This window comes from Phragmites australis, chromosome 20 (assembly GCF_958298935.1).
Source record: "Phragmites australis chromosome 20, lpPhrAust1.1, whole genome shotgun sequence".
NCBI lineage: Eukaryota > Viridiplantae > Streptophyta > Magnoliopsida > Poales > Poaceae > Phragmites > Phragmites australis.
Window position 1 is genome coordinate 8,456,830 of NC_084940.1, and position 272,147 is coordinate 8,728,976.

Here is a 272,147-nt window from a genome sequence, read left to right on the forward strand (position 1 = left end):
TTCACATGCAATTCGCCGTAGAGTAGGATTTTACTGCTATTTTTATCTCCTTTTGTTTCGAAAGTTCTCCCTGGCTGGCTGCCTTCTCTGCTACTGAACCATCAATCTCTTTCCTTCGATCTCTTGTTCCCTCTCCCACCTCTCTTCCTTGCAACACATCATCCAATGGCAATGTCTTCGGCTGATTCTTGGGACTCTCTCCCTGCCTCCCCTATTGGGTTTGAGGGCTACGAGAAGCGCCTTGAGATAACATTCTCTGATGCACCTGTCTTTGTGGACCCTTGTGGTCGTGGCCTCCGCGCCCTCTCTCGAGAGCAGATTGACTCATTCTTGGATCTCGCACGGTGCACCATAGTGTCCCAGCTCTCCAACAAGGAGTTTGACTCGTATGTGCTGTCGGAGTCGAGCCTCTTTGTGTATCCCCGCAAGGTTGTCCTCAAGACCTGTGGGGCGACGAAGCTGCTGCTCTCCATTCCTCGCATCCTTGAGCTTGCTGCAGAGCTTTCACTGCCTGTTCTTTCAGTGAAGTACTCTCGTGGGACGTTCATCTTCCCTGGTGCGCAGCCATCACCGCACCGTAGCTTCTCGGAGGAGGTATCTGTGCTGAACGGCTTCTTTGGTGGCCTCAAGTCCGGTGGCAATGCCTATGTGATCGGTGACAAGTTCAAGCCCAAGAAGAAGTGGCATGCCTACTATGCCACAGAGGAGCCGGAGAAGCCTATGGTGACACTTGAGATGTGCATGACTGGGCTGGATGTTAAGAAAGCTGCAGTGTTCTTCAAGAACTCTGCCGATGGCCGTTGCTCATCAGCTAAGGAGATGACGAAGCTATCAGGGATTTCTGACATCATCCCTGAGATGGAGATCTGTGACTTTGAGTTTGACCCGTGCGGCTACTCAATGAACGGCGTCTGTGGGCCTGCAGCCTCCACCATCCATGTTACTCCCGAGGAAGGTTTCAGCTATGCAAGCTATGAAGCCATGAACTTCAATCCTAGCTCCTTGGTTTACAGTGATGTGATCAAGAGGGTCCTGGCAGGCTTCTCTCCTTCAGACTTCTCAGTTGCTGTTACAATCTTCGGTGGGTGTGGCTTTGCCAAATCATGGGCAAAGGGTGCAGATGTTGATTCCTACATGTGTGAAGATCTTGTTGAGCAGGAGCTTCCTGGTGGTGGTCTGCTGATGTACCAGAGTTTCACTGCTGTTGCGCCTGGCACTGTGTCACCGAGGTCGACCTTGGAGATGGATGGCTGGAGCAATGATGGAAGTGAGACGGCTGCGAAGGGCGAAGGGATGTTCTGGGATGTAGAGGAGGTGATGAAGAAAGATGTGGATGCCTGAGAAAATGGGTAGTTCATCACCTGGAGTTGCAAGTTGAAGCTGAGAGAATTTTTGAGACCTGTTAGGTCCTGTTCTAGTTTCGGTTAAGCAGCTGGTTGGGCTACCGGCAAGCCTATCTTATGTTACTGTTTTTTGTTCTTTCATATTTCCCTGTCCAATAAGTGCTCTAGATGGTTTGCTGCGTCTGCCATAGTGAGCGAAATCAGATTGTAGTAGTATCTGTTTCTGCTGCCGATGCTCTTGTGGGGAGAATGATCATGTGACTCAACTATTTAGGTAATATATCGAAACTTTCGGTCAATCTTCTGTTCATTGTCATTCTTACTGCTGTTTTGATGGACAGAGCTAGCGCTATTAGTATAGTTTTGTCAAAGATTAGTTCATGTAAATATGTTCGTAATTGAACCGGTTACCTTCGAGATCAGAGATTGAGTAGAAAACAAGACATGTGATGTATCCAGGTTTGAACTCTTGAAGAGGAGTAATACTTTACGTCCTATGTGAATAATGTTGCATATAGATTGTCTCGAGTACAAGCAAGGTGGCTAAACTTATTATAATAGAGTAGATTGAATCTAAACTAATCTGGGGTTGAAGTTGTCAGAGTATCTCCAAAGTTAAGGTCTTGGTGCTTGCGCTGAGTTATGTAGGTGTTGATCTGTTGTGAGTTTTTCCTCTGGGGTTAAGGTCCTCGCCTTATAAAGGGGTTCTAGCATCACTTTAGTCCTAGCTATAGTCGATAGGGAGTCATTCGTCTTGTCGGTTAAGGCAAGACAATCGAATTCAGCTTAAATACTAGTCGTGCTCGAGTAGGATAACCCAATCGAGATCTTCCTAGTACAGATATTCGTGATCTGTAAGTATATCAGGTCTCGCAGATTCAGATACACAATATCCGGAGGTGTCCATCAGGTATATGGTATATCCTATCCATATATAGTATATTCCTTATGTGTATATACCTTATAGTTAGATATTGGATAGTAGCTCTCTAACTTTACTCAATAGGTGAGATTTCCACAAGCGCCTACTCGAGTACTGCCAAGTCTAAGCCTGGTCGAACAAGGTATATCAAGCTTGTAGTCGAAAGAATCGAGCAAAGGACTTCCTATTATGAGTATCGAATGGAAATGCTATTAGGTCGAGCGTCGTGTCGTTGTCTGCACTCGAAGCTCAAGAAAGCTTGAAAACTCAACTTCTCGACATCTGTCTCTGGATAGAGTTAAAAAGAAATCCCCAAAATTTGAACCGTTGGGTATAGGTGCATTTAATGCACTCGAATGGGTGTGCAAAGATTCACACGACGCTATCATCCCGTCTTTCATGCCGAATGGGGAGCTATGGTAATGAGAGCAGTTACCAAAGTAAATGCTAATTACTAGTCTATTTACCCTTACAAACCTAGACTGTAACTATTCTTCATCCTCTCGCCGTCAGTCCTCGCTTCAAGCTCTCACCTTTCTCCACCCAAGCTCATGTCGCCGCACAGAAAATCTTATTCATGGTTTCCAACCATTCCGGGAACGCCACCTCTCCTTCCCCACCTGAGAAAGAATCCAACTTGAAGAATATTGACGCATCCCCCAAGCAACTAGATGAGATGAGACTCCTGACCGAAGCCTGGGCAATCTCAACGATGCAAGAATCGAAGCTCCATAAACTCGAAGGAGAAGGAATCATTCCTCCTTGCGATCTGACCAACTGGAGGCCTACATCGGATGAGGAATTCCCATCCTACCAGTTTGATAATGAGATTGTGGTTTTTGAATCCTTCTCCACCACTTGAATCCAAACTCGATCACTATGCTTAGTGTCTTTGTCCATCTATGCAAATCCTTCCTTGGTGTTGAACCAAGCTTTAATTTGTTTTAGTATTTTTATCATCTGAAAAGGTATACTGAGAATAAATATATTGGAGGTTGTGGTTTCCAACTGCAGAATGGAATGAAGAATTCTTATATCTCGGTTGCTTTGATCTCCTCCTGGCAAAAATATTGGAAAAAACTCTGGTTTTATGTCTTCAACACCAACCTAGTCACTTCTCCATAAGTCTATAGGGGTATCCAGCCCCACCCAAATCTGTCTTGGTCGAACAAGCATCACGAGCTTGACCATACTCCCATTATGTTAAGAAGATTGGCGAACTTAGGCCGAGTGACTTAACCAAATGACATGTGGCCAAAGACTTTATTAGTTGAAGTTCAAGCCCCTTGGAAGCATGTGATCACTTCACTTGGGATTATGCTGGAGATAATGATAGCTTCTGGGATGCGTCCGGATGTAAGATTTGGCTAGCATTTTACTGTTTTTGTAGCTACAGTCAAACTCTTTCGAGTGACTCCTTTTTCCTTTAGCCTTGTCCTTGCATGACACAAATACTCAATTGGGCAAACTATTTACTAAAGAGGCACAACCAAGCTCTGTTTAGCCTTACTACCTTAAGAATTCTCGACCACCAGTGAGAATTTGCTCGAATTGAGGAAACAATATTGATGATTATTTATTAAACCTATTTTGTCTTTTTTATTTTAGATTCTAGCCCTCCATCAAGAGGATACTCCATCCTCTAGCACTAGTGACAAGGGGAAAACATTGACTGATCAAGATGTCGAAGGGTCTCTTTGATCCAAGAGATTATCCTCACTATTTGACCCACCGCCCCTCAAACACACTCGGAGAAAGAATAAACTAGTATTAAAATCAAGTCCTTCAATGATCACTTGTTCACCTGAAACTCTGACTATCTAGTTTATACCGACTGACGCCTGGTCTGTATGGGTGGCCTTTTTCCAGGGAACAACTGGTGCACCCCCTCAATCGCCTCCTCAAGAGACCGTCACGCCTGATGACTCGGCAAAAGAGGTAACTCTTATCAAGTTATCATCCTTTTGTTGGTCATTCTTCTTAGAATTCACTCGATAATTTCATAATAATGATGTTGTATTGTTGGTTGGTTTCTTGCAGGCAATGGCTTCTTTAGCTTTGTCAGACTCCCTAGTTATCCCTTTGACCCAACCAGACCCATCTGCTAGTATGATGAAGAAGAAAGTCACCATCAAGAGGCAAAAGTCAAACATTGTTTCACACATCCCAGTCGGCAAAGGTTTTGCTTGAACAATTATCTCTTCTTCCAGCCTTCTTTTTCCTTTCTTATACAACTTAATCGTAGACTATTCTCTCTGGAGAAGAAAAAAGAGCAGACAATGAGTGATTCAGCTAGTGAGCTGGTTCCAACCTCTCCAGTCTCACCATTCCCGCTTCCTCGAGTAGAAAATACTTCCACAGATGTACCTGAACCAAGCCTGTACCCCAGCAAAGCAAAGACCCTTGCATCGATCCCAACTAATGATCCTTGAGGATATCGTCAAGGCTACAGGTGTCAAGATTGCCGCTGCCAAGGCTCGATACGTGGTGATCAATCACACTAGCCATCATAAGGCTCTCGAAGAGAAGGATGCCTTGCTAGCAGCTCACCAAGAAAAGTTTAACAGTCAGTTTACCTGTTGACCATTAGTATCTGATCCGAACGTGAGATAATTGATATTGAATTATTTTTGTTTGCTTTCTTAGATATCAAAGCCAACTTGAGGATCCAACTTGATGTTGTCGCTGAGTCAATAAAGATCCATAAGAAGGATGCAAATCAATGAGAAGAACTTAGAAGTGCTTTGAAAAAAAGTAGAAGCTGATTGAGACACCATGGTTGTCGAGCAGGACACCATTGCTGTCGCACGAGATGATGAGATTTTAGCACTTTCGAAGCTGAAGGAACAGACCTTTGATCGCATGAACCAATCAGCCTTTGTAAGCAACAAGACAATGCTTGGTCTTCTCAAAAGCTAAAACCCCAACCTCGACACATCAATAGTGACAGGGGGGTCGAGTGTTCAGTAGAGGAGGCAACAAACATCATTCTCGACATCAAACCTTTGATTCCTGCCTTCATTGAGTCCCTAGGGTTCAACCCGCCTCATGATGAAAGTGAGGGTAGTCCCTCTAGCTGATGGTCCATTCGACTCCAAACATTCAAGACTTGATCCGTGATTTAGGGATATCTATAAACATTACTATTATTTTGCTAGTTCAATATGCTCTTGCAACTATTCCCTTATTGATGAAATAGAGTTAGCATAAGTAGATACAAAAACCGATTAGTACATGCTAAAACCATCCTCGAAACCTATTTATCAAATATCCATTGATACCTGAAAACTCAACTAGACATATTATTAGATGCATTGGAGCTCGAGTGACTTCTCAAAGGATACTTAAGAACAAGAAAAAGACTAGTATAAAACTAGAAAGAAAACAATAACACGATGATTTTTGAAAACTTTTAGCCAACTCGCGTATTTGACCAGCGTGCGAACATAAACTCGGTGGAGAACACGCATGAGATCGACTAGAACTTTAGAACCTTATTGACTGTTAAGTGTGAGATGTCTGACAATGTCTTGTGTTGTTATGCCTTATGAGATGTAGTTATTTATTATCGACCCAACACATGCCTCTATTTGTTCTATCCAATGCAATCAACACAAAGCTAGATATTTTTTTTTTGCAAAAAATGTGTATTTACAAAACATGGTATTACTAGTAGCCCCTGACTCTATGGTCGAGGAGAAGATTTTCCGATCGGAGAGTAAGAAAGAATATACCTATACCATCAAAAGTATATGATGTAGCCCCTGACTCTCTGCTCGATGACTGAATCGAGTGTTGAGTAAAACTGCAGCATCGAAAGTATGCGATGTAGCCCTCGACTCTCTGTTTGATGTGATAATCAAGACAGAGAGTAGATCTATACCATCGAAAGATACCCGATGTGGCCCTTGACTCTTTGCTCAATAATTGAGTTCGAACAGAAAGTAGAGCATTAGCGCTCACATTAAAAAATGTAGCTCATGGCTCTTTGGTTAGCATGATAACTAAATAGAGAGGGAAGCATAAGCATCCAAATTATGCCATGTAGCCTCCGACTCTCTACTCGATAACTGGATTAAGTGGAGAGTAGAGCATAAGCATCGAATCATTATGCTCGAAGGCGTAAACCTACGAGGGTATGGCTATGGTCATCAAGTGAGTTCGAACAGTCGGATAGGTGAGAATTAAAAACTCACTCCCGTTCATGCTTATATACACCGTTACCTCTGATTTAACGTGTCATGATGACACAACATCCCTCTGCACAGAGACTAGGTACGCCATAATGCCTTGGCGATGTCTCAGCTTCTGCCAAATGCGTCAACCTTGAATTGCTGTGCACCCGAGGTGGCCTCAGAAATTCAACCGTCGTTACTGGATCTTGACGACTCCAAACTTTTCCGTTTGACCTATTTTCGTGACAATAAATGGGGGGAACCCAAAGACATTCATTTTCCAATCTACTTTTGCTCTTCCATGCACATTGATCAATAGCATTTGTAGTACTTGAAATTATAGCCTCCACTCCACCGTCGTCTCTCGAGAGATATCCAAAAATAAAAAGTTGGATCTTTCACCCTAAAGCCTCTCGCTATTGTTCCACCATGAGTCATCATTGTTTCCGCCAATGAGGAGGAATCGAGTGAGAGGTATGGGAGGAGAAGGAACAAAAAGTTTGTCGGAGGTCGTCGACCCTTCAAACAGCACCTCCGGCGCTTCCTCGACGCCAACACCACTGAGCGAACGGCACAAGAGTCAGCAACTCAGGCTGCACAAGGAGATGAGGATGGTGGTGATCTTAACGAGATCATCGACCAGGTCACCAATGAGGTCGACGATAGAGCCCTCGAGCCTTTGGTGGTGAAGAAAGCGCGATTTTTCTTTTCTATCGACAATCGCCAGATCGTCTCCGCATCACGTGAAGGGTCACTCAGCATTGCTGGCACTGGTCAGCAGCTCCAACAGGGTCTTCGCCTTGGCCACTCTCCCTGGCCCTTATGCTGGTCGACGGCTGGTTCCCGGGGTGATCACCTGCCGCCCCCAGGAGGAGCAAAGAGGTTCCTCGACTCTTTCAAGGGCAAGTAGACCGGGAGGAGCAAAGAGGTTCCTCGACTCTTTCAAGGGCAAGTAGAGGTCCACATATTTCTGAACTCTTGGAGGTGGTGGACCTCACTACTTGCAAGAGCTAGATGAATCCTTTCTGCCAACTTTTTGCTAGCTACGTAGGTCAGAAAGAAAAATATTTAATATGGTAGTTAGTCTAATCAAAATGTAACCGATTTACCTTTAACCTACCTTATCTATGAATGAAATTGCTGTAGTTGATCGATGTTCCACGAATTTTCAAGTTCTTCACCATTTGGATTGGATAGTTGTACTGATTCAGGTTCAGTGACTTCGACTACTATGTAAGGTCCTTCCCTCTTAGGTGATAACTTATGCCACCTAGACTGTTTTTGCACCTTTTGTAGAATAAGGTCCCAACAGTGAGTCTCTTGGGCTGGATTTTTGACTATGATATCTACGTAATGCTTGTTAATATTTAGTTGCTCGAATGGATGCTCGATCACGGTACTCCTCGAGTAGATTGATATCGTCCGCTCATAACTGCTCTTTCACCTCTTCTGAGTAACTTACCACTCGTGGCGACCCAAACCGCAGTTCAGTCAGAAGCACTGCTTCTGCTTCGTAGACTAAAAAGAAAGGAGTTTTACCGGTGGCCCTGTTAGTCGAGGTACAAATAACTCATAGTACTGAGGGAAGTTCTTTCACCCATCATTTCAAATAAGCTTTCAGCTTGTTGAAAACCCAAGTTTTGATACCTTGCAAGACTATATACTATTGGCGCACTCAACCTGACCGTTACTTAGAGGATGAGCCATTGAAACGAAACAAGTTTTCATGCCGAATTCTTTACAGAACACAATAAATGTTTTGCTTCTGAACTTGCTACCATTGTCTGTAATTATCCGATGTGGAATACTGTATTGAATAATTATACTCCTCATGTACTTCTTGACTACTTCTACGGTTATCTTTCCTATGGGTTCGGCCTCGATCCACTAAGTGAACGTGTAGATAGTCACAAATAGGAATTTTAAACCACCTTGGTCCCTTGGAAATGGTCTCAACCAAGAAAGAGGAATTATTTGCTGAGCTTGGGCTAGTCGAGTGGTCTGCCTTCCAAAAAATTGGCAGCTTTCACACTTTTTTACTAGCTCAAAAGTATCCTGGAGGGCAGTCGGGCAATAAAATCCCTGGTGGAAAACCTTTCCAACAAAGGTGTGGTAAGACGCATGATTATCACACATGCCTCCATAGATATCAATCAATATCTTATTGCCCTCTTCCTGAGTGATGCACTTCATCAAGATTCAGTTACTCCTCTTTTAGAAGAGCTTGACTTCTACTAAAGCGTATAGCTTGGACTTACGAGCAATTTTCTCTGCAGATGCATCATTGTTAGGGATCTCTCGACCTTCAAGATAGGCTCGAAATGGAGTCATCCAAGTCGGTTCACATTTGAGTAGTGCAACTTTCATGTTTGCAAATTCTGCCTCGCTGACCCGACCAAGCTACTGGCCTAGTTGGGCAGCAACTACACTCGAGGCTATCAAGACATATGGTTTGAGGAGTTTCTCGAAGAAGACTCCTACAGGTGTGGGTGAACGAGACAAAGCGAGCATGACGAGTTCATTGGTAGTGGAATTGTTGCCTCTTCGGATGTGTGTAGCTTACAACCCTTTGAACTTCTGCTCGAGCTTTCGCACTTCACTCAAATAAGCTATCATGTTGTTGTTTAAGCACTGGTATTCATTTTGCAGTTGGTTTACAACTAGCTGTGAGTTCCCATTCACGAGTAGTCGCCTGATTATGAGTGATATAGCTACATGGAGCCCATTTATCAGTCTTTCATATTCTGTGATATTGTTGGAAGGTTTAAATTCTAATTAAACAACGTACCTGAGTTCATCGCCTATTGTAGATTTTAGCAAGATACCAGCCCATGAGCCTTAAAGCGTGAGCGATCCATCAAATAAAAGTGTCCAGCTATCCTCGATCATATGTGGCTTTGTTTCCTCAACATTTGTCCATCAGCGATGAATTCTGTTAGTACTCATGACTTAATGTTTGTTCGTAGTGCATAAACTACGCCGAACTCGTTGATCTCGATCGCCCATTACGCGATTTGTCCAGTAGCATCCTTATTGCGTATAACATCATTCAATGGATACATCATTATGATGGTGATCTTGTGCACTTGGAAATAATATTGTAGCTTATGGGAAATCATCAGGACTGCATAAAATAACTTCTGAACTTGCGGGTATTGTAGCTTAGCATCATGTAGGACTTCACTTACGTAGTAAATCGGTTTCTGGATGTTGGCCTTCTTCTCGGGGCATTCCCACTCAACAACTAGGACCGTGCTCACAAGTTGTGGGGTGGCTGCAATGTACAGAAAGAGCTTATCTTTTTCGTTAGGTGGGGTCAAAATTAACGGTGACAATAAATATCTTTTTGAGTCTTGAAAAGCCTTCTCTGCTTCTTCCGTTCACTCGAACTGGTCGTGTTTTAATAGCTTGAAGAAAGGCATCCCTCGTTTTCCCATCTTGGAGACGAATCGACTAAGGGCTTCTATGCATCCTGTCAATTTCTGAACTTCCTTTAGTATTCAAGGTGACCTCATTTGGTCGAGAGCTTCTATTTTGTCCAGATTGGCCTCAATGCCTTGACTTGACATCAGAAAACTGAGAAGCTTACTGGACAGGATACCGAACATGCACTTCTCGAGGTTAAGCATCATATGATACTTTCTGAGGTTGCCCAATGTCTCCTTGACATCATCAATCAATGCACTTTCGGTTCTAGATTGGACTACAACATCATCGACATAAGCTTCTGCATTACGCCTGATTTGGGGTTGTATGCAATTTTGAATACACCGTTGATAGGTAGCACCAACATTCTTTAAACCAAGGTATTTTTACATAATAAAATACACCAAAGAGGGTAACAAAAGCGGTTGTTTTCCTCATCCTCGACTCTCATGCTAATTTGGTGATACCTTGAGTAGGCATCTAGAAAACATAGCACTAAACAACCCGCAGTAGAGTCGACAATTTGATCGATACAAGGGAGAGGAAAAGATCCTTGGGACAAGCTTTATTTAGGTCGGTGAATCAACACATATTCTCCATTTGCCATTGGCTTTCTTCACAAGGACGAGATTAGCAAGCCATGTATGATGACGAACCTCTCGGATGAAGCCTGCTTTCAGGAGTTTGTCGATCTCCTCCTATATGGCTTGTTTTATGTCACAAATCTTCGCTGCTTCTGTACCACAGGGTTGGCGTTGGGTTTCACAGCTAGTCGATGCTCGGTCACTTCCCTGGGAACCCCAAGCATGTCGGACGGTTGCCACACAAACACATCCTGGTTTGCTCGAAAGAAAGCGATGAGCTCGAGTTCCTATTTGGGATCAAGGTCGACCCCTATCTTGATTATCTTGGCTAGTTCAGATGAGTAAAGGGGCACTGCCTTGACTCCACCACCTACTTACCTGTCCTTAGCATCGTTGTTGTTCTCACCTTTGGTGATGTCATTGGATCTAGAGACATTAGCGAGGTTGACAAGCTTGTAATCCTTGACCTCAGGGGCAGCATGGTGCTTCTGGTGCTTAGACTCTGCTCCTCTTGAGGTAGTTGCTGCCCAACCGAAGTGTTCGACCATATCCAAGCTCTGCTTGTTGCACTTGATCGTGCATGTTGATCTCCCTTGATGGTTATGACCCCATTAGGGCCTGGGATCTTGAGCACCTGGTGCACGTAGTTGACTACGACCATGAACCTGCCTAACATTGGGCGGCCCATGATCACGTTGTAGGCCATCTCGAAATCCGTAACATCGAAGGTAAGCTTCTCTGTATACAAGTTGTCAGGGTCGCCAAATGTGACTGGAAACTCAATCTGGCCATGGAGCATGGTCAATGAGTTTGGAGTTATACCATGAAAAGACCCAACTTCTGTCTTGAGCTCCAACCTTTGATTCCCATCTTATCTAATGTTTTTGTGAAGATGAGATTGAGCGAGCTACCCCTGTTGAACAAGGTCCTATGGACTTCTATGATGAGGATAATAGGCTGGACCACAACTGGATACCGACCCGGATGTGGAATCACGACTGGATGGTCAGCCTGATCGAAAGTGATCGGGACGTCCGACCACTTGAGGTATCAGGGAGGCCCGGTTAGACCCAGGTTAACCTCCCTTTCTGCCGTCTTGTACTACCTCTTGGACTTGTATGAGGCGGATTCTCCGAAGATGTGCACCGAACTCTCGTCGGCTCCACAAAATTTGGGCTCATCGTCTTTGGCATCTAGCTTGGCCTGTTTGCTATGGTACTTAGCAATTGCAGACTTAAGCTTGTCATCCAGCTTCTTTCTTATAATGTGATAGTCGTCAAAGTCATGCTAGTTGGTTCGATGGACACGACACCATTTTTTGCCTCCACGACTCTGGACCCTTCTGCTTGTCACCACGTTTGTTCTTCTTCCCCTCATTCTTCGAGTACTCAGGCTTGTCCTTATCAGACTGGGGATTTTTTGGCATGTGCTTAGATTTTAGCATGCTTTGCGTACTTATCAGCCAACTCAAAGAGTTCTTTCATCGCATTGATCTTCTGAGTAACAAGCTTCCCGACCAAATCTTTGTCCTTGATGCCTCACTTAAAGGCTATGACAATCGATCTGTCGGAGATGTTCGGGATCATGTTGTGCCTATCGCTGAATTTGCGAACGAAGTCCTGAAGAGATTCGTTAGTACCTTGGTACAGCTAATGGAGATCATCTTCCGTTCCTGGGCACTCGAACGTTCCCTGAAAGTTGGCAATGAACTAAGCCTTCAGCTCGACCCATGATCGAATCGAGTTGGGCAGCAGGTTTAGTAGCTAGGACCTTGTAGGTCCATCAAGGGCAGTTAGTAGGTAATTGGCCATTAACCTATTGTCTCTACTGGCCGCTTGAATAACAGTGGTGTAGATCTGTGACCACTCATTGGGGTTGAGCTTCTCGTCGTACTTCTGAATCGGACCCGCCTTGAACTTCTCGAGTCATCGTATCGACTGGAGATTGGATGCGAAGGCTTCACATCCTTCATCGAATTCTTTAGAAGGAGATGGAGGAGGACTGTTACGCCTATTCCTTCCAATAGGGGAGTTACGTCGATCATCTCATCCCGGAGGTCTGCAATCGTTATAACAACGGTCATCATCACGGGAGTTGTCTATCACTATCAGTAAGTAGGTCATGCCTATCGTGAGGGATGTGATTCCTTAGGCCCTTCTAATTCCTATGCCTATGGATGGGGCAGTTACAGTCTAGCTTGTAGGACTATACTCGAGCTCAACCACCCGAACTTCCTATTTGGGATCCCTCGATTCGGGGATGTCCACGTCCATGACTCTAACCAGTCCATTGCTGGCTGGGGTGCCTAGAGCCACTGTGGTTATTCACTCTAGCCGCCTAGATCTAAGTTGCATCAAGCAGAGTCTTGAGCTGATTGACCATCGGGGTTAGGGGATTTGTTGGATCTAACTCAGGGAAGGACGTCAGAATCATATGAGCACCTTGTACGTTAACTTTTGGGGTACTAAAAACATCGCTACCTAGACTTGGCTATGGTCGAGATGATGTTGCTTCGCGTTCATTATATTGAGGGAGTTCGTTCCTCGATGTTGGAATCGTTGTGGGTGGGGGAACCACATGAAGAGCAGGCATTCCTAGGCCAAGTCGACGTCGAATATCAAGGTCCCCTGATATTCCTCTGTCTGTCGGTGATGGGCGGTATCGGGGGCCTGCATAGCCCCAACTGCTGTCGTTGGGTCCTCAGGGATTTTTTTCACCATCATTCAACATGGCATTAGGATCCTCCAAGTTTTGCTCGATGGGTGTGCCGTCAGCCCTCACCATAGACACGTACCGATCTGTTCAACTGCTCTGGCCGTCGAGGGAGTCGTCATTGCCACTTCCTGACTTTTGCTGTCATTGTCGGTGTCCATGAATTGAAGAATGTTAGCCTCATTGAGATCCCACTCAAGGTGTCCCACCTTGCGGCATGTGTCTAATGGGCTGGACTCGATAATACCAGTGTGGATCAGTTCACCTTGATCATCCCAGCGGTACACCATTGTTCTGAAAGTGATATTTGAACTAGCAGGATGTGATGCGAAGATGATCGCCGTTGACTCAAAGTGGTCGTAGAAGCCGGTGTCTGAGAATCCAACACGAACACGCACTTGTGACATGATCGATCCTAGAAAACAGATGAAGGCCTCCTACGTGGTGCACCAATTGTCGAAGATTAGTTCATGATAATGTGTCTATAATTGAACTGGGGTACATTCGAGATCAGAGATCGAGTAGGAAACAAGACACGCGATGTATACAGGTTCGGACCCTCGAAGAGCAGTAATACCCTATGCCTGTGCGAATGATGTTGTATATGGATTGTCTCGAGTACAAGCAAGATGGCTAAATCTATTACAATGAAGTAGATCAGATCTAAACTAATCTGTGGTTGAAGTTATCGAGTATCTCCAGATCTAGGGTATTAGTGCTTGCAACGAGTTGTGTAGGTGTTGATCTGTTGTGAGTTCTCCCTCTATGGTTTAAGGTTCTCGTCTTATAAATGGGTCCTATCACCACCTTAGTCACAATTGTAATCGATAGGGAGTCCTTCATCTTGTCGATCAAGGCAAGACAATCGAATCTAGCTTAGATACTTGTCATGTTCAAGTAGGTTAACCCAATCGAGACTTTCCTAGTACAGGTATTTATGATCTTCGAGTATATCAGGTCATGTAGATTTGGATCCGTATTATCCAGATGTGTCTATCAGGTATATAGTATACCCTATACATGTATAGTATACTCTTTGTGCGTATATACACTATTGTTAGATATTCGACAAGTTTTTTCCCAGGAAAACCCAAGTGCACGTTTTGGAGTTTTTGTATTTGGCTTGAACACTCAAACATATTTTTGTATGTCAGAGTTTGACGGTTTGAGAGGAGATGCATGTGTTGAACTATCTTGTATGACCAAGCCTTATGATTTGCTGACGCACCTATGACTGTTTGTCTTTTTTTTTTTTCCGAAAGGGATAGAATTATATTAAAAAGAAGTAACAGTACGTCCCAAGTTTCAGAATAATGAGTCATTAACAATATACTAGTGTTAATCGATCCCAGTCTTAATTTGAACTCGTTGATTATTTTAAATACCAAATGATCATACTCTGATCTCACATAATCACATGTCTGGTTAGTGTAGAAGTCCAAGAGGGTTGCCACTTGTCAGCCTTGTCTTAGCTGAGAATTAAGTAAAGTTTTTTTTTTATGTCACCTTAAAATTAGACGGACCGAGGCCGGATTTGCTGATAAAAAACAATGAAAAGAGGAATCACATCTAAGACCCCACCGTGTTTGGCGACGAAACTAGAGCTTTGACCTCTCTGTGGCTGCTAAAAATGGAACACGACCATTAAGTCCTTTCATGCAACCTATCTACGACCTCACAAGAAGTCATTGTCTTGCAAGGATTAGCTGTGAAACCCCACAAATCTTCTGCAACATGCAGTGTCCCAAGCACACTACAATTTGGGGAATTGAGAATGAAAGGAAGGTAATTTTGAGAATCTCCATTCCGGGCACAAGGTTGCTTAGATTCTTGTTATAGAACCATTAATTCTAGGCACAAAGTTGCTAATATTCTAGGACACTTTTTGTTCATGTTCTTTTTGAAAATTCTGTATGACTTCGGTTGGGACGGGAAGCTCCAGAAGATGTGGAGGCAAATGATGAAGGAAGATGAACTATTCTTTTTCTTTTTCTTCTGGAGATGACTAGCAGCCTTAGACTAGGAACAAGGAATTCACAGTCTCAGTTTTGTCTCATCATTTCACTATGAATATAATATCCTGAATGAAAATATCATTTGTCGAATTTTTTTAACGTAATAGAAGTGCATGGAAGAATTTAACACTTGACCTTGTGTTTTCCAGAGAAACTGTCCATTCTGACGTTCATGGGCAGCTATCAAACTACAGTCTTTCTTTAGATTATGCCAATGGTCTTGTTTGAAGAACATGGCCAAGTGTTTGACATGAAACAGATTAACAGAGGCTTGAACATGCTCCGCCATCAAACTATAATATTATTTTTGAGAAAAAAATATTTGCATAAGTGTACCTATAACCTGACAATCAGGATTTATTTATTCCATTTTTCCGATTATCATTTGCAATTATCAGTTCAGCATAGAGCTGAACTGACAATAAATTTGATGCCAGAACAGGGCATATCTTATCTACCTGTAGTTCAGTACAAGGCTACAAGCAAGGAAGCAATTGCAAGCTACCTCAAACTATCACAAACACAACACAAGTGTTTTGGTATTTTTCATATGCTACGCTTCATTAGTTCATCACACGAGCAATGCTTCAGAGTTTGCTATGCTTCGTCATCAGCCTTGAGGAAGCTCTTGCAGAGCTTCACCCAGAACTCCCTGTCCGGCGCAGTGGCCTCCAGCTGCCTCTTCACGGCCTCGGCGAACGACACCTGCGACGCACGAGTGGCAAACCGGAGTCAAAGTCTTTGACAACACGGGGCCAAGAGCAACGCTTCCAAATTCAGGCGACTCAGAGAGTCAGAGAGCACTCACGGTGATGGATCCGGCGGTGAGGAGGCGGTCGACGAGGCTGAGGAGGATGTCGCCGGTGTACTCCGGGTGGCCCTGGATGCCCAGCACGTGCTCGCCGATGCGGAACATCTCAACGCCCGTCTTGTCGGAGGAGGCCAGCACCTCTGCGCCCTCCGGCACCTCCCACACCTGCCTCGCCATGCCATGCAAGACGTGTCATTCTGGTGTGTACATGCAGCTAACGGTGTACGTCGAGATGCCTGTGTACGAGCGACCACTTGTGTACGATCTGTTGTCCTCAAATCGGCTTTGAGATTCGTGTTAGCGTGTTACTCACCTCGTCCTGATGGACCTCGGTGATCTTGGCGCGGGGTGGCAGCTGGTCCTTCAGCGCGTTGAGGAACCTGCACGGCGGCGCCGCCTCCGCGATGGCCACCTCCCTGATGCCGACGTCCCAGCCGCCGCTCGCCTTGCCCACGCGCCCGCCCAGCGCGCGGCAGATAACCTGCGGCGAGTAACAGAATCAAAATCAAGCCCCAAGCCGGTGCAGAATAATGCAGAGAAGCTACAGGAGCTCTAGTAGTTCTCTTGTCGCCGTTTTTGTTCCTGTGCTTGCCTGGTGGCCGAAGCAGATGCCGAGGACCCGCTTCTGCATGTCGTGGAGATCCCGGACCAGGAGGCACAGCCGCAGGATCCACAGGTCGTCGGCGTAGGCGTCGTGCGGGCTGCCGCTGATCACGAAGCCGTCGTACCTCTCGAGGTCCTCCGGGGCCGGGAGCTCCCCGGTGACGGCACGGTACAGGTCCCACTCCTCGCTTTCGCCGGCGTCTCCGAACGCGGCCACGAAGACGTTGAGGTAGCCGCCGTACTTCTTGTGCACGTACTCCGAGTCGTGCGCCGCCATCAGCAGCGCGTACCTCCTGCTCGTCCTCGCTGCTGTCTCCACAACCATGGCGCGCGGATCGTTCACTCCTTGCATGAGAGAGAGAGAGAGAGAGAGAGAGAGAGAGAGAGAGAGAGAGAGAGAGAGAGAGAGCTTCGCAGTGATGGAATGATCGCAGCTGAGGTGAGCTGCTGAACTAACGATTTGCAAATGTGTGTTGGTGGTGTGTGGGAGTTGCGAGAAAATGCTGCGATTTATAGAGGCCGGGATAGAGGGAAACGGCAAGAACAGGAGCAGATGTGAATCATGCCAAGTTGGAAGCGACGTGACAATTCTCAGACGTCGCGGCCGGAGAGAATTCCTCTCGCTGACAAATGCATCGGCAGCCTCGGATGATTATTCCTCTGATCGCGCCATTCGCGCGCGCCAAACAGCGGATGCTTTTTGTGTTTTTTGACTCATCATGATTCGTGGCCAAGGCCGTTTGATTTGAGCTCGTCGTGTTAACAAGCAGTGCATGACACTGCGAGCTCGACGAGAAACTAGGAAAAGGAAACGTCCAAAATCTCTCTACACTTTTCAGTTTTTTTCCTTGCGCCTGTTCTGACGACGACAATGCTGCTGGTCTAGTACTGCTGCAGCTCGGAACACAACAGGCATGAACTTTTTTGCTTTGTTTTGTTTATTTAGTCAGAGATCAATAAGCAAATGACAAGCTCATGCTTCAAAATGATGTTTTTTCTCTCACTGGCTGCTTTTCATCTGTTCAATGATTTCTGGCACAGCCGCCGCATTCAACCTTTTCCATTTCTACCATGATTAGGAGAGAGGTTTAGCGTCCTCCTTGCGCATAGGATTTTTTTAATAATATTATTTTATTTAAAAATTACAAAAATATTATCCAAAATTCAAAATTTGCACAAATAGGATCATGTCGGTACTTAACATGCTGGCAGTGGCCCATGGGGTCTATCGACATGAAAAAGAGGCCAAAAGGGCCCATCGGCATGCGGTACCGGCAAACAGGTATGTCAACAGAGGGGTTAAAGCCGTCTGGCTTGTCGGTACTCGGGTTGCCAGCATGCCTATTGGCACACAGAGTGCAAACATGTTTTTTTTTTAATTATGATATTTTTTGTATTGAACTATGTTTTTGGGAAGAAAAAATATTTAATAGAAAATTACAGTGAAATATGATCATAATATTAAAATGTTAAATTATTGTACAAGGACATTGATTAAGACAGTTCTAATCAATGAAAGCACGGACTATAACAACGATAGTGACATTATGAACATGCCTTAGAGAAATTAAAGAAATTACATATAGATTGTAACTACGACATTGATATGTACAGTACAATTTTGAAACTAACCTAAACATGTACTGATTCTAAACCTAACATACCTTAAAAAATTAAAACTAGCCAATTACTACCGACACTCTACTGAGTGCAGCAGGGGTATTTTCCCTTCCTCGCCACCATAGGTCTAGCTTGATGGACTCAACATGCCTTCTCGCGCTTCCTTTCCCTATCAGCCTCATGCGCCTCCTCCTTCAGGTAGTTCTCCTTCCATCTCAGCTTTTGTTATTCCCAAGCATTTGCAGGTAGTCTCTCTCCTCTCGTCCGCTTCTATTTCATGGAATCTTCTCCATGCTGCCTGGTGTGGCGTGTGTAGGAGGAACACATCTGTTTGACTTTGCTTAGTATCCAGCCACTATATGAAATCATATAGTGGTGACAGAGACTAGCAAAAAAGAAAAAAATTGTTAGTGGTAAATGATAGATAGTTGTGATATAGTTTTGCAATATATGAGTATCTGGTTGCGGTAGCCACCACAGGTGATGCCCTTCGGTGGGTCATACTCGTAGTTGGAGAACATGAAGAACTTTCTACTATAGGTGTCCTAACCCTACAATGGTCTCCACACTAGTACATTGGAACTTTGACCCTAGCAGGGGTAGCAACTAGCATTGATTTCTTTAGGCGACGATCAGAGATCATTTTGGTATGAGTAGGAGGCTTTGGTTTGTTTGGACAAAGTACCTCATGGGCTGTTATTTATACTAAAAATTGGTGATATTTCATGGACTAAGTCCATAACAATAGTTGGGAGAAGGAATTGATTACTCAGAAAGAGGCTACGTCTGAAAAGCCTAGGTCTGAAAAAACTATATCTGAAAAGGATACGTCAAAACATGCTACGTCTGAAAAGTCTATAATTGAAAAGACTATGTCTGGAAAGCCTATGTATTAAATCGTTGGAATTAGGGTTTAACGTTATGTTTAGCGTTGTACCTAGGGTTAACAAATGCGACTGAGAAACGAAAACTGGACCCCAACTCATTCTTCGAAAAATAAAAGAATTCGGTCAAAATTTGTCAAAATTTCAAATTTGAATTTGATCAAAAATCGCTCGGTTTCTAACTACAAACCAAACTGAATAGGTCGAAAATCGCACATTTCGAGTGGTTTTCGTCACATTTGTTAATCCTGGTTGTACCTAGGGTTTAAGGTTATTGTTAGCTTACCTCATTTGCGGGCATGCATCTATAATAGGATTTGAATACTTAGAACCAAAGCCACAATAAAGAATGGCTACTAGAGGTGGCAGAGGGAGAGGGCATGGCTCAAGTGGCATGGGGAGGGCACCAATAATCTGGTCGGGCGAGAACTTCCCTTTGGAAGGGAAGAGTGAGTTTTGGCCACCATGTCATCTTAGGACTTACGACCACTCGAAAGAACAGTGACCAAATTGCTCTCATGGATACGACTGTGTTATGCAGATGTATGATTGTGAGAAATGGAGGGCGTTGATTCTTTCAATGTTCTCTTGGGAGGGTGAGAGCGCTAACAATTTTAGTATCGTATTTGAAGATATGTTACTCATATATTTGTTTGTATTCGTAGGGCTCAGACGATGATAATAGATGCCGCTACACGAGATGGGTCAATCCTCCTATTGAATAGAACATCTAATATTACATTCATAACCTCCAAAACCGTATCTTTGACTTGCAGTGTGAGGTTGATGTTATTCCAACTCCTCCTGAGGAGGATGAGCCGGTCATCCACATTGATGATCCTACCATATGACACGATTCCTGGTGCCCTTGTCCATGTCACCAAAAGTATGCTCCTCCCCTGCCTCCTCCTCCTCCTCCACCACCACCATCGGCGCACTATGGTGATGGTGGATGCCGGGAGTTAGGAGAGTCATCACAGTTCATTCTAAGTAAGTATAATTAGAATCATTGTATCATGATGTGTTGCTTCATCCTTATATTCTATTTCCTTGTAACGCATTATTCCTATTTGAATAAACGTTCACCCCATCATGTAATGGTGTATTCTTGGTGCACGCGTATTAATATTAGGGTTCAAACTGCGAAGGGTTTTTATTTGCAAAGTTGCAAGTGAATGGTTTACAATAGATCCTCCTGCATGGAGTGATGATTATTTGCCCTTCTTTCACGTGCTGCTTCGTTCTCCGCTTCTTCTTGGCGACGTAAGAGAGCTTCATGTCTCTATAGTAGTTCCTCATGCCTCTGAAGTTCTTCCTCCCACCTCCTCAGAATGTCCTCTCAGAGATGATGATGCTCTTCCTACCTTTTAAGATCCCTAGCTTGTCACTTGCGCTCCTGTTCTTGTAGTTGATGTACCTGTTGGCACTCTTGACGTGCCTCCTGACATTGTCGTGCTTCATGCATCCTTATCTTGTACTCACTCTTGGTTTCAGCCTCTCTAATGAACCCCACATTGTAATGCGGCCGTACCATGTCGATACATTCCTTGAAGCGGCAAGGCGGTGGATAAAAACTAGGAGACGTTATGAGAGTTGTTTGTATTAAAGGCTTGCATGGTGAGAACGAAGTGAAGAAGATAAACACACCATAAAATTGTCATCAAGGTCAGGACACATGAAGAATCATCTTCCAAAAGTCTTGACATCAAAAGAGATAGACATCCGAGTTTGGTTGCCACACCTGCATATCGAACGTTCATGCTATTGAAGCACTCCCATGGGATGTTTCCTCCAGGAATCCATGATGCTCTCCTCCTCCTCTTATAGGCTCCTTTATGCTCTCGAGCTCACGGCTATGCTACACGCACTAGAAAGAGAAATGACGTAATGGGGCGAGTCCCCCATGCAGTATGTGGTCGTATTAATAGGGGGTTCCTGTCAGCACTTGAAGTGCCGATATGTGCTCCTGGGAGTGCAGAAGGACTGCACTCATCAATGTTTTTATGGCTAGAACACTTTGAAGCCAGCAAGAATGGCACGCTGCTACGATTTGAAGACAGATAGGACCACACACAGCTACACTTTTGTAAGGACCGAAATGGCATGAAATAGAAATATGGGTGATAATATGGGCATCACATAACCATCATACATAGCATGACATGCACATTACATAAATAACATAAAAAGTATGCAGCTACTGACTACTACAATAGTCAAGGGGCATCGTCATGGCCACGGATGTGCTTGTTGGGCATGCCTAACACCCTCTGGTGACCAACTACTTGATGACGGACGTGGTCGGTGGAGTACATCAGTAGGTCACGAGGAGGGTGGCGAGGCCGTGCAGTGTCCGCAGGGGTGACAGGGTCATCCTAAGAGGGTTGTGTTGGTAGATGTGCCCCTGCTGTCTGGGACAAGCACTGCACGTCATGCAGAACAACCAGCTAGTCATCTGGTAAGCTCGCCGACTAGCTGGATTGTGCGACGAAGAAGCCTGGCGAGGCTGCTACATGTGACCCATGCCATGTCAAATGTTGTGCAACAAATAATCATACGGCTCAACAATGAACACTATCCATACAGTCTAACACCTTGGCAAAAAACCATGCACTCACCACATGCAACCAGCTACTATACAACAAAACTACTCTATATGTTCAACAATGCACATTGACGTCGCATTCTAAATATAATGCTGCCAAAAAAAATCTCACATAAAAAGTATGCAAACAATTTTTTCATATCCTACATCTACGGAATTTTTCTACTACATATATATCTCTAATCATATCAAAAATTGCCTATTCTACTTATACCGACAAATTCAAAACAATTCAACTTGAAACTATTCTAAATTTCTAAATTCTAACTATTTCTGAACTACCTAAATTATGTAACTATTTAACTACCTAAATTTCTACTTATAGCGACATATATGTAGTTCAGAAATAGTTACAAATTAAATTCTAACTCTAAATAATCTAACCATTCAAAATTTTCTATACTACATTTCCGAACTACTTCAAACTATTCTAATCTAAATTTTCTAACTATATTAGATTTTCTACTTAAGTATACTAAATTTTCTAACTATTGTGAATTTCCAAACTAGTGCTCTACCTATAACTAGTGTTCCCAACTAGTGTTTTACCTAAATTTTCCCTATAATATTTCTTATTCTTATTAAATTGTGCCACGGTATTCTAAATTTTATAATATAAATTCCGAACTAGTTTCTAGTCTCAAATTTCTACTCTACGTCTAGTCTCTATGTCTCTATGTCACCACTCTAAATTTTCTAAAATTTCTACTCTACATCTAGTCTCTATGTCTTTATCTACATTTTGTACAACTATTTTCTACAATGAAATAGTAAAAAAAGGAAGAAAAAAACTTACCTTCCACCGGACTTGCCACCGTTGCCTCGCTGCTACCTACCTCGCCTCCCGTGCTCGCCATCGCCAAGGTCGCCGCCACGTCGCTCGTCGCCCTCTGGGTCACGCTAGAATCGGCTCATGTGAGAAGAAGACGAAATGGGCATATAATCGGCGGCCACTTAGATATTATAGGCATGTTGTCACTTTGTGTGCTGACATATCTTACATGTCACTTGTCGGCACTTAAAGTGCTGACAGGTGCTATGCGTCCACTTGTGGCACACGGGGTGTTGACAAGCCATAGCGGTGCACCAAATATCTACAAGGCACATCCCTACCACCGGGCCCACCACCTGTTGACAAGCCTCAGGGCCTATTGCCGTGTAGGTTGTTGGCCCGTGGAGCACCGATATGTCACTAGTCGGCACTCCGTGTACCGATATACATCTATTTGTGTAAATTTTGAATTTTGGATAATATTTTTGTAATTTTTCAATAAAATACTATTGTTTTAAAAAAACCACTAAGACGATTATTTTGGTCACTAGACTCGAGAATTTATCATTTATATATCTGGTGTGTTTAATGATGAATAGTGTATATGTATATCATAAAGTTAATAGGAGAACGCTAATTAGTAGTGAACTTTCAAATATCGTTGAGCGCTCGCTTAAATATTGTTGAAAATTGGCACTTCTCCAAACCCAGGAGACGGGCGTGATTTTACGAGATTTTCAAAAATCGTTGAACTAACTTTCGGAAAGTCCATTTTACTAGGAAGTTGAACTAGGTAAAAAAAGAATGTTGTCAATTTTTTCAAATATTCTTGAACTTGGTTTTAGAAATGGTTACATATATAAATTGTTGGACTAGGTTCATAAATTGTTGACGATTTCCATAAAGTGTTTAGCTAGGTTTCAAAAATATTGCCGGGTTTCTTAAATGTTGAGACTGTGGTCACTTACACCTGAGCATTTTGTGAGCCGGGCCTGCAAAAAGCCCTTTTTTGGGGCATAAAATTGGTGACTAAGCCCGCCTGGTAAACCCATCGGGCCAGCAAAATTCTGGCTGAGTCGGACGAGGCCGAGCACTGGTCAATTTTACCCATAAACCACTTTTTCGGGTTAGGCTCGGGCCATGCCCGAGGTGCTTCGGGCTGCACAGGCCCGTCTAGTAAGTAGTGTAGGGCCTCCATGGACGGGCTTTCTCGGACCGGGCAAAAAAATGCTCAGGTCTAGTTCACTATATAATTACCTAGTGAACGTTCACCGCATATAGCGTACCAAGTGGATTTTACCATTTAGGATGGGGTGATGCTATGCTACTCTATTACTACCTCCGTTTATCTCTGTTTTTATATATATATCATTCTAAAATATGTATAGTTAAATTTTAAAAACTTTAACTATTAATATATATGAAATTATTATGATTTAACATATACAAATGATAGTATTGATTTTATTATAAAAATATATTAATATTATCAATTTCTACTAAAATGTAGTTGTCAAAGTAATTTTAAACGTGTTTATTAGAAATCATGTTGATGTTCTAAAGGATAAGTAAAAGAGAACCAAGATAGTCCTAGTTGAGACTTGAAAATTATGGGTAAAATTCTCTTTATGATAGAATACGCGACGATTCATGACGAAAATATGGATTTAGTGGCTGTTTCCGTCTGACCAGAGAATGTCATTTTGAGAATATGACTTTGTCGAGAGCAATTGCCAAGATGGCCATGCAACAAAGTGCTCGCTTATACTATTCGTTAGGAAAACACGTGGATACTAATATCAGCGCGGACCCTGCATCGGGGCATCGAGATCCACGGCACAGAACGTTGAGTGTTTCCTGATAGTCCGGTGGTGGCAATAGATGCATATTGAACTTATATTTTCAGAAGGGCTAAAATATATGTATCAGGAGCAGTTGTGTTTACTAGATGATCTAATATGTGCAATGTTGAACATCAGAAGTTTTTTAGCATATGGGGCAAATTGAAGACGCCGGATGGTCTGATGTTGACAGTGTGAGCACCGGAAGTGGTCACCGGACTAATTTTTATAGAGAGGGATGCAAACCGGGCTTCAGTAGAATTGTACTCACGGATGGTCCGATGTTGCATTGATGTGAACGTTGGACCATCTAGTGTTCACATTTTTTTATGTCTGATACTGTCGGTGTATCAGGAACCGGGGGTCCCCAAATCCTGAGGTCAAGCCAGCAATCCGCCACATGGCGCCATCCCGCGGAGTCTCCACCATAAGGTGAAAAAGATCAAGTCCCGGGAGAGGGCGCTCGGGGCCACAGTCGGTGGTCCCTGAGTACCCCAGTTCCCCGATGATCCACGAAGTCTAAGTGCCGGGAAGAAAGTGCTCGGGAAGGTGTGCGGTGACCTCTGAGCACCCGAGTCCCCCGACGATCAGGAAGGCTAAATACCGAGAGAAGTGTGCCCGGGGTCGCGAGCGGTGATTCCCTGGGCGCCCAAGTACCCCGAGGTCCCACGAAGGAAGTTCCGGGAGAGAGTGCTCGGGGCTGTGTGCAGCAGCCCCCGAGCACTCGCCCCCCCAAGGATCCGTACAAGTGTGCCCGGGAGAGAGTGCTCAGGGAGGTGAACAATACCCTCGAGCACTCGGTTCCCCGAGGATCAAGAAAGGGCATTCTCGGGACAGAGTGCTCGGGGAGGTGTACAGTGACCCCCCGAGCACTTGGTTCCCCGACGACCCAGAAAGCCCCCTGACAGCGGCCCCCGAGGGGCCCACCAATGAGGTGTCAGTCAGTCAAAGACCCAAGGCCGTATTTAAAGAGCACGTGGCCTGTCACCTCCAACTGCTCCCGCTGCGCTCGGTGTCAGTTCCTGCCACGTTCTGGCAGAAGGGCGTGGGGTCATTGAATGCACGGGTTCTATCCCGTGCCATCCGGCTCGTCTCGGGATAACGTCGTAAGGGCCGAGGCGTTCCGTCTTCCGCGCTGCTGTGGCAGGGGAACAAGACAGGACGGGCACGTCGGGCCGCTCTGCGGCTGCCCGGTGGGCCCTCTCCACGGCGCCCGTTGCCAGTGCATTTATGGTGATGGACGACCGGGCGTGGGACGCATTTTCCACCCCCGGTCACTTCGCCCAGAGGAAATGATGACGCCCTTTCCATTTATGGTATCTCGGAACTCATGCCCCCCCTCCCGTTCGGGGCACGCTGCTGCCGGCGGGTATTTAAAGCAGCCGGCGGCACAGAAGAAAGAAAAGGGTAGAAAAAAGACAAGCTTCGGAAGAGGAAACAATTGCTCATAAACAGAGAAGAGAAGACCACAGGCCGAAGAACAAAGAGCCCCAGGCTCTAAGATAGATAAACATTCTTGTAACCAGCAACATCCTTGAGGGACTTCCTCAGGGCATTTATAATATCCATACAGGAGTAGGGTGTTACGCCCCCGTACGGCCCGAACCTATCTAACCGCTGGTGCATTTACTCTGTTCCGCATTAGATCATTCCACCCCACCGGCCATCACATTCATACCCATTTATTTCTCCGGTGAACATATTCAGGATCATCCCCCCGGCCGAATCTCTAAAAAGGGGTCCCCTAGGATCCCTGCGACAGGAGTTCACCCTCCGACGGATACTTTTCAATTTGATTTTGATTTGGACTAACATATGATGATATTATATGATTCTGGAGATGTATATTTGCTTGTCTAATGATGTACATGCGTCGAATTAAACTTAGCGGTCGACGACGGGTGATTGAGGCCACACAGGGTGCTTGTTACTGGACGATCAAGGAGGCCGGGCGGAGTCAAAAGTGATCTTAGCTGTACACGTGGAGGTCAAGCAAAGCATGAGGCGAAGAATGAAGACGACGTGTTAGCAAAGTCAAGTGATATAGATATCGGTGTAAGTAACAAGGCGGCCTGAGGGACCGGAAGCGAGAGAGACTTGCCGGCGGTCAAGATCGCAAGACGTAGGACACGCATCAACATCGAAAGACTTTCTTGAGGTCGAAGCAAGAAGCTGTGAGTCACACCTTGAGAAGTGCATGAGTCGGTTTCGCGGTTTCGCCACAAAACCGTGGGCGGATAGAGTGCACATGGCATCATCGTGAAGTTTACGTCGAGGCGAAGCTAAGTCGGAAAGGCGCCACGGTCGTCCGATGGATGGAGGAGATAATAAACTAAAATGCCCTGATGGTAAGTAGGAATATACTACAAGAGGGTTTTTTGGAACAGTCAAGAAAACTGAGAAGTCAAGTTTCCTAGGCTATAAATAATGGTGTATGGCTGGTTGTGGAGGGGTCCCTTGAGCCATCTACATGAGAGCTGTAAGACCCCCCCTACCGGGATCTTCTGTGTCTCCTGTATCAGTCCCTGGATTACGTAGCTGATACGCACAGTATAACAGTCATAGTATCATAGTCAAATTTCATATATAAATTGTAAGGTTTTGGGTACAAAAGGCTTACAATCCATATCAAATATTAGAATCCTGACATAGCGGCTAGCAAAACACACAATGGAAGCAAAAGCCCAAGCCACAAGCAGCGAGGGTGCGGACGCGACTTCAGAGACTATTCTTCATCCCTAGCTTCACTTCCGGCGAAGTTGGCATTGGGTTCTTCATCTAAATAATAGCAAGAGTGAGTACAGAAGGTACTCAGCAAGCCCTATACTATTTCAAGGTGTTGATAGATGCATAAAGGGTTTATTTGAGGATAAAGCTTTACGGTTTAGATTTAAGCGTAAAGCAGTTTATGCAGATATCCAATTGTATCAACTATGATTGACTTCAAAACATTTTAAGTAGCTCAAAAACCAGTAACGAGCTATATCTAGGGTTTCTCAGTCCTGGGAGGGGCTATATCTCACTCTGAAGTCCCTTTTATCACATCTGGTGTACCTCTAGTCCACACACTCACTCATCAAGACGCACATACCCAAAGTCTAGTAAAAAAAGGTTCTGCCTTTGCATGTCCATGACCGTGGACACGGCTATTCGAATAGATTTACACTCTGTAGAGGTTGTACAGCTTTACTCACGCGATATGCTCAGCCTCCAACCGTAGATAACGGAGGAGCAAATCATACCGAGACTCTCAGACACCTTTCCTGCCATGCTTTTCCACGAGACACGCCAAGTCCCAGAGCTGCATGTTCCAAAGGCCAGTATCCCTTTTTAAGCCTAAGCCGATCCCTGAAACCTCCAAACAGCGGGATAGATGGACCCTTGGCTGCTCGTTACTCTCAGCCTCTTGGTATGATGCCCAACTCAGTCCGATGAAGGAAAGTCAAGTCCTGCCCATACAGGAAGTATGGTTGCACGGGGTCGCTAAGGCGTGGCTGCGTAATGACTCGGTCCTTAAACAGCCAGGCTAGACATTTTCATGGGCAATGAATACCATCATGTAACTCAAGCCCACAAGAGCATCCTCCCCGGAGGACCACTCTACCTACCTGCGCCAAAACAGTTTTCACCCATTTTTACACATCACCATCCATATCCCATATGACATCAAGGATTTCACAACCATCACGGAATTCACAACCATCAAGGATGCATGGTATATGAGTTGTCATTGATAACAGTAAATCTTGTCTCTGAGGAGAGGTGTTTTAAAAGCGACATCTCCGAGGAGACGTATTCAATCCTAAGCATGCTAGATATCATGACGTCGTCCGACGTTAATATAGATAACGACAGATAATCCTAGGGTGATATGTATCCTAGATGATAATATTCAAGACATGGCATGTGTTTGATAGGATTAACTATTACCAGTAGTTTGTAAAAGCGTAATACATAGCACATGCGATAATAAGTCCGATTTTAGTTAATCATATATATTATTTGAAAACATAGGCTCAATAAGATCAAGGAGATAGGACTTGTCTCCTCCAGAATTTTCTTCAAAGTCTTGATGGTAATCGGGATTCTCCTCGCTCCTGATGCTTCCTACGCAGCACTCGCAGAACTCTGGTTGCCCTGAAATCGCGACCATGATCAATAACGGTGATACTAAAGAAGAATCAATTAACACCAAATGGAAAGCAAAATGAGTCTTAATGGATATCATAACATGACAGATGAGTAGATCTCAATTTTAGATGAATTGCGACGAAAGAATCGCCGAAATCGGAAACAGAACGGAGAAGTTATGGCTCCCATAAGATTTAATTAGAAATTAAATCAAAAAATTAAGAAATAATACTGTTCATAGGTGAGGCCCACGGGTGGGATCCACTGAATAGTAATCGGGCCCCACATGAACAGTGATTGGTGGGACCCACATAAACAGTACGTTTGGGCCAAATGGGCTTGGATGGGCTAGATCCGGGCCTAGATGGGCCTGGATTGGGCTTGGTATACATAGTACTGGGCCGTACAGTGTTGGGCTACATAGTGTTGGTCTGGGTGGTTTAACGGGCTACGATTTCTGGGCCAACCCACGGGCTTAAGGCCTTTGGCAGCCGGGCTGTCCTGGCAGGCTAGCCGGCCACTAGGCCGAGCCACGACTAGCTTGGCTAGGCTTCCTGGCGCATATATGGTGGCCCAGGTACACGCGTGCGTGCGCGTGTGAACGCATGGGGCGACGAAGGGGGACAATGTCCCGGCGGGGAGGAATAGTGGCGGAGCCACGCTGGAGTGCTTGCCGGCGGCGCGCTACGGCCAAAGACTCACGATGACGAGCTGACACCGAGATACTACAGGGCACGGCGGACTCAGGGGGGGCTCGTCAACGACGGTCGACGGTGAGAGAACTCCTAGGCGGGGCTGGAGGAGAGTGTAGCGATGCAAGAGAATGAGGCAGCACCCCCCTGCACGGGGAGGGGCCAACCTGCACAGAAGAGAGGGCTAGCGCCTCCTAGCATCACAGCACGATGGCCGGATCATAGCACAGGGCAGAAATACACTGATGGCGAGCACAACTATGGTGGAGGAAACCAAAACACGGCAGTGCACGGTAATAAGCTAAGAGGGAGTCCGGGGAATGCCTACATGCCATCTAGGTGGGTGCAAGAGGGAACTGGGAGGCTCACCGAGCGCATGAACGACGACGGGTGGGGTAGCGGCCGACGATTTGTCGAAGGGGCGATGGCTGCACTGCTCGGCTACTAGCTCGAGCGGGCTCCCGTCGGGCTTCCAGCGATTGGATGGCAGCCCAAGGACGGTGACAAGGTCCTGAAGCTCCTCGGTAGCACATAGTCGACGAATGGGCGACGACGAAGTCACAACGGCGGAAATGGTGACGGCGGCAGTGCAGTGGCGAGGAGAAATGGGGAAGAAGGGCGAGAGAAGGACTTGCTGCGCTATTTATAGACGAGTGAGGGAGCACGGGGAGGCGGTGCGCGTGCTGGCGTCACAGGGACGTCGGTGGCAAGGTGGCGGCCGGCGCCGACCTTATTTCCTAGGGTATGGGCTGCCTGCGCCAGCCAAGCATGGGTGTGGGTGCAGAAGTCGTGCGTGCAGGGCATAGGAGGAGAGAGAGAGAGAGAGAGAGAGAGAGAGAGAGAGCAAAGAAGCGAAGGCTGGTCGGGTGCGCGTGGGATCTTTCCCAGAGAGGGGAGATGGCGGCCGGCGATGAGCGCGCACTGGAGGGAAGAGAAAGGAGAAAGGCGTGATGCTTGGATTGACGTCGCGTGGTTCACGGACGGCTGAGCGCCACGCGGGGCGTGAGCGAGCGAGCTGGGCCGCTCAGCGTGGCTACGGGTCGGGCGTGGCGCGTGGGAGGAAAGGGGATGGCTGGGCGGGCCGCCTAACTAGACTGCACGCGGGAGGAGGAAAGGGAAGAGAAAGGCTAGCTGCTAGGTCGGGAAAGCGAGAAGAAGGGGAAATCGACTTGAGATGAGGAAAAAGAAATTATTGGGATAAGAATTAAGTTTAAATTCAAATTGAGGTATTTGAATTTGGTTTTGACTTTGGATTAAGATCAACTTTATTTAGAATATCTGATCTTGGATCTCAAGACTTTCTAAGATGATTTGCAACAAAGGATTCAAACTCAATTGGATTGGAGTTAAATGGAATCTAAGAGTAGATTTAAAATTGAGAGTCATTCAATTTCAAACCTCCACACAAAGAACCATAAAAATTTCAAACTAAAACATATGAACCTACTTAATGCATAGACTACTTTGAATTTGATTGTAGTGCACCTTGAAATGCTTATGCAACTTAGCACCACTCATAAATAAGAATATACATATATACTGTTATATATATACATCCACATACTTATTTTCTTAACCCTTCGCTATCTTAATTAATTCAAAAAAAAGTTTTAACTTGGAGCTAATTTTGTAATGAATTGGCCTGCTTAAACTCAGGATGTTACAGGAGCCTTGTGCTAGGATTTTAGAGAAGAGGAAAAACATAGCAAGATTCATAGATAGATGGTTTGGAAACCGTCCTTCATCCTCTCACTCTTGATGAGATTAAGTTTAGAGCTATGAACTCTAACTTCTCTCTTCGAAACACTAACCAAGCCTAAGAAATTTCCAAATGAAAATAGGTCTTGGAGAGGTTAGTTTGCACCAGCCCTCTCCCATATATATAGGCAAATGGACAATTTCCAAAATTCCCCTAAAGACTAATACATAGATATTATCCCCGAAGGGCAAAATGGACCAACTCTTTTGTTGTCCATCGGATGGACCCGACGCCTTCATGTCTCTGCTTTGTCTCCATGCAAGCTTCGTGATGATGTCACGCATCATTTGACTCCGCTTCTAGTTTTGAGGAGATACCGCAAAAACCATCTTGCATGCTTCTTCAAGCATGACTCCTCGATGTCGACACGTGTCCGACCTCTGCCTTGACATTTGACGCCTTCAAGTCTTTGCACTCCCACCACCGGGCCGTCTCTTGACTTTGACTTGCCATGACCTTTCTGCCTTGGCTTCTCAATGCCATCTTCATCACCTTTTCTTCCCATCATATTTTCTTGCACCCTCTATGTCAACGATGTGGATCGCCCATGGCTCCACCCAGCCTAGCACGGTCCATCGACATCAAGCCTCCACTTGTCGTTCACCGCCTTACCATTGACTGCCATGTTGTATCCATACACCTACAAATCATGAGCTAAGAAACATGTCTCTCCGTCATACTCTATTTTCACTCCCGGTTAGTCATAAACATAATCAAAACTAATTAAAACATGATGTACACAACCGAAAGTTTCAAATCAACAATTCCATTAATCACTCATCATCAACAACACAATTCTTCCTTGTATTCTCAATTTTCACCTCCGATTTCATCACTATATTAAAGCTCTATTTGAACTCAACTATTTTAGATTTTATAATTTGTGCTATGCGATTGTGAGAGTACAGTTCAAGCAGGTTCAATCAGCCATCATTTTACCCAAGCGGAGAGGATGAGTTGGACAGGAGCCGCAAAATGAGCTAATGAGTTCGCAGTGACGCTAGCTCATTTGGACCATGCCACTCTGACAGCATCTACCATGTGGTCCACTTTTCTAACTGAGTTTCCCTTCTTCCTACAATTACATGGACCACTATAGCTTCACCTCGATAAAGCATAACATAGAAACAAAGAACTACACAAAGAATACTGAAGAATTCTACCTTTAAATTGTTCCCATGACATAGTATGTGCATCAACTATATAAAGAGGCAAAGACAATTTGCATCTCAAAAAAGAAAAGGCAAAGAAGATTTGTAGCTTAGTAAAACACGTGCCTAGCCTAAGCTGCTAAGACACCACTAGTCAACTGTCAGTCTGTCACACCCAGTTTCAAAAAAACAAACCAGATGCATCTCATATGTATGCCAGGATCAAGTTTTATACCTGTTGTGACTTCATAAGTGATTACATAACAGTGTTGTTACATAACGATAAGATTCATTACAAAAGGACCTATAGGTCTTAAAGAAAATACTAAGATAACTTCCAGCGGTAGCGGGTCCTCCATCCATCCATAGGCGTTGTCCGGAGGAGTGCCAGTCTAGAACATGGTCTTCAAGTTGAAATCTTCCTTTGCCTAAAACTCGGCTCCATCGGTCGAGATGTCCTCGAAGTCCACACCTTCTGAGTAGTATCAAGAGGTTGGGAGAAGACAAGTGTGAGTACATAGAGTACTCAGAAAGTGTGGGAAGAATATGACATGAAGGCTTAAGACAAGAAAGGCTTAACTTAGGTTTACTACATCTATTCCATCCTAATCTAGGACTCAAAAAAGACTTAGTAATTCTGTCTACTATGTGTGACGACTCAAACATTAAAGGAACAGCTCATCAGATTCCATCCAACTATCAGACGCACCAGATATCCCATATCCGGCTACCAACTCATCGAGATACCATCATCCAACTACCCAAAACCAACCATCTAAGATCCCCACTAATCATGAAGAAATCCAAGCCCGCTCTTAACTGTGAGCACGGTTAAACGATCAGTTTTTATACTCTGCAGAGGTTGCACACTTTATCTATGAGTCGTGATTTCCGTTTTGCTTCACATTTCCAAGGTGTAAAGTCGGGGTCTCACTACAAGGCCTTTACAAAACCTCTCTAAATCTATATGCACTAACTAAGGTTTCAACACTAACAGGGATTCCATCCACTGCAAAGGCCCCCTCTTGTGCCACTCAACCTTCCACTGGTGCGTACAGAATAAGAAGGACATCTAATTAATTGGTCAGGCCGTACTCATATAAGCCTCGTAGTCACGCTGTTCAATCGGGTTACATGCACCACAAACTGGTCCTTATGATCTAAAGAAGACGCTTGCACATCATCCAATGCGCACATAGCAGCCATACCAACAAAACTAACCTGCTTAGATCCCTATGGTCCATGTTGCTACAAAAGATTACCCAAACTGGTTCATGTTAAATAGACTGTTAATCAAATTAACATTTATCCCGCCTGACTTGATAGCACAACTAAGTATTTCTACCCTTGACACCCAACTACAACACAAGCGACAAGGATAATTATAGAAAGTACTAATAAACCTTAAACATGGGATTCATATTGACAAAACATGAAATTAGAAAGTAAAAGACACACTTTCCTACAATAGTATTAATATGATGAAAGACACTTGCCTTCAGCAGCGGGCTACTCAAACTCTTCAAAAGTTCGGTCTTGCAGATTCACGAACTGCTTGTCTCCTATTGCAATTGTGCACACCAGAAACAAATAAATACAAGCATCTAAGAACAATACACTAAACATAAGCAAAGTGCTATGAAAAACCTACTAACGGATAGTACTCACTGCTATGATCGTGTGAGCGCAAGAATCACCTAAAACGAAGCTCATATGAAAAAGTTATGAGGGTTTTAAGTTACATGGGCTTTTCTGAAAAAAAACAAGGGCTAATTTGTAAAAACTGAAAGTTTCAAGGCTTATTTATAAAATTGAGGGACCTATTTGTAAATAAGTAAAAAATCCAGAGGGTTGAAAGTAAAATAACAGTACTGATAGGGGCATAATTGTGAAAACAGTAAATTCTAAGGGCCTAAATGCAAGATTACCTAATTTCATATATTAAATGATTTATTTTTTAATTGAAAAACCTAATTAATGCATCAGTAGGCTGACTAGGCTTGGGTGGGTGATGTGGCCGACACGTGGACGACGCGTGACGCTGACATAGATCACATAATTTGACTAGGCTTATGTGCCACGTGACGGCTTCATAGTGGCTCATGAAGGGGTCTGGTTGGACCTAATCGTGGTCGTTCATCAACGATCAGACAGACGAGGGCAATTGGGGAGGGTTGGCGGCCATAGGCGATAGATAAGCGACGACGCCACCTTGGTTCTCACTAGAGCATCGCCGGTGACATAGGGGATCACGCTATGGGCTACCAAACTCGACGGGAAGCGGCGCAAACAAAAGAGACGATGATGGGGATTCTCACTGAGGGCTTCACGGCGGTCAGAGATGCCTCGACGGTGATCGGTGATGGTGAGAAGGCGACAACAGGGTCGGAGCTCAATGGGGGCTCGGCTACGGTGACAAAAAAGCAATGCCGCGGGTCAGGAGAGCTTGCTAGAGGTCCTGCGAAGCCGAAGAGAGGGTTAGTGGGCCTCAGAGCGCAATGGAGGGGGATGTTGATGGTTAGATGGTGATGATGCTTACCGAAGATCGACGGGGAGGTCGTGCAGCGGCGGATCGATGTTGATGGGCGGCGGAGAATACTCCTCATGCCCCTGGGAAGCCGATGGCGGGTTCGGAGTCGTTGGGGAGGGCTCAGACGCGTCAGACGGTGCGTGATAGAGCTTCGAGGCGGCAATGGCGGCGGTGCGATTTGAGGTGTGTCACACCCGGTTTTCAAGAGAACAAACTAGATGCATTCCACATGTATGACAAGATCAAGTTTCTATACATGCGGTGGCTTCATAAGTGATAACATAACAGTGTCATTATATAATGATAAGGTTCATTACAAAATTACCCATAGGTCTTAAAGAAAACACTACGATAACTTCCAGCGATAGCATATCTTCCATCCATCCACATGCTTTGTCTGGGGGAGCGCCAGCCCACGACATGGTCTTCAGGTCGACATCTTCTTTCGCCTAGAACTCATCTCCATTGGTCAGGATGTCCTCGAAATCCTCACCTTCTGAGCAACATCAAGAGGTTGGGAGAAAGCAAGCGTGAGTACACAGGGTACTTAGCAAGTGTGGGAAAACATGACATGAAGGATTAAGGCAACAAAGGCTTAACTCAGGTTTACTGCATCTATATCATTCTAATCTAGGAGTCAAAAAGATATAGTAATCCTATTTACTATATGTGATGACACCAACATTAAAGGAACAGCTCATCGGATTCCATCTGACTACTAGACTCACCAGATATTCCATATCTGGCTACTAACTCATCGGGACACCACCCAATTACCCAAAACCAACTATCCAAGGTCCCTAACTAATCATGAAGAAGTCCAAGCCCGCTCTTGACTATGAGTACGGCTGATCGATCAGTTTTATACTCTACAGAGTTTGCATACTTTACCCACGAGTTGTGATTCCCGTTTTGCTTCACACTTCCGATGTGTAGAGCCGAGGTCTCACTACAAGGCCTTTATAAAGCGCCTCCAAATCCATATGCACCCACTAAGGTTTCACCGCTAACAGGGATTCCATTCATTGCAGATACCCCATCTTGTGTCACTCAACAGCCAAATGATGCGTATAGAATAAGGAGGACATCTAATTAATTGGTTAGGCCGTACCCATATAAGCCTCATGGTTGCGCTGTTATACCGGGTTATAGGCTTCACAAACCGGTCCTTGGGATCTACAGCAGATACTTGCACATCACCTAATGCGCATACAACAACCATACCAACCAAACCAATCTGCTTCCTATGATCAAAGTTTCTACAAATATTACCCAAATCGGTTCATGTTGTTTAGACCAATAATCAGATTAACATTTACCCCACTCGACTTGATAGCACAACTAAGCATTTCTACCCTTGACACTCAAACTATAACAGAAGCGACAAGGACAATAGGGAAAGTACTAGTAAACCATAAACATAGGATTTATATTGACAAGCATGCATCTAGAAAAATAAAAGATACAATTTTCTACACTGGGATTGATGTGATCAAGGACACTTGCCTTCAACTGCGGGTTGTTCAAACTCCTCGAAAGTCTGATCCTACAGGTTCACGAACTGCTCGTCTCCTATTGCAATCGCGCACACCGGAAATAAACAAACAGAAACATCTAAGAACAGTACACCAAACAGTAGCAAGGCACTATAAAAAGATTACTAACGGATATAACTCGCAGCTACGATTGCGGGAGCGCAAGAATTGCCTAAAACAGAGCTTGTATGAAAAAAATTATGAGGGTTTTAAGCTACATGGGCTTTTCTAAAAAATAATAGGGGCTAATTTGGAAAAAATAGAAAGCTCTAGGGACTTATGTGTAAGATTTCAGGGACCTATATGCAAATAAATAAAACTACAGGGGCTAAAAAGTAAAATTACAAGGGCTGAAAAGGGTCTTTTTGTGAAAACTGAAAATTTTGGGGGCCTATATGTAAAATTACCTTATTTTGGAGGTTTAATGATTTATTTTTGAATTGAAAAACCTAAGTATTGCGTCATCACGCTGATTGGGCTCGAATGGCTGAGGTGGCGGCTTGCGAGGATGTTGAGTGGGTGAAATTAACTGACGTGACGCTTACGAGGCCACTGACTGGGTTTGTGGACCGGTGCTGTGGACTGGGTCCACTGGTCCATGGTGGACCGGTTACACACCCGAAGGGGTATGCGATCTCGACCGCAAATATGAGATCTGACGGCCCATGGTGTTTGGGGGAAATCGGCGGTCGGCAGTGACAAGGAGATGGCGGAGCCGCCTCGGACATGGTCGGAACATCACCGGCAGCACGCGAACAAGGGCTACGGGCTACCAAACTCGACGATAAACGGCACAATCAAAAGAGATGATGAGGGGGAGTCTCACTAAGGGCTTTACGGCGGGCGGCGGCGTCTCGGCGTTGGCGAGCAGTGGTGAACGGTGGCAGGAGTCGACGACAATCTTCGGGGACAAGGTTTTGGTGTGGGAGACGGAAAATTGAGGGTCGAGGAAGCCTCGGGGTCCTGTGGTGCTGAAGAACCGGTCAGCCGACCTCAAAAAGCTTCGGAGGAAGCCAGCGATAACGATGCGGCGGTGAGGCTTACCGGAGCTTGGCGAGGTGGTGTTTCTGGTGGCGGAGAGGGAGAGCCAAGGGGTGAGATGCGTTCCTCGGGCTCTTGTGGTGCTGGTAGCGACCTCAAACACGCTGGGGAAGCTTGGCTGCGGCGGCCGGCGCTTCGCGGAGTGCGGCGACAGCAATGGCGCTCGGCGATGGTGTGGAGCGGCAGGGCTGTGGGCGAACAGGAGAGCGGCGGGCTGGGCGACATATATAGGCGCGCGTGCGGCGGTCGCGGAATTCACGGGCGCGAGTGGAGACGAGGGCGCCAGCGATCTCGGACGGGCGGTTGCGGCGCCGCACCGAGCACGGGAGCGAGCACGGCGCGGATGACGGGGAGGGAGCTAACGGGTGGGCCGAGTTGTCAGAGAAAGAGGGAGAAGGAATGGGCTGGGCTGGCGAAAAGGGATGTGGGTTGGGCCGGTGAAAACGGGTGTCACAGGGCGGTGGGGTGGAGGGAGAACGGGAGGGCGGCGGGGTGCTGCGGAAGCCATTTATAGCGCGGAGAAGGAGCGTCCCAATGCGGAGACGTGGGGCGCGGACGCGGAGATGTGGGCGGCGAAATCGGGCGGTGCGGTTGCGGCGTGAGGGTAGGCATAGGCACGGGAGGAGCGGAGGAAGAGGGATGACGGATGGGTCCAGTTTGTCTGAGAGAGATGGGCTGGACTGCGCACGAAGAGACGCAACAAAAGAGGACGTCACATCAACTCCCACTATTTGGACTACTCAGGCCTCAGGCGCCCGTGCAATCTTACAAGCAAACATTATTAGCTTAACTGCAATCTATAGTTGCAGAAGCTAGTACTCCAAATAAACATCTTTTAGGATCAGATATAATCTTGAGTGGAAATAAATAGGGTCTTAGTCTGACTGTTACAGACATGATCACTTTCAGAATGTCTGCTTCAGTATACATAGCGAGGTGTTACAACTGACCGATCGCCAAGATGAACAGCATGGGTGTCATCAGGTGGTCACCTCGTCTTAAACCCCTTCTTCCATGCACAAATTTGTGGGGTGCTCACGGCAAGAAGCATCCATAGCATATCTTTGCATCCTCCGCCACCGCGACATTAGCAAAGACAAATAATTTTGTTTCCAATAAATTAGGGAAGTTTCTCAACACCTCAACCTCTAAAAAGGCCAAAAGCAAGGAGTATATTGATCGAAGCGAAGACAATAAACACCGATGAATCTTTAAGCGGCTAAATCCATCCGTACGTATCAACTGACAAAGCGACGATGATTTGAAGAACACCTCCATACGCACCTTTCGTCGTCGCCACGCCATGACACACCATCAAAACGCGTCAGTTTCAACGAAGAACCATCCAAAGCACACGCCTCGCCGTGGATAATGCTCGATCGGCTGCTGCCGGCAGGACACCGGCAGCCAGCCGACCCGTCGTCGTCCAGAACGAGTGGCTGGCACACGGGCAGCGGCGACCTGCGACTGCGACGGCCCCACGGTGTCATGTGAAGTGCTCCGGGCCGAGTCAGTGATCGACCATTCCATTTCCAGCCACATGCTTTTCACTGCCAGTGCGCGTCCCATCTTACAGCGAGCACACTGAAGCTGTGGTCGCTCTGTAGTCTGCACCGGCAGAATTATGCCGGCACAAGTGCAGAGCAAGGACGTCTTCAGCTTGCAGCCGCGTACTTGAGCTGAGAATACGCAGTAAGCCCGTAACTCCGATGAGTGGCTGCAAATCTTCAGAACTCGAGTGCTGAGAGCCCGAGACAATGTTTCAGAAAACCAGCCTACTAACTGACAGGATTGCTCAGGACCAAGGGCCATCCATGTGAATCGATGCAATTAAAGATAAGGACGTACTGCATTTTAGAAGGAAAAATAATTCTCGGGTGTTTATGAATATATATGGTTGCTCTTTTCTTTTTGTCAGGGATGAAATGAAACAAATGGAATAATCTCTTGCTCACTCACTCACTCACTCTACCTCAGGTAGCAAGGAGAGAAAAAAAATACAATCTTAATTCTTCAGTTTTCACTACCACTGTAAAAATAAATAAATAAACCTCTGAACAGACTAAGCACTCTGTTTCTGTGCTACTGCCTCTTCTTGTTTCTTTCTCCATTTCTTTCTTTTCATCTGGTGATCCGGCTCTCCTATTTGCAAAAAACCAGCTGAATTAATAGATATTAACGCTGATTAAAAGCGTGTCAACTACAAGTCCAGCTCGAAGTGGAATGCCGGCGACGCGTACGCGGCCAGGTCGCCGAAGAACAGGTCGTCCACGTCGGCGTACTCGACGCCGGCGACGTCCTCGCACCCGAAGAAGGTCTGTATGTCCTCGGGGAAGCTGCACTGCGGCGAGGAGGCGCCGCCGTACTTGGCCGCCTGCTGCTGCTGCGTCGGCGGCGGCGACGACTGCCGGTGCGGGGACGGCGTCGGCGGCGGCGAGGACGACGTGGTGGTACTGCTCTCGGCAGCCGATGTCCGCTCGATCATCTCCTTGAACTTGGGCGACTGCAGCAGCAGGCTGAGCGCCGACGTCGTCGGGGTGTGGCCCAGCAACGTTCTTGGCGGCGGCGGGAAATGCGCCTCCGCGCCCTGGAGGTGGTCCACCGGCGGCAGCTCCTGCACCAGGCTGGCCAGCATCGGGTGCGGGTTCTGGGCAGCGGCGACGGCGGCGGCGGCCATCCCGTCGGCGCCGGGGCGGAGCCACTTGATGTACCGGCTGAGGTCGAAGTTGGTGACCGCGTTCAGTCCCCGGTATTCGATGGCCGCCATGTCGTACGCCATCGCCGCCTCCTCCTGCGTCGCTGCCGCGCAATAGGTTCACGCAACAACCGGTCAGCCTAAAAGACTCGATTTTTTGGAGAATTTTTTAATATTTTTGCAGGAATTAGTGCGACCCTTCTTGATTTTTCTCATTTGCTCCAGAAAAGGCTTAATGCGCGAACAGTAGAACTCCAACTAAATTAATTAGTATGAAAATCATTAATTTCATATGAATCTTGCAAATTCACCTATGGTAACACCGGGAATTTTCATGATCTGATCGGAATAAAACTAGTATTTTATATGAAATTTCATCAAAAATAACATGAAGTTCCTGCGTTGCAAACGGGTTGCACTGAAGACGACGTGTGGAGGGTTTTAGTAGAGGCTTAGGTGCACCCACATTTGTGTGTTGTGCTAGCGACAGGACAGGCACAGCACACATCACTGCATCTCCTCTCTGGGAGTGTATTAATTGTGCTAATCCTCGTGTTAATGGATGTAGGCTCCATCAGGGGGAGCGTTGGGAGTTGGTGCTTCAATGCTGTGGTCTACCACACTGATGTCACTGCTGTTAGTAATACAGTTCTTATTCTGAATGTATATGTTATCAGAGTCTTTCTTCTGTGCTCTCTCATATGCTCTGTATATTATCTTATTTGAGTTATCATTGAATATGAGTTGTTATTGCTAACAACTGCATCTAATCCCCCAACGAACTGGAATTCAAGTTGCTGCGAATGGCTCAGATGGCCTAGCCTCCTGCCATTGCTTGCCCCAACTGTTTCGATCTGGAGCATTCCCAAACTTCATGGCCATGGACTAGTTCGTTATGTATTTAAATTGTGGGGACGATTTCCTAGCTTTTTGGGAAAGAGTATTGTTAATTTGCTATGCATATGGATAAAGTTTTAAAAAAGACACTTGCTAAGAGTTTACCATTTGTCACCAAGAGTGTTCCTGAATTTTCGCTTGCTACGCGTGTAGGATTTTTCGGTTGCTATTGTTCTTTTCCTCCCCGTGTCATTTGGAACAAGAGAATTTGAATTGTCCACTCGTCGATTATGAGTCTATATGAAATTCATGATAGAATCTGACGTTTCAAACAGGACTTTTGTCGGACCAAATCTTTGGGTCTTACAGTGCAAACCGTATTAGTCCTTAGATCAATAAATAATTGATACGCACAATTCAACAAAATAGATATCTTAAACATGCTTTGTAAAGTTTTATTTCTGATATAGTGTTTGAAATATGCCTATAATATCCTTTTTTGTTGGATTGTGCGTATCGCTGCTAATCCAGAACTGCACACGTGGCTTGCACGTGCCATCGGTTGGAGTCTAATCCAGCCATTACGATCACAGGGCGCAGGAATTAGTTGGGAATTTATATGGTCAAGAAATTTGCTCCAAATGTTGTGGGCAGACTCGTCACTACGACACACATACCGCTAGTAGTGTAGGCTGCAGTACAGTTGCCCGAACAACTTGTTCTTAATGCTACTAGATTTGGATTTCAGGATCAGGCATACTCCATGTACGAAAGAATAATTTATAGGAGTAGCTCAAAAAGTTAATGCAGTTTATAAGGCTGCCATAACCTATGGTTCATTGATTTCTTATACTGTTGTATTTTTAGCGAAAAATGATATTATGTCCAGAATTGAATTTACCGTAAGTGCCGAGGTAGAGATACTTATTTCCAAAAACACGGCCGATCCGCGCCTCCCATCTCCCGTTGTGGTGATGTCTGTAAAAATTGACATTTGATACGAATTCATGATTTTTTTCCCGTTCAGCCCCACTACATGGATACTTGAGGTCTCGTTTCAAACAAAAGAATTTCAAAGCCGTGAAGATTACCTCGCGACACCTCGGTATTTCGAAACACCTCTTGAGAATCCACTGCTTTTCCTGTGGATAAATTTCATTGACCTGATTATTTGGTTAAACATGGATGTGATTCGGTACTGTTAATTCATTTTCATGGGATTAGTACTTTCAAAAATCAATCTGATCACTGAGTTGGCTGTCAAAAGAGCCGTGCTATCTAGTACAGTACTAAGATTATTACCTCCTTAAGGATCCAATATACTCTTCCCTGGACTGCCCCTCCATTTCTTTCAGCTCCTCTTCGTATGCAGACGCCTGGAAAAGCCATTTACAGATACAGTAAGTCCAAAAAGGAGAAACAAAAAATCAACTCCCTCCTGCAGATGCAATGCTGTTATCTGCTTCAAGTGAAAGAAAGGGGGAATGCTCTTGTACTGGTGTTTCTAAAAATAAGAAAGAAAGAAAGAAATGGGGGATTGAAACTATTTTTAAAACTGCAAAATGAGTCTGTAATTCTGTAGTTCTGAACTTTTAAAAACTGCCCGTGGCCGAATTCAGCTCGAAAAGTCACGACACGCCGAAGAATTAAGCTGTGGAGAACTATGTGGAATAAATACGGTACGCTACTGTTGCGGCGTGCGACCAATAAATTTTGGCGGTACCGGGAAGTTGAGGACGGTGTCGGGGCCCCAATATTTCAATGCCGCCAAGTCATACGCCCGCGCCGCTGCCTCCTCGTCGTCGTACGCCCCTGCACGAATCCATTGGAGATAACCACAGTGATTAGCACATGCTTAAGCTGAGATCAGTTATAATCCTCTTCTCTCTCTTTTTTTCCTGAGAGAGAGAGAGAGCTTCTCTCATGCCAAGGCCGTGACTCGAGAGCCTCACCGAGGTAAACTGCATGCACCAACAAGAACAAGATGGTCAGAATCCTCTCCTCGAACAAAGATCAATCAATAATTAACTAAGCTTCTAGCTGACAAGGGTCAATCAAGATCCTACTGATGTCATCTTTAAAAATGAAAGCCGTGATTCTAAATATTACAAGGTTTAATTGGACCACTATTTTATATGGATTCTTGTTACGATCCTGTGACTGAACTGTAGCGGTAGCAGTAAATAAGCGGGATTAAACTGACCTTGCTTGCCCTTCTTGTTCTGGGACTCGTTCCAGCTGTTCTTGTCCCACAGGTGCGCCTCGAACCGGCCGGTCCACCGGTGCCTGCGATTAGCTAGCGAGGTGATTAGCCGAAGAACAGGGCGTGATCGCCGAGCGAATAGCCGGCAGCTGAAAGGCCTCTCGGCGTCGTGATAGGCAAGCTAGCCAGCCAGCGGCCTGTACCGTGTGACGCCGCGGTAGACGGAGCTGCGCTGCGAGGGGGACTCCCTGGGCACGCTCTTCCGCGTGCGCTTCGGCTTCGCGCGCACCGCGACGTCGCCGCCGGGGGCCGCGGCGGCTTGGGCTGTGTTGTTGCTATGGGCGGCGGTGCTATTCTTGCGCGGCTTCGCCATTGCGCGTGGAGAGAGAGCGAGAGAGAGAGAGAGGGGGTAGGTGGCCAACTACGATGGCCTAGCGAGGTGCCGTTTTAAAGATGTGTGGAGAGAGAGAGAAAGAGCGAGAGAGAGAGATGGGGCGGCAAAATTAGTTGGTGTTTGGAGAGCAGGGCAAATGCCAAATGAGCAGAGGAGGCAGAAAGACAGGAGAGAGGGAGGGAGAGAGAGGCCGGCCCTTTTCTCTCTCTCTCTACAATTTTTCGCTCCATCTGATTGGCCGCCGTCTAAGAGCGGTGTCCTCCTCTTCGTCCGTAGCGAAACCTTGAGCGCCTGAGCGGGTTGGCTTGGCACTGTTAAGCAAGCCCCAGGGCTACGGCCTCGGCAGCGGCTGTCGCAGATCCAAATGGCTGCAGCTCGACTCGCGTGCAGTATGCTAGCCCTAGTGGGCTAAATCGGCTCTCCCGTACGCCAAGGTCAATTGCCAAATTTTGTAGCTTAGTAGTGTCTGGTTGTTCTTTGCTGTTCTCAGCTTTGCGAAGCGAGCTTAGGTTATCTCCAACAACTACTTTAAATTTTTATTCTCAAAAATATTATAATAGTATCTTCTATCACTATTATAGCATCCTTTATTTTTTCATCTCCAGTAACTATCCTATTTACTACCTTCTACTCCTCTTTTTCTCTCTCCGGACCTGCTGTCAGTCTCTGTGCTACAGCACCCGACGCGTTTTTCTGCCCCCGCCGTTGGCAGTCCCCGTGAGCAGTGTGCTACAGCTCTGCTACAGTGACACGTGCTGCTACAGTAGTCCGCAAAAATATAAAGGCCTCACTCTCTCTCCGCAGCACTGTAGCGTACAGTACTTTGCGGAGTACTGTAGCAGTTTTTGACGGAGAGTAAATTTGGCTCGCTCGAGTTATAAAAAAAAAAGTTAAAAAGCACAAAGACTGTCACACTTGGTTTGAAAAGATAAAATAAGATGTTTTTCACATATATATCAGGATTAAATTTCATACAAACGGTTCAAAAGTGATAACATAATAGTGTTATTACATAACGATAAGATTCGTTATAAAATAATACGTAGGTTTTAAAGAAAATACTAAGATAACTTTCAGCGATAGCAGGTCTTTCATCTATTCACAGTGGTTGTCCGGAGGAGCACTAGCCTAGAACATGCTCTTCAGGTCGAAAACTTCATTCTCCTAGAACTCAGCTCCAATGGTCGGGATGTCCTCAAAGTCCTCATCTTCTGAGCAGCATCAAGAGGTTAGGAGAAGGCAAGTGTGAGTATATAGAGTACTCAGCAAGTGTGGAAAAACATGGTATGAAGGCTTAAACCAAGAAAGACTTGATTCATGTTTACTGCATCTATGTCATCCTAATTTAGGACTCAAAAATGACTTAGGATTCCTATTTATTATGTGTGATGACACCAACATTAAACGAACAGCTCATCGAATTCCATCCGACAACCAGACTCACCAGATATCCCATATTCGACTTCCAACTTATCGGGGTACCACCATCCGACTACCCCAAAACCAACCATTCAAGATCCCCACTAATCATGAAGAAGTCCAAACCCGCTCTTGATCGTGTGCACGGCTGATCGATCAGTTTTATACTCTGCAGAGTTTGCATACTTTACCCATGAGTCATGATCAACTCTTTTGCCAGTACCCGTCGGTACCTTACACACTTCTGAGGTGTGTGACGAGAGATCACTATAAGGCCTTTACAAGGTGTCTTCAAATCCGTAAATACCCACTAAGCTTTCATCGCTAACAGAGATTTTATCCACTACAGAGACCCCCTTTTGTGCCACTCAATCGTCCACTGGTGCGTACAGAATAAGGAGGACATCCAATTAATCGGCTAGGCCGTACCATATAAGTCTTATGGTTGCGCTGTTATACCAGGTTATATGTCTATGAACCGATTCTTAGGATATAAAGCAGGTACTTGCATATAACCCAATACGTACACAACAGTCATACCAACCAAACCAACCTGCCTAGATCCCTATGTTTCATGTTGCTATAAAAGATTACTCAAACTGTTGCAGAGATCATTAGTCAAATTAACATTTAAACCACCTGTCTTGACAGCATAACTAAGCATTTCTACCCTTAACACTTAAACTACAATACAAACGACAAGGATAATCATGAAAAATACTAATAAACCTTAAACATGGGGTTCATATTGACAAAAGCATGGGATTAGAAAGTAAAAGACACACTTTCCTACAATAGGATTAATGTGATCAAGGACACTTTCGTTTAGCAGCGGGTTGCTCAAACTCTTGAAAGATCTGGTCTGCAAGCTCACGTAATGCTAGTCTCCTTTTACAATTGTGCACACAAAAAATAAGCAAGCACAAATATTTAATAACAGTACACTAAATAGAACGCTATGAAAAGCCTACTAACAGATAGTACTAGTTGCTACGATCGTGTGAGTGCAAGAATCGTCTAAAACGGAGCTATAACGGAAAAAGTTATGAGGGTTTTAAGCTATCGGGGCTTTTCTGAAAAAGAACAAGGGCTAATATATAAAAATAGATAGTTTCAGGACTTATTTATAAAAGTTCAAGGTGCAATTAAATAAAACTACAGTGGGCTAAAAGTAAAATTACAAGGGCTGAAAAAGGGTCTTTTTTTAAAACAAAAAAGTTTGGTGTCTAAATGTAAAATTACCTAATTTCAGAGAATAAATGATTTATTTTTTAATTGAAAATCCTAATTATTGCGTCAACAAGCTGACTGGGCTCAGGTGGACGATGTGGCTGACACGTGGAAGGCACGTGGTGCTGATGTGGACCATGAGTGCTGATTAGGATTTTGTGACACGTAGCGCGATCTTACTAGTTTGCAAAGGGGTATGGATTGGTGTAATCGTGCCCACTCATCTACGATCGGACGACCGAGGGTGAAAGGGGGGTTTGGTGGTCTGCGGTGACAGGAAAACAGCGGCGACACCACAGGCATGGCTGGAGGACCGCCAGAGACACTCGAGAACACGCTACGAGGTACCAAACTCGACGGGAAATGGTGCAATCGAACAAAATGACGATGGGGATTCTCACTGAGGGATTCACGGTGGTCATAGATGACTCGGTGGTGGTTGACGACAGAGAGAAGTGGTGGTAGTGATCGGAGCTTGACGGGAACTCAGCTACGGCGACGGGGAAGCGAAATTGGCAGTCGGCGAAGCTTCCTCTGGGTACTGTGATGCCGGAGGGATGGTCAGTGGGGCACGGGATGTGATGGAGGAAGCCAACAATTGTGAGATGGCGATGAGGCTTACCGGAGCTCGGCGAGATGGTGTTTTTGACGGCGGAGAGGGATAGCCGAGGGGTGGGAAGCGTCCCCCATGGCTTTGCGGTGCCGAAGATGGCCTTGGAATACGATTAAAATATGATATTAGGTTGCAATACAGAGTTTATTATAATAAAGACCCGTAGGCATAAAGGATGGGCATGCGAGGATGGAAGAGAGAGAGGGATTTTCTAGAATTTTTTCTAGGAAAAGCACGAGTGTGACAGATATTCTGTTGGTGGGAGGAAATAAACGTGGGATTCAACCTCGTGTTTCCTTGTTCCGCGCCTTTAATTCTCATGCTTTTCCTGTTTAGCATTATCTCTGTGTTCCTAAATCTGAATTCTTGTGGGAAATTCAAGGCACATGGCATTTTATTTTTAAATTCACGTGTTCCAAACGGGCTTTAAAAGCATGTTGCTTCCATATTTGACCGAACATTGGGTCAAGGGTCAAGTACCATGTGTAAATTGTAGTCTCTAAGTTTTAGCCTCATGTGTTCATTGTGATAGCTAGGTCAATGCCCAATGCAAGCCTCATTCAGTGAGGTGTGAGAATTCCAAGATCCATTGGTCGTTAAAGCGACCTCCACTGAAGCACGAGTGCAAGAATTTTGGTACAAGCAGAGGAAAACGTGACCCGGAATTAAGTGAATCAATGTCACATTTGATTGACCTGATTTATTTTCTACTCAACCCTTTCTCTCCATCTTCAGTTACCTCTTTTTTATGTTATTAAGTGAATCATTTCTACACATACTAGAAATAATAATACGCAATTTGCCATGCTGAAGAATTCCTTCCCCTTCCCATGGTGCAACTGGGGTTGAGGCCCTTACTGGACCCAAGTCCCATCGTTTTCCTTTTGAAGATTTGAAAAATATGGATGGAGTTTATGACGGAATTGATCAACCCCTAACAAATTCCGACCGTCCCAGGTCATGATCAGCCCCTCCCTTAAAACCGATACATTCTCATTCATGATGCCACAACGGCAACCTGTGATCCCTGAGTGATATCAATTAAGGGTGCAAATTAGTGAACCTGAGGGTATCCATCAACCCTCTTTAGTATAATTAATTACACTAAAATTACTCAATTAAAAAATAATGTTATTATTTGAATTAAAAAGGATCGGTAGGTATCTTTATGTTTACCAATTTGTATCTCTAATACCGATGGAGACGGGCTTGACTTCGGTCATTACGGGTACTTCATCGAGGCTGCAGCATGGGCCTCCATCATTCAGAACTTCGAGATGCCACTTTGAATGGCAAAAGCTGACAACGCGGTAATAGGATGAACGCAGGAATCGAATACCTCGTACTATGAAACCCTACGTGATTTTAAAACACATGAATGTTAGAGATGATGTATTTGGATGGTCTGAGGGAAATAACACATGAATTTTGAAGGAATGAAGTGAGAGAGGAGAGAGAGAAAGGGAAAATGATTGGGACTTCTAAAAATATTAAGGTTTCAGCTCGTGTATGGTTTCCTAAGGAATTTGGGTTGTAGGAATGCATTTCATAAGAACTTACCAAGCCCATTCCTTCATTCCAAAGGATCCTTATAAAAAATTCGAATGATTGAAATACTCCAAAAATCCTCTGAAATTTCTGCGATCCAAATAGGCTCTTAGACATTGTAAACTTGGACCAAGTTCTCTAAGATTCGCTTACGATACAGCAAAATTAACAAGGTATTCTCTTGTTATTTTTGCTATATCAAAGCAAAGTAAATATAACAATGAGAGACTCAAAGCAAAGTAAATATAGAGGAGCTTCTCTTGTTCAGTTGACTTCGATGCTTGCTGAAATCCAACGATCGATCTTGAAGCAAACCTTTGAGCTTCCCAGCCGCAGCCGGATTCGTAGTCAACAGCTGCTGCCACACTAACCTAGCTGATTTCACGCCCTTGACTCGACCTCGGCCACTGTCAGTACTCCATCACCATGGCTGGTGGCACCCCGCCCATCGCCACCGTTGGGGCAGCCTGCTGCCCGACGGTTTCCCTCTAAGTCCGATGACTACACAACCCTGAACACCTCGGAACCTAACCCCCGGTCGCTGGAGCTCATCAATTGAGATTTCGGCCGATTTCAGTCCACTGAGCTCCAGACATGCCGTTATAGCGACACCCATCCAGTCCAACTGCTAGCTCATGACCTTGGCATTTGCTCGCTGGACTTTGAAATGAAACAGAAATTATCGATTTTCCGCGAGAAATTGAATCTCATTTCAGGCGTGCGCCTTGGACTCTAAAGAGATCCTTAAATGCAACAACCCCTACCACTGATTTTGCAGATGGACAATTTTTAATGGCTACACCTGATGTTCAGGACCGCAATTGTTGGGGGCAAAAAACTTGAAGCCAGCCAATTGGGTTTCAAACAAACTTGATTGCGACAATGATACGCCCCAGCAGCTTCCGGGGCCAACCTGGTTCAGTATGCCTCACTCATCATGCATCAAATGGTTCCCCTAATATACTCAGTCCGTTCAAAAATAGTAGACATATTTTTTTAAGAAAAATTAAACTTTATGTACTTTGCTAATATTTAATCAAATTATAAGAATATCTAGTGTATAAAAATTGTATAGTTAGATTCATAATTCAAAATTATTCCACACTATATAGGTTTTGTAGCTATAAATAATATATTTTGTAAGAAAATCTTAATCAAAATCTAATTTCAAACACCGAGCCTACAAGAAATAGGCCTACTATTTTTGAACGAATGAAATACTTACTATATAGAGCAAGCGAGCACCACACGTAAACACAACGCTGCATCATTGTCTTGCAGATGCTCACACAAATTCTGACAGCACCTCAAGATTCCTAATCGACAAGCAATTGGATCCCATACACATATTTGTGTGATTGAGTTAATGGACCATGCAAAGGGTTATCTGGTGCATGACAAATTTCCCAAAGTGGGCATCATTTTCATTCAATTATCAATAGCACTAGTAAAAAAAGTAACAATAGATCCAAGTATTTCCTTTCAGATGGGACAGTAAGGGGTGGCTTGGAGCATGTACCTGAAGATATAGAGGGAGGGGTTGAAAATCATATTTACTCATTGGAAGATTAAAAATGACCATGCGGCATCTTCCTTCTCTTGATCTCCATGATTTCTTTTACAAGTCCTGAGCAATCATCGCATAACAAAGAGGCAGGTTTTGATCATCTGATGCCAGGTTAATATTTCTGAGCAGCAGCTCCAGAAAACAAAACTCGTCAATAAGTATATCAAAAAAATTGTTGTTCTTGAGTCGTGAAGAAACCTGATTTCAAGATCAATTCTCAAAGGTCAAGCTACAGACAACAGAAAATACAGAACCCTATATACTGAAACGTTATTTTGTACATACACTGTATATATTGGAAATATTTAATGCAGAATTTTACATTTCAGGGTAATAGAAATGCCTAATATCAAATATGCCATGAAAGTCACAATTAATTCATACAAGTTCAATCAATTGTCATTTGTTTTGCACTGTAAGTTCTATCAATTGCAATGACTAACAAACAACAGCTTTGGCTACTTCCATTTGGAGGATCTGCGTTGTATGGCTCAAACAGTGCAATCCTTGGTGCATTTGTTGTCTTAACTGCTGACACCATCACTCCCGCATAGCCAAATGAGCCCAACAGAAAAGATAAAAGAGGGAAATATCATCCCCTTTTCCACAGAATCACTCAGCTTTAGTTTTTCCTATCATAAGGTTTCCAAAGAATAATTTGCCAAAATTAATAACCAATACAGAGAGCCTCATACACCACAAAACATTCCAAAATTGTGGTTACAAGTTGATCATAAGCATAAAGCTTCATTAAAAAGAAACAAATTTGGAACAACAAACATGCAAACAGTGTTGATTCATTAATGTTGCGAAATATTGCAATATACCAAGGGCAATATGCATTATTCAACCATCAGCATAGATATTGAAATGACCATCTTGGAATTGCTGAGGACAATTAACCAAATGGACAAAGGAAGTAAACAAAACCATCCCTAGGATAAAAGCCATAATTGCTGAGTACAAATAACTGGCTTGTCCATAGCAATACAACAATATTGCAAGCTTGATGATTTATACTTCACATTGTTATCCCTTCAGATCTTTGGATAAGTTCATTTACTTCGATAGAAAAAAAAACAGTAAGCATAAGGTAGATAGAAACATTGTCCTTTGCGTACTTGGCCCTGATACATAGGCTAAGAGACAGTGCCAAAGCCAACTAATAATTCTGAGCAAACAGCTATTGAACGGCTTGATTTATTAATCAAGGCTGTAAATCCATGAATGACCATATAAAATTCATTTAGCTTCCTTAGGAAATGCTGTGGATCTCGATGTAGTGCCTAAAGAAATTTTGGCATCTTCAATAGTGTGCTATCAGAAAACACGAAAGTATACCAAGTTTGAAGATTTTCTAAAATTTACAAGCCAGCTCGTCCAAGGTTTCTAATGGACAAACTTCAGTGTCGTATTTGGCTAACATTTGTTCCTGACAAAGAACAATCAAAGTCTATCCCTTCCATATGAGAAAGAAATTATCATACACAGCGATGTGAAAATAAGGGGATTTGCCCAGTTGCCACTAATTTAGACTCGTTTCGACAAAATGTGACCCCTCTCTCACTGACACATAGGGCCACATGCGTCAATGACATGTGGGCCATAATTGCGAATCTTCGAAATGCAGCTAAATTAGTGGCATACAAGAAATTTTCCTATGAAAATATGGTGCGGACAATTACCAAAAATATGCACGAACATACTGGCAAAGAAAGACATTTAATCAAGTCATTTGTCCATAAGTTGTGTCAACAAGTACTCTGGTAGCGTGAGTTTGTTTGCTTGATCAAACAAAACTTGCCCATCCCTACAAATAAAATTTGCTACCATATAATATATATATAAATATAATACACAATGACCAAACATAAAAAATCTTGCACACACAATAGAAGCTAGAAAGCATTATGGACAATTAATCTGATATTGGTCTAAACTGGTAACATTTTCTGCAAAAGAATTCAAAATTCAAACTCAATAAAGATGGTAATTGTAGCAATGAATGTTTACTGTATTTTGATTATTGCAATGGCAATGAACTAATAATTCTGTATAAGCAGTTCCATTGTTCATCTGGATGCCATTATTCCATATGATACCGCATATCTCTGTTTCCAATGATGATTTGGTCTAAAGAATTCACAAGATTTAATGGTCGCAATATATACTGTGGTGTGCCATTAGAAAAGAAACATTTGAAAGGAATTCACAGCAGATCTCAAACTATACCTAGCCACAGTGTGCCAATCTGTAATTACTATTTGTAACTTTACAACGATATGAAATTTTAATTGTGGAAACCATAACAAAGTAAAACTAAATCCCCCCACCCCAATTTGTTTTTTTTAAATCACTAATTCACGCTTGGAACTAATACAGCATTCGCTCACTTTTTGTTTCCTCACTCAAACATTCACACACTTAGGTTTGCACTTGAGTGGACTAGTCAAATGCAAAGTACTGGTTTTATTTTGCATCACAAGGAAATTATTTTGCCATCCTCACTACTAAATTCAAGCAACAATTTATTGTTTTTTTCTCAGCTTACTCTTGGGGCTTGTACACATGTGAGAAGCTTAATTGGCTCTTTTGCATTAGACCACTAAATAAATGTCAAGTTTTTGACTGGCGCTAACATTAGACCACTTTCTGATTTGCTGATGCAACTTATGCTCTAGTTGCAGTTTATTATCACTATTTTAGACTTAATTTGACCATTATTTTTTTCCCATGTCATGGCCTGAGGGAATCTGTTCGAAACATTAATGAATTTCTACCATAAGAAAATAGTGAATAAACGGTAAGTTCAGAGATAAATATTCTCAGATGTGATAAAGACATAATACTTTAAAAAAGGGATATAACTGCTATGATGGTACATTGTAGCGCGGCATATCAAATTATGAATAACTTAAAACCGAAATGGTAAATATATCATCTCGCCATAACAGAAAGATAAGAATATTCCTCTGCACGCTACCATAGGCACCTTCATCTATTTACATACAGAAATAAGCAAGAGGAAGGAAACTTATATCCTATTTTTCTACATGTAGTGCATTGCACAAGAAAGGCTGAAGAATGCTGAAAATCTGCAGGAGAGAGAGAGAGAGAGAGTACCACTTCATACTCACATCCTAATAGAGAACTTATATCCAACAGTTACAACATGTCATAATAAGCATGGAGCTGATGCAGTTACAGAAAAAAAAAATCTAGTACCATAGTTATATTCAGAGAATACAGAAAAACATACAATCAGCGGATTTACTGTGGAATAGTAAATTTTACAGTATGGTTGAGTTCCTTTGATCCTTTGTCAACAGGAGGCTCTTCAAGCCACACGAAACCTATCACGCCCGTTTCTCCCTCCCTCTGGTCTCTCTTTCTGTTCTCTCTCTGCCTTATGGGTCCTGTTGGTCATCTCCTTCCACTTTCCACCGAATCCTTTCCTTCCTTTTCTCCCGCGCCAGCTGCCGATTCAATCCCGATGAATTCGCGCGTGAGTAAAGGATGGAGGCCACGATTCCTCTAGTATCAGTCGCTGCAATGAAGAAGGCCATCACACTAGGATCAAATCGCGATGAAATAGCACAAGAGAAAAGGAAACGGAGTCGAATTCCTCGCTGCTGTCATTATTCCCCGTCGGACAGCTCAATCCCGCCTCCTTCCTCTATAAATCCAAATCCCATCCTTGGTCGAGCCTCCTTGCATCGCATCGCATCGCACCCAAACCCCCAAGTTCCCTCGATTTTCCCCTCACCCGTGAGGTCTCGTGCCGCCGCCGAAGCTTCGCCCAGCCACCTCACCGTCGCCGAGCCGCTCCAAGCTTCCCCGACGCCTCCTGAGTGCGCGCTTGTGTTTGTAGACCGCATCTCATCATCCTCGACACCTCGCCGTCGACTTTTGGCCACCGCACCGAGCTTCCATCATCGTTGAACGTACGCCGTTGAAGCCCGTCGTCGCCAAGCAGCTCCAGCCTTCCCCGACGTGCTGCGATCCATCAAACGAGCTCTCCGTCACCTTCCGGTCGTGCTCTGCCGTTCTCCGTCGACTCCCGAGCATCGCAGCGTCGTCGCCGCCCTTCTTCGGCCGTCCTCCGCCATCTTACCGAGCCAGAGCCGAGGTAGCTTGCCCCTCTACCTTTAGATCTCGTGTGATCGGTGTAGATTAGAAGTAACTTACCCCTTCGCGTTAGTTGGATCTCTGTCGTTCGTTCTCAGATCAACGCACATGATTTAAATAGCCTTCGGCCTAGTCAGTGTGCCACGTGTGCGGCCATGTAGGCGTCTTTGTCCTATGTGGCAGTCCAGACAGCAAATCAGAGCCAAGTCAGCATGCCTAGTCAGCCGTTGACGTCAGCGTTACGCGATAATCCGGATTTTTCTTTAGAAAACTAATTCGTGATAATCTGAATATTTGGAAAATAGGTTTTCTTTATTAGAAAAATTCCAGAAAATAGAAAATAGTTTATATAAAAAAAATTTAATATGTTTTTAATAGATTTTTAATTCTGTTTTATTTCTGAAAAATAGTTTAAGGTTAGAATAAATGTTTTTATTTTGGAAAATAGTTTAGAAAATATATATTAATTCTAATAATGTTTAAAAATGTATTCTTTGATAAAATAAATGTTTTTAATTTGTTCTGATGCATATAAAAATTAGTTTATTTCCAGAAAAATGCAAATAAATTACATAAAATTGTTTTAATCAGTTTTATGCTATAAAATAATTCTAGAAAATTTTGAATAAATGTTTTAATCCTTTTAAAAATTAGGTTTAATTCCATAAAATAGTTTTTTGTCGTTTTTAATCATTTAAAAATTCATTTAGCCGTAGTTTTCGCACCGTTGCTCTGATTTGGGCGGTTCTTGCGCTCAAATCTTCCTAAATCGTGCTCTAACTTGTTCTAGTGTTTGATTTATGTGTTTGCTCGCTTATAGAGGAGTATGTCTGGAGGCGTTTGAGAACATCCAGGATCAAGGCTTCGGGGATTTCGAGCAACTCAACGGAGAAGGCAAATATCATTGAACATTTTACATCTATTTTTATAAAGTTTTATTTTACAGATTGCATGCTCGTCATATTGTTAGGGTTTACTAGTTTTCCGTAACCTTCCTTGTAGCCGTAGTCTAGTTGTCATGTTCTGGGCAGAAAATGCTTAGTTGTGCTTACTCATGGGTAGTATAGGAAAAATGGGTTTTGGTTAATAATGTTAAACTTGGGTAAAATGTTTAGACTTGGAAAGTAGAGACTGAGCAAGTTGGCATGTAGGTTGGCCTGTGGATGTGTTCCAGGCAAGAATGTTGGCTTTATCGAATATAGGTTATCTCCCCATGTTGGATGCTGACGGTCTTGCCCAGACTATATTAAGGACCGTTTCGTGGAGCGACCACCTATGAAAACTGTACAACCATAAGCCTGGTATGGATGGGTCTGACCGAGTAATTTGCTATCCTCTTAGCATTGTGAAGGTCATTTGGGGGTATGGGAATAGAATGGTGTACTTCCTAGAACCGTAAGGCGCAAGAGGTGGCTTCTGAGGTGGAGGGTGTACTCCACTTACGTACGGTGGTGAAACCTAAGCGGATCGGCACATGCTGAGAAAGACGTTGGAAGACTTTACAATGGATTCCTAGCGCACACCTCTAAAGTGTGTAAGAGTCGTCCGTCGGCCAACAAGTACTCAGCAAAATAGGAAGACACGTCTTATGGGTAAAGTATACAATCTTTGCATAGTAAAAACTGATATATCAGTTGTGCTCACGATCATGAGCGGCATCGACTCCTCACATGATTAGTTGAGTGGTTTCCAGGTTGGTTTTGGGTTGGATCTGGTAAATCACAGTGGTGGGAACTGTGATTCAAATTAGCTTCGTTTAGAGGTGATTGGAACCTCGCTTGGAGAGCAAGGTGGTTAGAACCTTGGCTCAGGTCTTAAAGAATCATTCACATAGAAAATAGATTGCTTTTATATCTATTTTACTCCTAAAACAGTATTTATGCAAATAAACCCCTGAGTTAAGCCTATCTTGACTTTTGACCCTCATGCATACTTTCTCACACTTGCTAAGTATTACATACACTCATGCTTACTCTCTCTCCATAATCTTGTTGCTACTCAGAAGACGAATACTGCGAGGACTTCCCAAAAGATGGAGCTGAGTTCTAGGCAGACGACTTTTCGCTTGATTGCCTGTGGAGTTAAGCGCCATGCTAAGTTTATTTCCACTGCTTTATAATCTTCTTTAGATCCTTGGATCATTGATGTAATAAAGTAATGTTGTAATAATGGATATTGTGTTTGCTACTTACTTATGACGTCACTACGTGTATGTAACTTGATTCTGGCATACATGTAGTCTACATTCGGTTTGATCTTAAAACCAGGTGTGACAAAACCCAGTCCCTTTGCAATCAGCACAAGTCGCAAAGCCCTGAAATCAAAAGCATATCTAATGTTAAAATGTAACACATTCATGTAGTCGTGTCAAAATAACTAGGTTCATGGAGCACGAAGTGCTGCAAGGTATGAATGTATTACTGATTTTACATAGACTTTTATGGATTTAAAAGCATCAGCAGGATTTGGAAATATATGGCAAGGAATAACTTATACAACCTTTCCAGAGCATATCACACATTTTGTATTTTTTTAGGGTACTTCACACAACATGTTGCCAAGGATAAAGAAGCCAGTGCCCGCACACCACTTGCACTCCACATGGCCAGCAGATTGACGAGATGAACAAGAAATTGGTCTTGGTTGCTGCATATCACCACATTGTGAATGTAAGACTGCAGCCAAACAGAATTTAATTCTGTTCTCTCACTAACGTCAATATGAAATAACAAGATACTGAGACCTTTCTTAGGCAGCCCTTTTGGCAAAGCATACATTTTAACTTCTGAAACATGTTATTTTAAGCAATGTGCATCGTATATTTTACATTATATCTCTTTTATTAGTTAGAGCTTTCAAGATTTAAAAGCAAACAAATAGAAGAAGTAGCAGTCCTATTTTCAATCCATCTTCTCCAAACTAGATTATTATCATATACATAAATAGAATCCAAAACCGTGTTTTTGCCAAACTTTGGGACAGTACTCCTTATTTTATACACAATACACACAGGTAGTTGGACTAATCAAGTGATACAAACGCGCTCCTGACCCAATAAGAAAACAAGCTTATAAATACACAACGCATTGCAAAATTATATTATTAACACACTCCGCAAGACTATATTAGCAATCATAATTAGTTATGATATGAGTAAACTAGATGCACAGCTTCCTTCAACTACTCCTAAAGAACTAAGATGTTGAATACTCACAAAAAGAACATTCAAGCTCAGTACAGGGGTGGAACAGCTAAGGCCTTGTTTGGATGAGGTTCTATGTAGCTTAAATGAACCAGAAGCTTAGGCTCCCTCAAACGAGTTTTGATTCTCGAGCTTCATGAGGAAGCTTAAGCCCCCAAAATTTAAAGATATCATAGTCCTTCTCCACCAACTTATAAAAGAACTAGCTAAGCTCCGCAAAACAGCCACATTAAGGATCCATTCGGAACGAAGGAATTCAGAAGTTTTTATAGAAGACATGCATTATTATATCTGATTCATTGCTCATCAGCCACACGATTTCCATTATGTCTGAACACATCCGCTAAAAATATGTTGTGGGAACTTTTGAACCAGAAGTGCTTTTTCATGTTGACAAAACTATCATAATATAAGGTATTTCAATACGTGGGAATTGACTACGCACTTCTTACACATTTATTGCAAAGACATCAACAAGTCAACGAATGAAGTATTCGGATCAAGAGTTCAACTCCCACGCATGCTATTCGTGGCATCATCTACAAACAAGAGTACAGGAGTAACTTGGTTGTCTGAATCATCATAGCGACAACGTATTGCTTTCCTCCTATGGATACCTAACTAATTTCTCCACGAGAAGAGTCTCGAATTCGGTATATCAGATTATCGGCGAGAGAATTCGCCACAATCTTTCATTTTCGGTTACACGGCGATATGCACAAACCCTGACCATGTGTTGCAACCTACACCTAGCACAAAGGGGCCGAATCTAGCCACACCCACGACGGAGTTTTCTCAATACGACTACAGCTTCGCACATCGCATGACGAACCAATCGGATAAAAAAAACATCACGGAACAATGAGTGATTAGGAGTGTGGGGAACCTGGGAGATGAGCCAGGCGCGCTCGATGCGCTTGGCGAAGTCGGAGGAGCTCCCGGCGAGTCGACCGTGGAGGCCGTGGGAGCGACGAGCCGGAGCCCTGGCGCCCGCCGGGACGGGCCCGGAAGGGGCTTCCGGAAGCCTCCAGGAGGGGCGGCTCGGCGGAGGGTGAGGAGAAGGCGGCCGCACGGGCGGCGCGGCGGTCGCCGGCATGTGCATGCACCGCACGCCTTCGGGTCGGAGAGGGGTGGAAGGGAGGCCGGAGGAGGAGGGCTCTGGTGCCGTGGGCCTCCTGTGGACAACGCGCGCGGTGCGCGGGCTGAAATCTAGCGGCTGTCGGTCACTGACGGTTGGGCCAAGTATGGCGGCGGGCCAGTAGCGGGTCGTCGTTGACCGGCTGCCTGCCGACTGCCGCACGGAAGGAGATCGACGTGGTGGTCAACTCTCGCGTTGTGTGTCAGTGACGACGTAGTCTGCAACGTTACATCAGAGAAACCGCTTACCTAGTGTGCGATGATCGGTTTTTTTCTGCAGAGAAGAAAGGAATTCAAAATTGGAACCGAACAGAAGATCTTTTTTCCACAAAGTCAACCTAACTGAAACATAAACGAACAAATTGAAGTAGAATTATTCATGTAGTAAAAGGCAATTTTGGTTTCCTTTCGTAATTTCAACGTATTTTGGCTAATTGTTGTTTGGTCCGAGGAATTGTCTCATCTAGTATAAATCGGTCCTTCCTAGAAATTATATTTATCGAGAATTAATCTCTGACAATATTTTCGGATATATTAGACAATGGGTGTGTGATCAACGTGTTCGATATATATGTATAAATTCAAGAACATAAGGGTTATCTAAGTTTAGATTTCCCGTGAGTTAATAGCCCTACTCATGTGTATTCTTTAATGGATAGTATGAAATTATTTACAGATGTGTTCATCTCTTCTTACAAGCTCAATCATCCCTTATTTATATAGTAGGAGTAGTGTACATATAAACAAATTGTGTCAATAACGTGACTGGTTTAACCCTGACTAAACCAACTATCCCTAGCTAGGGTAGGTATGCAGACCATACCCTGGTCGACCGGCCTGCTATGTCCCGTCGCCCCACACCGCATGCCCGATACGATCTGTAACACCATCCCATAGCATTTAATGCTATGGGACAGGACAGTGCCCATCCGCTGGCCAATACTTCGTTTGCTGGGGGTATCTGAGGAAGGAAAACACTTGAGCAGATAGCATTTAATACGACTTGATAGGCTAAGATGAAATATCTACCCTGCGATAAGTGGGTTGGTCACGAGAGCCTTGTTTGGTTGCGCGATAGGACCACGATCTTTAAAATAATATCTACCACCAGCTAGTACTCTCTTGTGCGGACTCCCCCTGACAGGGGACCTCCTTATTCTATACACCGACAGTAGCCCCTAAAGCTCCCCCACGGATGTGGTCGGTTGTGCAGTTTGTCATGTGGTCATGGTTGGACCTAGCCGAACCACTTGAGCCCTAGGTGAACAAGAGTTTACACTGGGAGTAGTCATCGACACAGTCTTCTCTCGTGGTGGTTCCAGGAAACAGCATCCTGAGTGGAGATTAAAAGTAGAGAGAGATCGTGGGAGAGAGAGAAAAGGGGAACATGAGAGAATGACAATGATAGCCGCCGGATTCAAGGGAATTTCTGCTTCTCATGTGCGGCTTTTCAAATTTCGAACTGGCCGGGCCTCGTGGTGGTTAAGATACCGTAGTCGTCCTATAAATGGGGACGTAGATGGCTCTCCACATATCCTTTTTGTCATTCTCCAAGCCCTCAGGTAATGTCGCAACCATTTTCGTGATACTTGTTGCTAATCGTGCGGTATCTTAGGTATCTCTTTTACTTAGATCTCCCTGATGAGGCTGTCGATTCATGAGTCAAATTTTAAATGGTGGCTGCCCCAAGGAAGAATGGCCCTTTGTGAGATGCTCCACCAGTGTGTGACCTCCCTTCGTCGGAGAGGGCTCGGGTCAGATTGGTATATTTGGCCTTTTCCCAAAATTTCCACCTCTAAGCCTTCTCCTGGGTTAGAGTTTCATAGTTTGTGTCACCGCAGGGTCTTCCTAAGGTCAATGTCTTACACTTGATTATAGATGATGTCACAGAGATCACGCGAGAAGTTGATTTTGCTGCCCACATGTCCTCTCCTGCTCAGCATCACTCCGGTCAGCCGTCAACCCAGTCGTGAAGTCGACCCAGCTGGACACGGAGGCAACCAAACTGCTTGGAGCCAGGTAACGACCACGAGCAGTAGTTCTAGAAGTAGCACCGGTTAGCAAAGGGTCGATCAGCATTGCCCTGACTGGCCTAGCTCTAACCAACCTTGACCTGACCAACCTCGACCCGACCAGCCTCGCCCCGACCATTCTCGCTCTGACTAGACTGAGGGCAATCAGGTTATCGTCGGCCAAGTGTCCGCGCATGGGGGAAGAGACCGGCGTAAGACTCAAGTCTCATGGGGACATCTAAACACGTCCGTGGGACACTGATCCGTGGCGGCTCGTCGGTGGCCTTGGCTTTCCCACCCAGCAGCTTTACGAGGATGAGACTTATACTCACTCCACTGCTGATGCGGTAAGTTCTTTGGTTAGCGGTGGATCCTTCGAGCTCTTCCTTAACTTTGTGACCCATGGTCGTTGTAGGTCCTTAACCCTGCCTCTGGACTTGGTCATCCCTAATCCACCGGTGCCTCAGAAAGGAGTTCCTAGCCCCCAGCCAGGCGTAGCTTTGACATCGAGAGCATTGAAAGTGTATCTAGCCCTTATATGCAGTTTGGTAATTAATTACAATACCTATAGACTAACAATGATGGTGAGAATTGTTAGTAGGTTGTTCCATAGGTGATGCATGAAGAAGGGATATGCATCAAGATGAATGAGCTCTAAGCGATGCTCGGAAGGAGAAGCTAAAAGAAGATTGAAAATAAGCAATAAGGCTATGTCACTTGTGGAGACTAAGTGACTAAAGATATAAAGTTATCAATTGAGTATAGGTATGATACACTATTAAGAGGGATGCAACGTAGAGCTAATTATCGTGTCTCAGTGCTCAAGAGTTTCTAACCAACCCAAAGTGAGAGTTCGCTTTAGAAAGTCTAATGCAGAAAGTGTAGAAGTGTTCGAATCAGGTTTTGGAGTGTTCCTAGTTTGATCCAATGTTTTTAAGATGATGAATTCAGTTGGGATGTGTAGCCCTCTGAATAAGCTTTCCGTAGAGTCCAAAATCATTGAAATCAGACTTCAGAATCAAAAGTTATCGCCATTTTTTGGAGAGTCTGCTATGTTAACTTGGATGCTCAGATTGACCTGGATACTCCGGGTTGCTGGAGTCTCCGGACTTTGCTCTGAGCAGGGATGCTCGGTTAAGATCTAAATGTTTTACCCGGAGGTTTTAGGTTGAGTCGGATGTTCTGGAAACTGGTGTTTCATCCGAACCCTTTGAGTTGAGTTCCGACTAAAGGTTATCGGTTACGCGTTCCATTGCCAACCCGGAGGTTCCAGGTTGAACCCGGAGTCTCACCCTCACCCTTGTCTGTTGCTACTTGGGCACAAAAGAAAAACATTCTAGAGTCAAAAGAACTCCTTCCCACTCCATTCCAGTGTGAGATTTTAGAAGAAAGTGAGTTAGGTTGAGAGATTGGAAGTTTGAGTGCAAGTGAGTTAAATCTCATCTTAAGCACTCGAGTTCATTGGCAGGAAGTTCACGAAGCGTTTGTTACTCTTGGGATTTGATCCCCTAGGTAGCTAGGCGTCGTCGACGAGCACTAAAGGTTGTGGTGTGCCACAGGAAATTTGTGAAGACTTCAATTTTGCCTCCCGAAGGGAAGAAATCAAGAGTAAAAACCCAAGCTCAAGTGTGACCGAGTTTGGCAAGGAAAAGAGTTAAAAGAGACCTAGCCCAAGTGTGACTGAGCCCCTCAACAGAGACATAGGAAACTCTAAAGGATGTGTCTAAACTTTGGCAAAGAAATCTTGTTCTTGCTCAACATTTATGCATTTTTCTCGATCTACTTGCTCATGTGAAATTGATTGTAGGTTCTCCGTGGATCCACTTGGAATCACCATTTGGAAAATACGATATCATTTGGTTTGAGCTAGAACTCTTTATGTGTCCTTTAATTTCAGTTTCGAGTTCATTCTTTGCTGAACTCGGAAGTTTTGGATTTAACTCGAAAGCTCAAAATTCTGTATAATCAAATCTGAACTCAGAATTCCAGATTGAACCCAGAACATCTAGTGAATAGTGTTTTTAGAATTTTCAACTAGAGTTTTCTTGCATATCTTTCGCTAGTTTTGAATAATCTTTGTCACCCTAGGATTGTAACCTTCACACTTATTTAGGGTAATTGTCCACTAGTTAAGCCTAGTATATTTAGGATTTTCACTTGTGAAGAATCCGTTAGTTTATTTTTCGCTGCAAGTTTAGGTCAACAGTAAAAGGGGACAAATTTTTGTAAAAATGCCTATTCACCCCCTCTAGGCAACATCTTTATCCTTTCAAGCATTGGTTGTGACTTTCGAGCATGTAGAGCCGGTCGTGGAGCCTGTTCTGGCCTCCGACCTGCTCTCCCTGGTCGATTGTTTCTTTATCTCCATTCGCAAGCTGATTGCAGAGAAAGAGGCGACAGACGGCTGGTGCGCTGAGCTAAAGAAGCGGGTGGTCAAGGAGAATAAAGCACAACTCTTGCTTCAACAGTAAAACACCAAACTCAAAATGGAGAAAAGACGTGCTCACATGTTGAGCTTAAGGAGAAGGAACGAGGGACTCGTAGTATTCTTAAGGAAGCCTTTAAGGATATTCAAAGTCCCCTGAGGAGCGTTGGGTTGGATGGCCCTGACCCAAAGGAAGAAAGGATTGCTGAGGATTGGGCCTTCACCATCTGTGTCCTGATGGAGAGGTTTGCTTAGATCCTGGATATTCTGGTGGAGAGGACGTCATAGGACGTGGTGAATGCTGTGAAGACCGTGGTGGCGTATGTCATCAAATGCTACCACAGTCGTGATCCCAACTTCAACCTCGAGACCGTCCAGGAGGGGATCACGACAGCAGGTCCCATAGGAGCGAAGAGGCTGGACGAGGAGTGCCAAGGGCCGACGGATTACGTGGGGTATACCTTTTGAGTGGAGACCATTAAGGAAGCCGATGAAGAGGAGTAAACCTTGAATTGATTTTGGGCATGTATCTTATGTGAATGAGGCTTTCAACTTCTCTTATGAGCTTGTGCCACTGTTGTAGTCGTAGGGTCACTAAATTGACCGAACCACCTGCCCGCTCCAAGCCCTCGACCATGCTTGTAGATAGTGAGGTTAGAGACGTCCAGGCAAATCTTCCTCGATCTGCGTGGTTGTTAGGCGCACTACCCTCGATCTTTGTGGTTGCCACGCGCGCCGCCTGCCTCGTTATCACGTGCCTCGGGAGTCGGCTGGACGCGCGTTCGTTCGGCTCCCCGTTGGGTCGTACTAGAAGCCTGGGCCTGAGAGACAAGCGCCTGAAGACAGGCCACGTGGCGTCGGTGCTGGGATCAGCATCGATGAAGACGAGGGCCCCATCCGTAGTCTCTGGGCCATCGCCTGCCAATGGGCTCAGGGGCTGCTGTCGGTGACACAGGAACCAGGGGTCTCCGAGTCTCGAGGCCAGATCAGCTGTTTGCCATGTGGCACCCTCCCGCAGGGATCATCTCCGCGAGGTACGAGAAGACTAAGTCCCGGGAGAGGGTGCTCGGGGCCATGAACAGTGGTCCCCGAGTACCCGAGTTCCCCGATGACCCAAGAAGACCAAGTTCCGGGAAGAGAGTGCTAGGGGCCATGAACAGTGGCCCCCGAGCACTCAAGTCCCTCAACAACCAGAAAAGCCGAGTACCGGGAAGGGGGTGCTCGGGGCTGCGAGCAGTGGCCCCCGAGCACCCGAGTACCCCGAGGACCCAAGGAAGTTAGTTCCGGGAGAGAGTGCTCGGGGCCGTGAACAGTGGCCTCCGAGCACTCGCTTCCCCGAGTACCCGAACAACAAATTCCGGGAGAGAGTGCTCGGGGCCGTGAATAGTGGCCCCCGAGCACTCGGTTCCCCGAGGACCAAGAAAGGGTATATCCAGGAGAGAGTGCTCGGAGCTGTGAACAGTGACCCCCCCGAGCACTTGGTTCCCCGACGGCCTCAGAAGTCCTTCACTAGTGGCCCCCACAGAGGTTCAGCGGTGAGGTGTCAACTAGTGAAAGGCCCGATACCGCATTTAAGAGGGCGCGTGGCCTGTCACATCCAACTGCTCCTGCCACGCTCGGTGTCAGTCCCTGCCACGGCCTGGCAGGAAGGCGTGGGGATATTTAATGCACGGGTCCCATCCCGCGTCATTCGGCGCGCCTCGGGATAATATCGCGAAGCCCAAGGCGCCCCGCTTGCCGCCCTGCTGTGTCAGACCCGCTCTGACAGAACGGGCAAGCCGGCCCGTTCGATGGCTGCCCGGTGGGCCCTCTCTGCGGCGCCCGTTGTAGAACGACATCATGATGAAACAGACCGGATGGGAGCATGTTTTCAACCCTCCCTGTCACTTCGCATAGCAGCCCATGATAGTTGCTTTCCATTTATGGCGCCTTGGAACTCGTGTCCTCCCTTTTTGGGCACACCTCCGTCGGCGAGTATTTAAGGCGGGGCGGGCTCCCCGGAGAAGAGAGGGAAGAGAAGGAGGATTTTCGGATTGGGAAAACAAGGAGGAAGCCGAGGAAGAAGACAAAGGTCCAGTACAAGCACAGAAGCTGAGATCACCGAAGAATAAGGAGCCCGAAGCTCCAGGATAGACAAATATTTTTGTAACCAGCAACATCTCTGAGAGACATTCTCAGTGTATTTATAGCATACACACATGAGTAGGGTATTACGCTAAGTGCTGCCCGAACCTGTCTAAAAATCCCTCCAGTGCATTTAATGTATTCTGCATTCGATCATTCCATTCCACCTGCCATCGCATTTACGCCCATTTATTTCACCCACAAAACAGATTCAGAATCATCCTCCCGGCCGAATCTCAAAGGGGGTCCCTCCAGATCCCTGCTTAAGGAGTTCACCCTCCGACACCCTTCGACTCACTGCTATGGTTCATAGACATTCTGGTTCGCCCAACTTCTGGAGACATTGTGACTGGTCATGTCGACTAGTTTTTAGCAGCCTCCGAGGAGGCTGGCGATCTTGAGCAAAGGCTTCGTGAAACTATCGATGACCACTTTTTGAGGTAGAGTCACCGGCGCCTATCTTGCCCTTGCATGCGTCCATGACCATATCCCTGACCTAGACCCTGCTTCGATAGTTACTGTCGGCTTTGGCGGGATTCAGAGGACCACAGAGGAGCTCGACACTCTCGCATACTCATTTCTTTACGCAGCTCGCACCCACCTTTGGACTGTCCAGTTTGACTCGCTGAGGGGCATCTTTGGATCCTAGGGATACTAAATGAAAATGTTTGAAATAGCCCCCGAGCAATCATAAGCGGTTATTTTGTAATGCAAGGACCTACTTTTATGTAAACTTTCCATGTGTTCAAGTTGCGAGTAGGTTCTGAGTGTCCAGTACAATTAGGGGGACCAAGGCTTCCGTACCACTTGCTAGTTAGGTTCGTAGCATCTAGGACAACCCTTGGCACAATAAGCCCTTTGGTGGCGACCAGCGCTCGACCCGAGTCTGGACTTGTGGCTTCGAGGATGTTACCCTTGGCCGCCCATATCCATGAAATAGCGTGAGTGGCAACTTGAATCCCCTCTCAACGGTTTGGTACTCACCATAAAAATGAACAGACAAAGTAACTAGCAGTACGAGAATGTAGGGAAAAAGGACTATATCTAAACTACTCTAGCCCTTGACCGCCTGGTCGTAAGGAAAGCTATCGATCAGGCGATCGAGCTCTTGAATCGGAAACACTCACAATGTGTCAGGAGACCGCTCTCATCCAGGAAATCCTGCAAACAAAGAGTTTGGTTATTAAATTGGAATAGCATACAAGCCTTTGTTCCATGCTCGTCCCGGAAGATCCTGTAAAATAAAAAACGTGTATCCGTGCTCGAGCAGCTTTATACATAGAACTTGCGCAACTAGTTGATAATAATTATGCATTTTACGGTTATCCTCCATGGCTAGCTTGACTATATCAGGTCAGGTAACCTTGACCACTATGTAGGGCCCCTCCCACTTGGGGAGAGCGTATTCCGACCCGCCTTATTTTAAACTTTTCTTATGACTAGGTTCCTTACAACTAGGGCCTGCTCTCATACCCGGCGGTCATGGTAGCGCATGAGGCTCTGTTAGTATCAGGCTACTCAAATTAGAGCACGATCGTGAAACTCTTTGATCAGCTTTATATCATCCTCTCGTCGAGCCACCTGGTCACCATACGTGTAGTTGGCCACTCGAGGAGATTGGAGGGCGATCTCAGAGAGGAGCATTGCTTCAGCGCCACAGACCAGAAAGAATATAGTCTCGGTAGTGGCTCTGATAGGGGCCGTTTGTAGCGACTAGAGTACTGTGGGGAGTTCGTCTACCCAACGTCTTGAGTAGCTCTGAAGCCGATCAAAGACTCGGGTTTTGACCCCATGCAGTATCATCCCAATTGCCCTTTTGACCTATCCATTTCTCTAAGGGTGTGCCACCGACGTGAAGCATACTTTGATTCCGATTTCTTCACAGTAGTCATCGAAAGCGCTACTGGCGAATTGAGTCTCGTTGCCTGTAACTATGAGGTTCGGACTACCCAACCGCACTACCAATCCACGTATGAACTTAATTGCTATTATGGCGGTAATCTTCTTGATGGGCTCGACTTCGATCCACTTAGTGAATTTGTCCACTTAGATCGTATGGACTGGTGATGATGTAGACCTTCACCAGAGAACCACTAGGTCTGGCGTTCTCGGGCTATGACCCAGGAGTTAGCTCGACCATGTCGAGACTCCTCTTGTCGCAGTGCAGGGCCATCTTTACGTTGCTGATGACAATGATGGCTCCCGTCGGACCATGAATCTTGATGACCTGATAAGCGTAGTGGGCAACAGTCGTAAACTGGGCCATCGTTGGTCACCCTAGGATTGCATTATAAGTGGACCCGAAGTATGCCACATCGAACAAGACCTTTTCGGTCCTGAAGTTACTCGACGAACCGAAGGTGACAGACAGCTTGATTTGCCCTAATGGTTTTGCTAAGGAGACGAGGGTGATTCTAAAAAAGGGAGGAGAGGGTTTCAATGCGCTCCTGGAATCTGTAGAGCGTCTAGCGCGTCGACGAAGAGGAGGTTGATGGAGCTCCCTCCATCAACCAGTATGCGACCCAAACGGATGTTTTGCACCATTGGTTCGACAACGATGGGGGTAGCGACTAGGGCGTTTGACTTGCGCAGGGTGGTCGACCTGACTGAAAGTGAGATGTACCTCCGACCACTTCAGGCATGGGCTTGGATATGGAGTGGTCGCCCACACCTCATGGACCACCTACTTATACATCCTGCTCGAGGAATATGTTATGACGCCCCCAAATATATGGTGGACCATGTGATCAACCTACTATAAACCCAACACTGACTGGTCGGGGTTGGCCCCATCCTCACTATCATCGCCACGCCTGGGCCTGCGCTCCCCAAGCTCCTTGTTGATGATGCCCCGTATGACCTTGCATTTAGTTAGGTCATAGATATCGGTACGGTGTATCGGGCAGTAGCCTCGGCCCTTCCTTCCGTCCTTTTTCTCGAAGTGTCAACATGGTTGGCCGAGCTGCTTGACCGCCATGACATCTGGCAGTCTTGCCTTGCTTTTGTTCTTCCTTTTCTCTTTCCAGCTGACCCCCTTGGAAGAGGCGGGCTGGGTTAGATGACTATAGTGGCTTTGTGTCAATCTAACGCTCTCGGATCTCGACGGACTGCGTGAACTTGTTGGCGAGCTCGAAGAGCTCAATAGTGCTTCAGACTTCCTTGGTAGCTAGCTTCTTGACCATCTTCTGGTCTCTGGCACCCCTCTAAAAGGCTATGACAACGAACTCACCTGTGATCCTTGGAATGGTATTCTGGCGTTGGGTAAAATACCAGACGAAGTCTCACAGTGGCTTGCCCTATCGCTGCCTGACCTGATACATGTCATCCTCGACTCCTGGCTGCGCGTAGATCCCCTAAAAGTTGGTGACAAACTGGTCACACAAGTTCTCCCAGGAGTGAACCACTCGCGGGGGAGGTTCATAAGCTAGGACCGTGCTGAGCCGATCAAGGTAGTCAGAAAATAATTGGGCATGACTTTCTCGTGCCCTCCCGCAGCCTATACCATGGTGGTATAGATTTGTAGGAACTCCTTGGGAATGGTCGAGTGATCATATTTTTCGGCTAGGACAGGCCAGAACTTGTCCGACCAGTGCACTTCTCAGAGTCAGGAGGATATGGCATTGAATCCTATCTCGTAATGGGGGGGTCGCTTGCTGATGGGTGGTGGCACGTGCTCAGGGAGAGAGACGACGGTCTCACAGCCCGAGCGACTGGTTGGAGGGATCTGACACCTCCCTGTGAGGGGAAGGTGAGTGATAGGGTTGCTTGCCCTTTTTCAGCTCACACTGAGCGTGATCTTCCTACTCTCGGTCAGCCCTCTGACCCTGGATCATGCCGCAAATGTCTCATTGGTGAAGAGAGCCGCGTAGGTCGGTGGGTTGGCTATCCCAAAGTGAAGGGGTCTCCGAGCATTTCCTGCCATGGAGGATGCACAGATCTTTCCTGTTGTGGGGCCTACTGCATCTCGGTGATCCTAACCTTCACCAGCCCTTGTGACAGATGTGGCACTTGCCACCATGGTTTGGCATCGATCTGCTTCAACCAGGAGGGTGAGGTCGCGCAGTCACGAGGCTATTGGCGAATCTTTCGGTACTACCACCGGTGGGTGGTTAAGAAGCATTCGCACAGTCTGCAGATTCTGTGTGGGTTTCATGGCCTTGTAGTCAAGCTGCTGGGCACGGAACGACAACATGTCATGAGGAGGGAAGCCCCCAACACCCACATGGTGTGATGGCCTAGGTCACGACGATGCCACAGACTGCGCCCTATGCTCGGGTTCCTTTGGACGGTGATGTAGTTGCTGCGGCTATATCGGAGTGCCTCCCTATTCGGTGCTAGACTAGTTTCCCTAGCCTAGGGCTCATTGATAGTACATGGAGCACGAGGGCTTCCACTGCCCCCTACTGCATGGTTAGCCATGCAAACTTCACGTTGGGTCTTGGAGCCTTCGGACTCCGATTTGATGTCCCATGCTTGGAGCACACTAGGCTCATCTGGGACTTACCTCATGATGAACATCTCGCGGTGACCAACATCCTCGAAGCGGGACTCGGCGGTTGCCATGGATCTACCTAGCGCTCAACTATCGAGAATTAATCTCTGATAATAATTCCAGGGTATACTGGACGATAGGTGCGTGATCGACGTGTTCGGTGTGTGTGTATGAACTCAAGAACACCAGAGTTATCTAGGTTCAGGCCTCCGTGAGATAACAATACTATGTCATGTGTATTCTTTTATGGATAGTATGAACTATTTGCAAATGTGTTCCTCACTTCTTACAAGCTCGGTCCTCTCCTATTTATATAATAGGATTTGTGTACATACAAACAGACCATGTCAACAATGTGACCAATCTAACTCTGACGAAACCAACTACCCCTAGCTAGGGTAGGTATGCAGACCCTACACTGATTGACCGGCCTACCCTGTCTCGTCGCCCCACGCTACATGCCCGCCTGTGACGTCATCCCATCTGTTGTGCGACACCATGCCTGTCTGTAACGCCATCTCATAGCATTTAATACTACGAGACGGGACACTGTCCATCTGCACCAGTCAAGACTTCGTTCGTTGGAGGGGGTGCCTGAGGAAGAAAAACACTTGAGTACATAGTATTTAATGCGACTTGATAGTTTAAGATGAAATATATTTCCTACCTCCAGTGAGGCTGATCGCAGGGCTTACCTCCGCGACTAGGGGCTAGTCGCGAGAGGCTTACCTGGTTGCGTGATGGGGCCATGGTCTTTGAAAAATAACTATCGTCATCTGATACTCCCTTATGCGAACTCCCCCGGTAGAGGACCTCCTTATTCTATACACCAACAACACTATTTTAGATAGAATGATACTTGGTTTGAGGAACGGAATATGACTACTTTGATATGAGAAATGGAATAGTGCCATATAGTTTGGCATGAGGAATGATAAATGGAGTAGTATCTTAACCATTTTTCTACAAAATACACTTACTCTCACACAGAGTACTAAAACATCGATATAAACTACTCCACAATTTTTACATAGTTGCAACAAGTTGTATCCATCAATGTCAATATAACAGCAAATGCAGTAGCCAAAGAACTCAATTTGTGCTAAAATACCAAAATAAAAACAAAACTTTTTTCGCATTTGTAGGGCGAGAAAGTTCAATCAAGAGTAGATGGCTTCAGGATTGGAATATAGGAGTTGGCAATCTACACATCATAGAATCTATGGAACGAAAGAAACTGGTGGGTTTTTTTATCACACAAAAATGACTTTAGAATTGGTGTTCGGTCTCATCCAATAAGACATCAGAATGTTGCAGATAACTAACTCTTTCTAGCTTAAATAAGAAGGCAGAGCACCTACCATTTTCTCCCTAAAAAAATGACTGTAGCACAAGGGGAGAAAGCAAGATCAGAAGTATTTAAGAACACCCTTTTCTTCTAGATACATATACATCATCGTGGATTAAAAGGAGAATGGATAAAAGAAACCACAACATGAAGAAGTCACCATTCTTTCGCAAGAAGAATGCATATGCTTATCATGTAATATGTGTTGGAGTGGCCAGGAGAGGAAACAAATGAGTGATGGGGTTCCGCTAGAGCTGAGGCAATCTATGGGAGCATGACCACAATCCTCTAAAGGCAAAGTCCTTGTCGCCACTCACTCTGAGGACGTCATGGTCTTATGGTCCCAGAAAAATGAGTTGTTCGTGAGTATTTACATGTGGGTTAGGTTAGTGAAAACATATTGCTAAAGACAATTGGCCTAATAAAATCAAACTAAACAACTTACGCTAGTTTTCTAAATCGGATGATTCTGTGACGCAAACCAAACATGCCTTAGATAGCTTGTGCACAACATTTGAGTTGTGGCCTATCACCGTGCATGACAATCTAAATGAGTCGAACATGTTACCCACTATACGCATAGATTTACATGATGCAGTTTTTACCTCATTATTTTCACATAATAAGAAATAGCACTGCGCAAGTAGAGTTTCATGGAATTTTAATGCACAATATGATAGTGAATCAAAAGGCAATTGGGTTTGAGAGTGAAGGCGGGTTTCACCTTGGAAAGAAAATGATGCTAAATCCTAAAGAACAAGAAAACAACAACTTGGTGCTTGATTTGATTTATACGACAGTGATGTGTCAAAATGCATTATCTCTGAGATTGAGAATATCATTTACAATAGCAAATATTCTAAGATTCTCTTAGCCAACCGTCCAAGTGAGCCAATGTACGAAAATGGTCCTATTAGATTATGATTGTGATTTTGGTGATTAATGACAATATAGTCATTGGAACTAACATGTTTGTAAAGAATATATGTTAATAGTTCTCATGAATGAAATATATTAAGAAGCTATCGTAATCGGAATAAAGTTTGATTGAATTGAAGAAGTCCCAGGAGAATTAACCACACCAGGAGGTCTAGTGCAGAGAAGTTTGCACTCACCAGAGCATTGTGCACAAAGGCTGATAGTCTCACTGACAATCCGGTACTGAAAATTAACCCACCAGAAGGTCTGATGCTTGGTTTGTGCACACCGAAGAATGAAGATCAACTCACAGGATAGTCTGGTGATTATAGAGATAGTTGTATTGGAGCATTTTCAGGGGAAAAAAGAGAAAGTTCAACTCACCGAATGGTCCAGTGTAAATAGAATTAACATTGAATGAATGCACTGGAGCATTTTACACAAAGAGACTGCAAAGGCTTGAATGGCTAAAGATAACTCACCGGAAGGTCAGGTGATGGATTTGAAGGCACACCGGAGTGTCCGGTGTTCATAAAGACTTTGAGTGGAAGTCCAACGGTTAGTTTCTGAGTTTGTACTCACCAGATGATCCGGTTTAATACTACTGTTCTCACCGGATCATCCGGTGTTAACAAATTTTCTGAGCCATTGGGAAAACGGTTAGTTGGCAGGTTTGATGCTATAAATACCTCTCCACTTAGTTATTTGACGTGTGGCATGCTGTTGGAGTCTAGAGGAATCTCATATATACTTGAGAAGATATCTAAGCCTCCAAAGTGCTTAAAGTGATCATCCAAGTCAATTAAGCACAAGATTAGAGAGTGTTCAGTGCTTATAGCCCTAGAGTGAGTTGTAGCTAGGTGATGCAGTTTGAAGAAGGGATCAAGAAGTAATCCTAGCTTATACCGAGTGATATGTCAGCGCCTTAGAGTCTTGGTGACTCGCCGACATCTTAGGTCTTGGTGGCTCAAGCTTGTTGACCCTCTGACTTAGTGTGGAGTGGCTGCAAGACAAATGTACGGGATACAAAGACCCTTACCTTGGTGGCTTAAGCTCCAAAGTGATCACGACAGCAAGTGACCGGAAGAGAGGCTAGTGGTAAGACCTTGTCTTGGTAGCTTGGTGGCTTATCATGATTTAGATCTTGTCTTAGTGACTTGGTAGCTCAAGAGCCGTGATCAGAAGAGACTTAGTGATCGAGAGCATATCATTTGTGGAGCTCCAACGTGGATTAGAAATGATATTCATGTCATCGATACTACGGGATAAAAATCCCTTATGCCGAGTTTGTCTATCTACCCTATTTACATTTTCGCACTTACATACTTGCAATTTACCTTACTAGAATAGATTGTAATCCTGTTGAGCGGTAGAGCAGACACACTAAATAGATCTAGAGCATATTTAGATATAAATTGAGATGGTTTATCTTGTGAAGTTTTTTAAGCCAATTTAGTTTAAGTTTCTAAGTGTCCTAATTCACTCCCCTTCTTAGGACATCATTGTTCCTCACAATTGGTATCAGACCCTCGTGCTCTTGATAGGCTTAACATCCTGGAGTTGTGACATCTAGGGTTGGAATGGATACCCATAATGCTTCACTTTTGATGACATAATTTTTCTTTGTTGGAAAATTATAATATCTTATTTTTTGTAAGCCAAGGGTTTAGATATTTGGAGAGTCACCGAGGAAGGGATGAGACCTTGCATCACTAACAAGGAGAGACAATTAGATGCATTGACGAAAAATATCCTTTTATCATCTTTAAATATTAATTCATTTAATCGTGTCTATTCTCTCACCAATGCACATGATATTTGGACTAGTCTTGTTGAAATTCATGAAGGCACAAAGAATGTGCGTAATGAAAAATATCATGTGCTTATTACTAAGCTCAATGGCATCAAACAACTATCCCGTGAAAATATTAATGACATGTACTCATGTTTGAATATTCTTGTTAATGAAATCAATATGATGGGTTTGACGCAAATTGACAATGATCAAGTGGTGAGAAAAATATTTGAAGCTCTTCTTCCAAAATACAAGTTGATAGTCTCCATCATCTACAATAATAACGACATCAAGAAGATGACTCTAAGTCAAGTGCTCAGCAAAATCACCGCCCATAAGATAACCATGAACATGGGGGTGGAAGCCTCTTTCTCATTGGACGCTAAGGACCTTGCTCTCACAAGCAAGCATCATACCCACACATGAAGGTGAAGATGAGGAGGCAAGAGCAAGAATCAAGCTCAAGCGAAGATAATGAAGATGAAGATAAAGAAAGCAACGAAGATGATGAGCAAAGCACAGCAAGTGATGAAGAAATGGATCCTGAAGTCGCTAAGCTTATCTCTCAAATAGAGAAGAACATCAAGAAGATCAATGCTAAGATTGATCATCGAATCTCCATGAAAAACTTAGTCAAAATAATTGATCACATCAAGAAGGAGAAGAAGACCAAGATCTAAAGTCAAAATAATTGATCACATCAAGAAGGAGAAGAAGACCAAGATCTAAAGGGAGACGAGGGGAAGAGCCAAAGTATTTGCAATCATGGAAAGATGGGTGAGTGAAGATCAAGATGCAAGCTCAAGTGATGAGAGCTTTGCCACCCACTCCTCTAAGAGAAGTTCTTCCTCAAGGTCATCATTACGTAAGTCATCACGCAAGCCATTATCACACAAGTGCCTTGTGACCAAAGGTATGAAAAGTGATATAAGTGATGATGAATCCGACGAGGATTCTCCTTCCTATAATGAACTTCTTCATTTGATCAATGAGCAACAAAAGCTCCTTAAGAAAGAATCAAAAGAGCTTAAGAAATTCAATGCCCTTAATAAAATTTATTCTACCTTTGTTTCTAATTATTAACAATTATTGATCAAATTTTATTTGCTAAACAAGGAGCATGATGAGCATAAGGTAAAATTTGAGTGCATTGAATCTCAATCTAAGGCCACTTTAGACCAATCTACCTCTCTATTTAATTTTAATCCTAAGATAGATGCTTGCACTTCTTGTGATAATTTAATTGATATATCATGCTCATCCATTCGCAATGAGATATGTGTTGAGAATGTTTTTGTAGAACCATCTAATGAACTCTTGCGCAAGAAAATGATGAGTTGAAGCAAGAAGTCAAAAAGCTAAAGAAGGACTTGACAAGATTAAAGGGCAAGAACCATGTCCAACCTCCTCAAGATAACCGTGCAACTATAGTGAAGAAACTTAAGGAGGGGTCCACCGTGATATGCTTCAAATGTCATCAAGAAGACCACAAGTCCTTCCAATGCATGCAAGTCAAGAAGGAGACTAAGAAGAAGAAGAAAACAATGAACCTCTCCAACAAGACCTCTAAGTTCTATACCAAGATCAATTATAAGATCAAGATCAAGAGAAATCACTATAAGCTCAAGAAGAAGAATAATGGCAAGATAATTACACATATGATTGAGAGAAAGGACTGGAGGTGGAACCAACCTATTTGTGTGACCAAGGAAGTCATCACCAATATGAAGGGACCCAATCGGTTTGGGTTTCAAAAAAGACTTGAAGCTCAAGATGGTTTTAGGAATTTGGAGATTTGGCTCATAAAATGAAGTGAAAGTTCAAGCAAAGAAGTCAAGTGTATAAGATTAAACGCTTTGATAAAGATCATTATCATCATACACCCAAATCCCCATCCAAAGGTAAATGAGGTAAATGGTAGATAGACTTTTGTTCATGCATTTCTTTTTGCATATAGCACATTTGCCATGTCTAGGATTGCATGTGTATATTTTAAATTATTGCAATGCCTAGTATTATGCATCTTGCTTTGGTCATCAAACTTCTCTCCCTTTGTCAACAATATCAAAAAGGGTTCAACATATGTCTCTCAAGTATTTAAAACTTGTATGCACACATTTAAGAGGAGTATATCCTATGAGTTATGATTTTGAGACTAACATGTGTTGCTAGATGTATCTTTTGTAGTCTTATGGAGAAATCAACAAGTCTCCAAAGGTATGCAATGCTTAAAAGCTTCAATTTGTATCATTGTTAATTCATTTCTATATTTAAGCTACCTCCATGCATGATATGACTTAAACTTTTTACCTCTACTTATTATCTAGATATGCATATATTGCTATATTTTTATAAGTGGTATTCACAAGTGAGTCTCATTATATGTATGCACACATAAAGGAGGAGTTTATATTATATCATATGAATTTTATGAATTATGATCCATGTTTGTCTTTTTCAATTGATATCAATGCCTCATATCCTTTCAATTGATATATCTTTTTAATTGATATTATTTCATTGAATCATGATTTATGAAGCTCTCTCCCATATGCTCTAACGCTCTTCCTCGAGTTCAACATATGTTTGCAACCCTTTTTGATATTGTTGACAAAGGGAGAGAAGTTTGATGACCAAAGCAAGATGCATAATACAAGATATTTAGGAATGCCAAAGTTAACAAAAATATATAAGAAGATACTAGAAGCAACATGAGGTACCTATGTTGATAAAGAGGGAGAAACTCTTGCAGGGGTCTATCAAGGGAGATAGTGACAGTGAAGAAAGGGGAGCTACAACAAAAGGGATTAAATGGTAAGAATATGCATCCATACTATGTGGTAAGGCTTTGTACTCTTTATAATTAATATCATTTATTATTTACCACTTGCTTTGGTTGGGTTGTCATCAATCACCAAAAAGTGAGAGGTTGTAGCGAAAATGGTCATATTAGGTCATGATTGTGATTTTATGATTAATGACAATATAGTCATTGGGACTAATATGCATGTCAAGAATATATATTAGTATGTCTCATAGATACAATACATAAAAAACCACCGCAGCCGGGAGAAAGTTTGATTGAATTGATAAAGTTCTAAGAGAATTGACCTCACCGGAAGGTTTGGAGCAGATGAGTTTATACTCACCGGAGTATTATGCACAGAGGCTGGTAGTCTCACCGGATAGTCTGGTGCTCTGTGTGTTGAACTCATCGGAGTATCTCTGTAAAGAGGGAGAAGGCTGATGATCTCACCAGAAAGTCCGGTGATCTGCATTGGGTAACACCGAAGTATTTCTTGGAAAGAAGAATGTGAGTGCAGAAAACTGAAGATTAACCAACCAGAAGGTCCGGTGCTTGGTTTGTGCACACAAAAGTATGACACCAGAATATTTCTTGCAGAGGCGACTGCAAGTGCTGAAGAATAAAGATCAACTTACCGGATAATCCGACGATTACAGAGATAGTTGCACCGAGGCATTTCTAGGGAAAAGAAGAGAAGATTCAACTCACCGGATGGTCCGGTGTAAATAGAATGAGCACTGGATGAATGTACCGTAGCATTTTACACAGAGAGACTGCAAATGCTCGGATGGCTAAAGATAACTCACCGGAAGGTTCGGTGATGGATTTAAAGGTACATTGGAGTGTCCAGTGTTCATAAGGGTTTTGAGTGGAAATTCAACGGCTAGTTTCTGAGTTTATATATCCAGTGTTAGTACTACTGTTCTAGCCGGATCATTCGGTGTTAACAGCTTTTCTGAGCCGTTAGGAAAATGCTTAGTTGGCGGGTTTGAGGCTATAAATACTCTTCCATTCAATCATTTGACGTGTGGCATATTGCTGGAGTCTAGAGGAAGCTCATATATACTTGAGAAGACATTCAAGCCACCAAAACGTTTAAAGTGATTATCTCAGGCAATTAAATACAAGATTAGAGAATATTTAGTGCTTATAGGCCTAGAGTGAGTTGTACCTAGGTGATGCAGCTTGAAGAATGAATTAAAGAGTGATCCTAAACCGTATGGTACGTCGTCATCTTGGGTCTTGGTGACTCAAGCTCATTGACACTCCAATTTGGTGTAGAGCGGCTGCAAAACACATGTATGGGGATGCAGAGACCTTTGTCTTGGTAGCTCAAGCTCTGAAGTGATCATGATAACAAGTGACCGGAAGAGAGGCTAATTGTGAGATATTGTCTTGGTGGCTTTGTGGCTCATCATGCTTTAGATCTTGTCTTGGTGACTTGTAGCTCAAGAGTCGTTATCAGAAGAGACTTGATGACTGAGAGTATATTTTTTATAGAGCTTCAATGTGAACTAGGAGTGACATTTATGTTATCGATATCACGAGATAAAAATCTCTTATGCCGATTTTGTGTCTTTATTCTATTTATATTTTCACATTTACATACTTACAATTTAACTTGTTAGAGTAGATTGTAATCTTCTTGAACGGTAAAATAGACACACTACATAGATCTAAAATATATTTAGATATAAATTAAGATAGGTTTATCTTATAAAGTTTTTAAAATCAATTTAATTTATCCTAATTTATAAGTTTTTAAGTATCCTCATTTATAAGTGTCCTAATTTATTTACTTTTAAGACGTCGCTGTTACTGGCAGCCAAGAAAAATGGCGTGCACAAGTGCGCTCATACGCGTTCCGCACAAGCGTTATTGTGGCAGCCAATTCGTCACATGTAGCATGACTCTTGCTATTTTGTCATTTTCACATCGATTGAGTTGTTAGGCATATCTTTTACCCTTTAGGGCCCATCTATTCAAATCCTCGTTGGGTCGTAATTACATTTTTTTTAAAGACCTCGTAGGGTCAAGGCCATGAGTCGGAACACCGAGCACACCCGTAGCAAATTCACACGCCTTTCCCAACTCCAACGGCCACCGACCGGGAACGAACCCAACCCAACCTCGCGAACAAAACCGAAGGAAGCGCCCCTCCCGTCGGGTCTGTGACTCTGTGGTGGCTCACCTTCCCCTCTCCCCCCCACCATCGCGCCCCGCCGGCTCGCCGCCGCGATGCCCGCGCCGACCGCTGAGCCGCCGCTCCCGGCCGCCTTCCTCTGCGTCCCTTCCCCGCCCCTACCCACCACCGCCTCCCCCGCCCTCCACTCCTCCCATCATGCCTCCCTCCTCACGCGGCCGCGTGGCGGGCCCCGCGCGCTCTCCGTCGCCATGTTCGTCCCGGGACCCGCATCCACCACGGCCGGGCGGCTCCACCGGATGTGGGGCGAGTTCGCGAGGTTCGTGCGGCTGCACGGGAATCAAATCGCGCCGCTCGGGTTCGCGTCCCTCGGGCTGGGTTTGGGCGGCGGAGGGGGTAACACCGGCGGGGGAGGGGGAGGGGGTGGTGGGGATGTGGATGCGGTGGGCGAGGTGGAGGAGGCCGCGGTGCGAGCCGAGGCGCCGAAGAAGGTGCTGATCCTGATGAGCGACACGGGCGGCGGCCACCGCGCGTCCGCCGAGGCCATCAAGGCCGCCTTCATCCAGGATTTCGGTGACGATTACCAGGTGCGGTTTTGCTCGAATGTTTACGCTCGGGATTTGATGATACACTTGTACGTGCTGCTTGCTAGGCTCTGCGTAGCATTATAGTCGTATTGTAGCACACTCGAATTTCTGCCATTATAAGTTGTGGGAATTTGGCAGGTGCAATTGATTAGTAATTTGATTTTACTGTTGTATGCTAGTCACTGAACCTTAGATATGTCGATATGTGTATAGTGGAATGGGGAGATTCACCTCCCCACTTGTGGCAAGTGTCATCTGTATTGGCTTAGTTAGATATAGAATGAACGAGTGGTTGATTTGTGCTTTTCTTTTTTGATGATTGATTGTTAATATTAATATTTATAGATTTTTGTCTTTTGCAACTAAGGAAATTTGTTGCAGGTATTTGTCACAGATTTATGGACCGACCACACGCCATGGCCATTCAACCAACTGCCCAGGAGCTATAGCTTCTTGGTGAAACATGGACCCTTGTGGAAGATGGCATACTATGGTTCTGCACCGCGTGTAGTTCATCAGCCAAATTTTGCTGCAACATCCACATTCATAGCAAGGTTACTTGTTATATCACCAAAAATTTTAGTTTACATTATGGAACGATCTCCTTAGTTTCCTCTCAACATTTATGAATTACTAGGTTTGTACATTCACACTGCAAAATAAGGTACACTGTTTGCCATATAGGTTTGCTGAATACCTTAGTGCTTACACATCTAGATGCTTTCCTTGTATATTTGTTTGTTATTTGAGTGACTTCTCCACTGTGAATTTCCTGCCACATTTTTTGAGTCAAAAGCAAACTTCTGTTCTTGCGTCAGCACAGTTTGATCTGTAATTGCCTGATGTCAACTAAAGCTAGTTTTTAATAAAAAATAATTGAAGTATAATGAAAACAACGCAGAACAGCAATAACCACCATCAATGTTCAAGATTATATTTTTATCCTAGGGCTTAGTTCCTTGACTGCCTGTGATGACTAGTATCAGGTGTCTGTAGTATTCTCAAATCCTGCTTGAGAATGCAGACTATGGCTGCCTTGTGTAAGATGTGCTGTACTGTTGTTAGCTGTTGCTTTTTTTTTTTTTATAAGGTAGCTAACATAGAAATTTCCGCTTTCTGCAGAGAGGTTGCAAAAGGTCTAATGAAGTACCAACCAGATGTAATTATCAGTGTACATCCTTTAATGCAACATGTGCCCCTTCGAATTCTAAGGTCCAAAGGCTTGTTGGATAAGATCCCATTCACTACTGTTATCACAGATCTCAGCACTTGTCACCCAACATGGTATGCTGGCTTCAATGTTCACATAACTTCACATCATTTTTTTAGTTTCTTACCAAAATGTAAGGCATGCACTCTTACAATGAAATAGTTACTCTACTGTTGTCTCATAGGTTCCACAAGCTTGTCACTAGATGTTACTGCCCATCAGCTGAGGTGGAAAAGAGAGCACTAAAAGCTGGACTCAAGCCCTCACAGATTAAAGTCTATGGCCTCCCTGTCCGACCATCTTTTGTCAAACCTGTTCAACCAAAGGTACACAATCTCTTCAGCTAGTGGCTGTGTAGCATCCTTCTGCTTTGTGGATCTTTTTCCATCTGTCACCAGTTACCGACTGTTGTATCAATCTTCTGTAATAGGATGAACTGCGAAGAGAGTTAGGCATGGATGAAGATCTGCCTGCTGTTTTATTAATGGGTGGGGGTGAAGGGATGGGACCTATTGAGGCCACTGCTAAAGCACTTGGTGATACTCTGTATGATGAAAACCTAGGGGAACCCATTGGTCAGATACTTGTAATATGTGGACGTAATAAGAAGCTGGCTAATCGGTTGCAGTCGATAAATTGGAAAGTCCCACTTCAGGTACTTCCCTGAAAGCTGATTTGTAACATCCAAGAATTTTAACATAGTAGCGGTGCTGCCTTACCTGTTTCTTGATGTTGCTCTTTCCTTGGAAAATTCATTTATCTTCAACCTTTCGAAGGGCATAGATAACTTAAATGAACTTAAGACAAGCTACATGATTTCTTGGCAGTAGCATTTTTGCATATTCTGGACTTAGAATACATGAGCCAGGTCTGTAAAATATGGCAACAACATTCTCTGGATACATTGAACTGAAAAAGTGTCTTCAACTAAAAATATATCTTGTATTTTGCACCTCCAGCAAGTTCTACACTATCCAGATTTCTTCTTTAATCCCTAATTTTTTATTTATAAATCTTAGGTGAAGGGTTTTGTTACACAGATGGAAAAATGTATGGGTGCTTGTGATTGTATCATTACGAAGGTATGCTTTACATTACCATCTCATGCTCAAATCAAGTGCTTCGTATGTGAATATGTGATACAATTTACATGATTGATGGATGATGTGATAATACATGGTTTATGGTGATTTTCAGGCAGGGCCTGGTACAATCGCAGAAGCGATGATCCGTGGCTTGCCAATTATTTTAAATGATTATATAGCTGGGCAGGTAAGCAACTCAGTGTAGGGACTCCTTTATTCCATTTTTTTATGAGTTTTCATGTTACTGATCCATCTTGTTGCTTCAGTGTACCATTTCGCTCTCCTCAAATATAGGCTGTCATTAAGAACATTGAATTTGTCCCCTTTGGTCATTGACTCATTTCTATGTTAAATATCTTGGAGAAGTGGTCAGTAAAAATCACATAAATAGCAGACTGCTGTATTGTCATAGATTCGTAAGCACCGAGGTCAAGCTTAGGTCCAAATCATGGCCTATGTTAGTTTTGATGGAAACTTATCCAAATTTTTCTTGCCCATCTAAGATTATCATCTGGCTGTGTTGTCTGTTTGTTTCATCCTTGTGGTTCATGCAATATGACCTATACAAGTTACATGTATAAACAAGTCATTCATTACATGGTCATAAGCTCATACCTTGTAGCTATTTAGGATGTCACTAATGGCAGGGTTTAAGAAACCACCGAAAACCGGTCACAGTTTCGTTGAGAACCAGTCAAATTGACCACATTGGTTTTCTTCAAAAGGGCCAATTCAGGGTCGAAATAACACCATTCAACCTTATTTTTAGGCAGAATAGATGTACTATTACTTTAGACATGACCCAAGCTGGCAAGCATAAGATCCTAAAAAACTAAAATCCAAAGCCTGTCAAACTGAAAACCTGGATTTTCGCAAACTACCCGGGTAGGTTTCTTCCTTCTTTTCGCCTGAAAAACAACTTTCTAGCCCTTCAACATGTCACTGAATTTCGATATGCATCAATGGCATATTTCTTAATTTATTTTTTCCCATTTGTTGAGGTGCTCTATCATGCCAAGAGAAACAAGTATACTAGCCATCTAGTATATAATCTTCATTAAGCTAAAGTCTTCTTCTGTATGAGCATTAATCCTATGTTAAGCATGGTATGTACATCAATCTAAATGATTTATTCACTTAACAGGAAGCTGGCAATGTTCCCTACATTGTTGAAAATGGATGTGGGAAATTCTCGAAATCTCCAAAACAGATTGCGAAGATAGTCGCTGATTGGTTCGGCCCAAGGTCATATGAGCTCAAAATTATGTCCCAGAATGCCCTCAAACTAGCACGGCCAGATGCCGTGTTCAAAATTGTTCACGATCTGCACGAGTTGGTCAGGCAAAAATGTTCTGTACCCCAATATGCATGCGCAACATAAGGTCATGTTTTCCAATATTCAGTTTTCTTAATTCCTTTTTCATGCGGCACTAGTTATAGTAATTGTGAGATTTGAAAATATTAATTGATTTCAAATGTCTCCATGAGAGAAATGAAAATGTTAGAGCGCTGTAATTTGGTTTTCCCGAACTTTTTTTACTTTCTTGGGACCATTTCATGCTATCTCGGATGAGGAAAGGATGTCATTTTCCAAGTCTAATAGAGTAATTATCGTTACTCACTCTATGATGCTGCTAAACTGTACGACGATTCTAATTGAGCTTTAACTTAGTTGTTCATATATCTTCAGATCAGTACTGTTGTGAAGGCAAGGTCTGGCCTGGTTTGTAACTTGGCCACTTGGGAGTTCGGCGGGAAAGCTCAGCGGGTCTAGGATCTCAGTCCCTCCCAATGAAATTTCCAAGGGCTTGTTTGGAAGGCGTGGGTTTTCTTCAGGTCACTACGGAAATTAGGTCATTTGCTCTCATATATAATTTGTGAAGCCACTGAATCTGATCCTCGAGATTTGTGATAAGATAAGCTGGTCAAGTCAAACATGGGAGCTCTGTTCACATGCTTATTTGACTGACACTTCCCTGCTTCCTGAGGCCTGAACCCCATCAGCCCATGATACTGTTCCTGCATGTGGCAAATCTCCTGCCCTCTGATCTGCAGTGTCAGTTGCGCATCCTGACTTGCGATTAAAATTTTAGAGAAATTTTGTGAATTTTGGAGGGAAATGAGATATCTAATTTTGAAATTTTCTTTCACTGACATGTGGGATTCACAAAACAAAGACGAAAAATGATAGAAATTCCGTGAATTTCAGTCTTTTCACCGAGGAAAAAAAATTGTAAAACGAAATTGAAATCATGGATCCTAAACCCTTTGGAAATTACTGCTAGCAACTAGTAACATTTTTCAAGTCCCAACATCTTAGTAAAATCTCCAATGACTAACCAATCAAGGGGCTGTCTTAGCTCAAACAGTCTCATGTTCTGCTGAAGAATCCTGAGCTGGAGGATATGCATTGTTTTGGCACGTTTCAGCGCATGCGGGTGCAGAGGCTCTGGCTCACAGCCTGTTCCTTGGTCGCTTGCGCTGTCCGCACCCACCGAAAGGTCATCACGCCGGACACTGTCAGGTCTGGTGAGCTCGTTCTGCTTAGCGACTGTGGTGCACTGGTATGCTGGATTGTGCGTCCGTGATTGTACTATAACCTCCATGTGTAATTTTTTTGGGGTAGCTTCTTGTTCAATGGTAGAGCAAAAGGTTCAGACATACGCAGCACTCCAGCATATTTTAGAAAAATAACTATTTCTCTAGTATCTACAGCCATGTAATATTCTTATGCGAGAATTCAGACTACCAACTGAAATTCGTATCCCCATTAGTAGGTGTGGTCTGAGTTCCACCATGGTGACGCTAGGTTTTCCTCTTCTTTTGTGTTATCGACAAACCCATCTATCACGCGACATGATATGATCTGTATTATGTAGCAACACATTCCTGCATGTACAGTGTGTATATGTATTCCTTGTGTGCTGTTTCTTGCAGGTGTCTTCAAATGGGGGCTGTTGTAAATAAATATGCTCAATTATCATATAATTAGGTTTATAACTGTATTAGGCATTTAATCCTTAGAAAGGCACCTGCTGGGGGTGACCGACTTTCTAATAGGTGCAATTCCTGTCGGTTCACTCCTTGTATACTATAAACACTTGTGATCAATGTATACATAAGTTCATTTCTATCTACTCTCTACTATGTTATACTTTCTACTCACAATACGTTATCAGACACTATTATTCTAGCCCTACTGCTAATTGGCCACACCCATATCAAGAACACAGGCACGACAGCCTCTACAGCGAAGAACAGTGGCATGACAGCCTTGGCACAACGAAGATCGGAGGCACGATGTCCTCAACACAACCATCCCTTGTTCCACCGGTGGCATCTCCAAGATCTTCCAATTGGCGGCGACGCAGTCCACGACCCAGTATGTTCGTCATCTTTCCTCCTTATCACCGATAGTGAACATTAGCGGCGCCTGCCCCATGGCGTCGATCGCTTGCACCGCATACATCGACGGCAGCCATCTCCGGTGGATCTACCCTCCGGCGATAATCATCTCCCACGTGTGTCGGCCTATCCGGCGACTGCCCTCAGCGACCACCGGCCGACACCCAACCTTCTCCCTCGATAGCCACCAGGCAGTGGCAGCCTACCCGATGGCAGCCAGCCTGAGCCGGCCTGGTGATGATGGCGGCCAGTCCATGGGTGGCTTGCCTGAGCCAGCCACACCGGCGTCACTTTGGCGCCCGGCCCCGATAGATATGCCCAGATCTCTTCAGGCCATGGCACTCCGGTGGCACACCTCCACCAACGGCGCCTGATGCACCTCTTCACCCTCCGATGGCCTCCTCATCATCCGCACTCCAGCGCAACCGCCCTTAGGCGACCTCCTGGTGCGCCTCCTTTGGCGACGATTTCACCCTTTGGTGGAAGAGCTCCTTACCGACCACAAGGCCCATCCACGGCGGCGGCGTCCACGCAACGCAGCGATGCAACCGCAAACGACACCGTACACCTCGGGGGCACGTCCTCCGTCCCACCAGACGCGACTGCTTCACGGCGACACGACTCCGGCATGACTTCAAGGGAGTGTGGTGACGCGCCTGCATTGGTGCCCAACAGCGCCCGAAACTCAAAGATGGTGCGACCTCCATCTGGCATCCGACAGTCGGCTCAGCTCTGGCCCATCCAAAGGTAGCGGTAGCGACAACGGTGCACAATGGGGGCAGCGAGCGGTTCGGGTGGAACCCTAACCGTCGTCCCTTCCTCTTTTATATGGGGCGGGGTAGAAGGGGGGAGCCCAAATGGGCCATGGACCAAAAGGTTGCCTGGGCTATGGCCCAGGTTTGCTTAGCCCGTGCGTGAAGAGAAAAAAGTCCCCCTGCTATTGTACATTTGAGCTGAATAGTAAATGGACTTCGATCCAGACTCTTTTTCGCTTGAAATTTAACACATTGGGCTGACTATTTCCATTTTGACCCCTAGGTCCCAATAAATAGTCCATTCAAATAGTAATATCTGTATTATTTCTATTATAGCCTTTGTAATTATTCATAATTATACCAGTTTATTTACTTTTATAAATAAGCATCTCTAGACCCAGTGAGTACTAGATCTGTAACATGTTCAATGTGTTTGCGTCCCCACATTCCCAAAAACATGTATTTACCTTTTCATACTTTTAAATTCTTGCAATTTACTTTTTATTGCAATTGAATACTCTCCGCATACCTATTTGGATTTAAGCCCGAAATTGCTTCATATAAGCACAAAGTGCTTAATTAAAAGTGGACTTTCATTCAAAATTTGAAGTGACTACCTCAACTAATATCGGTATAACACAAGGTCATGGATGTTATGAAATCTACTGCAATATTTGCAGATTATGCTCATAACAGCGAATTACTCGCGTCAATACTGTGCGGCCTACACCATTTTTTCGGTAACTACCGTCAAAGTGTTAAACTATTACTATACGGTCTACACCATTTTTGAAGACTGTCGTCAAAAGGTTAAATCACTACATTTGATGTCTACACCATTTTGATGATTACCTTCAATGTGATTACCTCCATTTAATATTTGCGAAATACAAGGTAATAGAACAATGACATCTACTGCATATTTGTAGATTGTCCACCATTATTGTGAGGTCTATATTTTATCATCTTGGCTTAATGATTACCTTCAACATGTTCTCCCAGATATTATACTTAGATTAACATATGGTGGTAATAGGACCACAAGCATCTACTGAAAAATATCAGATTATGTCTCATACTGTGAGATCTATACCATATTTGGTGATTATCTTCAACATGTTAGCTATATAATTTGATGTCTACACTATATAATTCAAGCCTCAACTTAACTTTACAAAATTTTGCATTATTATTACAATATTACCAAGATAATTTTTAATTTACCTAATATAAATTAATCAAATCTATGGTCAAATTCATGTACGATACAATGATTGACAATGAGTTTGATGAACTCGCATTTGATGGTCACAATTATTCAATATGGGCTATGGACGTCAAGGTCAGCCTTGCGTCCCTTGGAATTATAGCGGCACTTCAACCTCCCTAAGAGGGAGATCCATCGCTACCAGATCAAATGAAATATGGTGTATTATACATGATAAGGCATCATATCCATCCGAAGCTCAAATTTGAGTATCTGATGAAAAAGAATTCAAGCACTCTATGGCTAGCTCATAAACCAGATATGAATAGCAGCAGACAGTCATACAACCCGATGCAAGTCATGAATGACACATCTCCGACTCCAGGACTTTAAGTCTATCAGGCAATACAATCATGTTGTTCATAAAATATGCTTAAAATTGTGTTTTGCAAAAAAGAACCTACATATACGAAAAAGATAGAGAAAACTTTATCTACTATACTTCCCGCTAATAGGATCTTATAGCAACAATATCGTGCAAGAGAATACCAAGTTTATTCTGACTTAATACATATATTACTTCGGGTCGAAAAGCATGATGAACGCCTTCTAAGGAATCATCATCAGTATTCAATAGGCGCTGCTCCTTTACCTAAAGTATATTCTAATGTTCAAAATAACAAAAAGTACATGATTCTTTTACATGCCATCCAAAAAACTTCAATGATAAACGCAAACACAATAAGAAGCAGAAGTCCTATAAAGCGTATTAGGGTCAAGGCATTTCCAAGCTCAACTAGGTTTTGATCTACTTGATTCTGATTGACACAGTCTTCTTCAACCAGGCATAATTCTTGATCCACATATCCGATTTACTCAATTCTTGTGGGGTTAGTTTCGTATTTGAATCTAGTTTCTTCTGACCAAAATTAAGAGCAATCCGACTAGCATATCTTTCTCCACATTGTTTTTACTAGGGTTTGTGTAATCTGTTTCGAGTGGAATACCGAGTATAAATCAAGTTTCGATTTGGGTGAGTTAATCTTTGAATTTGGTTTCCGCAATGATTCACCCCCTCTGATTGGGTATTTTGCGCATATTCGATCCTACACCTGTGTCCACGAGCACCTTCTAGATACAGACCTCATCCCGGCAGTCTCTGAAGGCTTTACCGACACCACGAAGACCACTGAGGAGCTCCATGAACTCACAGACTCATATATACCCATTGTTCGCTCCCTTCTTTAGTCTGTCCGGTTCGATCCACTGCCATATGTTTTTGAGTCTTGTGTGTACTGAGTAGACTGTTTAGATTCAGCCTCCGGGAGCTGCTTGGGTGGTCGCTTTGTAATAAAAGGACCAGTCTTCATGTAAATTTTTCATGTGTTTGAGTAGCGAGTAGGTTCGGAGTGCTCGCTAGAAAGGTTCCTAATGCTTAGGATGACCCTTAGCTCGATGAGCCCTTTGAAGGCAATCAACGCTCGACTCGATTTAGGACTCGTGGCCTCGTGATCATCATCCCCCCGAACACCCATACCTTCGATACTGCGCGAGTAGCAATTTTGACTCTCACCCTAACAATATGATTAATCAGGTAGAACCAAACCTGTACGCTGCACAAAAACAAACTATAGATCCTAAAAGCTCTAGCCCCTAACCGTTTGGTTAGCTGAAAAACTGCTGACCAGACGGTCAAACCTATGAATCGGAATAACTTACAAGCTATGTTCCACGCTCGTCCAGAAGATCCTGCAAAATAGAAAAACAGGCTCATATTCGAGCAGCCTTACACATAGAAACCGTGTTCTGCGAGTTTGTGTAATTTGTGGTCGGCCTCTGGCCACGTCGACCGTGCCAGGTTAGGAAAATCATACCACTTTGTAGGACCCCTCCTGTCGGTGATATGGGATCTGGGGGTTTCCGAGTCCCGAGGCCAGAACAGTGCAGTGCCACATGGCGCCTTCCCTCGGGGACCACCTCCCCGAGGGCCCGAGGGAAGCCAGGTCCGGGAGGGGTTGCTCGGGGCCAAGAACAGTTGGTCCCTGAGTACCCAGAGTTCCCGAGGATCCGAGAAGAGCCAGGTCTGGGAGGGGGTGCTCGGGGCCAAGAACAGTTGGTCCCCGAGTACCCAGAGTTCCTCGAGGACCCGAGAAGAGCCAGGTCCGGGAGGGGGTACTCAGGGCCAAGAACAGTTGGTCCCCGAGTACCCAGAGTTCCCTGAGGACCTGAGAAGAGCCAGGTTCAGGAGGGGGTGCTCGGGGCCAAGAACAGTTGTTCCCCGAGGACCCGAGAAGAGCCAGGTCCGAGAGTGGGCGCTCAGGGTCAAGTGCAGTTGGTCCCCGAGTACCCAGAGTGCCCCGAGGACCCGAGAAGAGCCACGTTCGGGAGTGGGCGCTTGGGGCCAAGAGTAGTTGGTCCCCGAGCACCCAGAGTTCCCCGAGGACCCGAGAAGCCCCATACCGGTGGACCCCGCAGGGACTCCATGATGAGATGTCGATCGATGGGAGGCCCAATGCTGCATTTAAGGGGGAGCATGGACAGTCACATCCAACCACTCTCCCCCCACGCTTGTCGTACTGAATATGTCAGCCCTTGCCACCGCCTGGCAGGAAGGCATGGGAATAATTAATGCGGCGGGTCCCATCGCATATCCCCTCGCGGGGCCCATAAAGGAAGACGATTTGAAGATATCTTCGATGGGCTTAAGGCTTATCGCCCATCGCCCTATTGTATCAGACCACGTCAGACCTACTCTGACCAGACGGGCATGAGAGGATACTCAGAGGCTGGCCGGTGGGCCCCCCTGTACCGGCTAAAGTTGGGACGTAAAGACCAACGGGACCGTTCGAGGGATGCATTTTCAACCCTTTGTAACATCAACTGTAGACCCATGATGGTTATTTTCCATTTATTATTTACGGAAACTTGTGCCCTCGTTCTGAGCACTCCCTGGAGGGCCTCCCCCCCTCCCCCCATAGATAAAAGGGGGGAGCACTTCGTAGAAGGTAGACCTAACCGAACACCAGACGGACGAGGAAGAAAGGAAGCTCAAGACTTCACACAGCCGATAGAACAGCAACACCTTGTAACACAGAGAAAAACGAGAGTGCTAGAGATCCAGAGAAAGGCATTCGAAGAGCTTTGATAATATATTAGACACACAGGAGTAGGGTATTACGCCTCCGTGTGGCCTGAACCTGTCTAAACCCTTGGTGCATTCATTACTACTAGCCAACGACGATCCATCCTGCCTAAGTCCCACACGCATTAACCCCACGTACGAGGTAGATCCAGGACCAGCCCCCCCGGCCGAATCTCAAAGGGGGTCCCTCAGGATCCCCGCTTGCGATGTTCATCCACCGACACCTCCCCCTTGGAGAAGATATTGTCACGACCTGCCCGATTCCTAGACTCATCTAAGGTCAAGGTCATACGACCAGTGTCTGCTTCCGCACCCTGTGGTCGTGGTAGATCCTGAGGCTCTATTGGTATTGGGCTGCCCGAATTTTGAGCATGTTTGCGGGACTCTTCACTCAGGTTTGTATCATCCTCTCGTCGTGCCACCTGGTCATCGTCCGAGTAGTTGGCTACTCAGGACAATTGAAAGGTGATCTCGGAGAGAAGCATTGCCTCTGTGCCAAAAACAAGGAAGAAAGGGGTTTCGGCCATAGCCTTATTGAGGGTCGTTCACAATGACCAGACTACTATGGGTTATTCATCCATCCAGCATCTTGAATAGCTTTTAAGCCGATCAAAGACCTAGGTTTTGATCCATTGCAGTATCATCCCATTAGCCCTTTTTGACATGTCCGTTGCTCTATGGGTGTGCCATCGACGCATAGCAAATTTTGATCCTGATTTCTTCGCAATAGTCCTAGAAAGCACTATTGGCGAACTGAGTCATGTTGTCCGTGATTATGCAATTTGGACTGCCAAACCGCACTACCATCCCTCTTATAAACTTAATTGCTACTGCGGCAATGATCTTCCTGATAGGCTCGCCCTCTATCTACTTGGTGAATTTGTCAATTGTCACGAACAGGAATTCAAAACTTCCTAGAGCTTTTAGGAAACAGTCCCATAATAACGAGCCCCCAGACAGTGAAATAACAAGAGAGTGGTGCGGTTTTCTATGCTTAGGCCGGTAGTTTGGCATATCAACCATGGTTCTAACATGACCACCACCATTTCATCAGCTCGCAAGCATCCTAAAGAGCCGTGGGCCAATAGAATCCTTAACGGAATGCTTTCCCGACTAGAGTACGGTATGAAGCGCAGCCACTACATATGCCTCCGAGGATGTCGGGGAATAATGTGCTCCCTCCTTCCTGAGTGATGTATTTCAGTAAAAGACTATTGCTCCTTTGACAGTAGATGCGTCCCCCTACCCAAGAGTATTTGTGGTCCTACCACATGACCCTTTCTGCTAACCCATCATCATCAGAGGCTGCTTGATTCTGAAGTTGGTCCAAGATCTGATCTATCTAGATCATACTCAAATCGGGCAGAGCGACCACATGATAGACACTCGAGGTCGACGGCACTGAAGGAGGCGTTGCATCCAAAGGTGTTGCCTTTGATGCTCCATTTCCAAGTGGAGCATCCCTTCCACGTTAGTCCGAGATCACGGTGAGTGGTCGTGTGAATCTTTTTTCAAAGACTCCGACTGAGACAGGTGCACAAGAAGAGGCTAGATAGACCAACTCATCGTCTAGGAAGTTGTCCTTACGAGAGACGTGCTAGACTTCAAAACCGAAGTAGCGTCGCTCTAGCTTTTTCACTTCGGAGAGGTATATCGCCATCATTTAGCCCGAGCATAGGAAACCTTCTGCACTCGGTTTACGGCCAGTAGCGATTCCCTCATCGCTATTGAGCGTCTTACCCCACGTGCAGATGCTGCACGTATTCCAGATAAGAGGCTCTCATACTCTGTAACAATGTTTGGTGACAAAAAAATTAATTGAAATGTGTACTTGAAGGTGTCACAGGCATGTGGGGTCAAGATCGCTCCAGCCCCCAGTCCAATCAACGTGCATAGCCTATTGACATGTGTTGTCCTGTACATGTTCATCTCTGGTCGTAGAAAACCCCCACTGCTCGATGACCAGTACCACTCCCGCGACCTGTTGGGATTCTGAAAATAGGGTATCGACTCCTCGTCTGGTCGAGGAGTGGTTAGTATAGAAGGAGAAAAAAGGGGTCACCTATTGGGATCCTGGAAGGCTACTCTCATTCTTGGTATCTGTCAGAAGTGGTCGTTCTTTCTATTAGAAACTTGAAGAGCGGATGACCCTTTTTCTGTCCTCAAGATGACCCTTCCCAAAAGGCCACACACCCAATTTATTTCAGGGTACCCTCTTACCTTTTTGGGCATTTTGCCTAGCTAATGGATCTGGATCACACTGTAGAGGTCGTATTGGCGCAAGGAGTCACGCAGGTTAGAGGGTTGATTGTCCTGACATGATGAGGGACCTGCCGTGGTTCTTGGCGATCGTGATCATTACTAGTCCTACCGATAGACATTGTGCTTGCCACCGCAGTTTGGCGTCATGTCACGAGGGGGAGGGAGCCCCAGGCACTCGTGCGGTGTAACGGCCCTAGCAATGACGCTGCCAAAGACCGCGTCCTCTACGGTAGTTCCTCCAGGCGACACTGTGGTGGTTGGGGCTATGTTAGAGCATCCCCGTGTTCGGCGTCGATCTGGTTCCCCTTTGGGCGCATGACCTAGGGATCATCACCGACACCCGGAACATGGGAGCCTCCGCTGTCCTCCGTTGCATGAACTATCATGCAAACTTCCCGTTGAGCCTCAGAGCCTTCGGTCTCCGATTCGGTATCTCATACCTAGGGTATGCCAGGCTCATCTGGGTCGGACCCCATGATGAACACCTCACGATGACTAGGGTCCTCAGAATGGGACTCAGCGTTTGCTGTGGATCCGGCCTTAGGTAGCCCAATTTAATCTCCAACACTTACCAAAACATAGAAACACACCCCCTACCTGGCGCACCAACTATTGATGGTTGATTGCTGACAATGATTCTAGGGTGTACTTGTCGATAGGCGTGTGAAAGACGCTTACGATGTGCATGTGTTTGGGATGAACTAAAGAACACGGGGGTTATCCAGGTTCAGGACTTCCAAGGATAGCAGCCCTACATCATGTATATTTTGTTACCAGTATTTATGAACTGGTTATCCATCCTCTCTTTACAAATCGGATCCTCCTCTCTTTATATACTAGAGAGAAGGGAACCTTACAAGTGGGCCCTTTTCTGCTGACCCATACCTTAGCTAAACCTCTCACCCCTAGGTTATGTAAAATAGGCGACATACGTGCCCTTTTTTGTTTTGATAAAGCAGCTGAGTCCATCCCATCCGTTGGACACCTCCACGCCTACGTCACCCCGGTCAGCCGATGCGCCATGTCCCATCACCGATCTCACACGCGCAGCTGTGAAGCAGTCTGACACGCCTGCGAGCTTGTTCCATAACGTTTAATGCTACGGGACTGGGTATGGTACCACTGCGTCGGCCACAACTTGTCCGCTGGGGAGGAGTGCTTAGAGAAGGAAAATACTTGAGTGGTATGCATTTAATGAGTAGACTGGTTTGAGGTGTGTCGGGAATCCCTTATGTGGTAAAGATTCTTATCGCGAAGATGCAGACTGATCGTGTGATGGGAGCCGATCCCAAAAAAATCTTTTACCAACTGGTATTGATTAGTGTGAACCCTCGTAACAAAATACCCCTTATTCTATACACCGACGAAGTGCAATTTTCATGTGTTCACTTCCTATATATTGTAAACATTTCTCATCAATATATACATATGAGTTTATTCCTATCTACTCTTAATTGTGTTCTGCTTTCTACTCACAATAGGGACAATGACGGCCTTCATGTCTGATCACTAAGGACCGGCAAGACCTCATCTCCTTTTCAGTCGCACAAAGTTTTATAATACTGCATCCCTCATGTGGTTGTCGAAATGTCTTGTACACTTGTCACCTAGGGCATTGCGTGGTTCCTTCCATAAATCAGCTGGAAATTGGAATTCTCGCAAAATTTTAACTTATTTCCCTACCGTGATTTCATAATTCTTACTTAGCTGACAATTCACAATCATGTTACCTGTAGACCAAGTTAACACAAAATTCCACTGGCTTCTTGCAATGAAACTGATCTTGGATGAAGCAAAAAGACAGATAAAAGCAATTGCGAATGCTTGTACATTTGCACATAACTAAATACTGTAATACCACTTGACAATCACCAGATGTAATCTCAAAAGAAATTTGCAGGTATAGGATATTCACATAGCTCATGGCTCCCTCCCCATATACCCCAGTCATGCATGCACGTCAGATATAGTCACAAGTCTCTTGTGCAAACCCAATTTGAGACCCTGAGGTGTCAAATATGACCCTCAGGTTCTTCTGCTGGTAATTGCCAATGATTGAGGTTTCATACTCAGATTTCAGGGAGGCCATGGCCAAGCACACCTGGGAAGAGCCACTGCTGACAAAGTAGAGCACACCACCGGAGTCCACCTCCACCTCCACACCGCCATCAAACACAAGCTTCAGGCTTGGGACCTGAACTTCTCTGAACCCTGTCATGTTGAAGCAAGTGTCGAGGATGGAGAACCCTGGCGCCTGTGGATACTCGGCGAATTGGTTCAAGAACTCGGCCTTGACCGCATTGTAGATCGATGGCACGAGGCTCGTGATGATGGTCCCGGAGTCGATGATGACCTTAGCGGCCGAGAAGCCTGATGATTCCACTTCCTGACCGCCGATCGTCATCCCGGTGAGGTTGAGGAAGTAGAAGGGCCCTTGGAGTGGGTCGGAAACCATTGAAGTGTACACAATTGGAGTAGAATTGTGGTACACCGACGAGTCGTCGCCGAGGACTAGGGACCCCGATGAATCGGACTCCTTGAGGGGCAAGCAGTATGAGAACACACCACCGAATTGGTCCATGGTTTGTGACACCATTGAGAGCTGGCTCCTGCCTAGCCCCATGAGACCAGACGTGCCACCGAATGGCGCCCCCTGGTTGCTGGTGCCGCAGCCAAACACGAAGCCGTCGATGACCTCCCCGGCCAAGCTCAGCTTGTCATGCGCCAGGACGCCGTGGGAGTAGGAGCCGTCGCGGTAGCTGAGCGTGTAACTACAGTCCGGCTGGGCGGCGCCGCACGTCGTCCCCGACATGCCAGCAGACACCTGCAGCGCGTCGCAGGACGACGAGTTGCACGGCACCGTGCTGTAGGACGGCGAGGATGAAGGATCAAAGAGGGGCTCTTGCTGGTCGTGGCATGATTCGCACGGCTTGCATTGCACCCAGGTGAGCTCGCTGGCCGTATCCACGATCACCGTGGCCTCGCCGCCGCCCAGGCTAATGGTGGCGATGTAGTTCAGGGTCCGGAGCTTCGCGCCGGAGGTGACGGGCACCTGCGCCTTGGACGCCGCCATCGCCACCGCCGCCTCCTCCTCCTCCGACGACCTGATCAGCCTGTAATTCTCGATGCGCCATTGCAACGACGAGACGCGCGCGGCGTCGGAGGATAGGAGGCCGTCGATCTCCTCCTCCCTGCTCTTGCTTGGCGCTGCGCTGAAGCTGTGGTGCCGCAGCTCGAGCACTGTGGCGCCACTCTCTGCTCCTGAAGATTGGTTGCAACAAAAAGAAAGGGAGAACTATGAGCTGAGCTCAGAATCCGAGGATGCCTCTACACTCTAGCAGTCGATAATTGAAATGCTGGGCTACCTACCACATGAAAAATTTAGTAATTTACTATTCTCATCGTTGTTTATGTAATCCATCCATATTAAAAAGTACTTGAGACGTGCTACTTCTGGCAAAGGCCAGTGTCCTGCGCCAGAAAAAAAAAACACCATGGAATTACACTCCCTGTGATGTCACATCGTGGTAATTTCCATGCCTCCATTTCTTGGCAAGAAATGTTTCAGAGAACAGTTTCTTGGCAAGATGAGTTCATGTTCATCCAATTAAGTGCTTTACTAGCAGCAGCATTTGCACAATGCAACACTCACGAGGAGGCAGAGTGAGAGCTTTTCCAATTTGTAATCCAGTCCATTTCCAGAATGCAAGTGTACAGGATCCACACCACTTCACCACGCCCACTGCCATTGGTGGCAAAAACATGTGCGTGACCACTGAACCCCTGGTGTTCCCCAGGCCATTGATTCGTCCTCCCATCCGAGAACAGCGGAGAACCAAGAAACGGAGCAGAGAGAAAGGACGAGGGATCAGAGACAGAGAACTTACTTGACCTCAGGTGGTGCCGCGTCCGCAAGGCTCTCCCTCTCCTGCTCCCTTCCTCCATGCAATGCACGCCACCGCCATTACCCCCACCTCCTGGAGCTGTTGCTAGAAGAAGCATGAGCAGAGCAGCAGCAATGCGAGCTCCCCATGCCATCACTCTCTCAGCTCCACCTCACCTCGCCTCTCCTCACTAGAGAGAGAGAGGGAGGGAAAGAAGAGGACAGAGAGAGGGAAAGGGAGGAGGAGAGGGAAAGATTCTTGGTGGCGTGAGCGAGTGAGGTGGGCTTCTTGCGGCGCATGGGAACAAGGGCGCAGCAGCTGGCGGCTGGGCGCCGCGTGGGGTGGGGGTGCGGTGGTGTACTCGTCCCGCTGTGGGTGAGGAATTATTGGGGGCTTCACATGCATGTCCTCTCGCTCGGCTGCAGCACCAGACAGTGTTCACAGCGCACACTCTCTCTCTCTCTTCCCTCTTGCAAGTTGCAAGTTTGCAACAATGCCTCTCTCTCTGTACTTGCGGGGCCCAGCTCGTCGCTGACACGTTTCTTTATTGCCAGTTGTAGCATTGGAGGAGTATCTTCTGCGCTGAGGAAAAAGAGGAGGGAGTTTAGTCATCAGAGTGCGTGGGTGGCCGCATTGAAAATAGGGCGTAAGTGACATTAATGTCAGCAGAGGCGAGGGTGGCGTCAGCGGCTTCCGTACTATAGCAGTCTCGCTCGCAGAGATGCCACGAGCAGCTATTAAAATTTCGCTAAAATTTCGATTAAATTTTACGAATTTTAAGAATTTTGAAGAATAACAAAATATTTAATTTTGAGATTTTTTATTAAATTGTGATATTTTCATTGATGAACGAAAAAAATTATAAAACAAAATTAAAATCTCTGACTATGAGCACATGAGATGACCGGAGGTGAAGGTGCAGAAGGAACACCCCGGGGCCGGCATTACGGCCATGTGATATGGCCTGTAAACTAGGTTCATTTTAATGATTAGTTCTTCTCATACCAATGTACGAAATTTGTTATATGAAGTTAGACAGTATCTACTGGGGATTAGAGGGAGACCGTCGAGGGCTAAATGGTGTGAGGTGGTAACTGCGATGCAACGAGGCAGTGGTGGAAGCGGCTGGAAACAACGGTGCAAGCGGCTGCTGCGAGATGAAGGTCCTCAGGTGAGGCCTGCAATGAGGGCGTGTGGAACTCGGCTAGCCATGATGTCGTCAGAGTCGCGCGGAGGAGGAAGAAAAATGAGAGGTGGGGAGGAGAAACAATCTATGGTTGGAGGGTATTCGCCGGATCCTTATAAAGTGAATAGTTTAGGCCTCTTTAGAACCTAGGAATTAGAAAACATATGAATAGGAAAAATGTATTATTAGAATGCCCTATGATGTGTGATCCTACAGGATTTTAAAATATATGAATATAAGAAAGGTGGTGTTTGGATGGTTCATAGGAAACAAATGTAGGAATTTCGGAGGAAACATGAGAGAGCTCATGCTATAGGAAGGCATTTCATAGGAATTTGCCGAGCTTAATCTTTTGTTCCAAACATGCTTTATAGGAAATTTCCTTACGAGTGAAATCCTCCAAAATTCCTTTGAAAGTCCTTCAATCCAAAGAGGGCCTTACTCAGTAGAGCCCATAACAAGGGAATTAGACTGGTGGTCAGTGATGAAGACCTCTTCCACAATTCATAGCCGGGGATGACAATGGGTTAGATCAGCTACAGGTTCAGCCAAAACCCGTCCGCTAGGAAACTTCAAATTGAAAACATGACCCGCACCCTAAGTACTAATCGGGTTGAAATGTGCCCCCACACCCGAACTCGGCGGGGACCCGACAAGTCTTGCATCAGAGCAGGGATGGGCAGCGCTGACGCCTGACATGTGAGGCCGGAGGGACGAGCGGCACGGAGCTCACGACCAAGGCTAGAAGGGGACGATGCGTAGCTATTGACTGCCAAGGCAAGAGGGGCGGGCGGCGCCAACAGTTGAGGACAGAAGGGGGCGGCGTGGTGATTGGTGAGATAGTGCACAAAGCTGCAAATCCCAAGCGACGTGGTGCCGTAGTGAAGCAGTGACACGCAGATCCTAGATGAGGTGGTGATAGCACATGGCAACAACAGGTCAACAGCACTACAACAGCGCGTGGGTGATGGGTGTGTGGCAACCATGCCGACGCGCGGAAGCAAGCAACATAGCATGTGGACGACTAGACATGGAGCCATGAAGGCCTGGCCAAACAGGAGTGGGTCATCAGGGCAAGAAGCTGGATCGAAGGCTGATTGGTTGTTTCGAGTGACCCAATGAGCACCCACGAGTGAAAATGGAAACCCAAGCTCAACCCACTTTAGTTCAGATACCCGACTAGATAAACCCATAAGCAGAAAATAGAATCCAAACCTAGACCCATCAGGTGCAAAATTAGCGAGTAGTCGAACCCATCTTATATTTACTAATTGGAAGCTCCTTTTGGTGCCTCCACGTAAATCCTAAGAAAATCCTAAAAATTCTCATAAAAAAGCAAAACATACAACTGTCAAATTAATTGATTGACTAACTGTAAGCATGGATCAACAACCAGACAAAACAACATAGAAGATTAAAAAAATAAATCATAGAGTCCAGCTCCAAGATTACTTCTTGCCTTGACTTTCCTTTTCTTTTTTGTTGTAAATACCATTTGTCCAACAAAATTACGTTAGCAAACTTCAATTTAGTTACGTTAGCAATCAACACACTTTTACAAATCAATTATAATCAAACATTACAAAATTAAAACAACAGAACGCAAACATATTACGGATTATCACACAAAAATAATATCAAAAAATTTATAATGTATTTTAAAAAATAATATGAGATACGGTGACGAGATTAAAAATAATAATAATTTCGAAAAATATATTTATATTTTACATTTAATATTTAAATATAAATAGTTGATGTATCTTAATATACAACCATTATTAATACAAATATCTACAATTCAACCGTAAGCTAAATTTCTAGTCTGTACAGTTGCACGAGTTGATGCGCTAGTAAATCCAATTGCCATCCCTACTCATAACTCTCCTTGAGAATTGCTGAAACTTTTAGAGAAATAGTTATGTGACCGGGATTGGACCAGCAACGGGCGGGGAACTTTTGAAAACGGCTTTTGAAACCTGTATGCACCTGAGTCCATTGCTCAATTCATCCATTTCCTTTTGTACACAGCAACGTGGATCATGCATCGTCAGTGTGTGAAGTAAGCATCGCGAGCTGCAACTTCTCCTCGTCGTCCACCGCCGCCACCGAACTCAGGAGCTCGCGCGGCACCAGCACGTCAGTCTGGTCCGCCGTGGGCACGAGGCAGATGGCGCCGAGCGTGGCAAGCCTCAGCAGGTTCCTGACCAGCACGGCGAGCCAGAGCCTCCCGAAGTCGGTCCTGGTTACGTGCAGCACGCGCAGCACGACGGCGCCGGCGGCCTTGGCGACCAGCATGCCGAGGCTGTCGATGCACATGAGCAGCGCGAAGAAGGTGCCCTCCACGCCGGGCGGGCACAGCTTGGTGCTCAGCACCATCATCGGCATCAGCCGGACGCGGCCGACGACGCGGGAGACGCATTCCTCCAGGGTGACGAAGGCCGCGTCGGGGACGCCGAGCGTGAGGTTCCAACGGAGCACGAAGGTGAGGTCCAGGAGGCCCGACACGCTGTACAGAAGCTGCGCGTAGAAGAGGAGGCTCCGGAAGGGGTAGTCCTTGACGCACTTGTGGTAGATGAGCACGCCCACCATGGACGCCACCGCGCCGATGGCGTGGACCAGCCCAACGAACTCCTGCATGGATGCAGTCGCAACAATGACTTTCATGCATCTCTTTTTCGATAATGAAGGTTTTTATTGAACTCAGACAATTAGATCAAGGTGATACAATGGAGCTGAGAACACTCCCAGTTTCTGTATAACTAAGATGCACACAACCATAAAAGACGAGAAAACATCATGAAAATTTATCATAAATGTAGACAGGAGTTGCTAAAGCGCGCCAATTCTCCAACTAGACCGCCACCCAAACTCTTGGGTAAAAAACTCCCTAACCACCTGCTCCAAATATTGACACGCCTGTGCAACCATATCCCGAGAAGCTAGCCTCTATAAGATGGCCCATGTACTTTCATGCATCTCTATTATTCTCATTATAGAGATGCTCTTATGCTTAGTCAGCACTAGCGCCGTTTTTCAGAAGCACTTGATTTTTTTTCTATTTTTGGATTCAACAATCCGTTGAAAGTATTTTTTGTTTATAGAGTCCGACAGAATAATCTTTACTGAATTAGTAAAGATTCTCGTAGCTACTGCCTACTCGGTTCCACTTTACAGCGCATCACAATTCTACAGAGCAACTACAAGCTGGCCATTTTGTTCCCAGCAGTCTTTTTTTATATATAATTTGTAAGGGACAATTTATGTGTTTCCACGATTCAAATTCAACATGTAGTGTTCATTAGCTAAATTATTTCCTTTGTGTTTCAGTATAAACTTCAGATACTGAACTTTTTGAATGAATGCTATATCAAGGATTACATGAATTGCTTGCACATGGACATTATGTCTATGTGTTACATTTCAAAGTGAAGCTAGACATCTTGGCCCAGGGGGGCATGAAGACTAAGCGTTAGGGTGTGCAAGCAATTCATAATGTCAAGTTCCCAAAAACTATTTTCCGTCAGGGCAAGCCCAACCGGAGCCACAACCAAGGTCTTGGGTCAACTCAATCTAAAAGATTAACCTAATAGGTGAGGGACCCTTCACCTTTTATACCAAATTCCCCATCATCAATTTACGATGTGGGACTAAATCCAACACCAAGTGGAATGGTTATTCCCATTCCAGACTAAGATTCTAAAATGAGAGAGACAAATACTTGGGATAATGTAGCTTACCAGTTTATCATATAGTAAGGCATCTGTTAGGGACATTGAGGACAACATGATTGAGCAAGCAATATTGGTGGGGACCAGGACCTGCATCCCACATTCCCAGTCTGAAGGAAGGAAGCTTTTATCTAGGCTTCTTTCTGATAGATCTTGCTTTTGTTATTTTCAGTTTACTGAGAGCGATTGGTGTTGTTGTACCTCAGTCTTCCATATTTTCTTTTTATCTCTTTGTACTTTAGCCTCTCAATCTCTCGTGCACCCCTTAGGCCCTAATATTATAATGATAGAAAATAGCATATCCTTCGAAGAGAAAAAGGTAACTCTATATATAGTGAAAGGAAATCATCATGAGATGAAGATGCCAAGCAAGCAAAGAATTTGTTGCTCTTAAAGAACATTTCATGCATATTTCCATGATTTCCTCATATGCAGTGCTTTACTTTTTGTAAATGTCTTGAGAGCAGAAGTATTATAGAAAAACTAATTTCATGCTGTTATCAAAGCAATATCAGTTCAACCACATACACCAAGTCAAATTTCACTGGCATTCTTCTACTTCTAGATTTCTATTCAATACAGTCCCCTTCACGTGGATGACTAAGTAATTCTTTTATAGAAAAAAAAATTCGACCATGAGGAGAAGATGTCCCTGGCTTTGTCTTAAGAGATAGTAATTCCTTTATCAACCTAAACTTTTGTAAGCACCATCCAAGTCCACGATTGAGTAATTGACTAGTACTCGTAGTAAAGTTTAGTGATCCATTTACTCTAAATGCAGTTAAAATAACATTAGACTGCATGCGGTACACGTATGGCTTAAATTTACGGAAACAGTTGATCAGTGTGAATAGCAAACTATGTTCTCTGAAGCATTCTATCTACAGTGCAGTCTGCATGTTTGGGTCATGCATGTTATGGCAATTCAGAAATTCAGATGGTACAGGACCAAGCCATTATGATGCAGATCAAGATTACCACTGCTCTGATTAACAGATACACTAATTAGCAATAACATTAAGCAGGTAAGAAACCAAGACTTTACCTGCGAAAATCCAGGATTGGGTGGTGTCTTGTTAGTGTACCAGTAGAACTGCCCTTCATGGGTGCTGATACTCAGAGCAAGCGAAAGGAACATGTATAGAGATGGTTTCCACACTACTGGATACTTCATAGTCCCAACCATACCTTTCACTGCCCCACTAACCTTGTTCAAGACCTGCATTTCATCAGCATATCAGTGGGAAATTAATATTCCGTACTTCTCATGTTGCTTTCATCACTATATTGTGCTATACTGTGTATAAAGATTTTTATTTTTTGCCCACATGTGCATCGACGCTCTCTTCAGTTTATTCTCTAGTCTCTAGGTTCACTTCATGTTCGATTGAGAATGATAATAATTTCTTCAGAAATTTACTTGAGGAATTTCGGTTACTGAAGCATCAGATTCATTTCATCCTGAACTTTTGTACGATAGTGTGTATTCCAGAAGAATAATGTAGAAAGTTACAGATTTCAGCTTGGACAAGCCAAGGGCATGAGATGATGTCAGATAGACCATGCTGTTTGCTCATACGAAGCACTAAAAAAGGATTCAAATTTAAAACCTAATCAGTTCCGGTGTAGATAAATAAAAACAATTACAACTAAATGGTACAACTTTGTTTATCAACGTACCTTCTCTTTCACATTATGTTGATATGTTCTCAGCTCATATATGAAAAATCCAAGGAAAACCACCATAGCAGGAGGTAAAGCCATCATACCTAATGCACCCTACATTGAGCCAAAATCATTCAATATTTAATTCCTCGGTCAATCAAAATACAAATGAAGCTTAGTAAAATGAAAAAGCGTAAAGTATTTGGACTGTAATTGACCTGTGCCCCAAGATGGTGGACAAACATGCCACTTGTAGCATACCCAATAAGTGCACCTAGAGATGATGAGAATGCACAAAGGCTCTGCATGTCTGGAGCTAATGCTGGCTTATCGATACTGTTCTTTGCAATGCATGCATCTATTGTTACATCAGCAATGGCAACTGCCGTTGAGATTCCCACGAAGCAAAGTACAGCGGAACTCACTGGTAATCCTGTAAACGTGGCAACAATAGCAGCTGAAATGGTTCCGAGTATTCCTACCATCACGAAAAGGAAACCAGGATATATCAGTGAAGTCTACAGTCACTGCTTCTCGGTAGGAAACCCTGTTGTTTCCCATAAAAAGGTTTATAATTGCTGCAACTATCGATCTAATATAACGAAAACATAAGTTGTATGGTCCATGTCATCTTGATGGACCCAATCTCGGTATACATCTGATAAAAATACCAAATCTATAATTTAAAACCTGTAATCTATTAAATATATTCCTTCTGTGATAATGATAAAATTACCACTCTTCTTTATCATATTTTCACCTTAAATCATCCTAGTAGAAGAAATTATTAAATAGCTGGCACCGTTTAGTTTATTACTGCAATTTAATGTTACAGGCACATCATTCTGAGAATTGGTATCTAAAAAAAGAAGAATTTAAGGCGTAGTAAAAATTCAAAACAAATTAATCAAAATTCAATAGCTTAGCTAAGGTGTGCTTAATGCGTGCATCACCAAAACAAAAACAGCTCTTTACAGGAATCAATTCCCTGCATGAGAATTAAGAACTAAGCTGAGAATGCTGAATAGCCAGAGAAAGTCAGAGTATGGACGACAAATGGTAGGATACACTTCTATGCTATTTCAAATAAAAACAAATCTGGACTTAAAAAGGCAGCAGCTGAAAGGCTTCTTTACTAAGATAGTGTAGAGGAGAGCCTGAGAAGTGAGAATACATCAGTTCTACTAGGTTACGATCATGACAAAGTTTTATTTGGTCTATGCAACATCATACCACACTACGCACACTTGTTCATTAATTGCAGGATGATTCAAAAGGGAATATCAAGTTTTTACCACTCAAATTAAAATAAATGGATAACATTGCACGGATAGTGGTTTTCCAAAATTGTAGACATGGCTGGAAGTGCCTACAACACAAAACTAGAAGAGACCAAGATTGATAAATACTAAAGAGTAACATGCACCGGCAGCTCATAAACTTGTCCCGTGGTGTCATCTAGGTCCCTAACTCTTAAAATGCATATTTAGGTCCCTAAGCTTGTTAAGTGTGTCATCGAGGTCCTAATAACCCTAATTAGCATAAACTTGCATACATGGCATGCCATCAGTTGGATCTGGACCGAGTGTTTATGTTGATTAGAGTGATTTGGACCTCGAGTGGCACACTTAACAAGTTTAAAGATTTGGATCTGCATTTTAAGAGTTTAGGGACCTAGATGACACCACGAGATAAGTTCAAGGACCACCAGTATATTTTACTCAATATTAAAATTGTGCTAGAAATAATTAAAAGGCTGAAAGTGACATGTACCAAATGGTCTATTCTGTCCCCATTACGAGGGCAAAACATCACCTCATTCATAAATTTTTAACTACTAATTAAGATCAAATATCCGATAAACAATGCAGACACTGTCAAGGATTCAAACCTACTCCACAGTCGAAACACTATCTCATCCACATTCTCTTATAATATACCTAACGTTTCCAACCTCACATAGAGGAGAAACAGAATGGCCAAGCCGAACGAGAACAATGTTTTCAGTTAAAATCACAGCAATGGTCAAATGATTCATTACCAAGAACATAAATACATCATCCAAGAAAAGAACATAAACATATGGCAACCAAATAGCATGTCACAACTACCAAATTTACTATGAACACGGAGAAGCAGGCCCAATTGGCACCCAGGGGAATGAAGAATCAAGAATGAAGGGGCCTCTAATCAGCAAGCATTTTTTCAGCGACGCGCACACACACCACACTCACACTAATGCGAGTGCGTTCCTATCACACACGTATAGATAATAGGTGCTGAAAGCACTCTCGTGTCACTACCACACCAAGAGATGGTTCCCAAACACCAAGCATTGTTAAATATGCACGAAAGAAATTCAGTTTTTTGGAGATGAAATGGATCCCTGGCTGGCTGACCTGAGAAGAGGAAGTAGGGGCGGCGGCGGTATCCGCGGACGGGGAAGACGTCGGTCATGACCCCCCAGAGCGGCTTGAGCACCCATGGCACGTAGAAGAAGACGGAGAGGAACTGCACGGTGGCCGGCTGCACCCGCTGCACGTCCTTCCAGTAGTAGTCCGATGCCACCCGGAAGAAGGAGCCGGCGAACCCCTGGCTCAGCCCGTACACCAGCACCACGCCAGCCACGAACGTCGCGCCCAGCTCCCGGCATAGCATCCGCACCCACCGCACCGGCTCCAGGACCACCCCCCACAACCCCCCGCCGCCGCAGCACGGCGGCTCCGGCTCGCCGACGAGGACATCCGCCTCCACCGCTCCGTCCTCATCGAGCATCGTTCTTGCATTTCTTGGTGCCATCTGGCTTCCTCCCTTCCTTCTCGATGGTTTCTTGCTTGCCTAGTTCTTGAGCTCGACTGCGCAGGCTCAGAGCCCCAGATGCGAATGGGGTCAGAAATTGTTTTGAGTAATGGAAACGAGAACAGCTTTTGGAATAGTTTAGGGAGCTCGTGGGGGTTGGAGATGGAGTGGACTGGGGAAGACTGGAGCTTGGGAAGGCGAAGCTGAGCTGGATCAGGGAAAGTAGTTGACTAATTGGTGGAAGCCAACAACAACAAACCAAATTTTGACTTGCGTGTCCCAATTGCAGATCACCGAGCAATCGCACAACGGAACGTGGAAAATGGTGTGAACATCGGGTTGGTTGTGAAAAAAAGAATTGGGCCAAGAAGTGTGCCTGAAAAGCAGCAGCGAAGTCCACATTGTACTCACTCAGTCACGGATGGAAGAACAACTAACATCCAAACTGAATTTCTTAACAAATTTGATCTCTCGTCAGATGTTTAAGCAGCTGCCACGATAGGTTTACAGCTATGTGACTGACGAGTACGAGAAAAACTGCCTATGTTGATTTATACAGGCTGAATCTTGTCTTGTATGAGAACTAGAGGGAGGAATCTGTACATGCTATATACATCAAGGCACTCAGTTTCTAAAGCTCTATTTACATCGGCTGAATTTACAGTTTCGTGGGGGTTTTAACCAGGTGGTGAGTTGGTGGAGCAATGAACTCGCTAGTCGTGGGAGTATGGGAGTACACTTTATTCACTGTTGAGATCGTTATCAAGGACCTGTGATGTCCTTGGTAAGATTATTAGGCTTAGAACCCCTCCAAAGACCTTAGGCTTCGAAGCCGTTGTGGAGATCTAAGTCTTCAAGCCGTGGACTCTCGGAGCCTTAGGGGCGAGGGCCCTTGAAAAAGATCAATGGAAAGAGGGCCCACCGGCCACGTGGTCTATGCCACGATGTGTCAGGGGTCGGCCTAACACACTGGACTAGACTGGTGCCATAGTCGGTGATTAACCAAGCACTATGACCACTTATCGTCATAATTACCGCCACGATTATGTGATGCCATTAAAGAGACTGATATTTTGGCATCGGGCGTAACCAATGTTTTACCAAGTTGGCCATATGTCCCAGTTGTATAGTGGTAGCTTGTATCTCTACTCCCCGTAGGGGCTTTCTTGTAAATTTTGTGATCACTATAGGCAATCTCTTCATCTTCACTATTTCTCTAAACTGGAGCCACTCAAGTAAGTTAAGTTCTCGTCGCACCTTGTTCGTGGAAGACATTTTTTCACCAATAGCTGGTGTCGTTCGTGGTGACCTAGAACGACGTATCACTCGGAGAGGCAAGATGCTACCCAAGAAGAAGATTGGCAAAGTGGCAGCCTGTGCAGCAGGCTCCACGACAACGCCTGTGCAAAAGTTAGCACAGTAGCTGCGACCAAACGCGCGCTATGTCGACACTAGCGCCATAACCAGGGGCGACAACGAGTCCACGCTCAGGTAGAATGAGGGCCCTATGGCCACCACCGACATGGCTGTGATCCTGACTACGGTTGACATGGGAGCCCCTGCCGATTCGAATGCCTTTCAGCAGTAATACGACAAGAACATCGTGGCACCTAAGGGGCTGCTGAGGCCGCAACTGTACATGCCGCCACGGCCAGCCAGCAGGCACAAGTGGCAGCCCTTCATGCCACGCAGTAGGCTGCGGTCACAACTGAGGCCGCCCCTAGGATGGTTGACGACGTGGCTACCTGGGCTCCAGGGGCCGGTGAGGGTGTCATCTGTGCCCCTCATTGTCCCCAAGCGCCACCCCTGGTCAGCCCGTAAGCTGCTGAGTCTCGAGCCCATCGGCGTGAGGCTTCGCTCCTAGAATCTGACTCCCCTCTGTAGGCGAGCGTGTAGGCTGTGCCCTTCCCAGATGGGTTTCAGACCCCCAGACTTCTTAAGTCCAAAGGTGATTTAGCCCAGAGGATTTCATTCGCTCATACGCCCTCTGCATCGAGGCTAACAGAGGTGGTCAAGCCACCATGGCCAAGTGCTTCTCCTCGCTTTGGAGGGGGTAGCCCTCCGATGGTTTTGGGCGCTGGAACCAGTGGCCATTTACGTCTAGGTCCAGCTCCGAGACGCTTTCTACAACAACTTCTAGGGCATCTTCATTGAGCCAGTGACCTCTAGGTGCCTGTTCGCCGTCAAGCAACAGCTAGGCGAAACCCTTCGGGAGTACTTTCGGAGGTTTGCCCAAACTAAGGCCTAGATGAAAGGCATCTCAGAGTCATCGGTCATCGACGCGGCAACTCTAGGCCTGGCCTCCGACCCCCTCTTCGATCAACTGCACCGATGCTCGGTGCGCATGGTGGACGCCCTCATGTGAAAGTTCGAGGAATACACTCATGCAGAAGAGGAGCAGCTCTGTCGGGATACCATGGATGTTATCACAGCCCCATCCATTAAGCCCACAGGGCCAACCTCGCAAGCAGGGTCCTCGCGAGCCCTGGCATCTACCCTAGCAAAAGGGGCTCCGACGAGACTGAGGGCTCTAGAGGCGTAGGTCCTGACAGCGCCAGCAACATGACATCCACAACATCGACCATGTGCGAGGGGCTCCAAACCCACCCCGAGCTAGGGGTGCGACTGAGGACGGTCTGGTGCTTTCCCCGAGTGCCAACACGCCCCAGCCAGCAACCTGAAGAAAGGTACTGGTGCACTCTGCATGGGGCTGGACGTTCTTACAATACTAAGGATTGTTGGACCCTCGTAACCTTATGAGAGGAGTACCTCGAGCGGCAGGTTGCACTCGTGGCAGGAGATAGGACAGGAGACGAGTGGCCCAGAGGCCGTAGGCCCGCAGCGGGTCGCTAGGTGGATCACCTATCCTTATCGAACCCTCCTCATCTAGCAGTGTCCCCTCTGCCTCCACCACCCACGATGCAGCGGATCGCTAGGGGGAGACCGTGCCAGGCAAGTGGTCTTGGCCATAATAGGAGGGGGAGCCTCCAGTGGCTCCTCAAAGCGGCCAGTGACTAAACTACACGCGTGGGGTCAACCATGTTGGGGCAACCAGCGTTCACCACTGAGTCCAGGGATGGGACGAATCCCTAGTGACCTTCGCCTTCGACGATGCTTTGGGGATTAACTTCCCTCATACCAACGCCCTAGTTGTCACAATCGACATCGCCGACATCAAGTCCAGAGGGTGCTGATCGATGAAGGAAGCTCCACTAATCTTCTTTTCGTGCATGCCTTCGACCAACTCTGCATCCCATGTGGCTGACTCTCTCTATCCTAAAGGCTTCTTTAGGGGTTCAACGAGATCCCCCTCGATGCCCTAGGCCAGATAGAGCTTCCCGTCACCTTCGACATTGTTGACATACCCTACGCTTACACCGTCATCCTAGGCTGGGGCACCATGAACAAATTTGGAGTGGTCCCCATACAAACTACCTCTGCATGAAGATACCAAGTCCCCAGGGGCTGATCTCCGTCCATGGAGATCATAGTTTGGCTAGGCGCATCGAATATGGGCACTTAGCCCCACTCGACAACCGCAAAGTCGATAATGTGGTCGAAGGGCCTCTCGAAGACTCCCCTTCGGCGTGCCTCGGGAATTAGGGCACTCTAAGGCCACGACCGGAGGGGGACTTCATGTAGGTCCCAACGGGTATGGTCCACCCCTACTGGACCTTTCAGATCGGGGCAGACCTCACTCTAGAACAAGAAACTCATATCCTAGCAGTCCTGCATGTTAACATCAACATTTTTGAATGGTCTCCGTAGGACTTCCCTGTTGACCGCCACATCATAGAGAACACCCTCCGGCTTGATCGGCAGGCCAAGCCTTTACGTCAGGGGCTCCACATGTTGTCCTTCGAGTGGGCAGAAGCCGCTAAGGAGGAAGTCCAGAAGCTACTGAAAGGTGGTGTCATCCGCAAAGTCATCCACTCTAAGTGGCTGTCGAACCCCGTCCTGGTCAAGAAGCTTAATGGGAAGTGGCGCATGTGCATCGACTTCACAACGCTTAACAAAGCCTGCCCCTGAGATCCGTACCAGCTCCCTCGCGTCGATCAAATTGTGGATTCCACCGCTAGCTGCGAGTTATTGAGTTTCTTAGATGCCTACTTCGGATACCACCAAGTGTGGATGACTACGGAAGATGAATGCAAAACTAGCTTTATTACCCCTTTCTGGGTGTACTGCTATATTCGAATGCCTTTTGGCCTCCAAAATGCTAGAGCAACCTTCTCCCGCCTGGTGCGTAAGATCCTGGAACAAAAGTTAGGCCGTAACATGGAAGCCTATGTCGATGACATCTTCACAAAAAGCAAGCTCGAAGCCGACCATATTGCTGATCTTCAAGAAACCTTCAATAGCCTTCGGGCCACAGGCTTGCAGCTCAATCCAAAGAAGTGTGTCTTTGGCGCCAAAGCTAGTAGGCTGTTGGGGTACCTCATCTCCAGGAGAGGCATCGAGTCCAACCCCAGTAAGATCGGTGCCATCATGGAAATGGCACCCCCCCCACTGATGCAAAGGGGGTTCATCAGATGGCCGATGTCGGTGACACAGGAACCAGGGGTCCCCGAGTCCCGAGGCCAGATCAGCAGTTTGCCACGTGGCGCCCTCCCGTAGGGATCATCTCCACGAGGTACGAGAAGACTAAGTCCTGGGAGAGGGTGCTCGGGGCCATGAACAGTGGTCCCCGAGTACCCGAGTTCCCCGATGACCCGAGAAGACCAAACGCCGGGAAGAGAGTGCTCGGGGCCGTGAACAGTGGCCCCCGAGCACTCAAGTCCCCCGATGACCAGAAAAGCCGAGTACCGGGAAGGGTGTGCTAGGGGCTGCGAACAGTGGCCCCCGAGCACCTGAGTACCCCGAGGACCCAAGGAAGTTAGTTCCGGCAGAGAGTGCTCGGGGCCGGGAACAGTGGCCCCCGAGCACTCGGTTCCCCGAGGACTAAGAAAGGGCATATCAGGGAGAGAGAGCTCGGGGCTATGAACAGTGACCCCCGAGCACTCGGTTCCCCGACGGCCTGAGAAGTCCTTCGCCGGTGGCCCCCATAGAGGCCCGGCGGTGAGGTGTCAACCAGTGAAAGGCCCGATGCCCCATTTAAGAGGGCGCATGGTCTTTCATTTCCAACTGCTCCTGCCACGCTCGGTGTCAGTCCCTGCCACGGCCTGGCAGGGAGGCGTGGGGACATTTAATGCACGGGTCCCATCCCGCGTCATCCGGTGCGCCTCAGGATAACATCGTAAAGTCCAAGGTGCCCCGCCTGCCGCCCTGCTGCGTCAGGCGTACAAGACCGAGCGGGCACGCCGGGCCGTTCAGTGGCTGCCCGGCGGGCCCTCCCCTCGGCGTCCGTTGCAGAACGACATCATGACGAACAAGACCGGACGGGGGCATGTTTTCAACCCTCCCCGTCACTTCGCGCAGCAGCCCATAATGGTTGCTTTCCATTTATGACGCCTTGGAACTCGTGCCCTCCCTTTCTGGGCACGCCTCTGCCGGCGAGTATTTAAGGCGGGGCGGGCTCCCCGGAGAAGACAAGTAACAGAAGTTGGAGAAGGAAGCTGAGGAAAAAGACAGAGGTCCAGTACAAGTACAGAAGCTGAGATCACCGAAGAACAAGGAGCCCGAGGCTCTAGGATAGACAAATATTCTTGTAACCAACAAGATCCCTGAGAAACATTCTCAGTGCATTTATAGCACACACACAGGAGTAGGGTATTACGCTCAGTGCGGCCCGAACCTGTCTAAAAACCTCCAGTGCATTTACGGTATTCTGCATCCGATCATTCCATCCCACCTGCCGTCGCATTTACGCCCATTTATTTCACCCGCAAAACAGATTCAGAATCATCCCCCGGTCGAATCTCAAATGGGGTCCCTCCGGATCCCTGCTTGAGGAGTTCACCCTCCGACAGCCGACCGCCATGCAGCCCTCAGCCGTTTCCTCGCCAAGTCCGCCAAACACAACCTTCCATTCTTCAAAGCACTGTGGGGCTTCAAGCCATTCAAATGGACAGTGGCTAGTAGCGTCGGTACAATCGAGTGTACAAACATTCGCTACCTCGAAGGCCAGCGGCCTTTGTACAGTTGAGTGTACAAACCTCCGCTACCTCCAAGGCCAGCGGCCTCAATACCGTCGATTGTACAAACGTCCGCTACCTCAAAGGCCAGCAACCTCGGTAACGTCGAGTACAATCCTCCGCTACCTCGAAGGCCAGCGGCCTCGGTACCGTCCAGTGTACAAACCTCCGCTACCTCGAAGGCTAGCGGCCTCGGTAGCATCGAGTACAATCATCCGCTACCTCGAAGGCCAGCAGCCTTGGTATTGTCAAATGTACAAACCTCTACTACCTCGAAGGCTAGTGGCCTCGGTATCGTGGACTGTAGAAACCTCTGCTACCTCAGAGGTCAGCAGCCTCGATACCTGAAAGGATAATGATGTCGTCTAGAGGAGGGTGAATAGATGTATTTACAAAAAATCGTCATATTTTACCGTTGGCCTAAACTTGCAGCAGACAATAAACTAACATATTTTTTACAAGTGAAAAATCCTAAATATGTTAGGCTCAATGAGTGCACAATCAAACTAAATAAGTGTAAAAGTTACAATCCTAGGATGACAAAGATTATTCAATACTAGCAAAAGATATGCAAGAAAACTCTAGTTAAAAATCCTAAAATTACTGTTCACCAGATACTATAGGTTGACCCAGATACTCCGGGTTTAGATCTGATCGTACAGTATCCAGAGTTTTCAGGTTAAATCTGGAACCTCCGAGTTCAGTAGAGAATGAACTTGAATCTGAAATTAAAGGACGCTGTCGGTGTATCAGGAACCAGGGGTCTCTGAGTCCCGAGACCGGGCCGACCATCCGCCACGCGTCACCATCCCGTGAGGTCCGCCCTGCGAGATAAGAAGAAGCTAAGTCCTGGGAGAAGGTGCTCGGGGCCGCCGCCTCTGGTTCCCGAGCACCCCAGTTCCCCGATGATCCGCGGAGTCCAAGTACCGGGAAGGAAGTGCTCGGGAGAGAGTGCTCGGGGCTGCACGTGGCAGCCCCCGAGGACTCGGTTCCCCGAAGGTTTCCCCCAGTGCTCGGGAGAGAGTGCTCGGGGCTGCACGTGGCAGCCCCCGAGGACTCGGTTCCCTGAAGGTTTCCCCCAATGCTCGGGAGAGAGTGCTCGGGGCTGCACGTGGCAGCCCCCGAGGACTCGGTTCCCGAAGGTTTCCCCCAGTGCTCGGGAGAGAGTGCTCGGGGCTGCACGTGGCAGCCCCCGAGGACTCGGTTCCCCGAAGGTTTCCCCCAGTGCTCGGGAGAGAGTGCTCGGGGCTGCACGTGGCAGCCCCCGAGGACTCGGTTCCCCGAAGGTCTCACCGGAGTGCTCGGGAGAGAGTGCTCGGGGCTGCACGTGGCAGCCCCCGAGGACTCGGTTCCCCAAAGGTTCACGCAAGATCGTTCGACGACCCAAAGGGTCCCCTCGCCGGGGTGTCAGCCAGTCAAAGACACGAATGCCGCATTTAATAGGCACGCGCGGCCTGACATCCTGATATCCTGACATTCTCAGCTGCCCACGCCCTAGTGTCAGACCCTGCCATGCTCTGGCAGGGGGGCGTGGGTCCATTAAATGCACGGGTCCCGTCCCGTTTCACCCGGGTGCCTCGGGATAACGTTGCCAGAATCGAAGTGCTCCGCCTGCCACCCTGCCCCGGCAGAAGAACAAGACAGGGTGGGCGCATCGGGCACCTCTACGGCTGCCCGGTGGGCCCTCTTAATGGCGCCAGAGGACGTCCACAGTGGCGGGTGGTCGGATGCACGCCGCAATTTTCCACCGCCCCTGTCACTTCGCCAAGACGGAATGATGACGCCTTTCTCCGTGGCACCTTGGCACGTGCGCCCCCTCTTTCCCATTCAGGATAAGTCGAGGTCGGCACGCCTATAAAAAAAGGATGGAGAATACATAAAACCACGCTCACAGCTCACGACACACAACACACGACTCATGACTCATCCTTGAAGAATTCCGCCTCAGATCCGGAAGCCCTCAAGAAGCACCTGAAGCCCAGATCAAAAGACAAAGAACATCACAAACAAGCTCAAGCCAAGCTAGAACACGAGAGCCTCAAGCTCTCTGTAGACAGCTCACCCCTGTAACCAGATACATCCTTGAAGAATTCCCCTCAAGGATAGATATAGCACTCACACAGGAGTAGGGTGTTACGCCTCCGTGCGGCCCGAACCTGTCTAAACCCCGGTGCACCTATCTTTATCGCACTAGGACGATCATCTCCCACCAGCCACTGCATTTATTTTCGTTCCCATTTATTTCCCAGACAAGCTCGTTCAGGATCATCCCCCCGGCCGAATCTCTAAAAAGGGGTCTCTCGGGATCCCTGCGACAGGAGTTCATCCTCCGACAGCTGGCGCGCCAGGTAGGGGGGAACATCCCTGGATTTGTTTGTTTCGCTTTTTTCCACAGGAAAAGATGGCTGGTGGGCACCGTCTCCAGCGTTCCGGCTCCACTTCCAGTGACGGAGTGCTGCCCGACGCTCGAGAGAGCCCAGTCGCTGCTGCGTACCAGCAGCAGCCGCCATCCACGTGCGCGGCTTTTCCCGCTCAAGGGGATCAAGGCGCTGGGCCCATCAGGGCCGCCGCCGCCGCTGCCGACGCACTTTCCGACCCCCAGCAGGTGGTCGGGACCCCGACCGCTAGGTCCGTCTGTGGACCACGTCGGGTGCCACCTCGGCGCAGGCTCGCATTCAGCGAGGCCGGCCCACGGAGCGCGCTGCTTGCAGCGCATGCTCTCCTCAGGCACCCGCCCGTTCAGGCCACGCCGAACACTCCGGAAGGCCGGTGGATCCAAGATGACGTCGCTTTGGTCGGCACTGCTCATCGCCAGGTGCAGGCCGGGAGTCCTCGCACCACCTCTCAGTGTGGTGCCGCCAGAGCCGGCTCCTCAACGGGCAACGCCCGCACGGGCCGAGGGGCCTCCAGGCGGAGTGTCGTCCCCCGGCCGTGTCCGAAGCCCGGGACCTTCGCTTGCGCCTTGACGAGCGGAGGGGCCACGAGGATGCCCGAGTTACTCTCGAGCGCCAGCGGGAGACCCGGCATGGGGTCGGGGCAGAGGACCAGGCTTCCTCTCTCCCGGCCCAAGGCCACCGGGCATCCCCGGCTCGCCGCCACTCACCACCAAGGACCCCTACTCGTGCTGCGGGGTACGGCACCGGCTGCCGTGCCTTCACCACCGAGCTCCGTCGGGTCAGGTGGCCTTCCAAGTTCCGCCCCGAGCTGCCGGAGAAGTACGACGGATCCATCGACCCCGTCGAGTTCTTCCAGATCTACACAACGGCCGTCCAAGCGGCTGGAGGCAGCGAAAAGGTGATGGCAAACTATTTTCATGTTGCCTTGAGGGGCTCCGCTCGCTCTTGGCTTATGAACTTACCCCCAGGGTCTATTAGCTCCTGGGATGACATGTGCCACCAGTTTGTGGCCAACTTTCAGGGCACGTTTACGCACCCCGGTTTGGAGTGCGACCTCCACGCCGTCCAACAGCAGGAAGGGGAGACGCTACGGCGCTTTATACAGCGCTTCAACCAGGTTTGCAACACTATTCCGCGAGTGGCCCCCCATGCTGTTATTGTTGCTTTCCGATAGGGCGTCCGCGATGAGCGGATGCTCGAAAAGCTAGGTACGCACGAGATCGAGACCACTGCGGAACTCTTCGCACTGGCCGATAAGTGCGCCAAGGCTGTGGAGGCCAGGGCGTGGCATGCTCCTCGCCCCGCCTCCGACCAGCCAAGTTCTTCCCGCTCCGACAAGCGGGAAAAGAAGAAGAGAAGGAAGCGCGAGGCCGCTCCCGTTGAGCCGACCCAGGTCCCCTCTCACAGGGTGCCGCAAGAGCCCGACCGCCGGCAAGAGCGCCGGCCGGGCGCCGACCGATGTCCCGTCAGAGCCCCTGCTCGGGCTCCTCCTCGGGCCTCCGTGCCCACGAGGGCCACGACACCAGCCAGGGCACCGGCTCCAGCAAGAGCCCCGGCCCCCAGCCAAGCTCCTGCTCCAGCAAGGGCCCCCGCTCCCGCGGGGCTCGAGCCAGGTAAATGGTGTCCCATACACCAGACCAGATGGCACGACCTCACGGAATGTCGTATGGTCAAAGGACTCGTGGAGCAGCGCCAGAGGGAGTGCGATGAGTCCCGCGGAGGAGGCGATGCTGAGGTCGCCCCCGACAACACCGAGCTCGGCTTCCAGGAGCCCGAGCACGCCGTCGCCTTCATCGATGGAGGCGCCTACACACCTTGCTCACGCCGTGGCATCAAGGTCATGCGACGCGAGGTGTGCTCGGCAACCCCGAGCGAGGAGGCCGCAAGGCCCCTGAGGTGGTCGGATGCTCCGATCACGTTCAGCATGGCTGACCACCCCGCCAGTACTGCAGCCGTGGGACGGCTACCTCTGGTAGTGTCTCCCACTATTTGCAATGTTAAGGTCGGCAGAGTGCTGATCGACGGTGGTGCCGGCCTCAACCTCCTCTCTAAGGAGGCTTTCGAGAAGCTGCAGGTGTCCTCTCGACGCCTAAAGCCATCGCTCCCCTTCTGCGGAGTGACCCCCGGGCACTCCCTGCCCCTCGGGCAGGTCGAGTTGCCCGTGACGTTCGGGAGCCGGGACAACTTCCGCACGGAGTGCGTCCTCTTCGACGTCGCGGAGCTCCCTCTCCCCTACAACGCCATCCTCGGGCGTCCGGCGCTCGCCAAGTTTATGATGGCCGTGCATTATGCATACCTTACGGTTAAGATGCCCGGCCCCGCAGGCTCCATCTCCGTTATCGCCGACTCCGGCGGCGCCGTCTCCTGCGCTGAGCAGTCATACATGGCTCTGGTCTCAGCGCAGGCCGAGGTCGATGGCTCTACAGGGGGCCCGAGACCCTCTTCATCCAAACCCCGACTCGCCGCCGACACCTCTGTTCCAACGAAGGAGGTCGTGGTGGGCGAAGACGCTACCCAGGTCGTCCGTATCGGCGGTGACCTGGGCAGCAAATAGGAAAGCGCGCTCGTCGCCTTCCTCCGGGCTAACGCAGACGTGTTTGCCTGGCAACCGTCCGACATGCCCGGGATCCCTAGGGAGGTGATCGAGCATCACTTGGCGGTGCGTCCGGACGCCCGCCCGGTGAAGCAGAAGGTCCGGCGGCAGGCGCCTGAGCACCAGGAGTTTATCCGTGAGCAGGTTAGCAAGCTCCTCGATGCCGGGTTTATCCGAGAAGTCCTTCACCCCGACTGGCTCGCAAACCCAGTCATCGTCCCAAAGGCCAACGGCAAGCTCCGCATGTGCGTGGACTACACCGACCTAAATAAGGCTTGCCCTAAAGATCTCTTCCCCTTACCTCGCATTGATCAAATTGTAGATGCAAATGCGGGATGTGATCTTTTGTGCTTTTTAGATGCAAACTCTGGGTATCACCAGATTCGCATGGCCATAGGGGACGAGGAAAAAACTGCTTTTACCACTCCGGTGGGGACTTATTGCTACATATCAATGCCTTTTGGCCTGCGCAATGCTGGGTCTTCCTTCTAGCGCGCTATTCGTATTACCCTTAACTCGTAGGTTGGCCGCAACGTCAAAGCTTACATCGACGATCTCGTGGTCAAAACCCGAGACCGTGCCACCCTGCTCGAGGACCTTGCCGAGACTTTCAACAGTCTTCACTCTACCCGCCTCAAGCTCAACCAGGAGAAGTGTGTCTTCGGGGTACCGGAGGGCAAGCTCCTTGGTTTCTTAGTCTCTGGCCGAGGAATCGAGGTCAACCCAGAGAAGATCCGGGCCATTGAGCAGATGCGACCCCCGGTTCGACTCAAGGAGGTCCAGCGTCTCGCCGGCTATATGGCAGCTGTCGGTGTATTCAGAACTAGGGGTCCCTAAGTCCCGAGACCCGGCCGGCGATCCGCCACATGTCATCACCCTGCAAGGTAGGAAGAAGCTAAGTCTCGGGAGAAGGTGTTCGGGGTCGCCGCCTTTGGTTCCCGAGCACCCTAGTTCCCCGATGATCCGCAGATACTCGGGAGAGAGTGCTCGGGGCTGCACGTGGCAGCCCCCGAGGACTCGGTTCCCCGGAGGTCCCACCGAAGTGCTCGGGAGAGAGTGCTCGGGGCTGCACGTGGCAGCCCCCGAGGACTCGGTTCCCCGAAGGTCCCACCAAAGTGCTCGGGAGAGAGTGCTCGGGGCTGCACGTGGCAGCCCCCGAGGACTCGGTTCCCCGAAGGTCCCACCGAAGTGCTCGGGAGAGAGTGCTCGGGGCTGCACGTGGCAGCCCCCGAGGACTCGGTTCCCCGAAGGTCCCACCGAAGTGCTCGGGAGAGTGTGCTCGGGGCTGCACGTGGCGGCCCCCGAGGACTCGGTGCCCCGAAGGTTCGCGCAAGATCATTCGACGACCCGAAGGGTCCCGTCGTCAGGGTGTCATCCAGTCAAAGGCCCAATGCCGCATTTAATAGGCACGCGCGGCCTGACATCCTGACATCCTGACATTCTCAGCTGCCCACGCCCCAGTGTCAGACCCTGCCATGCACTGGCAGGGGGGGGGGGCGTGTGTCCATTAAATGCACGGGTCCCGTCCCGTTTTATCCGGGTGCCTCGGGATAACGTTGCCAGGATCAAAGCGCTCCGTCGGCCACCCTGCCCTGTCAGAAGGACAAGACGGGGTGGGCGCACCGGGCACCTCTGAGGCTGCCCGGTGGGCCCCTTTTATGGCGCCCAGAGGCTTCCGCAGCGGCTGGTGGTCGAATGCGCGCCGCATTTCTCCACCGCCCCTGTCACTTCGCCAAGATGAAATGATTACGCCTTTCTCCGTGGCACCTTGGCATTCGCGTCCCCTCTTTCCCATTCAGGATATGTTGAGGTCGGCGCGCCTATAAAAGGAAAGGATGGAGAACACTAAAAGAAGGAGAACGACAGCCCCCGACCACGAGACGACCAAGAGACCAGACAACCAACAATCCCCGACGAACCGGACCAAAGATAGATCGACAGACACTCGAACCAGCTCAAGTTAAGCTAGAACATAAGAGCCTCAAGCTGTTTGTAAACAGTTCTCCCCTTAGAACCAGATACCTCCTTGAAAAATTCCCTTCAAGGATAAATATAGCGCTCATACAGGAGTAGGGTGTTACGCCTCCGTGCGGCCCGAACCTGTCTAAAACCCGGCGTACCTACTTTTTCTTGCATTAGGGTGATCGTCTCCCACCAGTCATCGCATTTATTTCCGTTCCCGCTTATTTCCCCAACAAGCTTTTCCAGGATCATCCTCCCGGCCGAATCTCTAAAAAGGGGTCTCTCGGGATCCCTGCGACAGGAGTTCACTCTCCGACAGCTGGCGCGCCAGGTAGGGGGGAATATCCCTGGATTGTTTGTTTCACCTTTTTTTTACAGGAAAAGATGGCCGGTGGGCACCGTCTCTAGCGTTCCGGCTCCACTTCCAGTGACGGAGCGCTGCCCGACGACCGAGAAAGCCCCGTCGCTGCTGCGTGCCCGCGGCAGCCGCCATCCACGCGCGCGGTCTTTCCCGCCCAAGGGGATCAAGGCGCTGGGCCCATCAGCGCCGCCGCCGCTGTCGACGTACTTTCCGACCCCCAGCAGGTGGTCGGGACCCCGGCCGCCAGGTCCGCCTCTGGACCACGTCGGGTGCCGCCTCGGCGCAGGCTCACTTTCAGCGAGGCCAGCCCAGGGAGCGCGCTGCTTGCAGCACATGCTCTCCTCAGGCACCCGCCCGTTCAGGCCACGCCAAACACTCCGGAAGGCCGGTGGATACAAGATGTCGTCGCTTTGGTCGGCACTGCTCGTCGCCAGGTGCAGGCCGGGAGTCCTCGCACCACTTCTCAGCATGGTGCTGCCAGAGCCGGCTCCTCAGCGGGCAACACCCGCACGGGCCGAGGGGTCTCCAGGCGGAGCGCCGTCCCCCTGGCCGTGTCAGAAGCCCGGGACCTTCGTTTGCACCTTGACGAGCGGAGGGGCCACGAAGATGCCCGAGTCACTCTCGAACGTCAGCGGGAGACCCGGCAGGGGGTTGGGGCAGAGGACCAGGCTTCCTCTCTCCCGGCCCACGACCACCGGGGATCCCCGGCTCGCCGCTTCTCGCCACCGAGGACCCCCGCTCGTGCTGCGGGGTACGGCACCGGTTGCCGTGCCTTCACCACCGAGCTCCGCCGGGTGAGGTGGCCTTCCAAGTTCCGCCCCGAGCTGCCGGAGAAGTACGACGGGTCCATCGACCCCGTCGAGTTCCTCCAGATCTACACGACGGCCGTCCAAGCGGCCGGAGGCAGCGAAAAGGTGATGGTAAACTATTTTCATGTTGCCTTGAGGGGTTCCGCCCGCTCTTGGCTTATGAACTTACCCCCAGGGTCTATCGGCTCCTGGGATGACCTGTGCCACCAATTCTTGGCCAACTTTCAGGGCACGTTCGCGCGTCGGTGAAGTCCTCCGGGAAGCCAAGACAAGATATCCCCAGGCGCAGAAGCTGCTCTATGCCATGCTCGTCGCTTCCCGGAAGCTGCGCCACTACTTTCAGGCGCACAAGATCTCGGTGGTTACCTACCACGTATCCACTAGGGCCCATTCTCCGGAACCGGGAGGGCACCGTGCGCGTTGTCAAATGGGCAGTAGAGCTGGCAGAGTTCGACCTACACTTCGTCAGTCGCCAGGCAATCAAAAGCCAGGCGCTCTTCGACTTCTTGGCAGAGTGGACGCCCGTCCCCTACGTCGTCCCAGAAGAGATCTCTGCATATCCCGGGCGCGACGCGCCTGGGTACTGGGTCATGCACTTCGACGGCTCCCTCTCGCTTAAAGGCGCAGGGGCCGGAGTGGTTCTCACCTCCCCAACAGGTGAAGAGCTCCGGTACGTCGTGCAGTTGCAGTTCCGCGCATCCAACAACATGCCGGAGTATGAAGGTCTCATCGCCGGCCTCCGGGCTGCGGTGGGGCTCGGGATTCGTCGCCTCCTGGTCAAAGGGGACTCCCAATTGGTCGTCAACCAGGTATCAAAGGAGTACCAGTGCACGGATCCTCAAATGACGGCGTACGTGGCTGCGGTCAGGAAGCTCGAGAGACGCTTCGATGGCCTCGAGTTGCGGCATATCCCTCGCCGCGACAACGCTCTGGCCGACGAACTCTCTCGCCTGGCCTCCTCACGTGCGCGCGTCCCTACTGGAGTCTTTGAAGAAAGACTCGCACGGCCTTCCGTCCTGCCTGCCGAACAGGATGAAGGGGAAACCTCGAACTCAATTCAGGGGACCCCGGCGGTGCCCTCAGTGGGAAGCCCCGTCAGGGCGCCGCCGTCCGGCGAGTGCGCTGTGCTCGCCGAATGTTCTCAAGATGCCTCGTGGATGTCTGACATCCGAGGGTACTTGAAAGAAAAGTTCCTACCCGGGGATGAGGCGTCTGCCGAAAGAGTTGCTTGGCAGTCCAGACGCTATGCCATAGTAGATGGGGATCTCTACCGGCGTAGCGCAGGAGGTGTCCTCCTGAAATGCATCTCCCGGGCAGAAGGCGGCAATCTTCTCGTTGAGGTCCACGAGGGCGAGTGCGGTGGCCATTCATCATTCCGCACGCTGGTCGGGAAGGCCTTCCGGCAAGGTTTCTACTGGCCTACAGCTCTCCAGGATGCTTCCGAGCTGGTTCAGCGCTGCAGAGCGTGCCAGTTCCATGCAAAGCAGATTCACCAGCCAGCTCAGGCTCTTCATACCATTCCCCTGTCATGGCCTTTTGCGGTCTGGGGTTTGGACATTCTGGGTCCATTCCCCTGAGCAATCGGGGGCTATGCATACCTATATGTCGCTATCGACAAGTTTACCAAGTGGCCGGAGGTGGTCCCAGTCATCAAGGTGACCAAAAACACAGCGCTCCAGTTTATCCGCGGCATCACCAGCCGCTTTGGCGTCCTGAACCGGAACATCACCGACAACGGCACCCAGTTCACAAGTGCCTTGTTCGGGGACTATTGCGAAGACCTCGGCATCAAGCTCTGCTTCGCTTCCGTCGCTCATCCTCGGAGTAACGGACAGGTCGAGCGCGCCAACGCGGAGATACTGAAGGGCCTCAAAACCCGGACCTATAACGTGCTTGCTAGGCATGGGAAGGGATGGGTGGACGAGCTGCCAGCCGTGCTGTGGGCTAATCGGACTACGCCAAGCCGCGCCACCGGGGAGACTCCGTTCTTCCTCGTTTATGGCGCCGAGGCAGTCCTCCCCTCCGAGCTCACTCTGGGCTCCCCTCGAGTGCATGCGTATTCTAAGGGTGAGCAGGAGCAACAAAGGCGCGACGACGTGGACTACCTGGAAGAGCGCCGGCGACGTGCCGCCGTCCGAGCGGCTCGATACCAGCAGAGTCTGCGGCGTTATCATCTGCGCCATGTCCGGGCCCGGTCTCTCGAGGTGGGGGACCTAGTTCTCCGACGCGTCCAGTCACGTGAAGGAATGAATAAGCTGTCCCCTGTGTGGGAAGGTCCTTTCACCGTGATCGCGGTCCCGCGGGCAGGTTCTTTTAGGTTGGCGACGGAGGAAGGGCAGCCACTCCCGAATCCGTGGAACATCGAGCATCTCCGACGCTTCTACCCGTAGATGGTCGTGCTCGCGGCCCAGGTCAGCAAGGCCAGGGGCTTCTCCCCGCCCAAGCAGTCCGAGGGCTCCACCCCTTGGGTAAGTCGCTGTCGCCCCACCTTGTAAATGTTGTACATTCAGTATTTCAATAAGCAATCGCTATGTCAAAATATTTTTTCTGGATTCCGTATGTTTAATCTGTCTGGTGAGGTGCTCGGTTGTGCGAGAAAAAGTTCGCTCTCTCTTTTTCCCCGCTGATAAAAGAATCCCAATCGGTATGCATGCGAGCAGTCGTCGCTGACTTACGTTCGGCATGGTAGGCTGTGGTGTTCGGTGTCGTGACAGACTCCCGGGCACTACCGAGTTTCGGGGCGCTCTGGGTAATCCCGTCGCTCGAGCTGCTCGAGTAGTCCGGAGCTCGGGCCCCCGGAGCGGGCTGTCGGTGCTCGGTCTGGTCTGTCATACCCGGGCGCCACCGAACCATAGGGCCTCTGGGTTATACCTCTGTCCGCTCTTGTCCGCCGGTTTGGGTATTCGAGAGGTCTCGGGTCGAAAACGAGAGCAGTCTGTAGCAAGTACCGCACTAACAGAGCGCACCAGACAAAGAAATTCTATATTCTCTCTTAAGTCACAGGCTGGCAATCACGAGCAGTTCGGCCGCGAGGGCTTCAATGCCCCGGTCTCTGGTCGGCCCCAAGGGTCCTCGGGTGGTCCTACCACTTAGTCATGGGTGGTCGAGATCACCCGACCCCAGGAGCCTCGTATGCCTCTGGGCACTCGGGCGCTCCGTTGAAAGAATCAAGTCCCCGGGCACCCGAGCTCAGAAGCACACCCCTCCTGGATCGGTTGGCCGGAAGGCCGACAGCTGTCCGGTGAGTGGTTATATTCAGACAAGTCTGCTATCAGTAAATTTATGTTCCCGAGTCATTCTCGGGGGCTCTCGCGCTTTAATCTGTTCGGCGAGGTGGTCTCCTCGCACGCAAAAACCCTGCTGCGTGTCTACTTTTTCCCAGAACGACAGAGCGGTTTGTGGAAAGGAGTACCGTGCGTGCGGGAATGTCTGACCGAAGCCCTTCATGGTGGTCGTGGTGTTCGGTCCGCTTTTAAGGACCCCGAGCACTACCGAGTCCTCGGGTGCCCTGGGTAATCCTATCGCTCGAGCTGCTCGAGTAGTCCGGAGCTCAGGCCTCGGGGGCGGGCTGTCAGTGCTCGGTCCGGCCCGTTTTAAGCCTGGGCACCACCGGACCACGAGGACTCTTGGTCACATTCTCGCCCGCACGCGTCTCCCGTCTACTAACTGAGTGGTCGCAAAGTGAAAAAGTGTTCACTAGGCACGGCGTGTTCCAAGCGGGATCGATCTATCTCCCGGGCAAGGAAGTCTGTGTCTTTGTTTCTTAACTTAGGCAATGCGGACTCGCGAGAGCTCGAAGGCCAACTACGCCAGCAATAGCGATCAGGACAACTTCGTTCTCGGGGACGGGAAGGTCAGGAACGGCCCGACTGAGTACTCCCCGGGACTTCCAGGCAGAACATCAGAACAAACATCAAGCACTCAGAGAAATTAGAGTTGCGAGCCCAAGGAAAAGCTGCCATTATATTCACAAGACATATACAAGGCATTTTTCATGGGTTCACTCCTATATTTACATTCATCAAGACAACAAAAGAAAGAAAAAAGCTACAAAAGATCTAGTCGGTGGCGGAGGCGTCGGCTGAATCCTCTAAGTCGTCCCCGGGGGCTGGCGGCGGCGGCACCTCTCGCTTGAAGCCGGCCGTCACCACGGCGGGCGGCCTCTCCCTCAGCCTCAACCACTCCCTCCCGCGCAGGCTCCAGCGGGAAGTTCGGGTCCCTGCTTCGGTAGCAGGCCAGGACGTGCTCGGCCACTGCATGTGCCAAGCCACGTCCCTCCCGGGCGGCAAGTTCCTGAACCGCCCAAGGCAGGGCCTCAAGGCGCTCGCAGACCTGCTGAAGCCCCAACACTTGTCGTGCGGGGCTGTCGCTCTTCTGATCTTCAACGAGCCGCCCAAGACCACCCTTCTCTACGGTCCGCTGCATCCGCCGGAGTATGTCTTCCAGCATATGCTGCAGGTTGACCGGCGAGACAAAAGCGGTCTCGAGCTTCTCCTTGGCAGCCCGTAGCTGCGCCTCGAGTCCCTGGTCCCCGGCCTGCTTCGTCTTGGCCGCCATCTCAGATAAAGCGCGTTCACGGGCGGTCAGTTCCGCCTCGAGCTTCGCGTTCTGCTCCGCCCTGATAGCCGTGGTCGCTGCCGCCGCAGCAGCCTTGCCCTCTCGACGACCCAGTTCGCCTTCTCGGCGACTCAGCTCGCCCTCCCGCCGGGCCAGCACATCCTCCTGCTGGGTCACCGAATCCTCCTGAACAACGAGCTCCAACACCGATAATTCATTGTCCACCTCCCGAAGGGAGACGTCCTCCTCCCAGCGGCGGATCTCTTCCCTGATCTTCCGGAGGTCGTCTTCCCAGCGCTGGAGGTCGGCGCGCGTCTTCTCGGCCGCGCCCTCCCGGCGGGTCAGCTCGGCTTGCCGCTCCTCCGCCGCCTGCTCCCGAGCTGCGACTGCTACCTCCATCTCCTGCGCCTGCCCCATCCTAGCAAGGGCCTCGGCAGCTTGCTACTTCGACGCCTCAGCCAGGCGGGCGGCGCCTTCTCGTTCCCGCGCGGCTTCTGCCCGAACGGTCTTCAATTTTTCTTGTTCCCGCGTGGCTTCCGCGAGGATGTCTTCTAGGAGCTTCTGCTCCCGCGCGGCCGCCGCACGGGCCTCCTCCTGGGCGCCCGCTAGCTGCGCCTTCTCCAATGCCAAGCGGGCGCTTTCGGCCTCGAGCTCCCCCTCCTTGGCGTTCACCGCTGCGCCCAGCCGCCCGACCGCTACCTGGACGCCTTCAATGGCAGCCAGGAAGGGGTCGGCGGGCTGGCCGGGCCCGCCCGGCGGGGCCCAGGCCTCTCCGCAGAGTGCCTCCAGGGGGTCCGAGCTCTCTGCAGGGCCCTGCACCGCCATCCGCCCCGGGCTTTGCCTGCCCGGGGTAGGCTCCGCCGGCACCGAAGACTCGGACGGCGGCCGCATTCCCGCATCGGCCGCCATGTCCGCCGGCCCCGGCAAAGCATCCACCTCCACCGTCATCCGCCCCGGGCTCTCCGCGCCCGGGGTAGGTTCCACCGACGCCAAGGATCCGGACGGTTGCTCCGTCCTCCTCTCGGCCGCCGCCTCCGCCTCTCTCCCAGTGGCCGCCACGACAATTGGTGCCTCCACCGTTCCTGTGCCCGCCTCCGTCGACGCAGCCGGTGGGCTCAGCTCTGGCCTTGGTGCCCGCGCCTTCTCCGTCGCAGTGGCGCCTGCGGCCGGCCTACAGGAGACAGATGAAAAATGTCAAAGCTTAGTTCGGGCCAGAAATGCCTAGGAAAGAGCAAGAAAGGAGACTCACTGATATTGCCATTTGGCCGCTTGGAGCCTGATGTCCGGGTCCGGCGCCGTCGGTCCGGACCCCTCCCGCCGTCTCTTCCGATGGGGGCTCGGTAGGACTGCTGCACGGGCATCGGGTGCCGCTGCGCGGGTCTCGGGTTCCGCCGCGCGTGTCGCGGGCGCCGGTGCAGGCCCCATCCGCACCAGCCGCGGCTCCAGCACCGGGAATGCCACCGCTGCCGTTGGCGACGGCGGAGAATCCGACACTAGAATCAGGGCCCGGGGACGCTTTCCCCGGTCTCCCGGCGCCACCTCCTCGACGGTTTCAGAGGCGCCCTCCTCTCTGGCGCCGTGGCAGCTGCCTGCGGTGGCCCCGTTGCCAGCCCGCGCCGAGCTGGCAGTAGCCTCCTCGCCAAGTAACTCCTCCAATCCGGGGAGCTCGGAGGCCTCGGGGCTCTGGCTCCTCGGCTGGTCCACAGGCCCCTGGGCGTCGAACTCCGGCAGCCGCGCCATGATGGCCACCCGGTCGGGGTTGGCACAGAGTGCCATCTCCGGCCACGGGAGTTCCGCCCGGCCCATATCCTCCGTTCTGGTGATCACCCTTGTTATCCCCCGAAGTTCCACCGGCCCCAGATCCCACCTCGCGCCTATCTGGGCTGGTGATGTCCTCCGGCCCGGTATAGAACCAGCTCGGCCGGGCCCGCTCTCGCAGAGGCGCCAGCCGACGGCGCAGGAAGTCCACAACCACCATGACAGAGGTCAGCCCGGACTCGCGCAGCTCCAGGATGCGCTCCAACACCGGCTTCAGCCTCACGTCTTCTGGCGACGGCGCCTCCCACGTCGATCGCCGAGGTTCCGCCGCCGCCTCTGGCAGCTCGAGGCACTCGTGGGGGTCGACGTCGACGAAGAACCAGTCCCGTCGCCACTCCTCCCACTTGCTGCGCATCACCTGGGGAATGTAATGATCCCCCAGACCGTCCCGGAGCCGAAGGTTGCAGCACCCCGCGACGTCCGCCGTGGAGTGCCCCCTCTTCTTCCCGACCGGCTGAAGGACGAAGAAATGGCGAAGAAGCGTCACCGACGGCACCACCCCCATGAACATTTCGCAGAAATGCACGAAGGTCGCCAACACCACCACAGAGTTGGGGCTTAGGTGCACCAGTTGAATGCCGTACATCTCCAGCACTTGCAGGAAGAAGGTGGAGAATGGCGGCACCAACCCCGCCGCCACAAAGGAGGTGAAGAGGACGATCCGCCCTGGGATGGTCGTCACCGGTGTCAGGCTCGTCGGCGTCACCACCACAGCACCTTCTTGCCCCTCCGGCACCAGCAGTTTCCTGATCTTGTCCGCCGCCTCCTCGTTCCTCAGACGAGACTCCGGCAAGATGCTGTCCGAAGCCTTGTCCCGGCGTCCTCCTCCAACCCTCGTCATCTCGACAAGAATGAAAGGTGTTTTGGCGGTGGAAAGAGAGAGAAGGAAGAGTGCTCCGGTCGCCTGAGAATTTCCTAAGGGCTTCGGAGCACACAGAAAGCAAGAGCGCAAGAGCAAGAAAGCGTAAAGAGGGGGACGGACCGATCATATCCCCCTTTTATATCTCGAAAGTTCAAAAACTGCCGCCCAAACGGTTCGCTCGGCGAAGCGTGGCCTCGATTGGCGCAACCGCCAGGCGAATCTCCCGCCGATCACGCGATGTCAGCGGCTGCCAAGCGTATTTTCCTCGATCCACGCGGCGACCGCGCGTGCCGTCCGTACGGTCATCACACCCTTCGGAAGTTGTGTGGACACGCGTCCATTCATTTTCCCGTTGGGAGGTACTTGAGGTCTGGGTCCGTAAAAACCACCTCTCGAAAGCTTGCCACATGGCGTCTGCACCAGCCCCGGCCTCGGCCGCGACGAAGGGCCCATCCGCCGTCTCCGTCCCATCGCCTACCAATGGGCCCGGGGGCTACTGTCGGTGTATCCGGAACCAGGGGTCCCTGAGTCCCGAGACCGGGCCGACCATCCGCCACGCGTCATCATCCCGTGAGGTCCGCCCTGCGAGATAAGAAGAAGCTAAGTCCCGGGAGAAGGTGCTCGGGGCTGCCGCCTCTGGTTCCCGAGCACCCCAGTTCCCCGATGATCCGCGGAGTCCAAGTACCGGGAAGGAAGTGCTCGGGAGAGAGTACTCGGGGCTGCACGTGGCAGCCCCCGAGGACTCGGTTCCCCGAAGGTTTCCCCCAGTGCTCGGGAGAGAGTGCTCGGGGCTGCACGTGGCAACCCCCGAGGACTCGGTTCCCCGAAGGTTTCCCCCAGTGCTCGGGAGAGAGTGCTCGGGGCTGCACGTGGCAGCCCCCGAGGACTCGGTTCCCCGAAGGTCTCACCGGAGTGCTCGGGAGAGAGTGCTCAGGGCTGCACGTGGCAGCCCCCGAGGACTCGGTTCCCCGAAGGTTCGCGCAAGATCGTTCGATGACCCAAAGGGTCCCCTCGCCGGGGTGTCAGCCAGTCAAAGACACGAATGCCGCATTTAATAGGCACGCGTGGCCTAACATCCTGATATCCTGACATTCTCAGCTGCCCACGCCCTAGTGTCAGACCCTGCCATGCTCTGGCAGGGGGGCGTGGGTCCATTAAATGCACGGGTCCCGTCCCGTTTCACCCGGGTGCCTTGGGATAACGTTGCCAGAATCGAAACGCTCCGCCTGCCACCCTGCCCCGGCAGAAGAACAAGACAGGGTGGGCGCACCGGGCACCTCTACGGCTGCCCGGTGGGCCCTCTTAATGGCCCCGAAGGACCTCCACAGTGGCGGGTGGTCGGATGCACGCCGCAATTTTCCACCGCCCCTGTCACTTCGCCAAGACGGAATGATGACGCCTTTCTCCGTGGCACCTTGGCACGTGCGCCCCCTCTTTCCCATTCAGGATAAGTCGAGGTCGGCGTGCCTATAAAAAAAAGGATGGAGAATACATAAAACCACGCTCACAACTCACAGCTCATGACACACAACACACGACTCACGACTCATCCTTGAAGAATTCCGCCTCAGATCCAGAAGCCCTCAAGAAGCACCCGAAGCCCAGATCAAAAGACGAAGAACGTCACAAACAAGCTCAAGCCAAGCTAGAACACGAGAGCCTCAAGCTCTCTGTAGACAGCTCACCCTTGTAACCAGATACATCCTTGAAGAATTCCCCTCAAGGATAGATATAGCACTCACACAGGAGTAGGGTGTTACGCCTCCGTGCGGCCCGAATCTATCTAAACCCCGGTGCACCCATCTTTCTCGCACTAGGACGATCATCTCCCACCAGCCACTGCATTTATTTCCGTTTCCATTTATTTCCCAGACAAGCTCGTTCAGGATCATCCCCCCGGCCGAATCTCTAAAAAGGGGTCTCTCGGGATCCCTGCGACAGGAGTTCATCCTCCGACAGACTCCTAAGGAGTTCTAGCTAAAACCAAATGAAGTCATGTGTTCCAAATGATGATTCTAAGTAGATCCATGGAGAATCTACAATTAATTTCACACGAGCAAGTAGATTGAGCAATATGCATAAATATTAAGCAAGAACTCAAGAAAAAGAAAACAAGAGAGAAGACACCTAATTTGTTTCCCGAAGTTTGAACACCTCCACTAGAGGTTCCCACGTCTCTGTTGAAGGGCTCGGTCACACTTGAGCTGGGTCTCTCTCAACCTTTTTCTCCTCAAGCTCTGTCACACTTGAGTTTGGGTTTCCACTCTTGATTTCTTCCCTTCTAAAGGCGAAATCAAAGCCTTCACAAACTTCCCATTGCACACCATAACCTTGGGTGCTTGCTGACGATGCCTAGCCACTTAGGGGATTGAATTCCCAAGAGTAACAAATGCTTCGCGAACTTCTTGTCGATGAACTCGAGTGCTCAAGATGGGAGATACACTCACTTGCACCCAAACTTATAATCACTCAACCCAACTCACTTTTGTTCTCAAATCACACACTAGATTGGAATGGGAGGGAGTTCTTTTTGCTCTAGAAGGTTTTTCTTTCATACCCAAGTAGCAGCAAACAAGGATGAGGGTGAGGGGTTATTTATACCTTCAAGTACCGCTTCCTTCTTTCAAACCTTGAGGGTTGCCAACTTAAGACGTTGATAAAGCGCATTAAGGAGTTGAATAATAAGGGCCTCACGACCTGGGATGTGGTGGAGGACTTCATCAAGCTACCGACTCAGTCCCTTGAAGAAGCACCAACACCTAGGGACCGTGTACATGGATTAGAATGACCTGACAAAGGACAACCCTACATGTAACAGTAAATTCTTTATTACCCTTGTCGAGACTAGTTGTGTTGTAACAACCTTTTCGTTTGCAAAGATATCCTAGAAAATTTGCCCAAAGGGTGAAGACCCTATTCGATAAGTCTCCTCCATGGAATAGGAGCGATCTTCCGAATGCAGTTTGCGAGTTGACTATCAGCTAGAGGCTAGCAAATTTAAAAGAATTATTGATCTTTTGATTGCATTATTCCTTTATTACCCCTCTGACTTAAGGATCTGGTCACAGAGTATCTATGCGGTGGTGAGGCCTATCGACGCCAGCGCTGGTGACAAGCAGTGCCACTAGCGCCGCTAGCTCGAACACTCAAGGTAGAAAGAGGATAAGATCTTCTAGCTTGCCTCCGGGTCTGATCGACGCTGCTCTAGCATGCTCTTGGAGACGGCGGCTTCTAATCGGGGTGAATGACTCTGGTAGGGAGTCGGATGTCACGATCGTTCACCACCAGCCCTCACCACTAGTCTGATCCAACTCTCCCCTCTAAGGTAAAATGTCTTCAATCTAAGATCTCATGTATTCGAAGTCCACTCTTCTTTCATTATATTCCTCATCATGTGCTCTTACCAGTTCTCCTAAGTCTCTAAACCGATGCTTCCTTTGTTATATATCTGTGTATACATGAAGACTGAAAGCTGAACCCCAATGAGCAGCTATTTACGAGGGGGGAAAAATACAAATCTCTAAAAGAAGACAAGTGTTCAACATGAGATATTATAAATACATGATGAAGAGACTTAATTAAACTCCAATGAGTGGTTTTCTACGAGAAACAAATGCAACTTTATCACTGGCCAAAAGAAAAAGGAAAATTGCACCGTAAGCCCTAAACTTGGGGTTGTCCCACCTGGGCCTCTTAACTTGCAGTCTATTCTTTCAGACCTTTGAACTTGCGTCGTTGTCTCATCTAGCCTTAGGAACTTGTAGATTATCTTCTCTTGGTCCCTTGAACTTGTGCAGTTGTCTCCCCTAGCTCCTAAAAATTAAAAATTACTTTCTCGGCTCTTTTGAGTTAAAATGCAAGTTTGAAGAGCCAGGTGAGACAATCACGCAAGTTCAAAGGCGTGAGGAAGTAAACCGAAAGTTGGGTGGGGTGGGGGTGGCAGTGGGCTAAGCGAGACACCGCGCAAGTTCAGAGGCCTACCATGCAATTTTCTAAAAAACCCTTTGTAGATGCTACTTAGAAGTGTTCATAATAATTCGTCTCATCTTTGCACATGCAAACTACTTTCAGAAATACCCTATGAGAAGCACAAGCAGTGGACCATTCATTGGATTTGGTTAAGAGCTCAACACACAACTACACGCAATCATCTGCATTCTTGCATGACTGCATATCCAATTATCCATCATCACTGGGATATTATATTTGCTAGGCTGGTCCAATTTAGGCATTGCTACTTGCCGCATTCTCAAACGTGATCCCAATATGCTCCGACGCACGCTTGGATTATCCGAATCATGCAGACAACTTTCCATCGAACTTTGGCACCGGTCTTGTTTGTTTTATATGTATTCATAAACCAGACTTTAATTTTGGCCTGAAATCTGTATCTGTATACACAACACTTGAACAAACTGCTGAAGAAAGTTCACAGGGAAAAACAGAAGCTAAGCAAGAGAAACAGGCGATCAATTCAGCAACTCCCTGAACTGAAATCAATCTAGATGGAGTTATAGCCAATGCTTATATTACACCATTCAGACACCTTCAAAGAACTGATCCTATGTTCTTGCAATATCTCTGCACTCCTGCACGTTTTGCAGATTCAAACCATATTAATTTACCGGTTAGAATAGAATCTTACCTCTTGGAGGAATGCTACTATGCTAGCTATGCATGTATGAACCACATGATCTTAGTAGCTGCTCCTACTAGTCAATCGATATCTTCAAATGTCGTGGAGGAGAATCCCACCGACGACGCGAAGGTGGCCGTCGTGTCGCCGCCGATGTACCGCTTGAGCCGCTCCAGGTCGTCGGCGGCGTCCATCATGGTCGGACGCTCGGACGCGTGTTCCTGGGTGCAGAAGGTGCCGAGCTCCAGCAGCTCGCCGATGGCCACGTCCGACATCCTCCTCACCTCGGGTGTCTGGTCCCGGACCATGCGTGCCAGCGCAGGGTCGACCACATCGTCGGCGCGGCCGTGGTGGCGGTTCTTGACCCACTTGGGCAGGCTCAGCCCCGCCTCGAACATGTCGTCGGTCGGCTTCCTCCTCGTCACCATCTCCAGCACCAGCACGCCGAAGCTGTACACGTCGCCCTTCGTCGTGGGGCTCGAGCCGTAGCCGTACTCTTCCGACCATTAAGAACCACTCAGAATCGATCATCAGGAGCAGTGAAATTGATGGAGAGGAGCGTGCGATTTGATGGTACGCACGTACGTACCTGGAGGGATGTACCCGATGGAGCCGCACAGAATGTTCACGGTGGAGGCGCCGACTTCGGCGGTGTTGGCCACCCCGCCGATGCTCATGACCAGCCGGGAGATGCCGAAGTCGGAGACGAGCGCGGTCATGTCATCGTTGATGAGGACGTTGCTCGGCTTGAGGTCGCAGTGGATGACCTTGACCGGCGAGTGGTGGTGCAGGTAGGCCATCCCCTCGGCGATGTCGCTGCAGATGTTGACCCGCTGCACCAGGCTCAGCTCGGCAGGCGGCCCCGCGTAGAGGCACCGCTCAAGGCTGCCGTTCGCCATGAACGGCAGCACCAGCGCTTTGAAGTCCGGCAGGCTGCACGCCGTGATGATCCGCATGAGGTTCCGGTGCCGGATGCGCTTCAGGACCTGGCACTCGCGGTTGAAGCTCTTGGTCGAGTTCCCCGTCTGGAGCTGCAGCACCTTCACGGCGACCATGGTGCCGTCGCGCAACGTGCCGCGGTACACCTGCCCGTAGCTGCCCGTCCCGACGAGCCGGTCCGCGCTGAATTCGTCGGTCACCTCGACCAGCTCCCTGTACGTGATCCGCGGGTACTTGTACTTCATGACCGGCGACGAGCCGCAGCTGCGTCGGCCCCTGAACACTTCCTCCCGCATTGCTGCGAGACGCTCACGGATCTTACGGACGCTGACCGCGCAGAGGATCGTCAGCGCGAACGCCAGCGCGGCGGTGCTAACGCACATGACGACCAAGAACTTCCGGGACTGGTACCACGTGCGGTGGTGCCTTCCGCAGCCGCGCCTGACCACCGGACCGCAAAGCCGCCGGTTGCCAAGGTAGGACAGAAAGCTGAACCGCGCGAAAGCGTCGGTGCTGGGCACGACGCCGCTGAAGTTGTTGTACGACAGGTTGAGATGTTTCAGCCCGGTACATTTGATCAGGCTCACGGGGATCTCGCCGTTCAGGGAGTTGTTCGAGACGTCGAGGGTCTCCAGGCTCTGCAGGCCGCCGAAGGACCAAGGGAGGACGCCGGTGAGCGAGTTGTGCGACAGGTCGAGGACCGTCAGCTCGACGCAGCCCGAGAGGCCGGCGAAGATCTCGCCGGTGAAGTTGTTCCAGGACAGGTCGATCGTTTGTACTTGCTGCATGTTGCTGAGGCCCCTTGGAAGCTCTCCCCCGAGCTGGTTGCGCGACAGGTTCAGTGTCAACTTGACAATGCCGGCGACTTCCTCGGGTATCACACCGGTAAACCGGTTGCTTGAGAGGTCAAGGCCCATCAGGCTGGCGCAGCGGCCGAGGCTCGTCGGTATCTCCCCGGAGAGCCTGTTCCTCTGCAGGGAGAGAAAGCTGAGCTGGACAAGGCTCCCGATGCTGTTCGGGATGCTTCCCGACAGCGCGTTGCCTGACAGGTCCAGTTCGCCGAGGCGCGAGGCGTTGGCGATGCACGGCGGGATCTCACCCATCAAGGCGTTGTCGGACAGGCTGAGCTGCTGCAGGCTCGGCAACCGGCAGAGGGACTCTGGGATCGTCCCGTTCAGCATGTTGCTCGACAAGTTCATCAGCGTCATGTTGATCACGTCCCCGATGTCCGCCGGGATCGGGCCCTCGATGGCGTTCATCTCCAGGTTGAGGTGCCACATGATCGGCGGGAGCATCGAGCCGAGTCGGCTTGGGAGCCGCCCACCCATCCTCACAGCGCCGGCCTCGACCTCCTGAATGCACGAGCAGTTCGACAGCGCGGCGAAGAAGGGCTCTAGGTTGCTGTTGCCGTCATGGCTCCAGAACCGGTTGTTGGACAAATGCAGGTACTTGAGGTACTTCTTGCCCGATATGATGCTGGTCGGCAGCTCGTCAGCGAGGGAGTTGTTCTCCACGTCCAGCGTCAGTAGAATCGTGCAGTTGGCGAGCCACCGTGGAAGTGTCCCTGTCAGCCTGTTCGAGTAGAGGTTGAGGACGACAAAACTGTCGGCGAGGGTGCCTGAGGCGGCGCGGGGGATCTCGCCGGACAGGTCGTTGTCGCCAAGGTCCGCAACGCCCAGCTTGGTGCAGTTTAAGAAGATGGCCGCCGGGATGGGGCCTGACAGGTGGTTATACTCGAGGCTGAGGTAGTACATGCCACTCAGCTCGGCAAGGGACGGCGGCACGCCGCCGCGGAGCTGGTTATTGCCGAGTTCAAGCACGCCAAGGTTGCGGAGGTTGGAGAGCTCGGCTGGAATCGGCCCCGTGAGGAGATTGCTAGACATGCAGAGATTCTTGAGGCTCGTGAGGTTGCCAATGGCCGTTGGGATGGCGCCGGATATGTTGTTGTTGGACATGTCGAGGCTCCGGAGGCGCGACAGATTGCCGACCACAGGAGGGATGGCACCGGAGATGTGGTTGTCGGACATCACGAGGCTCTCGAGGCGCGTGAGGTTGCCGACGGCTGGCGGCACGGCACCGGAGATGCTGTTGTTGGACAGGTCGAGGCTCCGGAGGTGCGAGAGCTCGCCGATGACCGGTGGGATGGACCCGGAGATGCTCATGTTGGCGAGCGTAAGGCCCACGACGTGCTCCCGCCGCCAGTCGCAGGTGACGCCGGTGAAGCCGCAGACGTGGCCGTTGGACTCATTCCAGTCAGCCAACGCCGCCGGCGACGGCAGCGTGAGCCCGCGCTTCAGTGCCAACAGAGTGGCCTTCTCCTGCAGCAGGACCTGCCGCCACCGCCTCCGCACAACTGCGTCCCGCTCATCCGCCGCCGACACGAGGAGGAAGAGGAGCAGAATAACCGCTGGTTTCACGACCATGGGGACTCTCATCCTGTCCTCGACGGAGGGCACTTGTGCCCCGGCGATGGCCGGACCTACACCTACTAGCTAGGCAGCTAGGCTACTACAGAGCAGTAGACAGTAGTATCTCTCTCATCCGCTAGCTAGAGATCAATCAAGCTTGGGCAACGACCAGAGAGAGAGAGAGAGAGAGAGAGAGAGAGAAGGTGTTGAAGACGCAGGCCTTGCCGAAAACAAAGATGGAGAAGGGTGGAATGGCCTTATGGAAGGCGCAAACGTTTCCGGGGCGGCCATGATTGCGCTGCCGCACGACGCGCGGCTTTTTCGCATGGGTTTGTGCTTGATGAGTGGGCTGGGGAGCGCGCGCGAGCCAGTCGGGAGCTAGTGTGCGCGGCCGCGCGGGGTGACAGCGACGGAGGCGAAAAGGACGGGTCCGGGAGCGGTGGTGGGCTCCGGCAAGGACAGCGCTGGAGATTGTGGGAGAGGGATGGCAACAGGGCTGTGGGATCTCAGATGTGCCGCCGCACTCGCGCGCGCCAGTAGGTCAGTGCAGGCTGCATGCTCTGCTTCTCTCGGCAGGACGAGGATGTGATGCTTGCCACTGTTTCACCCCTGCCAAATCACTTCAGCGTCGTAACCGGGATGAGGAGGATAACCCAACCAATAAGCCTTACTGCTAACAATCCAGTTAGCTCACCTAATCAAACCAAACAACATTCTTCACCAGGTAGTTGTGTTGCCAGAATTGCTAACCTGGTTAACTAAACCAAACATCCAAACCATGAATAGAACTCTAGAAGCGAGCAGAAGTGCAGAACAATAGCAAGTGCAGGAAATTTCAGAAGGAACAAAAATTCACTTTCTTGAGATTATTGGGATAACAAATGGAGGAATGCTCGAATTATTTCTTTGTCTGCCCTAACATAGTTAGTAGTTCCCTTTGCTCAGTCATTTTGGTAGTCAAGCAGCCTACCTGAACAATATATTAACCAAGGATTTGGGGTTAGAAATTTTAATTTTAAAGGGAACAAGGAAGACACAGAGAGAGACCAGACACTATATCGACAAAATACTGATCATCATAAAATTCTCCAAAAAAAAAATCTGCTGATCATGCATAAGCTGCACTTATCTGAAAGGGCAACATCATTCGCATCCCTGTTGCTGGCCATCAGAGAATTCCCAGGGCATGGGGCCCATCTTATTGTGACAAACATGCACACCCTCCAGGGAATGACAACTTTCACTAGGCACACACATGATTCACATGTATACTTTTCAACGGTTTTGGTCCAAGCCTCAACTTATAAAATTTCAGCCTACAAGGGTAACCTATGCTGCTGTGCACGGGGGGTGGGCCTGAAAGAGTAAAAGTTTAACCTATGACACCTTGTTTATGCATAGGCAATCAAAGAATGTCAAAGTATGATTAGCACTTTGTGAAACAGTGTGGCTAGAAAGATTAGCCTATACATCTAAGGATATCGTTATAAGGTTTGTTACCCTTGTTAGGTACATCATGCCTTCCCTTTTAACCAAATCTAGTGGGGCACTCTTGAGATGTCTCGTTTGTTCCCTGCTGTTTCTCACTTCAAAACATGCTTAGGTTGCAGATTTCTGGCACTATTCCACCTACAGAGATATGCCGGTTGTTACGCAGATCATGCGAACTATTTATACTCGTGTTTTTACATTGTTCCCATGGACAGCGCAGGACAAATTAAAGATAAGTGCTAACAGAGACATTGGTTTCTGTAAATTCGTTTCAGAAAGAACAAAGTACTCAGATGGTTTCTGATTTGTGTTGCATGCGCATGCAAATCAGTATAGCTTAGCTTTTAGGATTCAAATGTCCCGTCAGTGAAGCTTATTGAGCATGTAGTAGGAATAGTTAATCAGATTCATACCTTGTGCCATTTTGTCGGCACCCTATGTGTTTCGACCAGTGCCTAGAGAAAATCCATGGTATTTTCCAGTTGCAACTAGCTAGTGGCCTAATCAGTGATCGACAAGATGAGCTAGCACTTGAAAATTCTGACTTTTACGATGGAAGTGACGCATACCCGTCAGCGTCAGCGTGCGAATAGGCGTCATCTTGTGCTGTCCACTTCGGATAGAGAGCATTATCCTCCTTGGTCAGCTGCTCTGCCAAGAAATGCAGTAAATTGGTCAGAGAGAATTAAGCTCATTCGGCGACAAAAGAAGAAGAAAGATACATGACCCGATGACCAACACTGATACAGGCAAACCTACCAATGGTCACGGGAAAGGCAACTGCTGGATACACGGGTTATCTTGGCCGTCCATCTCTTCTACTTAATATCCATCCGTCTATTTATTTTTTAATACGAATCTCAATGCAGATTAACTATCTTGATAGCGCATACGTGCGCAAGGGCTTACTGGAATTTTTCCCTCCATCACGGGAGGGGAAATTCTGTGAATTGGATGCATTGCGTTGGCAGTGTATCTGCATATGTCGTAGTATGATGCCGAGCTTCTTCAGTTCTGCTGCACTTGCCAGTAACCAGCTGCATCGTTGTCTTGCTCAACCATTAATAAAGCAGAAGAGCGGCCCAAGCCTCGGCTTCGAATCGCGCAACGCCAGTTCCCTTCCGGACATCGTTAGCCTCTCCGGTCCCGTAGCAATTAATCTGGTGGATGATCAGCCATGGTGGCAGGCCCTCCTGCGCATTTGCACGAGCAGGTGGTGGGCGCCGGGCCCTTCGCGGCCGAGAGAAGTGCGACTGGACACCCATGGAAACGAGGCCTTGAAATCGCGCCGAGGTGGGGGGCGCCGCGGGCCAAGGTAGCCACCGCGGTTGAGACATGATAGCATTGCCGCGCCGCGGGGCTGCCATCTCGTACGGGACAGCGCACGGGGCCGAAGGGGTTCGGACTTGGGATGAAGAAGCCAGCGATGGGATCGATTCCGGATCTGTGTGGGATGGAAAAACGGAGCTGCCAACGTCGGGACGTCCGCTCCAAGGTCCGCAATATTAAAAAGTAACCTTTGTAATATCGAAAGTTAATGTTTGTAAATTAAAAAATATGTATCAAAATAGTTTATTATATGTATCTTATTTTTTAAAAAAAATCACCACAATATTACTTCATATTGCATGTGACATTTTTATGCAAAACCTATATGATGTATTAGGTGCAACATAAAAAATAACTACAATAATAAATGTTTATAATGTTTGAAATATATAGAAATTAACTTAAATAGATAATTTTTTTAATCCGAATCTGTATACGAGAGATTTTAGGATGCAACATACGAAAATAACTATTGCAACAACTTTGTATAACGTTTGAAATATTAAATTTGAACGTCTGAAATATTAGAGATACGAAAATATAGAAATTAAATTGAATGGATAATTTTTTTCCTGGATCTATACGAAAGATATTTCAGTATGCAACATATGAAAATAACTATAGTAACAAATTTCTATAACAACTGAAATATTAAATTTGAACATCTAAAATATTAGAGATGCAAAAATATAGAAATTAACTTAAATAGATATTTTTTTCGAACGTTAGTACATGGGTCGACCCAGTCAAAACATCTGACGCGTCTGAACTGCTAGACCATAGCATTACCGATGGAAAAACAAAATCTTTTTTTCCTCCCTTACCTATCGCGGAAGTCTGATTTTTGAATCATAAGTGGGAAAGTTTGTTTTTCGAACCAAGAGATAAGTGTTTATCTGTTGTAACAAAAACATAAATGTTAGGCACGATAATATCAAATATAAACTCAAAATATGAAGATATTGATCTGCCATGTGAGCATCACCAAATAAATACTTCGATATCAATGTCGTAATTTGATTTTATATAAGATATAAAAATAAAGAGATTATCTACTAATTTTTTTCATAATTTCTTTGTTAGGATAATGGTACCGTGTGGGCTTCTATTCCTTGGCTTCGACCACAACAGTTAATTCAAAAGGCAAAGTACCGAGGCTGACATAGAGTCAGAGATGTTTTATCTTGTGCTCTGCAGGAGTTAGACTCGAGGAGATAGGGATGAAAACGGTTCGAAAATGATCGAAAAAGGTGTAAACCACTTTTACCTTTATATTTTCGTTCGGAAATGAAGTCGATAACGATAATATCGAAAACATATACGACATCGATAATACAAGAAAATCAAAAATAGTGTTATAAACCGAGAATCGATAATTCAAATCTAAAAGAATAATCTGATGTCAAGACTCCTAGAATCTCATATTAAAAATAAAGAATCAAGTCAACCGGGAAAAAAACCTGACGAAGGAACACGACTCTCTGTCATCCGTATTCAGTATCTACCCTACTTTGTGATCGATGAAGGAAACAACATAATTGGAATGCAGGTGCAGGCAGAATTCAGATGAGCAGAAGAAATCAAAGCCATGCTTTGCATTGTATTGCACACAGTACTAGTAGTTAGTACTTGGTAATTATAGAGGAGGGTAGAAAACAAAACATGCAGACGTACACGACATCCTTATTTCAGTGTTCTTCGCCGGAAGAACCGAGAACACATCAAGGTTTTGCTTACCGATCGGAGCTCAGTTATCGAGGTCCGGCAGTAATCAAAAATTCGTGGTTATCACGGTAAATAGATGAAAATTCAAAAAAAATTGGACAAAATTTATTTGAAATTTTTTGAAATTTAGGGAAAAATCGTGATTTTACCCACTCGGTAACCGGTTATCGAGCGGTTTTCTCAAATTTTCTGCATTGTCGATAACCGCTCAGTTTTGTCGGTAACCGCTCGGGTTCTCTCGATTTATCGAGCGGTTTTCTCAAATTTTCTGCATTGTCGATAACCGCTCAGTTTTGTTGGTAACCGCTCGGGTTATCTCGATTTTCAATGACGTTCAACAAAAAACCCAAAAATTATCTTAATTTTGTAAAATCAATAACTAATTTACCTGAGCTTCAAATCAAGTGAAACAAATTTTGTTGGTTTCCTTGTAACATGATCTACATGATAAAAATATTTATACTCATAAAAAAGTTCAAAAATTTTTGTGAGAAAATGTATTTGTTAAACCAAGTTAAATGCATAGTTTACTTTTTGCTAATAAAAAATCATGAAACTAATTTTGTTAGTCTTCTTACATGATCCTATTTCTTTTAAAAATACATGAACTTATGAATTAGTTATTGTAATATACAGGATTGGGTAAATATGTTGCGACTAGATTAATTCATAACTGATCCATCACACCTCAAAAATTAATTACGTAAGAAAAATAATAGTAGATATGAAAAAGTTAATTACAATGCTATTTCTTAACATATTCACTTTACGCTTGTGAACTTTGTAAAAATCATAGAGAAAATAATAAAACTCTAAATAAAGTGAAATTAATTTTAAAGATCCTCTTAAGGTACGTTCTACATAAGAAAAATATGTGTTTTCATATTAAACTTTTTCTTAACATGAGTTAATAACTGAGCCGCACGCTTCAACATTTTTCATTTTTTTAAACTTACTATAGAATAAGATGCAAACGACATTATTTTTGAAAAAAAATTTCACAAAAGTTCTTAAAATTGTGTCTAGTTTTTTTAAGATTTTTTTTTTTGAATTTGTTTGAATTTTTTTATTTTTTCGAATTTTTTGAATTCAAATTCGGTTATCGTTCGGTTTCTGAAACCGAGCCAGACCGAGATGGGCGGTTATCGTGATTTTTTCTCGGTAACCGTCGGTTTTTGAAACCCTGGAACACACATCTCGCCAAGGCCAAACTAAAATAGATCATTGTCCACTTCTAACCCATCAGAGCCCTCTATACGTACTATATACGTTCAATGATTACCAAAGACGCGTCCCAGCTACTTCCGCCCAACTCCATCGCACCCTCGACTCCACCAAATAGGCCATTCCAAGCTCTCTTGCTGCTCCTGCCATGACGCCACACCCAAAACGACCACCTTGCTGGGACAGCACCACGGCCTCCAATGCCATGCCTCCGCTCTCAAAAAGCCATGTGAAATGTGTCTTAATTTACTTATGATGAGTGTTGAGCGAATAGAACAATGAATGCCTCCAACTCTCCAAATAAATAGAGAGGACAACTTGTCTCCAAGTCGTGCCCTCAAACCTTCCACAAGCATCTTCTTCCTTAGCAATCCTCCGTCATGCCGAACACGTCTCTTTCATCTCTAACTTTTCACCTTTATCATCAGTGCCTTTTTAGACATAAAACTCCCAGTGATAGAGGTCTAATTCTCCGAAGAGGGGAATGAAGATACCTCCAACGATGAAACCATAGTCGGTACCTTGTAAGAAGAGTTCAATGATGAAACTGACAGCAACCTCAACAACGATGAGGCTATCAAGGAGATCTTTCGTGAAGATGAAGAAGATGGCGGGGATAGGGTCCAGAGCGATGAGCGCACCATTGAGTGGATGGATGATGGAATCTTGTGTCGCTGCACGCTACCATCGGCCTTCGCAGGAGAAGAAAGACAGTGAAGCTTGAGAAAGAGGGCTCGGCAACGAGCGCTCCATCCTAGCTTCCTCCTCATCCGCCTTTGCTAGCTGTGCTCCTACTAGGAAAAGGTGAGAAGAAGAAACCGTGAGGGCAGATTTAGGCAATGAGACCCGCCTTGCCCACTCTTCTTCCTCCATCTTTGATGACGACGACGATAACAAAAATGGACCAAGAGACCCCTGGGCCATTAGCAATGTAGAAAGTGATGGTGATATGAACCGAAGGCGTAGATTAGTGTAGGTCCTAATATGTATATTAGGACCATTATAATCTTTAGCTTTGTGGTTTTTTCTGTGCTTTTGTCCTCCTCTCAAGTAGATCTCAAAGGGAACTTTGCAAGTTATGAATATGAGAACCCATTCGAGTCTATTATCCAATATTTTTCGCAACTTATACAAGTTTTATGATTTTGTATTGAAGTATTATCGAGTAGATACATCCCATATCAAGGCTATGATTCATTTATATGAGAAGTATCTTTCACATAAGTTATAATCCTTCAAATACATTGTGTGACAAAAAATATAGTCAAACAATGAATAACTTTAAATTTTAATGTCAATCGAAAAGTATTTCTCTTAATATTTTTTTCTGGCTTATGTGTCTGTAGGATCAAGAATAATAATTGATCAAGAATAATAATTAAAGGAGGATGAATTGGCGTCTCATAATTTTTTTAATAATCTTCTTTTATTTTGATACCTAGCACACCTTAAAACTTAGAACGAAAGAAAAATCCCAACCGACCCTCCGAGGAGAAGCTCGTTGGTGTGTGGCCCGTATATGTCGGAGGTGTCGAGGAAGGTGACGCCGGCAGTGACGCCGTGGTGGATGAGCGCGATGATGTCCGGCTCGGGCTTGGGCGGGCCGTAGAAGCGGACATTCCCATGCAGCCGAGGCCCTGCGTGGAGACGTCCAGCCCCTACGAGCCCAGCTTCATGTGGGGGACAGACACCGGAGCGGCAGCCATGGTACTCTCTCTCTCTCTCTGCACTTGAACCGACGAGTCAAGGCAGTAGTATGGATTGCATGTGGGCATTTTTTTGATAGTTCAAGATGATCTTGTATTAATTGGATAATTGGATGTAGTTTGGATTTTCAGTGATTGGATTGGATATGGGTTGGTTTTTCCGCAGGCTTAATTGGACCGAGAGATGCAAGAGAGGAGCAGGACGATAGGGGAGGAGATGGAGGAAGAAGAAAGGCGCAGTGAATGACGTGTGGGCTCATCATATTTCTATATGCTGATTTTTGTCAAAATTTCTTAGATGTTGCCGTGTGACCGGAAACAGTCCATGTGTAATACGATTGCCAGGCACTGCCAACGTGGAGCAAAACCATGATGGAAACGAGTCGGGGAGAAATTTTATCTGATATTTTTAATTGAAATTGATATTTGATATTATATTTAAGGGACAAATGACTTTTACACGTGGAACTTTTTTTTAGAAAACGGGGTAGCTTTATTCAAACAGTAACAGACGAAGTACAACTAGAAACCTGAAGTGTACGTAACAATATACACACAGGTCCTGATCATCAGTACCTCGAAGCTTTCCCAAATGCCGTTGTCAAGTTGGATTGGAGGAGCCATCGTCGATACGTTCACCACCGACAAGATAGGACCATTGAAGATCTTTAAAATTTTTTAGCCACTATCAGCAACACAAAACGCTTTTAGATCTCCGAACGAACCGGATGATCCCGTCAGACTGGGTAAGATACATCTTTCCTTTTGAAGAAAGTAAAGACAACGACACCATCAAAAATCAACACGGTAAGCCAACAGGTCGAAGAACAAAAGAACCTCCAGAGTTCGTTCTTAAAGGAGAAACAAAGAGTAACAAAAGCATCAGTAAATCTATCACTAAAGCCACTAAAAAAAATCATAAACTTACCTAACAACTGGACCAGAAAAAAAACAAACTACTATCTACGCTAGTACTGACCAACAGGGGGTCGGGCCACCCTCCTCCACAGAGGCCGGCAGGCCGTCGGGGCGAGGTGGCCAGCCGAACGCCGATCACCTCGAGTCGCCTCCGATCGCCTCCTAATCGCCTCCGCTTGGAGTTTTCCGTGTGGAACTGGTCTGACAGCAGTGGCATGGCATTGTTCGGCTGCGGGTTGGGTGGAGAGCAAGCTGGGCCTGCTTGGGCCTGCTGACGGCAGTAAGAGTTGGCCCGGATTGGTCCCTGTTCATTACGGACCATACTAATCCGCTCGGTGTGTATGACTTCTGACCGAAAGCAATAAGAGAGTGTTTGTATCATATCTCATCTTCGCGCCTAGCAAAAGTTTGCATGAAAGAAAAAAATTTAAAAAGTTTTTTCTTCTCATAAGATTTAAGAAAAATTACAAAGAAAAAGTTTAAATAAAATTGCTTTTACATGGGCCCACGCAACAGGTCGCGCTCCGCGCGTGCACGGAAAAGAAATTTCGGTTCACCGCCCTATTTCTATATGAGATAAAAACGCATTGTTATCCTGCCACTAATTACTTGATGATCCTCTGAAATATAGTGCCACAGATCGCATTGTGCGGATGAAGTTTTTTGCGTGCTAATCCAAGCTACATGTATACAATTTTTTTTTTGGGGAATATACACAATATTTTTGTGATCAAGGATCGTATCTTGTACGGGAGGCGCAGGTTGTTTCTTTTGTTCCCTCTCATCCGTCTCACAGTGTTGATGTGGCAAGCATTATATTCAGCTACCCTGCAGCAATGTCGACGCCCTAAAATATTTATTCCTATCAACGGCTTAGCATAAACTTACAGTACGGCAGTATGCGATCCTTCAGAAAGAAATATATGACATATCTCTTATCTATTATTTAAAAAGTCTCTAGTGTATCTTCAGCTCCATCCTATGTTCTGCTCCCCGTTCCTATTTCCATAGCCTCGCACACTTGCAGGTGGGCCGCGTCTCTGCAGTTCTCAACCAGAAAGGCCTCATCGAAGACCTCCGCACGCCACCCGCCCCATCCTCGCCGCTACCTCCGTGCGCCGCCCTCCGCTATCTGCCGCCCTAAACCCGCCTCTCCACCGTCGGAAGCCGGCCCCTACTCGACTCGCTCTCGCCGCTGCCTCCGCAGCTCCGATCCTTCACTCCATCCTCACAACCAACAAGGAATCTTCTGGAGCCTAAGGTTTGCACGTCCATGACGGACATCGAGGCGGCAATGGCTCCACCCCAGGCGCCGCCGGCGAGGAGGAGGGTCGCTGCAGCTGCTCTGTGTGGGCACCTCGCGCTGGCCTCACATGACGTCGTCTATGCCCTACTCCGCGCATTATGGATGAGCAGCACCACCAACGCCGCCCTCATCGCCGCGCGACGGGCCTACGGCGAGGACTCCCACATGTCGACCGTCACGGCGGAGGTCTTCGATGAGGCCTTCGTCGCCACAGGGTTGCTCATCGTTGTGCTTTGCTTCGTTGCAGTGGCGCTGCTCCTCCTCGTAGTCAAAAAAGAAAAAAGAAAATGGAAAAAAAAAACAAATTGCGGTGCCGTTCCTTCTCTCGGACAAGGAGGCCGACGGCGATGATGGGTGGCGACGGCAAGTCGAGGAAGCGCTGCTCTTCTCCCTCCTCAGGTGCCCGAGATTCCTCTCCTCTCTCGCGGTTGAATCCATCCATCTTTTTTTTTTTTGCTACAAAGTGTTGATTTTCTTTTCTTGGATGGTTCAGGGGAGGGAGCGCAAGAGGCGGGACAAGAAAAAGAGCAGGAGGAGGAGTCGTCCGGACATGGAGGAGGAGTAGGAGGATAAGCATAAGAAGAGGAAGAAGAGCAAGCACAACGGTAGGGACAAAGGCAAAGGTTTGAGTTCTTTTATCTTTACAAGGCACTGTAAGTTCTTGTTTTTTTTTCCTTGAACAATTTCTCTTCTCTTTATCCGAAATTATGTTTACTACATTTTGTCGTTGTAATTCTTGTTATATCTTAGCTTGTGTATTTTTAGTGGAGTAAATTTGTGCAGTAGGTTACTTATGTGAATTGTGGCTTTGCTATATTTGATCTTGACATGTGTTTAAATATATGTGTTGCCAGAGAGGGATTACAAGGAGAGGCATTCCAATGAGAAGGAGAATAGCAAGCGAAAAGACAAGGATGCAGTGAGTTCTCTAAATGCTATACCCTGTTTTATCAGATATCACTAAGTAAATAGTTGCGTAGGATTGATTTTGAAGTTTCTAAACTCGTTAGCACTTCAGTACTCCACTTTTCGCAGATAAATTGTTGGAGAATCTTGAGCTTTTCATGGGCATATAAATGTCTGATAGTTGAACATGAACATTGGTTTGAAATAGAACCAAACTGAGGAAGAGTGTCGGCTTACCTTAGAAGTAGCACCAAACTTATAACTTGTTTCTATTTTAGGTATATCTTGAGAGAATGCATCTAGGATAAGGTATCGCAAATTTCTACAAGTGTCATAGCCAAAGTGTAAGTCCATTGTGTTGTCCTGGACAATGGAGTCTTATGGAAACTTGCCAGAACATATTTCTCATTTGTAGGCTGAACAAAAGAATCAAAACATGTCAGAATGTGTTTCTCTTATGAAGAATGAATTTGAATAACATGATTTTCTGTTACCATTGACATGAAATAGTGATGTGAGTCATGTTTAGGTTAATGCTTTCTTTTGTGCGACTTTGTGTGCTGTATCTGATAGGAATATTAGTATGCACATGCCCGGAAAGATCTTCACAACAATGGTGTGTGTAAGTAGACTCTAACGTTAGTTCATGTCATCTATTGTTTTCTGATTAACTGGAATTCGAGAAAAGTAGTAATGAGGATTTTTTTTTTTTACATCAAAAGTAGCAGGTTGTTAAGAAATAAGAACAGAAATAGTGAATCAAATGTATTTTAGTGGACGGATAGGGTATGTATGTCCCTTTTTTTTAAGCATGGTATGTATGTCCTTGCCAAGGCATAAGTTATTGACATGTACTGAACTCGGTCTCTTTTTAATTGGTCAACCCTTTCTTTCGCCTTGAATTTTCTATGGTTCTCATTTTTTTCCCCTGCTGAAAGATGGCTTCAAAGAAATATCCAAATATGACTATTTTGCAAAGAACAATGAGTTTGCAACCTGGTTGAAGGAAGAAAAAAGTAAATATTCTCATATCTTTCTTCAGAGTCTGCTCGTGATTTGTTCCTAAAGTTTGTGAAAGTGTGGAGGGTATCTAGGCATCAGTGAGGTTGATGAAGATGATAATATGTATTCATCAGTGAGGTTGATGAAGATGACAAATTCCTATATGAAAGCTGCACGAATCCCAGAAGGGATCAATGGAGTAGGGTGAGTAATCATCAGCTTGAGTGCTTTACTTTGTATATTGTATATTGAGCTTTTCCAAAGCATAATATTTTTAGCATGCTACTGTTATAGTACAAATGGTTCAAATAAGAATGTTGTTACAACCCACATGCACATAATAGTCAATATACTATATATCATGCCAAAGCTGGATGCCTCGAACTGGCATGACCCATCCCTTGTAAAAGAAAAACAACAATGTCAATGGTTTACCTTGACATGGTCCAAGTAAGTTTGATCTTGTAGTATATTAATCATATACAAAACATAGTGACAGATGCAGAGGACCAGGAAGGGCGGCTCATCCACCTCTCTATCCCTATTCCTCCTCCTCTTCTTCTCCCTTTCTCTTTTCTTCTTCCTTTCCCTCATCATGACAAAAAAAATTGTTAAGGGGACTAAGGCGTTTTTTATTGGCTGTGAAGCAGTAGGGGGTTAGAGCCCCTGGATCCGCTCCTGACTCTAAACACAAGCACGACAACAGGACAGATATGTTTGATTACGTGTATCCATATTAGGGATGACAATTTTTACCCATTTACCCATTTACTTATGAGTAAATACCCTAATAGGGTCGGGTTTGTTCCTTGTTTGCTATCCACGGGCACATTTGTGGGCACAAATTGCTACCCGATGGGTATGCAGGCACGAGTATGGGTAAGGCTTACACATACCTGTGATACTCATTTACCTGTATATACATATGACATGTGGGACCAATTCGACGTACCACACTCCTTACTCCTGAGTCCACCAACTCCAAGTCTCCGACCCTAATCCTTGCACCCGCCACCACCATCCACATTGCACACCTATGCTCATCCCCAATCCCAAATCGAATCATCTGGCAGTGACGAGGATGGTGTCGTCGCCATCCTAAATCCAACAATCCCAAGGCAGGCCCCTCGCTGCCGCGGTCCTCCCACCTCTGGCACCGGCTACGTGCTCCGCGGCTCCATGTCCGTTGAAGCTGCCAAGCCTCATGTCCCAGCCCCGTAGTGCCACTGTCCCTACGCAAGCCCGTCTTCACCACTATCGACTAGTTGTGCCCCCATATGCATGGCCACATCCTCAATGTATGCATCCTCTCCGCCCATACCGTCCTCGACAAGGCCTCCCCGCAAATCGACCGCACATGCGTCGCTGAGTGCCTCATCGGCAACTAGATCGGCACCATCCTGCCTGCAACCAACAGAGTACATATCCTATCTTATCAGCCTCTCCCCTCTTACTATTAAACTCTCTTGATTAGATTAGATGGGGTGCGGTTGTAGATCTAGCAATCATCTTTCTATTGCAAGTGAGTGTGGCCATGTCTTTTCACTAGTACAACTACTAACCAGTGCAGTGCGTATGTTGTGAAAAATTTTACACCATCATAATGCTATCTGGCACCTTCATCTTTTATGGATCCACATCATAGTTTATGCCTTCTTTAATTATGAGAGACTTTTGTTTTCCCATGCTTAGCATATCATTTGTTTTATATGCCTAATCCTCGTGGATCATGTAAAGGATTGAAATTACAGTGGCTGCAGTTTGCACGTGTGTGAGCCCATCCGTTGTTTGTCTGCCGCTCGAGAGCGAGTAAACGGGTATGCCCACAGGTGATGGGTTTGTTCCTTACTCTTCGCCCGCGGACGTTCGCGGGTATGCCTACAGGCGAGCTAAAACTCACAGGTAAAAGTATGAGAAAGCACTACTCATACCCGCCGCATTCGATTGCTATCTCTAATCCATGCTTAACTTGTGACTATATCTTACTCGTCACCTGAGAAATTTGTGCTAGTATATTCGTAGTAGTAGCCAATGCCCATCACAACTTCACGCCACAAAACTGCAGGATCAAAGGAAGGAGATAAAATAAGTATTGCCATGGACATGGAGTACTCCATAGTACGATGATGACTGATGAGTAGCCAGCCGGCGGCAGCGCTCGATCGTAAACACACTTGGCATGTTGCGGGGGCACTGAGGTCGATCGATGGGTGGCGCGAGTGATGATGGCTTGCCGCCTTTGATCGATTGTTTAATGCGTTACTGTGGTACGTTCTTCCCTAAACAAACGTAGCTTGCATCATCAACGCCAATTAATTGCTTCCGCTCCAATCCATTCCTCGAGCCATGCATGCATCATGGCGTGCTACTGGAGCACCATGAGTCGTAGCATTCGGCTTCAGAAAAAGAACAACACCAACGGATGAATGGAGCCACGGATCACGTCTGTAGCACATACGAATCCTCTTTGATTCTGGACAGATCTTGGTGATGCTAGATGCACCGTTGTGCGTCCCTTTAGCGCTCCTGGACTACGATAGCGGCCAGTCACCGGTGCAATTTGCGCTGCTATTTGGCGCCCCAACACTCCCAGGCGATGCTCCAATCCCTCTCCACTTGAAGAATCCAGCACTTGGCAGATGCCCACATCCACATGCTGGATTTGCCCACACGCACCTCGCAAATCGTGTCTCGGCTTTGCCCCGCTTTAGTGGAAATTTTTGTGCGCGTGGTAGGAGCAGGGGCGACCGCGAGAACGTGCGCTGATCGTGGCGTCCGTCCCCATAGGCCCACACATGGCATGTGCGTTCGCGGGGACGGGGAGGGAGCGGCCGGCAAGAGTGCGGGGCCGCACCGGGCGGGGCATGAGGGGAACGTGACGGTTGGCGAGCGCGCGGCTGATGTGGACGCCTCGGTCGATCGATGGGAAGCGGGGTCTCTCGAATGAGGGAGGTAACTGCTTTGGTTGCGGATGCGGGGCACGTACCGCATGGTGGTGGGAGAGCAACAACTGAATGGAGGAGTCCACTTGGTTGTGAACGAGAGGCGTGGCAAGGGGGGACAGGGTAGCGACCCCCCTCCGGTGATGCATCGTAGCACGCACGAGTTTGAATGTGGTTGTTGGGTGTGGTCGATGAGGGCCGCCACGTGTGGAGTATCTGTAGGAGTACGCAAATCATTCACACTGATTTGCAATCTTTTTGGAATCGAAAAAACATTTGCAGTTTGTTTACTGCCTACGAGTACTTCCAATGGACACCGTTAGAAGGTCTTTCCTATGAAAGGGGTAAGATAAGGTCAATGGTGAACACTACCTGGTCAATTGGAAGCGCGTATGTCATAATCGAAAGCTTGGCGGTCTAGGTATTCTCTACCTTGAACGTTTCAGTCAGGTGCTTCCCCTAAGGTGGCTCTGGCATTCGTGGGCCTCAGACTCAAAACCATGGGTTGCCATCGCTGTGCCTTGCGACGACTCTGACAAAAAATTGTTCAAGCCCTCAACCACCATTACTCTTGGCAACGGGCAAAAGGCATATTTTTGGCATGATCATTAGCTACAGGGTGCTACCCCAAATTGTTAGCTCCATCCCTATTCGTTGAAGTGTGCCGCAAGAACAACCCGGTGGCCACTGAACTTCAAAACAACAAGTGGGCCAGGACCCTAAGACGACATATCACCACGCTTACCCACCTTGCCGAGTTTGTGACACTTTAGGCTAGGATACAGTCCATCAAATCTCAACCCAAATACCCCATACTCTATCTCATGGTGTTGGACAACTCACGGGGAGTATACCGCCAAGTCAGCCTACATAGCTCAATTTTAGGTATCCCTACAACCATTTGATGCCAGTATTATTTAGAATGAAAAATCTGAAAACAAGTGCAAAGTTTTTTGCTTGGACTTTGATCCAAAACAAAATCCCAACCATTGACAACCTTGCAACCAAAGGATGGCTGCATCTGCCCAGCTGCCCTATGTCAAAACCACCTCGAAACCACAATGCATCTATGCCTTCTTTGCTCGTAGTGAAGGCCGTTTGGTCTAGGGTCTCATCCATGAGCCATAACCCTCCACCAAGCCTAGCACCGAAAATTTAACAAACAAGACAAATTGGTGGCATCAAGTATGGAAATGGAAGAGCACACAAAAGGATAGGAGAGAGGTGAATGAACAAATAATCTATACAATATGGAATATTTAGAAGGAACACAACAAGAGGGTGTTCCAACACCAATCCCTCACAACACAAGAGGTTGCCAACCTAATGACCGAGGATATCGCTCAATGAACAAAAACACTCGTCCCAGCTGCCTACTCCCTTCTCTCTGTTGTTATTTCCGCATGAGTGTTTGACATGCATTTGACACCCCGCGTGGCGATTGTTTGTACTGTTTTTCAAGTTTGTACTGTTTTTCAAACTCAAATACAAACTCTACTCTACCTTAATGAAATTGGTAGAGCTCTTGCCTGATTAAAAAAAAAAACCGAAAATTTACAACATGACGATTCTGAGAGAACTGTTTGTCAGTAATCGAAAGTCTTTGAATTAGCTTTTGACTTGGAACTTCCTTATAGGTTGAAGCAGCCAAAATGAAAGGAAGTACTCGGAAACATGCGTTTTGCGGTAGATTAGGTCAACAGTTGAGGCCTACCGCGAGCTACCGGCGATATATATTGACCCGGGCTTGTGCATGTCACTTTCAGTCCAAGAAGATGAGCTAATCCGGGAACTCATTCTGCTCTCTTTTCCTATCCCTTTGCTTCCGTTGAACACACCAAATGATGATCGGCAACTACTATCGTCCAGTTGCTCCAAGGAAAACACAAACTTTTCTTATGAGCCCTGTACGAATTAGTGCTAAGATCGTGTGATTACTACGTCCTCTAAAACAAACGGTCTATTACTGTTGCATCAGCAACTACTGTGGTCCAGATGCTCCAGGGAAAACACAAACTTTTCTTATGAGCCCTGCACGAATTAGTGCTCAGATCGTGTGATTACTAAGTCCTCTGAAACAAGCGGTATGTTACTGTTGCACCGTTGACCTCATGTGCATTCGTTAATCAGCACCAATAAAACAGATTGGGCATATTTTGCCACGTTACTGATTCTTTTTTTTTTCTTTGACGAGTTGCCTGATACATGGTTGTATTTTTAGAAATGACAATACAACTCGTAGACATACGTACATACGTATATCACTATATGTACGCACTCACACAACTACGGCTACTAAAGATTAGAGATACGAAACTTAAAGATTAATAAATCATTATAAACGTCTTACTATCGATAAGTATATCGTCTACTATTGAAAAAAAATCGGTCTTATATGATACTAGTTGTTGAATGAATGAACATTCAATTTTATCATTTATCTTTTCTTACGTAGGCACTATTTCGCACTTTTGCTACTAACCTTACCATTCAGTCCCATGATTTTACCTTTTCTGCCTTGCTAGGTACATATCTCACCACATTACGCAGCCATTCTTCCAAGTTCCAACTTCTTCCAAGCCCGTAGGAATTTCACATGAATTTGATAGGAAAAATGGACACTGGATACACACACACGTCCTGACACGCCCCTTGGCATTGGTAATGTTTTAAGTAGGGATTAAACTTTCTCTCAAATTTTGGTGAAATTTTACGAATTTCGAAGAGAAACGAAATATCTAATTTTAAATTTTTTTTTCATTGACATATAAGACTCGCAGAGCAGATGACGGAAAATGATCAAAATTTTACGAATTTCGGTCTTTCACCGCTAAAAAAAAATTATAAAACGAAATTGAAATCTCTCTTTCAAGTGCCATGGTCCATATCCAACGGCCAACGCAAGCTCGGGGTGCACGACCGGGTACTCGCACCGAATCGGGGGCGGTAGCTTAACAACAAAAAGGGCGCAATTAGGGAGCCGTTTGGCCTTCCTTAACTCCGCGACCCGCCTAAATCCTTCCCCCCTGTTTCATTCCCTTCCACCGCGGCAAGGCAACCGTCCTCCTCCCCCACGCCGCGCTCTCCCCCTCCTCAAAGCCCATTCCGAAACGGCGGCCTCCGCGAACTCGTGACCTTTGCGAGCCCCCGATATTTCACGACCCGGCGGCGCCGCGACGCGAGGGGGAGGCGGCGGCGGCGGCGGCTTTAAGCGTCTCTCCGCGCGATCGCTGCTGGGGCTCTCCAGGTGAGGAGTTTTTTTTTTTGTCTCTCTTGGCGCGTGTTTGGTCGGTTTCGGAGCTAGGGGTTAGGGTTTGTTTTGTTCGGTTGCGTAGTGCCGACCGATTCGCGCTGGGGAGCTGCGGGTTTTCATTTTACCTTTTGTTGCTTGATTTGAGTTCGAGGGAGTAGGATGGGTTGGGTTGGGCGATGGAGAGTGGTTTGGGTATGGTGGTGATCGCGAGCTTCGTCCGGGCTCAGATGGTTCGGATGCGCTCTGCGTTGGTTTTTACGGTACGGAAATCGCTTGTGTAAATCCGGTTGGCTTCCCGTGGGTTCTTCGCTGCTGTCGAATTATTACTCCGATGCGTCACTTGGGTCTACCGCTGTGGATTCGGTGGGGTTCTGGGTCGTGCGGAGCGACTATTGAGAAATTTTGGCATGACGTGGTTCCCCTTGGCTTTGCTGGAGGAGTAGAGCTCGAGCTTGGGAAATTTCGCCAACTGTGGAAATGTGGCATTGGGTTACTCGGTGATTTGGACGCTTAATTACTCTGCAGTGGATTTGTTAAAGACTGGATGCTTAGTCGTTGTAGTAGCAGCAACAGCAGGACTTGATCGTTAGGTGACTTTATAGTTTATACAAGACCCCTGCAGTGAATCCTATAAATCCCAAAGTTAATGTCTCTATGCAGTTTATGCTAAATTCGCTCGTGGTGTCTGAACATTTCGAGAAAGGGCTATCTAATTGACCCAACAAAGCAAGCAGCATATGCCATTACCTTGCGACTAATGGACTTTATGCTTCATTAGTTGATTTAGTCGAAGAAAATTTCCGGCAACTTCAAGTGAACCCTGGCAATTTATTTATTACTCTGTCTGCTGTTATATTTTCCCTTGTCTCTATCAGGACGGGCATATCCGTAGTCCATGTGCATAGATCATAAGTGGTAAGTATTAAAAAAGCTCCCTGTTTCCCATGCTGCTTCCGGTGGGAAATTATTAGGCAAGAGATTTGGCTCGCATGCATGTGGATTGTCCTGTCTGTTCCAAAACCATCAGAATCTCCGTGAATAATTTGTTTATTTGCTTCGTCCTTGCTCGAATGCTGCATGATCCCATATAGAAGCTCAGTTTGCCCCCAAAAAATCTTCTTATGCTTTATAGTGGCTGCAGTTATGTATAATGTATTTATACATGCCAGTGTCACCTTCCTCCCTTGCTTCCAAGCCTCCAGTCCAGCCATTATATTGCCACAAGAGGGATTGAGGGAACAACTGCAGCTGTTCAGAATTGTGGTACTCAAAGTGAATTCAGTGACCTGAGTATATTGCTTTTCCATGTCAATTTGGTGCCCTCTCATGGTTCTTGTATATGTAGAAAGTTATGTTGCTTGTTTCTGAGTTAAATTTAGATGAATGCTTTTCTTCATTAGGCTTATTGTTTCTGTTTGGTGCCTGTTTCTGGATCATTAGGAAGATTTTGGCCGCTGCAGAAAGCTAGTTCATGAGATCCACATTGTTGCGGTTTGTTCTGGAAGTTGCTATTCTTGATGGATGCCCTTAAGAGTGTTGTGAAGAAGGCTGCTCTTGTCGATGAGACTCTAAGACCACCACTAATTCCATCAGAGAAGCACAATGCTTTCAGCGGGAGAGATGTTAAATCCAGGTACAAGTCTGGTCTGGCTGCTGCCACTAAGACAAGGAGATGTACATCACCAAGTCTTGGCCGGACGTCTGCAACTGAAGATATACCAGGACCCCAAAGGGCACAATCAGCAGATAGAGGAAGGCCCTCAACACCTTCAACCCCTTCTTCTAGGGTGTCAACACCCTCAACCCCTACATCAAGGTCCATTACCCCTGTCCGCGATACCATCACAGGGTTGCGTAAGAGTTCTAAGTGTATAGTAAGCACAAGGGCTCCTGATGGCTTGTGGCCAGCGATGCAGAACTTGTCTTCCTCTTTCCGGTCAGAATCTGTAGCTGCACCTACTAATAAAAAAGATAAAATAGTCTCTGGCTCATGTTTGGATCGTACCAAGGGGAAGGTAAGTGTTCTAACCGAGAGGAAGAAAAGTCCTTTTAGAAGGAAGAACATTGGTGAACAATGCGAGAATGCTCAACCTTCAGAAGAGCCCCCTAAGAGGGTAATTGAGCAACACTGGTGGCCAGCCATGATAAGTAGGCATAGGCCTACGAATCTCATGTCAAGAAGTATTGACCTTTCCGACAAAGCTACTAGATCAGTTCCTTTGTCAAATACTTCAAGAGGCCTTTCACCAAGGAAGATCCCTGCTTCTGAAGTGGCAAGGAGATTGGTTATTCAGGCAAGCAGAAGAGATGATGAGGTAGATTCTGGTAATAATATTCATTCACATACAACACAGAGATCTAAATCTGTGAGCCGGCCAAACAGAACTGTTACTTTCCCTGTTCCAGTTCTACATCGTCCATCATCACCCAGCAAGGTGTTGTCAACTGCATCCTCATCTTCCAGGACCTTTCAGAGCCCATCTCGGACAAGGCCTTCAACACCCTGTCGGTCACAAAGTGCTGGAACTATTCAATCAGGTGTTACATCTCCTGTTACTAACTACATGGTTGATGTGAAAAAGGTAAAGAAGAATGCCAGCCAAATTGAAAACATCCACCAACTGCGTCTATTGTACAATAGATACTTGCAGTGGCTCTTTATAAATGCTCGTGCAGGAGACATTCTATCATTTCAAAAGACCACAGTTGAGGTAAAAATTAGCATATTATCTACACTTTTTGAAATTCGTATATTATTTAAGTTGGCCTTGTTTCCCTTCAAGAAATAAAGGTTGGCTTTGTTCATTTCATGTGGGCTTGTTCTTTTCGGATTCCTATAGTAAATGCAATTGGTCCCCAACTTATATGATGCCATAACAAACAATTCACACAATGCTCCTTCCCAACAAGTTAATCTTAGTGTTACAGGATATATGTCTCTTATGGTATATTAAAAATAAGTTGCCTGACTAGGCAAGTGAACTTTTTTCTTGGTCAAAATGAATTGGCTTTGTAGATATGAGCTGATTATACTAACCATTTGACCAAAAAGGCTGACGAGTTTTTGCATCTAAATTTTTTCTCACATCTGTGCTTAGAATTAGAAGTTTGTGACCTGCTGCTGCTAAGCATTTGTACTTTGGTTTACCACATGTGTATTTACCATTGATTTTTTTTTTGTTGAGTAATCAGTTGATGAACAAGTTGCCCTTCTTATCATGTAAAACAGAGTACTATTTATAATGTTTGGAGGAATACCTTAAACTTGTGGGATGCTGTTAATGTTAGAAGAATCATGGTGCAACACCTTCAGCAAGAATTGAGGCTGTACAACATTCTGAAAGAGCAGGTAAGGTCCGTGATCATACATCAATTGCGCATGTATTCTGGTTAGGTTGCACATTAGATCATGAGCATACTACAAAATTATGTATTTCTGTTTGAACATAATTCCTATTTGCATCATGTTTGCACATGATAGCACAACCTTCCTTGGCGATGCTTTGTGCTCTTGAGCATGGAAAACATCTGAAAGCATAGTTGCCAACAAATAGCAGCTCCAACCTTTGCAAGAGCACTGGGATGGCTAGGAGAAACATGTGTTGACAAGGAACTTGTCTCCTTAGATAGCAGCATGGCTAGCCACACTAGTTGTGGTGAGCGTTGCTGGTAACAGTACCAGTGGTTGAAGCTACCTATCTACAATTCTACATAGCTTGGTTGTGTGCCTTGTGCGTACAATAGAGAGATGGACGTTACCCTGATTGAATAATGTTCTTGTTTTAGGGTGAGACAGGATGTGGTAATAGGTAAATCTTTGAAACAGAAATAAAAAAATTATGAATGCAATTCAAGCATACTAAAGCAATGAACTGAACTTATTACAAGGTATTATTCTTTCAGATGATGTTCTCTGATTCTGAGAGACTAAAGCCACAGTAATATTGCATCTTCTTGTGCAAACATGGTAAATGTGGAACAAACTTAGCATTGCTGAACAAATGCATTGAACAGCACACAGTATAGGGATATAGTTGTCGTACTACATTTTCTTTTCAAAGGAGGGATATGTGTAATCTGAAAATTATTGATATGCATAATGCAATGCAGAACTCATAGTCTTGGAAGTATGACTGTCAAATGCATATATCACCTTTTCTAAAATGTCTATTGTTTTGGTTCAGATTGTGTATCTTGAACAATGGCCAGCACTTGAAAGAGAGAATAGTATCTCTTTATGTGGAGCAACTGAGGCTCTTAAAGCAAGCACACTGCGCCTGCCAGTTACATCGGGAGCAAAGGTATGCTGGGAAGAGCTTTATCAATTAAATTGCAGGCATTTTTGCAGTTGCACTTCTTTATAAATATTATTCTCATGATTTCCGATACGGTATTGTTACCATATCAACAGGCTGATGTAATTGCTCTTAGGAATGCTGTAAGCTCAGCTATTGATGTCATGCAAGGTTTGGGTTCATCTGTTTGCTGCATGGATTCAAAGGTCAGATAATAGCATGAATTTGTCTTAAAATTCTATTATACACTTTTATATTTGTCTATTTGATAAAATTGAGTCTTTAAGTCATATGGTACATATTATTTCACTTATATCATTTTTTGGTAGCTGTTCAGTGCAAAATAACAATAATATGTTGTTCCCTCAGAATGAAAATTGATAATTCACAAGTTGATTTTTTTTTAAAATTCAATAGGTTCTGATTCCTCAGCTAACATTACCTTAATAATGAACTGAACCACATCTTTTTTAACAAGGAAACCAACCGAACTACACCAAGTAATAGTTTGAAATGATGTGCATATCAAGGTTTGATTTAAACCTGAAGCTTTTTTAGGGTCCATTTAGCATCAGATCTTCGTGGATGGGTACAAAAAGGGTTCCATTAAAAATTTCATCAAATCCATTACACCTCTGAGTCACTAAGAAATGACCCGAGTCTCAGAAAAAAAGATGGCCCAACCAATCAATTGGCCTCCCTATATTTTATTTGTACTCAAAACTGAAAAGCTTCTTGTACATGGATTAAATTGGACCTTTTAAAAGGTTCATGACCTCAACTATATCGAGCACAGAAGTTGAGGACCTAAAATGGGACTTCCTTCCCGCTAATTCTTGTGAAGGCTTGTTTTAATTAACACTAGATTATCTTAACCAGGTTGTGGATAGGACATCTTTGGTTTCAGAACTTTCTGTCATAGCAGGACAAGAAAAGGTCACGCTCGATGAATGCAGAGAACTCTTAGCTGTGGCTGCAAAACTGCAGGTACTTAAATTCTGCTCCCAAGTTAGTGTTAAAACAATTAGTTTTTAATAGGATGTCCCGTTCTCAAAGTTTAGATGCTATCAAGGTGTCAAAATATAAAGTTTGAAATCATGTTGTTTAACCATTCCGTTTGGGATCAAATTATCCTTCTTATTTTCATCTATCTTTACCAGCAAGTATCAAGGTCATAGACTACAATCTGATCAAATGGCTTCCTACATTATGTTCGTATAACTTGGTACTGTAGCTTTAAAAGAAAAGGGGTTCGCATTGGCTCGATACGTTGAAAATAATGATATGTTTTCAGCCGGGTCCTTCCCTACTGTTCACCTTAAAACAATGAATTGTGGTATTCTGATTAGTAGAGGAATGAAGTTGAACTCTAGCTCTGTGGTCTAGCCACCTGAAACCATGGAGTGTTAATTATTATTTGAAAGATGGGATTGAGCTGTAGTAGAGGAAATTTAAGGGCATGGACCAAAGTACCATATATATATAAGTGACCATGGAGCTCATAATTCGTAATTTTTTAATAATATAGTATGCCTCTATTTGATGGTGAACTGGTGATCAAGTGTTTCATCGATTTTCTTCTCAAGGGACATGATGCTGGCAGTTTGTACACAAGAACTTAACTAATTTTCTCCCGATTTTTGTTCAGGTGCAGGAGTCTAGCCTACGGACACATCTTATGCAGCAAAGACACTGACTTGTTGATATGAATTAACAAGCCGAGCAAGGTCTGGATATCCCAGACCATGCTTTCAAACAGGTACAACTGTGCAGCTTGAACCTGCAAACTACAAGAACATATCATGCAAACAGAAAAGGAATCTGTAGAGAGAAATAATAAAGAACAACCAAATGTTAAACATCCCTTGGAGATCATGGTGTGATGCTGCGCAGCTAACTACTCCCAGTGCATAGAGATGATAGGTTTACTTAAAGGTCTCATCATATGTAAATGGTTTTCACCATATAGTGCACTCCCAGCCTCCTTTAGTTTTTTTTCTCATTTCATTCGCTGTATAGAGCCCTCTTCTTTTCCATTGTATTTTTTGACATTTTGCAAGAAAATACACAGTTGAAATTGATGGGCTGAGATGATGAAGAAAAAAAAATCTGACTTTTCCATTTAGAAACCTGTAAGATTTTGTGCTTCGCTTTGGACGCATAACCAACTAACTTCAGTGTTGTGTGAATACTGACATCTTACTCGCCTTTGGATTGATGTTGACTCCAAAGTAGCACTGGTGCTGGACACACATCAGTTTGTTAAAATGTCGAGACATTGATTATTCCACCTCTTTCTTGAATTGTTAGCAAAGCTTAAGTTCACATCTCACATTCAGGATTGTCAGGTCCTTCACCTAGACTAAAGCACAAACAAAAATATCCACAAGCAAATTTCCTTGCTAAACTTACGGTGCAGACTTTTTTTCGAGCGAAATGGTGCAGATTCTGAAATCTGATTTTGAAACGATGGCGCACGACCAAGCAGAACCACCTGTTTCTAAGCTAACATTAGCATATGGTTTAAACCAACTTTACCAGCTTCCAGCAGGAGCAAACACTCCTACAAAACTTACGACATGAATGTCATCTGCTGTTTAACATTCAGACCTTGTCGTTTGTTCAATTCCTCTTCCGACAATTCTGGGTCCCAGAATATTACACAACATAGCATGTGCTTCAAAACATCAGCAGTTCAAAAACTTCTAAATTGTTTCCTGTCCCTATGCACAAGCTCCAGAACTCTTGACGAGCTCAGCAGTTGATGCCGCACTGCTTCACGTCCGGCCCCTTGGCCCTGACGATGAACGGGTCGATCCTGACCCAGAGCAGGGAGAAGATGGAGGCCAGCAGCACGGACCAGATGACAACAATGGTGGGCGTCCTGTTCTGTCTCCCCATGAGCCCCTTGAGGAACGGGTACAGGTGGACGATGACCCAGAAGGCGAAGAAGAGCTTGCCGAAGAGCGGCCCCCACGACTGGTAGCCATTGTTGATGGCGTCGGAGATGCCAGCCACGACGCCGATGATGTTGATGATGAGCAGCGTCGTCGGAGGGATGAGGAGCGTGGTCCACTTGAAGGCGTAGAGGTCGGCGAACTCGTCGTCCTCGTCGCCCGTGGCCTTGGAGGTGACCGTGAAGTTGGTGTCGATCCCGGCCAGGACCTTGAGCAGGCCCTGCACGACGGCGAACAGGTGCGCCGACACGCCGCCGATGACCCAGAATTGCTCGTTCCTCCACCACTCCTCGATGCTCACCCCGCTCCACCGCATCTCGAGGATGCCCGTCGCGAAGATGGAGATGAAGAGGGAGATGAAGAACAGGCTGGCGAACGTGCTAATCTGCAAAGTCGCAGAAAGGTGTCAGACATAACATTTGAACCGGTGGTTTTGGCGGGAATGCTGAAGAAATAGGCCGTTGCACTAACCGGCGGCATGATGAACTTGCCGGTGAGGAGGCAGACGGCGGGGAGGGTGCAGTAGGCGAGCAGCGGCAGCGAGGTGAACGGGTAGATGGTGGTGTTGATGTAGGCGAAGCGCTCGAGCCACTTGAGGTTGCCGTTCTTGTAGCCGTACAGCAAGGGGCTGTGCCGGCTGAAGAAGATCTCCACGGACCCCAGCGCCCACCGCAGCACCTGGTTCAGACGGTCGGACAGGTTGATCGGCGCCGACCCCTTGAACGCCGCCCGCTTCGGCATGCAGTACACCGACCGCCAGCCGCGGCAGTGCATCTTGAACCCGGTGAGGATGTCCTCCGTGATCGAGCCGTAGATCCACCCCAGCTGCAGCACCCATGGCAGGCAATTCATGACTGACCGGAGCAATGCAGAGAGCCGACATAATTGATGGTTCCAGCGGTTGATGGCTCACCTCCAGACCCCAGTCGGTCTTGTCCTCGTAGCCGCAGCTGATGACATGGATGGCCTCCTTGAGGAGAGCGGCGGGGCTTGACGAAGGAGGGACGCCGCCTTCCTCCATGAGCGTCGACGTGACAAACGCCGCGGACTGCCCAAACCGCTTCTCGAAGTTCATTTGGGACATGAGCATCTCCTTGTCACTGTCCATCCCTGAAAACAAGAACAGGTTGCAATTTCAGCAATCTTCAAAGCTCCCTGAACTGAGCCAATGTTCTTCACAAGTTTCATCTGAAACTCACCGATATCAGCCGTGGCCTCTGGCAGCCCGTCCTTGGCGTGCTTCCGCTTCTTGCGGCCGAAGCACGGGCAGCAGTCGCAGGTCACCATTTTCGGTCTCTTGGGGCCCTTGGGAGGGTTGTAGCCGTAGAGAGCCTGTCGCCTGAATACACATCCTGTTCCGACGTACACCGGGCCTTGGATGCCGTCCAGCCCCTTCATGTTGATCTGATCACCAAGAACTGCCATTGTCAGAATCCATCACTCATAGTTTTTCTTCTAGATTCATTTAGGTGTGATCAGACTGCAGGCTTACGTCGAAGAAGACGGTGTTCCTATTGGCGTATCGGTCGTGCGTGTCGATGCCGTCGAACCGCTGCGGGAACTGCACGTAGCAGACCTTCCGGCCGACCTGAGCATCCATGAGGAAGCACATCGCCTCCCGGACGGCCTTGCTGTTGTTGATGTAGTGATCACAATCCAAGTTGAGCATGAAAGACGCGTTTGTCAGCACGGCGGAGACACGGATCTGCCGGAGAAAAGTTCAGAGAATCGCAGGGCATTCCTTAGTCTACGTTTCAAGGAGATGAAGAGGTCTCAGGTGTATTAGTACCAGAGCGTTCATGGCGCCGGCCTTCTTGTGGTGCTGGAAGCCGGGGCGCTTCTCACGGGAGACGTAGACGAGGCGGGGCAGCTCGTTGCCCTCGGTGTCGTGGCCGCCGCTGTGGCCCAGGAACACCTGGATCATGCCAGGGTGGTCGCGGGTGTTGTTCCCCGGCCACGGCGTGCCGTCCTTCATGATCCACCCCTCTGCCGGCACCTTCATCGCCTTCGCCACCAGCGCGTTGATCCGCACCTTGAACTCCTCGTACTCTCTCTGCTCAATCAATCAGTCAGCGTGATCAGGAATGGTGTTCCTTACCAAATTCCAACGGAACCATTGAGTTGATTCCAGTGTGCTGCAGTACCTTCATGGCGCGGCGTTCTTGGACGAACGTCGGCTGGACCTTGTCTTTGAGGTAGTCGACCTTCTGCGAGAAGTAGAACTCGGGGGCGCGGGGCTCGATGCTGAACTTCTTGCAGAACGGCACCCACTTGCGCGCGAACTCGGCGGTCTCCGACAGCGCCTCGAACGTCAGCATCGACGCGCCGTCGTCGGAGACGTAGCAGGAGACCTTGTCCATCGGGTAGTCCACGGCCAGTATGGAGAGCACAGTGTTCGCTGTCACCAGTGGGGGCTCCTTGAGCGGGTCCACCGTGCTGACGAAGATGTCCACCGCCGACAGCAGCGACGGCTCCCCTTCCCTCTCGTACCTGCAATGTTCACAGAACTCAGAGGCATGCCGTGGATTATCATTTGTCACTGGGAAGCTGGCTGCTTCTTGTTCTGTTTTTGATCAAGAACTTGTGATGGATGATGTCTCGACCTGAGCGAAAGGCGGTCGAGGTAGGTCTCGCGGTCGATGGGGAACCACTTGGGGAACTGGTCGAGGATCCATGAGATGGCAAACCAAATCTCGCAGATGATGGAGGTGAGCCACAGGCCGATGGCTTCCGGGACGGGGTGCAGGATGCGGTACCGGAGGAAGAAGGCGAGGACGACGAGACGGAGCACGATGACCATCCGGTACGGGTTCACCTTGCTCGACGCGATCGCCACCTTCCTCGACAGTGGCTGCCTCGCCTCGTCGTTCCTGCTCGTCGGAAAAAGAACAAAAATTTCAGGTGATCAACGTCTATTCTTGGAATCTGCTGCTGTGATGGGTAAGACGAGCTCGAGCTGGTTTCGAGGTTTACAGCGGCACGTCGGCGTCCATGTCGTCGGGATCGCCGGCGCCAAGGATGCCCTGCTTGGACTTCCAATCGTCCATCCTCCCCTTCCAGCTCACTTCCTTCTTCTCATCCCACTTTGCACTTCCTGGTAATCAAATCCATCAGGAAATGATCAATGTCGTTTGATTTGAACAGACGAGACAAACGACATTTTTCTGATTCGATCATGAACAGCAAGCAACGAAGCATACTAACCTGGCTCAGACACAGGGTAGGGATGAATGCGCTTGTGCAGGGAAGAGGAGTGCTCGCTGTGGCCATAGCCGTTGCCTACCGGAAACTCGCCGCTCACCTAAGGAATTCAAATTAGAAATCCTGGAGAGCGAGGGGGGAACGAACAACTAGTAGAATCAATCGAGTGGCTAGTAGGGGTATATATACCGGCACAGAGCGAGAGCCGGTGATGATCTGTGGGATCTGCGGAGTGTTGTTGCCCTCGCCGTCGTCGGGGCCCCTCCCGTAGCTCATCTTGCCGTGCAGCATCGCCTCGGTGATGTGGCTGTTCTGCATGCCGCCCTGCAGCTGCCGCTGCTTCTCCTTCTCGTCGTCGTCGATGTTGAACTCGTGCTCCAGGTCGTCGATGTCCTCCTCGTCGTCGTCTCCCGCCACCCTCGGGCTCCCTTGACATCATTCGAGATCATGCAAATTGACAGTAATCAGCAACGTGACTAATCGATCGATCATCAGGTTCATGGACAAGCCGGGCAAGAAATGGCAAAAAAAAAAAATGTACCCTTGAGGCGCTTGTAGCGGGTCTTGCACTGGGGGCAGTTCTGTGTGCCCTCCCGACGCTCGTACTCGTAGCAGGGGCGGCACACCGGGAAGCCGCACTCGTTGCAGGCGACGAAGAGGTCGCCGTCCACCGTGAGCCCGACCTCGTCGCCGCATATCTCGCACACCTGCCCGCTCAGCGCCCGCAGCGGCTTGGGGTCCTCGTGCCCGCGGATGAGCACCAGCTCGTTCCGGTTGTGCGAGCCGGCCACCAGCCCGGCGCTCGCCTCCATCGCGACGCCGACGAGGCCGAGGTGCTCTTGGCCTCCCTATGGCGCTCACGCTCGCAGACAAGGCGACGCAAGTAGTGTGTGAGATGCTCTGCCTTGTGGCAGGGGCTAGCTAGCTATATGAGAGGCCAGAGGAGAGGGAGGTTTTGGCGGGTGGGAGAGGTGAGGGGTGCCTGTTCGAACGATCGGCGAGCGCGCGCGATTTGGTGCGTGCTGGAGGCGATCGGGCCGTCGGCGCGTGGGTGTGAGTTCGTGTGACGCGCGCGTCCGTGGCTGGTGAGGGGGAGCCGGTGTTGGTTGGGTGCGGCGTCCCCGTTGCCGCGAAGCGAAGCGAAAGGCTCGCCTTGCCGCTTGCGCTGGCTTGCAGCTGAATGCTGCTGCCGTTGTCAGGCTGCGTCCGGACCAGCCCCTCGACCAACCGTGACTTGGCTTTCCGGCCATCTCATTTTTTAACTTGACGGTACTACTTTTTCAGAAAAGATTTTTGAAACTAATCAGCCTGTGTTTTTTCATAAATGGGATGCTTTTTTCTCTTCCCGTGGGACGTGCTATGAATTAAGAAAATATATTTATTTGTATTTATATTTATGTATTTGTTGGTGAAAGAAACTGTTTTCCACAAACACGATGCGGCGAGAATAAACTTACAGGAGTGGCTAAGCTTAGGGAAGAAGTAGAGACGAAAAGAATGCCTAGAGTGATTATGAAATCTGCTTCCCTGGGTATTGTATACCTATGATTTGTATTTATAGTGTCATTCAGAGAGCAAATATATAAGCACACCCTATGGGGATTGTGATACAAGTTGCCGCTTATATGACTAGGGACCTAGGGATAGTTTAGTGAAAAATTCCACTGGTCCAGACCATACTATCAGCTGCTATGATACTATCCCCGAATAGTGGAGGTTATTGTGACGGTATGTGGCCACAATGCTTAGTCGGTTGTCGACGATGGCACACCGGCCATGTGCGGCAAACCTAGGGCGGCCACCACTTGCGTCTGAGTGTCATGGCAGCCACTACTTGCACTAGGTGTCAGAGTGGGCACTACCAGTCGGGTGCCAGGGCGGCCACTACTTGCACTAGGTGTCAGGGCGATCATCACTTGCACTAGGTGTCAGGGCGATCATCACTTGCACTGGCATTAAATGTCAATCCAATTGTGGTCGTCTATGTGACCAGTGGGCCTGTCCCACTAGGTACATCAGGGTTCCTCGCCCCTCCCGAGGCCTTTGGAAGGCTTCGAAGGCTTGAGCCTTTGGGACCCTCCGGAGCCCGTCGTTGCCAGAGGGGTTCTCAGCCTGATGGTCTTTGGACGCAGTCTTGATGGAGCCAATGGGTGTCGGGAGTCCTTGGTTGCAACCTCCTAACAATATTCATGGGCTGAGGTGTTCCCCTAACAACACCCCCTCATCCGCTGGCCTTGAGGTCCGGATGGGCAAGCGGATGCCCTAAGGAACTAGCTCCAACCCTGCACCAAAGTTAGTACATCGCGAACAACTTCCTGCCCTTGTTGAACTTCTCAGCAGTGGCCGCAAGAAATGGCGATGGGGCTTGTTGAAGACGGCGTGGTCCGAGGTCCCACAGTGGTCACCGAAGGTGAGGTTGACGGTAGAGCCAAGGGGTGGTGAGGCTCCATGGAGACCGCAGGGCTTGGAGCCTTGTGGAGAGAGTCAGAGGTAGAGTCGATGACATGACCGAAGGAGGCGGTCCATGATCCCCTCTGTGGTAGCCGAGGCAAGGCATGATGAAGACAACAAGGTCGTCTGGAGCCCTGTGGCGGTCGCTGGAGGTGACATTGATGATTGGGTCAAGGGAGGAAGTCTACTACCCCCGCAGCACTAGCGATGGCGAGGCTCGAGGGAGGCCAGGGATGTCCGGTGCCATGCGGCAGCGTCGGAGGTGAGGTTGATGACTGGGTCAAGGGAGAAAGTCTACTGCCCCCTCAGCACTAGCTGTGGCGAGGCTCGAGGGAGGCCAGGGCGTCTGGAGCCTCGTGAGGATGCTGGAGGAGAGGTCGATGGTGGAGCCAAGGGTCAGCAAGACTTGACGGGGACTTCATGGTCTGGAGTCCCGTGACGAGAGTCTGAAACGAAGTTGATGACCCGGTCGAAGGAGGCGATCCACAGCTCACTCTATGTGTGGCCGTAGAGAGGCTCGACGGAGGTGAGGTCGTCCGAACCCTCGTGGTGGGCACCGGGGGTGAGGTTGATGACCTCACCGAAGGAGGAAGTTACAGGCATGCTAGAGCCGGTTGCCGGCTGCCCCGATCGGCAAAGATGCTATAGGCATGCTAGCACGGTGCTTTGAGACACCTGCTGTAGTTGGCCTAAGGTGATGCAGGACAAGTGATTGGCTACAGTGAAGAGGCCTTCCACATCTAGTGTTGTAACTCTTTGCGTGTATGAACAGTAAAAAACCAATAGTTTGCTTTTATCTTTTGTCTTCCCAAAGAAATTTGGTTCACCATTCTATCTAGGCGTAGTCACGCTGACGTCGAACAACCAAGGAAGGCTCATGGACGAAATTACAGAAAATAGTGAGATAACAAAATTACTGAAGTTTGTGTCCATCGCCTATAGAAAGTAAGTTTTTCGTAAACCACAAGTGAATAAGGGTCCCATGAGGAGCACCAAGAAAACTTGCAAGATACCCTTATCACACCCGTCAAAAAAACCTATACATGTCTAGAGTGATTCTATATGCTATCTGTAGTGGTACGTCGCTTTTTCTTAACCTTTTTGTTGTAAAAAAAAATCTTTGATTTCTTCCTCATATATCGATATGTAACTCTCTTGCGTATCTCTAAAAGATTTATGGGTTCTCTATGTAACTACACATGCTTTTAGTAAACCAATGTTCTTTGTGACTTAGTATGAGATATGTGGTGGAAACCACATGCTAGGTGGAAACATGGAAATCACTTTAAAAAATATTTAGAAGATTGAAAAATCACTGAAAAATATCATATGCAGCGGAAGTGATATTATGCATCCATGAAAATTTTCAAGATAAAACTCGACTTTGTTTGTGAGACATGAAATTGACAAACGGAAAAAGAGAGAGACAAATTTCAGTATGTTTCACTACATATTGTCCCATCCAAGCAACCCTGTTTGGAACAATGTCTTTTTTGTAAGAAACCTGAAAGAATTGTACCACTGCAACTGTTGTAAAACCTTCTACCTTTTTTGGAAAACAATGGCAGGAGCATTGTCTGAAGAGAACAAATAGCTATGCATAATTTGAAGCCTTACGATCTAGGGAGGGAGAACCTTAGGATTCATGTGCATGCCCTCACAGAGAGAAAAATCTTAGACTTGAGAGTCACAAATAAGTTCCACAAGGCTACTCGCCGTGAACAGATGGATCGGCAGGCGGGCGATTATTTGTTCTTCAAGCATCAGGTAGGTTGGTCCGTCCCCATGCAAACCCATGCCTTTTTCAGCCCATCATCGACCGTAGCAGCATTGAACGAGAAGCGAACGAGATATCTTTCGTTTTTGACCCCCGGCCGGTAATCACCAGCACCTCAATTTGGTATCAAGCGTGCCCTCTCCACCTACCACGCGTTACATATGATCGTGTAACACACGCACATCCTGCAAACTTCTGTTGCCAGAACTCAGTTTTATTGTTGGAGAAACCGTCACGGGGAAACTAAAAATCAAGTGCAAACGCATCTCTTTTTTCTTTTTTTGGCGATCGTTTAGAAGAAACGTCCCGATCGTGAACGGGAGATGTAGGTGCCCGTCTGCAGCATCAAGTTTCGATCGATTTGCTGGTGATCCTGTTGCTGTTCGTTGTGCTGGAAAGATCAGATCAAGACGTTAATGTCACCGCTAGATCATGTCACTGTAATCTCTGTGCTCGAGGAAAGGTCGTGTCACTGTGGAATTTTATTGCTTTTATTGTCCTTGCTCTCCTCTTCTTTCTCCGGCTATATATATTCTATTGCGCCAGGAAAGGGCGCATGCAAGCACCTGACTGGAGCCGTCAACCTTCTCCGTTTTGAAGTCGATTGTCGATATGTTCGATCAGCGCAGTCTCTTGTGAGAGTTGCGGCCATGGTCATTGGTCAAGGACCAGGCAAGTTTACACTCCTCAGTGTGCTACAGACTAGATCTGTGGTACTATTTTCTCTCTGCAATTGTGATTCACAGCTTCAGATCTATCTGTGGCACTCTCTCTCTCTCTCTCTCTCTCTCTCTCTCTCTCTCTCTCTCTCTCTCTCTCTCTCTCTCTCTCTCTCCCCCCTCTCCGATGTTATTAGTTGCCGTGACAAGTCAATTGAGCACATTGAGAAAGCGGTTGTTATGTTCATTCGGTTACTTCAAGAAGGCATGCAGGACGTTCCTCATTGGTGGTTTTCTTTTTACTCTCGTTCTGGCCGGGGCTCTGGCCTACGAACTCACACGGCGTGTCCGGCGAATTCGCGGGATCTCGCCCTTCGGCCGTCCGGCGACGCGCGCGCCGCTGGAACTGGGCGGTAGCAGCAGCCCGTGCGCGTGGCATGTGCCGAAGCGCGAGAGTGTTACCAAAGCGCCATGACTTGGGATTCCTATGGGTCGCCCTTTTTATTTTCATACAGGACACTACTTGATATCAATGCTAGAGTAGATGGTTGGTTGAGATTGAGGCGAGGAGGGCAAACAACCAGCCATGTAGGGGATGGTAGGATCGAATGTGAGGCAAATATAATTGCGGTGTTACCTGCACTTTCTTTTGTCCAGCTATACAGGACACTATTTTTTTTTTTAACTTCGGACTCATCCTTGACGCCTTCATTGGAGGCGTAAGTGGATGCATCCTACGCCGCCCCCCGGCTACGCCGCCCCCCAGGAATCGAGCGTGGGTGGCTCAGGGGCTTGAGCTCCCTGCTCTCCCTGTCATAGCCAACCGAGCCCCAGCTCGGATGCAACATGATACTATTTCAATCTTTAAACGCATTGTCATCCCTTGGATAGAAACGCCACGGGGTTACCTGCACTTTCTTTCGTCCAGCCAAATATAATTGAGGCAAATTCTAGTGCAGTCACATACATCAAATTTATTTCATGATAAAAAGAATACTACCTCCATTTCTTCCTGCGTGAATATTTGCTTTCTATAAAACAGGGCCATTGCCTTTGGTCTAAAAAGAATACTACCTCCGTTTTAGAAATACGTATCACTTATTATTTTCTTATTTGAATTTTGACCACCAAATTTTAACAAATATATTTTTTATGGTGGGGGGGGGGGGTGTTGGAGGGCGACGTATATATGATCAGCAGGTTACATTAGGAGGCGGCAAAAAGTGTGAAACACATGCACCGCATCAGTTACAAATTTTAACATGTACATATGCACACTGTTATAAGTATGCAACATGCTTGAAGTAGCTTAAATGAAAAATTCAATAACACTGTTTTTACTTTATTTACTAGATATTGTAAAAATTATTACCCGACAAACTCTGAATAGTAAAGTTAAATGTGGTAAGTACGTCAAAAAATTTAGTATCCAATTTGATGTACTGTTGTCCCCAGGGAAACTGGCTAGAAAAAATACTTGCGTTGTTGCATCAGCTTTTACCGAAGCTAACTTCTATAAGAGCTGTACAGGTTCTCAGTTGATAATGTCAGGGAAATGAACGACGTACCCAAGTCTTGACCGTTGCAGCTGAGCTGAGGTTATGGCCGCGTGCCCGGCGTGCCGCCAAGTCCCTCCCATGGCCGCGTGCCCGGCGAGGCGACGAGGCCCCTGAGGTCGTGCCGGCACAGCGGGCAGGCCGTCCCTTTGAAGAGCCACTTGGTGATGCACTGTGAGTGGAACGCGTGGCTGCACGGAAAGTTCACCGGCGCCGTCCTGCTCGAGCTCGCCAGGCCGTCCAAGCAGATCCCGCAGGGCGCAGGGTTGCCTGTCTTGGGGTCCAGGGTCTGCATCACCTCCTCACCGCAGTAGCGGAGCAGCGCCTTGGGCTCGCTGAACACGACTGTTACCTATAGGTCCATGTCCACGGCGAAGCGGTAATGCCCTCCGCAAAGACCCTGGTCGTTGCTGGGCGATGCTGATAGCAAAAAATAACATGGTCAGATTTTTTTTTATATCAGATAGTTTGGTGTTTAAGTCCGTATTATTATTGGACTATCTGATGTGAATAAGGACGATTTCTTGCGAAGAATTTTGTTCTTTGGAAAAATTCGTTCAGCGAGGGATTCGGTGGTAGCGCCGGTCATTTGGTGAGCTTAAAGGAAAATCTTGCGGAAGATTTTGTTCTCTAGAAAAAACTGTGCGACGAAAGCCTCCGGTGAGTTTATTTGTGACGTCAGAACATTCGGTGAACATTAGGAAAGAATTTAGTGTTTCGGCCAAGTTAAACTCGCCCGATATTCTAGTGTTCTGAATTTTGTTCTCACCGGATCATCCGGTGTAATAAGAATTGATATGGCCGGGTAATGAAGATTTTGAGTGTTTATTAGTTTGCTCGATTACAAGTATTAGTTGAATATGGCTATCAGTGGATTAACATAGCTATGATTAATAGAATAATCAATATGACCGAGTAATTAGAGTAAGATTATTTGTTACTTATCTCGACTAATGTTTAATTTGGCTCTTAGATAAATTAACTAGCAGATTAATATAGCCTAATTAATATTTGTACCTTATTTGGCTGGCAGAGGAATAATTAGCCGAATAAAAAAGTAATCATGCATTTATTAGCTAATTCAGTTGATTAGTTAGTAGTCGGCTCGCTAATTGAGTTGTTAGTGCAATGGTGTTAATGTGACCGATTAATTAGGTAATTAGCACATTAATGGAAAGGGAGGAAAGGAGAGTTGGATACCAGTCGGCAACATGCATGCGTTGGAACAATTAATCTCATCATGGCCGGCCGATTGCTGCATGCGGATGGAAGCGCGCCATGCAGATGCTGGTGGTGGGAGCCTTGGAAGCAGGTGGAAAAAGCCAAGTCAGGTGCGCGACACAGCGGCGCCTGGGCTCGGTTATTTTTCTCGTGAGCAGGCCCAGTCCAGTCCATGCAAGGTGTATACGCCGTGTCGTGTTTTGCTTACGTGAAGAGATCGAATCTGTTTGTAGATAGAAAAACATTCCGATCGAAGTAAACAAAGTCCAGCCCCTGTATAGCCCCTGTATAAATACAAGAGAAGTCTGATTGACAGTACCTCCCTTGAGCCCAATCCACTCGGATCTGGGCTGCCCTTACCCTCCAGGAATTGCCACCGGGGATGAGTTGGAGAAGAGATGGAGGAAGAAAAGAGAGGAGGAAGAAAAAGGGCTGTCCTCGTCGACCAAGGATGAATTGGAGAAGAACGTCCGGCAGGCTTAGATCACGGACCATGTGGGGTGGCGTTTGACTTGGCGGCGTTTATACGCGCGCGAGTCAGCCGGACTTTAACATCGTCGCCGATGTCGAGTTCGAGAAGGATCCCGGTTTCGTCCGATCAGAAATCGGGTAGAATTGCAATCTATTTGTGGCCAGGCGATGTATGAGATTCTGCAGCTGGGTGTGTTGTTCCGTTTCTCCAATCGAGCAGTAAAGCTTAATTGATCGGCTGGGCGGCCATGTCGGTGGAGACCAGGATCCGTTGCCGACGGAAGGAGACCCGAATGGAGGGCCACGGCGGTTTTGCGCCGCTGGAGGAGGACGCCTCGCGGCGGGGGGCCTCACCGAGCCCGCACAGACGTCTGAATCCAAGTCAAAGCACCGCGTGGACGACCCCTCGGCCTTCCTCGATTACGAATATGTCTCAGATAACTATCATTTTTTATAGCAACACATGACTGATTTAAGACAATTTTTTTTTCGACCGGCAACTTTGAAGATCGCTGGCCAGACGATTTACAAGCAAATAAAAAATCATTACTCAAATCGCAGGGATTTAAAGTAACAACTAAGAACTATCCTAAAACTACACTAAAGTACAGAAAAGTAAAGTAGAACAAAAGTAGATGCAATTATTGCAATTGATTAAGTTGTTGTAATCGATCTCCACCCCTTCAACTATTTATAAGGGAGCTTGGATTTTGCCTTACGGAAATAGAAGTCTCTACTCTAAAACCTACACAAATATGTCATGTTTGGTCAAAAACATGAAAAGAATTCAAACAGATCTACAAATCCACTTCGATTCGGACTCGGACTGAACGCCAGATGGTCCGGCGAGGATATATTTCTAAACACCGGATCATCCGTCGAGTTCAACTTGGCTAGATCTCGAATTCTTTCCTAATATACACTAGATAGTCTAGTGTTAAAAATGAACTCACTAGAGTATTCGCCGAACTAATATTTTTAGAGAGCAAATTCTATTGCAAGATTTGAAATATATGCACCAAATGATCTGGCACTGACACCGGAACACTCGTCGGACTAATTCTTGCAGAGAGCAATTTTTCCATCAACAAATCAGCCTTAACTCATCGGATGTTCCGGCGATCAGCCGAGTATATCGCTGGAGCAGTTTTTTCAGAGAGCATGTCACCTTGTAAGAAAAAATCATTGCATTCATCTGATGGTTCGGTGACCATAAGACACCTCATCGGACTATTTTTTCAGAAAGCATGTTTTTAACACGAATCAATCCTATAAGCACCATAGAGTCTGGCGACTACATGACTCTTTCGCCGGACTATCCGGTGTTAAAAAACCTAGATCGTACCATTTTTTTCTATCAACATATGCTCTCCTATTTTTTCAGTAAAGTTTGCATACCAAAAAATATTTTCATAGAGTATAATCATGAATAGCCTATTATCTATTTCAGTTACCACTTAGGACGATATAAACAAAATACCGGCCATTTGTAACTTTGTCTTAGGACGATAGTAAATTACATCGGCTATGTATGTCTACCTCTCTTCTCAACCGTCTTGCCAAAAACTTGGATAAAATTTTTTTCTTCAAGTATTTTCTATTGAGAGTTTTAGGCAACTTGTCTCATTATAAATATTGCAGCATATACAAATTTTCAGTACAATCCCTACAATCTTAAAATGATCTTTCCAACTAGAGATCATTTTCCGAACTTATTATCCCTAGACCTTATAGGTAAAATCGTCTTCCAAAGTTTTAAGCTTTTGTCTTCACTCTCTTATTATAGGCTTTAGCTACTCTTAATTTATCCTTTTGAGTCTCTCTCAAAATTTTAAGCTTTTCGTCATTAAGATCATCTATCCTATCTACCATAGCATTATAATAATACACAGTCAACAAGTTATTTTGTTATGTCACTCTCAACATGCCAAGATTTACCTCAACGGGAAAAACGACCTCTTGTCCATACACTAACTCATAAATAGTAACTTTGGTAGCACTATGCTTAGATATGTGATGAACCCACAATGCTTCACTCAAAACCTCATGCCATCTTTTTTCATGTTCTTCTATTTTATTTTTTATGATCTTAATCAAAGTTTTATTGCGTGACTCGGCCTATCCATTGGCCTAAGCATAATATGATGAGGAATTGAGAAGTTTAATTCTAAATGATTCGGCAAATTCACGCACTTAATGAGAAATAAAAGAAGAATCTTGATCGGTAGTTAAAGTTTATGGAATATCAAATATATAAATAATATGCTCCAAATTAAACTTGATTACCTACTTATGTGCTATGTTCTTCAATGGAACGGCCTCGATCAACTTTATAAAATAATCCGTAGCAACCAAAACAAAGTGATGCCCTTTGAAAGATGAAAGATAAATTTGACCGATGAAATCTAAAGCCCATTCAAGAAATGGGCATAGTTTAATAATATGATGTAATATAGAAGCAGAAGCTAATTGTATATCGCCAAATTTTTAATATGCTTCACATCCTTTGTAATATCTAGAGTAATCATCAAACACAGCCAGCCAATAAAAACTAGCCCTTTTAACAACCACATCATTTTGTAAACCGATTGATATGTACCATAAATACATTTATGTACTTCACCTATAGCAATTTTACTTTGCTCTGAACCCAAACACTTCAAAAGCAACCCATCTATGATTCAGTGATATAATTCACCATCCAACATCACATATTTCAAAGCTTGTTGCCTAATCTTTCAATCTACCGATGAACTAGGATTTTCTAAATACTCAATCATTGGCTTTCTCCAATTACTAAGTGTAGGCAAATCTGATTTTCAGGGCAAAACCGAAGTCCCTTCTTGCTGTTCAGCCAAATGAACACTAGCACAAGTCAACAACTGTCTTTCTAACACAAAGAACATTTCTCTACTTACTCTATAACCGGATGCTTGCTACGCTAAATCATTTTCCCTCATATTCTCTTCTCTAGATATGTGAGTAATTGTGAAATCATCCAAATTTGCTATGATATCTAAACATCTATCTAAATAGCTATTTAGTGACCCATCAAAGCATTGAAAAACTTTAGAAACATACTACACTACTAATAATGAATCACCAAATACTTCTAATGGATTCTAAAATTTGCAAACCTAACAAAAGAGCTTCATACTCGGTTTGATTGTTGGTACAAAAGTACTTCAAACGAACCAATTTTTCAAAAACAACACTTCTAGGTGAAACTAAAATAATACCAACACCTTGATCTTCACTACAAGCCAAGCCATTAAAATATAGTTTCCACAGACACACTAATAACACTAATCAATATATCATTATCAATATGATGATCAACAATAAAATCAGCAACAAATCGTATTCAATTAACACATATGCCCATTTTTCGATTCTACCACTCAAAATCAGCTTTTGCAACATGTATTTAATAACATCGATTTGACATGTAAGCACACAAATACTAAAAAGCAAATAATGTCTCAATTTGGTGCATGCATAATACAAGAACAAACATATTTTTTTCAATAAACATGTACCTTATTTCCGCATCTAAGAGGCGCTGACTTAAATAAGTGATCACATATTCTTTCCCTTCACTTTCTTGTGTAAGAACAATACCTATCACCATCTATTATGCAACAACATATAGCCGAAACAGAATTCCGGTCTTGGGCGCCCTCAACACAGGGGGTGATGACAAATATTTTTTTATCTCAACAAAAGCTTTTTGCTATTCTGCTCCCAAGTAAAATCGGCTTCTTTCTTTAACCGAAGTATAGGAATAAAGACACCAACCTTGCAGGACAAGTTAGATATAAACCACCTCAAGTAATTGATTTTTCCTAGCAATTTTTGAACATCTCTCTTTGATTGTGACGCCCCTAATTTGTCTATAGCTGCCATCTTATTGGGATCTATTTCTATGCCCCTCTCATGTATTATGAATCCTCAAAACTTGCTCGTCGATACACCAAAAGCACGCTTAAGTGGGCTTATCTTTAAACCATACCGATACATCCTTTCAAAAGTTAAACGCAAATCGGCTAAATGACTATCCATACCTTCTGATTTAACCACAATGTCATCAATTTATATATCTAATATAACACCAAGCAAATCATGAAAGATTAAATTCATAGCTCTTTGATAAGTGGCACCGGTATTCTTTAACCCAAATGTCATGACAAACCACTCAAATAAACCAACAAAACCTAGACATCAGAAAACCGTTTTAGACATATCATCTTCGGCCATGAAAATTTGATTATAACTCGCATTACCATCCAAAAAATTAATAACTTTATGACCCAAAGCATCACTAATTAACATATCAGCGATAGGTATATGATATTCATCTTAGGAGTAGCTTTATTTAAGTCTCTAAAATCAATGCATACTCTCAACTTACATATGTTTTTCTTCTCTATCGGGATAATATTGGATATACATTCAGCAAACCTACAAGGACGAATAAACCCCGCAGCGAGCAACTGGCTTACTTTTTCTTCGATTCGCCCATACATGTTAGGATTAAACTTTCTAGCCATTTGTTTGTGAGGTCTAAAACCCGATTTTATATAGAAGCCGATGCTCCACAACTCATGGCTAAGTCCTAGTATCTCATGATATTCTCAAGCGAAACAAGTGATATATTTCTTAAGCAATGCAACTATTCCGCCTTTTTGAACATCATGCATATTTTTGTTCACAAGTGTTGGCCTAGGAACAGTACAATCTCCTATATCTACCTCTTCTAATGGATCGGCCGATGAAAAATCTTGTCCTAGCTTTTCTACATCATCAAAAATCATCAATAGTTTCACAAATATGGTTCTTTTTGGACCGATATTGCTCCACACACTGTTGCAACAAATCTAAATTACTTTGTTTATCCATTGATAACATTACATTGCTAAGCTGAGATGAAAAAATTGGATGTACAGACATGGGTACAAACCATCCCTAGTAACACTACAGAATCATAGCTAGAAAGGTCTTGACCAGATAAACATTGTACATTTATATGTTGCCAATCTACTGAAGCATCGACTAAAGCAACAAAAGCCGATATACCTGCATGGACAATTTCTACTTCATTATGTACCCATTGAATCAAGAATTGGAGCAAACTAGAAGGTACACAACGATTTGCATGAATCCAATCACGTCTTAATAATACGTTGTAATTACCTTGAACATTGACGATGAAGAAAACCATAGGCACCATCTTGCTCCCAATGGTAAGCTCCATAGAGATTATGCCCTTAGCCTCCGTAGGATCGCCATTGAAGCCATTAAGCACCAAGTTTATCTTTGCGAGCTCATTGTCTTCTTTTCATAGCTTCTTAAAAACTGAATATGACATTAAGTTCACGATAGCTCCATCATCCACTAGCATTCTAGAAACCAGTCTTCCATCATTATGTCCCTTGACATACAATGGTCTCAAATATTGACTCGATTATTTAGGATTCTCAAATATGACTTCCCTCAGATCAAGATTTAGTTGAGCAACCTCCTCATCAACGGCTCGAAACTCCGAAGGTAAAATGAAAACCGTATTGATATCCATACTATCATGTGATGGAGTGTCATTTCTAATCATTGGAGAGTCATCTAGCATATCATCTTCATCATCACTAAGTGTCACGATAGAAACTATAACTTGCTTCACCCTCTATTCTTGTCGAATAGGTAACATTGGCTTGATTTCATTAAACACTTGATCAATCTTTTCGGCTTGAGCTTCTCCCAACTCTTGCTTGCATAGTCTTTGTAGCCTTCTCTTTTGGGAGTGTGAGAGACCTCTAGGACACCATCAGTGTTGGGTTTTAGTTCCGGGCAGCAAAGACATCATTCTTTGAACTTTTCGATCGTCCGAACTATCAACTGGCTTAGCACTAGGAATGACTCCTTCAACACTTGACACCATGGGCTGTAGTGCTACTGTAGGAGACACTAATTTAACCTCGAAATCAGTGCCAATAACTTCTACCACTCCCTCTTTGTTGCTATCAACCAAACTGCCATTAGCTAATTATTTTTGCACTTTGTTTTCATCAACAACTGGCTGTTTTTTGTTCTGTTCCAGATCTGATTTTTCATTAGAAAAACTTATATTCTTCACATGATATACCTTCTTAACTTCTCTTCCATCCCTCCGATCATTTGACCGATTGTCTGAACAAAACCAGTCTTGTCTAGAATGGAATAGCCTGCCGAATGCCGATTGTTTTAGTGTTGTCCACCACAGATGGAATGGTGCAAATAACATAGGAGGCGTCACCCAAGGTCCATACAAACCCCATGGCATACACGGTGGACACATCATAGAAGGAGGTCCCCTCATTATAGGCATTAGTGGCTCGAAAAGAGGAAATAGAGCTGCTGCAATATTACCCTCCCATTGCCTCTTTCTCCCCTCAAACTCGTGTTTTGGAGGTGATCTCAGGTGTTTAAGAGTATTTGACCAGTTGCTCCTCTTTTGGCCAGCTTTGCCACTTTCATATTTAGCCAAAAGTATATTAAATGTAGATTTTGGCTTTTCAAGCTTCTTAGTTGCTTTGCTCTTGCTTTCATTGATCTTCCAAAGACCAACCTCTAGACTTTTAGGTTTGATCATTTTTGGTTTCACATTATCCTCACCAATGATCACATCCTTGCCTTTAGTCGATTCGGTTTGAGATGGCCGAACCAAGACCTCCTTTCACTCAAAGTTCACCATAATGATAGGGAATGGATCACTATCAAGCTTCATCTTAGAACTTTCGACGAATTTCAATCGTCCTTCATAAATAGCCGATTGAACCTGTCAACGGAAGACAATGCAATCATTAGTAGCGTGAGAATATGAATTATGCTACTTACAATATGCACGCTTTTTAAGCTCCTCAAGTAGTGGAATAACATGATTAGGAGACAAGCTAATTTGCTTTATTGTAGCAATAGATACAATATCCTATCATACTTAGTAACATCAAATATGAATTTAATCTCTTCTTACCAATTTTTTTTTTTTTTGGAGTTGGCTTTAAAGCGGGGCATACAAATGGTTTAGATTTGGATTTCCATGCCCACTCAGCTACACACATATCAACACTATCATCGTCCGATAAATCGTCCTCATATTTAACTACATTAACATTGGGACTATCCACTTTGTGTTTTTCACTAAATTTTTGAACTTTTCTATGTCTTTAGCATGGCTTTCTTGAGTCAGAGCCCGCTGCAAAACTTGGTCCACATCTGAAAATTTTTGCTCATCTAACATTTCTTTTATTTGTGCATGCAAACCAGCAAAAGCGAACTTAGCAAGATCCATATGAGAGAGTGATACATTAAAACATTAGTTTTTAGTATCCCTAAACCTCATAATATATTCATAAATAGACTCATTATATTTCTGTGTAACGATGTAAAGTTGTGCCCAATTATGAATAGAATTAGGTGAAAGCGAAGTGAACCAAGTAAATGCATTACCGAAAAGTGACAAAGGAAATAAACACAATCTTAAAGCATCACTACAACCAGCTTCACCATATTATGCTAGAAATTATCCTATGTACTCCATTATGGTTCTATCATTCTTCCCATTGAATTTAACAAAATCAGGAATCTTAAACTCACAGGGATATCAAATTGTATTATAATAATCAGGGTATGACTTTTGATAAACACGTGATTTATCCTTTAGCGCTAATCCAAAATGTTCCCTCAAACTACTAGTCATTTGCTCTTTAATGCTTTCAGGCCCCAGAAGTGTTTCGGTCATGGGCCGATTGGATGACACATTAACATATGGCTACAGCTTAAAAGGTTGTGATTGTGGTGTATCGTGAGAGTGTGAAACCACGGGATGCATGCATGGAGTATTTGGCGAAGGCACATTAAAATAAGTATCCGGCAATGGATCATAGGGTATACTAGTACCTTGTTGGGGCATAGGAGGTGTGCTATATGCCACGATGTTATAGGGAACTTGTGGCATGCTTGCTGAAATTTCATTAGCTCAGCTATTAGCTACATGTGGAACCGAACAAGTCATGCTAGATGTAGTGCTTGGTACTAAGAAAACAAATGAGGATACCTCCGGCTTGCTAGTATTCAATGTGTTAAACGGAGGTGTCACTATGTTGGCCGAACCCACATTGGCTCGATTATGGGTTTGTTGAATTGTCATATTTTGTTGTGCATGCAACAGTGATATAAATTGTGTCGATGAACCTAAGGGTGCTTGCTAGAGTTTGCTATCATCGTTGGAATTCGAGGTGCTAGTATTATGCAATTGGGGTTATTTTTTACCTTTTTCATCTTGCAATTCAATAACCAAAGCCCTAACTCGACTAGTTAGCACATGATCTAGACTTTTAACCAATATTTCAGAATTATTAAACATAGCAGCACTAACAGATTGATTAACCATATGTGCAATTTGCTCTTGTAAATCGTGAGTGGAATCACTTACATTGGTCTTTACTTCATGTTGCATAAACAATCAACATTGGATCACTCTTCTTGATGACGCCTTGTCATGTCTTCTGATAGCACGCGAGCATCAATTTCTCCGCATCTCGCTTTTGAGCTTCAATGGCTTGGCCATCCTCCTCGAGAAGCTCCTCAAGCGTCGACGTGATGATGTTGTCGGGGTAAATTTTGGTTCCCTCTTAAGACATGGCGCAACAGTAGATTGCAGACGGTGAAATCGCTGAAACCGTAGGTGAAGATGTCTATGGGGAACTGTCGTTCCCTAGCAGAGTCACCAATTTGTGTTGGCGCGGGATCTGGCAACCCCGTGCAATACAAATATGTCCTGGATAACTATCACTTTTTACAGCGACACATGACTTGTTTACAAGCAAACAAGCAATAAGTTTCTATCGGTAACCTTGAGGATTGCCGCCCAGATGATTTACAAGCAAGTCAACAAAGAACTACCACCCAAATCATGGGGATTCAAAGTAGTAGTGAAGAACTACCCTAAAGTGCAAGAAAGTAAAGTAGAACGAAAGTAGATGCAATTGTTGCGATTAACTAAGTTGTTACAATCGGCCTCCACCCCTTCAACTATTTATTGGGGGCTAGGACTTTTCCTTATGGAAATAGGAGTCTCTACCATAAAACATACGCAAACACACCCTGTTCGGCTAAAAACACGAAAAGAATCTGAACAGATCTACAAATCTACTTTGATTCGGACTCGGACTGAATGCCGGATGGTCCGGCGAGAACAAATTTCTAAGTGCCGGAACATTCAGCAAGTTCAACTCGGCTAGACCTCGAATTCTTTCCTAATATACTTTGGATAGTCTGGCGTTGAAAATGAACTCACCAGAGCATTCATCGAACTAATATTTCCAGAGAGCAAATTCTACTGCAAGGTTTGAAATACATACACCAGATTAATTTTTATTTTGGAGTCTCATCATGTGGCGCCTTTTGGTTTCAGGGAGAGGGAGAGAGACTGTTTACTATCCGAATCTCGGCCCTATATCCTTGCTGCAACAAAAGTTTGCTTGAGACGAGTTCACATCTCTTCGTCTATGAAATGGAAAAACCTCTGACTCAATCAAGTTTTGAAGCCAGTAGTCCAAGATAAAATTAATTGCTAGCTCTGAAGTTGATGGCTTGGATCCATTTCGTTACGATTTGGACCGACCAGTTCCAGCGTAAGGTCCAGTTAAAGAAAATAGTAACAGTTGAAAAGTGCAAGCCAATTTCTAGAGTTATCACACATGCATGAGTCAAGATATTCTAGAAACTTGAGTTATTTATTTCTGTTATGATAGAAATTAGAATACCTAGATAGAAATATTTCAAATAAACTTTCTAGAAATTAGATATTTATAACATAGTATGGTTATGATTATATCAAGTGTTACTCATCCAACGGCTTTGAAGCTTGCCCCCACCTTAATGTCCACGTCGGCCACCAGCGCGCACGTCCTATCCCACTGCCAAGCAGCTTGCCCCGTCCGCTGCCCACGGGCGAGCTCAAAGCCTCTTCACCGCTCGGATGGTACGACGACAGTCGACGGTGATGTTCGGCGAGACTAATCGTCCGCTGTACTCGTTCATCGGCCCTGAAGACGCGCTCGCTGCCGTTTGAGTAACTAACACCAGGCCACTGCACTCTGCTCTTACAAATGGACAAGCTTGCCCTGAATAGTGCATTTTCTCGAGGATTACTGGAAGTACAAACTGACAGTATCACTGCTGGCTTCTGATGATTCACAAAGCAAGAACAGCTGTTGTGAACCACATCTTTTGTCAAGTATTTGAAACACCTACACTTCCCGAAGCACTTGTACAAAATGGGGTCAGAGAGCCTGTGCGTGTATGATAACTGTGATCACAATTCAATAACGTGAGCCGATTCTTCATTCACATGCAGAAGTGCCCAGAGTATTGTACGCGATACTGATTGATAAACATAGCCAGTTTTTTTTTAAAAAAAAAAAAACTGGCTTGACTTGTCCACGAAAAGATATGAGTGCTCAGACGCCGAACCAAAGACGATCGAGCAGATGACCTGTCCAGGATAAACGATTAAACAAAAGCAATTGGGAAAATATGCATGCACGGCATATATCTGCCCAACTGACAGTAGCTACAAGAACCAATGCTTTTAGCTTCGATTAACAATGGCAATTTGATCGAATATCATGTGACGTGTAGATCGTTTACTAGCATATAGTGACAAGCCACCTGGCCAGTTCGAATATCTGATGCTGATTAGTGGCTAAGTCAGACTCATGGTGGCCGTCCAAATTGCTTAAGGAATTGTTTGCCCCTACTGGGTGCTTGTCATACACGTCGTGGACTCAAGAATGTACTAATAAGGAAATCTTTTTTCGAATCAGAATAAAGCCCAGTATATAGTACTTTAGGCTTGAGATAGCAGCCGAAAAGGTATAAAAAAATGCTACATCTCTGAACATGTCACACGAGCTTCGATGCCCCAGATTAAGAGCGAACTTAGGGAGGTGCCATCATCTGAATTGTTTATAGAGAAGGCCAGATTGGCACGCCATGGCTGGCTTGTCGGGCGATCGATTTCGTTTTTCGATCAGATTGTCGGCGACCGATCAAGCAAGCAAGCACTTCCCAATCTGGTGATTAAGAATTATCGGTGAAAGAAAATATGTTTTGAACAAATAACGACGAGAGTTAATTTATAGGAGTGACTCAAGCTTCGAGAAGAAGTAGAAAGAAAGGAATACCAAAATATATTTTAATAAACTAAACTCTCTCTGTTCATCGTGTGCCTACAGTCTATATTTATAGTGTCTTATAGAATATAATTGTTCACATACACCCCTATGTAATAACCCAAATTCTCAAAACCAAGAAATTTTAAAAAAAATCAAAGAAAATAAAAGAGCTTCCAAAAACAAAAAATACTAAGGGTGTATATGTGCCTTTATGCATATACACATATATGTGAGTATGTGTGCTATATGTATAAATACATATATACATTGAGGGCTATTTCATTTTTCTTATAAAAGAATATTTATAGATAGGGTTAATTAGATTGGTGCCATTATAAATTTCAGGGTTTAGAATTTGCCATTATACTTCACTAAATCAACCTGATACCATTATAGTTTTGCATACCTCTGAAAATTGCCATTTTGTATGCCTCCAAGCTCCTTGGGCCCACCTGCAGGTTGCCGTAGTTCTGTATGTCCCAAAATGCCCCATCTCCATTCTCTAACCCACTTGCCTAGTCCACTCAAGCTACTCTCGCACCAATCCCCAACTCATCGTGCCGCCTACCGCAAAACCCTAGCCACCCTCGCCGTCGACAAATCAAGCTGTGACTGAGGTCGTTGCACCGTCGGTTCCCAAATCCTCCCAGCCCCAACCATGTCTCAACCTAGTTTGGAGTAGCCCGATAAAGGTGGTGTCGAGGTCCAACACAACCTGTAGCGATGTGGAGGAGCTCCCCTTATTGATTGCCTAAATTGTGGGAAACGTGTGATTAAGCTACGAAGCAAGCAAGCTGTGACATATGGGAGAGTATTCTACAAGTGTGAGGAGATTGTGAACGTGATTTGGATCAAATCGATGGAATTTGTTTGTTTTGGTCGGTGTTCTTGGCCACGTCTTTGTTTGATTTTGTTGATTTTGTTGACAATGGTAGGACGATCCATCGACTTGTGGATTCTACAAATGGGAGAACAAGTATAGGTCGTGGCTGCGGCATAAGCGTTTGCTGGAAGATGTTGTCGTGCCCTACTCTTTTGACACAGTGGTCACAATGGAGAAGTGAAGCAACATATTTTGGAGTTGAAGCATGAGATTAAAAATCTGAAAAATGAAATCAGGGAGTTGAAGCAACAAATTGTGTCGTTGAGGAAAATGTTGTGCATAGGGAAGAAAGGAGTTGTAGTTGACAGTGTGTGTTGCTCCTGCTTTAGTTGGTTGTTTGCTAGGTATTGTAGTTGCAGTTCTGTGCATGTATTTAGTACCTTGAATGTGTGCAAGTAGTGAAGGACAGTGTGTAATTACTCTGTTAATTGAATGAAATGTTGTTTGTTAGGCATTATGATTGCTCCAAGTACAATATTGCTACATTAGGTTGTTAAGGATAATCTAACAGTGCACAATATGAAAGAAGAATAGCACTAGTACAAGCCTACAAGGTGCTACAAAGCCCTATACCAAAATTCAAGTGCTTGCAACTCTAGAATGCTTACACATAAATCTGTAGAAACAAATACTATTTTGCCATCATATATCTCTCAACTTACAATAAACTAGTCAATATGATCCAGAACAAGCTTAATCAAACAATAAATTGCTAGTGCACCAGATCCAGCAGTATAGAAGAACAGAAGACTTAATGAACAGTAGAATAGCAGATCTAGAACAATAGCATAGCACAATAGAACAGCAGATCCAGAACAAGCTTCACACAAGTATCAGGTCCATAACAAGCTTAACATAAGCATCAGGTCCAGAACGTGCTGAACACAAGCATTTTATGTCTAGAACTAGCATAACAACTACATATTACATGCATCATGTCTAGAACAAAGTTAACACACCACAAGTTCGGAGCAACTACATATTACATGTCCACAACAACTACATACTACATGCATCAGGTCTTCAACCACTCCAAGAGCTTTTTGACAACACTAGCATTTGGTGCACTTGGTTTAGCCTTCTTCTTTTTTTGGTGTTTTCCTCTTCTTGGGTGTCCTCTTCTGCTTCTTGGGCGTCTGGTTCTCACCCTCCCTAGTGAAAGCATTTTTTTCCTACTTACATAATCATATTGTCAGATACACTTCACAAATATGAAATAAAAAATAAAAAATAGTACAGTTTGGGGTTACCTCTTCCTTGGTGTTGATTGACTTGGGCCTACATGCTCTCCTCATTAGATGCCTCGGTTAGCTTGCATGTCTTCTCAAAGTGTCCAAAGTCTCCACATCTCCTACACTTAACAGTTCTTATTCCTGTTTCAAGGACACCTCTTACTCCTTGAACTCTAGGCCTCCCTGGACCTCTCTTCTGCTTTGGTGGAAACACTTTGTAACTAAGGTCTACAATAGGTCATTGGGACCTATCTGTCATTGGTGGTATCATGCTAGCATATGCTGCTTTGAACCTCTGCACAGAATAGTAATCTTGGACATAATCTTCTATTTTACCTCTGTTGGCATAGATCCAAGCCAAGGCATGGTTGCAAGGTTTGCATGTAACTTGTCATTGCCTGCATGAGCATCTATGGTTTTGCAGGTCCACTGTATGCCTCTTGGTCATATTGTTAGCATGAACAAGAGTGACTTTTGTAAAGTCATCATCACCTCTGGCAATCTTGACAACTCTCAGCTATTGCTTGCTTTATTCAGGTCTTTGATCACATTTGGCAAGATCCCATCCTCCATCAGTCTTCCTATCTTCCTTCTGAGGGCTATCTTCTCCATTATCAACTCCCTCAGCCCATCAACTAGTTCATGAACATGCAGAGACTTCTTTGGCTTGATGTGCTTATTGAAACTCTCATAAACATTATTTGTCAGTTAGTCGCACTTGCTTTTTTCTGAGAGCCCACATCTGTACCAGATCCTCCCATGATGTTTCTTAAGCCAGCCTATAGCATCTGGGCTTGACTCAGGTATTTGCTGCATGTGCCACCTGAATCCATCTTCGGTGTAAGACCTTGCAGCGGGATATAAGTGTTGAGAAAAAAAATAGGTCTTTGATATTTCTTTATGAAATTCCCATAGAGGTGCCTCATGCACTCTCTATGCTCGGCTTCAGGGAAGATAGCATCAACAACACTTTTCAATCCTTTACAAGCATCAGTTGAAATGACTGAACCTGGACGATTACCTATAGCTCTATACAATTGTTGCATGAACCACACCTAGTTGTCTTCTATTTCAGAATCAAGATAGCAAAAGCTACATAAAACAACCAGTTGTGACCATGTACAGAGGTGGCAGAGGCCAACTGTCCAGTTTATTTACCAGTGAGCATAGTTGAATCTACTCATATGTAAGGCCTACACCCTTCTAAAAATCCATGAATACAAGGTTGCAAAGCAACAAAAATTCTCTTGAAGCACGCTTTTTTACATATTTTCTGCACTTCAATTTCAATAAGTGAACTGGGGAGACCCTCTCAATCTCTGCTCCTAGTTAAATAACAATTGGAAGCTCTCCTCATAAGTACCATGAGTCTTTTCAAGTGCTAGCTTCATCCAGCCCAAGCTTTTGAATAATTCAACTTGATCTCATACTATTCTTCAACTTCTCTTTTGCATCCTTTGCACCATTCTATGGGTTCTTCTTTAATCAGTCCCCCAGCCTATCTGCAACCCACCCTTGAGTAGCCATCTTCCCTTTCTTTAGCTTAGTTGTTGGACAATTTATCTCAAATAGAATAACCTTTATCTACAATTGGATACAATAGATGTGACAACACATTTATATAGATGACCATTGCCATGAAAATGAATACTAACATGTAAATGAACATTGACTCATCTGTATTGTTCTGTTATCTTGCAGCCTTGAAGCATGTATGCGCCAAGGGCAGCCCGTATGTGAAGAACTAGCAATAAACCTAGATTTATCTATCTTCAAACCAGAAAACTCAAAACCTCTCTTAATAGCATAATGCCTAATTGCTTTTCTAAAGGTAATGATGTAAGGAAGCAATGCATGCAATTTAATAATTGGGTTCTCAAGATCATGCAGCACATGTAGTTCCTGAGGGTCAGCGTCATTTATCTCTATCTCAGGAGGCTTATCTCATTCAGCAAAAGCAGATCGAGCAGGCTGCTCTTGTTGTGTACCGTCAGCATCAGCAGTAGGTAGATCAGGCTGCCCTGGTTGTGCAGGTGCTAATGGATGAGCATACATACCTTCATCATCTACACCACAATACTCCTCACCACTATCAAAGACATCTGACTCAACTTCATCTGCTTCTTCACCAGCAGGTTCTTCACAACCTGCTGCTTTAGATTCAGATGTTGTTTGGCCTTCTTGAGTAGGAGTTGGGAAAGATTCACTAGGAATGGTAGTTAGTTTTAATGGCACAACACAAAAAGGTTGTAGGACTAAAGCATCGTACTGATCACATGTGTCTTTGTCAAACACTGCTACCAGGAGCTTGAAGTGTTTCTCTTGTTTGTACATGTCAAGCACATATAATATTTGACTGTTATCAACTAATTGAACATCCTCACCCATCCTCTTGTCAAATACCCACACCACTACCTTTTGGTTCATGCCCCATTTGACCTCCACACCCATTCTCACAAGGAAATTAAATCCATTGAAAAGCTGTTTGAATCCACTACCCAATCCCGAGTTAAGCCTTTTGTATACGATTTCCAACTGTTTGAGTCAACCATGACAAAACCTTCAATCTTAATCTCTAATGTGTACCAAATTCTAGCGAGAAAGAGAGGAAACCAAAACAAATCGTGCTAAGAAACAGACGTATGCAAAACTATAATGGCATCAGGCCGATTTAGTGAAGTATAATGGCAAATTTCTAAACCATGGAATTTATAATGGCACCAATCTAATTAACCCTTATAGATATATATGTGTTTATTTGTTTGTTTGATTGGTTGGTTGATTTTGTGAGCTAATATGAGTATATATATGTGGTATATACATTGTATGTATAAATATAAATGTGTATATACATGAGAGATAATAGAATAGAAATAGAGCAGCTTTTTGTGCTAAAAGGCCAAAGCACACAGCTCCTTTCTCTCCCTCTCTTCTCTATTCGGCAGCAGCAGCAGCAGCTCGCCACAGTCGCGTCGACGTTTCCATGTTTGAGATAGAGAGCAAGCGCAAACTACCAAAACGAACTCACCAGGACTTCTGGAAGCTTAATCCCACACCGGTTTTACCGAAGCCCGAGCCAAACCCGTGAAGAACATGCGAAGAGTCAGCTAGCCGCACGGTATCTCAATCAAATTTGCGAGATTGCATTGGAGGTAATACGGAGTAAAAGGAGGAAGAATCCAGGGAGATTACACGAGCTTTTGCCCAAGAGATAGGAGCATGCTCGTTTGAGTCATCGGAATCGCATTTGGATCCACCGCCACCTCTCTTCTCGAATCTGAGTAGAATTATAGATAGGGGAGCCACTCACCTATATTTATATGCGCCTATGCCCTCATCAGAGCATCCCGCAACTTTTGCCCATCAAGCCGAGATGAAATCATTGATCAGAGCCCTATTCCGACAAGAGCCAAAGCTTCAAGCCGCCCAATGCCTTCACCCGCCTCTTTGGAGCATCACCGACGCCGACGTGTGCCCTAAGTGAGTTCCCCGTGTCTCCGAAATGCTTTTCCGCCGCTTGCCGAAGTTGTTGGACCGAAGGAACAGCTCGCCGGTGAGTTTCCGATCATGCGCCGATGTGGGAAGGTTGTCGCCGCCCTCTGTTTCGCTGGAGTCGAGCGCCAGAGCAAGTGAGCTGTTCGATCTAGATGAACCGCCGACATTACATAGGCCATACCCCTTTGGTTTATAATCCCAGTCAGCGATGATGTGGCAGCCACATCAGCGTATGGGTCCTACATGTCCACCGTGTCATCAAGCCACCTCATCAGAGAGAGTCGAATTAGCAACCCGGTCAGCATTGTTTTTCTCTAGAATTGTTTTAATTCTGTACCGACGTCATAACTAGTATATATTGTGCAATAAATAGGTTTTCAATGTAAAAATAATTCCAAAAATAATAATAATTAGGAAATTAATTTTTCATAATGTTTAATAATGTTTATTAGGTTTATTTAATTCGGTTTCATAGTTTTATAATTCAATAAATGCTAGAAAAATTTAGAAAATCATAGATGACTTTGAAAAATTTCTAGAAATTTCCTAGAAACATAATTTCACCTGTAGATAATCTTTTTAGTCCAATTCTAATCTTTAGATAATCATAACTTGTTAACTGTAGTTTCATTTTGATCCGTTCTTTCGTCAGATTGTCCGAAAAAGTGTGATCTTGTATGTGATGACGTTTGTTGTGTGATATTTGATTCTTTTTGGATCTTGGTGTTTATTTATTGTTATTTTTTAGTATGTTGCAAGTAGACGCTAACGTTCAGGAGGAGCTAGAAGGTCTGTAGGATCAAGATTCTGAAAACCCAACTGAGTTCAGTGAAGGCAAGTTGTGTTCTTGAAATATTTATCCTAATTTTACAAACATTTTGTTTTACAAACATGCATGCTAATAATATGTTGGGAATCTCATGAGTTTGGTTTTACTCTAGTTTTCCGTTATCATCTTTGTCATCGTAGTATGGTTTTGGGTTATGGAAGAGTAGATGATGCTTAGCCTTGCTTTGGGATGGAAGTCATGATAATTGCTCTACGAATTTGATAATGGTCTTATGCAATAATGATAAAATATAATAGAACATTTTTTGTAGCAACATAGCATAGGCATTTGAGCAAGTTGTATGATCAGTATGGGATGTATGGATGGGAATGTGGTAGTCTTGCTCAAATCTAAGGACCAGTTCGTAGGGTGACATTTCTGTGTTAACAATACCACCACAAGTCTGGTATGGGACGGGTCTAGCCAAGTAATTTGCTTTACTCTCAGCATAGTATAGACCAAGCAGATAAACGGGGAATGAAATGGTATACTTCCTTAGATCCGAAAGGTGCAAGAGGGGGCTTCTGTTGTTGAGGTGGAATCATGCAGGAGTCAAACCTTAGCGGGTAGATATGTGATGAGAGAGGCATTGTAAAGGCTTTATAGTGAATTCCTAGTGCACACCTCGGTAGTGTGTAAGAGTTTTTCGTCGTCTAACGGATGCTTGGAAAAATAGGAAGAAACGTCTTGTGGGTAAAGTACAACCTCTATAGAGTGTTAAAACTGAATATTCAACTGTGCTCATATTCATGAGCAGTATTGAAAACCTACCATAATTAGAACTTGATATTTTGGTTAGTTGGTAAACTGTGATGGGGGAGTCATAGTTGAGGGTGATGAATCATAGTGGTAGGAACTATGATTGATATGTTTAACTTCAGTGGATGGAACTTTGGTTGAGGTGGTCAGTTCTTGATTAAGTCAAGATGGATAAAATCTTGAAATGGTTGGTATTCTTAATTATTATCGCTTTTTCCATGTTTTTACTTAAAATGATGTTTATGCAAAAGAGACATTTAACCATATTCTTGTTAAAGTCTTCATATGCATAATATTTCCTTCACAACTTGCCGAGTACGATATGTACTCACTCTTGCTATCACCAAACACTCAGTTGTAGAAGGTATCAAGGAGTAAGCTGAAGGTGGATCATTCTAAGATGCTTTCTACGTCGATAATTCCTGTGGAAGAGTCGTACAGGTTTAGAGTAGTTATAGTTCATTTAGTTCAGCTACAGTTTATTTGGTTCTTCGACCCTCGAAGGTCATTTGTATATTGTAATGGTTATCATCAATGAAATCACTATATGTTGGGATTGATTCTTGGACTCAGCACGTAGAAGAGATTGGTTTGTTTCCTTAAACCGGTCTCGACACGGACCTGGTCGAGAACGGCCAATACATAGGGGGTCATGAGGCCTCCCTTAACATCTACACGGCGTGGGAGATTGTCGGCCCCTTCGACGGCGAGGACATCACTAGCCCTTCTATTGTCATGCCAGCTAGCAGGGGTGAGGTGTCATTTTTCCACCTTTTACTCCATCGTGCATGTGCCTGGGATCCTGACTTTCGTATGCTTTATGTTTATAGGGGTCATTGGAGTGAACCCATCCTTAGCCTCTAAACTGGAGGTTATTGCTCCCCCAGAGAGCCTGGTGACTCCTTCGGAGGTAGTCGGGGCGGCCATACTGGAGGCGATGGTTTCTCCATCTTAGGAGGTCCCTTAGGACCTGGCTCTGACTCTCCTGGTGGCCTGAGTGAGCCAAACCCCCCACGGCTGCCACCTCGGCGCCCTTGGAACGAGGCCTAAGTTTTGAGGCCTTGACTTCGGACGGCCTCGCACTTCGTTCGAAGGCGTTGAGCACCTTTGCCTTCACCTCATCTCTCCTTAGGAGTGGGGAGATCGAGCAATCTTTGGCTCGGGGGCCTCCGAAGGAAATTGTGGTGCGTCTAAAGGAGGTGGCCTTGCAGGTATACAATTATCTGGAGCTTCCTTTGTTCGACGTGTGTCTGCTGGTTTATCTTTTCTTCTTTGTCCCTTGCAGCAACTGCTCCTAGCAAAGGAGATAGGCCGCTCATAGCGTTAGGCCCTCGTGGTGGCCTAGGACATTGCTTGGGAGGTCACAACTATGGGGAACCGTCCAAATAATATTCTAATTAATCACCAGGAGGATCATTATTTATAATCGCAACCTCGATGATTAAATAGAATATCATCCCAGTAATCCCGGTATGTGTTTTGTGCCCAAGATCGGAACACATGCCTTTCAACAATTAGCATCACAACATAGCTTAAGAAAGAGCAAGTAATTAACATTTATATTACAAGTTCTTAAGCATGCAACTGATTTCAACAATTTACAACAAAAGCGAGCTAGCAGGAGACAAAACCCCTCAACTCCTAACCACACAAGAACTACGTAGCGAAAAGTTAAACTTATAAACAACAAAAGAGAATGGAGCCACATGCCCTTAGGCTCCACCCCAAAAGCACGACCTCCGAGAGTAGGATGCACTACTCTTGCCCGCCACCCTGATTGGCAGGCACAAAGTAGCCAAACACCAGGTCTTCCTCACCAGCAACACCTGAAAATGCAGGTATGAGTATGAAGGTACTCGCAAGACTTAAACCATATAGAGCACATATACATAGCTCGACTCCAAGGATTATGCATTGATCCATTAGCAAGGAAAAGCCACAGGGTTAAGTTAAACATAAGCGGTAAGCAACCTAGATATATATGTGTGAGCAACAAACTTAACCAACAACAACATAACTCTAACCCGCCATTACCAACTGAACATAGATAAAAGGAACCATTATGAACATACATGTAACAAAGACCAACTCAACCATCTCCCACATATCCAACCATCAACCACAAGCAAAAACTCTATGACCGATGCAGATGGATAGAAGCATACTCATGACCGAGAGCACGGTATTTCAAAATATTTTTACACCCTACGGGGGATACTCCTGGACCCACACGACTTGAGAACCATACGGCTTGCAAGACCACACAGATCCATGCAAGGGGGTACTCATGTCAACCTTTCTTGATAAGCCTTGATCATATGAAACATGCATCGCTCGGTGTGGCGGTACTAGAACCACTCCCGGAGCAAACTAGTACCACTACAAGCCCGTCCGCTCACATCGTCAATGTTTAGGCCCCAAATGACCACAGCTACAAAGGTATTCGGCTCGCCTTACCATTAGATCGGCATGTGGTGAGTATGATAAGTGCTAAAACCGACTACACCGACGATCAGTGCTTAAACGACGCAAGCAGTCTATGGTGTCTGGTTTCCTCTCCCGACCTACCCAGGGGAACTCCACATCCGGGCAGGATAAACACCATTTCGCACCACTCACGTCTTGTCTCATACTCACCACTCATACAACCATCATCAACATATCCAACATTGTGATCAACAATTAAACCTATCGCTCGCGAACAATGGAACATTCCACCGCTCGACTTCTGCCGGTGACCTATACATTGCTAAGCATTTAAGTCGAAAATGTACTTAGATGACAACAAGCTCTCGAGGCTACAAGGGTGCGGGTAAACGATATCTCAAGGTAGAGCGAATGCAACCAACATAGGATCTACCCATTTATACCCGACACCGACTCGCTAATCATGCAATATACATAAGCATAATTTATCAATTTTAAACTTTATTCAATTGAACAAAAGTGCAATATGCTTAGTTGCTTGCCTTGCTGCTCAGGTAGCTGCCTATAATTACCCATGCAACACTCTCAGAAATGTAGAAGATTGGAGTCATCTTCAACTGAAACCGCGGCACGCTCCAGCTCCTTATTCACTAAACAAGAACGTGTGCAATGATGAGCATGAATGAATGCAACAAGGTATGACACAATGTTTAACAACATGCTAGAAGTACAAGACATGTGAATCAATGCAATACTAAATGATCTAAATGAAATTTGAAAAATAACAGCCACCCAGTATCCGGGTTGGTTCGGAGTATCCGGGTTCGGACCCTCCGGGTGAACCTCTGGAAGAGGCGCTCAGTTACTGCCCTTTTGCTTGTCTGACCCGGTGTATCCAGGTGAATCTGGAATATCTGGGTTCCGGAGCCTCCGGGCCATCCTCCGGTGAAGGCTTCTGGTTAGCCACTATTCTATCTTAACCCGGAACCTCTTGGCTGGTCCAGACTATTCGGTATGTGCCGGACACTCCGAGTGAGGCTCCGGGAGAGGCTCTCGGTTATTCGATAACGCAATTACCCGGAGTCTTCGGGTTTACCCGGATTATCCGGGTGATACAGACTTGGGTTCTTCATAACTTTTCCCTCGGGTGATTCGACTCACTTTACAAATCTATACTACACAAATGTTTATATGCCCCATCAAAAGGATTCTAAACCAATCTCGCACCCTAAACCCTAACTAATTTTGAACACAATTCGACGGACAATTCCTGCTGAACCCAGAGTATCCGGGTGAGGCCGGAATATCCGGGTCAGCCCAGAAATGCTGTTCTCGAGTGGATTTTTGGTCGATTCGAGTTGTGATCTTTTCCAAGCCTAAAGGGAACATGTTAGGGGTAGTCCAAGGGTCTTGGAACTCACTGATCAACTAGCAACATGACTCTAGAACTCATTTTTGACCAAAACTCCATTTTTGCTCCAAAAAGCTCAAGAACGTCAAGAACTTCAAGAACTACTCGATTCTTCCATGAAAATGAAAATGGATTGGATAGATGAGTAGCTCATGAGCTAGAGAATGCAATGGTACTACATGCATACCTTGGCTTCGCTTCTAGAGTGCGGATTCGGGGGAGGAGTGAGAGAGAGCTTGAGAGAGAGGGGGCTGAGTGAGCTGCAGCAACTGTGCTACTCAAGTGAGGGCGTGGGGAGTGAGGGAGGAGAGAGAGGGGGCAGGTGGTGCTGCCCCATTTGGTGGTTGGGATGATGGGACCACTTGTGGGGCCCACGTGTTAGAGAATGGAGGTATTTCCAATGCGATTTCTATTCTTTTCTCTTCCAATTTTCTTTCGCTTATCCGAATGACTTTAAATGAATTGCTCTAGAGTTACAAAACAAAGTCACACAAAATTAAACATTGTGCTTAAGAAGCATAATTATGCTTAATTATGTGATTACGGATTTGGGACGTGACAACAGCTGGGCTCTGGCGCACCATGAAGGAGGCGGGGAATTGAGCGGAGTCTATGGAGGGTCATCTGCAAGAAGAGATGTCATCGTGGGAATGTGTGGAGGGCCTTTTGAAGGGAGAAACAGAGCATGGGGAGTGCACGAAGGCCGACGCCCAGGAGGTTGCCTAAGCCTCCTAGGCTGCAGAGACGTCCATCGTCGAGGCCATTGCGGGACATGTGGCTGCGAAAGGCAACATCAGAGACCTCTAGATTGTGGTAGTTGTGGTTCCACAAGAGCTGGTAGAAGCACGTGCAGTAGAGGAGGCACTGTGCATGAAGCACCAAGGGCTAGCCGGACTCGCAATGGAGGTAGCCCACACCATTGAGGAGGCCCTGGGCAACCTAGGGGCCAAGGGTCTGCCAGTGTCCTCTAGCCTAGAGGTCCTGGCCCAGACACTCCGTTGGCTCAAGTCCACCGCGGGGGTGGCGGCCAGCGCAGCCAAGGCCTTTGCGGACTCCAGTGTCTGCGTGGCCTCGGTGCTTCAATTGGAGCTGCTCCACCGTGCAGGGTGCAACCATCTTAAATCCTTGTCGCAGCCGACCCCGTGCTTCATGGCTGAGGACATCCGGATAGAGGCGCAACCAGCAGAGATCTGTGATGCCTTGAACGGCTCCTGTCGGGGGCTGTGCGCGAAGCTTGACCGATTCGTGACTCTGCATTTTATGGTAGATCATGTCAAGTCCAACGCTCGAGGAACGGGAGGTCAGGCTTCGTGTCTGGAGACATCCTTACGCGCACCACCGCTACTGGAGAACACTTGCTCATCTAGAATGCCTCTTCGCTAGGAAATTGCTCCACAAGAGCAATCTCCGCACACAGGTGACACTTCGTAGGATCCATGGCCGGAGGTATAGCTATGAGTAGGCTTCATCTTTTGTAGTCTTTCTTGTTTCTCTTCTTCTACAGGGACCGGCGACCTCGTGTGTTAGCCCATCACTCTTGTTGTGTGTATCTTCACTTTGTTTACCACTCCTTTGTGGAGTTGTCTCCTATATGCTTGTCCTTTTATCTGGATGATGTGATGAGTATATACGCATTCCACATGGCTAACTCCTAAGTATGATTTTTGTGTACAGGTTTGGCGACCCGAAGTAATAGCAACCTTCTCGAGTGATCGAGGAGCCACTTCCAAAGGGGGTCCTAGCACATCCCGATCCTCTGGGCCTGTGCTACCTTCCCTACGGTGGGAGTGCTTTGTCCTTCCTTGCGATTCCCAAGGGCGTGTGGACCCGGAGGTGGCCGCCGACATTTTGGTCAAGGAGGAGTCGGATGACCTTACATCAATGATTGGCCCAGGTTCTATAGTGGTAACCGAGTGGTGGAGGGTTTTTGAGGCTGCTGACCCATGTGACTCTCAGTGTGTGCCATCGAACGTCCTTGAGGATGTCATGACCTGGATAAAGACGGAGGATGTGGAGGTTGCGGAGGATTCATCGCCATCAGTGGAGTTGGACTTCTTGTCCTTCGACTCGTATCCCTCCCAGGTAGATTCCTCTGAGGTCAGCGCCTAAACCTCTCGAGCTCAAGGGGACTCTATCTTATTTCGGAGGCCTTCACATCGAGGGTCCACATGACGCTGCCCTGTACGTTGATCCGACCGCAGGTGTGGTGGATCTGACAGGCGGAGTCGGCCCTCCGTACACTCTAACACTTCTGGAAGGCGTGGCAGCTTAGCTCGTCTTTTAGGACTAGATTGATTGTAACTTGTAAGGCATATGGACAAGTGTATTCTATTCACGTATCATATATGAATAATATTATGATGTGTTGACTTTGCTTTTTGCCTTTTGTTTTACGTCGCACCTATGCTCTGGAAGTTTTCCCTCTCTCGGCCCCCTCGCATATTATGGTTCCTAACGGTTGGAGGATGCGACTAGAGGTACTTTTAGGTGTCTTAGGTGTGACTTAGAGTGATAAAGCCTCACACTGGTGATCACGACCAAGGATGACACCTTTGAGGTGCTGAGGCTGTGTACCTCGACACGACCGAGGCTGAAGCCTTCAAGGTACAGAGGGTAGACCTCAACGTGACCGAGGCTGATGCCTTCGACGTGCAGAGGTAGACCTCAACGCGACCGAGGCTGAAGCCTTCGAGGTGCAGAGGGTAGACCTCAACGCGATCGAGGCTAATGCCTTCGAGGTGTGGAGAGTAGACCACGATGTGATCGAGGCCGATGCCTTTGATGTGCTGATGGTAGACCTCGACACGACCGAGGCTAATGCCTTCGAGGTGCGTATGGTAGACCTCGACACGACTGAGGCTAATGCCTTCGAGGTGCGGAGGGTAGACCTCAACATGACTGAGGCTGATGCGTTCGAGGTGCTGAGGGTAGTCCTTGATGCGGCCTAGGCTGATGCCTTCAAGGTATGGAGGGTAGTCCTTGACACGACCGAGGTTGATGCCTTCGAGGTGCGGAGGGTAGACCTCAACGTGACCGAAGCTAATGCATTTGAGGTGGCAAAGGGTTATATGTAGCACTATTGAGCATATACATAACTTAAGTTTGGTCTTTACTGTTAGCAGCGGATAGCTAATTTGCAGCAAAAAATATGACGTAGGTCGGACGACTATTTTTAGCACATGCGAAACCACGGCCATTAGTATGTCATGTAAAGATTGAAAGTAAATAGCGATGTTAAACTTGGAGATATAACTTACATTTTGATGTTCACTGTTGCTAGGGAATAGAAAATTGCATCATAAGATATGACAAGGTTGGACTGTGATTCTTTAGTAATGCCAAACTAAGGGACCTAGTGTAAGGGTCGAAAGTAAATAGCAGTGCTGAACTTTGAAGAGTTGTTGTTAGCGAATTGCCTCTTGCAGCATAAGATATGACTAGGTTGGACTGCTTTTCCTTAGCACATGCCAAACTAAGAGCCATAGTATGTCACGTAAGGGTCGAAAGTAAACAACAGTGCTGAACTTTGAAGAGGGCAGCGGTGGGGCGTACCTTTCACGGATGGCCACCCCTCGGTGAAGGCCACGGCGAGGCTGGACGAAGGTAGGGCCTTTTGGAGCCCAACGGTGGTGGCCGGAGTTGGGGGTTGACGGCTATACAGAGTTGGAGCCAATGTCCCTATCGAGGGGCAGTGAGGGTCATCGGAGGCAGGGCTATTCGGAGCCCCTCTTTGGGGACTGGTGGTTCTCTGTTAGCGAGTCTTCCGAACTGGGACCGTCATAGCGGATATTTTGTGCGGTAGTGAGATGTTCTCCTCTTTTTCTGAATAAGGGCATGATGACACAAAATAATGGCAGTGCATCTGACTTCAGCAAGATTTGTTTATTCTGTCATCACTGCGATGTGGTCGCTAATATTTGGGCCAACTTACTGTGGACCCCATATGCAAGGGACCATATCACAGAGTGAGATTACGCCAGAGGATCATATTCCCATCTGACTCCTGGGGTCTTGTACCTATAGCCCCTGCACACGTTGAAATTAATTCAAGCAACAATTGTGACAGGATGTGTGCACGAGAAATCAGGGCATTGGGTGGCCGCGTGCTCCCAAGTTGGAATGAGAGTCCCCGTGACCAGGCTTTATAAGCAGTGCCTTGCCTTGTGACCCTCTTGCCTGTGAGTAAGACAAGATTTCTTTTTGCAACTCAGCTTTAATCTCCCATGGCATTTCCTCCCTCCTTGGGTGCAAGCGACCATGCTGATCCGCCATCGATACTGGCATCGGTCCCATTGGCCACGTTGCAGCTGGGGGTGGATGGTCCCAAGGGCCTACTTGTCAGGCTGGAGCCGGCAACCATCGTGCTTTCGTCGTTACAAAGGGGACCCGATCCCATAGCTCCATCTCGATGTCTGGCCCAAGCGGTTGCTCCAATCAAGATTATCGACATCTCCAATGATGAGAAGGAGGTGGGGCATCTGACGGGACCGGCAATTGCATCAGCCTCTAAGGTGGGGCATCGTGTGTGAAGCGCCTTTGCCACCATTAGGACCTCATAGTTTGTTGGTTTTTTCTTCTGAATTGCCTGAACAGTCAAGAGCTCAGAGGGGTGACCTGCATATGTACTCATCCTTTGGATATAAAAAATCATTGGTTTAACGATTTGTATGAAGCTTTGGCTATCTCATTTAGATCATCTCTCTCTCTCTCTCTCTCTCTCTCTCTCTCTCTCTCTCTTATATGCACATGATGATGTCTCTTAATTAAAACGTTGGTGAGGCTCTAGGTAGAACATCATACGCATCATTGGTCCATGATGGCAGCAATAGTGGTGGGACGTTTACATGTAATATCTATGTAGTGCCTCCGAATTCCAGGTGTGCTCGAGGGGGTCCCCTCCATGTTCGCCAAGCGATTGGAGCCTGGCCTATTGGACTCAAGGACGAGGTAAGCCTTCCCATTTATTCTAAAGTTTTCCTGGAGCCAGCACTTGCTGGAGGACCGGGTCTCCGGGCTTGAAGGTCCGTGAAGCGACCCTAGGATTGTACCAAGCCTTGATTTCAGCAATGTAGCTGTCGAGGTTTAAATAGCCTGGAGCCTCGTGCCCTCTGTGAGGTAGAGGGATACTTCTATTTCTCCAGTGGTCTCAAGTAGCTGGACCTGGAGTGAGCGTCCCTTGACTTCTGCTGGAGTCATGGCTTCATCATCGAACATCAGGCGAAAGAGGGTAAACTCGGTGGGACGGGTAACTGTGGTGTGAAGGGACCACAACACTTTTGGGAGCTCTTCAACCTATAGGCACTTAGTGAGGCTTTCGAGGCACCGGTTTAATCTTGAGAGGATGTTGTTGTTGGTATGCTCGACTGCCCCGTTGGACTATGGGTGACAAACTGCAGCGAAGCACATCTCTATGCTGAGTTCGGTGCAGAACTTCCAGAAAGGGCAAGAGTCGAACTATGTCCCATTGTCGATGATGAGCTACCGTGGGACGCCAAAGCGGCATATGATATTTTTAAAAAAAAATTACGGACGTTCTTAGATGTAATTCGCGAGGGGCTCGACCTCGATCCATTTGGAGAAGTACTCCAAGGCCATAACCGCATATTGGAGATTACCCTTGGCATGAGGGAACTGTCCGGTCAAGTCCATTCCCCAACATGACAGGGGCCAGATGGGAGTGATTGGCTAGAATGGAGTGGCTGGTGGCTTCGGTGCCCCATCCACTAGCATCCTTAGCAAGTGCGGACGAGTTCCTCTGCATCGGTCATGATCGTGGGCTAGTAAGGCCCCTAGCAGAGTGCCTTGCCTGCTAGGGCGCGGGGTGCGAGGTGGATAGCATAGAACCCATTGTGAATCTCCCTTAGGAGATCGACTCCTTGCTCCTTGGTAACACAGCGGAGGTGGGGCATGAAGACTCAAGCCTTGTAAAGGGCATCGTCGATCAAGAGGTAGCCCCTGGCGCATTGTTGAATATGGCAGAGATTGACAGGGTTGTCAGGCTCCTCTGCTCTGTTCAGAAAAGAAAGGAGGGAGGCCCTCCCATCCGAGAGTCCAATAAGCAGGACGGCGGTGGCAACGTCATCGTTGGTACGGACCACCGACTTGTGGAGGACCTCGAAGAAGGCCCCTGAGGGGAGGACTCCACTTCAGATAGTGACCTTGGCCAAGCATCTACCTCATGGTTTTCCACGCACGGTATGCTTCACACTGAGATACCTCAGAAGGACCCTTCGGCTCTGCGAATGGCTTTGAGATAGTTCAGTAGGTCTTGATGCCGATCCTATAAGCTCTTATCAACGTGCACAACAACAACCTGGGAGTCAGTTTTGATGACGAGTATGCCAACTCCTAAAGCTCGAGCCTTGCAGAGCCCCAGGAGAATGGCTTCATATTTGGTGATGTTGTTGGTTGTCTTGGACTCTAGGCGGACAGTGAAGGCTGCTTGCTAGCCAATTGTGGAGATGAGGACTACCCTAGCCCATGCGCCATTGGACCCATACGCTCCATCTGTGTATATTGTCCATACATCTTGGGGCGGAGTCTCTGAGGGCCCTATAGATGGGGAAGTCCACTCGGCGACAAGTCTATCAGGACCTGTGAATTGATGGCCGTACGAGCCACAAACTTCACGGCAAAAGATGCTAGTTTCACAGCTCACTTGCCTATGCGACCTGTCGCCTCCCGGTTATGAAACATGTCGCCTAAGGGGTATGAGGTCCGTACGGTGATGTCATGTGCGAGGAAGTAGTACCAGAGCTTGCGAGAGGCCAACAGAAGGGCGTATAACACCTTTTCTAGTTGTGTATAGCGCATTTTGGCCTCTTATATAGCCTCTAAAATGTAGTAAATTGCCCTCTGAGTAGAGTGGCCTTCCTTTTCCTCTTCTCGCATGAGTACGACACTTACAACAGAGGCGGAGGCGGATAAGTACAAGAGGAGTCCTTCACCAGAAAGAGGTATTGAGAGTGTCTTGAGGTCAGAGAGGTGGGACTCGAGGGCCTCGAAGGTGTCCTGTCACTCTGTCGTTCATTTGAATGGCTTGGGGTCCCTCAATATTTTGAAGAAAGGCAGGTTATGCTCGGCCAACTTGGCGAGAAAACTGCTGAGGGCTGCGAGGTGGCCAGCCAGGTGCTAACCCCCTCTGAGTTGGTGGGGGTGCCATCTCCGTGATGGCACAGATTTTGCTAGGGTTGGCCTCGATGCCTCACTTTGAGATGAGGTATCCCAGTCTAGTTTTGGCACCAAAGACACACTTTTTCGGGTTGAGCCGCATGATGGCGGCCAAGAGGCTATTGAAGGTCTCTTGAAGGTCAGCAATGTGGTTGACTTTGAGCTTGCTTTTTACGACTATATCATCTACGTAGGGCTCCATGTTGCGGCCTAGCTGATGCTCCAAGATTTTGCGCACCAGGCGGGAAAAGGTGGCTCTGGTATTCCGGAGGCCAAAGGGCATCTGAATGTACCAATATACCCCAAAGTGGGTAATGAAGCTGGTCTTTCCCTTGTCTTCTGCGGCCATCCACATTTGGTGGTATCCTGAGTGCACGTCCAGGAAACTCAACAACTTGCAGCCGGCTATGGAGTCCACTAGCTGGTCTATGCGAGTGTCATGCTTTGTTAACCGCTGTGAAGTCCATGCACATGCGTCATTTTCCATTAGGATTCTTGATCAGGACGGGGATTGACAGCTACTCAGAGTGGACGACCTCCCGGATGACGTTGGCTTCCGGCAGTTTCTAGATTTTCTCCTTTGTGGCCACTGCTCGCTCGATGGACAGCATGCAGAGCTCCTAGCGTATAGGCCGAGCCTGTGGGTTGACTCGGAGGGCATGCTCGATGCGGTGGCAGTCGACTTCAAGGAGGTCCTATGGAGACCATGCGAAAATGTCAAAATTGACCCTTAGGACGGTTGTGAGCTGAGCTTCCTGCTCCAGAGTGAGGTCTGTCCTGACCTGAAAAGCCCGGTCGGGGTACACCATACCTAGCAAGACGTGCTTGATGTCCCCCTCCAGCAATGGCTTCGGAGGATAACGATGCTTGAGGCACACCAGAGGGGTTTTTTGAGGGGCCCTTCAGTTACACTACGCACGTAGCAGTTGTTGAGCGGGGTAGGATGCTCGTACTAAATGCGCCTAGCCAGGTTTTGATCATCGTGGATGGAGATCAGCCCCTAGGGTCCATGCATCTTAATGCAGAGGTAATTATGATGGGAGACTACTCCGAATTTGTTCAGGTTCCCTAGCCTAGGATGATGTTGTATGCATAGGACATGCCCACAACATCAAAGGTGACCATCTCGATTCGCATGGCGAAGGCTTCATTGAAGGTGACTCGAAGCTCTATCTAGCCCAAGGCATCGAGGGAGGCCCATTGAACCCCTAAAGAGGCCTTCGAGCTGGAGAGAGCCGGCTCCGCAGAATGTGGAGCTGGTCGAAGGCATGTATGAAGAGAATATATGTAGCACTTCCTCCATCGACCAGCACCCTCCGGACTTCGACTTTGGCAATGTTGTCCATGATGACTAGAGCGTTAGTGTGGGGGAAGTTCACCCCTACTACGTCGTCGTAGGTGAAGGTCACAGGGGTTTTGGCCCATCCAGAGACTTGGTAGTGGATACTGGTTGCGCCGACATGGTGGACCCACCGTGCATAGTCTCGTCACTGCCGCTTCGATGAGCCACTGTATGCTCCTCCTCTTGTGATGGCAAGTACCACCCACTTGGCATGGTCCCCTTCATCGACTTGCTGCACCCTTGTTGGTGGAGTTGTAGGTGGCATAGCTAGCTGAGGAGGGTTTTGCAGGGCCAGGTGATGCACCTGACGGGCCATGGCTGGCCTACATCCTTCGGGTTGCCCATCGCCGATCCTATCTCCTGTTGTGTGCGATGCCTGTCTCTCGAGATATTCCTCTCACAACATCATGAGGGTCCGGCAATCTTCGGTATTGTGGGCATGCCCAGCCCCGTGCAGAGTGCACCAGTATCCTTCTTCCAACTGCTGCCCGAGGAATGATCTAGAGTGTCCCCGGCTGCCCCACCCCCTAGGATGGGGTGGGTTCGGAGCCCCTCACATGTTGTAGATGTTGTGGATGTTGTGCCGCTGTCATTGCTGGGGCCGGCGCGATCCGGAGCCGTCGGCATCCTCAGAACTCCTTTTTATCAATGTAGGTGGCGAGGTGTGTGAGGACCTCGCTTGCGAGGTTGGCTTTTAGGACTCGATGCAGAGGATCGTGATAACATGCATGACCCCTCAATAGAGCTACTCGTCCTCCACGCGTGCGTACTCCTCAAACTTGCACATGAGGGCACTCACTAAGCTTACCGAGCGTCGATCAAGTCGATCGAACAGAGCCCAAAGGCTAGGCCTTGGGTAGCAGCATCGATGACCGATGACTTCGAAATACCTTTTATATGAGACTTGGTTTGGGTAAACTTCTAAAAGTACTCCCGGAGGGTTACGCCCGGCTATTGCCTAACGATGAATAGGCTCCCAGAGATCACAGACTTGATGAAGGTGCCTTGTAAGTTGTTACAGTAGGAGTCTCAGAGCTGGGCTCAAGCGTAAATGGTCCCAGGCTCTAGCGCCCAGAACCACCAAAGGGCTACCACCTCCAAAGCGAGAGAGAAGAACTTGGCCATGATGGCATATCCACCTCCGCTAGCTTCGATGGTGATGGCGTATGCGTGAATGAACTTAGTCGGGTCCGAATTGCCTTTAAATATAGGCAGTTTTGGGGTCTGGAACCCCTCTAGGAAGGGCACAGTCTGTAGGTCCGCCTGAACGTGAGAGATAAGGTCTAAGAGTGAAGCCTCATGTCAACAGGCACGAGGCTTTTCTAACTATAGATTAACTGTTGGCGCTGCTTGAGGACAATGAGCCGCGACGCCAAAGCCCTCACTGGCCCCTAGAGCATGTACCAGCATAGCGTTGGCCATCATGGAAGCAGCAACGGTCATATCCGTAGGTTGTTGTGCGGCCTGCAATGCCGCCTATAGTTCCTCTAGCTGAGCCCGACGGGCCACCACGTGTGCCTGCTGGTTGGTCATGACGTCATGTACATATGAGGCCTCAATTGCGACTCCTTGGGGGACAGTGAGGTCCTCGCTGCACTACTACGGAACATCCTTCAAAACGGCGGACCCCCTAGCATCAATCACTGCCAGGGTCACGGTCGAATCAACGGTGGCCATGGGGTCCTCATTCCACCCGGTTATGGGGTTGGTGTTGGTGTAGTGTGTGCTTGGTCGTAGTTTTCGTGTGGACCTCTACACAAGCGTTGCAATGGTGCCAGCCGCTTGGGCTGACGTTCTGGTGGTCTTCTTCTTTGGTGGCATCCTACCTCTCCTAGTGCTTCTACAAGTATTCTCTCCTCACGAACGGCACCAGCTGTTAGTGAAAGAAAATATGTATTCCACGAACAAAGTGCGGCGAGCCAACTCACAGGAATGGCTCAAGCTTGGAGGAGAAGTGGAAAGAAAAGTAATATCAAGATGTGTTTTAATGAACTAAACTCTATTTGCCCACCATGTGCCCACGGTCAGTATATATATAGTGTCTTACAGAAGATAAGTGTTCATGCATATCTCTACAGAGTGTAGAGATATAAGTTGTTACTACACAGCCGGGACCGAGGGCCAGTCAGGTAACACACAACTCAAGTTCAGGAAAATCTAAATCTACCCTGATGACATCATCTAACTGTAGCACTACAGTGGCAGCAAGTGGCCCTAGTGGAGTGGTTGCAGTTGGTCGTCTATTGCAGCGCCGCTCTACCTAGAGTGTCAGGTCGGTCGCCGAATAAACCGATATTAAATGCAGGTTATCTCATGGTAGGCAGAGGGTGACCGATGGGTCCTCCTCTGGTTGATGTTTCTGAAGAACCGATAGCTTCCCCTAAAGACTCCAAAGGTCAATGGCCTCCTAAGATACATAGGCTTCGAAGCTGAGGCTCTAATGCGACTCCAGAGCATGTCGGCTATAGAGGGGTTCTGAACCTAGGGGCCCATAGACACAGGCTAGCAGAGCTAGGGCGTAGAAGGTCTTTGAGGTGACACCCCCTAGAACAGCCAATGGTCCTCAGACTTTTTAAAACACGTCCGGTTTGGCAGCAAATTTCGCAAAAGGAACATATGTACAACAGATTTGTACTCGAAATCTTCGAACTTTTTTTCTCGTACATAGCTGTGTGTGCTGACTGCGTGCTCTCGTGTCCATTTCAATAGGCATTCAAATTTAGCCACTGCTCTAAATGGTGAATACCATCTATTTTTTTCCCTTTTATTTTTGTGAGGCTTCTAATCGGTAATGCTTACCGGCTTTATGGGCAACCTCACTCTAATTAGCTCTCCTAACATGACCATTTTCATGTTTATTGTGATCAGGAAATGGAAAAACAAAAACGAGTTACGCTGGAATTGGGCAGTGATCCTCTGCACGGATTGAGTTGTAGCAGCTCTGCCGAGAGATATGTGCCAGTTACTGCTTTATCCGCGGTGCTGGTCCAATTGCGGTCCCAAGGGGTGATAATAGAGCATTGATCGCATAAAAAAGTCATCACTGACTTTCGCGCCTCCTTGATGAGGAAAAGAACAGGATCACTCGGCTGAATTATATGGCACTGAAGCTTAACAAGAACATGATATCTGTCTTGATGATCTGACTGAAGCATCATGGAAAGAAAACTTAAGGGCGCTAGGATCTTGGAGGATGAACCTCCGTTTTCGCCTTTTGCTTCGAAACAGAGCTCCCATTTTCTCCACCGCCCGAAGAGGTGGAGGCCGTCCAAGCAAATTTCAACGAACCTGAAACTTCTTCATGCGCAACTTCGTAAACAAATCGAACATCTAGACGCGATGGAGTACCATCAGACTCTCAGATCGCTGTAGCTCAGAGCAGGACGGTGCGCTGTGCTGTTTACTGACGATGGCACGGCTCCAGGTTTGTCGATCGAACGACTGCACAATGAGCTCCAGGTAGCCAGTTCTCAGCAGGGTGACGATCCGGAGCATGGCGACAGGCGTGGGGGCATGGGCATGCTGAAAATTTTCACTAGTAATTGTGAACGTACGTGCTATTATAATCAATTTTTACATAAAAGTTCGTATCAAAGAGTTAGATAAAAAATCATAAGATAAATAAAAAATCAATAAATAGATATATATGAAAAAAAATGGACAAATAAAATAACTCGTATATCTATATCTACGAACAAACGAGAGGAGGCGGCAGAGCGGCTCAACTGTATGGTAGGCGCACTAGGACTTATAAAGGTAGCGAGCGGCACGCCGGCAGCAGCTCTCTCTAGTCTTCGTGCCTTAGTTATTTGATTCGCAAGAGGAGCTCGTCGGTGGGCGACGGGGCCACTGGTGCTTCATCAATTGTACAGTACTCACTTAAGACTTATCTGATCGCCATGAACGTCAACAGCTTTCACGTGCTCCGTAAAGCCAAAGCAAGAATACCAGCTGCTGTTAAGATCGATCCAAAACGCGTGGAAAAGTGGGGTAATTATCTTCTTTAATCAGAAGTGGAGAGCCATAATCCAACCTTGCAAGTTTGCAGCATGGTGCTACGCTGCTACAGTACTACCCTTCGTAGAACAACAGGAAGCCGCATGGAAGCAGCAGCGTAAAGTGGAGAAGGGTCACAGGGATCGCTTTGCACCTGATGCCGGTGACACGCACTACTACATATATGCTGCCACTCGCGACAAACACGCACAAGAGTTTCAACGCCCAAACCATAGTTTATCCTTAGCACCACTGTCGGAGAATTAACTCCTGTCGCAGGGATCCTGACAGACCCATTTTTAGAGATTCGGTCGGGGGATGATCCTGAATAAGTTCGTCGGAGAAATGAATGAAAGTAAATACAACGGCCAGTGGTGGGGGTGATGATCTGGTGCAAAGAGAAGTAAATGCACCGGAATTTAGACAGGTTCGGACCGCACAGGGGCGTAATACCCTACTCCTGTATGGATATAATAACTGTCCTGAGGAAGTCCCTCAAGGATGTTGCTGGTTACAAGAATATTGTCTAACTAAGAGATTGAGGCTCCTTGTTCTTGGGCAGGGACTGTGCCTTGAGTTGGTCTATGGTTCGGTTCTTGGTGCTTCTGTATTCGATGCTTGGATTATTGGCTTGCTTGAATTCCCTCTTTTTTTCTCCCTCTTCTCTTCTGTGTGCCGGCTCTTTTTGTACTCGCCGACTGAGACATGCCCCGAAAGGGAAGGATGGGGGCACAAGTTCCAAAACGCCGCGACTGGGAAGGGCGTCATCATTTCTTCTGGGTGAAGTGACCGGGGGTGGAAAAAACGCCGCACGCCCAGTCACCTGTCACCATAAACGCCCTGGCAACGGGTGCCGTATAGAGGGCCCACTGGGCAGCCGCAGAGCAACCCGGCGTGCCCGTCCTGTCTTGTTCCTCTGCCACAGCAGGGCGGCAGACGGAACACCTTGATCCTGGCGATGTTATCCCGAGACACGCCGGATGATACGGGACGGGACCCGTGCAATTAATAGCCCCACGTCTTTCTGCCAAAACATGGCAGGAACTGACACTGCGGCGGGAGCAGTTAGGGATGTTAGGCCACGCACGCTCATTAAATGCGGCCTCGGACCTCTGACCGATTGACACCTCATCGGCGGGTGCCTCGGGGGTCTTTCTGGGTCGTCGGGGCACCGAGTGTTCGGGGGTACTGTTCACCTCCCCGAGCACTCTCTCCCGAGAATGCCTATCCTTGTCCTCGGGGTACCGGGCGCTCGGGGGTACTGTTCACCTCCCCGAGCACTCTTGCACGAACCTTCGGGGAACCGAGTGCTCGGGGGCTGCCACATGCAACCCCGAGCACTCTCTCCCGAGCACTCTTGCGTGGATCCTCGGGGAACCAAGCGCTCGGGAGCTGCCACATGCAATCCCGAGCACTCTCTCCCGGAACTTGGCTCTTCTGATCGTCGGGGGACTAGGGCGCTCGGGGGTGACCGGGCACCTCCCTGAGCACTTTCTTCCCGGTACTTAGACTCCGCGGATCATCGAGGAACCGGGGTGCTCGGGGACCAAGGACCGTGGCCCCGAGCACCTTCTCCCGGGACTTGAACTTTCCTCACCCCGCATGAGGGATCGCGGGATGGCGACACATGGCAGATGGCTGGCTTGGCCTCGGGACTCAGGGACCCCCGGTTCTTGATACACCAAAAACCACCCTCAAGTTCCAACCGACGACAGCGAGCTGCTTTTGCATCTGCTAGCTTTAATAATGGAGCTAGTCTCATTATAATATTTTATTACCGCAACTTTTAATTAAAATTAGTCAGTTTAGTTTTTTCGAAGGCAGTGTCATTTAAGTTATAAAACAAGTAAAGTTAGAATAAAAGATAAAATCAAAATAGGTTTGTCTCGATTATGTGTTAGGCCTTACCTGTTATCTGTTTAATGCGCAACCTTGACTTAGACTGTGTTTCTTATTCTGTTATCATAGTAAAATATTTAAACAAAAATATTATCTTTTTATTAAATTTAGCTATTGATTTATTATATTTTAAATGAATTATTTTTTAGGTATTTGATTTTATAATAACTTTTTTTTCTAAGACTATATTTGATATAGATCTTCTTTTTTCTATTCTAACCCTAATTTTAATTATTATTAATTTTATTTTATTTAGACTCATTATTTAAATATTTTGCTTCTAAAATCGTATGAAAATCGTACTAATAATTTTTCATATTTTTAATTTCGAATTTAGCTATTTATTAATCGTTTTGATATAGAGTTATAGCAAAAATAATCCTATTAGACTATGATTATGATTTTAATGATTAATGATAACATAGTCAATGGGACTAACATATTTGTCAATAATATATATTAGTATGTCTCATGGATGCAATATATGAAGAAGTCACCGCAGCCAGGAAAAATTGGATTGAATTGGAAAAAGTCCTAGAGAAATTGTTCTCACCGGAAGGTCCAACGCTGGAAGAATTACACTCACCGGAGCATTATGTTCAGAGGTAGTTTGCCTCACCGAATGATCCGGTGATAAAGAGTGTACACACCGGAGCAATTCTGTCAGAAGGAGTCAGAGTGGATTCCACTCACTAGAAAGTCCAGCGATCAGAAGAGATATACACTGGACTATTAACAGAAGCTTGGTATGTTAGGAGAAAATGGATTATAAGGCATCGAATGATCTAGTGATAAGATGGATATCACACCAGTGAATTTTGCGACTTATGTCACGGTGTAGAAGACTATAACTAACAGGATAGTCCAGTGATGAAGTGATGCACACCGGAGGCTTCACCGGAGCATTTAACAGAAGGTGTGAAAAATCCAGAAAAGAAGAAGTTCTACACACCGGAAGGTCCAATGATGATAACAGTGCACACCGAAGTACTTTGTGCAAAGAAGAAGTTTGGTGCGGTCAGGCTCGAGTGTACTTATCGAATACTCCGGTGATGGATTGAAGATTACACCGGACAATCCGGTGTTCGGAAGAACTATGGATGGAGTTCCAACGGCTAGTTTCTAAGAATGTATACACCGAATGGTTCGGTGCTTATACCTCTGTTAACACCGAATCATCCGGTGTTCACAAAATATTTGAGCCGTTGGGATAACGGCTAATCCGCAAGGTTGAGGCTATAAATACCCCTCCACTCATTCATTTGGAGTTGCTGGAGTCCAGATAAATCCTTGTACACCTAAGAAGACATTCAAGCCATCCAAGAGCATAAAGTGTTCATCCAAAGCGATGAAACACACTATTAGTGAGTGATTAGTATTTATAGGCCTAGAGAGAAAAGTTGCTAGGTGCTGCAACCTAGAGTGCAAATCAATGAGTGATCCAAACGTGTACCAAGATGTACACCGACACCTTGGAGTCTTTGTGACTCGCCGTTAACTTGTTGACCCTTCGATTTGGTGTGGAGGGGCGGCAAGAGGATTGTGCGGGGATGCGGATGCCCTTGTCTTTATGACTAAAGCTCCGAAATGAAGACGGCGTATAAGTGACCAGAAGAGAGATTAACAGTGAGACCTCGCCTTGGTGGCTCATCGTGCTTAAGGTCTTGTCTTGGTAACTTGGTATCTCAAGAGCTGTGACCGAAAGAGATTTGGCGACCGAGAGCATATCCTTTATGGAGCTCCAACGTGGACTAGTGGTGACTACTGTGTCACAAATACCACGGGATAAAAATGTCTTGTGCCGAGGTTGTCTCTCTACCTCATTTACGTTTTCGTATTTACTTACTTGTATTTACCTTGCAATTCTCTTAAGTGATAGAGTAGACATACTAGATAAGTCTAAAGTACATTTAGATAGAAATTGAGATAGGATTATCTTGTGAAAGTTTTGAAACCAATAGTTTTAAATGTCTCAATTCACCCCCTCTTAAGATGTCCTTGATTCCCTACAAGAGTCTTTGGTTTAATTTAGACTGTTAAATATTTATAATAATGAGTTATCTATATTCTTTTTTATTCATTAACGTGATAATTTTATGTGACCTTGAGAGCCGGATAGTGATTTTTTTAAAAAAATGAATAATAATATAATAGATAGATCCATCGATCCAGGATCAATCAACGTCTCCCCAGCGGTAAATGCAACCTCCACCTCCCCCTCGTCATCCCTCTGCTATTTATAAATAACGAAAATGCTAGTTATCTATCGATAAAAATTGGGGGAGAAGAGTTGTCGAATTTCGTACCATAGGATTTGCTTCAAGATCTGTGCGTCCTTCTTCTCCGACGAGGCCATCTTCTCTAGCGAAGTTAGGGTTTTGAGTTGGGGTTAGGGTTCAAGATTTTGGTGGGAGATTTGTGGCCTTCAGCTGTAGAGGGAGCTCTGGGGGAGGTTGTCGGCCTAACGATGGTGGAGGGCGGTGGGTGGGATGGCGAGGTGGAAAGGGCACCGCCCGCCGTGGGTGGTGAAGGACCACCGGTTGGGATGGCATGGTGACGAGGGTGTCAAGGTTGAAGTGGTTAGTGGTGGTAGCGGTTGAGGACGGTGGATCTGGTGCCGATGTGAAGGTGGGGGAACGCGGGGAGGAGGGGCGTCAGGAAGATAGATCAGCGGATGAGGGAGGGACGACAGAGGAGGGTGGTCTGACGTCGATGAGGTGAAAGGTGGTGACGCGTGAGATGGATGATGACGGGATGGGGTCGAGAGAGAGAATGGCGATGTGGGAGAGACGGGATAAGTGAATAAGATAGGGTTATAGAACTATTATATACTATACGGAATGATATGTATCCTTGATAGAGATCTAATGGTCTAGAAAATAATAAATTTGTTATCTCTAAATCTATCATGAGATAGCTATAAGTCCCTATAAATAAACCCCTCAGGCCCACTCTCTTCTCCGGTTCTCCCTCGCCGCTCCACACCCGCGCACAAATCAAGCAGCAGAACAGAGTGAAATGAAGGTGGAGGTGGTGGAGACGACGCTGGTGGCGCCGAGCGAGGCGACCCCGCGGCACGCGCTGTGGCTCTCCAACCTCGACCTCGCCGTGCCCAAGACCCACACGCCGCTCGTGTACTACTACCCCGCGCCTTCCTCCCCCGGCGGCGGAGGGGGCGAGGAGGAGGGGCCGGCGTTCTTCGAACCGGCGCGGCTGCGGGAGGCGCTGGCGCGGGCGCTGGTGCCGTTCTACCCGCTGGCGGGGCGGCTGGCGACGGGGCCGGGCGGGCGGATCGAGATCGACTGCACCGGCGAGGGCGCGCTGTTCGTCGTCGCGCGCGCCGACTTCGCGGGCGACGAGGTGTTCAGGGACTTCGAGCCCTCCCCCGAGGCGCGCCGCCTGCTCGTCCCCTTCGCGGAGTCCGGCGACCCGCCCTGCGTGCTCGCCATGGTCCAGGTGCGCCCGCCCAGCCGAATCACCGCCACGGTTTTGACTTTCTTACTGCTACGTTTTCACCGTCGCCCGGTTAATTTTGCTCCCGTACGAGTTTTGTGCGCGGCACGTCGGTGGAAAAGGAAAAATATTGGGGTGAAACGAGACTAGTCAGCGTACAGTTCACCCACATGCGTGCCTCGTCCGGACCGCCGGGTGGGGTACGTGTCGACATGAATTGCTAAGAAACCAATTCCGTCGGTGTCGCCTGGGGCCACCTCGCTGGATGCTTCCGGCAACACCTCCGGTGGATCACGCCAAGTCTGATACGAGTACCCGCGGACGAACCAAGGCCGGATTACATTATTCGTACTACAGTAGTACGCACAGCTGTTTCGATCTTCACTACAAATTACGATTAGCCAAGCGACCGGGCATGCAAGTTGCCAACGCTAGTGAATAAATTTCGTCCGAATCATGTGCGGCGGCATCCATGTCCGCCGCACTGGACGGGGAACTTCGATGGAGATGAACATGATAGTATTTTTTATTTTGCAAATACCACCTAGGAATTGAAAATATTCATCTACAAGCAAAAATAGTTGCGTTTTCCCCTACCAGCCTGAATCCCGCATTAGGCTTCTAACTTGATGTTATGTTAATATATTTATCGTGGCGTGACCTACCAGCCTAATAACTTGATGTCATCTACCAGATAAGAAGTTTAGTGGTTCGTAACACCACGTAGTTAAACCCTGTCTAATCACCGCCTACGTATGCTATCAGCCTAGAAGCGCTTAAGGTCACATCACCCTCTCTAATCACTGCCTACCTATGCTATCAGCCTACATGAAGCGCTTAAGGTCACATCACCGCAAATATACCAAACATAGTCTCAAATAAGACTTCGAGGGAGGATTTTGCAATATGATTAGACTTGCGGGGTGCCAAATACAACTATATTATTTGTAGGAGGTGTTTACAACTTCAAGTAACTTAGGTGGGTATTTGCAATTTGCTTTTTTTTATAGAAAAAACATCGTGTCATCAGATGGAGGTTATTAAAGAGAGCGGTTGACTGAAAAAGCAATCAGGAACGACAGTAGGGCAGAGGGCAGTTGGCTTAACCATGCAGCCCGAAACGATGGGCCTGAGAAATGAGCTGTTCTCCCCCCTTCGGCCTCATTCCAAGCGGTGGCGATCGCCTCTCAGTGTCCTGCACCGCTCACTGATTGCCGGTCGGTGCAACAAACTGTCAACTGTACAAGCACGTCGGGTCTGTTTGACGAGAGGTGATCGTGACAGCCGCTTTCCGTGTCGCGCTAGCTGCACGGCGCGGCGGATGGTCCAAGCGGAACCCCCGCGCACCAACGCTCTCCGTGTCGACCTTCGTCCCCCGGCGTCCGTCCGCGTCGCCCCCGGCCGCGGTCGTCACGCGACGTTCTTGGCACTTTGCCCCGAGCGACATTTGCACCTCTGCGGATCCCGTTCGGTTACTCAAAGCTGCGAAATTCTAGAGCAGGTCCTTCTGCTAATGGCGAGTAACATAAAGTGGGACCAGATGCAGTGGCGGATCAGGATTTAGCAATTGGGTATTTAATATTTATAAATAAAAAAACTGTTTAATTCAAAATACGAGAAGTTCATAGTTTATAGTAGCGTAAATTTTAAAGTATAAATTGTTAGTAGAGAAGTTTTACTAACTAAGAGAAATTACAAAGTACTTAAAGAAAATGATAATTTAATGATGTCACTATCCTTACTTGTAAAAAAATTCACGCTTAACTACCGACTGCTAAATTGGACAGTCATAATATGGAGATCATGACCTTTTGATACTTGTTGCTGTGGTATGAGAAGTAGGCTCTTTTCAGTTAATAGTTCGAGTGGAGGATGGACGCTAGTTTAGGCTCATGTTTTGCTGGGTGGTCTGATAGATTACAGCAGTAAATAAGTAAGTTGGTCTAACTATAAATATATATATATATATATATATATATATATATAGCTACTATTTATTTATTTTTTTCAGAAAAGTTAGTTATTCAGTTAAATACTCTTGCATCATAGTGGGTCCGCCCCTGCCTAGATGGTGTCCTGCATAAGCTGAAACAGCACGGGTTTCTGTAACACGAGGTGAAATCCCCCGCCAATCCGGTCGGGAGATAATTTTGCCCGGGCTTGCCCACAGATAAGGATCAGGACAATGGATGAGCCAATCATGCGCGCCACTCGCTCGATGACTCATTGGCGTCCATTTCCGACATCTCCTGTCCCCTCCAGATCTGTACCCTGCGTGCCCGCTCGCCGAAATCATTGAGGTCGGCATGTGGTGTCCCGCCACTCTTCTTCCTCGCCTAGCTCATCGCTTCATCGACTGCGACCAGCTCGCTTGCTTTCCTTACCTCTCACTCACCTGGACCATGCTTCCCCGGATCAGGATGATGCGCGCGGCTTAATTGCCGACGTGCTCGGATGAAAATTCAAAATCTCCTCGTCGTACGCAGTGGCAGATCCAGAGCTCTCCGTTGTCTTCTTTTTCTTTCATGCCCGAAAATTGCCCAAAAATTGTAAGTGCCCCCGGGGCAGGGGCGTCAACGTAGATAGCGCCCTTGATCTGAGCCAGATTAGAAATACACGGGAGAGGTAAGGTCGTTCCAAGATCGTGACAGTGATGCTAGTGTATTTGATCCGCATCGCATGCAGGTCGCAGCCGCCTGCGTGGCAGGCATCCATACCATATGGAGATAAGATATTACGACACGACGAAGCGCCGTCCGTGATAGCTGCCTGAAAACGAGCTTAGCCTAGCTGCTTATCGTGACATGATCCCGTTCGTTTAAAGAAAGTTTGCAGCTAGGATCTAGCAGTCACTGTCGTGATGCTAGCTCGATCGGATGGTCTATAACCGCCGGCCGTTATGCAGTGGCAAGTCGATGCGATCGGCTCGCCGTTGTTGACGATTTGGAGGAGAAAGGAGTGCTCCATCGCTGTCTTTGTTTGCCTCGTGCTTCAAGATAACGCCGTGGTTAGAGCGTGGTTTTTGCGTGAATGAGAAGCTTAAAGAAAAGTTCAGAGCTGGGCGGCTACTACTTGCAACTCAACTGGCCCTTCGCTCTCAGAAAAATCTCGAGTATTTTTCCTCCCTGCTAATAAAGTTACTCGTGTGAATGCTGAATAGATCAAATTATTTGCCGTTGTGTGAAAATCCATTTTAACTTGCTGTTTTTGGCCCACTCGATGTGATTTTAGTTAGAACAGCAGTCAGAAAGTAATTAACCAAGTGGCGACATGCGTTCAATATTGATTTTCGCAGGTGACCTTCCTGAAGTGCGGCGGCGTCACGGTCGGCACGGGCATGCACCACGTGACGATGGACGGGGCCGGCGCGTTCCAGTTCATCCGGACCTGGACGGGTCTCGCGCGCGGTGAGGCGCCCGCCGTGTCGCCGTTCCACGACCGCACCCTCCTCCGCGCGCGCTCCCCGCCGCACGTCCCCTTCGAGCACCCGGTCTACTCCCCTTCCTACCTCAACGGCTCGCCGCGGCCGTTCGTGACCCGCGTCTACACCGTCCCGCCCAAGCTCCTCGCCGACGTCAAGTCCCGCTGCGCGCCGGGGGCGTCCACCTACTGCGCGGTGACCGCGCACCTGTGGCGCGCCATGTGCGTGGCCCGGGGCCTCCCCGCCGACAGCGACACGCGGCTGCGCGTCCCCGCCAACATCCGGCAGCGCCTCCGCCCGCCGCTCCCGACGACCTACTTCGGCAACGCCATCGTGCGGGACCTGGTGACGGTCAAGGTGAGCGACGTGCTGTCGCAACCGCTCGGGTTCGTGGCGGAGCGGATCAAGAGCGCGGTGTCGCGCGTGGACGACGCGTTCGTGCGGTCGGTGATCGACTACCTGGAGCTGGAGTCGGAGAAGGGAAGCCAGGCGGCGCGCGGGCAGTTCATGCCGGAGTCGGACCTGTGGGTGGTGAGCTGGCTGGGCATGCCCATCCACGACGCCGACTTCGGGTGGGGCCGGCCGGGTTTCGTGGCGCCGGCGCAGATGTTCGGCAGCGGCACGGCGTACGTGACGCAGGGCCCGGAGAAGGACGACCCCGTGAACGTGCTGTTCGCACTGGAGCCCGAGTACCTGCAGTGCTTCGAGAAGGCCTTCTACGGGGAGTGACCGAGCGGGCAGTGGCAGTGGCGCGCCTGACTGCCTTAGAAGGGTAGGCGAGTCACCGGAGACGTCAATGTGCTCTGTATCATAATGCATGTCACGAGATGTTGCTGCTTACTTACTGCCCGTGTAAGCGTGGAAAATGTGTGCTTGGCTGCAGTTTCTACGCCGAGTCACCAAAAGCATTCTGGTCGAAGTATCTATATACAGGAGATCGAATGAAAATGCACGGCTGTAAGAGGTTTGCAGCTTTGAATACTTGACGGTACTGATATCTTCCAGTTTCTGCTTACGAGTACTCAAGTTATGGAATTTTGTGCTTCCATAAATAAAAATTGGATTGTGTTAATGCCTGCAGTACACCTGTTAAGCGTCCGTCATGCACACCTATATTTAGACTTTGTTTGACAGTGCTTATTTATATTTAGACTTTGTTTAGTAGAGCTTTATATCTGAGATGTAGGTAGGATTTATAGTTTGTAAGATAAAATAATATGATTTAAATATCTATTTTATTCAAAGATCACCTATTTATTTACAGCTCCAGTTTTAAAAAAATTAAAGTTAAAAGATACACCTACTCTAAAAAATTCTAGAATTAACCTCCTTATCCTGATTCCCCCGCTTCCGCTATTTTGTCTTTCACCAGCAAACGCGAGCAGGCGCGCGCGAAGCTGCGTCCAACACACGGGAAGCCTAGCCTCGGTTCCACAGGTAGCCCGTTAGAGAGAGAAAAACACCCTTCGCTTTTGTGTTAAGCTGCTTCGTCCCCGATGCAGAAAAAGTTGCAAAAATCCAGATATTCTTCTCCTGTTCACCCAGTAAGCATTTTTGTCAAAAAGTTGTAAGCAAATCTGAAGGGACTCGGAGGCAAAGTTAGAGCAAACGTGCAATCAAATTGGCATGAATTCAGAGGTTATAAAAAGCAAATGAAATAAAAAATTTGGTTAGAACAATATATCTCAGGTTTAAGATTTAAAAAACTAAAACCAATGTAAGATTTACATGTAAATAATTGATTCTGTGAAGCACGATTAGAATAGTTGCAAACAAAGTTATAGCAGTGTATAAGCAAAATGGTACAAATTACAAACAAAGCTGAGAAAAGCAATTTGATTTATTGTGCTAGGCAAATTCAAAGCAGCATATAGGCAAATCGGCATTGCACAAAAATATACGGCTAATTTGGGGACTGTGGCGTCACACCCCTATACGCAACCCTCCAGTATCAGGAGGTGTCATGCCTGATGGAGGTGGAGAGGTGACGCTATTCAAAAAAGAACCAAACCGGCGGAGTTGACAGCTCCACACCCAGTGGAGGTGGAGGGTCGTGCCATGCCTCAACCGCCTTGCGAAGCGCGCAACGTATCTCTTAAGAAGCGTCATCCCTGGGCTCTGACGCACCTGATCGTCTATCTTTATGTTCTTGCTCACCACACCATTCCTAGATCAACTTGCCGTCGTGCTCTGTGCGCTGCTCTCTTTCACATGTGGGTCTGAGCCTGGGGAGGGAGGAGGGGTATGACCACAAGGGTGCAAAAAGTATTTTTGCAACATCGCGTGGGTTCATCCGCAGAATGGCACGCTAGCGTGCTAATCGTATAAGGGCATGTACAATGCAAAGGCTCTTATAAAGATATTTATTAGGAGAATACATGCTACATCATCAAACGTTTGTGTAAGAGCTCCAATCTATAATGAGAATAACTAATTTATAGACGCTTAATTAAATTCTTAGAGCTAAGAACCCACTTAAGCGCCCTTGTACCCCCAACACAAAGACTCCTGGTCCGTAGTTGTTACGTCCAGTTTGGAGACGGTGATCAGCGCCGACTCCACTAGATCGCATGATAACCACTCCAGGCATCGACCGCTAGACGAAGCGGTGACTCCGTTCACAAGCGTCCGTCCGCGATCAGTCCGATCTCCACCGTGGCAAGTTCAGATAGAAACCACTCACAAGTGCCAATGTACAATGGGAACTCTTAGCTAGGCGTTTGCGGGTGGTTATCGTTTTTTCAATGCTAGCGTGGACATTCGGATGGACACTTGCCGCGGTGTCACAGTTACAGCATGGTAACTGAAGATTAGCAAGGAGATTTTGTTGTTTCCACTGTAGGTTGAGACTCTTATACAAATTCTTTGTCATTCTTTCTCTTTAAACATCTATATAAGCGTTCTTATATTGTACATGCCCTAAGGATGGATAGATGTACTCGGAATTTAGTCTTTATCATGAAAATTTGAGTAGTACTTCGATAGAAGATTTGGATTTTGTAGGTGCACAGCGCAGCACGATACAAACCGGAATGTGGCCTGCTGTATGTTCGACTTTTTGGTTCCCCGAATGGGCTCTCACTTCCTAGCCTAACGCAACCGAGGAAGGCGAAATTGTTTGGGCCAACATGTTCCCATCCATCTTGGCCCAGCTAGCAACCCCGGCAAGGCAGAACGGCAAGAAAGCTGTTCTTCTCGTTACTCTGCAACCGCGGCATCTCTGCATCTGAAAAAAGCTCAAACGCTGCAGCAACTCGGCAAATGTCCACATCAAAGGTTGTCGCCATCTTGCCGCTCCAGCCCACGCAAAACGTCGCGCTTTCAACGGTGACGCGGCCGTCGGCGCCTGATGGATTTATTGGCCTCGCACTCGCAGGTAACCAAAGATCTTCGTCTCGCTTGGTTTGAAACCCCGTATGGCCCTCGTATCCGGCAGCTCAAGATTCTCAGATCAACCAGCTTTTTCCCTACTGGGTTGGTGACCGAGCACGACGCCGATCACGACGTCCGTGCACCCGTTGTGAGGGCGCACCTGCCACCTTGCAGGTACGGACGCATGGAGGCAAGTGACAACGTGACATCACACAGATTTCACAACGCACGCATGCATGCACGTCACTGCGACGAAGAGTAGTAGGAAGGAAGAGGACGGGTGGAATTGGAGGGACCTTGCTATCTTTGTCTATGAAGAAGAGGGTTGGTTAGCCTTGCCCACCATTGCAGAAGAGGGTAGTTTAGGACATGTTTGGTTGATGTCTAATTATATCATAATTAAAGTTAGATAAAGTGTTGTTACTATAAAGTATGGCTAAGAAAATAGGCGTCACACTTGTGATAAACTTTGACTCAAAAAATGAGTCTGACATATGGGACAGAGGGTTCAGAAAGTTTGACAAGCCACAATTATAACTGTCAGTGATATGGGATTCGGAGGTTTCCGAGTCCCGAGGCTAGGACAGCGCGGTACCACACGGCGCCTTCCGTCAGGGACCACCTCCTCGAGGACCCGAGGGAAGCACGGTCCGGGAGTGGATTCTCGGGGTCAAGAACAGTTGGTCCCCGAGCACCCAGAGAGCCCCGAGCACCCAGCAAGCCTCATGCCGGTGGACCCCGCAGGGACTCCACGATGAGGTGTCGGTCGGTGGGAGGCCCGATGTCGCATTTAATGGAGAGCGTGGACGGTCACATCCAACCACTCTCCCCCACGCCTGCCGTTCTGAATACGCCAGTCCCTGCCGTCACCTGGCAGGAAGGCATGGGCACAATTAATACGGCAAGTCCCATCGTATGTCCCCTTGCGGGGTCCATGAAGAAAGACGGCTTGAAGATATTTTTGATATGCTTGAGGCTTATCGCCCTGTTACATCAGACCGCATCAGACCTACTCTGACCAAACGGGCATGAGAGAGTACTCAGAAGCTGGCCGGTGGGTGCCCCTACACCTGCTAAAGCTGGAACGCGAAGACCGATGGAACCGTCCGAGGGATGTATTTTCAACCCTCTGTAACATCAACTGTAGACCAATAATGATCACTTTCCATTTATTGTTTACAGGAGCTGGAGCTGGAGCCTGTGCGTTGGAGACGATGTCCACCTGCCATCTTTTCTGCAGAGAACAAAGCGGATTCAGGGATGCAACCCCCTACCCGACGCGCCAGCTGTCGGATGATGAACTCCACAAGCGGGGATCCGGAGGGACCCCCTTTGAGATTCGGCTGGGGGATGATTCTGAATCTACCTCGTATGTGAAATAAATGGGAGTAAATGAGATGCATGTAGGAAATGAATGCTTAGAGGATTTTAAACAGGTTCGGGCCACACTGAGCGTAATATCCTACTCCTGTGTGTATGCTATAAATGCTCTGGAAAATGCCTCTCTGAGGATCTCTTGTGTTACAAAGATGTTTGTCTAAGTCTAGGGCTTCGTGCTTCTTGTTCTTTGTCCTGAAGAAGCCGTTGTCTTCTGTGCGGTCTGCAGTGAGCTCGATCTATCTCACTACGTCCCTCTTCTCTGGGGAGCCCGCCCCTCTTTTATACCCCGTCGGGGCGGGTAGCGTGCCCAGAAAGGATGGCGCGAGTTCCAAGGTGCCATAAATGGAAAGCAACCATCATGTGCTGCAGCTTGATGTTACGGGGAGGGTTGAAAACGCGCCCCAAGACCGTCATCATCCTGCTTTTCGGCGGGTGCTACGAGGAGGGCCCACCGGGTAGCCACCGAGCACCCCGCGTGCCTGCCCGGTCAAAGTGAGCCTGACACAGTAGAGCGGCAGGCGATATGCCTCGAGCCCTGCAACATTATCCCGAGGTGCGTCGGATGACGCGCGATGGGACCCGCCGCATTAAATGACCCCACGAGTGGCAGGGGCTGACAACAGGCGTGGGGGAGTGGTTGGAAGTGACAAGCCACGCTTCCTCTTAAATGCAGCATCGGACCTCTCACCAATTGATACCTCACCGCTGAGCCCTTGTGGGGACCACCGGCGAAGGACTTCTCAGGCCGTCAGGGAACTGCGAGTGCTCGGGGACTACTGTTCATAGCCCCGAGCACTTTCTCCTGAATCTATGACTGCTCGGGTCTTCGGGGAACTCGGGTAGCCGGGGACTACTGTTCATGGCCCCGAGCACCCTCTCCCGGAACTGTGACTTCTCTGGTCATCGGGGAACTTGGGTGTTCGGGGATCACTATTCATAGCCCCGAGCACCCTCTCCCGGAACTTGGACTTCTCGGGTCATCAGGGAACTCGGGTGCTCGGGGACCACTGTTCATGGCCCCGAGCACCCTCTCCCGGAACTTGGCCTTATCGGGTCATCGGGTGCTCGGGGACCACTGTTTATGGCCCCGAGCACTCTCTCTCGGAACTCGGTCTTCTCGGACCTCGTGGAGATAATCCCCGAGGGAGGGCGCCACGTGGCACTCTGCTATCCTGGCCTCGGGACTCGGGGACCCCCGGTTCCCATGTCACCGACTGCCTCCCCCCGGTAGATAAAGAGGGGGAGCACTTTGTAAAGAAAAAAAGAGGGAGACGAAAGGAGAGGAGCATTGACAATATACTGGACACATAGGAGTAAGGTATTACGCCTCCGCGCGGTCTGAACCTGTCTAAATTCTTGGTGCATTCATTTCTAATAGCTGACGATCCATCCTGCCTAAGTCTCACTCGCATTAATCTCGCGTACGAGGTAGTTCCAGGAACACCCTAACCGAATCTCAAAGGGGTCCCTCAGAATCCTACTCGCGGTGTTCATCCACCGATAATAACGTTAAACCAAACACATGGCTAAGAATATGTGGCATAACTAGGGTGTGGTATGGCAAAGTTACATCAACCAAAGATACTCTTTGCTTAACACATTTCTGTTCAAAAATCTCTATTAAATGAAATTGGCACGATCTCATGCCGGTTCATTAAAAAAAGTATATTTGTGTTCAGAATCATTGAGTTAAGATATTAAAATCGAACAGCACATGTCACGTCATTGTTTATAATTTTGCTTAGATTGGCATGCTTCCTTGATGCCCGTTCCTGATCAAAAGGTTAGATTTTGGCCGTGAAAGGGAAGAGGGTTTGGTGAAGGTGGCACTACGGAAAGGAGCACCAGTACCACCCACTGTTTTCCGCCTCCCTGCCGCGCGGTTCCTCTGCATAGCTCTGTGAGTGCTCGCCGACTCGCCAATGCATGTGCAGACCTTGCTCGCACAACGCCACAAAAATCTCGAGTAGCTCGTGGATGGGAGAGGGAGAACCGGAGAGGGGTTGGTGAACCACAGCGACATGGTGGCGCGCACCATGCGCACCATGCATGGAATGGATCAATGGAAGCCTGAAAGACTGAAACGATTGCCGATAGGATGGATCACAAGTGATCAATGGTAAAGAAACACGGTACCGGGCCGACAGTAGACTTGGTTAGTTGGTTAGCTTGAATGGTCAAGAAACACGGTACCGGTACCGACAGTAGACTTGGTTAGCTGGCCGGCACACCGAGTTCTAATGTCGTCTTGGAATACAATACGTCAATCCTTTTTAAACTTTGTGCGGCACCAAATCGATATCCAAGACTCTCGTGTGACGAGATAGAGTGTACAAGATATGCACAGTCCAAATGGGTTTTTTCTTTGTTTTCAAGAGGCTAGGGAGTGCTGGGCATACTCATTAGAGCATATACAATTAATGTTCAGAGGATATGCTTATAGAAAAAAAAGATTTTTCTCTCAACCGCACTACGATATGTATTTAGATACTTACTTAAGCACCATTATTTATATTAGTGCTAACAAGATAGTTAATCATGTTTAAACAACTGTAGTGTTTGTTTGCATTAGAAATTATAATTTTTATGTAGATGTTTAACACTCTCTCTCGTTAAGGGTATGAATAATAATAGGAGCTTATGGCTAGGTACTTAGAGAAAGAGAGTAGGAAGACTACATAAAAATTATATTACCTACATAAAAAATGTAATCTTCAATGCAAACTAAGACTACATGTGTTTAAACATAGTTAACAATTATATTAGTGCTAATATAATTAGTAGTGCTTAAGTAAGCATCTTGGCTTCCACCTAAGCACCCGCGTCCATACAGTTGAGAAAAAAAACTAATTTTTTCTATAAACATCTTCTCTCTAAACATCCCATTATCTATGCTCTAAGCACGTATCCATAAGCACCTAGCAAGAGGAGAGTAAAATGCCATGGTTCAACCAGTTGGGTGGTGTCCTTAGTGGGAGCACAGGAAATATGACTCTGTAATGTATTACGCACGCACTATCTATCATTAATCTATTAATTCTCTCATCTACTTATGATTTTTTTCATTTAACTCTTCAGCATGAATTTTAATATAAATAGATAACTGAGATAGAACATGTATACGTACCCCATTATAGAATTTCCCCTTCTGTGGAAGCACCTACCAACCGAGCGGTACATGACGAACGCACAAAACACAGCCCAAATGAGTGCTCTCATCCATTTTGTCAGAATGATCCAACGGATCCACGGTAAAGACGAATACGCAGCCCTCCTGAGAAGATTTTTCCCAACCAAACCCACATTGCAACTCCTATAAATCCCGCCCCGCAACATGGAGTCGTTGCGCCTCACTCTTCCTCAAGTCCAAGACTAGGTAGAGCAGAAAGCTAGAAATCAACAGCACTCGCGCGCCACAGAAATTCATTCCATGGCCGTTGAGGTCGTCAAGTCGGAGCTGGTCGCGCCGAGCGAGCCCACGCCGCGGCGCGCGCTCTGGCTGTCCAACCTCGACCTCGCCGCGCGGAACGGCTACACACCGACGGTCTACTTCTTCCGCCGCCCCGAAGTCGGCGGCGACCGGCCGCAGCCGGACTTCTTCTCGGCCGACGTCCTGCGTGCGGCGCTGGCCGGCGCGCTGGTCCCGTTCTACCCCTTCGCAGGTCGGCTCGGCGCGGGCCGCGACGGGCGCGCCGAGATCGACTGCAACGCCGAGGGCGCGCTCTTCGTCGTTGCTCGGTCCTCGGCCGCGCTCGACGAATTCGAGGGCTTCGCGCCGTCCACGGCGATGTGCGACTTGTTCGTGCCGACGTACGACTCCGCCGGCCCCGGCGCGCCGCTGCTCATGCTTCAGGTCGCTGCATGGACCTTTGTTTACTCGAACGGTTTTCTTTCTTGACTCCTCAATTTTTTATGGATTGTGTGCATATATACGTACGTGCATGGCATAGTTCTTGTAATTTAGTAGATCCTCTAATAAAGTAATTTAATAATACTTACTTAATCCAACTAATCCCATAAACTGTGATTAAAAAACGAAAGAAATGGACACTTTCACTGAAAAGAAACAGAAGAAGAAGAATGGACAGAATGATTCTGGAGATGACAAAGATGGTAGAGATCAAACAGAGTTGGACTACCAGACATGGTTAACGCAGGTACGTGTCTCTCCCGGCAGGTCACCTTTTTCCGGTGCGGCGGCGTGGCGCTCGGCACGGCCATGCACCACTTCGTCATCGACGGTCGCAGCGCCTTCAACTTCATCCGGACGTGGGCCAGCATAGCCAGCGGCACGGCCGGCGCTGCCGTGCCACCGTCCCTCGAGCGCACGCCGCTCCGCGCGCGCCCTCTGCCGAGCGTCCTCTTCGACCACACCCACGAGTACGGCAGCCACGCTTCCGGACCCACTGCCGCGGCGGCCGGCGGCAAGGCGGAGTATGCCAACGCCATCCTCCGCGTGACGGGCGCGCAGGCCGCCGCGCTCCGCGCGCGCGCGGGCGCGGCTCCGCGGGTGTCCACCTTCCGCGCGCTGGTGGCCCACGTCTGGCGCTGCGCGTGCGCGGCGCGCGCGCTGGCTCCCGACGCCGAGTCCCGGCTCTACACGATGGTCGACATGCGCGCCCGCCTCTCCCCGCCACTGCCCGAGGCCTACTTCGGCAACGCGGTGGTGCGCACCTCGGTATCCGCCAGGGTCGGCGACCTCCTGGGCGGCCCGCTCGGGTTCGCGGCCCGGCGGCTCCGCGCGGCAACGGGGCACGGCGACGAGTACGCGCGGTCGCTGGTGGACTACCTGGAGGCGGCGGACATGGGTGCGCTGCCGCGGGGCAGGCTCCCCAGCACGGACCTGCGAGTCATCAGCTGGCTGGGGATGCCTTCGCACGATGCTGACTTCGGGTGGGGCGAGCCGGCGCTGCTGGCGCCGGCGCTCATGTACTACACGGGGTTCGTGTACCTGCTGAGCTGCCCTGGCAAGGACGGCGGCGTCGCGGTGGCCGTGGCGCTGGAGCCCGAGCGCATGGAGCGGTTCAAGGAGCTCTTCTTCGAGGAGCTGGCTGAAGTGACCGAGTGAGGATTAACGTATACGTGTAACGTGCAGGTGTGTATAGTCGTATAGAGCCCGTATCTACTCCCTACGTATGTACGCTCTACGGTCGTATTAAGATGTAACGAAGGTAGTAATTAAAGACCTTTGCACCTGGCACAATTACATGTTCCTGTAGACCTTCTACTGCCAAGTTGTAACCTTCGATTCGATCGAATTGAAGCAGATTTATATGTGCATCAATGCATGCGTTACATGTTATATATAAATTTGTAAGATGACATACGATCCGAAGCTGAGCCCACATGTCAGAATCCCCCCCCCCCCCTACTGCCATATTTTTGGAATCAAGAGATTTATTTACTAGTTTCCAATATGATTACAATCTCAAAACAATTACTAATGTACCATTAGCGGTGCTAAGATAAGACACTCACCGCTAACCCTATTGCAGGATACTTGTTTTGTGCAAAAATGTGCAACTTTATTATAAAACACGATTGGCATTGGAAAGTTCTGCCAAAGGGAGTTTCCAAAAACGCCGTGAAAAAATCCAATAACATCTCGAGTTGTTTCGCTTTGTATCACAATTCACAAAACCCTCCACCCCCTAACTCTTTCAAGGTTGTTTCCAATTTGATCGCTCATGCAAACTGGCAATAGAGTTCGCCTACCTTGGCCGACCCACCACCGCGACCGACGACGACCGCCGCTACTTCCCCAACCCTCCGCCACTGCCACTGCACTATAACGGTACTCAAACACCCTCATTGTTTCTTTGATCTTTTTGGATGTGTTTGCGCTCCACCACCGTTTCTTTTCTCAAGGCAAAAGGATTTTTTTTAGTCTGAAAAGGAAACCTTTTCAGTATTGCTAGATTTGCAAAACCTAGAGATGGATTTGGTTCGGAGAAGGGCGGGAATAAGTGTTGATATGGTCTATTGGATCTTAGACTAGGCAGCACTGATATGGATATGTGTATTGGTATTGGACCGATATGGATACAGGGATACGCCATTTTTCCAAGAAACCTAATACACGGATATCAACACTAGTTTGCTTTGTCATCTTCACAACATGCAAAATTGTTTCACTCCATATGAATCATAACCACCGGATGTAGCTAGGAGGGCATCGAGGGTGGCATGCAACTGGCGTGCGATGTTTTCTTGAAGTATCGGTGTTTCATAGGTCTTAGATCCAATGGTTAAAGATGGTATAAACTTAAGGATTTGCAAGTTTTAGTCATTGGAACTGGAAACGCCTTTATTTTTCTTTTTCGAGGGAAATCTTTCTCTTTTTTCTATGTAAAGATAACGAATATGTTGGGGGCAAAGATTAATTACGGTGCCCGACGTTACGGATCACCCCTCACCTTTATGTTGTTAATTCGATCTTCTTTTTGTTCACGAGATCGATGGCAGGTCAAATTTACAATGCTCACAGAGTGACTTGATGATCTCAGAAATTTGCCTGTTTTTTTTCTCCTTTTGAGATGAAATTTTGATACTTCTGATGCTAAAGAAGATTATGCGTGTAATTTGCTTGAAAGTTGTCCTTTTAATCTTGATCATTTGTCAATACTCTTGCCATCGGCACGCAGGCGACGCCGATCCAGCTGCGCTGGAAGATGCCACGCCGGCGCGCAGGAGGGAGGAACTGCTGTGGGAGCTCCACAAGGAGCGCATCCACCAGGACATGATCTTGAGCGAGCTCACGGAGACCGAGCGCGCCATGGCCGCGCGCTTCGCCCCCGCTGGGCACTGGCCCTTGCCACGCCTCTCCGTCCGCTGCGCACTGTTACCGAGCATCCTCCCTGCTGCTGCGGGAGCCTCACGGCGGTGAGAGCGCCTCCAGTGTACCCGCACGTGGAGCGGTTGCCGTCGCCAATGCCACGGACACGTCCGGCCGATGATGTTGTACAGCAGCAAGAGTGCAGGTCGTCTGGGGCGAGAGCTCATCCAGTGAGCGCTATGTGGAACTGTGCCGTTCGCCGAGCAAGCGGGCTCCGACAGAAGAGGCCTTGGTGCCAGTGTCAAACGGGCGTGGTCTTCCTCGTTCGGCGAGGAGGTGGCACCAGGACACCAACGGGCCAATGGTGGTTGGGAACGTATGGCGATGTGGAGGACCGCCATGGTGTGAAGCCATTGTACGAGAGCAGGAACCAGAACAGTGGGCAGAGAAAAACTGCAGTCTCTGCCATGGAGGATCGGATCGATGAACCCGTGCAATGGCCCTGTCGGTATAGGTAAGGAGAATGCAGCTTTCGATCAGCAGAAGCGGCTAGAGTTGTAACATCGCAAAAATCAGAAAATCAGAAAAATGAAAACAAAAATATTTTCCCTCCAGACCAACATCCCTCCCTTTCTCTCTGGGTTGACCTCCCGTGGGCTACGGGCTGCGGGCTGTGGCCCACTCTTTTTCTTCTTCCGGCCCGCTCACCTTCCTTCCTCTCCTTCTAGCCCAACTCCTCCTTTCCCTCCCATGTGTCGGTCTAGCCCAGCTGACCGCCCCCTTCTTCCTCCTCGCGAACAGCAACATCAGCTCCCTCCCTCCCTCGCTGACCCTTGCTCCCACGTTGTCAGCCATGCTGTGCTGCCCACTACCCGTCAGCAAGCGTGAGCCTCACGTGCACGCAACCACCTACGCCAACCTAAGCCCCTCTGGACCTCGGACTGCGCCATACAGTATCGTACCGCACCTTACCTCACCGTCCCCCACCATCACACCGACCGCCTCCGCCTATAAAAGGCCAGCCCAAGCCACCACCACATCCTCGTCCCGCCGTCACACAGGCCAAGGTCGCCCCTGCTCCCCTCACCCTCCCTCACTCCCATTTCCCTCTCTGTCCCCACCGGGCACAGAGCCTCCCCTCTCCCTCCATCTCCCCAGCCAGACAAAATCCGCCACCATCGAGCCTCGACAGCAGCACCTCAACCACCGTAACACCCTCCCTCACCTCTCCCCCTCTCCCTCTCCCTCGCCCCTATCGAACTTGCCACGAGCTCGGCAGGACCGCATCCATGGCGGCACCCCGCCAGACCTCTCCACCCCTTCCCTCGCTCGGGTTCCTCACAAAACGGATTTCACGTGTCCCCCTCTCTCTCCCCGTGCCTTCGATGTCGGGAATGATAGCTGCAAGGTCCGTTCTGGCAAGCTCACCGTCGTGGACTAGAGACCGAGCGGTAGTGCCACCAGATGCCGTTCAGTGGAGACGTCGTCTCCCCGCCATCTCCCTCCCTCTCTATGTGTAAATCCGACAAGTAGGCTTGATCACCAATGTTGTCAAAGCCGTCGTCATCTCCCACCTCTAGCCGGACTGGGCCTCCTTGGCCCACAGACTAACCTAGTGGCCCATAGAGCCCAACCACACAACCAGCATAGTAAAAACCCACCTGGTAACATAGAGCCCAACCACACAACCAGCATAGTAAAAACCCACCTGCACAGTACCAAACTCATTTGAACAGTATCCAACCCAAATGAATAATACCCCAGCTCAAATGAACAGTGTCGATACAATAACATTTTCCTTTTTTCCAGATTTTAATTGTCAGAAGCCCGTTTCTTCTCCGTTTTAACTCTGGTTTTGGTGATTCTTTCGCCAAAATTCATCTAAATTTAAGTCCTATCTATTCTCCCTAGTTTAATAATTTTTGGGATTTATTTGTGTTTATGTGTGTTTTTGTTTGTGTGTTGTATGCCGCACAGTAAACGTTGAAGTGACCGTGGAAAGAGAAAAGGAGCTGGGAACGTAAGACTTTAAGCAAGACCCCCTCAAGGACTTCAGCGGAGGCAAGTCAAGATCCGCTTCTCTTTTTAATCATATTGTACCCAGTTTTATCACCACAACCCGTAGCAACCATTTTCCACCGAATAATTACATCCGTATAATTTATCGGGATATTTTGAGTTGTTGATCTAGTTTTGTCCTATTGTAGAATTAGCCGGCCTGATTGCTATCATTCCATATATAACCTTGATAATCCTAGAATTACTATCTTGGCAATATCAAATACGCCAAAACGAATCCCTTGATACTAGTACGCTTAGAACTGTGTACTTTAATGTTATCTCATATGTAATTATGGTTAGTTTTGCGAAATGGGTGAAACTTTGTGCTTTGGTGTTGTGTGAGTATCGAGATGGGAAGGCTTACCGGATATTGATAACAGTAATGAACCTGTTAAAGCTAGGGCAAATCAAGATTCCTGCCAGGAGTACCTTGGGATATTGCCTTGGCTCGATTAAGGACCGAGTTGGGTGACTTCTTACCTAGTCTTCACCGTACAACCACTTGACCCTGTATATGGTAGGGCTTAGTCTAAACCCCACCAGCTAGTCTACCGATCGCCAAGAGGTAGGAGTGCAATGAGAGACCATAGAGCAGGTGCAAGCAGGTGCAGACTTGTCAACCCAGTTGGAGGCCTAGTATAGGTCAGGAACCCCTGATTAGCTCCTATAGGCAGCTAGTGGGATGATGTTGTGGTGGGTAATTGCTTTGTTGAGTCGTATTGCCACGACAATGGTTTGTCGTCAAGCTCAACTTGTGGGTAAAGCATACCACTTTGTAGAGATAAAACTATTCAAATAGCCATGTCTACGGTTACAAATGAAATATGGTTCGGTCACAACAATTAGCATGGGTTGTGTGCGTTTTCTTGGAGTGTGAGTAGGCAGGGTATGCCTATTTTTTGGAAATAGGTTCAGCAGTTGACGTAGGTTGCTGTGGACGGAGTGTCCGACAACATTAAAACTTGGGCCCTAGTGAACTTTCACAACGGCCGAACCTCCCCCCCTCCCCCTCATTTAATATTAATGATATGGTGTTTTCACAAAACCCGTCTTATGAAGATGAACCCTTGCATGTGTGAATTTGGTTTTTCCGAAAAAGTTAAACTTATTGCATTACCTTGCCAATATTGTATGCTTGCATTTATAGCTCTTGACGTAGGGTAAGCGTTGGGACTTACTGAGTATATTTGTAGTCACCATTGCTTATGATTTCAAAGGAAGACTCGGACTTCACCGATATCAATGGTGAGGATGACGAATAAGTCTTGGTCGCATCCGCACCCGAGTTGCTTGTGGAGTGACGTGTCACCATGATATTTCTACTGTGCTCTCTGATCATGGTTTCTAATGATCGCAGAAGTCATTTATGTATTATTAGGATGGTAAATTTATTTCAGATCTCTCTTTGTTATATGACTATGGTATCACCTGTTGTAAAACTTATATTTACCAGTGACTGATTGAGGGACTGGTATAATAAAATTTTTAAGCACTAGGGATGATCCAGAACGCTTCAGGTGGTATCAGAGCCATATTTGGCTGTAGGACAAGACCATAGATCTGGACGTGAAATTTTCCTTCAAACTATTTTACAGAACTTCTTACACTCCCTCCTTCTATTGAAAAACCCTTTCACGAGCGTTGCTCTTCTTTTTCTGCAGATAGAGGAACACAGATACGTAACCGAATACTGCTTGGACACCCTCGGCTTTCTGAAGGTGTTGTATGGTGCCATGACCATACAAGGTATTATGGAGCACCCATAGTATGTTGGTAGGGAGTTTGAGGAATACAGCACCAAGCGCTGCAAGATCACCATCCACATTGGAGCCAGCAAGGATTACCCCAACAAGAAGTCGTGGAGTGTGACCACCATAGAATTTAGGTTTACCAACACCTACCAGGCTATCGCCCGCAAGGCCCTGCGATACTTGTGCCAGATGTATAAGAAGCCCATCGGAGATCCAATAATGAGATTTTTTCCTCTCATGGAGAAGAACCGTCCCACTTGGCTGGTACGGATGAAGACTTTGGAGGGCTTGGGTATGTGTGAAAGTGCCCCCACTGTGGTGGCCATGGCACGCTACCTATTCGCTCTGGCCGAGCTACATGATAGGCAGGTGGTAGAGTTAAGAAGGTGTGTCTTCAGAGAAAAAGAGGCAAAAACACGTGTGAGGTCCAAACGTGTGCAACTCACTAAAGAAAAAGCCCAAGCTACAGAAGCCAAAAAGCCACACCATGGCAGTCGAAGAAGAAGCAGAGGAACGCCACAACAAGCTAATCGGTGAAGCCTACCTCACCGGTCGAGCCAACAGGAGGACCCTCCACCTCCCTGGAGTAGGAAGACACATGTTACTTGAAGGAATCCCTATCTGCCCCATGGGAAGCATAAAAAGAAAGTTCTTACAAGTTGTTCTTGCTCCACCATTGCCCACACCTTGTGAGGCTATCGGCGAAGAAGAACCTCTCCCTATGACCCAAGGATCCCCCGGCATGGAATAAGATGAAGAGTACACTCCTCTCACTGCACCAGAAAATCCTTCCGTCAAGGAGGACGAGGACGCCACCAGAGCCGAGGAAGCCTAGAGCTCCGACGAAGAGGATTGAAGTATCTTGGTCCGACCCTAGTACAAGTTAGGCTTATGTACCCCCTATGTATCATAGTGTGGTCATGTGTAGTAACCGCCAGTGTTGTAGCTTTCTCATCCTGTTGTATTGAGCTTGTTGTGCTAGTATGCTTGTGTGGTTTGCCTTGAGTGAGATTTTCCTTGTGGACAAGCAAGACTTGAAGCCTTGTGATCTTTCTTAAAAATATAACCAACCTAAAACCCTCTAGCCCCGCTCTCAGCTTACAATTGGTAATTATAAAAGTGATAATATTTGTTGATCATCTTCTTTCAACCTTATGCTTCTACACGTGGGGGGCACGGCGAAACCTGAGCATCGTGTGTTCAAACACACGACTGTAATGTAATGTACTGAACACGAAATTATATGAACATTATTTCTAGAGAAACCCCTTAGTCAAATCTGATTAATAAGGTAATCTTGGTTTCTCGATTTAGATCTATATCTAGTGCTATTATTAGAACAGTTCTACCTAATTGGCAATGATTCTAACATGCCTTTCTGGGAGGCCAACTGGCTAGATGGTGTGCCATGCAAAAACTTGGCACCAACGCTGTACCAAGTAGCTCGATTCAAAAGAAAATTGTGAAACAACTTTAGCGGGATCAAGAATCTAAGACAGCTTAGGGAATGACACCTAATTGACACAGTTGTGGCTTACGTCTGTTCATAGGCAGGTTGTACAGTAAGACGCTGACACCACGTAAGAAGTTGATTTGAATCATGCTATGCTGTTGTAACATTTTTTTATAGGAATGTTGTCGTAACAATTTAATCATTTATTTCGTGACTGACTGCAATTTTCTTTCATTCGTTATCACTGTTTAATATAGTAATCATTTCCTATACCTACATGTGCTAAAAATATATTGTATAATACATGTAGCTACTAGATGTCACAATACTATTTTGCAATACTTTCATCTGTTCTACACTATCAGAGTGCTAGCATACCTGTCAGAGTGCTTGCATACAATTGACTAGGTATCTCTAGTGCTATCTCGGCACCTTTTAACTTGTTTTAGAAGTAGATATAGTTGTTGTGAACATCCTTGACTATTATCCTTTTCATATTATATTTAAAATACAATGGCATAGAAACATTTCGAAGCCAACTATACTAATGCAACAGTTGTGGTACAAATGCATGTAACTTGTAGGTTAGGGGTGATTTCCGTCGAGTGGTGGACACATCATTATAAGAATGGGTTTACAAAACATTCCATCTTTTTATTTTGTCCCAAATATGTCTCATTCTAGCTTTACACTTTTGTTTCCTAAAAATTCATGACATAAAAAAATAACAAAGTGTTGCGTCATTGCCATATATCACAATTTCAATATCTTCTCCTCTTACGTATATTTTATCTAGAAACAGCACTAAATTAACATTTAGATAACATTGCATCATTGCAGTTTATAAAAAAAAATTATGAACGAGATCACTACTATTACAACATACTGAATAATATTTTTATAACATTGTTGATGCAATGTGGTCACAATTAGTTACAATTGATCGACCTGAAGAGTTAAGTTGTAATCTCGTTATACATATAGTCGTAGCCGCTCTATGCCTATAGTTACAATAGATAATTACAATCACTCTATATTTATAGTTATAGCCCCTTTATGCACATAATTACAACTGGTTGTAATCGATGCTCATGAGGTGGGAACACATTTGGTCATACAGTGGGCCCACGAGGGAGGTGGGTGGCAGCGCGTTGGGTTAGTGAGGCTGGCATGCGCGTCAGAGCTTGATTGGTTGCTCGGTCAGGCGCGCACGTGGCCTGTGCTCAAGCTGCAGGTACGCTGCACATAGGTGTAGTACATACATACATATATACTATGGCTGGCAATTAGACCCGTGGGTTCGGTATTCGCGAGTTCCAGACCAGACGAGTCCAGGTTTAGGTTACAATTTTCGCTCATAGGTCTAGTGAGTCGGGTACCTGAATTAGGTCGGGTCAAATTCGGGTTTTGAATTTCACCCCTAGGTACCTACAGGTCACCTGATAAATACAACCCAACCCAACATTGCAGCCCAAAAGCCCAACTAAAAGTAAAACCCTATCACTCATTCACTCACTGACTCACACGTTGGACTACTGGTTGGCCACCGCACCCGCACTCCTACAATCCTGCTCGGTTGCTCCTGCCTCCTGGTCCTGCCCCCTCCACGGCGCCACCCCACCCCGACTAACCCCCTCCCTGACGCCGCCCGGCCACGCCAGTCAGATGTCGTCGCCCTACCCCCTCCCCAGTGCCGCCCAACCCCAACCATGCCGGCCCACTGTCACCACTTTGCCACCGCCCCAGCCCCTCCCCTACCCGCCCAGCCCTGGCTTGCAACCTCCCCAGCGCCGCCCAACCACGTCGGCCTACTGCTGCCGCCCCGCCCCGCCCCCTCCCCAGCCCCGGCCACGATGGCCCGCTGTCACCGCTCTGGCGCCACCTCACCCCCTCCTTTATGCTGCCCAGCCTCGGCCTGCAACCTCCCTAGCGCCGCCCAGCTGCAGCTGCCCACCCTCTCCCCGGTGCCACCCAGCCCCAGACTGCCCCCTCCTCGGTGTCGCCTGACAACGTCGGCCCGCTGCCTACCCTTCCCTGGCTACACTCGGCCACATCAGCCTGTTGTCGCCCCGACGTGACCCTGTCCCGCTGCCCTTCCTTGCCCCATTTGATAGGCGCCCGATGGGTTCGGGTTTTGATTTTAGCATATTTGCGCATTCGGGTTTGGGTCGAATTATGGTTGGCGGGTTTCGGATCACCTATGGTTTTGCTCGACCCCCCCATTGCTAGCCCTAATTCATGCATGCATACATACATACATACATATAATGTGTCTAGACTCAACTCTAGTTACTGTTGCGGTACCTCAATTACAATTTAAAAAATAGTAGAGTTACAATCCGCAATACATGAAGTTACAACCATAAATAAATAAAAATTGAGTTGCACTTATATTATGGATGAATGTAACTCCTAACGAATTCCTTGCCTAATAAGGAGAAGATTGTTCTTTTACCAAACTTATGCAGATCAAATCACATCTTATAATAAGAAGAAATCTTTCTCGGTATCAATCCCCTGCACAACTTAAGTAACACGATAATAATCGTACTGCAATCTAAAACGTAACTTGTTAGTTTCTTGTGTTGCAATTATATACTTATAGACGTATGGTTGTAATTGGTCTACCTAGCGGATGGTAACTCACAGTTATTTAAGTTATAACTGGAGGGTAGCGCAATAGTAGACTACAGTACGTCTAAACGCATAATAGACTCGCCGCGTGTATGTATGTATGTATATGTGTGTATTATACCTACTAATAGTGATTCTTCTGCAAAAAAATATTGGATGTTCCATATCCTGGGTCCAAGGCCTGTTTCCGTCGATGCAATAATGGTCGTCGGGAAAAAAACTAGGAGAACATTTTTTTCAAGGAACGCTACCGCAGGCCTGCGGCAGGCGTAATGCTGACCTGAACTTTTTCGTAACGGATGAGAGTGCGCTTTGAAACACGCGACCGACCGAGGAAGCGCGAGGAACGAATGAATTGGCGGGGAGGCGAGCGGGCAGTCGTGATCGCGAGGCGCGAGGCGTTGCACCGTGCGCATGGTGGGAACGGAGCAGCCACGCCGAAACGCGAGAACGCCGCATGTTGGGAACGGAGCAGCCACGCCGAAACGCGAGAACGCCGCATGTTGGGAACGGAGCAGCCACGCCGAAACGCGAGAACGCGAAGGGGAAGAGTTGCGGCGACCACGATGATGCCTCTGCTGTTTCGGTCGGGTGGATGCTGAAGCAGTCTCGTCTGCCGCGGCCTTTAAATCCTTCGTCGAGCGCCCCTCCGTCATTCTCACCGAGACGGCAACGCTCCCCCCATTTCCTAGCGCTGCTCTGCTCCACCCGACCGACCAATGGAGTTCGCCAGCCGAGGCCCAGACACCGCCGCCGCGGCCGACGACGACGGCCGCCGCTTCCCTGAGCCTCCGCCGCACGGTGTGTTGCTGCGCTTAAACTTTTTCCGCCATCTACCTCTGTGGCTTGCTGTCTTGGTAGAGAGCAGAAAAGAAAGGACCTTTTCAGTCTGTTCTGTTCAGGTGCAAGCGACTCTTGTGCTTCCATGCCAAGAATCCAAGAATCTGCCCTTAAGTTATGCATTGCTTGTTCTTTGAAAAGCAAATCCCAGTTTCCATTAAAGAAGGAAGTTTTTTGTTTAATCATCAGCAAGCTCCTTTTTGTTCATTTCGCGATGTAAAATTCCTTGCTCGCCAATAACCATTTGGCAATGCTTGCGCAGAAGACGCGATGCTGGTGATTCGGGACGCACTGCTGTCACAGCTCCAAAAGGATCGCCTTCGCCAGGAGATCATCGTGGCCGAACTCGCCAAGATAGAGCAAGCCATGGCCCTGTGCTCTACTCCCCATCATGGCATTGTCACTGCCGATGCGGAACGGGCAAAGCCGGTGTCCTTCGCTCAAGCCGTGGCCCTGCGCTCCGCCTCCGCTTCCCACCATGCCATTGCCTCTGCAGATGCCGAACAGGCTACGCTGGTGCCCTTCCCCGTAACTGATGAGCAGTTCATGCAGCATAGCAGAGGGGCGGTTGGTCCTGAACACTGCGTCGGCGTCGATGAGATCCATGATATGAAGAACCATGGGGTGCACCGGGGTGGAGAACTGAAGTCCGAGAAGCCTGCCATGGAAGATCTCGTCAGTAAATGCTTGAAAACTTCTGGTAGTACTAGTACTGGTAAGGCGGTAGTTCAGAATAATGCAGCACTTGATGAGTGCAAAATACAAGAATCTAATGAGGTGAGCATCTTACCATCATAATAGCAAATTCACTTTCCTTGCTTACACCATCAATTCTGTTAGTTACTAATGCTCTAAATCTCTAATTAAACTGCATGTCAAACAAACAGGCTATACTGCCGAAAAAGACGTCGCCTTCAGTGAAATGGAGTTGTGCCATCTGCCAGGTAGAAGCACCCAGTGAGGGACACATACAACAGCATTTTGCAGGGCAGAAGCACCGGTCAACTGTAGCAACTTTGGTGTCGAGAAACAATGCCATGGGTCTGAAGGCCAAAGCAACAGCAGAGAAATCAAGAAATGCGAGGCAGTATGCAGAGAAGCCACGTCCAAAATGGGTGTGCAGATTCTGCCAATCTAACTGCACATGCAAATCAGACCTGGAGAACCACCAGAAAGGCAAAAGACACAAGGCAAAGATCCAAGCCCTGCTGGAAGAATGCGAAAACATTACAAAGAATTATGCGTTGTGGGAAGCGAAATCGGATCCAAATACTGTGCAACAAAATTCAGAGAACCCAGCTTCAGCGTGGAATTGCAGCCTTTGCCAAGCTAAGTGCACTTGTCAATCAGACTTGGAGAACCACCTTAGAGGCAAGAGACACCAACTGAATTTTCTGGTTCTACAGGTAGAATCCATGCAATATGAGAACGTTCCACGACGGAAGATAGAAGATCTACTGAGAGATCGCAAGAATGCGAAATCGAACAATCTGAAGACGGCGAAGAAACTACCTTCAGATGGTTCTAACAGCAAGGGTGCAAGCTCAGATATGGAAGTACAGGGGACATTGTATTTTTGCAAGCTCTGTAATTTGCAGTGCAACAGCAAGAATACACTTGCGGAACATCGCAAGGGGAAGAAGCACTCCGAGAAGGTGGAGAAACGGATGTTGATGAGTTTTTGCGAGATCTGCATTATTCAGTGCAACAGCGAAAAAAATGCTCGCCCACCATCGTACTGGGAAGAAGCATCTGGCAAAGCTCAGTGACTGTTGATTTGGAGTCTATTAAGCAAGACGCCGGCACCACAATTCTTCTAGGGAACCAACTGCGATTGCCTTTCATTCGCCAAGCACAAATTATTGGACATGATATTTATTTACTAGAATATATGTTCCTGCTATGTGTTGCAATGCTAGCATACAGTACTATCTGTTATTCACTTTCAGTGTGCTAGCATACAATTCAATTGAGTAAATTAACCAGGCACGTGTAGTGCCACATCTGCTCTTTTACTTGATGTTTTGGGTGTAAACACTGTCACGTATTTGACCATTTTTCTCACTGTATTAATATATTTTAGCAATACAACAGCATTGAAATATGGAAAAAAATATTCTAAGATGAATATACTAGCGGAGTGATTATGTTTCAGATGTAGCTTATGCAAGTTGCAGATAATTCGTGTGAATGCAACAAAAACACAACTTCAGAACATGCAGCCAACCAACAAAATGCAGCGCTCCAAAACCAGCATAAAACAACACTGCAACATCGCCATCGCCTGCAATGCACGGCAATTTCGTGCCCACCAAACCTGGTCAAGACGGCTACTTGGATGGTAAACACATTCCATGCACGAAAGCAGTGCGCAATCTGAATTTTGGAGTGGGTCTTTCATATCATCACAATTCTCAGAACAAACTTTTCCTCCAAGCACGGTCAAACTATCTTACTCCCTCCGTTGAAGAATACAAAACATATTTTATTTTAGATCAGTCTTCAAAGTTAAATTTTGATCATTATTTTCTCATAAAATATATAGTTTATGACTACAAAACCAATAGTGTGAAAGAGTTTTGAAATATGAATCTAATTATATAATTCTTGCACACTAATATACTTATAATTTAACTAATTATTGATCAAAATATACAAAGTTTGATTTTTTTTAAATAAAATACGCCTTGTATTTTTTAACAGAGGGAGTAGCTTATAGAGCTGCCAGTGTAACATGAACAAGTATCCTTATCAATCATTTCTTTACAAAGCACTCCTGAGCAGAGTGCAGATCAATTATTAGAGAAGGTTATTTCTCAGCTACATCTACGGAAGGACTAAACCTTCAGCGCTAACTGGTCTTCCCATGGAATCGTTCTCTTATCATCACTTGCTGGAGAGTTTCCTGTATCCCTACAAACTGATAATTTTACATCGGTTGTCAACATATCTTCATCCACCCCACCCTGATCAAACTTATCAAATTCTGAATGGCCCTGATGCCCCTGGCGATAAGCTCCCTCGTCATTCTGCTGGCAAAGAGGCATTTTTAGTTGTCAGAGCTTATTCGAAACAATTTAGTTGCAAATTGATATTACATCTTTTCTTTTTAAAGTTTACTTCATGAACTTCCAACACATACCATTATCGAGTCTTGATTCAAATCAAAATTTGTGCTTTTGCTGGTAGAAGGCACTTCAGTCCTCACACCATGATCGGCAAACACTGAAGCCTCATTGCTTCCCACTGGAGATGGAATTTGCCGGGCCTGCTTCTTTAGATTGATCTCATTCGTTTTCCGATCGCATAAAAAGTGTGTTTGCTGTGAATCATCCTTCACAAAGGAGTCGTACTTCTTTCGCAAGAATCTTCCAGCAAAATATTAGTATGGTTAGTTAAGCTGAAAGTGGTATGGGTGCCACCGTGCCAGCATGGAGAACTAGATCACAGCATGGAGCAATAAGCAAGAATCGAATAAGTGTCATACTTGACTTCAGCAAGCAGGCGGAGCTTTATCCGGTTTGCACTCTCTAGCCTCCTCTTCTTTGCCTCAGTCTCCTATATCAAATGTCATATCAGCTTCAAGTGCAATCGAGTATGTAGTTTATCTGAGGCATTGCGCCATGCTAGAATTAGAAATTTAGAACGGTTATTGGGTTGTACGACAGCAAAGAATCAAACGGACGAACACCCCCTATACCCAACATTGGCCGTACACTCAAATCCCCCAATTCAATTCCGGCATAACTAATCTAAGTACTCGTAAAAGATATCAAACAGAGCAGGGATAGCAACAACGATCAAACATGCGCGGCACACTAGATTGTAATCAAGTCGGTCGTGAATTCATCAACTCGTAAGAGAGCACCAAGAAAAGTAGAACAGATTGACGTTAGGGTTGGATTAAAGAAGACTAAACGACAGAGAAAGAACCGAGTCGAGCGCGCTTCCCACCTCCAGCAGGTCGTCGTAGTCCCGCCAGAGCGCGCGGAACTTGTCCCCACCGCCGCCGGACTCACTCTCCGCGGGCACCGCCGGAAGCGGCCTCTTCTTGCCCTTGCTCCTCCGCACCAGAAGCGCATCCACGCCGCCGGACTCCCTATCCGCGGGCGCCGCCGGAAGCGGCCTCTTCTTGCCCTTGCTCCTCCGCACCAGCAGCGCATCCCCGCCGCCGGACTCCCTCTCCGCGGGCGCCGCCGGAAGCGGCCTCTTCTTGCCCTTGCTCCTCCGCACCAGAAGCGCCTCCCCGCCGCCGTCCATCGCGCCGGCGAGGCGAGAAGCCTGGCACCCAGGCTCGCGACGGAGGCCGGAAGGGCGAGGACGAGGGAGGCGGGGGTGGGGAGGTGAGAGGGCTAGATCCAGACGGGGAGGAGGAGGGGAGACCTGGGCCGCGTGGTGTCAGGGCACGGGAGGAGGGTGGGAAGGCGTCTCCTTTCCTTCTCCTCCCCCCACCAACATCATCCATCTATCCGATGCGGTGCGGGCACCCGTCGATCGCGTCGTCCCGGGGGCAGGGCAGAGACAACGGGGGGCAGGCAGCCCCGGCTCCGGAGGGGCGCTGGCTGGTCCATTGGATTGGAGATTTGGAGAGGAGCGCACGCTGCTGGCTGCTGCTGGGTTTGGGATCGACTGGAGCTGTTGGATGCTTGCATGGAGTTGCAACTTCCGCCACTACTTTTTCTGCCATATCCACGCGGTTGACGGCCTGCAGGCTGAACCCGCAGTGCGTGTCTTGGTGGTGCTGGTGATTGGTTGGGACTCTGTGTCTTCCTTCTTGGTGTCCTCATGACTTCAGCAAATTTAACCCCTTTTCCCTATGAAAAGCGATTACCCCTTCTTCTTCTTTTCTTCCCCTTAAAAACATATATAACGAGATACTTAGAAAAAATATTAATTAAAAAAATAGATTTTTTCTCAACCGTACTAGCACATATACTTAGACAGAAGTTAATATGCTTACTTAAACACCGCTGCTTATATTAATATTAACAAGATAATTATTCAGATTTATAGATATATAATTTTTGTTTGTATTGAAAAATATATTTTTTATGTGAATGCTTAACCCTCTCTTTCTTTAAGTATCTATATATAAACACAGGTATTGTTCATACCCTAAGTCTCCTCATATATCAGTTTTTTCAGTGTTACACTGGTTAAAATTTATTAGCAAAAATACTTTTTTATTGCAAGCATTCTAGTCGAATTGCAAAACTACAAAATTTTGCATCCATTACTGGACAAAAAAACATAACAATGCAGTTAGTTGCTTGCCTTCGGAAGGTTCTTTGCTCACATAGTTGCGCACTAGTATGTGAATTTTGCTTATGTCTAACCAAAAAGATCCACCATTTCTTTCCAATTGTGTCGTTACATCGTTAGCTAAATTTAAAGCTTGTTATATGCCATGAGTGCACCAATGGAATGACGATTTTTTTTCATGGATAAAATTTTCAATGAACAACTATTGTGAGTTCAATTTAAAATGTTCTCAGTATTGCTTATGTATTCAGTACTTCACATTTTACGATCTTATTTCCGTGTGTTGTTATATATGTGTTAAAGTTCTAGGCACGATTGGAGTGGTTTTGAGCAGAAACAGTTCACCTTGCATTTTTTTAGATTTCCTTTTCGTTTATCTTGAACCAGGCTGACTAGTGTAAGCTTCTATCCACGCCTCTCACCAAACGAGGTAGCCTTAGTTCCTTTAAATATAGGGTATTTAACATAAAAAATTAGCTCCTCCCTCTACACCACAGCAAAAAAACAAACTTTTTTTATCTATTATCGGTTTCAATTTTTCAATCCTTCCCTGCCACTCTCTTCCCTGCCACTGTTATCGTTTGCCATAGAGATTCACAGTTTGCTGTTACGGTTTATTGGTAACGTTCACAGGTGCAGTGGTCTTCTGTTTCTTTAAAAATTCTAGAGTTTTTTTATGTGTCACATAATCCATGTACAACATTTTAATTGAATTCATCTAAAAATCTTGTGCAGAATTTAAACAAAAAATCTCCCAAAAAAACTACTTTATAATTTCTAACAATTGTTAGTGCCTCAAATAAAATTTCAAAAATAAATTAAAATTCACTAATATTCTACTTATGTGATGCACTAATTTCTAAAATTATTTTCAGCCCTAGGTTATATAATGAAAAATAAGTTCATCTGCGATGCTCCATTTCGACGGCAAACGTAACAGAGTGGTAGGGAAGGAACGAAAAATTGAAACCAATGGCATATAAGGAAATTCATTTTCTATAGTGGTATAGAGGGAAGAATGAAATTTTTTTATGGCAAATAAGAAATTTGCCCTTAAATATAATGTAGGAAGAATTGCATGTTTCAGTTAATAAGTAGAAACATAACAACCGAATTCTAATGGAAGAGAACTCGGTGAAACAAATAGTTTGCACGTGGGCGATAAGAGTAGGTATCCACACCCTCAAACCTCCACCAATTAAGCAAGGTTTAGTTCATGAGATTTTTTATTCATAGGGCCAAAAAAAATTCGCAATTGTACTCAGACAAAAAAAAAATGTTCTTTTGTGTTACAGATGTGTTTGACATTAACACATACTGAAAAAAAGGTCAATCTTTGTGCTGCTAGGAAGTTTGTTATGGGCGTATTTGTTGTAATTATGTGCTGTTGGAGGCGTGGTGCTCCAAATTCTGCTGTTATGGATGCGTTCGGTAATGAGTGAAGAATTTGTTGCGTGCGGTGCTTGGACTTCTAAGGTTGTTCATTCGTATGGTGTGTTATGTACTTATGTCCAGGTATGGAAGTTGTTTTGATGTGTGTATCTTTTGTGTAGGCAATAATCTTCTCCTTCCATGATATGTGACATCATAGAATCCATAAAGCCCCAACCAAGCTCCTTTGTTCTCCAAGTTTGTTACAACATATCCCTCTTTGATAAAGTTGGAATAGTTTGAAGGTTTTGTTGCAAAACCATGAATCGAACAACATCACATGCAAAGAATAAAGCATAAAAGGAAACATAAATTTTGCGCTGTGGAATTATGATACATGTATGGGCGCCAATAAACAATATAATGACTTGTGCACCTAAATTTCAGCAAAAGTTGAAGCAACCCACATTGCATCAGGATTATTGGAGGATTGCAAATTGGTACAACTATTGCGTATAGACAAAGTGTCATGCAACCTACTAGAGCATTTGGGTTGGTTGATTTTGAAATCCTCTAGCTGGACGCTTCAGATGGCACATTATTACTAGGAAACATGAATTTGATGTGCACGATCAAAATACATGTCTTCTTGCAATCATTAATCCTTGCGACCTGGAGCACAAAATGTGACATATATATGATATGAATGTTGCAATATATCCCATCAAGCATGACTTTTCTGTAAGATGATATATTGACGAAGGTTTAGTAATCTCAATATGATGTATGTCTTCTGGGGTTGCGGATTTATCTCTGGCCTCCACAATTTTCAGTCATGTGAAGTGGTCTATGAATTTAAATGCATTTGGGTGTGCTGATTTGGAAATCCTCTAGCTGGACACTTCAAATGGCGCAATATTACTAGGAAACATGTTTGATATGCATGATCAAAATGCATGTCTTGTAATCATTAATCCTTACAACCTAGAGCGCAAAATGTGACAATATGATTTGAAACCCACAATGCGTCAAGAATGATGTATCGATGAGATGATATATTGATGAAAGTTTAGTAATCTCAATATGACGTGTTCCTTCGTGGGGTTATGAATTTGTCTCTGGCCACACAAGTCCCGGTCACACACAGTGGGCCTTGACTTTAAACACAAAATTTGAATTTGGCCTTGAATTTAAACACAAATGTAAAGTGAAAGCTAACTACGATAATTTTGTCCCTGTTGTTCACAGGGATCGCCGGTTCAGCTAAGAATTTTGACCCTGGTTTCAAGCTACTATGCAGTGCAGGTTGCAATCGAATCTAGCCATCAAGGAGTGCTGGATGTGTGCATAGTGCATCCACCGCAAGATCTTGTGCCTTGTGTCCCTGCTTGGACCACTACCGTGTTCGTCAGTAACTGCTCCATTTCAATCTGCTAGTGATGCTGCTTCACCAATCTAAATTATCCTAGTTGTTTAGAATCCTATTGGGAACCGTTTCAAGGTTTGGATGGGTGGAATTCGGATTCAGATACCTAAATTCATACGAAACTAAATATTTTTTTAGAGTTTTGAGCATAATTTCAACATTTAAACCTGTACTTTTGGACCGGCACTGATGCTTACGAATTTATGGAAACATCCTTCTCTCCCATGCTTCAGGCATGCAATGCCTTTTCTTCTAACATGTTGCATGGCCTTGTGTATGGTTGGTGATCAGCAAAATTCCGTGGCGATTCCATGGAAATTCCTCAAACTAGTGGGACATTTGGTACTGGCCTTGCTGGAAAAGCATAAACAAATGGTGATGATAATGGAAAGTGACTAAATCGAGCGCCAAATGTGGGTTCATTTCTTCCCTTTGAGGCTTTGCCAAGTCGGAAGCTGCTATAAAAGCTCAGCCATGCGCGGGAAGAGAAGACAACGAGCCAAGCACGCCAGGCATGGGCTCTCAGGAGGAAGCCGCCGGTGTCGCCGCCGCCGCCGACGTCTTCTACCTCCACGGCGTCCTCGAGGCGACGGTGTTCGAGGCCGAGCACCTCCACAACGCCATCCATGGCCGGATCATGGAGGTAAATAGACAAACATGGACGGCTCCTCTGTTCGGTTCTGGTTCGGTTCAAAGTTCTGCAACGAGTTGTAGAAGCTTCTCTCTGTGGCGAGTTGTGTGTTTGCTTTGCACTCATGGTTTGCTTGTGAGCCAATGGATTGGACGTCAAGGATGCTCCCCTTTTTCGCAGTTCGTGGTCACCTACTGCCACTGACTTTTAGTCTATCAGTTAGCCTGACGAAACGTGACAGCTGCTGCACCGTTTTCTCATCAACAAATCCTCATGTTAACCACGGCAACGACCGGCTCAAATGTACATGGATCGATGCTTACTTTGCCGACGTGGTTAGAAAAGAAACGAGTTGGAAAGATTGTGCAGACTTTGTGCACAGTGACTAATGGCGCCACGTGCTTTGGTGACGGACAGGCCACGGAGAAGATGGAGCAGTCCATGGGCGTGCCCTGCCTCCAGCACAGCAGGCTGTACGTCGACGTCGACGTCGGCGCGGCGCGGGTGGCGCGCACCCGGGAGGTGGAGTTCCAACCCACCAGCCCGGTCTGGAACCAGTCGTTCCGCCTGCACTGCGCCTACCCCGCCGCGGCGGTCACCTTCACGGTCAAGAACCAGCACCTCATCGGCGCGGGCGTCCTCGGCGCTGGGTCCGTGCCCGCCGCGCGCGTCGTCTCGGCTGGGCAGCCGCTCGAGTGCTGGCTTGACCTCCGCAGCGGCGAGCACGGCCACGAGACGCACACCCCGAGGCTCCGCGTCCTGCTGCGGTTCTTGGATGCGGAGCGTGATTCGTGCTGGGACGCTGGCGTCCGGCTCCTTAGGTTCGCAGGCATCAAGCCGGCGTTTTTCCCTGAGAGGACCAACTGCAGCGTCACGCTGTACCAGAACTCGCATCTGTCCGACAAGTTCGACCCGGGGGTCCGCCTCGACGGCGGGCGGGCGTACCGGCCAGCGCGCCTGTGGGAGGACCTGTACGTCGCCATCCGCGACGCGCGGCGCTTCGTGTACGTCGCGGGGTGGTCGGTGAGCACGAAGATCACGATGGTGCGCGACGCGAGCCGGATGATCCCCGGCGCGGAGGGCGTCACGCTGGGCGAGCTGCTGAAGCGGAAGGCCGACGAGGGGGTCGCCGTGCTGGTGATGCCGTGGCAGGACAAGACGTCCGTCTCGTTCCTCGACAACGCCGGGCTGATGAAGACGCACGACGAGGAGACCCGGAGGTTCTTCGAGGGCACCAACGTGAGGTGCTTCCTCTGCCCGCGCGACGCCGATGCCTCCCTCACTGTGGTGCAGCACATCGAGGTCAGCGCCGAGTTCACGCACCACCAGAAGACGGTCACGTTCGACGCCGCCACGCCGGGCACCGACGACCGCCACGTTGTCAGCTTCATCGGCGGCATAGACCTCTGCGACGGCAGGTACTGACGATACTGCTGACTGGCTCTATCTGCTGGAACAGAGTCCAGGTTTGAGCTGACTATGTGAGGTGTTCGACCAGGTACGACGACGAGGACCACACGCTATTCGGGGACCTCGACACGACGTACCTCCGCGACTTCATGCAGAACAACTACAAGCACGCCTGCCTGCAGCGCGGCGGCCCGCGGGAGCCGTGGCACGACGTGCACTGCAGGCTCGAGGGCCCCGCGGCGTGGGACGTGCTCGCCAATTTCGAGCAGCGATGGAGGAAGCAGGCGCCGGAGGACATGCGCGGCGATCTGCTCCAGCTGAGCACGGAGACCCTGCCAGACCCCGTCGGCTTCGACGACACCGACTCGTGGAACGTGCAGGTGTTCCGGTCCATCGACGACGCGTCGGTCGAGGGGTTCCCGTCCGACCCGGCCGAGGCCTCCGCGATGGGGCTGACGTGCGGCAAGGACGTCACCATGGACCAGAGCATACAGGTCGGCTACGTCGAGGCCATCCGGCGCGCGCGGCGGTTCATCTACATCGAGAACCAGTACTTTCTCGGCGGGTGCGCGTCGTGGGCCGAGGACCGGGACGCCGGGTGCCTGAACCTGGTGCCCGTCGAGATCGCGCTCAAGGTGGCCGCCAAGATCAGGCGCGGCGAGCGGTTCGCGGCGTACGTCGTGACGCCGATGTGGCCCGAGGGCGAGCCGGCGGGCGAGGCCGTGCAGGCCATCCTGCGCTGGAGCCGGCTCACGGTCGAGATGATGTACGGCATCGTCGCGAAGGCCATCGACGACGCCGGGCTGCGCGGCAAGGCGCACCCCTGCGACTACCTCAACTTCTTCTGCCTCGGGAACCGGGAGGCGCCGCGCCCCGGCGAGTACACGCCGCCAGAGGCGCCGGAGGAGGACACGGACTACTGGCGCGCACGGGTGAACCGCCGCGGCCCCATCTACGTGCACGCCAAGCTCATGATCGGTACGCTCTCTCTAGAACCTCTGTTGCCTTGTCACCCCGTTCTTCGAGCTCACAGCGTCTCAGGGAAATGCTCTTCTCACTCACCTGTCTCGTTGGTGTCACGCAGTGGACGACGAGTACGTCATTGTCGGCTCGGCGAACCTGAACGAGCGGTCGCTGGCGGGCAACAGGGACAGCGAGATCGCCCAGGGGAGCTACCAGCCGGCGCACCTGAACGGGCCGTGCGGGCGCGCGCGGGGGCAGGTGCACGGGTTCCGGATGTCGCTGTGGCACGAGCACTTCATGGGGCGGCACACCAGCGAGGACGCCGACGACGCGGGCGTGTTCCTGCAGCCTGAGAGCGTGGAGTGCGTGCGCGCGGTGCGGCGAGCGGCGGGGCGGCTGTGGGACGCGTACACGCAGGACAGGGTGGAGGACCTGCCGGGGCACCTGCTGCCGTTCCCGATCACCGTGTCGGAGTTCGGCGAGGTGGCCGACCTGCCGGCCGACGGGTGCTTCCCGGACACGAGGGCGCCGGTGAGGGGGAGGAAGGCGGTGAAGCTTCCAGACATTCTGACCACCTGAGGTGACCCTGCTTTCGTTTGTATGATTGTGTCACTTGTAATTTGTACTAATTTGTAAGAACCTGATACACAAGCTTAACGGAATTTAATGGACCTCGACCGACCTGACAGAAGTTAAGCTTTTGGATTTGTCAGTCCATTGTTTTCACTGAGATGTGTTTCAATATGCACATGTCAGTGCCCAAGTGGGCATTTGCGTTTAGTACTACCTCAATAAAAATATAATAATATAATTAATATTTAGATATGACACGATCTTTATACGCTATATGTGCATTTATCACTATTTTTAACTTGAATATATTTGTAGAATTTAATAACTTTATAAAATTATGAAAACAAACGCACACATATATTTTTCATATTTTGAAACTAAATATTTTAAAAATTATTAATAATTAAGGTTCAAAAGTCGGTTATATGTGTTTGTACTAGTGATTATAGGCAAAAGTATGTTTCGGTGTCAGGGTTTCAATTTGGCACGAAAGACATCACTTTTTAGGATCGGATAGCATGTTCATATCAAGATTTTGCACGAACTAGCTACACTTATGTCCTCAAAAAAGAAGTTATTGTTTTTTTTTGGAGAAATGACTTTTTATTAATCCCCCGGACTCTACACATTCTTCCCACAAATATTGTACTCGTCTAAATAAAGAAAAAAAATTCTCTACACCATCTTCCCTAAAAGATTAAGAAATAAACCAAAACAAGAAGAAAATATTTTTCTCTACACCATCTTCCCTAAAAAATTAAAAAAACAAAAACAAGAAGAAAATAATTTCCTCTACACCATTCCTATGCACGTTCTTAAGGCCCCAGTCGTGAATGCAGAAATTTCCTCAGAATCTCATAGAAATTAAACCTTTTTCTCTAAATTTCATGTAAAATTTTCGTGAAATTCGCGGTTGAAATCCGGGCCCGTCGTCTCACCCGCCGGTGACTTGACTTCTTCACCTCCAGCCTTCCTCTCGGCAAGCGGGAAAACCAAAAATCGAAACCCCACTCGTCCCGGCTCCCAAAATCCCCACCCGCCCAAACCCCACCGCCGCCCTCTCCTCCCCGACCCGCGGCGGCGACCGGCGTCCGCAGGCGATGGAGCGGATCCACGTCGCAGTGCGCTCGAGGCCGCTCTCCCCGGAGGACGCGCGGACCAGCCCGTGGCGGGTCTCCGGCAACGCCATCGCGCTCTCCACGCAGTCCTCCACCCGCTTCGAGTTCGGTGAGGAGCTGCCTCCCTCCGCCCTCCCCTCCCCTCCCTCACCCACATACCCACACACACACTTCGGCTTCGCCTTCTTCGGCTGCTCGAGACGGCGTGGGTCCGCTGATTGGCTTGCGCGTGCCCGCTTTTCGTTTCTGTCAGACAGGATCTTCGGTGAGGAGTGCCGCACCGCCGAGGTCTACGAGGCCCGCACCAAGCGCATCGTCGACTCCGCAGTGCGAGGGTTTAACGGTCAGTTTCTCTTGATCTGCCTGGCTGCTTGCTCTGGTTGTTGGTTCCTTCTCTGGGCAAAACTAGTTTGGTCTAGCTGCGCTTCCAAATTACATTGCGCCATCAGCAGCTATCTATTGCCGCCTCCCTTGCTGTTCCTTGTTGAGTGGCTGTATTATTGTAGATTGTTGGTATAGCTAATCTATCTAGAAAAAAACACAGTTAGGAGTTAACAACAGTGTTGCTTGGCCCAACTGCATTTCCAAATTATATTGCGTCATGTCTATCCGTTGCCACCCCCTTGCCGCTCCTGTTTTATTGCAGATTGTGGGTGTATCTAAAAAAACATAGTTAGGAGCTAACAACAGTGTCGCTTGGTCCAATTGCATTTCCAAATTATATCGCGTCACGGCTGTCTGTTGCCGCCCTCCTTTGCTGCTCCTTGTTGAGTGATTGTTTATTGCAGATTGTGGGTGTAGATAATCCATTGAAAAAAACACAATTAAGAGTTAACAAAAGTGTTGCTTGGTCCAATTGCATTTCCAAATTATATTTTTTCATGGCAATGTGTTGCCCGCCCCTTGCTGTTCCTTATTGGTTTGTTGTTTTATTGCAGATTGTTGGTGCAGCTAATCTATCTTCAAAAACATAATTAGGAGTTAACTACAATGTTGCAACCTATAGCCTGGATTAAGCATTATGGAGGCACTATAGTAGTTTAGGTCGAGTCATGTTGACTGTTGAGCATGATATACTACTATAACCTTCTGGAGGTGTTATAGTAGCATATTGTTCTGCAATGTCAAGGCATGCACAAATACATTGGATAAAGCCACTACCTTTTTTTTCTTTCAAAATAGATTTGATTATTTCTTGTTGAGTTAATTGCTTTATTAGTTGTTTTCACAATTGCATTTTCTCAACCAATCAAGCAATTAACTGATTCTGTATAGATTGAACTCAATTGATCTCTTTCTTTTTATGACAGGCACTGTTTTTGCATATGGGCAAACCAGCAGTGGGAAGACTTACACAATGAAAGGATCTGATAAAGAACCAGGAATAATACCGCTTGCAGTTGATGACTTATTCCAAAGTATTCAAGAGGTAGTGTTTAACAACCATTCCTTCTGCATACTCCTTAACCACTTGTATCTTTAGTAGAGACATCCATCATGCTTTGCACATTATTTTACTGGTATCTGCTTAAAGTCTTCATAGCGTATGTTCTATAATCTGTCTGACGTAATTTTTCTCATTGTGTAGCATACGGACAGAGAATTCCTTGTTCGCATGTCTTATATGGAAATCTACAATGAAGAAATTAATGATCTTCTTGTGCCAGAACATCGTAAGTTGCAGATTAAGGAGAGCTCCGAGGTGAACATTCCATTTTTTAATATTATATTGATTACTAATACCATTTTTAAATGGCATTATTAAATGTTTACCGTTATATTGCTACTTTTGTTTGAAGAGAGGCATATATGTGGCTGGCTTAAGAGAAGAAATTGTTACATGCCCTGAGCAAATCATGGATTTTATGTCATTTGGAGAATGTGAGCTTTCTAGAATACTTGCTAGCTTAGTTAATATATGATCCATTCTTCATGAATTATAATAAACTTCTAGCAAAATTGCAGCTCACCGACATATTGGGGAGACAAATATGAATCTCTACAGCAGCCGTTCTCATACTATATTTCGCATGGTATGCTTATATTCCACTGTTGTATCTACCAATGGCATTAAAATATTGGTTCTTATGGCGCTAAATACTTAGGTAATTGAAAGCCGAGAAAAAGTTGACGGCAATGAAACAGGGGATTGTTGTGATGCGGTTCGAGTATCTTTTCTAGTAAGTGCAATTGCCCGCTCTTAATTACAATACGTTTTGGAATACATGCAGTCTGCTTTTAAAACATTGGTTATCAATATCTTTCTGAATATTGATATTGAGCATAGGAAAATGGTATTTGTAGATTTGTCTTGAAAAATGCTCACACAAATGTTGTTTATTAGATGTTTTAGACTTGTGCATATGTTATAAGAAAATACATAAAATGAGCACACACCTCTAAGAAGTTTGTGTCTTTTCTACTTTGTAAAATTCCTGTTTCTCCTAAACCTTGCAACTTTACTACTAGTGATCAATGAATCAGGAAATGGTGTACTACAAATGTTGTATAAACTAAATGGTGTAGGAGTACAAAGGAAAGATGTAGTTATGCCTACCCAGCTATCCTTAAATTTGTACGACATCAACCAAAAGAACACCTTTTCAAATCCAAAACATCAAAGTTCCAATCTCAGGATCGTTTGTCCAAAATCTCACTTAATTGTGACTGGAGGGAGTACTTATTTAAATATTGACTTATGGAATTTCTCATTTTTCTTGTAATTTATGGTAATATTCTGCATTTCAGAACCTTGTAGACTTAGCTGGCTCAGAACGTGCTGTAAAGACTGGTGCAGAGGGTCTGAGACTTAAGGAGGGTTCTCACATTAACAGAAGTCTCATGACTCTTGGTACTGTCATAAAAAAACTAAGTGAAGGCGTAGAGGATCAAGGGTAAGTTATTAGCTTTTTGACTAGTGATGCTACTAGTTCTGATACTCTTTGGTTCATCTGCTTTATTGATGGATTTCATCTGCAGGGGACACGTCCCGTACCGTGATAGTAAACTGACACGAATATTGCAACCTGCTCTGGGTGGAAATGCTAACACAGCTATCATTTGTAATATAACACTTGCACAGGTAAGTTATATTTTATCATTATCTTTTGCTGATCAAGTTTCCCCGGATGGATTCTGGAAGTAGAAAAAAAATACTGCTTTTCTATTTCCTGAAAATCTGGGCCCTAAAGTATGAACTACTAAACCCGCATCCTCTATTGTATGTTTGTAATACCATTGGTTTATTTTGCTTACTGGTTAACGGTCTTGCGTTGCCGAAATTAAGTTGGAAGATGTCACAACCTTTTTTTTTTGAACATTCCATATCCTGTTAATAACTCAAACTAGGTATTCTGAATTGCTGTTTATCAACTCAATTTACATTTTCTCAAATTATCTGCTCTTAAAGTGATGTGTCATATTGTAGCAAAATGTGACATTTGATATGTTATTAGTAAACAGCAACATTATAGTCTTACAACTTACAGTTTTGGTATTTATGTCTTGGCAGACTATTTATTTTATATCTTCTAGGTCCATGCAGATGAGACGAAAAGTAGCTTACAGTTTGCTAGTAGAGCATTACGTGTTACAAATTGTGCATGTGTTAATGAGGTATTATCTTCTTTTCGATGCCAATTAGATTACTAGTTCTTTCTCTGGTGCTAAAATTGCATAAATCCTTGCATTATATGTGTGCAGATTGTGACAGATGCCGCATTATTAAAACGTCAACGAAATGAAATTGAAGAACTTCGAGCAAAACTTAGGGTATGTATTAAAAAATGATATTTAAAATTTTAATCTATACATCTCAAGAACCCTAAACTTATACTCCTGGTTTGCCTGTAGAATTCTCGAAGTGAACATTGGGAGGAAGAAATCCTGAATTTGCGGAACACATTGCTGCAGGTTGATTTCTCAAGCATCTCTTATTTCCATTCATGGCCATGTACTGCAGTAAGTAACCTGATTATTTTTTTCTAGAGTGAACTGGAAAAGGAGAGAATTGCTTTAGAGTTGGAGGAGGAAAAGAAAGCTAAAGAGCAGCGTGACAGACGCTTGATTGAGCAAGCAAAGAAAATTGAAAATCTTAGCTCATTGGTTTTAAATTCAGAGAGAGATGACAGGAGTACTGCTATTAGTAAGGTTAGTTACACAATTTACTTATCTAATATGTAACAGTCGTAGAGGCATGCGAACTGCATGATTGCTCACTAGTTTCTTCTTTCGATTTTTGTTCATAGGTTACTTTCTTTTCTGCTGATAACTTGAAGCGGAACTTGTTTAGAGAAATAGCCATAAGATGTGCCTCTTTTAAACAGAGGGCCAACAATGTACACCTTCTCTTTTAGTCCAATAGCTTTATATCTTTCCTTCTTGAACAGGACAAAAGGAGAGTAACATGGTGTCCTGGACCACACACAAGGCAATTTGGTGTTGAGGTATGATTACAGTGATGCTTTTCAACTTGTTCCATTTAGCATTCTGAAATCCTAGAGGCACATTGTTTGTTTTGGATAGCTATGGAATTGTTGGTTCATTTATCCCTTATTGATTTTTTAAACGTTATTAAGAAACGTTTCACCCAAAATATTTGCTGGAATCTAGATGTTCATCTCTCTGTGAGCGCTTCTGCTTTTCATCCTTTTTCTTTGGGCGAATGGGTAGATAATATATTAAATATGTGACATGTCATTTTTTTCAGGTGTTTATATGGATAGTTGTATGCATACCATACTTATGTTTGTATTATTAGTTTCCTTTCATATCAATCCATTATGGGAGTATTCAAATTTAAACATAAGATGTCTGGTTTGTTTAAGAATTTCTTCTGAGCATTCTGCTTGATGTCCAGATTTCAGGACCTGTCCAGGAAGGCCGTACGAGCAGCACGGTTAGGCATGAGCGTAATATGGGGATGCCACCACGTTTTGATGAGCTAATGCAAGCCAGCAATGTTGAGCCTTGTGCTGATGCTTGCTCATATGGTGATATATCCAAAGACTGTGTAGATGTTTCTCTTCCTGACTCACATGCTTTGCTGCATGTCACAAGCCGAAGAAAGCCAAATACAGTGGTGACTGATTCTGTTTACTTCTTATTTTTTAACCTTTTGTTTTATTAATGTGTAATACAGCGGATACCAAACAAGATTGATTTCTGTTTTAAAAAATAATTTCTTGTTGGTCACATATCTTCTGACTGCTAGAATACATGGTCTTGCCAGAAGAAATCAGATCAAGAGCAATCCAGGGGAATAGATGGTGAACTAATGGTACCCCAGGACTCTAATGATGGGAATGATGCTCCGCAAAGTCAGGAAAGCACCATGCCTTCTGTAGTTTGTGGCTTATCTGCTCGAGAGTCTGAAGCAATTCTTGTCATTAAGCAACTTCAAGACCAGGTGCTAGTTTTCCCCCTAGTAACACTCTATTCTGAAATGAAAAATTCAATTAAGTATTTGAATAAACCCCAAGCAGATCAAGTTGTTGGAGCTAGAGAAGGGTTCTATTCAAAGTAATTTGGATTCTGTTCTTGAATTGGCAACTCAACAGAAGACTTCATTCAGAGAAAAGTATGAAGAGGTGAATTATGTTAGATTCTGGCAATTATAATTCAAACTTATCTGATATATTGTTCCTAATTGGTGACTAAGTTTACACTGTGGAAGTTAGTTCTGTTATCCTATCAGGCACTTTTTATTATTTATAAGAACCAATTTTGCCTATATAATGAGATTATGTTGTTTTCTTTATATTGTCTAGTTATCTTGGAGAAAATCAAAATCAAGAGTGAACCTCTTAAAGAAACAGTAAATTTTACTTTTTCCTCATCTTTAACATCCTATGGAAAAGGTTAAATATCTATAATAGGAAAACCAAATGGATGTTATGTTAGTCGACTGCACAAATGCATTTTAAGGTAGCTTAGCTTGTCACACAACTCGTAAATGCATGTTTTTAGAATTCAAATATTTATTATTCTTGTTTTATCTAATCCAACCAAACAAGGTTTTAGGTGGTTAGGCTTGAAAAATAGTTACCAAATCGGTTATTCCTTACGCCCAAGATTAAAACGACCCTTAATATTGTTAGTTTGACCATCTTTCACTCATCATCTTCCACATCTAGCAAATCGAACACGGATGCATGACACCTGTCATCTATGCTCAAGAGAATCTAAACTCCATACTCTTTTATAAGTTGCATTTACCTTCGAGTTTATGATTCCAATATTGTAGAGATAAAAAGTTGGTAACTGTTTACTCTCCCCTTAGCTAAGAATGTACCATAGGATCTGTCAGATACTTGCAATCACTTTTTTCTCTGGATTACCTTTATCTGTGCTTTAAGATACACCCGATAACTCAATATCCAGATGTTGATTATGGTCATACTTTAGCTTGTTCTGTCTAGCATTAGCTTTACAAGTTGCCAACATGCCATGCTCTTTACATTATATAAATATAAAACTATGTCAAACTTGTTAAGGCTATTTGTGGTATTCCAGTCCTAGTAGAGGGTTTACTCTTGTGTGTGTCCCTTATACTATATATTCTTCCTCTGTTTAATACGGCAATTGATTCGAGCCTCTCTCTCACACTGTAAAGAATCCTTCAGAAAATTCGACCTTTTTTCACCATTACATGCCAGCTCCTTTAAGTGAAATTTGCTACCTTGATGCTGTGCTTACATTCAATGCATTCTTTGCCCATTTGCAGCTTCAACAGAATGCTCTGACAGCACAAGAACAAGCAAAAGTTGCTAATGAGAAGCTCTCCACGCTGTCTACTACTGGAAAATCCAAACAAGTACTTTTTTTACTCTCTTCCAGTTGTACTGTTCCTCTTTTTGTAACACGACACATAGTTGGGATTTTAGTTTGTTTCCAAATCTTCCTGCAACCATTTGATGTTACAGCCTGATTTATTGCATGCAACTTCCAGGAAGTAGCATATGAATTCCTCTGCAATGTATTGGTGGAGACTCGAGGAATAAATGTGGAGATGGATCAATCTAGAAGCTCACTTGACAGTGCTCTCTCTTTTATTGATGAACTCTGTCAGAATCTCTCCACGATGTCACAAAGCATTCTTGTACGTTAGCATCTCCAAATAAGAATTTCTTGAATAATCATGCCATTTAGTTAAATCAATAGTTTTATTCGAAATTCAGTATTGAGTGTCAGTAGGCATTTTAATCTGTTGGACACAAACTCAACGACCCATTAGAAAATGTCTTTGACAATGCAAAATGTTGAATGCCATTTTTCCTATACATATAGTTCACCTATACGCTACTATCTTATCACCGTGAATAAATATTATGTGAATGGCTGCTATTATATTCGATGGTCATGAACCACGTGCATTTCTATGAACTATTATAAGCTGTGAAAAATCCAACATGCAGATGATCTAGTGAAAATGTCTGATCTATGGAACGCTTTGTCATGCCAATTTTGATTTCCATGTAGGTCTATTTATTCTGATTTAGTGTAGCACTGTACTTAGTTTGAATGGCTGAACATAGTTTCCATCTTAGAAGTACATGTGTATAAATGATGTGCAATTGTGCTTTCCATAGGAAGTAAAGCATTCCGCTTACGAAGATAGAACACTGTTCAGTTCTGTGATTAGGGATTATGAGAAACTGTTAACCAGTTTTAAGGAAAAAGTCTGCAAACTTGAATCAGAGAAGGTATGTTCAAACTCTTTCCTTCATAACGTGCAGTTCTAAGCTTTTTTTGTTTGTCAACATGACTCTGATTTTAATGCAGAAACTATTAGTTCAACAGTCCCAAGATCAACAAAATGAATTGGATAAGCTGAAATCCAGTCTGAGAAGTTGTGAGAAGGACATAGATGTCTGTGACTGACTAAGCTCTTGTCAGTAATTAGATTTTCTATTTCCTAACATATTATTTCATTATTTGTGCTCTAAAATCATTGCCTATACCCAGGATTGTAATCTTCAACATGAACTGGAGAAGGATGGCATTCTCTCAGAGCTCCTAATGCTCCAAAAGGAAGTAGTGAACTTGTCATCATCTTCTTTGATGAAAGAAAAGGAATCTATCCGAAAAGAACTTGATAGAGCAAAAACAAAGTTAAGAGAAACTGATAACAAACTTAAAAATTCCATTCAGGAGAAAATAAAACTTCAGGTTATCAATTTGCCCTCTTTATTGTAAATTTTAATGCCACTTAAATTCAGCTGTTTCTGATGTGCAATCAATACATGTTCTTTTCCCAGAGTGAAAAAGCAGAAGCCCACAAAGAAATAAAGAAATTACAAAGCCAGAGGACTTTTCTTGAACGTGATTTACGTAAACGTGATTCACTCACCGTTGACAAAAGACATGAACTAAATTCGATGCCACATGAACTTGCTGAAGTCCTCGATCAAGCTGTCCAAATGCAGGTTGCGACCTTCCCTATTTAAATTCCTTGTTTTTTGCAAACACCTTGCTCTTCTAGGTAGCATTGATGCTGCACCAATTTGACATACATATCGGGGTACTGGTACGCCATTGTTACGGGCTTATGTCTATGGGCTACCATATTCATGGATCACCACAGCTACTTAATACTTGTAATCTGTAACCCTTAGGAGCCTTAGCTTTTCAAAAGCACTTATATTTTCTCCTTTTTTATGCAACAATTAGTTGTGTTCATATATGTTGGATCTATAACAGCAATATCTTACAGGTGCCGGTAAAGATTCTTGTAAGTAATAAAATCCTGTTAGGCAGTAGAGCAACCAGAAACTGATTGTACGCTCCATGTCATTCTGCTGTACTAGATTGTATGTTTTATACAGCAACACTTTTGAAGTTGTATTTTCCAATTTGGATTCAAATCATCAGTATGGGGCATTGGCTAGCAAAAAACTTCTTGATTTTCTGGATTCTGATAGTTCAATGCTCTCATACGTTGTAATCATGCCATAAATTTTCCTCTGTTTCTTTATAGCTTTCTATACATGTCCTGCAAACCCCCCAAACTCTTTTTGTTTTAGTCCAGAAAGTAATATTGATAATTGATGTTGACTAAAAGTCAGCAAACATTCAATTCTTTTTGTATGTGCTCCATATTTCTTACTACATAACCGCTTGAAATCCAATCTTTCTTATCCATGTTGATTGCTCAAATATTTTTTTCTTCTCCTTTTCTTTCTGGAGCGTATCACCTCTTTATGACTATGCATCTCATTTCTCTTTTCTTCATATTCAGGAGAACTATGAAAAGCTTGAGATGCATGCTATTGATATGGAAGCTGAAATTTCTTCATTACAAGAAGCTTTAAGTACTTCAATTGCCGAAAAGGATGAAGCATTATCTAAACTAGAGTTTATGGCATCGGAACTAGAAGATGTTGGAAATAAGTTAAATTCGGCTGAATCAGAGAGGGATTCCTTGCGTGAGAAGAATGCAGTCTTGGTATACATAACATTTCTTTGCAAATATCCTTGGCCATATTTGTTCTTTTGCATTCTTTTTGTCTATTCGGCCATGAAATTATCTTTTTGTGATGCAGACCCAAAAAACATATGAATCTGAATCTACCATCAAAAGATTGGAGGTTTCTCTCGATTCTGTATCAAGGGAAAAGGAAGACTTGGGAATGGTATAGTACCAGAATTTTATCCATTAAACTGTTCTGTGAAATTTATTTCATTTTGTTTGCTATGAAATGCAGCAACTTACCGATGCCCTTCTGGACATGGAGTCTGCAAGATCGATGTGGACAGCGAAGGAGAAAGAATATCTAGAAGCTAATCAGAGATTGAATATCTGCCAAGAAGAAAATTGCAAACTATCCGAAGATTTGATTCAGGTATCTTCAATTGGTTTACCATGTTTTAGTACACATTACATTTCGCACGTGTGGCAAGACCATTTTGCATATGTGGGCATTGACGCATTGCCCAGATGGCTTTTGGAGGGGCCTTGAGTTGATTACTATTCCATACTATTTTTCACCATTCACCAATGATGTCATCGTCGGGAGGGGCTTCGGGTTGAATATAGTTCCATGCTCCTTTTCATTCATAATATAGAGAACTTATTTGTTATTAATATGTTGTAATACACTACCAGGTGAGGCAAGAGCTGGTGTATTGTCGAGAACAGTGCAGAACTCTAGAGGACAAACTGGCTCTTTCTACGGAGAATGACGCGAATGAGAAAGGGATAACATGCTGGTCAGTCTTCTATTCGAAGCTTTTTCATCAAGGCATCGGTGTCTCTATTTGTGCTTTAGTCTTTTTTTACTGTATTAAGGAGGGTACCGAGATAACTAGATCGCCCCCCCTAGCGGGCTCTAATCTTTACTTTGTTTATTTCTTGCTTGTCCTAATACATATCTATTGCCAACTATATATAGCCAGCTAACTAAAGAGTCCCAATCTAATCCAAGTAATTATTAAATCGAATCTAACTCTATCTCCTAGCTGATTCTATCTCTAAACAAATCAAATCCTAAATTACCAAATTTATCTCCTAATTAAAAAGGCAACCCATCTCCTAACTTGATCTCATGCTCTATTGCGCCTATATTCCATAACATTTCCCTCCTCGTCATGAAGCAGCTCGTCCTTGAGCTATGGTGGTGGTCATGGTTGCAACCCATGGAAGCCTCATGATGATGAAAGTTTGATGTTCTTGGAAGGTTCCTTGTAGTTCTTGAACACGTTCACATTGTGAAGGATGGAGACGATATTATCCTTGTTTCTCAACATAGGCACCGTTGTAGCAGCTAAGGACAACTGAATTGAAAGTGAGACATATGTCACCAGCAATGCAATTGATAGTAGAGCAGAAGTAGCAAGTGATTGTTTGATGACCAGTGACGCCACAGATGGAAGCAGTGTTGCCTCCTGCTTTGTCTCTACCTCTATGCATGTGACGTCATGAATTGGTAGCACTATGGTAGGCTCTGGATGTGTGGCCATGAGAGCAGATGGTAGTGCTTCAGCCACTGGTAGCGACAAAACGACTTGTGCTAATGTGACCGTTGGGACAGGTGGTAGCAACATGTCCACAACACTGGTGCTGAAAATTTTCGCCTATTTAAGTTGACGAGCCTTGATTGCTTCAACCTTCGCCTAAACTTTTTCCATCATCTTGTCGAGAAGTTCTACGGTGTAGGCATTATCAACCATGATGAGGGGTGCAGGCTGGCTGTTGGGGACATAACAGCGGCTGGCGAGTAGGCGGCGACAGTGGTGTGCGGCGCGGGATTGACGGCGGCGTGGAGCAAGGAACTAGCAGCGAAGTGGAGGGTAATAGGATCAGGGCAGTGGCTGCTGCAGAGGAAAACGGAACAACGATGGCGTGGTGCATCAAGATTGCGATAATGTGGTGCAGCAAAGGGGGCGGCGATAGCGTGGTGCAACAGGTTGATGGTGGTGGCGTGGTGCAACGTAGAAGACAGACGCAAGAACATGACTTGTGATACCAAATATTGAGGAGGGTACTGAGATAACTAGATCGCCTTGCCTAGTGGCCTATGATCTTTACTTTGTTTATTTCTTGCTTGTCCTAATACACAGCTATTGCTAACTATATATAGCCAACAAACTAAAGGGTCACAATCCTAATCCAACTAACTATTAAACTGAATTTAACTCTGGTCCTGTTTTTCACATCTTGCGACTTTTGCACAATCAGCTTCCTGAAGAATCTTGTGAAAAACAGATTCTGCTTATTCGGATTGTACAATTCATTCTCAAAATCTACTTATTGATAATCTGCTGCAGAATCCTACCGTTTGACACAGCTTTGCGTAATCCTCTAGAATCCACAAGCAGAAGTTGTACCAAACAAGGCTAGTCTATCTCCTAGCTGATTCTATCTCTAAACAAATCAAATCCTAAATTACCAAACTTATCTCCTAATTAAAAAGGTGACCTATCTCCTAACTTGATCCCATGCTCTATTGCGCCTATATTCCATAACATCTGAATAATAACATGATATGCAAGAGCATGCACATGGGCTATTTCTAATGTTTCTATGCCATAAATTTTTACATGAATTTAGGAAGGTTTCCAAACTTTAGAAAGAAGTCCTATGAATGAGAGTTACTTTCAAAATATATAACGGACTTAAATGATTATGCTTGACATTGAAATTGTACATTTTGTGATTGATGTGCTCAGAATTATTGGACGTTCTTTTTTGTATCTTTGAAGCCAATTTTTAGAAGACAATAATTGCATTACAACAAACTCAAATATGTTTGCACTTTGTATCTTTGGAAATAACTATAGATTTTTTTTGTAGAAATTAGAAAAAATATGCATGTGATTGCCTGCATAGGCTCAAGCACTTTACCAACTATTGACACTAGAAATGTCTCATGCAGCAGGGAGGCTTGTAAAGGATCACAACAACATTTGGGGGAAGGAAGAACCATGAATGATGCTGTAGGTGAAAATGTAAGTCTTCATATTGCTGTTCTTCTCTCTGCGAATTTGAAGTTTTTGAACATTAGGAAACTGAATGAAATAATATGTATTTTACATTTTATTGTCATGGCTCAGTACCAATACTTGCATGAGAAACCATCACTAGTGCAGCTATTTTATTTTAGTATTTCCCAATGAGCAATAGCTGGCTACAGTTTCTTGCTATGGCTATTGGCTATACACCTGGAAGAGTGTTACCTATTGGATATTTGTTACAGTTGATTTTCCAGGGAGTACAATTTTAGGAGGTGTATTTTCTAAATTTCTATTGCCTCCATTTTGAACAGGAACTCCACAAACAACTATTGATGATTACCGAAGAGCGTAATAGTTTACTTTCGAAAACAGAACAGATGAGGTTAATCATCAATGAAGCAGAAGTTTTGAAAGAGAATTGTAACAGAAAGGCAAGTTAGCTTGTTACTAACGATAGGTTATCTCAGCAAACTAAGTGTTTTTTCTCTGTTCCTGTTTGTTCAGTTAACACATGCAAAAGCTACAATAGATGAGTTGAGCTCTAGGATATCTACCATGGAAGTCAATATGAAAAACGTAAGCATTGCTGAACTCATTGTTTTCTACTGTTGATTCAGGTTATAAGGTATATATTACAGCAGTTTTGGAATTCATTTCAAAAAGAAATTGCAGGTTGCTGTGTATCTTTATCGTATTTTGGAAATAAATTCATGTCATGTGTGCAAGATTCCAATGGGGTCCTGTGAAAGGAGCATCTGCATTTTTCATTGTTCTCATCACATTTTTATATTTTAGTTTACCTGTGTTCTTATTCACTCTTAGATAGGGAATATTGCAAAAGTTTTCCCTAAACACTGCTGAAACTCTTGAAGTCAAAATTGTACTCCTTGCATTCTCATTTATTTTTCAGAACGTGTGTAGTCAAACAGAACTTTGATTATCAGTTTGTATTGCGATTTCTGTTCAAAGCCTAATAAAACTGTAATACTATGCGAGCATTTTTTGACACATCTTCACATACTATTTTCATAGCTCCAACCTATGGTTCTGAACAGAAATGAAGATATTGATTGTGGATAAAATAAATAAATAGTTTGACTGTGTCCGTCCCAAAGCATAATTTTCTAACGAGAGTTTCTCACTTTGTGTCATGTCATTTAATTTTTGAAGGAATGTATGTCACTTATCCTACGGCCCTCTAAAACATAATGTGCGACACCTTGCTAAATTGTAATGAAAAATTTGCTGCATTGTTGTTTCAGTAACATGCTTTTGTATCCAGGATGCTTTGGCTAATAACAAAGAGAAGACCAAGCTTCGCATGCAGATTCGGTGGCTGCAACCACAACTTGACGCACATCGCGGACGGCTTAAAGAAGCAGTGAACGAGATGAAGATCATGGATGCTAAATACCAAGAAGCATCCACCAAGCTGAAGAAGGAGCTTTCTAACGCGTGCCGCGAAGTCCTGAGGTTGAGAGAAAAGCTTAACGAACCACAGGGCACATCAAACTGAGATTGTGAATTTGTCACATTTTCTTTTGCATAACTCGTGTAGCAAACTTGTAAATATACTGTCGATCAGATGGAAGCACCTGCCATTGGGTCATAGAGGACTACTGACCAGGCTTCACTCACTGCAATAGGCAGCTGTTCGGATTGATCAAAAGGCCAAAAGCTTTGTACACTTCTGGGCCTTTGCTGCATGGACAACTGAGGACAAGGGGAGGTGACTAGTCCGGGTCTATATATTGGTGTATCTTGTTCTGTCAAACATGACCATAATGCACTTCTTTTTTATTTGCTCCAACATGATATTGTCGAACTGTAGATCACTTTTGGGCTGAAAAGGTATTGAACATCATTTTTTATCATCTAGAGTTTCTCAACAAAATGGTATAGTTGAAAATAAGAATAGAATTCTAGTTGAGATGGTTAGGACTATGTTAGATGAATTTTTTACTCTTAGAAAATTGTAGGTTCAAACTATATTTATTGTTTGTTATATTTTAAACCATGTTTTTTTAATCTAAACTTCGGATGGAGCCTACAGTAGATTACTTGCTCCAACTAATATGATCGAACTGTATGATCCTGCGTGTATTACTTGGATCACTGGCAGTAGCTTATCTCCATCACAGGCAAGCCACATCGTAGTCGTGCATCTCTCTTGCATGGCTTATGGTGCGATTATCTCCATTACACCATAGCCTATTCGGATATCTCAGAGTTTTCTGTAATTCTTGGATTATATTTTTATCTCTGAGTGTTCTATGCGCACAATGGTCAAGCTTTGTTTTCTAGAGGTTGACCAACCATGTGTATTTGATGTTGAAACAAGGTTCATGCATCCATCCTCGTGCCGAAAAGGATTTGAGCGTCCGAGACGTGCAATCTTGAGAGATGTGTTGCACTGAGATTTGAGGCATGTCTCACATGGATCAACGAAGTTTCCTGATCTTGTATATCGTTTGTTTGGGCCAGAGAGATAACCTACAGGAAGTACGAATGCCAAGCTGATTTACCTGGCATTGTGTGGTGGCTACCGATTGTCTTTTGGTTCTTGTCGGTATGACGGTGTCAGTCAGATATCCAAAGTGAATGTGGAGTTCAATCTGAAGCTGATTGGGTATTCTAGGAGGGCTAGAAAGCCTGTCGGAAATCAGCTTGTCTTGACCCGTTTTCATGAAAGATGGTGAAAGTACACCCTTAATTCATCCATTGCATATTAGTCTTGGACTAGTTGAATAATCCTAGCAAACTATGTTGTTAGGCCTGAGAGTATAGTTGTATTTGCTACACCATATCAATGCTTATTGTTATTTTTTTTAAAAAAATATTATTAACTCTAATCGTTACATCAAACTGATACAACCGTATAAGAGTTTTCTCTTAACTAACATGCACCCATCCACTGTCTAAGAAACATGGACCCGGCATACACAGATGTATTTGTTATACTGTTTTAACGACTTACCAGAAGCATATTGTATTTGTAATGCACTTATGCAATTGTAGCAAGATTAGAGCGCACATTATTCATCAGGATCTTGGGCCCACGCAAAGCCAGAGTGCGGCAAGGAAGCAGCCACCAGAGCCTGCCTCTGGGAAGGTCTTGGGGACACGAGACGCCTATCCAATCGCTTCTCAGTGACCTGAAAAAGAAATGGCGGGGGGTGAGAGCAAAAGAGAAGTGCCGGCCGTCGATAACCGCGAGCGTAATCACGCATGCTCGTCTAGACCCTGCGCAGGTTTTCAGCGGTGGGTCGTGCGCCATCATACAGGAGCACGCGAGGAGGCCAGGGACCGCGAGGCTGCACCTGCACGGCACAGTACGCCCCTGCGCGATCTGGGCCGTCCAAGATGGCGTCGGCGGCCAGGATCTCGCCGGCCGAGCCTGACGCCGGCACAGTGCCGGGGGTGGGGCTCGCTCAACTCCGGCGCACCAGCAAGGCAGCAACGCCATGATTTGATCCACTGGCATGATTGCGCGTGCGAGAAGGATTCTGTGCAGACCTTGTGTGATCCAGCTGAGGTTGACACGTTGGCCCTCCGAGCAGTATCTTGCTGGGTCCGCGTGTCTGCACCAGTAGCGCACCCAGTTCGCACGTGAGATTGCTTGCTGGTGTGCTCGTAGGTTCTCAAATGTCACTGCTAGCTGCACCAGTGCAACGAACAAAGTGAAAAAGCAAACTGAACCTGCACTACTGTACTAGTGATAACTAATCACAGGGTTGTTAAGGTCATGACCCTGCGGTAAGCGATGATGAATTCGCGAGATTCCATGGCGGTGAAGTGGGTGCAAATGCATGATTGCGCATGATGCCGGCCGGCAGTGCCGCCTCCCACCTCTTCTGAGACTTTCAGGAGCCCAAGAATCTGGTGGAGACGATCATGAAGCGGCTGCGGCTGCGAGGATCATCGAGCATCTGAGCATGTATCGATCTCCCATCGAATCCGAGCCGTTGCTTGACCGGACCCCATGGCGGCAATCATTGCTCGAGCGAGGCTGATCTGGTCAGGTTGGAGTTTTCTTTTATTTTTATATTTCGAAAATAAAAATTTGTAAAAATAGGTGTCTATTTGAAAAAATAGCAGAATTAGGCTAAACATATAAAGATACATATTATGAATTTTTTTAAGAGTTAGATCATAGTATCATCTACCCCACCAATTTTTTTTAGAATTTTGCATTACTATTTCTAGTGTTTTGAATTTTGAGAGCAATGTAAAGCCTTTTTTTTAAACCCGTCACCTGTCGACATGTTTAGTTTTTTAAACCTATCACTCATTGCAAGGGTGACATTTCTATTCTAGCGATAATAGTAGTCTAGTTTTATAATTTTTTCAAATAGATATCTATTTTACATTTTTTCAATTCTCAAAATATAAAAAATCGTGCAGTTGGACTGTCACTTTCCTGAGGCAAGACGACGAAACACATCAAGTAGATCGCCGGCCCATTCCGTTGACTCAAGTTACTTGGATTTGGTAAGCGGATCGAAATCCTCTGACTTTAACATCATCATGAATTCATCACTAATATGTGAGTTTGGTCCTACGCATTAGTGAGAAGTAGTGAAATCAGAACATCCTCATCTATAGTGAGCGGGGCTATGGCTTGACTACCACCGTCTCGAAAGGCTCTTGTGTGACGTACCGTCCCATGCGAAATTACAAATGGTAGCGTACATGCACACACCGATCGACATGACTCATGCACGTAGGATAGCAGCGGCGGATCTTCCAGGGCACGAGGGGCTCAAAGCCCCCTACTGTACCGGCGCATCCCTCGAGTCTTTAAAATTTTTGATGGGTCATTGAAGAACTTGACGGCACGTACGGCCGGCGCAGATGGGCGGCACGGGTCGGGCAGCCCCTAAAATGTTGTGCCGGATCCGCCACTGTAAGATAGCTAGCTAGGCTGTGGAACATATGCATGTACACGTACGGCGAAACTGCACGAGCTAGCCAACCAGCCAGGAGCACCAAGCCATGAGCACAGCGTTAGCGTGTGCCCCCACGTACGGCGTGTCTCTCCGTGCTTACAAGCTGTCGCAACATGAGCTCGGCACCACACGTGTAAGCACAGTGGCGAGGACGCGCGCCTCCCACCCACCGCGCCGGCGAGCCATGGATCGAGCCCCACCACTTCTCCAGGTAGCTGTAGTGACCGGTCGTCGACACGGACAAGTCCAACGATGCCTGCCACACGTGTGGTGGTGTAGGGAAAAGGGTAGGCAAAGTAGTTTGCTCGTTCATCGATCACGCTGCTTTCGCTGTGCGTAAGCTGTAGTTTTTGAAAACACACTTGCTCTAGAACGGACGACTGTCTGATAAGTTTATCAAAATCGTAGGTTCTAAATTGGATCAGAGATCTTCCGGTAATATTGAAATCATGGAATTATAACTATTAGGATAGTAAAAATGTAGATTATACCGACTAGAATAGTATAATCAAGCCAGTCAATATAGATTGTAAATCCGTACGACGGAATTGAGATTTTGACAACCATGCTGTCTAGTGTTTCATCACTTATGGACGGTGACACTTATACAGATGACAGTAAATCCGTATGACGGAATCAAGATTTTGATAACTATGCTGTCTCGTGCTCCATCACTCATGGTCTCATGGACCGTGACACTGTATAGATGACCGTTGTGGTCTGGCGACACTTACCGATTTTCTACTACTCCTAGGGTGGACCAATCAAACAAAATATATTCAAACTGAGAAGGGGCTGAAATCAACGTGTGCCGATTTAAATTTCTTCCGAAACGTAGAAACTTTTTCAGACTCCTAGAAGAATGTAGAGCTGCTCTTGATTAAAGCAAAAAAGGATCAGTTGCCGATGAACTGTGTTGTGCCAGTGTGTGGAGGGCAACATTCTGCTGGCATGTCCTCCATGCATGGCACTCTATCCAAGCCTAGATTCTAGAGGGGCAGAGCTGGCAGCCAGGTGAGGTCCCCGGCCGGCCGGTGTAATCAAGCGCTCCGTCCGTGGGATATGTCCCGTCTGTCCAACAGTTGCAAGCGAGCCCGTCCAAGCGAGTGACCACCTAACAACGTCGGCATCTGCATGTCTCCACAGTAACCTCCAACCAGCTACTGGTTTTGCTTGTGCTGTTCAGATCACAAGCTTTAGGATACTAGTAGCATCCAGGAGCACATCGATCTATGGGCTACCTGCCTTTTACTGGCCGAGTGCTTGGTGAGGTCGCTCTCCATCTACGTGAGGTAGCGCCCCGCGTCAGTGGGATTAGGTCGCCATGTTTGAGACACAGCACCTTTCTGCTATAGAGAGCTTGCAGCTGGCCTGATGTGCCACTTCGAGATTCGGTTGGAAGTGAGAAGGGAGTCGACAGTAAGATCATGTCTAACTGTTTTTTTTTGGGATGAAAATCTTATCGTACAGTAATTTTCGTTTTTTTAGCGTTTCAACGGTTTTTTTCACGGTTTTCGTCACGAAAGTATTTCTAAGATCATTATCTTTAGGACGGGATACTCTCTCCTTTCTATTCGCGATTCCCTCGAAGGGAAGTTGTTAGAGGTGAGAAAAAATAAAGCGAAATAGGAACGGGGAAGTGAATCAGGAAGTAAACGAAATGAAGGGAATATGGTTGGAGATGGTCTAAGCCATAGAACTTGAAAGCTATTCCAGTAATATGGTAGTTAGGTTCTTGATTGGAACTTAAGAAGTCTCGTATAAAAATACGTAGCTCTCATATGTATTTAAGAAAAAAAATAAAAATCTCATATGAACTTTGCTAGATTTTCAGATGAATAAGCTGGATTCCTTCCGTGAGAAGTTATGGTGTTCCCATGGGGTGTAAGAGGCTTTGTTTTGTTAGGACTAGAATAAAATTTACTGGAACATAAAAGGCAGAACTTAGTGAACACTGCACATCTGGTGTTAATTATTCTTTCTAATAATTCTCAAATGACATTGAATTTGCTCTTGAACCTTTTGAAGATATAAACATGACCTACCCTACCTACAGTAAACTTCAAGAATTTTGAAATTCTTGCGCCCAAATTTCACATATTTGCAGTTATCAGTGCATTTTCACCTGATGTTAGTGCATTTTGCTCTGCTATGGATTTTGAGGGCAGTTACTATTCATTTTAGCTATAAAATATTCTCAAATTTTCTCACGTCCCTGCTCCCACTTTTGAAGCTAAACGAAGAACAAAGTTTTATGGTAGTTGTTGAAATAGTAATCAAAATCTGTTCCAGATCACACAGGCGAAGTTGATCGTGTAGCTATCTCCAAGGCAAGCCTCCAACTAATCTCTCTCCGTTGTAAAATTTAAACTGGTCTCTCTCCGTAATGCTGCTTCTTTTCTCACTTAGTTGCCATACGTTTTGTCGGTGAACAGTAGATTTATAATAGTGGATGTAACCCTGTTTCTTGACATCACATCAGTCAGATTAGAATATTTATAACTATATCTTAACCACCTTAATCATCATTACACTTATATCCCTTATCCATATGATATTCTACTTGAAACCAGGAATAATCCCGAGATACTCCTAAGTATTACAATCAATATATATTTACAAAGCTTTAATCTCACTGAGCCCGACACGTGTCCCAAGGGACCCACATTGGATCTCCCTTTGGGGATGTTAGCGAATTTCTTCTAATTATCTTCTCGCCAGATTATTGTTAACCCGCAGGTTCCTCTTGGTGTAGGTCTTTGTTCTCTTGCCGAAGGCCTTTCCGTTGCATCCCTTCGTCCTCCGCTCTTCGTCATATCCTTTTGTTCTCTGGGCTTCGTGGTATTCCCTCGTCTTCCGGGCTTCATTATATCCCTTTGTCCTTTGGGCTTCGTTCTCTGCTCTTCGCCCGAGCTACGACCTTCGCCTTGTATCCGGGCTTCGCTATCGCTTCCGTCCTTTAGTGTTCCTTTCTTCATGTGTTCCCTTTGGGATCATCGTTTGCATCCCCAGACCTTCGGTCCTTCGTCGTACGCCATTAAGCCTAATCCTTGTAGATCATAATGAAAATATCTCTATTATGATATTAGTCTTAATACTTTGCCTTTAGAATTGGCTAATGTGGCCGAAGTCAACGAACAGGGGCAACACGGTACCCCCCCCCCCCAACAGTGGCCACTTCATGGTTTTGGTCTTGACTTTAGGGGGCCGAAACCGAGATTCTTTAGATAGTGGGGGGTGGTATCCTTCTCTCAGCCCCCCCCCCCTCGGTCAGTCGAAGTCAACCCCAAAATCAACATAGTTAACATATGCTTCGGAAGAAAGAAAGAAATAAATAAATATTAAATTAGAATATACCCCTCTGTTTATCACATGGTGAAACCAAAATATACCCTTTGCATGACCTATAAACAATAGCTATTCGTGACACTATACCAAGCTACCAACTACCACCCTCTAGCGAGGTGTACTACTTGAAGCTTGGCACAAACCAAGTTCTTGTGCCCACTGTGAGATAGCCAGAACACGCTTGATGATGGTTGACGCGTTTAACGGTCTAAGTCTCCACCCGACCTGTCAGGTCTCCATCCGCCACGCCCTGGTTGGGGCAAGACAGGGCGGGGTGGGTCAAATTCCGCCCTGCCCGACCCCGCCACGGAGTATATGGTACATGCATGTTTAGCGGGTTTATTAAAAATTTATTATCCTTTTGTAATAAAAATTTTAGTAAACTAATGCATGTATATAACTATTTTCATATTATGTTAGGTGTCGTGAATCTTAGATGCAGTTTTTTATTGATTTGTATATTGTGGTAGCTATTATCTCCTAATTAAATTTGATTTAGATCTTTTAACAATTTTAATCGGAACAGGGCGGGGCAACTTGGGTTAAAGTCGGGGCTTCATGCGCTGGGGAGGGGCGGCTTGGGTTAAAGTCGGGGCTCCATGCGGTGGGGCGGGGCAAAAAAAAAATTCACCTGATCTCGGGTCGGGGTGGAGGGCATGCGGGTGGGGGCGGGTAGAGGCAAAACTCGTCCCGCCTTGCTCCATCTAGATCTCTAGATGTGGGCGCCATGATGTCCCATCGCCACATGTAGTATTCTGCCCTACCGTGGTTTGTCTCGCCAGCCAAGAAAATGGATACAGTCCTTGCAAAAATCTATGAAGTCCTTGTCTTCCGGGAGCACATACCATATATCATTGATGTGCAACTCCGAGGCCTATTTCCAGCCCACGCAGTCCACGAACCTGGATGATGCTCGTAGAGGCGAGGCCCATTAAGGTGTTCTCAGGAGGTAGGACCCATAGCTTGTCATCATGGAGAAGAAGCACTTGGCCCCCGACTAGATGACACGCGCGTCCTCTCGCCCTTCGGGCCACACCTTTGCCAAAAGTCTTCTAGCGGTTTGGAAGTCCAGCTGCCTTCGGTGCTGATGTGCCACCATGATGCCTCGACGACGCGCTCTCCAGGCTTGAGGTAGCGATCGCGGTACGTGTAGATGACGACGAATGTGCCTACTTCAGCCTCTATCTATAGGCGCACAAAGAAACCATTTGGGAGGCTGCTTCGAACCCAGTCATCACGTTAGTTGAATGCTATGGGGTGGCTCGGTCTGAAGGTTGACACCCTCATTATTCTTCCTGTGAACACCAGGACCCGCATGCTAAAAAAGCTTTCTTCGGTTAATGAGTAGAAGAAAACTTCACCCGACTCGTGGACCTCGTTGCTCTTGAGGATTCAAGGGGTGAACTGCAAATGGTCTTCACAGTGGATGTTATCGTGCCACTAGGGGTAGACCACTCTGAAGGACGTGAAGTCCCTTGGTTCGGAGAATCGATCGGTAATGCTTCGAAGAACATGCCACGAAAGTCTTGCCTAGTCCATGGTTTCCTTTAGTTAAACTTGACCGTTTTTGAGGTGGGCGTCCTTAACTGGGGAGTGACACGAAAATCTAAGTGAGTTTGAGCTCCTATGAGGTTACGAGGGAATTATGATGATGGGTTTGTATTTATAGGGGATGAGCTAAGCCAGTTTTTGGGAGGCGAATAGTAGGAGGTCATTCGGAGTTAATGGTGACCTTTGCGATTTCCGGTGGGATGTCAGGGGTCACAGTAACTCTGTCGCACTCATTTACGACCCCGTAAGATGGCTGGGGAGTTTTGTATACCTTACGTTGTGTCCCACTTTTTCATCCACGTATCGCAGTCACATCCCACAATTTTTGCCACCCATATGTGTTCTGGACGTTGCGTGACCTATGCATTAGAATGTGTGCCACCTTATTATTCACCCTACGTGCCAGTGTGCTCCGGGTTTTCTACTCATGCTGTTTGGATTGTGTGTGTGTGTGTATACTGGCGGTAACTCAGCCCCGCTCCTTATCTCAGTTCTTACTATGGTCGCGCTCCTTCTCTACCCTTCGCAGAGCTAACCCTTCATTCTTTCTGGTTTTTTCTTCCTCTCCTTCAGCAAGATGATGAAATCCATGATCCAACACGCAAGTGACAAGCTTCCTTCGACACCGCACTTTGGGGTCAGCCAGTGCACCGAACAACATATTAATCTATTGCTGGGGACACCGCATCCACACAAGGATGGCGTCGTAGTATTTATCAAATTCATTGTGGCCAACCTCTGTTTCCCATGGATATAAATGTTGGCCCGCGTCTTGGATCGGTACGAGCTGGAGATTCAGCAACTAACGTCGAATGCCATCGTCCGCATGTCCACCTTTGAGTGGACCTGACAGTTCCAAGGCCAGCAGCCTAACTCCGGAGCCTTCGCCTATCTCCACTATGCACAATGCCAACTGAAGAAACTGCAGGTGGACATAGAGGAGCGCGTTGCCTCATATGTTAGTGTGTCCTTCATTCCCAATGGAGGATGGAGGTTTCTGTGAAGGCGCAACAGAACTAATGGGGTAGTGATTAGACCGAGCTCTGTTTTTACCACCGTGTTTCTAAAGGATGCAACATTTCCTCCAATGCCACAAAGATCGCTTTCCAAAGGATACCAAAGGTGGAGCTCATATCTGCTGTCAAGGCGAAGTCCAGACCATCATGAAGATTTAAATGCGTCTCAGTGTCTGTAACCTTGTCGAGGAATATTGCGCGGCCACCATTGGGCTGCTTTCCTTTGGTTGGAAGTTTGAGAAGCGGCATGTGGAGTCCTCATATGAGATTCAATTTTTCAAGATTCATCTTAAAGGAGCACCAGGTAAGCATGGGTATCCCCTTCAATACGTCTTCTGATGAACCGTTTCGATTGTTTATTTTCTTTGTTTTTAGGGAGTGTCACCAAGGCCCAAGGCCCAAGATATCAACGAGTCACCAAAACTCCAAGGCGTCGGTGTACCATTTGGTACATGTTAGGATCACTCCTTGATCTCTTCTTTAAGCTGCAACACCTATCTACAACTAACTCTAGGCCTATAAGCACTAATCATTCTTTAGTTATTGTGCTTAAATATCTTGGATGATCACTTTAAGCACTTTAGTGGTTTGGATGTCTTTTCAAGTGTGTACATATGTATTGTCATCACTTACTCGAGCATCACTTAGAGATCATTCATCTTAATGCATATTTCTCATCCATGTATTACATATGGAATAACCTACTAACAGTTCTTGATAACATTATTAGTACATGAGTATTATCATTAATTACTAAAACCACACTTAAGGATTAGATGTACTTTCATACCTCTAGGTCTTTGCTTTCACTGAGTCCTCTTGAAGGTCCTTACTGAGAGGATATGGACTGACGAAGGTACTTGAGCTCTTCGCGTAGTTCCTAAATCTGCTTGTTAGCTTCCTCCACCTGACGTCTGTACAGCGTGGTGTTGCCTTCGTGAGTTCCAACACTGTGGTCTCCTTGGATGTTTGGTGCGGTCACACGATCTTCCCGAACATCCGTTATGACCTCTCAATCCTCTTGAGTGCTCGATGCAATCGCCTCGGATGTTCTGGTTCCACCTTCTCCAACCCTGCCAACTCTAGGTACCTCAACTCGGGGGGGGGGGGGGGTCTCGCCCGAAGCTCTGGTCCCTTCAATCACTGTGGCTTCTCCTTATTGGGAAGGTGTGATCGAACCCCCTTCGGAATCCTCAGCTTCCTGCACTCTTTCCTTCCTAGTCATCGGTGGCATGATGGATTAACACGTGGTCATGGGTTCATGATTACAACACAACGAACAGTAGGCTCATAATAGTGGATGTAACAGATGTTCCTTGACGTTACATAAGTTAGGTAGGCTATTTATAGCTATACCTCAACCACTCCA

At 46.5% G+C, this 272,147-nt stretch overlaps 15 protein-coding genes, 1 long non-coding RNA gene and 2 pseudogenes across 29 annotated transcripts in view; 9 read left to right on the plus strand and 9 right to left on the minus strand.

Annotated features, from left to right (window-relative positions):
- LOC133902503 (S-adenosylmethionine decarboxylase proenzyme-like) overlaps window positions 1-1,642 on the plus strand; it is a 1,646-nt gene extending 4 nt beyond the window's left edge. The window contains exon 1 of the mRNA XM_062344115.1: window positions 1-1,642. This exon is cut by the window's left edge and continues 4 nt beyond it. Within this exon, the coding sequence (XP_062200099.1) occupies window positions 166-1,341 (1,176 nt within the window). The 5' untranslated portion in view covers window positions 1-165 and the 3' untranslated portion in view covers window positions 1,342-1,642.
- Window positions 1,643-15,687: 14,045 nt separating this feature from the next.
- LOC133901431 (gamma-glutamyl peptidase 5-like) lies at window positions 15,688-16,916 on the minus strand. Its single transcript, XM_062342805.1, has 4 exons — window positions 16,581-16,916; window positions 16,302-16,469; window positions 15,986-16,153; window positions 15,688-15,882 (listed from the first exon to the last, which is right to left on the minus strand). The coding sequence occupies exons 1-4, from the start codon at window positions 16,914-16,916 to the stop codon at window positions 15,775-15,777; spliced, it is 780 nt and encodes a 259-aa protein (XP_062198789.1). The 3' UTR covers window positions 15,688-15,774.
- A 22,081-nt stretch (window positions 16,917-38,997) lies between these two features.
- LOC133902217 (AP2-like ethylene-responsive transcription factor At1g16060) lies at window positions 38,998-43,634 on the minus strand. 5 transcript variants are annotated; one of them, XM_062343818.1, is made up of 8 exons: window positions 43,091-43,634; window positions 42,888-42,970; window positions 42,637-42,645; window positions 42,408-42,496; window positions 41,987-42,060; window positions 41,776-41,847; window positions 41,586-41,662; window positions 38,998-39,951 (listed from the first exon to the last, which is right to left on the minus strand). In XM_062343818.1, the coding sequence occupies exons 1-8, from the start codon at window positions 43,258-43,260 to the stop codon at window positions 39,353-39,355; spliced, it is 1,173 nt and encodes a 390-aa protein (XP_062199802.1). In that variant the 5' UTR covers window positions 43,261-43,634; the 3' UTR covers window positions 38,998-39,352. The 5 variants fall into 5 exon arrangements, with proteins under 5 accessions (XP_062199802.1, XP_062199804.1, XP_062199806.1 ...); XM_062343820.1 differs by having other exon boundaries at window positions 41,776-41,826; window positions 43,091-43,629; XM_062343822.1 differs by having other exon boundaries at window positions 42,888-42,980; window positions 43,091-43,217.
- Window positions 43,635-50,296: 6,662 nt separating this feature from the next.
- Window positions 50,297-58,301, minus strand: LOC133902218 (uncharacterized). Its single transcript, XR_009906845.1, has 4 exons — window positions 57,875-58,301; window positions 56,286-56,432; window positions 55,979-56,100; window positions 50,297-55,859 (listed from the first exon to the last, which is right to left on the minus strand). It is a non-coding gene; the product is annotated as an uncharacterized LOC133902218 (long non-coding RNA).
- Window positions 58,302-78,120: 19,819 nt separating this feature from the next.
- On the plus strand, window positions 78,121-83,051 carry LOC133901688 (probable monogalactosyldiacylglycerol synthase 1, chloroplastic). 2 transcript variants are annotated; one of them, XM_062343134.1, is made up of 9 exons: window positions 78,122-78,775; window positions 79,157-79,329; window positions 79,898-80,059; window positions 80,170-80,311; window positions 80,416-80,640; window positions 81,005-81,067; window positions 81,183-81,257; window positions 82,215-82,452; window positions 82,761-83,051. In XM_062343134.1, the coding sequence occupies exons 1-8, from the start codon at window positions 78,284-78,286 to the stop codon at window positions 82,449-82,451; spliced, it is 1,569 nt and encodes a 522-aa protein (XP_062199118.1). In that variant the 5' UTR covers window positions 78,122-78,283; the 3' UTR covers window position 82,452; window positions 82,761-83,051. The 2 variants fall into 2 exon arrangements, with proteins under 2 accessions (XP_062199119.1, XP_062199118.1); XM_062343135.1 differs by lacking the exon at window positions 82,761-83,051 and having other exon boundaries at window positions 78,121-78,775; window positions 82,215-82,664.
- Window positions 83,052-93,604: 10,553 nt separating this feature from the next.
- On the minus strand, window positions 93,605-96,085 carry LOC133901167 (aspartyl protease family protein At5g10770-like). Of its 2 annotated transcripts, XM_062342443.1 has the most exons (3): window positions 95,729-96,085; window positions 95,211-95,312; window positions 93,605-95,102 (listed from the first exon to the last, which is right to left on the minus strand). In XM_062342443.1, exons 1-3 carry the CDS (start codon window positions 95,877-95,879, stop codon window positions 93,802-93,804), a joined length of 1,554 nt encoding a protein of 517 aa, XP_062198427.1. In that variant the 5' UTR covers window positions 95,880-96,085; the 3' UTR covers window positions 93,605-93,801. The 2 variants fall into 2 exon arrangements, with proteins under 2 accessions (XP_062198427.1, XP_062198428.1); XM_062342444.1 differs by lacking the exon at window positions 95,211-95,312 and having other exon boundaries at window positions 95,729-96,082.
- Window positions 96,086-98,651: 2,566 nt separating this feature from the next.
- Window positions 98,652-105,362, minus strand: LOC133901199 (probable folate-biopterin transporter 6). Its single transcript, XM_062342481.1, has 5 exons — window positions 104,707-105,362; window positions 102,526-102,785; window positions 102,323-102,421; window positions 101,688-101,861; window positions 98,652-99,545 (listed from the first exon to the last, which is right to left on the minus strand). Exons 1-5 carry the CDS (start codon window positions 105,104-105,106, stop codon window positions 98,952-98,954), a joined length of 1,527 nt encoding a protein of 508 aa, XP_062198465.1. The 5' UTR covers window positions 105,107-105,362; the 3' UTR covers window positions 98,652-98,951.
- Window positions 105,363-130,858: 25,496 nt separating this feature from the next.
- LOC133902463 (putative leucine-rich repeat receptor-like serine/threonine-protein kinase At2g24130) lies at window positions 130,859-135,155 on the minus strand. Its single transcript, XM_062344058.1, has 2 exons — window positions 131,764-135,155; window positions 130,859-131,670 (listed from the first exon to the last, which is right to left on the minus strand). The coding sequence occupies exons 1-2, from the start codon at window positions 134,546-134,548 to the stop codon at window positions 131,255-131,257; spliced, it is 3,201 nt and encodes a 1,066-aa protein (XP_062200042.1). The 5' UTR covers window positions 134,549-135,155; the 3' UTR covers window positions 130,859-131,254.
- A 9,412-nt stretch (window positions 135,156-144,567) lies between these two features.
- LOC133901432 (style cell-cycle inhibitor 1-A-like) lies at window positions 144,568-148,894 on the plus strand (annotated as a pseudogene).
- Window positions 148,895-152,078: 3,184 nt separating this feature from the next.
- On the plus strand, window positions 152,079-158,707 carry LOC133901263 (AUGMIN subunit 8-like). Of its 4 annotated transcripts, none has more exons than XM_062342564.1 (7): window positions 152,079-152,317; window positions 153,764-155,034; window positions 155,553-155,677; window positions 156,508-156,624; window positions 156,755-156,824; window positions 157,498-157,605; window positions 158,267-158,707. In XM_062342564.1, the coding sequence occupies exons 2-7, from the start codon at window positions 153,841-153,843 to the stop codon at window positions 158,312-158,314; spliced, it is 1,662 nt and encodes a 553-aa protein (XP_062198548.1). In that variant the 5' UTR covers window positions 152,079-152,317; window positions 153,764-153,840; the 3' UTR covers window positions 158,315-158,707. The 4 variants fall into 4 exon arrangements, 3 of the variants coding, with proteins under 3 accessions (XP_062198548.1, XP_062198547.1, XP_062198549.1); XM_062342563.1 differs by having other exon boundaries at window positions 155,553-155,672; window positions 156,735-156,824; XR_009906697.1 differs by lacking the exon at window positions 158,267-158,707 and having other exon boundaries at window positions 156,735-156,824; window positions 157,498-157,561.
- Window positions 158,708-158,876: 169 nt separating this feature from the next.
- LOC133901262 (cellulose synthase A catalytic subunit 9 [UDP-forming]-like) lies at window positions 158,877-163,794 on the minus strand. Its single transcript, XM_062342562.1, has 12 exons — window positions 163,318-163,794; window positions 162,966-163,204; window positions 162,780-162,876; window positions 162,549-162,669; window positions 162,179-162,445; window positions 161,720-162,065; window positions 161,365-161,628; window positions 161,068-161,280; window positions 160,775-160,979; window positions 160,489-160,685; window positions 160,047-160,400; window positions 158,877-159,960 (listed from the first exon to the last, which is right to left on the minus strand). The coding sequence occupies exons 1-12, from the start codon at window positions 163,586-163,588 to the stop codon at window positions 159,373-159,375; spliced, it is 3,162 nt and encodes a 1,053-aa protein (XP_062198546.1). The 5' UTR covers window positions 163,589-163,794; the 3' UTR covers window positions 158,877-159,372.
- Window positions 163,795-169,262: 5,468 nt separating this feature from the next.
- LOC133901433 (uncharacterized) lies at window positions 169,263-176,165 on the minus strand. Its single transcript, XM_062342807.1, has 3 exons — window positions 176,105-176,165; window positions 175,872-175,987; window positions 169,263-169,571 (listed from the first exon to the last, which is right to left on the minus strand). Exons 1-3 carry the CDS (start codon window positions 176,163-176,165, stop codon window positions 169,263-169,265), a joined length of 486 nt encoding a protein of 161 aa, XP_062198791.1.
- Window positions 176,166-210,515: 34,350 nt separating this feature from the next.
- On the plus strand, window positions 210,516-215,422 carry LOC133901347 (putrescine hydroxycinnamoyltransferase 1-like). The gene is made up of 2 exons (XM_062342684.1): window positions 210,516-211,023; window positions 214,316-215,422. The coding sequence occupies exons 1-2, from the start codon at window positions 210,586-210,588 to the stop codon at window positions 215,168-215,170; spliced, it is 1,293 nt and encodes a 430-aa protein (XP_062198668.1). The 5' UTR covers window positions 210,516-210,585; the 3' UTR covers window positions 215,171-215,422.
- Window positions 215,423-222,385: 6,963 nt separating this feature from the next.
- Window positions 222,386-224,481, plus strand: LOC133901883 (hydroxycinnamoyltransferase 4-like). Its single transcript, XM_062343418.1, has 2 exons — window positions 222,386-223,046; window positions 223,371-224,481. The coding sequence occupies exons 1-2, from the start codon at window positions 222,624-222,626 to the stop codon at window positions 224,259-224,261; spliced, it is 1,314 nt and encodes a 437-aa protein (XP_062199402.1). The 5' UTR covers window positions 222,386-222,623; the 3' UTR covers window positions 224,262-224,481.
- Window positions 224,482-234,513: 10,032 nt separating this feature from the next.
- LOC133901294 (uncharacterized) lies at window positions 234,514-236,837 on the plus strand. Its single transcript, XM_062342603.1, has 3 exons — window positions 234,514-234,668; window positions 234,970-235,484; window positions 235,595-236,837. Exons 1-3 carry the CDS (start codon window positions 234,587-234,589, stop codon window positions 236,474-236,476), a joined length of 1,479 nt encoding a protein of 492 aa, XP_062198587.1. The 5' UTR covers window positions 234,514-234,586; the 3' UTR covers window positions 236,477-236,837.
- A 600-nt stretch (window positions 236,838-237,437) lies between these two features.
- Window positions 237,438-239,459, minus strand: LOC133902021 (uncharacterized; annotated as a pseudogene).
- Window positions 239,460-243,172: 3,713 nt separating this feature from the next.
- Window positions 243,173-246,432, plus strand: LOC133901915 (phospholipase D alpha 1-like). The gene is made up of 4 exons (XM_062343450.1): window positions 243,173-243,409; window positions 243,815-244,815; window positions 244,896-245,785; window positions 245,892-246,432. Exons 1-4 carry the CDS (start codon window positions 243,281-243,283, stop codon window positions 246,347-246,349), a joined length of 2,478 nt encoding a protein of 825 aa, XP_062199434.1. The 5' UTR covers window positions 243,173-243,280; the 3' UTR covers window positions 246,350-246,432.
- A 940-nt stretch (window positions 246,433-247,372) lies between these two features.
- LOC133902460 (kinesin-like protein KIN-7I) lies at window positions 247,373-261,724 on the plus strand. Of its 5 annotated transcripts, none has more exons than XM_062344052.1 (31): window positions 247,375-247,570; window positions 247,715-247,804; window positions 248,772-248,890; window positions 249,050-249,163; window positions 249,261-249,342; window positions 249,427-249,494; window positions 249,567-249,641; window positions 250,210-250,355; window positions 250,441-250,543; window positions 250,996-251,076; window positions 251,164-251,232; window positions 251,314-251,373; window positions 251,449-251,610; window positions 251,850-251,906; window positions 252,320-252,541; window positions 252,674-252,868; window positions 252,945-253,049; window positions 254,186-254,275; window positions 254,411-254,560; window positions 255,051-255,164; window positions 255,244-255,330; window positions 255,427-255,630; window positions 255,720-255,887; window positions 256,700-256,906; window positions 257,004-257,093; window positions 257,166-257,303; window positions 257,567-257,670; window positions 259,836-259,908; window positions 260,226-260,345; window positions 260,419-260,490; window positions 261,197-261,724. In XM_062344052.1, exons 1-31 carry the CDS (start codon window positions 247,444-247,446, stop codon window positions 261,428-261,430), a joined length of 3,726 nt encoding a protein of 1,241 aa, XP_062200036.1. In that variant the 5' UTR covers window positions 247,375-247,443; the 3' UTR covers window positions 261,431-261,724. The 5 variants fall into 5 exon arrangements, with proteins under 5 accessions (XP_062200039.1, XP_062200038.1, XP_062200036.1 ...); XM_062344056.1 differs by having other exon boundaries at window positions 252,692-252,868; XM_062344053.1 differs by having other exon boundaries at window positions 252,695-252,868.
- The last annotated feature ends 10,423 nt before the right edge of the window (window positions 261,725-272,147 follow it).

What these genes read in the sequence shown, in the direction of transcription:
- LOC133901431 (XM_062342805.1), bottom strand. Translation starts at nt 16,916, where the DNA reads ATGGTTGTGGAGACAGCAGCGAGGACGAGCAGGAGGTACGCGCTGCTG. An exon ending in GCATCTGCTTCGGCCACCAG is followed by an intron (nt 16,470 to 16,580) that starts GCAAGCACAGGA and finishes TACTCGCCGCAG; the next exon opens with GTTATCTGCCGCGCGCTGGG. An exon ending in TCACCGCCGGATCCATCACC is followed by an intron (nt 15,883 to 15,985) that starts GTGAGTGCTCTC and finishes CGTGCGTCGCAG; the next exon opens with GTGTCGTTCGCCGAGGCCGT.
- LOC133902217 (XM_062343818.1), bottom strand. Translation starts at nt 43,260, where the DNA reads ATGGCGAAGCCGCGCAAGAATAGCACCGCCGCCCATAGCAACAACACA. An exon ending in AAATACCGAGGTGTCGCGAG is followed by an intron (nt 41,663 to 41,775) that starts GTAATCTTCACG and finishes CAATTTTTACAG; the next exon opens with ACATCACCACAACGGGAGAT. An exon ending in TCTCTACCTCGGCACTTACG is followed by an intron (nt 39,952 to 41,585) that starts GTAAATTCAATT and finishes ATTGCGCGGCAG; the next exon opens with CGACGCAGGAGGAGGCGGCG.
- LOC133901688 (XM_062343135.1), top strand. Translation starts at nt 78,284, where the DNA reads ATGCCCGCGCCGACCGCTGAGCCGCCGCTCCCGGCCGCCTTCCTCTGC. An exon ending in ATTTCGGTGACGATTACCAG is followed by an intron (nt 78,776 to 79,156) that starts GTGCGGTTTTGC and finishes AATTTGTTGCAG; the next exon opens with GTATTTGTCACAGATTTATG. An exon ending in ATTGGAAAGTCCCACTTCAG is followed by an intron (nt 80,641 to 81,004) that starts GTACTTCCCTGA and finishes TATAAATCTTAG; the next exon opens with GTGAAGGGTTTTGTTACACA.
- LOC133901167 (XM_062342443.1), bottom strand. Translation starts at nt 95,879, where the DNA reads ATGGCATGGGGAGCTCGCATTGCTGCTGCTCTGCTCATGCTTCTTCTA. An exon ending in GCGGCACCACCTGAGGTCAA is followed by an intron (nt 95,313 to 95,728) that starts GTAAGTTCTCTG and finishes TTTCTGGCGCAG; the next exon opens with GACACTGGCCTTTGCCAGAA. An exon ending in ATTACTAAATTTTTCATGTG is followed by an intron (nt 95,103 to 95,210) that starts GTAGGTAGCCCA and finishes ACCAATCTTCAG; the next exon opens with GAGCAGAGAGTGGCGCCACA.
- LOC133901199 (XM_062342481.1), bottom strand. Translation starts at nt 105,106, where the DNA reads ATGGCACCAAGAAATGCAAGAACGATGCTCGATGAGGACGGAGCGGTG. An exon ending in CCCCTACTTCCTCTTCTCAG is followed by an intron (nt 102,786 to 104,706) that starts GTCAGCCAGCCA and finishes TCGTGATGGTAG; the next exon opens with GAATACTCGGAACCATTTCA. An exon ending in TCCACCATCTTGGGGCACAG is followed by an intron (nt 102,422 to 102,525) that starts GTCAATTACAGT and finishes GGCTCAATGTAG; the next exon opens with GGTGCATTAGGTATGATGGC.
- LOC133902463 (XM_062344058.1), bottom strand. Translation starts at nt 134,548, where the DNA reads ATGAGAGTCCCCATGGTCGTGAAACCAGCGGTTATTCTGCTCCTCTTC. An exon ending in CATCGGGTACATCCCTCCAG is followed by an intron (nt 131,671 to 131,763) that starts GTACGTACGTGC and finishes AATGGTCGGAAG; the next exon opens with AGTACGGCTACGGCTCGAGC.
- LOC133901263 (XM_062342563.1), top strand. Translation starts at nt 153,841, where the DNA reads ATGGATGCCCTTAAGAGTGTTGTGAAGAAGGCTGCTCTTGTCGATGAG. An exon ending in ACAACATTCTGAAAGAGCAG is followed by an intron (nt 155,673 to 156,507) that starts GTAAGGTCCGTG and finishes GTTTTGGTTCAG; the next exon opens with ATTGTGTATCTTGAACAATG. An exon ending in CTGTGGCTGCAAAACTGCAG is followed by an intron (nt 157,606 to 158,266) that starts GTACTTAAATTC and finishes ATTTTTGTTCAG; the next exon opens with GTGCAGGAGTCTAGCCTACG.
- LOC133901262 (XM_062342562.1), bottom strand. Translation starts at nt 163,588, where the DNA reads ATGGAGGCGAGCGCCGGGCTGGTGGCCGGCTCGCACAACCGGAACGAG. An exon ending in ATGGACGCCGACGTGCCGCT is followed by an intron (nt 162,446 to 162,548) that starts GTAAACCTCGAA and finishes TCCGACGAGCAG; the next exon opens with GAACGACGAGGCGAGGCAGC. An exon ending in AGACCGACTGGGGTCTGGAG is followed by an intron (nt 160,401 to 160,488) that starts GTGAGCCATCAA and finishes TGGGTGCTGCAG; the next exon opens with CTGGGGTGGATCTACGGCTC.
- LOC133901433 (XM_062342807.1), bottom strand. Translation starts at nt 176,165, where the DNA reads ATGGAGCTTACCATTGGGAGCAAGATGGTGCCTATGGTTTTCTTCATC. An exon ending in CTTCATCGTCAATGTTCAAG is followed by an intron (nt 175,988 to 176,104) that starts GTAATTACAACG and finishes TTGTCCATGCAG; the next exon opens with GTATATCGGCTTTTGTTGCT. An exon ending in CTGTAGTGTTACTAGGGATG is followed by an intron (nt 169,572 to 175,871) that starts GTTTGTACCCAT and finishes ATGGACCTATAG; the next exon opens with GTAACAGTCGTGTTCAGCGA.
- LOC133901347 (XM_062342684.1), top strand. Translation starts at nt 210,586, where the DNA reads ATGAAGGTGGAGGTGGTGGAGACGACGCTGGTGGCGCCGAGCGAGGCG. An exon ending in GCGTGCTCGCCATGGTCCAG is followed by an intron (nt 211,024 to 214,315) that starts GTGCGCCCGCCC and finishes TGATTTTCGCAG; the next exon opens with GTGACCTTCCTGAAGTGCGG.
- LOC133901883 (XM_062343418.1), top strand. Translation starts at nt 222,624, where the DNA reads ATGGCCGTTGAGGTCGTCAAGTCGGAGCTGGTCGCGCCGAGCGAGCCC. An exon ending in CGCCGCTGCTCATGCTTCAG is followed by an intron (nt 223,047 to 223,370) that starts GTCGCTGCATGG and finishes CTCTCCCGGCAG; the next exon opens with GTCACCTTTTTCCGGTGCGG.
- LOC133901294 (XM_062342603.1), top strand. Translation starts at nt 234,587, where the DNA reads ATGGAGTTCGCCAGCCGAGGCCCAGACACCGCCGCCGCGGCCGACGAC. An exon ending in CCCTGAGCCTCCGCCGCACG is followed by an intron (nt 234,669 to 234,969) that starts GTGTGTTGCTGC and finishes ATGCTTGCGCAG; the next exon opens with AAGACGCGATGCTGGTGATT. An exon ending in AAATACAAGAATCTAATGAG is followed by an intron (nt 235,485 to 235,594) that starts GTGAGCATCTTA and finishes TCAAACAAACAG; the next exon opens with GCTATACTGCCGAAAAAGAC.
- LOC133901915 (XM_062343450.1), top strand. Translation starts at nt 243,281, where the DNA reads ATGGGCTCTCAGGAGGAAGCCGCCGGTGTCGCCGCCGCCGCCGACGTC. An exon ending in TCCATGGCCGGATCATGGAG is followed by an intron (nt 243,410 to 243,814) that starts GTAAATAGACAA and finishes GGTGACGGACAG; the next exon opens with GCCACGGAGAAGATGGAGCA. An exon ending in ATAGACCTCTGCGACGGCAG is followed by an intron (nt 244,816 to 244,895) that starts GTACTGACGATA and finishes GTGTTCGACCAG; the next exon opens with GTACGACGACGAGGACCACA.
- LOC133902460 (XM_062344052.1), top strand. Translation starts at nt 247,444, where the DNA reads ATGGAGCGGATCCACGTCGCAGTGCGCTCGAGGCCGCTCTCCCCGGAG. An exon ending in CGCAGTGCGAGGGTTTAACG is followed by an intron (nt 247,805 to 248,771) that starts GTCAGTTTCTCT and finishes TTTTTATGACAG; the next exon opens with GCACTGTTTTTGCATATGGG. An exon ending in TGCGGAACACATTGCTGCAG is followed by an intron (nt 251,374 to 251,448) that starts GTTGATTTCTCA and finishes ATTTTTTTCTAG; the next exon opens with AGTGAACTGGAAAAGGAGAG.